The sequence below is a fragment of the Tamandua tetradactyla genome, chromosome 8, assembly GCF_023851605.1.
Source record: "Tamandua tetradactyla isolate mTamTet1 chromosome 8, mTamTet1.pri, whole genome shotgun sequence".
NCBI lineage: Eukaryota > Metazoa > Chordata > Mammalia > Pilosa > Myrmecophagidae > Tamandua > Tamandua tetradactyla.
Genome location: NC_135334.1, coordinates 61,714,585 through 62,002,942, shown reverse-complemented (window position 1 = coordinate 62,002,942; position 288,358 = coordinate 61,714,585). Strand labels below are relative to the sequence as shown.

Below are 288,358 nucleotides of genomic sequence, written 5' to 3'. Positions count from 1 at the left end.
GATCATGCATATCAGCAATCTTGGTCTTCTCCTCACAGGAGATGGACAGCCACCATTACAATCCATGAATTATTAGCATACCTAGTCGGAATGAAACTGAAATAAAAAAAACTTAAGACTATGTTAGGGCTTTCTTATTTTTTTACATTTAGTTTTTAATACTAAATGAGTACCATTTAGCGTGTGATCTTAGAAAATCAATTATCTTCTCTAAGACTCATTTTCTCCTTTTCTAACAGTGCAATAACACTTTAAAAAGTTTCTGTAAGGATTAATAGAGATACATTTAAATATGGTGTAATCAGAAGTCAAACCCAGTCCAAAATCAGCGTCCTTGCCAGTTGTGACTACTACCTATTCTATGAGTTTTATTACACAATGAATCCTATCAATAGAAAAGATTATGGATGAAGAACCTCTTCTTCATCATCTTGCCATATCGAATAAAAAATAAAGCAAGATCATTCTTTTCTACAATTTGATCCGAAGGTGATCTTTCTGTCCTACAGAGGGCCCAGGAAACTGCAGTGTATGGGAATTGCCTGAATGAAAAGTTACATTTAATTGGGAAATCAATGAGTAGGAAGCGGGCATCAAGGTCATAGCGACAGTATTATCCTGACCAATCTTGCTCCCTCACCCTTTCTCTAGGTCTTCCATCATCATATCACACTTGCCAATTCCTCCGTAGTCTTAATTAAGGACACAGCTATTTGCCTTCAAATAGCACAGCACTGTGAAACCTATACATCGATAAATACAGCTCAAAAGCTGTTTTCCGCACTGCTGGAGAGTTAATCGTTTCTGTGGTTAAAGCAAATGTGGTCATTCTTTACCTTTGAGAGAGACTTTCAAGGTTTCCAAGTGCCTGGAGTTTTCCTATAAAGCCAGAGTAAAGAACATCATAATTCTGGGATTTGAAGTTGTGCCTCAAAAATTCCACATTTTCAGATCCATGACTAAACAATACAAACCAGTTTTTCAGGGTCATACAGATTTGGAAAATCAATTCTCTATTTCAAAACAGATATCTTCTTTATATTAACATCATTCTTTTATTCATTTCCTCATTCAGAAAGCATTTAGTTGCATAAGAGATACATGCCAGATGCTATTACAAGCATTTGAGAGAAGATAAGAAATGGCATCTCCCCTTAAGAATAGCAGAGAAGGTATACATGCTCAAAAAAATTCAAAGCAAGCATAGTTTACAACCAAAATCTGAATTGTTCTACTACAAGATAGAGGTCAGAAAAAGCACCATAGAAAAGGTGAAACTTGGACTTAATTTCAAGATAAAAATATATTGCCTGGCATCAAGAGTGGGAATTAAGGGAAAAGAAGTCTTTCATACATATGTAGCAGAAGAATAATGGGACGAAAACATGTTGAAAACATATGACCATTCAAAAGATGGTAAGTTATTTAGTAATGGATGGCATAGAGGGTGGTACTAGAAGTAGAGGGAGAAGTAAGGCTGGGGAAGTAGGCAAGAGCCAGATTGTAGAGGAGTTCATATGGTTTATGAAAGCTATAGGGGTCATTAATGGACTTTAAGCATGATGTACTCAAATATATTTTAGAAAAATTGTCCTCACTACCAGTGTGGATGATAAATTAGAAGGAGAGAGATTGAAGGAAGGAAGATCAATTAAGAGGCAAATCCAATAGCCTAAGAAAAAGACCAGAAGGTCTAAACTGACATTGTAGCATAAGAATATAGATGAGCAGACAGGTGCAAAATGAGGATCACATAATTCCAAAGGCATTGCTGTGGGAAGGTAGATAATGAGGTTATTGGTTACTTCTTTCTAAGAATAGCTGAGTACAGCCTTAGAAATTAATAAGATGGAAATTCCATTAAATTCATCTCATTTTTATTGGAAATCCAGATTGTGTCACCATGATAGGCCATGCTTCATGCTATGCAAGATGAATGAGACCACATTTCTGCCGCAAATCACGGTGGAAACACATAAGTGGAGTGACAATGAAAACCAGTGGCTTTACTGGTACTAGATGAACTACAAAGAAAAAATAATACCATCCCCCGTTTCCTTACATTACTTTTCTTTTCTCTGTTGCTTTTTATCCATTTCTCCCCATTCTCACCTAGAATGTAAGCTCTATGAAAGCAAAGGATTTATCTGTTTGATTCACTGCCATATTCCGAGCACTTACAACAATAGGGTTTGACATATAATAGATGCCCATTAAGGATTTAATGAATAAATGAATTAATTTATCCTGATCAGGACGTATTGTGTAGATTTATGCATTTAATTCTGTAAATTTCTCTTATTCCTTTCAAGATTATTTCTATACTATTATATTATCTCCATCTGATACTCCTATTATGCTGAAATTTCTGGCTTCCATGTCTCTTCCATATAAACTTCTTTTTATATTTCCATCTCTTTTCCTTTCTGTGCTGCAAATGGAAAATTTTCTCAGAGTTATCTTCAAAATCATTATTTCTCGCTCATCTTTCAACTGAGTGCTTTATTATAATGACCATATTTCTTATATCTGTACTATCACTTTGGTTCAGTTTCAAATCCATCTGTGATTTTTCAAATTAGCCTGTTTGTGGCTCAGTTTCTATTCTCCCTTGATCTTTTATTTTTTTACTATTTTAAATTTAGTTATTTTAAGGTCTCTTTTTGATGATTCTCTCATTTGTGTTTTTCAAAGTGATGTTTATTTCAGCCACTGGGGTTTTTTCTTCTGCTGATTTCCCTAATCGCAATTTATTCCTTTGTGTGGTTTTTAATATTTGATTGTAAGCTTATCTTCAACAGCATGTTGGGAGTTCTGTTGCTCTGAAAACGTCCCTCCTAAGATTTATTTCATTTGCCTCTGATTGCCTCAGTGGTCTACACTGGTTCTAGACTAGTTTTTATGTTAACTATTTGGCTTGGCATTCATATCACCTGAGTACTGTGAAGTCCGATCCTACAAATGTGAGTGATGTAGATTTAGGTTCTGATTTCTCATTGATGACTTTGTGCACCAGATACAGCCCAGAAAAGACTGCTAACTTTCCTTCTGCATCCCAGGACAGGAAGGCCAGTTTTTTATCATCCATATTCTGGAGATAGGCAGACTTTATGGCTCCTGCCTTTACACAGGTAGTTGAGCTAAGTATGAAATATAAAGCCTTGAATATCTACCTGATACCAATATCAGAAAATTCTCACCTCCCATCCCCAGTCGTCAAGTTCTATATGATATTATAATAGCCATATAAAACTTTGCAGCTTTAAGTCCACTAACGGCTCTGAGTCTCCCTTTGTTTTGGCATCTGGATATTTTCTGTCCTTGGTTTGTTCTTCATCTACATATGCAAACAAACAAACAAAAAACTTTATTTCATTTTATCCAACATTATCTTCTGTTGAAGTAGGAAGATGAGTCATTCTGTTTCATCTCAGTTTACCATATTCATGACTCTATAATCTTGAAGCAAGTAATTGTAGCTTGAAATTTTCATTGTAACACTGAGTTTTTGCAAAGCCCAATCTGAGTTGTGCAAGTTGTAAGAACTCATATCCGCTCCCCTTAATTAAATCTTTTGCTGATATATCCATGGATGATGTATTCATTTCTGGATACCAAAGTTGGGAAGGGAAATTGACAATCTGATACACTTCTGAAAGAGATCAAACATGATGAGCAGTCTAGAAACTCTGCCATGATAGGAGTGTTTGAATAATGGGAATGGCTGTTTAGCCTTAAGAAGAGGAGACTTGAGGGCACTGGAGCACTGTCACCAAATATTAGAAGGGCTTTCATTTGGAAGAAGAACTAGTTTTTTCTCATGTAGTTCTAGAGAACAGATCCAAGATTGTGTTGCAGAGAACTAGGACTCCAGTGAATGAGATCTGATGGGAATTTCTTGTATAAAAGCCTTGGACAAATCACTTCTCCCTTATTGGCCCCAGGGTTCTTGTCTGTAAAATGAGGTGGTTTAACCACATAAGTGCCAGGACCCTTCAGCTCTAACAATATTTAGTCCATTTCTCACCAAAGGTACTGAACAACCTTTTACCAGGAGTGAATCTGTGGGCACACTTGATGAATGCTCTAGATCTCCCTTTTTTCATCCCTAGTCAAAATAATTCATTGCCTTTTTTGATTCACTAGGACTACATAACTATTCCAATGCTCCATAATCTTCTTTTGGGTCAGAAATTGTGATTTTAAAATGCCTGAATTGCAGAATGGTATGGGGAAAAATTATAGGTTTTAGTGTCATACAGACCTGAGTATCAAGACCAACTTTCTCCTCCTTCTATGTCCTTAAGCACCATTTAACTTCTTGAGTATCAGCTTCCTCATAAATACAATAAAATAATAATGTCCATATTAATGAGTTTTATTATTATTAAATTGTTTAATGCCAATATAAAAATGTCTGTCATATGGAAGGTACTAAATGTTAGTGAAATCCAAAATCAAAATCAAACACTTTACATTGACAAAGGATGGAATGGTGCCTATGACAACAGGACATATTTTAATCCTTCCAGCATGTTATACCATCTTGCCTTCACACTGCAAATTATCTTCTATTCCCATCACAATTTGCATGCATTCCAAATTCTAGCAATTAATTATTTTCATACAGGCTACAGTTATCTGAATTACTCCAACACCTTGGGCATCTCTTGAAAATTATCTTTCCCTTGAATTGTTAAGCCATGGATAATCAAATCCCAGTCTCATAAATATTTGATTTAGTAAAAAACAATTGCTATTCCTCATGGTAACCAGTTTTTCTTCCAACTTATCTCTGGTCTCCTTCATTATCTCTTAGCACGGAGGGATTCCACCCTCTCATATGTTCTGTTATCACACCAGAGCTGTACTTTATGAGCGGACATCTATCCATCTATCTCCTGACAACAAGAGGATCTTAATGTGGTAAACAATACAACTGGATTCATTAAAAGTTTCTGACTCATAGCAACTCCATGAAAACTTCTGCTATTGTACTGATGTGTTTTGCTTCCTGGGCTCCTTTCTCTTGAGGATTTCACTCTGCTAAAGTTGTTCTCGTCTCTGCAAAAAAGGAAATTAAAATAATCTACACTCTACAAATATATAATAGTGTCTATAATTGAAACATGAGTAATAGAATGGAAATGTTTGAAGAGTAACCAATTGCAATAACATAGTGATTTATTAAACTTGGGTTCTGAAATCAGACCCAGTTCAATTTCAGGTTCCACCACTTGCTAGTTGTGTGACTAAGCTTCAAGTTCCACATCTGCAAAATGGGCATAGAACACTGGAATAAACAGTGAAAATAGGAATTCTCTCTAGCACAGGTGAGTGGAGCCAAAGAAATCTGTTTTTACCCTCTACTTAAATGGCCTGGGAAACAAAACTCACATTACTATATTAAAACTCAACCTTTAATTTCACAAATAAAAAATGTGATATAGACACCAGAGCTGATGATTAAACCCATGAACAGAAGCAGTAGTTGCATTATAATACAGGGTACTTCTTGAATACGTATTCTGGGCCAAGGACTCCTTTATATGTTTTATGTTCACTACTCATTTAATCTTACAAAAATCCGTGAGGGAAGTATCATATTATGTTCCTCACTTAACAGATGATGTCTTAGTCTGGGTTCCACTAGAAGCAGAGACTGAAACAAATATGCAGGTAACTTATTTGAGAAGTGATGCCAGGCAACAAAAGTGATGGAAGGAAGATGGAAAGTCAAGACAATGAGTCATTATCTAATAGACCTCCAATGTAGTAACCATCCCTGTCACTCCCCTGCTGAAGAGTCTCCATTTTCATTTCCCACTGGTCAAGGGATGCCCCATGGGGCACTAACTCTTTTGTATATCCACATTGTACAAATATGAGTGTACAGCAGGCTTCCTCAGGCTGTAAGAGGAAGCAGCTCAGTCTAACAGAGGTGCTATAGAGTGAATCTGGTAGAAGCTTGAGCAGAATTCTTTACAGTAGGTATTGTTAGAATAAGAGAAGAGGCCAAGAAGCAGCGAATGCACAAAAGCCAATAAACTAAGACTTATAAAGATCAACTTTCCCAAGATGACACAAACTGAAAAGTGAAGGAGGTGATGCTCCACTCTGTTCTTCCATTCCAGATCACCTACTCTTTCACCTGTATCATGCTATTACCTTATCCTCCAAATAGAAAAAAGGGTAAAGATACAGAAATCTGCTTATCCACATACAGTGTTCATGAATAGAAATCCCTCCATGGTCTTTCTCCTGCTTGCCTCTTTAGTGTCACCTGTCTCCACTTTCATCCTCACCACCTATGCTCCAATCATATCACAAGGTGCTTATCCTCAGAGCAGTTCAGTGGCTTATTCAAGTTCGCATAGCTGGTGAGCCCAAACTCTAAAGGGAATTCAAAGACCAGATGCTTATCAGTACTTCATACTGTCTTTCTGTTGTTTCCATTAAAACAACCTAAAATTGAATCAGTCAATCCAGAGCTTCAGGTATTTGATAGCTAGAATTATCCAAGAAATAAGCATTGCTGCAAGTTCCCAGTTATTGGAAGTAATTGTACTGACCTGGGAGGCAGGAGCCCTGGATTCTAACCCTGACTGACTTGTAACTCACTGTGCAATGCTGAGTCTTCTGGCACTCTCTTGCTCTGGACCTCAGTTCCCAGGAAATCAGGCTGAAACAAATCCTCTCCAAGGTCCCTTCCAAAAGTAGCAATGTATGCATCTAAGGCTATTATAAAAATAGAACCAAATTCTTAGCTCCATTTTCCCTTCTTATTATTTTCCTTGAGAATAAGGAAGAATCTTAGGAGTGTGTTGAACAGGCAGGCCTGATCAGATCAAGCCCCAGACTTCCGATTTGACGTGAGAGACTGTCTGTGGCACTGAAAGTGGAGACCAGTAGGATGAGTTCTGCAGAGCCTGTGGAACTGAAAATTAATCTCATAAACTTCTTTCCAAATCCTGACAGCTGTCCGATGAAAGCACATCCTCAGAACTGTCCCATTATAGAACATGTTCCCCAGGCTCAAGTATTGGTCAGCATAGGGAAAGACTAAGAGGTCACCGTCTTACAGCCCTTCATTCTACAAGCGAAGCATCTGAGGCCCAGGAAGGAATATGACTCCCTGAGGTCCTGCCATGAACCCTAGGCCTCTAACTCAAGCTGGTGCTCTTTCTATAGCATCATACCCTCTCCTTGAAGGGATAAGATTGTTGAAGGAAAAAAAAAAAGCACTGGACTAGGAGCCAAAGGAAAAAAAAGGGCTAAACTAGGAGCCTAAGACCTGAGATTGACTCCTAGTTGCTCTGCTTTCAAATTAACATTATTGATCAAGTAATGAAAGTGAAGATTACATGAAAAAAGTTATATGGAAATGCCTACGACCCAACCCTCACACATATCGGGTGTTTAATAAATATCTTTTGAATCTGAATCTCTCAAGGGAGTACAGCAAGATTTGTCTAAGGCATTTCATATGAACTTATACAAAGTTAGATTGGTATAGAAATAGAAGAAATTTTTTTATTTTTCAGTAGTAAAACAAAGACCTTCTTCAGATAGGATTGCCACGTGTGAAAGACGTTACTACTTTCCAACTCATGGAAAAGTTGCAGTAATATTTATGCTCTTAAACTACCAATGCATGCACTTTTTGCATCCAGACTCTGAGCCCTGGACATAAGCATTCATCTTGACTTGAAAATAAATCCATTTTACTTAAACTGACAGGAAAGACCCAGTGCACAGCAAATATACTGAAATAAATAGTTTAAGTGTTGCCTATCACTTGCTGAATATAGCTGCCTGAGCCAACCTATCTGCAGAAATAACTCAAATTGCCCATGAAGTAAGAAAACTGTGCTTAAAATACTCTTAAATATTTTAAGGAACCCAAACAAAATACATTGATGCTACAGTAAAGCTTTATTCCTTCGAGGCTTCTGAAAAAAACAAAACTATGAAAATACGTACTAACCTCTCAAAGGGTATAAAAAAAGAACTAGCACTTACTGATGCCTGAATATGAAGGACCCTGCTAAATATTTAATGTATATCATCTCATTTGATTCTCCCTTTATTCATATATTGTCCCCATTTCAGAGAGTTTGTCAAATTTCCCTCAGGACACCCACTTGTAAATAATGAATCCAGAATCAAATACCTTCCCACAATCAACACTTTAGAAAACACACATTTCACATGACCACAGGATATACCTTTCTAATTATTCAGATTTTAAAGCCAGAGCAAAGCAGAGATCTCAGCCCTTAGACCAACATCTTTGAGAGTTTAGGAGTCCATTGGATAATTTGGATTTTGTTTCTTTCTCTGCAATAAAAAGGTAATAATACCCTGCTATGTAAAGAACATTTCAAAGCATTTTCACAATTATGAATGACATTGCTAAAATTTAAATCCAAGTTTTCTGACTCCAATTCCAGGTCTTTTCCCACCAAAGCCTGTATCAATAGAATGTAAAGCAGAATTGAGGCAGCAGATGGATGACAATATAATCTTCTGAAAACAGGTATCTCTTATTTACTGAGTAAATTTCCAGAGAATAAGACAATTACAACAGTATCCCCTGCAGAACAAGGCTATCATAGAAGCTGGTGACATGATGGGATAATGATCAATTGTTTTCTAATTTTTTCATTTATAAAATAAATGTTAGCCACTTGATGAAATCATCTCAGTCATAAACAGAAGCAAAAAAAATATATACCATATTTATTGAGTCAAAAAATTTTTTTTTAATCTAGTAGTAATACTTGGTACCAAAAGGGGAGAACTACCCTTAAAGAAAATTTCAAAATGCAAAAACATTCATTGCAATGCCATTTACAACAGTAAAATATTAAAAATAACTTACAAATCCAACAATAGACTAATTCAATTAACTGATCTATGGTACACCAAACAGATGGCTTTTTATGTAATTGTTAAATATAATAAATTCTAAGCACTAGCTAGTTAAAGGATATACTAAATTTAAAAAGAAAAAATGCTACGTAGTGCAAAAATAGCATGTACATATAAGCAAAGTGTGGAAGACAAGATTAAAATGGCAGCTATTAATTTGTAAGTGTGACAGGATTATAGATGGGGTATTTTCCTCTTCATTTTTAAAATTTCTAACATACTTATTATAATATAAATTTCAAATAGAAATTAGCATTACTCCAAACTGACTTTCTTTTTGTCAAATACCAGAGAGAGACAAGACATTTACCATCTCTTGGGGGAATCAGAGATTTGTTTAAGCACTGTGTTAAAAGTTCCTGTGATTGATCTTTGTCATTCAATTCAATGTCACCTAAATTTACAGATCTCCTTTGCTTCACGGTAATGTAGATAAATAAGAATCATGTTAGACTATTGACATTATCTTGGCATCTGTGCATATCAGCACTTTGGGTGTTTGATTAACACATAATCCAGGCTTGGGAAAGCTCAGGCATGGTATAAGAAGTCATTGCTCCTCTTTTCTAAACTTCATGGCTTAGAAAGTTCATTGGGCTCAGAATAGAAAGACATGAAATCTATTCAACCCTGACTCTATAATACACAAGTTAGGTGAATTGCTAAAACCCTGCAAGCCTAGTCCCTCACCGCCTCTAGCCTCTCTCACTTTGCAGAGCTATAATGAGACATAAATTCTCTGAGGGACAAATGCATACTATGCAGAGCTTTAGAAAGGGTCACTCAACACAGGAATAGCCTTTCAGGTGCTGCTCAAATAATAAAACCTGCCATTTATTCAATGCTGTCCACAGGCCAGTCACTGTGATTAGCACTTTACATGCATCATTTATTCATTTATTTTAAAACTGCTTATTGTGCAATCACCATGTAACAGATGATAGTCTAGGTAAATAAATACATCAGTCAACAGAATAATTTCCTGTCCTCATGAAGCTCATATTCCTGTGGAGCAAGATGGGCAATAAAGAGCAAATATAACAAATAAGTAAATGTTATGGTATATTAGAAGATTATAAGATCTGGGTGAAAAAATAAGAAGACTAGAAAAAGAGGTCTTATGGACAAGGAAAGGGGACAGCAGAAATTGAGCTGCAATTTTAAATAGGGTGGCCTGCATGACATTGGAGCACAGATCTGGAGAAGAATGCACCGGTTGTGTAGATAACTGGGGGAAGAGTACCTCGGGCAGAGGAAATAGTCAGGGCAAAGACCCTAAGGTCAGAGCATGCTCGACATGTATGGCATAAGGTAAGGGGGGGGGCCACGGTGGCTCAGCAGGCAGGAATGCTTGCCTGCAATGCCAGAGGACCTGAGTTCAATTCCCGGTGCCTGCCCACGTCAAAAAAAAAAAATAAGGGGGTGTGTTCAAGATGGTGGCACAGTGAGGTGTGGAATTTAGTTCATCCTCCAGAGCAGCTAGTAAAGAGTCAGAAACAGTACAGAACAACTGCTGCATTACATCAATGACCATATACACAGCATACACCAGTCTGGACCAGGTGGAATGGCTGAGATGCCGCACAAAACTGTAAGTCCCCCCAAGCTGTGGAGGCCAGCACCCCTCCCTTATTGGCATGGCAGGCTGGATCGCTGAGGGGAAAGGAAACAGACTTTGTTAGTAGCAAGGGCTTAGCTCAACCAAGCAACAAGCACAGATCATTTAACAAATTCTGACTACTGTAAACAGGCCCCCAGCACAGATAAACCTGGAGTAAGCACTAACAGAACCAGGAGATTTTGCCCAATCCCCAACCCCCAACTCCTGAAGAGAGAATGTAGGGGATGATGGGAAAAAAACAGAGGCTTTTTGAGTTGGACAGCCCAAAATATTGGAAAATGGCTGGCCCCCAAAAAAGCAGGCACACAGAGCCTGGAGATATATGGAGCCACATACCAACTTAAGCTCTTAATTGGCAAAACAGAGGAACAGGGGTAAATCTCTGAAAAAGCTTTTTGTCTTTTTTTAAACTCTTTAAACAGCTCATTAAATAGAATTGGAAGCACTCTCAGGCTCCAGGACTGCCCCAGACAAGGGCAGAACTAAGCTTGTCTGAGTAACTAGCCAGGTGATAGGGGTTAATTCCCGAAAGGGTGTATGTTCCCCAAGAAAAGACAGACAGGGCTCAGCTGAAGTGGAATCCTCCTTCAGGGAATTAAGCCCCAGGGGCTGGAAAATAGAAGCAATCAAAGCCATCCTACTACCTCACCTGTTTCAGTAAGGCCCAAGTCTGCTGAAATTGAAGGCATCACATCACTTTAATCTGGTGGGAAGCCATGAGCAGACAAGCACCACATGCTGGGCAGGATAGGAAGAGCACAAAGTCAAGAGGCTTCATAGGAAAGTCTGACAACCTGCTGGGTCTCACCCTCAGAGAAAACTGATGCTGGCAACTATTTTCTCCTGAGAAGTGGGCCAGTTCAGTTTGGGAAAATCTGACTGGGGCCTACAATATTTGAAGAGACCCTCATCAGAAAAAAAAGTCTTTATATAGGCAGGTCAAGAAACAGTAGAACAAGAACTGAAAAATTCTGATCAGTTAAACAGAACTTATGCTAGAGGTCTAGAATAAATTGAAGTGAATGTCAAAGAAAAGATAGAGGAAAAAAGTCATCCAGCAAGAAAACCCTAGTTAAAAAAAAGTGAAAACAACATTCAGAATAAATTAAGGAAATCAGATGCCTAGACACCAGCAAAAAAATAATGAGTCATACTAGGAAAATTGAAGATATGGTCCAGCAAAGGAATAAAACAACACTTCAGGTGAGATACAGGAGTTGAAACAACTAATTCAGGATGTTCAAACAGACATGGAAAAATCTCATCAAAAATCAAATCAATGAGTTGAGGGAGGATATAAAGAAGACATTAGGTGAACAAAAAGAACTCAAAAGTTTGAAAAAAACAAATCACAGAACTTACGAAAATGAAAGGCACTATAGAAGTGATGAAAAAAACAATGGAAATCTACAACAATAGATTTGAAGAGGAAGAAGAAAGGATTAGTGAACTAGAGGACTGGACATCTGAAATCTGACACATAAAACAAAATAAAAGGAAAAGAAAGGAAAAATATGAGCACGGTCTCAGGGAATTGAATGACAACATGAACTGCATGAATATATGTGTTGTGGGTGTTCCAGAGGGAGAAGAGAAGGAAAAAGGAGGAGCAAGAATAATGGAGGTAATGATTACTAAAAATTCCCCATCTCTTATGAAAGACATAAAATTACAGATCCAAGAAGTGCAGTGTACTCCAAACAGAATAGATCCAAATAGGCATACTCCAAGACACTACTCAGATTGTTGAAAATCAAAGACATTCCAGAACATCAACTAGTTCTATCCCCCTTCCATATTATGGACAGCCCCTTCCAACATGAAAAAGTTAGAATGGGCATAGCCAAAATACCCCTAAATATGGGAGAAAGAACAAAGGTGATAGTGGAGTTATACAGAGGTTGGGTTTAACAAAGGAATATGAATGCTAAATCATTATAATGATATTTCTTTTAGCCTCCAGTACCTTAGAGCAGCTAGAAACAAAAACCTGAAATTATGGAATTGTTACCCATACCAAACTCTGAAATCTGTTCTACAATTAATTGTCATGATGTACTTTGAAATTTATTGCTTTTATATATATGTGTGTGTGTGTGTGTGTGTGTGTATGTGTTATTTAAAGAGGAAGAGCATAGCAGAAAAGATAGGACTTAACAAATGAATATGACTGCTGAATCATTACATTGATATTTCTGTTGGTCTCCAGTGTCTTGGAGCAGCTAGAAGAAAAAACAAAAAATTGTAACTCATAGCAAACTTTAAAATCTATTCTATGACTACTTGAAATTTATTGCTTTTTTGCATATATACTATATTTCACAATAAAAAAAGTCAAAGACAAAGAACTTGTGATTAAGAGACCAGCTCTACAAGAAATACTAAAGGGACATGTTCTAGTTAGCTAGCTACCAGAATGCAATATACCAGAAACGGAGTGGCTTTTAACAAGGGGAATTTAAGAAGTTGCCGGTGTACAGTTCTAAGGTCAAGAAAATGTCCCAATCACAACAAGTTTATAGAAATGTCCAATCTAAGGCATCCATCCAGGGAAATATACCTTGGTTCAAGAAGGCCAATGAAGTTCAGCGCTTCTCTCTCAAGTGAGAAGGCATATGGCAAACACAGTCAGGGCTTCTCTCTTGGCTGGAAGGGCACGTGGCAGACATGGAGTCATCTGCTAGTTTTCTCTCCTGGCTTCCAGTTTCATGAAGCTCCCTGGGAGGGGTTTTCCTTCTCTCCTGGCTTCTGGTTCCATGAAGTTCCCTGGGAGGCATTTTCTTCATCTCCAGAGGTTGCTGGCTCATGGACTCTCTGCATCTCATGGTTACATCATTCTGCTCTCTCTGAATCTCTCATTCTCCAAAATATTTCCTCTTTTATAGGACTCCAATAAACCAATCAAGACCCACCCAAATGGGTGGGGACATGTCGTCCCTTAATTCAGTTTAACCGCCATTCTTGACTAAATCACATCATCCAGGGAGATGATTTCATTACAGTTTCAAACATACATAATTGAATAGAGATTGTTCTGCCTTTATGAATGGGATTTATATTAAAACATGGCTTTTCTTAGGGGGCATGCTTCCTTTCAAACCAGCACAGGACACTACAGGCAGATAGAAAAAGCAGAAGAGAAAAGACTATAGAAGAGTGTAGTAATAAAGGCTATTAGCAAAGGTAAAAGGAGGAAAAACATTTGCTATGATATATAAAATCCAAAAGATAAAACAGTAGAAGAAAGTACTGCCTTTACAGTAATAACATTAAATATTAAACAGCAAAGCTACTAGAGCTAATAAATGAGTACAGCAAAGTGGCAGGGTACAAATCAAAAGACACAGACTGGAAGAATGGATTAAAAAACAGGACCCATCTATATACTGTCTACAGGAAACTCATTTTAGACCCAAGGACAAAAATGGGTTTCAAGTGAAAGGTTGGGAAAATATATTTCATGCAAGCAACAATCAGAAAAGAGCAGGGGTAGCTATATTAATATCCAACAAAGTAGACTTCAAGTGTAAAACAGTTAAAAGAGACAAAGAAGGACACTATGTATTAATAAAAGGAACAATTCAACAAGAAGACATAACAATTATAAATATTTATGCACCGAGCCAGAGTGCTCCAAAATACATGAGGCAAACACTGAAAACACTGAAGGGAGAAATAGAAACCTCTACCACAAGAGTTGGAGACTTCAATTACCTGCTCTCATCAATGGACAGAATGTCTAAACATCTAGAAGATCAATAAGGAAACAAAGATTTTGCATAATACAGTAAATGAACTAGACTTAACAGACATTTACAGAACATTACACCCCACAACAGCAGAATACACATTTTTCTCAAATGCTCATGGATCATTCTCAAGTATAGACCATTTGCTGGGTCACAAAGCAAGTCTCAATAAATTTAAAAAGATTATCATCATACAAAATACTTTCTTAGATCATAATGGAATGAAGTTGGAAATCAGTAACAGGCAGAGGGACAGAAAATTCACAAACATATGGAGGTTCAACAACATACTTCTAAACAACAAGTGGGTCAAGGAAGAACTGATAATGGAATCAGTAAATATTTCAAGGCAAAATGAAAATAAAATTGCAACATATCAAAATTTATGGGATGCCGCAAAGGCAGTGCTAAGAGGAAAATTCATTGCCTTAAGTGCCTAATTAAAAAAGAAAAAAGCAAAACTCAAGAAACTAACTGTTCACTTGGAAGAATTAGAGAAAGAATAATAAACTAACCCCAAAGCAAACAAAACAAAAGAAATAACAAAGATTAGAACAGAAATAAATGAAATTGAAAACATGAAAACAATTGGGAAAATGAACAAAACCATAAGTTGTTTCTTTCAGAAAATCAATTAAATTGATTTTGTCAACCTTTAGCTAGGTTGACATAAAGAGAATGAAAGAGAGGATGCAAATAAAATCAGATATCGAAGAAGAGACATAACCACTGGGCCAACAGAAATACCAGAGGTAATGAGAGGATATTATGAGCAACTATATGCTATAAACTAGACAGCATAGATGAAATGGACAACTTCCTAGAAAGGAATGGACAATCAACATCAACTTGAGAAGAATTAGATGACCTCAACAAACAAATCACTAGTAAAGAGATTGAATCAGTCGTCAAGAAGCTCCCAAAAAAAGAAAGTCCAGACCAGATGGCTTCACATGTGAATTCTACCAAACATTCAAGAAAGAATTAGTACCAATCTTGGTCAAGCTCTTCAAAAAACTTGAAGAGGAGGGAAAGCTACCCAACTCATTCTATGAAGCCAATATCACCCTCATCTCAGTCAGGCAAAGATACTACAAAAAAATAAAATTACAGACCAAGCTTTATAATGAAATTAGGTGCAAAAATCATCAACAAAACACTTGCAACTCAAATCCAGCAGTATGTTAAAAGAATTATATACCATGACCAAGTAAGATTTATTCCAGGTATGAAAGGATGGTTCAACATAAGAAAATCAATTAATGTAATACGTCATATTAACAAATCAAGGCAGAAAAACCACATGCTCATCTCAATTGATGCAGAAAAGATATTTGACAAAAGTCAACATCGTTTCTTGATGAAAACACTTCTAAAGATAGGACTACAAGGGAACTTCCTCAACATGATAAAGGGAATATATGAAAAACCCAAAGCTAGCACTATCCTCAGTGGGGAAAGACTGAAAGCTTTCCTTGTAAGATCAGGAACAAGATAAGAATGCCAAATGTCATCACTGTTATTCAACATTGTGCTGGAAGTTCTAGCCAGAGCAATTAGATAAGGAAAAGAAATAAAAGGCAAACAAATCAGAAAGAAGCAAAACTCTCACTATTTTCAGATAACATGATACTATATGTTGAAAATCCAAAAAAAATTACAGCAAAGCTACTAGAGCTAATAAATGAGTACAGCAAAGTGGCAGGGTACAAGATTAAGGCCCAAAAATTCCATAGTGTTTCTATACACTAGTAATGAGAAATCTGAGGAGAAAATCAAGAAAAAAAATCCATTTGCAATAGCAACCAAAAGAATCAAATATTTAAGAATAAGTTTAACTAAGGATACAAAAGTCCTATACACAGAAAACTATAAGAAATTGCTAAAAATAAATCATGGAAGACCAAAATAAGTGAAGGGTATACTGTGTTCATGAATTGGAAGACTAAATATAGTTAAGATGTCAATTCTACCCAAAATGATTTATAGATTCAAAGCAACACCAATTAAAATCCTAGGAAAAACAATAATCAAATTTATTTGGAAGAGCAAGGTGCCCCACATAACTAAAAAAATCTTAAGAAAGAAAAACTCAAGTGGGTGGTCCACACTACTTGACTTTAAAGCATATTATGCTGCTACAGCACAGTACTGGCATAAGGATACATATGCTAACCAATGGAGTCAAACTGAGTGTTCTGAAATAGACTTTCTCATCTATGGACAGGTAATCTTTGATAAGGTGGTTAAGCCAACCCACCTGGAACAGAACAACCTCTTCAATAAATGGTGTTGGGGAGAACTGGATATCCATATGCAAAAGAATGAAAGAGGATCCATATCTCACACCCTATACAAAAACTAACTCAAAATGGATAAAAAACCTAGACATTAGAGCTAAGACCATAAAACTTTTAGAAGAAAATGTAGGGAAATATTGTATAAATCTTGTAATTAGAGGCAGTTTCCTAGACCTTATACCCAAAACATGAGCTTTGAAAAAAGAAATATATAAATGGAATCTCCTCAAGAAGAACAAAGGAATGTCATTATTTCAGGGTACTGAAAATAGATGGTAATTAATATTTTAAAATGTCACCTTCTGTATGAGACTAAAGCAAAAAATATTTATTAGTTACAAAATTTATATTTTGACTAGGGCATTTCCTAATATAACTTATGTAGATAGTTTGATTGAACACCATAAGTACTTGGAATCTCAGGTAGGACATGAGATTTTGCTGGTTTCTCCAGAGTGACGCCCCAATGAATCCCAGAGTGATTCGATCAGTGAGTGGAAAAGTATCTGCAAAGCCCCCTTCGGGGAGTGGTGAGAATGGGGAGAAATTCAACTTCCCCAAGTTGAATTCTTGATATTCTCACAAGCAGTATGGACAACCAAAGCTATAGGCAGAGCCCCCGGTCTTGGGGTTTGTTCATATGAAACTTAACCCCGCAAAGGATAGATCAAGCCTACTTAAAATTTAGGCCTAAGAGTCACCCCCAAGAGAGCCTCTTTTGTTGCTCAGATATGGCCCCTCTCTCCAGCCAACACAAGGAGCAGTCTCACCACCCTACCCCTCTCTACGTGGGACATGACTCCCAGGGGTGTGGACCTTTCTGGCAACGTGGGACAGAGATCTTGGAATGAACGGAGACTCAACATCAAGGGATTGATAAAAAAAACCTAGAATGAGCTGAGACTTAGCATCAAGGGATTGAGAAAACCTTCTTGGTCAAAAGGGGGAAGAGTGAAATGAGACAAAGTGTCAATGGCTGAGAAATTCCAGAGTCGAGAGGTTATCCTGGAGGTTATTCTTATGCATCAAGTAGACATCATCTTGTTATTCAAGATGTAATGGAGAGGCTGGAGGGAACGGCCTGAAAATGTAGAGCTGTATTCCAGTAGCCATGTTTCTTGAGGATGATTGAATAATGATACAACTGTCACAATGTGACTGTGTGATTGTGAAAATCTTGTGTCTGATACTCCTTTTATCTACCTTGTCAACAAAGGAGTAGAACATATGGAATAAAAATAAATAATAGGGGGAAAAAATGCTAAAATAAATTTAGTTTGAAATGCTAGTGATAAATGAAAGCAAGGGGTAAGGGTTATGGTAGGTATAATCTTTTATTTTTTCTTTCCTGTGTTCGTTTTATTTCTTTTTCTATTGTCTTTTTATTTCTTTTTCTGATTAATGCAAATGTTCTAAGAAATGATGAATATGCAACTAAGTGATGATATTGTGAGTTACTGATTATGTATGTTGTTTTATTTTGTTTCTTTATTTTTTAATTAATAAATAAATTTTTAAAAAATGGGATCTCCTCAAAATTAAACACTTTTGTGCATCAAAGAACTTTGTCAGGATAGTAAAAAAGCAGTCTACAGAATCGGAGACAATATTTGGAAACCACCAATCAGATAAGGATTTAGTATCCAGAATATATAAAGAGATCCTTCAACTCAACCACAAAAAGACAAACAACCCAATTTAAAAATGGAGAAAAGATATGAACTTACACCTCTCCTAAGAGGAAATGCAAATGGCTAAAAGGCACATGAAAAGATGCTCAACTTCACTAGATATTAGGGAAATGCAAATCAAAACAACAATTAGATATCCTCTGACACCCACTAGAATGGCCAATATCAAAAAAAAAAAAACAGAAAATGACAAGTGCTGGAGTGGATGTAGAGAAAGAGGCACACTTATCCACTGCTGGTGGGAATGTAAAATGTACAACTGCTCTGGAAGGCAGTATATAACTGCCATATGATCCAGCAATCCCATTATTAGGTATATATTCAGAGGACCTCTATATACCCATGTTTATAGCAACATTATTTACGATTGCCAAGAGATGGAAACAGCCCAAATGCCCATCAATGGACGAGTGGCTAAACAAGCTATGGTATATACATACGTTGGAATATTATACAGCTGTAAGACAGAATAAAGTCATGAAGCATGTAATAATGTGGATGAACTTTGAGGATATTATGCTGAGTGAAATTAGCCAGAAACAAAAGGACAAATACCATATGGTCTCACTAATATGATCGAACATTAATGAGTGAACTTTGAGAGTTGAAGTTAAGAACACAGGTTATCAGGAGATAAAAACAGGGTAGAGATTGGGCATTTGGTGTGAAGGAATACAGATTGTACAACAGGACTGATTATAAGAATTCAGAAATGGATAGCACAATATTACCTGATTGTAGCACAATAATATAAATAAGTACACTGAGAGAAGCTGAATGTGAATATATTTGAGGGCCAAGGCTGGGGGAACATATGAAACCAGAAGGAAAGATAGAGGATAAAGACCTGAGAAAGTAAAACTTAGAAATGCCTAGAGTGGACAATGATGGTGATTAAATGTACAAATAAAAAAAAATTTGCATGAGGGAGAACTAATGAATGTCAACATTGCAAGGCATTGAAAATGGATGGTATAGAGGAAAAAGTCAATCAATGCAAGCTAGGGTCTATAGTCAGCAGTAACATTGTAATATGCTTCCAATGAATGTAACAAAGGCATTATGCCAAAACTAAATGTCAACAGGTTGGGGGTATGGGGAAGGGGTATGGATTCTTTGTCCAAGAAAAGGAAATGTCTTCATATAGATTATGGTAGTGAAGGCATGTCTATTACTTAGGTTGGATTTTATGATGTGTGACTAAAACTGTTCAAAAATGAACAGAGAGAAGTGCTAGAGAAAATGTAGAGAACAAAATATACCTATTCACTGGTTGGTAGGGAAACTGAGAGTTGCAGCCCCTTGGAGGGCAGTGTGGTGTTTTCACAGGAGGCTAAGGGTGGGGTTGCCATATGATCTTGCAACCTTGAGGAACTGAGTGTGGGGACACAAATGGACATTTTCACACTGGTGTTTATGGAGGCTTCTATACTAAGAAATAGGGAGCCAGTAAGGGTTTGATCACAGGAGTGACACGATCTGACCCACATTTTAACATGATCATTCTCGTTAGTGAGTTGAGATTAAACCATGATGGGCATGAATAGAACCAGGGAAACCAATTAGGAAGATATTGTAAAAATTACAATGTTAGCTTGAACCAGGAAAGCAGCAGAGGGATCAGTAAGAAGGGATTGGATTCTGTGTTTATTTTGAAAGTGAGGCAAGTAGAATTTGCTGATGGATTGAATATGGGATATAAGAGAAAGAGAGGGAGACGGTAAGGCTCCTGGCCTGAGAAGTTGGAAGGATCCAAATGCCATTATCTGATATGAAAAAAACTGAGAATGGAGTTGTTTGTCATGATAATCCTCACCCTGAACTTATGATGTAGGTAATGTCATCTGCATTTTATAGATAAGAAAACTGTCACTTACAAGATTAAGTGACTTGCCCAGTCACACAATTTTTCAGCAAGAGAACCAGGATTTAAATACTCCAAAGCCCAAGCACTTAACTACTGCACATTGGTGCTTTGCAGAAGAGAAAACCAGAGCATCCAAGTTTTCTCATCAATGGTCACATGATCAGAATCTCGTAAATGTGGAGCTACATAAATATTTTTCTGACAATTAGTAGTGAATGGTAAGGAGTTTCTAGGACTGACCATTACATGAGTCAATTGTCTGGACAGACTTGATTCACTCTTATATATCTTTTTGTCAGTGAGCCTCCTCAGTGCCCCTAGTTTCATGATATGACACTCAGACTGTTACATGAGTCATGTCCATGAACATGAGTCATGTTCAGCTTCAATTACAGTGACTTATAGTTCTTTACATGCTGGACCAATACCTGGGAGTAGTCCTTACTTGGCTGGTTCCTATCACAACTAATCTGGGACATATTTTTAAAATAAAGATTCCAAACTCTGCCCTACCTACAGAAGTAGACTCTCCTGGGCTGGAATCAGGGACTTTGTGTTTTCACAATTGATTCTTCTGCAGTAAGGCAGATGCCAGTTGGTTAACTGGTGCTTAAGGTAGTAGGGCACTACTAGCTTCCACTTCAGATGTGATAACTAATTAAGTTTAAAAGTCTCACTAGTCAAAGTGAGGTTTCTGAGTAGCAGCATTAGCATCACCTGGGAGCTTGTTAGACCTGCAGACTCTCAAGTCCCACATCAGACCTATTTCATCAGAACTTGCATTTTAACAAGATTTCTGGGTGATTCGTAAGTGCATTTTGAGTTTGAAAAGCATTGGAACATATTTACCAATAAATCCTGAGTGGACCCTACCCAGGGTCAGGTGGGTTACAGATGGCTCACTGGCTTCTTGTTGGGCAGGTGAGACTTTAAAATAATAACTATTATCTAGGTACTGCTCAGTTGATACTAGGGTGGGTGCTTTACGTACATTGTTTCTTTTTTTTTTTTGCATGGGAAGGCACTGGGAAATGAACCCTTAAACTCTTTTTTTTTTTTTACATGGGCAGGCACCAGGAATTGAACCCGGGTCCACTGGCATCGCAGGCAAACATTCCTGTCTGCTGAGCCACCGTGGCCCACCCAACATACATTGTCTTAATACAACAACTCTACGAACTGGATAGTATCTCCATCTTACAGGTAAGAAAACCAAAGCTCAAAGAGTTATCATATATCACCAATGGTCATTCAGTGTTTAAACAGCAGAGCTGGGAGATGAACCCAAGTCTATATACATCCAAAGCACATGCTCATTCCTCAATATATCTCGCTTAAAATGAAGAGAAATTGAAGGCTTAAACACAATTAGGAAGACTGATTTGGGCAATCAGGTGAAAAATGGAGTTTTCTGTCCAAGAATGTCTGTAGGGAGAATCAGAACATGTCACTGAATCAGGCTTGTTCGCCCACATCTTAATCACATTAGATACCTGCCATTACATTTTTACAAGACAGCAGGACCTGCTACTCTCTGTTGCACACATAGTGTGGCATCTGGCATCTGAATGGCTCTTGGGATGGTATAGCCCGTGTTTTACATTAGGTGGGAGGCACCCTGCACTACTTGAGGCAGTTATAATTCTGTAATGAGTAAACTGTTCCCTTGGAATAAACTGTTCACCCATGTGTGGTAAACAAAATCAGAACAGTTGCTGCAGGGTGAGCCAAACCATGCCATCTATGTGCCATCAAGTTCGCTGGAATGTTGCAGGTAGGAACAATAATCATAGCAGACTCTGGTTGAGTACCTTGGTATCTACAAGAGGAACATTACATTTTTTATTTCAATTGACTCTAAGCAAAGTCCCACAAGTTAGATATTTTACAGATGAGAAAACAGATTCAGAAAGATTGATGACTTATCCAAGACCAACAGCTAGCAAATGGCAAAGCATGTACTCAAGCCCACATCTACTATTTTATGTCCTTTATTTGTGTAGTCCAAGTCCATGGGTGTGAAACAATTCAAGTGTAGAGCCTCAGAGCTACAGCAGCCAGGGAGAATTTTATACAGAAACAGAGGAAATCATTGGGGAAATATTTTTTTGATGGACCAGAATCCAGACATGACTTTTTAAGGAAAAAAAAGTTTTGGTTCTCAATGGCCACGGGACATCCCTTTCCTCTCCACTTCCTGGGGTCTTAACAATGAGCTAGTTCAACTGGAGAGAAGGACAGAGGACTTCACTGATCACATGAATGGTAGGCAAGCTCCCTAGCTAAACTCAGGAGGCTCCTGGGGCTCCAAAAGTTCCTTTGTTCATAGAAAACTATGTGGTCCCTTACCCGCACCTGAATCCACCTTGCCTATAAATATGTAAAACTGTTACAACATTCTTCTACCATAGTGCTTTTCACAGCTTTGTCCCACCCAGTAACCAAAGCACACCTCACTATATAACAACTATGAGTACTTGGGCTTCCTGTGTACTCTGCTACTCCTCTATTTGTAGGTTTTTCTCAGTAAATCTTCTCATAGCTGAAACACCAAGTATCATTAGTGGTGTAGGTTACTATGCATCATGTAGGAAGGCAGCATCCAATGGAGGGACATTCATTCCAGTGTTACAGATTTTGGGAAGCAGGGAGAGAATTTAATTAGGCCTCCATAGGTAGAAAACCTCAGCCCTGGATATAGAGGCAAGAAATAAGACTGTTGGGGTGGTCACTGACTGGATAGATGTGGAAGCTTTAGGGCAATGGGTGTATACTTAAAGGTCATCTAAGGGATAACAATGGTCAAAATGTGAACATTTTACTTGTTTGGAAGTCTTTGAGCCATAAGAAGCAGAAGCAGCAGCAATAGATTATCTCAGAGACAATAGATTATTCTGAAGACAGACAGGCAGGGCATCCTACCCCACTGCTGCCCTAAAAGAGTCAAGAAAACTAACATGGTTGTTGCCTCCCTTGGAAACATAGAGCACACACCCAAAAGGCAAAGCAGAACAGAACCCCTATATAATTCTATTAGGACCACTGAGTCAACCCCTCTTGATTTGAAATAGTTATTGTGTGGTGTATCTAACAGGCGCCTGAGGAAAATATCATCATAAGAAGTGTGGTAGTGTTCAAAAGTAGAATTAGACTGCCTCCAGTGTGGTTTTCACAAGTCTCCAAACCAGAGCAGTTTTTAGATGTTTGAAAGGCTAGTTTGCATGAAGGGATACGATATCAACATTCTTGAATGAAGCTGAATGATCTTCTTCAGGGGAATTATCATAAGATCCTAACTAAAGAAAAAAATTGTCTGGCTTGAGTAAGAATAATAGGGAAAGCATTCCTGTCTTGAACTAGGTACTTAGAATTGTGCATACATGCCCCATCAACACAATTTTTCAGAAGCAGATGGTGTAACTGGAGAACACTCTGACATAGCTTATTCTAACGGCATGGTTGTATGAGAATGCTGGAATCTCATCAGATGAGAACGCCAGATAATATGTCTTTGACCCCCGAGAGTGCTGGATGAATTGATATAAGCAGGCTCCTCCAATTGGACAAATGGACAATGGCCTTGATTTTGCTCCTGAACTCTCGAAAAAAAGTATAGTCTGTTTCATCCTTAAAAGGGGATTATAGACCTCAACTGGTAACTTCCTTCTTTCTACTATGGGTATGATTGAACAGTACCAAACAACTCTCCCAGACAGTGGCTTGCAATGTAAACTCATCACAATGTTGGAATACACATTCCCTTATCAAATCCAGCTGCAAGAGGCCCTATTGAAACCCCATTCCTAAGTATTGCCATTAAAAACCGCTCTGTCCTAGCACCATTTGGAGCTAAGAGAGTGAATTCAATAAGATGCCAAGGACCAGGAGGTAGAATAAGCTGATAGCATCTCCTGAGCTCTAAAGCTTCTTCTTCCTAACAAGGCCACTTCCTCAACCAGATGATGACCAGCCACCCTAATTTGCCCAGGACTGAGGAATTTCACAGGATTCAGGGCTTTGCCAAAACTGGGATAGTCCCAGAAAACCAAAAAGGTTGTTCACCCAATCAACCAGGGTGTACTATATTGTAACAACATATAGATGTCTTCTAGCTACCTGGTCTCTATACATATGGAACATTTTGGGAGTAGAGGTGGTCCTATTCTTTACTCTAGCCATGGCGCATTGCTCAGCTATGCTCAGCCTATACACATATCCCTTTGGGGTATTGAAAGCATGGGGAATTGTATGTACTTTGTTATAGTTCTGCTTGTAAATTTTTTCCTAGGAAGATTGGTTCTATATTTTCCCTACATGGCACTAGTATATATATGCACATCATATTGCACACTGTTTTCCTGACAAAGGAACAGGCTTCTTGGATTCTAACTATAGTGCAATCAGAAGGCAAAATACAGAGCCAGAAGGCAGAAAGCAGGATGAGACAGAAAGTTTCAGGTCTACACAAATTCAGAGAAAATCCACTCACCAAATAGACACGGTTCTGTTTGCTAGCTGCCAAAATGCAATACACCAGAAATGGAATGGCTTTTAAAAGGGGGAATTTAATAAATTGTTAATTTACAGTTCTAAGGCTGAGAAAATGTTCCAGTTACAACAAATCTATAGAAGTGTCCAATCAAAGTCACCCAGGGAAAGATACCTTGGTTCAAGAAGACCGAAGAAGTACAGGGTTTCTCTCTCAAGTGAGAAGGCACATGGTGAACACAGTCACAGTTTCTCTCAGCTGGAAGGGCACATGGTGAACACAGCATCATCTACTAGCTTTCTCTCCTGGCTTCCTGTTTCATGAAGCTCCCCGGGAGGCATTTTCCTTCTTCATCTCCAAGGTCGCTGGCTTGTGGACTCTCTACTTCTCGTGGCTATGTCGTTCTCTGTTCTTTCTGAATCTCTCGTTCTCCAAAATGTTCTCTCTATTATAGACTCCAGTAAACCAATCAAGACCCATCCAAATGGGTGGAGACACATCTCCCCTAATCCAGGTTAACAACCACTCTTGATTGGGTTACATCTCCAGGGAGATGATCTAATTACATACAGTATTGAATAGGGATTATTCTGCCTCTATGAAATGGGATTTTGTTTAAAATATGGCTTTTCTAGGGTACATACACATTTTTTCAAACGAGCACAGACATAGATCTGAAAAACTGAGCAAGAATATAGAAAGCCAGCTCACAAACAAGTATAGTTTGACCCACCCATAGTTTGGTTTTACTTTAATTGATTTTTGAAATGTGTAAGAGGCTGAGAAAGAGTTCTTCAGATCATCACGGGTCTCAAGCCCCACTGCCGCACTCTTGACCACTGCACTCATTTACTACTGATTGCAGATGGAAAAGTATGCTGTGAAAACTGTTTAAAAAGCTGAAATAGAGCTCCAACTTCAGTTAGAGATATGAAGGAAGTAGATCTGTTTAGAACAAGTAAATCAGACTAACGGGTAAAGGATGATATTCATTGGATTTAAAAAAATTTTTTTAATTGTGAAATATAACATATATACAAAAAAGCAATACGTTTCCAAGTACATTTTAACTAGAATTACTGATATTCTTGAAAACACTGGGGACTACCAATTTATTAGGCCAAACTCTTGATTTTGGAGCTTAACCCTTTGAAACTTATTCATGTAAAGGAGAAGCTAAGCCTACTTATAATGAGCCTAAGAGTCACCCACAGAGAACCTCTTTTGTTGGTCAGATGTGGCCTCTCTCTCGAAGCCAGCTAAGAAGATTAACCCATCGCCCTCCCTGCTACACGGACATGACTCCCAGGGGTGTAAATCTCCCTGGCAACAATGAACATGACTCCTGGGAATGAACCTGGACTCAGCATCATGGGATTGAGAAAACCTTCTTGACAAAAGGGAGAAGTGAAAGGAAACAAAATAAAGTTTCAGTGACTGAGAGATTTCAAATAGAATCTAGAGGTCATTCTGAAGGTTATTCTTACACATTATTTAGATATTCCTTTTTAGTTTTTAGTATATTTGAATATCTAGAAAGAAATACCTGAAACTGTTGAACTGTATTCCAGCAGCCTTGATTCTTGAAGACAATTGTATAACTTATATAGCTTTTACAGTTTGACCATGTGTCATGGTCAGGTTTATGTGTCAACTTGGCCTGATGGTGGTGCCTGGTCATCTAGTTGGGCAAGTGCTGGCTTTGTTGCTAAGAGGTCATTTCATGGACTTAAATCATGATTATGTCAGCTGCATCTACAGCTGACTGCATTCATAATCAGCTAAGGGGAGTGTCTTCTGCAATGAGTGACATTTAATCTAATCACTGGAAGGCTTTTAAGGAGGATTCAGGAGAGACAATCTACCTCTTCTTTCTTTGGCCAGTGAGCCTATCCTGTGGAGTTCATCCAGACTCTTTGGAGTCACCAGCTTCACAGTCTGCCCTATGGATTTTGGACTCTTCCATTCCCAAGGTTCCCAAGCCAGTCTCTCTTGAGAGTTCCTTCATAGGAGTTCTCAGAGGACCTTCATAGGACTTCCCAGCTTGCAGCCTGCCCTATAGACCTTGGACTCTACGTTCCCACAGTTACATGAGACACTTTTATAAATTTTATATTCAGATATCTCCTGCTGATTCTGTTTCTCTAGAGAACTTTAATTAATATACCATGTGATTGTGAAACCTTGTGGCTGACACTCCTTTTATCCAGTGTATGGACAGATGAGTGAAAAAATGAGGAAAATAAATAAACAAATAATCAGAGGAGATAAAGGGTATGAGATGTTTTGGGTGTTTTTTTTCTTATATGTATTTTTTGGCGTAATAAGCATGTTCAAAAATTGGTTGTGGTAAGGTTCCATGTGCTAGGATAATTTTCCAGAAACCTACAACCTCCAGATGGGTCCTTGGACCAGATAAGTTCTGAAATGCAGAGGGGCCAGCCTCTCCAGAACATCAACTAGTTCCATCCCCCTATCCCATATTATTGACAGCCCCTTCTAACATGAAAAACATGAATGGGAATAGCCCAAAACCCCTAAAGAGTAGTAGAAAGATCAAAAGTGATGGTGAAATTATAGAGAGAAGGTAGGGTCTAACAAACGAGTATGATTACTGAATCATTATATTGATATTTCTTTTAGTCCCCAGTATCTTAGAGCAGCTAGAAGTAAAAACTTAAAATTGTGGAATTGTAACTCATACCAAACTCTGAAATCTGCTCTACAACTAATTGTTACGATGTGCTTCGAAATTTATTTCTTTTGTGTATTTATGTCATTTTGCACACAAAAAGTCAATTGTAATGATAAATGCACAGCTATATGATGATACTGTGCAGCTCTGATTGTACACTTTGGATGATTACATACTATGTGAGTATATAATATATATCAATAAAAAATAAATGATTTTTAAAAATTCATATGCAACAAATCCAGTATGCATTTTAATGTTTATTTCTTGAATTTAGGGTAAATGAGCTTTTCAGACTTTTTAAAAATTTCATTATGTTGCTCATCTTATTTTCAGTTGGCATAATTGCAGTATTTAACAATTTATCTTGAGACAGTAATGGTGTTAAATAAGTTTTCATTAATGTTAGCTTCCTAAAATGTTTTCTCAAGGCCCCCTCCTTTAATGTATTTCAGCAGTGTTTTCAAGCTTTCGTTACAAATAATGTACCTCCTTGGTTCAATTTCTTCCTAAGTATTTTATTTTGATGCTATTATAGAAGAAATTGTTTTATTATTTCCTATTCAGATTATCTGTGATTATGGTATAGAAACAACATATTTTTGTACATACACATATATATATTGATTGTGGTAATGAATGTACAACTATATGATGATACTGCAAACCACTTATTGTACACTTTGGATGATTAGTATGGTATGCGAATATATATTAATAAAACTGCATTAAAAAAAAAGAAAAAAAAGAAGTATGGTGTGGAGTCATAGGCACTCCCCAGAGAACAAAAGAAATCTTTAGTTAAGATTGTAGAAGGAGGCTTAGTACACCAAGTTCAGCACCAATTAAATGGAAAACCTAGAAGGCGTCGAGGAAAGAGTTAAAATGCTGCTCCATGACTGCTCTGGATGTCACCACTTCAGGCCAACATTCATGCCTGTCTTCATGCTTCCTGATCACCTGACACCAGTCTACCCTGCTCACTGCCTTCCAGTGCCATCCCACACACCACTGTCTTCCTCTTCTTCCCATCACCCATGCCCAGAAAATGGCAGTACAAGTACCCAATAATTACTTATTAAATTAAGCAATTTATTCATTGATTTAAAACTTTAATGGCTCTCCCATCACTATGACCGTGATTTACAATATTCTTTTATCATTTGGAAGTAAATAGAGTTCACTGGTTGAATTGGGGGAAGGGGAGCCTGGAATCCTTTCCCAGCAGGTACTCCATCACCCCTCCTCTTCTAGCTTGGCCTTTAAGCAGGAGTAGGAGCTGGGAGACGCCACAAAAATGATCTGAAACCCACTTACACACAAGATTGAAGATGAATTCTCAGGCTTTTCAAAAATTTAGCTCCACATAACTTCTCCCCATGCTCTCTAGCATGAACTTTCTCCTTCAGAGGGTTCAGAATTCTCTGAGCTTGCCCTACTCCTTCTCATCTCTTCCTGTAATCATCTCTCCACCTAGCATGCTCTTTGTCTTCCTTTCCATCTATCTAAACCTGACCTATCCTACAAAGTTTAGCTCAAGCTCATCTCCTTCCCTCTCCCCAACAAATTAGATCAATTCTGATTTTTCCTTTTAGGAAAATCATGGTAGTTAGTATCTGTGTTGCCATTTAGGCATATTCAATATTTAGTCTAGCATGTCTATCTTTTATGCATGTATCTTGCATTTATAAGTGAACCTATCATCTCCTAGAGAAAAGGGATCATATCTCACATTTTCACACAGTATCTGGCACATGGCATTTGTTTTGCATGTGACCAGAGACATATGTTCATTAGAGCTACAGGTCCTTTAGGATCAAAACAGAGGAGTCTTATAGTCCAGTCTTTCCTCATCACCAGAGGGTCATGCTTCTAGATGGGACGGGGGTTGTTATTATGGTGTTTCTAGTTTGTGGCTCAGCCACTATAAAAGGCAGGGATTAATAGATGGATTTCTCTGGGGTTTGGAATCAGACAAGACCTACTGATTACCAAGACTATATTTTCTGTCTTGGATTTATCCCATCATTTTTTCCATCTAAAGTGCTTTGAGCTGGAACTAGAAGAACTCTGATGACTGAAAGGCCTCTAGGATATCTGTTAATAACATTAGTAATCCAACAGTGCAATGTATAAGATGTTAGAATTTTATGCCAGGACACCAAGTGTAGCAAACACTGTCAATACTCCATCCATATCCTCTCAGATCCCATTACTAGTCACATTCCATGCCAAATTGAGTCACAAGAGCCAGTAACAGAATCTTGTTGGAAAACTATCCTCAGGCTAATGGAACCCACTTGGGCTGCCCATGCACAGGCTAGAAATGCCTAAATTTAACAACCCACCAGGGAGTGAGACAGGCATGGGCAGCATTTAACCAATGGCTATAACTAACCTAGCTCCCTGTGCCATTAACTAGGATAAATTCTGATGTTTTGACTATTATCCAGAGTTTGCTCCATGGAATTAAGCAACAACTGCCCCTTATGATAACTGACTCAGTAATTCACCATTTAGTAAATGACTTCTCTTTCCCCATACCTCTTGACCTCTAGTCTTCTAGTTTCCTTCCATCTTCCAATAAACTGACTGCATTCTAATCCTTGGCTCAAGGCCTGACTCTGAAGAACACAAACCAAGGTACCAAAGCTGTCAACCTAAAAAAAAAAAGGAGTCATAAGAGATAGACCTAGGTTAATATAAAAGTCCTGAGATAATGTAGTCAAATATCCTATTCCTCCAGTGCCCAGGTTGCTCTGTGAGCATCAGGGATAATCGTTTTTAAACACTTCTCTTTTTACTTTCCCTTTAAGGAAAATTTCCCTTCATGTATGCCCTGCTAGTCCCTGAGCAGCAAGACTAGGTAAGAAGAGAACATAATCAAGGAAAGGAAATGCCTGCCGATTCCAGTATTATAGGGACTCTTTTTCCCCTCTCTTCTCCTCGCTGAATACTTCTCATCCTTAAAGTCTCAACTTACCACATGACACATCATCCAGGAGGTTTTCTCTGATCCCTTCTTTCTTCTTCCTCTTGCTTATACAGTACTCTTTATTTTCATGGTCATAGCACCAACCACCTGGATTATAATTGTTAATTTCTGTCTCTCCGCTAGGCTGTAAGTTCTGTGGACACAGGAACTGTTCCCATGTTTGTATTTACTCTCAAAATATAATACAGGCCCTGGCACAGGGTTTAAGTGCTCAAAGAACAATTGTTGAGTGAGTGAATTGGTAAATAAATGAATGAATGCAAGCTTGCTCACCTTCCTTATATCCATGCTGGGTCATTGTTTTTTTTTATTATTATTATTAATTTGGATCATATTCTCCCTCATGTAGTAGAGCAATGGATCTAAACTCATAGGATATTTGGGCTGCAAAGGACCCAGAGACTCCTTATGAGATTATTTCCACTGTTGGGAAAATTCAGACACAGCCCATTTTAAGGCCAGGATTCAGATAACCTGGCTTCTACCACTTCTAGATGAGTGGCCTTGAATGGGTCTCAAATTAATTCTCTCATCCAACAAAACCCCTGAATCTGTTTCACCATCTACAGATTTAAATAATTGCACATGCCTTGACTATTTCCAAGAACAGTTTTTCCTTCTCCTAATACTCATTGAGCACCTATTATCTGCTAGGCACTCTGCCAGGGACTGCAAATGTAACACTAAACACTCAGACTGTGCCCTCAAGGAGTTTATATTGGTAATTATTCAATGAGATGAATAATGTATTCTAGAAATGTGGAAACTGATCCTTAAAAGCCATGTTACCTGACCATGTTCACCCAGTTAGTTAGCAAAGAAAGCAAACTTCAAATACATGTGTGTTTTTCTAAACAAAATGCTCACTTCTCATTGCACAGGCTTTCTGTTTCCCTCTTTCACCTACCTCCACCTAAGGCTCATATACTCCTACCCTTGCTTTAGATTTTGATGTAGCTTTGTATTTCAGTGCATAATCTAATTTTGGCAACCTGCTACTGTGTTCAAAACTGGCTAAATAGTAAAGAAATAAAATGACAAGCTTTCAACAAGTATTGGCCATATTAAATCAAATTGAATAGTCTCAATAATTTAGTTTCATGAGATTTGGAAAGAAAAGTCCAAAGATCTGGACCATGCAAAGCTCTCTAGCTGTATCTAATCACTTCAATTCAATCCCATTCCATTCCATTTTATAAATCTTTATTAACTGTCTATGATGTCAGAGCCCTGTGCAAGGATGATAGAATCAAGGATGGACCTAGAGAACTGAAGAATATTTGGATAGGACTTGGCAACATCTGTTGCTGCCAAGTTCAGAACCTGATACTTAAGTATTACCCGGTCAGTGTTTATTGAAGGAATGAATGAATGAGCTCTCACATTCCAATGATTATTTTTGCATTTTTAAAAGAACAGATAGATATAGTTAAGGGCCCCTACCTGATCAAGATGGCAGAGTAAGGTGCTTCAGGGCTCCACGGCCCTTCCCCCCAGTAGCTTTTAACAACCAGCAAGAACTGGCAGAAACATCAATCTCAAAGCTCCAGAAAACAAGGACTTCTGAGGAATATGGAGGAGTAGGGAGCTCTGGGACTCACTGCTCCTCCAAAACCAGCTAGTGAACATGCAGGAATATCTGAAACAAGTGTTCTGGGGCTCCAGAGGCCCAGTTCTGGAACTCTGGAGGAGTACTGTGAAGCAACCAGGGAAGAGTGGGAGGAAGAGATTAAGAAACTACAGTAAAGAACTGTGAGTAGCTCACTCCATGGTAGCTGCCAGCATCTACGCCCTTTTTGAAGGGGGACTGCTTAGGGTCCATTTCCTGACTGACTGCTACAGACAGAGAGGTGCATGTATGTCCTATTCATCCCAAATGGAGGGAGCAAGCTGAGTACTGATCACACTTTTGATCAGCAAATTTGGATCAGTAGGTCTCAACTCTGAGTTGCTGTTTTGGCCCACCTTGGACAGGAACTGCTGAAGTTATTTCAACCCAACATCCCCAACAGAGGTGGAGCCATTGGAGGTCTGAACACACAGTACCTCATTAGAGCTGCAGGGAAAAATTAGCTGAAGGAAGCCATCTGCAGAGCAGGTCAGGAAAGTGCAGCTTCAGGGAGCTATCTAAAAAAGCTTTTGAAACCTTTCCTAACCCTCTTTGCAGGGCTCTTTATAGCTAGTCTGCACCCACTTGTGGGTCCATGGCCCTGTTTTAGCTGGGAAATATTAACTTGGGGAAGTCCTCTCTGGGGTGAACCTATATTCAGAATTTGCCCTCTAACTAAAGGCAACTAGAGGAAATGAAAGGAGTTTGGAAAAAAAAAGTGAACAGAGGTAAAGCAAAAACAAACAGATCAAAATTCCTAGAGAAGGAAAAGAGGCAAGGAAGATTTTCTTGAGGGTGAAACAATTGCACAAATATTACAATCTCAAAAATTGCAGCACATGCCCAGGCAAGAATCAGATGAAGAAGAGCTGAAAAAATCTGATCAAGCACCAACAATTCTAAAAGTTTAGAATTAACCAAATGAAGTGTCAAAGAAGAGTCTTAACACAAAGCCAATCAACAACAAAACCCTTAGGCAAGACCTTCAGAGTAAATTCATCAAGAAAATCAGATACCTAGACATTAGCAAACAATTACAAGCTATACTAAGGAACAGGAAGATATGGCCCAGTCAAAGGAACAAATTAAAACTTCAATAGGAGGAACAAAGGTTAAAATATATTGGGTGGATGGAAATACTAGTGGTCAATGAGAGGGAGGGTAAGGGGTACGGTATGAAAGAGTTTTTCCTTTTTCTTTTTATTTCTTTTTCTGGAGTGATGCAAATGTTCTAAAAATGATCATGGTGTTGAATATACTACTAAGTGATGGTATTGTGAGCCATTGATTGTACACCATGTATGGAATGTTTGCATGTTAAAAATGTTCATGTCTGTATGTTGTTTTGGCTTGTCAATTAAAAATAAATACATATTTTAAAAAAACTTAACAGGAGACACAGCATTTGGAACAACTAATAAAAGATGTACAAACAAATCACTTAAATTTATTCAAGGAGATGAAGGAAAATATGCCTAAAAAGATAAAGGATTTTAAGAAGGCATGGGTGAGCACAAGGAACATTTGAAAATATGAAAAGAAATGTGACAGAAATTATGGAAATGAAAGGCACAAGAGAAGAGATTACAACAAACTAGAGGTATACAAAAGCAGATTTGAACAGGTAGAAGAAAAAATCTGCAAACTAGAGAATAAGACAATTGAAATCTTACAGGCAGAAGAACAGATATAAAAAAGAATGTGAAAAATTGAACATAGCCTCAGGGACTTGAATGACAGTATGAAGCACACAAACATATGCATCATGGGTATCCCAGCAGTAAAAGAAAAGAGAGATGGGGCAAAGAAAATATTTGAGGAAATAGTGGCCAAAAATTTCCCAACTCTTATGAAGGACATAAATGTACATATTCAAGAGCTGCAACAATCGAAACAGAATAAATTCTTATAGACCTACTCTGAGACATACACTAATCAGAGTGTCAAAGGCCAAATACAAGGACAGAGTACTGAAAGCAGCAAGGAAGAAGTGATTCATCATATACACAGGAATTCCAATAAGGTTAAGTGTTGATTTATCACCAGAAACCATGGAGGCAAAAAGACAGTGGTATTATATATTTAAGGCTAGTGAAAGAGTAAAACAGCCAGCTAATAATTCTTTATCTGGAAAAACAGTCCTTCAAAAATGAGGGAGAACTCTGAAATCTTTTCTGTAACTGCTTGTTGAAATGTACTTTGAAAATCACTGCTTTTTCTCTTTTTATTTGCATATATGTTATATTTTAAAAATTTTTTAAAAGTTTTAAAAAATGAGGGAGCGTTTAAAATATGTACAGATAAACAGCAACTGAGAGAGATCAATAACAAGAGACCAGCCCTATAAGAAATACTAAAGGGAGTCTGCAGGTTGAAAGGAAAAGATAGAAGAAGGACAGAAAGACACAGATTGGCAGAATGGATTTAAAAGGTATGACCCGTCTATATGCCATCTACAAGAGACTCACCTTGGACCCAAGGACACAAATAAGTTGAAAGAGAAAGGCTGGAAAAAGATATTCTACATAAAGAGTAACCAAAAAAGAGACAGGGTAGTTGTGCTTATATTGGACAAAACAGACTCTAAATGCAAAGCTGCTGAAATAAAAGGGCTCTATATTAATAAAAGGGCAATCCACCAAGAAGAAACAACAACCATAAATACTTAACACACTTGACCTTGGTGCCCCAAAATACATGAGGCAAACACCAGCAAAATGGGAGGAATATCTATATAACAATATTTGGAGATTGCAATACACAACTCTTATCAATAGAGAGAACATCTAGACAGAGGATCAATATGGAAAAAGAGACGAATAATATTAAAAATTAACTTGACCTATCAGACATACAGAACATTGCTCCCCAAAATAGCATGATATACATTCTTCTCAAGAGCTCACGGATCATTCTCCAGGACAGACGACATGTTGAGTCACAAACAAGTCACAGTAAATTTAAGAAGATTGAAATTATACAAAACACATTTTCTGACCCTAATGGAATGAAGCTGGAAAGCAATAACAGATCGAGAACTGGAAAATTCACAACTTTTAAATATTAAATACATCATTCTTAAACAACCAGTGGGTCAAAGAAGAAATTGCAAGAGAAATCAGTAAATATCTCGAGATGAATGAAAAGATTAAATATTACCAAGATATCAATTCTACCCAACCAGATTTACAGAGTAAATATAATCACAATCAAAATTCCAACAGCCTACTTTGTAGAAATGGAAAAGGCAATTATCAAATTTTTTGGAAGAGTAAGGGGCCTGAATAGACAAAAAATATCCTGAAACAAAAGAGCAAAGTGGGAAGACCCACACTTCCTGAATTTAAAGTATATTACAAAGCTAAGTGGTCAAAACAGTACAATACTAGCACAAGGACAGATGCATTAACCAATAGAATCAAACTGAGAGTTCTGAAATAGATCCCCACTTCTATGGCCAATTGATATTTGACAAGGCTCCCATGTCTACTCAACCAGAACAGAATATTCATATGGACATCCACATACAAAAGAATGAAAGAAGATCCCTTTCTCATACCTTCTACAAAAAATTAAGGACAGTAAAACTCAGAAGAAAATGTAAGGAAGCATCCTCAAGAGCTTACGGTAGGTAATGGTTTCTTAGACTTTACTCCCAAAGCACAGGTAACAAAAGAAAAACAGGTAGTAGATGGAGCCTCCTCAAAATCAAACACTTCTGGGATTCAAGGGACTTTTTCAAGAAATTGAAAAGGCAACCTGTTCTGGTTTGCTAGCTGCTGGAAAGCAACACACCAGAGACGGATCGGCTTTTAATAAAATGGGATTTATTCTGTTGGTTCTTCAGAGGAAAGGCAGCTAACTTTCCACTGAGGTTCTTTCTTCTTGGAAGGCACAGGATGGTCTCTGCTGATCTTCTCTCCAGGCCCCTGGGTTCCAACAACTTTCCCCGGGGTGACTTCTTTCTGCATCTCCAAAAGCCTGGGCTGAGCTGCTAGTGCTGAAATGAGAAATGCTGAGCTGCTTAGCAGTGCTACGTTGAGCTCTCTCATTTAAGCACCAGCCAATTAAGTCAAACGTCACTCATTGCAGCAGACACGCCTCCTAGCTGACTGCAGTTGTAATTGGCAACAGATGAGGTTCACGTTGGCTTATGTCCACAGCAACAAGACTAGGAATGCTCACCTGGCCAAGTTGACAACTGAATCTAACTAACACATGTCCACCCCTTGTCAACTTGGCAACTTCAAGCATCACCTTACACAGATGTAAAAAATTCTCTTGCTGTGGACCTGTGAATCTCAAAACAAGTCCGGTGCCAATAAGCAAAGGAGGATATTCACAGGATACAGATTTTCATTTCCATAGGGAGAAATTGGATGAAACACAGATGTAAAACCTGCAGGGCAAGCACCGTGGGATTTCAAAGTCTGAAAGTCATTCATCCTTCGGCTTTAGAAAGTGGCAGTCCCACCCCTTCCAAAGGACCATGCAGTGGCCCGCCTCTTTCCAAATCAACCTCGGGGAACATCAAGGAGACCACCTCTGGGCTCCACTCTCTCCAGGCATCAGGGCCACCCCTGGGCTCTCTGCCATTTCTGGGGCACATGCTCAACCCCTCCATATGGTGGCAGCCAGGCTCTCCCAGTCCCCCAAGGAGTGTGCTACGCCTTTTCCAAGGCCCGAGGCTGCACAACTCTTCCACTGCAATGAGAGGGGAAACTCATCCTCACCCTTCAGGGTAAACTCACCCTCTCCATGTATATGGTGGGTCCACTCTCCTGGCCGAGGTTTCTTGGATTCAGACCCGAGCTTCCATGGTTCTTACTCTGCAAACTCCAATTTTTCCCTTTTGTGTCCTCTTTTGCCAAGATTGGCAGTGGTTCCATTTACACCAACAGTCCCTTCATGCACTCCAGGTCTTCTCCATCATTCTCTTCACAATTCCTCCAAAATCTTCCCCTTAGCCATCCAAAACACCGTTCAAACATATCTGGCTTTTGCAAACTGCAACAGCACCCCACTCCTGGTACCAAATCTGTTCTGGCTTGCTAGCTGCCAGAATTCAACACACCAGAGACGGATCGGCTTTTAATAAAAGGGGATTTATTTTGTTGGTTCTTCAGAGGAAAGGCAGCTAACTTTCCACTGAGGTTCTTTCTTACGTGGAAGGCACAGGATGGTCTCTGCTGGTCTTCTCTCCAGGCCCCTGGGTTGCAACAACTTTCCCCGGGGTGACTTCTTTCTGCATCTCCAAAGGCCTGGGCTGAGCTGCTAGTGCTGAGATGAGGAACACCGAGCTGCTTAGCAGTGCTACGTTGCAATCTCTCATTTAAGCACCAGCTAATTAAGTCAAATGTCACTCATTGCAGCAGACACGTCTCCTAGCTGACTGCAGATGTAATTGGCAACAGATGAGGTTCACGTACCGTTGGCTTATGTCCCACAGCAACAAGACTAGGTATGCTCACCTGGCCAAGTTGACAACTGAATCTAACTAACACACAACCTAAACAATGGGAGAAAATATTTGGAAACCAAATATCTGAAAAGGATGTAATATCCAGAATATCTACAACTCAACAGTAAAAAAAAACCCAATTTGAAATGGGCAAAAACTTGAGTAGACAATTTCCAAAGAGGAAATACAGATAGGCAAAAAGCACACGAAAAGATGCTCAACATCACTAGCTACTGGGGAAATGCAAATCAAAACTATGAGATATTATTTCACATCTACTAAAAGGGCAACTATTTAAAAACAGAAAGCTATATGTTGGAGAGGACATGGAGAAATAAGAACACTCCTTCACTGCTTATAGGAACGTAAAATAATGCAGCCACTGTGGAGGACAGTTTGATGATTCCTCAGAATGCTTATAGGAATGTAAAATAATGCAGCCACTGTGGAGGACAGTTTGATGATTCCTCAGAAAGCTAAGCATAGCCAGCAATCCTGCAACTAGGTATATACCCAGAACTGAAAGCAGGGACTTGATCAGACATTTTCACACTGATGTTCACAGCATCATTATTCACTATTGCCAAAAGATGGAAGCAACTCACGTGATCATCAATCAATGAATGGACAAACAAAATGTGGTATATATATATATATATATATACAATGGAATACTATCCAGCTGTAAAAAGGAATGGAGTTCTCATGCATGCAATAACATGGATGAACTTGGAGGATAGACACAAAAGCCAGACACAAAAGGACAACTATTTTATGATATCACTGGTATGAATTGATTATAACGAGCAACTCATGGAGTTAATACTCAGAAGATAGAATAAACATAGAGAATGGGGAACTGATGCTTAAATAATAATGTTTTAAAAACATTATGCTTAGTGAAAGAAACAAAGTACTACATATTGTATGATTTCTTTTATATAAAATGTAACAATAAATAAATATACAGAAACAGCATTAGATTAGTGGTTATATACCGCTAGGAGAGGATACAGGGATTGAGAGGTGACTCTTAAGGAGTATGAGTCTTTTCTGTTTGGATTAATGAAAATGTTCTAAAATTGACTGTGTTAAGGAATATACAACTCTGTGATTATACCAAAAGCCATTGATAGTACACTTTGGATGGAGTGTAAAGTATATGAATATATCCCAATAAAGTGCTTAATAAAAAAGAAAATAGTATTAAACTTATACTCAAACTATTAATCAAGCATGAGAGAAAAATAAAAACTTTTTGACATTTAAAAAAAAAAAGCTCCAGAAAACAGCTAAAGGACGGCAATCACAGAGTAATTGCTGGATCAAGAAGCCAAAATAAATGCTATATAAAAGCAACAGCACCTCCTGGGGCCCTGCCTGGCCCCTTCCCTTGGCTTGGTGTGAGTGGCCTGTGTTCCCAGTGTGCAGATCCCCAGTCCTGGTTCCAGAGGGCACAGAGTAACCTTTGTGCCGTACTGGGAGCAGGGATGTCCGGCCCACTCTCTCTGGTGGTGGCCCAAGGGACTCACTGTTCCAGAAATTGCCCTGTGTATAGAAAGTAGCTCACTAATCTCTCCTACAGAACATTGTGGAAGAGCAGTCAAGTCATGCTGCCAGGAGCAAGGTATTGCTGGTGACAGGACAGCAATGTCTGGACCATAGTGCAGTGTCCAAGACGATGAGGGAGCGGAGACATGGGAACCATGTAACGGGGAATTCCTAGAGCCACATGCACATTTCCGAGACAAGATGCATGCGCATAAAACCTCAGGGGTCCCTATGTTTTGGCCTGAAGCCATTCTCTAAAGTCATTGCATGGATAAGATCTGAAAGAAAATACTCACACAGGTCGATCTGAAAAGATATCCTTATTTCTTTTTGTTACCTCTGGGCATTCAAGGAAAGCTCTATCAAAACTCTAACTGGTTAAGAGTTTAAGAAGCAAATGTCTCAGAGTCTAAATTGCAGAAATAACACATTAAAATATCAAAGTACCCAGGTTTCAACAAAAGGTTTCAAAACACACAAAGAAACAGCAAGTGATGGCTCATACAAAGGAGACTAGGGAATTAGAAACAATTGATGAGAAGGACCTACCTAGGAGTAGCAAACCAAAGAAACTTTTAAAAATGATCCTAAATATGCTCAAAGAGATACAGGAAAGCATTGAAAAAGAATTAAAGGAACTCAAGACAGCAAAAGATGAAAACAGAGAGAATACCAATAGAAAGATGAATACTATGAAAAGGCACCTGGAAAAGCTGCTGGAATGTGATATACCAGACCTGGAATGGCTTTTAAAAGGGGGAATTTAATAAGTTACAAGTTTACAGTTCTAAGGAAGTGACAGTGTCCAAATTATGGCATCAACAAGAGGTGACCTTCACTCCAGAAAAACCGATGGGTCAGGAGCACCTCTATTATCTGGGTAGTCATGTGGCTGGCATCTGCTGGTCCCTTTTGCTCCTGGGCTCTGTTGCTTTCAGCCTCTGTCCTTTGGGGTTTCTCACTTCACTTCTCCAGGGCTGGGTTTCAACATTTGGCTTCCCTTGGCTCTCTCCAGATTCTCTCTTGCTTCACATCTCATGGTAATGTCTGCTGGGCTCCAAGCATCTGCGAATATCTGTGTCTCTATTCTCCACATGTCTGCATCTGCGTCAGCCTGTTGACGTTCCTGTCGGCTCCAAGGCATCTTTTGTTTTCTCTCTGACGGCTCTCATTTCTGTTGTTTTTTACTCTCTCCAAAATGTTTCCTCTTTAAAGGATTCCAATAAACTAATCAAGACCCACATGGAACGGGAAGAGTCACGGCGCCATGTAATCAAAAGGTCACAGCGGCAATTGGGTGTGTCACATCTCCATGGAGGTAATCTAATCTGAAATTTCCAACATACAGCGTTGAATCAGGATTAAAAGAAACAGCTGTCCCCACAATATTGAATCAGAATTAAACCATAGCTTTTCCGGGGTACATAATATTTTCAAAACAGCACAAAACCAAACAGAGCTGAAGATAGAAATTTAAAATTCCTGGTTCAACAGAAGATTGGAGCAGGAAGGAGAAAGAATAGTGAACTTGTAGATAAGACAATTGAAATCATTCAGTCTGAGGCGCAGAAAGAAGAAAGAATGGGGAAAACTAAACAGAGTCTAAGGGACCTTTGGGGCACCATTAAGTGTACTAATATATGCACTTTGGGAGTCCATAGGAGGAGAGAGAGAGAGAGAAGCACAAAGAATTTTAAAATAAATAATGGCTGAAAACTTCTCAAACTTAACAGAGGACATGAATATACATACCCAAGACATTTAATGAACTCCAAGCAGAATAAACCCAAATGGACCCACACAGTGCCATATTATCATCAAACTGTTGTTTGCCAAAGATGAAGAGAGAATTCTGAAAGCCATAGAGAGAAACAATGCATCACATAAGAGGGAACCTCAATAAGATTAACTGCTATGCACTCAACTGAAACCATGGAGGCAAGAAGGCAGTGGAAAGACATGTTTAAAGTGCTGGGAAAAAAATGCCAACCAAGAATTCTAAATCGGGAAAAAATATCTTTCAAAATGAGGGTGTGATTAAGACATTCCCAGATAAAAGATGAGAACTCTGTCAACATTAGATTAGTCCCATATGAAATACTAAGGAAGGTTGTGCAGTTAAAAGGAAAGGACATCAGATAATTGACTGAAGGCACCATAAGTTATAATGATCTCTGGCCAAGGTAATGGCATCAGTAAATTTAAATACCAGTACTATTATCTAAAGGCAAATGCACAAAGTGTAATGATAAATCAGTGGGTTTAGACAAATAATGTATGAACATGTCATTTGTGATAAGAACCAAATAAAAGTAGGAGACGGGATTATAGGAATACAGGCCACATATGCTGTTGAAGTTAAGTTGGTATCAAAGCAAACAAAATTTCTATAGATTTAGGATGTTGATTCAAGCCCTATTGTAAATACAAAGCAAATATTGGAGAATAGGCATGCTCATACAAACAGGAATTATACTACAGGTTACCCAAGGCAGGAGGAGTGGGGAGTTAATGCACAATGGGAGTAGGGTTTCCATTTGGGGAGATGAGAAGGTTTCGCATTCACAGTACCATGATGTGATTAATCTCATTGAAGAGTATGTTTGAGAGTTTGAGATGAGAAAACTTAGAGAATGACAAAGGCGGGGGTAGGGGGGCGAGAGGAAGGAAGGGAAGGAGGAAGAACAAGCAAATGTGGCCAAATGTTAAAATTGGTGGATCTGGATTTCTAGGGTGTAGGGGCACATTGGAATTCTCTGTATGGCATTAGCATTATTTTTTAAACTGCTCTGTCAGTTTGAAAGCATTTCAAACTAAAATGTTAAAAACGAAAGAACAGATGCTCTGAGTCACACAATAAATATCTGAATCCTAGCTGTTCCACTTACTATTGATTGTCTTGAGCAAGTTGTATTAATTCCTCTGACTCTCAGTTTCCTCAATTGTGAAAATACTGTCTACCCACCCACCTATCCTCTTTTTTTAGAGAAAAAAATTCATAAACAGTTCAGGAATCAAAGTTTGAACAAAGTAAGAGAAACCTTGGTACTGGCTGCACTACCAAATGACAGATTTTTAAGTTCCTCTTTTCACTCCTTCTTCCCAATTCCTTGAGATATGGTGGGGAAAACCCAGACTGGGATAGAATCTTGACCCCAAGCCTCTCTCCAAGGCTCGATTTCTTCATCTACAAAATGGAGCTTTTGCACCTAACTCACAGGATGATGCCCAAGATGAAATAAGACAATGAGAGGAAAGCTCCCCTCCCATTGTCTGGCTCAGAGAAAGATCTCCAACACTGATAGTTTCCCACCCTTACTCAGTTTCCTCCTTGCTGCCTCCCCCTAACACATCAGGGTCTCACAGTTTATAACTCACTTCTGGCCTCTCTAGCAGGACCTTCCATCCACCTTTAGTAAATGCTCCTGCCCGCACACAACAAGCACAGTGAGAGAAGGAGCTCCCCATCACCAAATCCACCACCTGTAATAACCAGGCGTGCAACCACCCAACAGCACAGAAGGGAGAAACCTGAAGTGAGAAATCTGGAAGCCCTGCACTGAGTCAACTAATTGTCAAAAAGGCAAATACTGTAACCAGCTCCAGGTCAGGAAACAGAGAGACCACTGGGGCCCACTTTAACTCAAAGAACCAACAGAGCTGTGCACTCCCTGCCTGGCAGAGCCCGGAGTAAACATAAGGGGAACTCCCATCTGCTGAGGGATACTGAATCTGCAGGCTTTAGGTGGAGCAGGGATGATGAATTCATTGTTGGACTCACAGCGCCTCCTAGTGGTCATACTGTGCCACCATAGTGACTTCAATCCCAAGGCCAATGTCCCCAGGTTTTTGAGCCCTGCGGTTCCAACAAGGCCACCCATTACAGGTTTCTACCATAAAATAAATCTATTAACCCTATTTTATAATCAATCAAGTACATATATAACTACCAGACTTTCACCATTGTGGAAGTGGAGTCACAAGTACAGGGAAAAAGGTTTGTTGTCATGTGCACCTGAGTTCAAGTTAGTGTGTCTAAATCTGCTCACGTGCTAGGTGTCCTTGGTAACTTACTCTTTAGCTTCCACATCTGCAAAACTGAGAAACAGAGATAGTTGTAGCTATCTCACGTTTGGGAGAACTAAATCAGTTTCTGTATGCAGAACACCTGGAATTCAGGAAACGTTTGCCCCCTGCCCCACCCCACCCACCGGCCCCGACCAGCATGAGCTACTGTTTCGGCTCATTGAATTGATAGACTTCTTACCCAAAGCAAAGAAGGTTCATGTTGAAATAGGACCATGGGTACCAATTTTCATGAGATTTTTGAGTATTTAAAGAACATCTCCCCATTACTGCCTTAAGACCATATAAGAACCACTTAGCAGGACTCTTTTATTACTTGATGACTGTAAGAGGCTAGACAATAATTAATGTAGGAGAGGGCTTCAGCTTTCAATAATGATTTCATGGCGGGAAAAAGGTAATGAGAAAAAGTGATCCAGGCATAGCACTGGCAATACTGGGTGCTAGGTAAGCCTGTCCCCACATGGGTTGAAAAAAGACCCAAGAGGGAGGAGAAGCTGGTATCGAGATGGAATTGTGACATCAACACACAATGTTAAGCTTAGAAGGTAACTTAAATAACATCTCTCAAACCTTCATTTTACACAGACATAAACTAAAGCTTAGAGAGGATAGACACTTTTCAAAGATCACATTGAAATTACAGACAGAGCTGGGGCTAAAACACAGATCTCCTAATTAGAGAGAGTAAGACCCTTTGATATATGAATAAGGAGACATTTCTAGCCAGCAGGGAAGAGAAGGATTAGTCAATAAACAGCATTGAGCTAACAGGCCATTTTAGAAAAGGAAATAAAGCTAGATTTCTACGTCACTTCCAAAGTAAATTCCAGAGAGGTTAAAAAAATTTTACGTAAAAAATTAATGAAATAAAATCATAAAAGTACCAGAAAAGAATGGAGCCAGTAGTTTTATAATATTGGGAGCGAGGCAACCCTTTCAAAGCATGACATAAAACCCAAAACCCTAAAGAAAAAGTTTGATAAATCTGTTAACATAAAATTGTTATACTTTTGTACTAGAAAACAAAATTAAAAAATAAATACATAAACTTGGGAGAATATTGGCCATGCATATGCTATACAAAGGGCTCATTTGCATCACGTAAAATGAGCTCTTGCAAACCAATAAGGAAAAACCATGCAACTCATTAGAAACACTAATGCTCAATAGATAGATTTTAAAATACTTTCTCTTATTAAGAAAATAGAAATTAAGTCCACATTGAGGCATCATCTTACAAACCTTATCAGTTTGGCAAAATATTTAAAGTTGAACAACATTCACTGCTGTCAGAGGTGAAGGGAAATGGGCACTTGGATATACTGTTTGTGAGAGTATCAATTGGTCCCACCGGTTAGATGAACAACTGGGGAAAGTCTAGTGAGACACAAACAGAGCCGTCTTGATTGGTTTTACTTCTGTTTTATACCCACATGCTCTCATGTGGAGGTCCAGAATACCTTGTGGAGGACCTGCCTTCAATTTTCCAAAAGCCCCGAGGGGCTCTCAGACAGAGCGCGATGGTGGCTGTCAGCCCTGCTCACAGCTCCCAGCAAGCACAAGCTTGGAGAGCTGGGGGCCTCTGCTCCCGGGGCTGCTTCTCATTCCCCACCCTCAGCTCATTGTCCAAGGTCCATCCCGGAGGCTTCCACGGGTGGCAAGTGCCCACTGCTCCTGGGGCCCTTGCTGTCCCCGCTCTGTCACCCGGCTTCTTCACAAGTGGGAGGGTCCCTCCTCCTAGGACTCTCCGGGTGAAGAGGGCTCCTGGTCCACGAGGTCACAGCTCTTCACATTTTCCTCGCGCAGCCATTCCACTTCCACAGGGCTGGACACACCCCAGCATGCCGGCGCGCAGGTGCAGGGTCCCTCACCTCAAAGGCTGGCATGGGTGGAGCTTCTGGCTCCAGGGGAAACATGCACCCCAGGGGTCCGGGCTGTGGGAGGCTGTGTCCTGAGTGTAGTGATGGATCCGGCCACTTCCAGAATGGCTGGTGTTGGTCCCCCTTCCAGAGACCAGCAGTTCTTTGAAACGTGCAAGCTCCTGTGTGACAGACAGACATACAGTACCACCTGAGGGATGAGAGCTCAGCTCTCCTCTCAGCTCTCTCACAGCCACTTCCCTAGGGCAAGGGAGCAGCAGGAGAGCTGGGTCCAGGACCCTCGCCACTCTCCCCTGTCTCTAGGCCACAGTTAGGGACAACAACCTCCACCCCCAAAGCTCTCTCTAATCCCGAATCTCAGGAAGAAGAGGAAGGGATGACAGAAGTAATCCCCTCCTCCCCAAGGGGCCTACTCCCACCAGCCTAAACCCCACCCAAATCTTCCCTTTTACCCAGGAAGTGTCCCAGCCTTGTACACATCTGCAGAATTAATGTGTCCCTTAAGAGGTGCTTCACGGTGAGAGCAGCTGGCAGCAGCTTTCACTGAAAAAGAAGAAAACAGTCTACCTATGCAAGCCTCTCCTTACACCAGCAAGGTGATTTGTGGGAATTTACCTCACAGATATACTTGAGCAAGTGCACAAAGATGGTCATTGCAGCATTGTTTGTGAGATTGAATAACTGGTAACGACCTCGATATTCATAAATATGAGAGTGGGTAAATAAATTATGGTGCCTCCATACCATACAGTACCACTCAGCATTAAAAAGCAATGCGGTAGATTTATGTTTACCAACATGGAAGAATGTGCAAGATTCTTTAATGAGAAAAAGCATGCTGCAAAGCAGTATTATGAAATGCTCCCCTTAAGAGCATATATATAACAAAAGCAAACACTATATGTCTAGCACTCTGTGAACTTTACATCTATTACCTCATTTAATCCTTATAACAACCTTACGGATGGGTGTCCATTTTGCATATAGGAATATTGAGGTGTAGGGAGATTACATACCTAGTGTGAAGCTTCTTTTATAAAGCTAGGGGGCTAGGAGTTATAATTCGAACCCAGGCAGGCTGGCTGCAGAGTTGAGCTTCTTAGTACCACACTTTTCTGCCTTTCCCTATATAGGTGGGTGTTCCTCCACTCACCTGGAAAGAAGCCATGGTGTGGCAGACCCTGTGCACTTGCTTATATTCCCCATCAGTGAAAGACTTGCCCAGCTGCTGGGAGTACAGAGCTATAAACAGCCTGCAGCTGCCTTGCAAGACTGCCTCTGCTGCAGAGTTACCGTCCCCAAAGTCCCATCCTTCCCAGGGTGACCCACATCCAGTGACTATTCTTAGCACCAGTACTCTCCTAGAATCAGGATTAGGAAGCTGAAGAAATGGTGGGAGGACTTTTACCTTCTCACTATATGGACTTCTGCTCTACTTGACTATGTTTATAATGAGCATGCATTGCCTTTAACAGAGTGCGTCTCAGTCTTGAACCAACCTATTTCTCCCCTTCAGGCTTAATCCCACTGGTGCTCCCAGAAACGTGTTAAAATCCTAGTTGGCATTTACTCATTCATCCATAAACACTAAAGTCCCTCTGTGCACCAGGCATGATCACTGCACTATCACTTAAAACTTTCCATGAGGGCAGGCCACGGTGGCTCAGCAGGCAGGAATGTTTGCCTGCGATGCCAGAGGACCTGGGTTCGTTTCCCGGTGCCTGCCCATGTAAGAAAAATTTAAAAATTAAAAAAAAACAAACCTTCCATGACCCCCCACCAGCCATGACAAAGTCTGTGATCCGGGCACTACCCATGCCATGTCTTATCACACTTTATACTCCGCCAACACCAAACTGTTAGTCATTCCCTGCTCACTAATTGCTGTCAGTAGCTTCTCTTCTGTCCCCCGTTCCTGGATTGCTCTCACCCAGACAGCTACTCCCATGTTCCCTTGTTGAACTCTTTCTCACTTTTTAAGACTCAGCTCAGGAAAAACCTCACCAGTAAGCTTTTCCTCACGGACCCTGCGCTGGTTTGAAAGGATTCATATGCCCTAGAAAAGCTGTGTTTTAATCTTAATCAATCTTGTGAGATCGACGGTTTCTTCCGATCCCTATTCAGCACTAGAGGTTGTAAACTTGATTAGGTTATCTCTGCAGAAAAGTGGCTCAATCAATTGTATTAACCTTGATTAGATGGAGACATGTTTCCACCCATTCTGTGTGAGTTTTGCTTAGTTTAGTGGGATCCTATGAAAGAGGAGACATTTCTGGAGAGAATGCCTTCTGAGAAGGACAGGAGAACAAGAAGAAAGACGGGAGAGCAACAGAGCAGAGTCACGAGAATGACGGGAGAACCACAGAGCCCGCCAGCCAGCGGCCTTTGGAGATGAAGAAGGAAAACGCCTCCCAGGGAACTTCATGGAGAGGAAACTAGAAGACGTCACCATGTTCACCATGTGCCCCTCCAGCTGAGAGAGAAACCCTGAACCTCATGGGCCTTCTTAAACCGAGGTATCTTTCCCTGGATGCCTTAGATCGGACATTTCTATAGACTTGCCTTAATTGGGATATTTCCACAGCCTAAACACTGTAAACTTGCAACTTATTAAATTGCCCTTTTTAAAAGCCGCTCCGTTTTTGGTATATTGCTTTCCGGCAGCTAGCAAACTAGAAAAGAGCCCTTCCTGATCAAGGATGAGTCTGGTGCCCTTCTTCCTGCCTCCATCAACCCTGCCTGTATCTCAGTCCACCTTAATTTTAATTGTCTGATGTCTACATCTGTCTCCCCTATAAGAACGTGAGCCCATGGAAGTGCTTTATTCATCTTGCTTCCCAGGTGTCTAGCATAGGACCTGGCATACTTCAGGTACTCAAGAATGTGTGGGGAGCTAACACAGAATATTAAAAATAGTAACAAGCATTCATTGAGCCCTATCATATGCAGTACACCTAATCTTAGCCCTGTAAGTTTTTAGCTCTCAATTAATCCTCACAGCAGCCTGATGGTGTAGGAATTATAATTATCCCCTTTTAGAGCCAAGAATCATTTTAAGGGGCACAGATGATTAACCCATTTTCCTAAGTTCTAATACTGGTAAGTAGTGGGGGCCAGATATAGAACCAGACATGTCACCCCAGAACCACTGGCTGAACCCCTGTGCAAGCTGCCTCCTGAATGGAAAGCTGAGAGCCACACCTCAAGTCTTAGTTCTCATTTCTCTCCAGCCTCCCCTGGTCACTCACGTGAACCTGACCTCTGACTTCCCTAAGCTCTGAACTTGCTTGTAGCACCCATGAAGCTTACCTCTTGCAGTATACAGACAGATGCCATTTCCTTTTCCATCAAAACTCCCCAAGGCAGAGACCAGATATTATTCATCAGTGTTATCCCGGTGATCAGCCCAGAGCCTGGAACTCAGGAGCTTGCATTAAGGCGGCACTTGGTAAGTATATTCTGAAGAAAGGCAGGTAAGGAGGAAGGGATGCCCCAGCATCCCATACCTCATGCATCACTGACAATGTGTGCATATGCACATGCACACACACACACAAACATCTTGGGTCCCACCTCTTCTGAGTCTTTCAGTTGCCAAGGAGGGGAAACTTTAAAACTGAATCTCATTGTCTTTCCTATGCTTGTCTTTCTTTACAAAAAGAACAGAATAGTCCCACCTTCTTTCTTCCAGAATTCCTGTCTGTACCAAAGCAGCTCAGAATTGACACTGCAGCACCATCTTGTGTCCGCAGGCCATTATATCACCCCACTTTTACCAGGCAAACAGGTGGGTGTAAAACTTTTTCTAGTCTGGTGAATGGTAATGATCACATACACACACACACACAGTCATACGAACCCCACCTCTCTATAACACCGTGGTGTGTTGGACACCGTGCTCTGCTTATATTCTGCACCAGTGAAGGACTTGCCCATCTGTTGGGAGTATAGAGCTATAAACAGCCTTTAGCTGTCTTGCAGGATTGCCTCTGCTACACAGCATTGCCTCTCCCAGAGTCACACCCTTTCCGTGGTGACTCACATCCAGTAACGAATTGATGCAGCAGTGTAAAGGCCTGGTCATGTCGGCCCAACCCAAGACCCCTCTGAAGAGCCATTCTAGCTCCAGAGCTCACCACGGTAGGTGGAAGCTGTCCCTGAACTTGGCATGGCCATTCAGCTTCCCCCTCTGCCCAGGCCTGCCTCTGTTTCTAGGTGTTGCTCCTACCGCCTTAATAACCATACTGTACACTAAACCCCATCTTAGACTCCACTTCTGCAACACCATGCCTCCGAAATGTGGAACTTCCCCTATTTATTCATCTACTCAAGAAGCATTCATTGAGCCTGCATGTATTGATGAATGAATTAAACTGAAGATCTAATTCTCTATTTCTGTAATCTGGAGCTTAAACTGGTCTAAATGATCCTGATGCTGTTAGCAGGCTTCAAGAAAGGGGAGACAACAAATAACACAGGCGAATCGCTTCATTGTACCAGGCTCTCTTTTTAATAGCCAATTATTTAAGGCCCCAGAGTGTCATGGTCAGGTTCATGTGTCAACTTGGCCAAGTGGTGGTACCTGTTTGTCTGTTTGGGCAAGAGCTGGCCTGTCTATTGCAATGAGGACATTTCATAGAATTAAATCATGATCACGTCAGCTGCATCCACAGCTGATTCCATTTGTAATTAGCCAAGGGGAGTGTCTTCTGCAATGAGTGATGCTCAGTTTAATCACTGGAAGCCTTTTAAGGAGTATTCAGAAGAGACAGGCTCTCTTCCTGATTCAGCTGGCGAGCCTGTCCTGTGGAGTTCGTCCAGACCTTCCATCGGAATCGTCGGCTTCACAGCCTGCCCTGCGGATTTTGGACTCTGCGTTCCCGTGGTCACATAATACACTTTTATAAATTTTGTATTTGTGAGTGTTCCCTGTTGATTCTGTTTCTCTGGAGAACCTTAACTAATACACCTAGTAAGAAAAATATGTAGAGTAGCAGGGCTAGTTTCATTACATTCTAAGCAAGTTGCTCACCCCTCTGAAACATCCTCATTTCCAATGAGATGTAATAGTAGTCATTATCGATGGCCTACTATGTGTCAGGCGCTGTGCTTGGGCTTTACTTACACTCCTACACTTACTCCTCTCACCTACTCAGTGAGGCTCATTCTCCATTTACAGATGAGAAAATGGAGGCTCACAGAGGTTAAGTAACTTGCCCAAAGTTGCACAGATGGAGATGGGCAGAGTTCCCATTTTAATCGAGATTTGTATAAGTCCAAAGCCCAGCTTCTTTACCCCATGTGTTGCCATCTCTTAATATCTACTACTCACAAGTTTCTTGAACGATCCTATGTGAAAGTCCCTAGCACAGTGCCTGCACATCAAAGGCACTCAATAAATGCTAGAAGAAAATTAAACTGAAGTGGAACAGCTGCTCCATGAAAACTTGCAAAATGAATTGTACAGCCCAGCCCACCTCCATCAGGTACTCAAATGTGTCAGTAAAGATGGTTACCCTACAATGAACACGGAAGAGGCAGTCCAAGCTCTTTTAGCTAAAACATCTCTCACAGATAAATGCTGGCCAGGAGGAGGTTTCAGGTGCTGCCTAGACCAGGGCACGGCTGGAAACTGTTCCCCTGCCACTCAGCGGCTTGATTTAATTGAATGCTCTTGCTTCCTTCAGCTCAGCAGAGGTTTATAGGCCTTCATGCATTTTCATCGCAACCCTCCACTCATGTGATAGAGACAATGAGAATAAATTATCTGTCCCTCAGTCACTAATTGCCTGAGTTTCAGGAAACTACTTATGTGGTCGCTGGAAAGTCAATGAGCCATCCCTCAACCCAACCTTTACTCATTCCAAGGTGAAATACTATTGCCTGGAGCAGGAGTATTTTATTGACAAGTTTATACAACCCAAGATAATGAGGCTTCATAGCCTAAGAAATAAGAATAGTGAAAATCATATTAATGGCCCATGCCTAGCATATTTAACACCTGATAGTGATAATCTTTTTTTTTTTTTTTTTTTTGGCATGGGCAGGCTCCGGGAATTGAATCTGGGTCTCCAGCATGGCAGGTGAGAATTCTGCCACTTGAACCACCATTGACCGCCCCCTGATGCTGATCATTTTTAACACCCTTTTCCTCTATAAAATAAAGTTATTTTTAGTAATAATCATGACATAAAACAAATAAAAATGATGGTCAGATAAGAAATGCAGGCAACGAAAATTTTCTTTTATTGCACTATGTATATATCATCATGCCACTAAAAAAAATCAATATTAAAGTGAAAAAGGGAAAAGGAAGTAATGGGTTAAAACTTTGGGGCGGGCAATGGTGGCTCAGCGCAGAGTTCTCGCCTGCCATGCCAGAGATCTGGGTTCATTTCCAGGTGCCTGCCCATGCAAAAGAAAAAAGAAAAAAAAGCTTCATAATTACATGTGGTAAAGACATGAAGAAATGCTTCCAAGAGAAAAAACTCCACCATATTCTGAGAATGACTTACACAGAGAATGACAGAATTGAAGTAATTCAAGTTCTGCCTCTTCACCTTTACAGTTACTATGCTAACAATTTTTATTTTGAATCTGCTGTTTAAGTATAGAGATGCATAGTTCCATAGGGACTGGAGACAAAGGAAACTACCAGAAATGGGTTCAAACAATTCCATACAATCATGAATTTACTCTCCAAGTGCACACATGTAGCTAAGTCTGCATTTGTTGGAGGCCAATATCATGACTGGGAGGTCTCTGAATCAACTTCCATGTAAATTACAATTTGTAATAAAGGGTGTGCAAGTTTGAAGCTATTATGTAGCCCAGAAAAGTCATGTCCTTTAATCCTGATTCAATATTGCTGGGTGAAATCTTTCTGATTCTTTCCATGGAGATGTGACCCACCCAACTGGGGGTGGTAACTTTGGATTAGATGGTTTCCATGGAGATATGTCTTCACCCATTCAAGGTGGGGTTGCTTATTGGAACCCTTTAAGAGGGAACCATTTTGGAAAAACTGGAGAGCCACCAGAACCAACAGAGTCCACACAGCAGAGACCTTTGGAGAAGAAGAAGGAAAACACCCCCAGGGGAGCTTCATGAAACAAGAAACCAGGACAGAAAACTAGCAGACATCACCATGTGCCCTCCCAGGTGAGAGAGAAACCCCGAACTTCATCTGCCTGTCCTGAGTGAAGGTAATTCTTGTTGGTGCCTTAATTTGGACATTTTCATGTCCTTAGAACTGCAAACTTGTAACTTATTAAATTCCCCTTTGTAAAAACCGTTCCAGTACTGATATATCACATTCCAGCAGCTTACAAACTAAAACAAAGGGTAAGTAACAAAAATGTGCTGATTTGAGACATATATATGTGCGCATATTACAATTATTCCAACTGAACAGTACTCACAGCAAAAATATTTTAGGACTTCCATAGTTTAGAATTGCTAGAGTATGGTGATAATAAAATGCAAACCAATTTCTGGACAGCTTTATTACTGTTTATAAATTCTCCATGGAAAATGCACTCCCATTATTGCTTACATATATGGCAGACCACTCTCATCTCCCCACCCTTTGTACATCACTGTTAATAGCTACTGTTTTCAGATTCCTGCTTTGTGGCAGGAACTGTGTTACATTTAATCGTCACAGCAATCCCATCACATGAGTTAATATAGTCAGGGTACTGCCAAGCACACAGTAAGACCTCAATAAATGTTGGTTGTCGTTATCATCATTTTGAATCCCATTTAACCACTGATGAAGCTTTGAAACTGACACCGAGAGGCTAAGTAACCCACCCAATGGAACACTGCCAGAATTCGGATCCAAATCCACCTGACTTCAAAAGTGAGTTCTGTCCACAACACCATCCGGCTAAACATTTTTCATTCTAGGTATTGTGTATCAGAGAAGCTGCCTTCTTGGGGTGATTCAATAGGTCCTAAAAGCTTCTATCTCACTCTAGCCTTTCATAAAACTTGAAATTCAGCCATTCATCTTTTTTCGGTGTTAAGTAATTTCATATCACTTATTATAGTTTGAAATTAAATATTTCTGTGGTCATCAGATTAATGTGTGCTTTCCCCGTGGGCTGACAGCTCCATGAGGACAGGGCAGAGGCCACACCAGCTTTGTTCCCCAGAGCATCCCCAATACCTTACACACACCTGGAATGCCACAGACACCAAAAATGCCTATGTTGCATGAATGAAGGAATGAGCAACTGGAAGAATTCTTTCAGAAATATTTTCAGATTCGATTGGGTCCTCACAACTTTACCATGAATTTTTTAATTGAAATAATTTAGGTTGAACAAATGTAGGCCTCCATCTCAAAGTTCTTCACTTAAATCATCTTCTTGCCATTTCCCTCGACTCTAAATCCCTTTAACCCTCCCTCATACCTACCTGGAATTGTGCATTCATCCAACTGCCTGCCCCCTTGGTGCCTATGTGTTGTAATTGTTTTTTCCCTTGTCTGTATTCCCATCTGGACTGTGAGCTCTGTAAGGACAGGGACTGTGTCTTGCTGACTACTGAATCTCCAGAGTTTAGCATAATGTCGGACACATAGTAGATGTACGATAAATAATTGCTAAATAATGGCCTGAATTTGAGTCTTGAGTCTACCCCCCTCTTAGCCACATATCCTTGGACAAATCACTTAAACTCCCTGAGCCTAGTTTGCTCATCTGAAAAACAAATGTAAAAATACCTCACTGTAAAGATGCTCTAAGAACCCAGCAAATGATGACTATTGATTGCCCCTGCCCTTTTCAGCTGTAGGCACAGAGGACAATCAAATGAGAGGTGCAGACCCAGTTTCTGAGCTTGAAGCTGACAAACTTGGCAGCATGTGAAGACCCTCTCCCCTCCTGCAGGTGGCCGAGGGATTGCTCTTGCTTCCCTAAGTCTGCTGTCCCATGTGTTTGGGTGAGGCCTGGAGCTAGTCACTAAGATGCAGCCATGTCACTCCCTCCTGTCACTTTCTATTTGCTCCTGCTAACTCCTGACTTGGCTCTTGTCTGCCTCTCTGGCTCTGGTTTCCACTCTCCTCTCCTCTCTGTGTATCTCCTCCTGGCACACCCACTTAAATGTCTATCCATTCACCAAATCTTGTTACAGACCTACCATTTGCAAGAAGGATAGAACTAGGCCTGTCTATAAGGAGCTCACAACTTTGTGGAGACAGCCATGGTCACAGAGAAAATGCAATACAGCAGAATACATGCTCCCATGCAGAAAAGAAAAGGCACCCTGAGAAACCTGAGGTCAGAGGGACCAGAGACTGCAAAACTCTCAACTCTGATAACAGCTATATCCATACTGAGGCCTCAGGAAGACCTTTTTTTCTTTTAATGGAAAGAGAAAATTTTCTGATGAAAGGCCAAGCTTAAAACTGATATTCCTAATAGTCTCACAAGCAGTGGGAACAACCAATTAAATAGGCTGAGCCCCCAGTCTTGAGGTTTGCCCCTATGAAATGTATTCCTGCAAAGGCAAAGCTAAGCCTACTCATAATTATGCCTAAGAATCACCCCCAGAGAATCTCTTTTGTTGCTCAGATATGGCCTCTCTCTCTAAGGCAGCTCGGCAGGTGAACTCACTGCCCTCCCCGCTACGTGGAACATGACTCCCAGGGGTATAAATCTCTCTGGGAACGTGGGATAGGACTGCTGGGATGAACCTGGACCCAACATCATGGGACTGAGAAAGACTTCTTGACCAAAAAGGGGAAGAGAGAAATGAGACAAAATAAAATTTCAGTGGCTGAGAGATTTCAAACAGAATTGACAGGTTATCCTGGAGATTATTCTTATGCATTATACAGATATCCCTTTTAGTTTATGGTGTATTGGAGTGGCTGGAGGGAAGTACCTGAAACTGTTGAACTGTATTACAGTAGTCTTTATTCTTAAAAACGATTCTATAACTATATATATAGTGTTTACAATGTGATTGTGTGATTGTGGAAACCTTGTTTCCTGGACATGAGGTCATCTTCTTCTTTTGCATTCTATAAAAATACCCACTCTCATATTTGCATATGTAATCTGATTGCCTTGGCTGAAGATTTCACAGGGGAATGGAAGTGACATCCCATCACAGTAATAGAAAGATCTTCCAATAGAACTGTGGGTATTACCTCTTATCCCTTCCTGCAGACTCTTTACCACAGAGCATCACTGACCTTTCAGCTCATTTGCTCTCAGCTTCTCTCACTCTTGTTCAAATCTCACCTTCCTGCTTTCTTTGCCACCTACCTCACCCTGCCAGTTCTCTCTACTTCATCCCTTATCTCAAGAACGCCACATTTTTCTCCCTCCACACCCAAAATTATATAAGCAAAGTCATCAAGTCACTAAAAAGAACAAAGGATTTGCCACATAACCTCCCTTATATAATAAGTAGGAAAACAATTTCAGTTGACACATTTACTAAATTCAACATCCTCCTAGGCTGCAGTCGCTCTGGGCTTCTACTTTAACCTATTTCAGGTAACTAGCATCAAGACTACAGTAACCACTCCATCCTCTTAGCAGAGTCCTCACTCAGGTATTTAGCTCCCCATGACTTCACCAAAGGGTACAAGAGCCTCAAGTGATTTCAATTCAGCATTTATAAAGTGCCAGTGATACAGAGAAGATCAAACAATATTTCTGCTCTTAAAGAGTCTGGATTCCAGCAGAAAAGATAGGGATATGCCCAACTGAATGGATATGATTTGCTTTCAGTCAGTTCCAAGTGCCAGTTAGCACAACCCAACATTTATTTTCCAAACACGGGTCCTTACGTCTTTTATTTCTTTGCCTGCTAGTTCCATCTTTGCTCTCTTTCAATTTAAGGATAGCTACCTTGAGGTATCTGAGGGGCTTGGGTGGGAAAGGAACACCCTTAATCTGGTCTTTGCCCGATGTTTCTTTATTCAGAAATAAGTCTGTCTAATGGACCGTATTATCCAATCTTTCTTGGTTAAATCTTACTCTGTTACATAGAACAAATCTTCTTCTACTGATGTCTGGACTGTTTCAAGAGCAAGATATAAATGCCTATTGGGTTGAACCATCCCATGTGTGAATGTTTTTTTGTTAACAGAACTTAGCATATCCTAACTAACTTTAAAACTGACTATAATACAAGTCAGAATGAGGTAAATTCTAGGCAGAAATACAGGTCATGTGCTTGGAAGAGCAGAGGTGAAGAAATACTATTTTCTAACTAATTTTTATTGTCTAGCATATCAGGTTTTATCCTCACAGTAGCACCACTGAGTATTTTTTTTAAATCTCCTTTGTATGGCTCCATAGGCTAAGATTCATAAAAGTTAAGGAACATGTACAGCATCACAAACCTAATTATTAGTGAAATGGGATACAATTTTGAGTACCCCTTCAAAACCCATAATCTTTCCACTAGCCTCATATTACCCCTTGTAGTGGAAGTCAAGGATGACCTCACAGGGGGCAGGGGAAGGGACTGGTATTTGCACTTGGCCTGAGAAGATGAGTAGGAGGATGAGTAAGATGTACAAATCAAGTGTCAGAGGCAGCCCAGGGTATCCCACAGATAACCACTGAGTTTATCATGATGGCTACAACACTGGAAACAAAGCTACTTAATTCAATAGAATAAAATAAAAATATATAAATAAATAAACCCACTTAATTCATAAAGCCACTTTCCAAAAAGCTACTTAATAATCTTGCTTTGAGCATGTATGTAGTTTTCCTCTTCTTCCAGGTACACAAGTCATTGGCATGATGGACCTACTCACCATCTGTCTGGGCAAATAATAACTTCCAAAGACCAGCGGCTGAAACTCTTAGCAGAGTGAAGCCACTCCAGAGTCAGCAGTTGGCTTGAGCCTCTTCATATAGAACACACCAATTAATGAGACCAATTAGGCTTCCATTAGATCCCAGTGGGATTCATTAAAAGAAAATGTTGTAAAACATTTTGTCCCTGAACATGTATTTAGATAATCCAGATGAGTGATTTAATTAGGGAATCAAAAGCCCACTGACGTATATTGCAGGATGTAACTGCTTCTGTTAAAACCACATGGAGATCACTGCCCCTGGGGCAAAAAGAGAAAAGACCTGCCAAGCATCCTCTGCCCTCCTTTTAAAGGGAGACGGTTGCAGCAATTCATTTCTTAACCACATTAGGTCCAAGCATATAGGAATAACTTTCACTGGATCTTTCCTGCCATGATTAAGCTGTATCGATAATTATAGATCTCAGTTTCTCTACCCAGTGTTGCAAAACTGTGAAATCAGTGGGGACTGGATCATCTAACAAAATCTATGTCAAGGTCAGCCTTGCATGGAGGTCTGTGTATCCCCTTCCAGACTGTGAGAAAGGCACAAGCTGTATTACATCAACACTGATGCCAATCCCGTGTTTGGTATATTACAGTATAACCTGGAGACGACAACTGCTCTGGGCAATGGAAGAATATTTTCAAAAGGACTTCCAGCACCTCGCATGGGTCCCTCATTGTCCCATCTTCAAACCGTACCTATGAGTGTGGTTTGGATCATAGGGACTGTCAAAATCCACAAATCCCACCTCTTCCTGTCTGCACTTGCATATATAGAACCTCATCTCCTATAAATCACTGCAGTTCCTCTAAGAATCCCCAGAATTTATCTCACTTGTACTCAGGAACAAAGACAGGCCACCTCCAAAGGTGCTCTCCTTTTCCCACACCCCCAACTCCACTTTCCACTGAATTCAGACCCAGAATCACTGGGGACTAGATGAGAAGATAAAACAAAATAGCAGACACTACACTGTTTTAAACTTGCGCCTCTCAACCTACTACCAATCTACCCTTCGGGGGTCAAATTTATCCTTGTTGGCATACAGAAGGCATTGAGGAAACATTAATTGGATGACTAGGCTCAAGTTTTGGATGTTCCTTTGTCACTCTCCCCTTCCCTGTCTTCTTTCTTTTTTTTTTTATTAATTAATGGAAAAAAAGAAATTAACCCAACATTTACAAATCATACCATTCTACATATGCAATCAGTAATTCTTAACATCATCACATAGATGCATGATCATCGTTTCTTAGTACATTTGCATTGGTTTAGAAGAACTAGCAGCACAACAGAAAAAGATATAGAATGTTAATAGAGGAAAAAAATAAAAGTAATAATAATAGTAAAACAAACAAACAAACAAAACAAAACAAAAAATCCTATAGCTCAGATGCAGCTTCATTCAGTGTTTTAACATGATTACTTTACACTTAGGTATTATTGTGCTGTCCATTTTTGAGTTTTTGTATCTAGTCCTGTTGCACAGTCTGTATCCCTTCAGCTCCAATTACCCATTATCTTACCCTGTTTCTAACTCCTGCTGGACTCTGTTACCAATGACATATTCCAAGTTTATTCTCAAATGTCCGTTCACATCAGTGGGACCATACAGTATTTGTCCTTTAGTTTTTGGCTAGACTCACTCAGCATAATGTTCCCTAGGTCCATCCATGTTATTACATGGTTCATAAGTTTATCCTGTCTTAAAGCTGCATAATGTTCCATTGTATGTATATACCACAGTTTGTTTAGTCAGTCTTCTGTTGATGGACATTTTGGCTGTTTCCATCTCTTTGCAATTGTAAATAACGCTGCTATAAACATTGGTGTGCAGATGTCCGTTTGTGTCTTTGCCCTTAAGTCCTTTGAGTAGATACCTAGCAATGGTATTGCTGGGTCGTATGGCAATTCTATATTCAGTTTTTTGAGGAACCGCCAAACTGCCTTCCACAGTGGTTGCACCATTTGACATTCCCACCAACAGTGGATAAGTGTGCCTCTTTCTCCGCATCCTCTCCAGCACTTGTCATTTTCTGTTTTGTTGATAATGGCCATTCTGGTGGGTGTGAGATGATATCTTATTGTGGTTTTGATTTGCATTTCTCTAATGGTCAGGGACATTGAGCATCTCTTTATGTGCCTTTTGGCCATTTGTATTTCCTCTTCTGGTAGGTGTCTGTTCAAGTCTTTTTCCCATTTTGTAATTGGGTTGGCTGTCTTTTTGTTGTTGAGTTGAACAATCTCTTTATAAATTCTGGATACTAGACCTTTATCTGATATGTCATTTCCAAATATTATCTCCCATTGTGTAGGCTGTCTTTCTACTTTCTTTTTTTTTTTTTTTATTAATTAAAAAAAGAATTAACAAAACAATTAGAAATCATTCCAATCTACATGTACAATCAGTAATTCTTAATAACATCACATAGTTGCATATTCATCATTTCTTAGTACATTTGCATCGATTTAGAAAAAGAAATAAAAAGACAACAGAATAAGAATTAAAACAATAATAGAAAGAAAAAAAAAACAAAAAAAACAAAAACAAAAAACCTATACCTCACATGCAGCTTCATTCAGTGTTTTAACATAATTGCATTACAATTGGGTAGTATTGTGCTGTCCATTTCTGAGTTTTTATATCCAGTCCCGTTGTACAGTCTGTATCCCTTCATCTCCAATTATCCCTTCTCTTTTTTTTTTTTTTTAATTAACGGAAAAAAAGAAATTAACCCAACATTTAGAGATCATACCATTCTACACATGCAATCATTAATTCTTAACATCATCACATAGATGCATGATCATCATTTCTTAGTACATTTGCATTGGTTTAGAAGAACTAGCAACATAACCGAAAAAGATATAGAATGTTAATATAGAGAAAAAAATAAAAGTAATAATAGTAAAATCAAAACAAAACAAAACAAAACAAAACAAAAACCTATAGCTCAGATGCAGCTTCATTCAGTGTTTTAACATGATTACTTTACAATTAGGTATTATTGTGCTGTCCATTTTTGAGTTTTTGTATCTAGTCCTGTTGCACAGTCTGTATCCCTTCAGCTTCAATTACCCATTGTCTTACCCTGTTTCTAACTCCTGCTGAACTCTGTTACCAATGACATATTTCAAGTTTATTCTCGAATGTCCGTTCACATCAGTGGGACCATACAGTATTTGTCCTTTAGTTTTGGGCTAGACTCACTCAGCATAATGTTCTCTAGGTCCATCCATGTTATTACATGGTTCATAAGTTTATCTTGTCTTAAAGCTGCATAATATTCCATCGTATGTATATACCACAGTTTGTTTAGCCACTCTTCTGTTGATGGAGATTTTGGCTGTTTCCATCTCTTTGCAATTGTAAATAATGCTGCTATAAACATTGGTGTGCAAATGTCCGTTTGTGTCTTTGCCCTTAAGTCCTTTGAGTAGATACCTAGCAATGGTATTGCTGGGTCGTATGGCAATTCTATATTCAGCTTTTTGAGGAACCGCCAAACTGCCTTCCACAGTGGTTGCACCATTTGACATTCCCACCAACAGTGGATAAGTGTGCCTCTTTCTCCGCATCCTCTCCAGCACTTGTCATTTTCTGTTTTGTTGATAATGGCCATTCTGGTGGGTGTGAGATGATATCTTATTGTGGTTTTGATTTGCATTTCTCTAATGGTCAGGGACATTGAGCATCTCTTTATGTGCCTTTTGGCCATTTGTATTTCCTCTTCTGGTAGGTGTCTGTTCAAGTCTTTTTCCCATTTTGTAATTGGGTTGGCTGTCTTTTTGTTGTTGAGTTGAACAATCTCTTTATAAATTCTGGATACTAGACCTTTATCTGATATGTCATTTCCAAATATTATCTCCCATTGTGTAGGCTGTCTTTCTACTTTCTTGATGAAGTTCTTTGATGCATAAAAGTGTTTAATTTTGAGAAGGTCCCATTTATTTATTTATTTCTTCAGTGCTCTTGCTTTAGGTTTAAGGTCCATAAAACCGCCTCCAATTGTAAGTTTCATAAGATATCTCCCTACATTTTCCTCTAACTGTTTTATGGTCTTAGACCTAATGTTTAGATCTTTGATCCATTCTGAGTTAACTTTTGTGTAGGGTGTGAGATATGGGTCTTCTTTCATTCTTTTGCATATGGATATCCAGTTCTCTAGGCACCATTTATTGAAGAGACTGTTCTGTCCCAGGTGAGTTGGCTTGACTGCCTTATCAAAGATCAAATGTTCATAGATGAGAGGGTCTATATCTGAGCACTCTATTCGATTCCATTGGTCGATATATCTATCTTTATGCCAATACCATGCTGTTTTGACCACTGTGGCTTCATAATATGCCTTAAAGTCCAGCAGCTAGAGACCTCCAGCTTCGTTTTTTTTCTCAAGATGTTTTTAGCAATTCAGGGCACCCTGCCATTCCAGATAAATTTGCTTATTGGTTTTTCCATTTCTGAAAAATAAGTTGTTGGGATTTTGATTGGTATTGCATTAAATCTGTAAATCAATTTAGGTAGGATTGACATCTTAATTATATTTAGTCTTCCAATCCGTGAACACAGTATGCCCTTCCATCTATTTAGGTCTTCTCTGATTTCTTTTAGCAGTTTTTTGTAGTTTTCTTTATATAGGTTTTTTGTCTCTTTAGTTAAATTTATTCCTAGGTATTTTATTCTTTTAGTTTCAATTGTAAATGGGATACGTTTCTTGATTTCCCCCTCAGCTTGTTCATTACTAGTGTATAGAAATGCTACAGATTTTTGAATGTTGATCTTGTAACCTGCTACTTTGCTGTACTCATTTATTAGCTCTAGTAGTTTTGTTGTGGATTTTTCTGGGTTTTCGACATATAGTATCATATCGTCTGCAAACAGTGATAGTTTTACTTCTTCCTTTCCAATTTTGATGCCTTGTATTTCTTTTTCTTGTCTAATTACTCTGGCTAGAACCTCCAACACAATGTTGAATAATAGTGGTGATAGTGGACATCCTTGTCTTGTTCCTGATCTTAGGGGGAAAGTTTTCAATTTTTCCCCATTGAGGATGATATTAGCTGTGGGTTTTTCATATATTCCCTCTATCATTTTAACGACGTTCCCTTGTATTCCTATCTTTTGAAGTATTTTCAACAGGAAAGGATGTTGAATCTTGTCAAATGCCTTCTCTGCATCAATTGAGATGATCATGTGATTTTTCTGCTTTGATTTGTTGATATGGTGTATTACATTAATTGATTTTCTTATGTTGAACCATCCTTGCATACCTGGGATGAATCCTACTTGGTCATGATGTATAATTCTTTTAATGTGTTGTTGGATATGATTTGCTAGAATTTTATTGAGGATTTTTGCATCTATATTCATTAGAGAGATTGGTCTGTAGTTTTCTTTTTTTGTAATATCTTTTCCTGGTTTTGGTATGAGGGTGATGTTGGCTTCATAGAATGAATTAGGTACTTTTCCCTCCACTTCGATTTTTTTTTTTTTAAGAGTTTGAGGAGAGTTGGTACTAATTCTTTCTGGAATGTTTGATAGAATTCACATGTGAAGCCGTCTGGTCCTGGACTTTTCTTTTTAGGAAGCTTTTGAATGACTAATTCAATTTCTTTACTTGTGATTGGTTTGTTGAGGTCATTTATTTCTTCTTGAGTCAAAGTTGGTTGTTCACGTCTTTCCAGGAACCCATCCATTTCATCTAAATTGTTGTATTTATTAGCGTAAAGTTGTTCATAGTATCCTGTTATTACCTCCTGTATTTCTGTGAGGTCAGTAGGTGTGTCTCCTCTTCCATTTCTGATCTTATTTATTTGCATCCTCTCTCTTCTTCTTTTTGTCAATCTTGATAAGAACCCATCAATCTTATTGATTTTCTCATAGAACCAAGTTCTGGTCTTATTGATTTTCTCTATTGTTTTCATGTTTTCAATTTCATTTATTTCTGCTCTGATCTTTGTTATTTCTTTCCTTTTGCTTGCTTTGGGATTAGTTTGCTGTTCTTTCTCCAGTTCTTCCAAGTGGACAGTTAATTCCTGCATTTTTGCCTTTTCTTCTTTTCTGATATAGGCATTTAGGGCAATAAATTTCCCTCTTACACTGCCTTTGCTGCGTCCCATAAGTTTTGATATGTTGTGTTTTCATTTTCATTCACCTTGAGGTATTTACTAATTTCTCTTGCAATTTCTTCTTTGACCCACTTGTTGTTTAAGAGTGTGTTGTTGAGCCTCCACGTATTTGTGAATTTTCTGGCACTCCACCTATTATTGATTTCCAACTTCATTCCTTTATGATCCAAGAAAGTGTTGTGTATGATTTCAATCTCTTTAATTTGTTAAGACTTGCTTTGTGACCCAGCATGTGGTCTATCTTTGAGAATGATCCATGAGCACTTGAGAAAAAGGTGTATCCTGCTGTTGTGGGGTGTAATGTCCTACAAATGTCTGTTAAGTCTAGCTCATTTATAGTAATATTCAGATTCTCTATTTCTTTATTGATCCTCTGTCTAGATGTTCTGTCCATTGATGAGAGTGGTGAATTGAAGTCTCCGACTATTATGGTATATGTGTCTATTTCCCTTTTCAGTGTTTGCAGTGTATTCCTCACATATTTTGGGGCATTCTGGTTCGGTGCATAAATATTTATGAATGTTATGTCTTCTTGTTTAATTGTTCCTTTTATTAGTATATAGTGTCCTTCTTTGTCTCTTTTAACTGTTTTACATTTGAAGTCTCACTTGTTGGATATTAGTATAGCCACTCCTGTTCTTTTCTGGTTGTTATTTGCATGAAATATCTTTTCCCAACCTTTCACTTTCAACCTATGTTTATCTTTGGGTCTAAGATGTGTTTCCTGTAGACAGCATATAGAAGGATCCTGTTTTTTAATCCATTATGCCAGTCTATGTCTTTTGATTGGGGAATTCAGTCCATTAACATTTAGTGTTATTACCGTTTGGATAATATTTTCCTCTACCATTTTGCCTTTTGTATTATATATATCATATCTGACTTTCCTTCTTTCTACACTCTTCTCCATACCTCTCCCTTCTGTCTTTTCGTATCTGACTCTAGTGCTCCCTTTAGTATTTCTTGCAGAGCTGGTCTCTTGGTCACAAATTTTCTCAGTGACTTTTTGTCTGAGAATGTTTTAATTTCTCCCTCATTTTTGAAGGACAATTTTGCTGGATATAGGAGTCTTGGTTGGCAGTTTTTCTCTTTTAGTAATTTAAATATATCATCCCACTGTCTTCTAGCTTCCATGGTTTCTGCTGAGAAATCTACACATAGTCTTATTGGGTTTCCCTTGTATGTGATGGATTGTTTTTCTCTTGCTGCTTTCAAGATCCTCTCTTTCTCTTTGACCTCTGACATTCTAACTAGTAAGTGTCTTGGAGAACGCCTATTTGGGTCTAATCTCTTTGGGGTGCGCTGCACTTCTTGGATCTGTAATTTTAGGTCTTTCATAAGAGTTGGGAAATTTTCAGTGATAATTTCTTCCATTAGTTTTTCTCCTCCTTTTCCCTTCTCTTCTCCTTCTGGGACACCCACAACACATATATTTGTGCGCTTCATATTGTCCTTGAGTTCCCTGATACCCTGTTCAAATTTTTCCATTCTTTTCCCGATAGTTTCTGTTTCTTTTGGAATTCAGATGTTCCATCCTCCAAATCACTAATTCTATCTTCTGTCTCTTTAAATCTATCATTGTAGGTATTCATTGTTTTTTCCATCTTTTCTACTTTATCCTTCACTTCCATAAGCTCTGTGATTTGTTTTTTCAGTTTTTCTATTTCTTCTTTTTGTTCAGCCCATGTCTTCTTCATGTCCTCCCTCAATTTATCGATTTCATTTTTGAAGAGATTTTCCATTTCTGTTCGTATATTCAGCATTAGTTGTTTCAGCTCCTGTATCTCATTTGAACTATTGGTTTGTTCCTTTGACTGGGCCATATTCTCAATTTTCTGAGCGTGATCCATTATCTTCTGCTGGCATCTGGGCATCCAGTCAGATTTCCCTGGGTGTTGGACCCAACAGGTTGAAAGATTTTTCTGTGAAATCTCTGGGTTCTGTTTTTCTTATCCTGCCCAGTAGGTGGCACTCGTGGCCTACGTTTGTGTGCGGGTTCCACCAGTAAAAGGTGCTGTGGGTCCTTTAACTTTGGAAAACTCTCACCGTGGGGGAGGTTCGCCAGCCGAAGCAGCTTGAAAGAGTGCCAGCCAGCCCGGGGGTCCGAACGTGGGGAGAGTCGCCGGCCGCCACAGCCCGGGAGAGCGCCTGACCGAATTTCCTAGTCGGCCCGGGGCACCAAGCGTGGCGGGTGGGCGCCAGCCGCCGCAGCCCAGGAGAGTGCACCATTCCCAGCCGGACCGGGGAGTCACGTGTTTGGAAGGGACCCCCCCGGTCTCCGTTCTCCGCGGTCTGGGGATTTCCGACCCAACTCTCTCAGTTGGTCCAAGGGGCCTCGCATGGTGGGGGCGCCAGCCGCCGCAGCCTGAGGGGACCACCTGCCCAATTCTGCCAGCTGGCTTGGGAAGGAAGAAGGGAGGGACTCTGGCCACTTGCCGTCCCACCCGGGAAAGCCCGCGCCCCTCGGCAATCTCACTGGAACTGGTTCTCCCAGACAGTCAGCTGTTCCAGGATGGGGTACGCCGTCCCTTTGATCTCCGTCGTGGCTCCGGGAGCTGCTCTGTATCGTCTCCACTCCCCCAGTAGTTGTTCTGGAGGAGGAAAGGTGAGGGTGGCAAGGCTGTTGAGGACGGTGGCGGAGGAGCCGGTGAAGGCGGAAAAGAGCACGGTGGTGGTTGGAGAGCCGCCAGAGCAGGAGGGGAAAGGGAAGGGCAAGATGGCGGATGAAGTGCCACCAGAGCAGGAGGGGAAAGAGGAGGGCTGGCTGGCGGCGGGAGCGCCGCCGGCGGAGAAAGAGGAAGAGGAGGGCTGGCTCCCCTTCCCTGTCTTCTAATTGCCAAGACTCTGGGACACTAGAAGTCAGGTCAGTGGATTTGATTGCCTAGAGAGCCAGAGTAAAGTAAGAATAAAAGATTGTCTCCTGGGTATATACTCCAACGAGATTCTCACTCAGAGCCATAAAGAAGTTCATCACAGCATTATTTGTGGAAGCAAGAAGGTGGGGCAATCTGGGGGTCCACCGGGTAAACTATGATGGGTGCCTACCTTACAGTAATGCAATTATCAGTAAAAGACCCATAAACATGGAGCTACACGAATGAATCTTTGAAATACAGTGCTGAGCAATTCAAAGGATCACTGATGAAAATGTAGGAAGAAAGCATTTTTGAGAACTAATAAATTATTAATTTACTTTTCAGAATTTTGTATTGTTTGTGACATTTGATAGCTTTTATACATTTTTTATTTATTGTGATTTCTTTTTTCACTTGAAATAAACATTTGCTTCGTAATTAATTTTGTAATTGTAAGTTTCTATTCTTTTGCTTGCGATAACCTATAACATTGTGTAAGATTCGTGCTACAGTTGGTAGCAGAACATAGCTGGAGCCCAGAAGTACGGCCACCATATGGGAAATACAGACTGTGATGGCGGAATTTTTAGGAACGGCTCTCAATGATCCACACCCTAGTCCCCAGAACCTATGAACGTGATGAGACACACTGTCATGATTGCGTTATGTTATATGATACAATTGACCTTAAGCAAAAGGAATTTATCCAGGCAGATCCAATCTAATTACATGCACCCTTAAAATCAGAGAACTTTCTCCAGCTGGTAGCAGAAAAGGAAGGCGCAGGCACCAGAAAGATTCAAGTCACGGGAGGGACTGCATGTTCCACCACTGACTTTTAGAGGAGGGGCCCACATACGAGGGCATAGCAGCAGCCTCGAGGAGCAGTGGGTGGCTCCCGGCTGATAGATAACAGGGAAGTGGGGACCTCAGTCCTACACCCACGAAGTGCGGGACTCTCCCAAGAGCTTGAATGAGCTTGTGGGCAGATTCTTCCCCCAGGTGAGAGCCCGCTCAGCCAAGATCTTGATTTCACCCTTTGGAGACCCTGAAAAAAAGAGCCCAATCAAGCCCACAAATACTTCTGACCTACAAATCCGTGAACTAATTAATGGATGTTGCTTTAAGCCACTAAGTGTTTAGTGATTTATTATGATTTACTATGGCAGCAGTAAGAAACTAATACACAGCCAAAGAGCCACGTATCCGTTTTACACAAAAATTCATTTTTTTAAAATTTAAGTTTTTTTAAAAATTAGTGTTGTAAAATTAAGTACAAAAGCCAATATGTATTTCAAATGAAAAATAAATCACAACAAATTTAAAATGTGCAAAAACTATCAAATGCCACAAACATCCCAAACTTCTGAAAAGTAAATTAGCAATTTTATTAATTGTGCTTAAAAATACTTCTTCCTGCACTTTTGTCAGTACTCCCCTGAATTGCTCCATTCCATGACAAGGATTTTGAAGTATTACTTTCTATGGAGAGACTAGAAAATCAATTCCTCCTTTCCTCTGGCATGGGTGGTTGATTCCCACCCCACCTTCACCCCTCACCTCACAGCCTAGGAGAGGTTTTTTATCTCCACTTTCACAACTTGGTATTGATAGTGTCATAAATTTTCAGAATTGCTGTCAAAAATGAGAAACCTTCTATCAATTTTCTTTTGTATAAGAACTGTAAGACTTCAGGATGTTTCAAGTTTTCTCTTGCAGTGACTCACCTTAAATTGTCCTTGAATCATCACACTCATTAACCAGCTGTCATCGCTGTCCCTGCTGGGGTGGCATGTTGTGAGGGTGATGTTATTTTTTCAGTGTCAGAATTTTCTGTCAAATCAGCAAGAAATTTAAATCTTTTCTGATGTGTTCATATGATTCATTCCTTCAGAAAATGGATTAGCAAGTAATCCAAGAGCCTATTAGCTACTTAAAATTTCTTACTTCCTCTAGTGAATCGCTGCTCTTGGTTATGATTATGAAAAATATATTTTTGTTACAACTCGCTTCTCAAAGCCACTTATTCTTCTCATCTTCTTTACTCCTTTTATTTTATATTCCATTACCTTTATCTGTATTGTTTGCAGTTCTTGAGTAACTAAGTTTATAGTTGTTACAAAAATTTCCAAATCAGAAGTCTATGATTTCTCCTTCATTTTTATTGAAATGTTCCAAAACATCTTCTGAAAGTGCAGTTTAAATGATGCATTCAAGTTTTAGCCACTAAGCCATTCCCAACCAAAAGAGAGGAGGGGGATTGTAACGTGTATTAGAATAGCAGAATAGCAGATATTCCTGACAGACAAATTATGACAAAGAATCACTGACAGCTAAGTCCTCTGCTTATAATTTTACATATTTGATGGAATAGAAGAAATTTCTACAGACTAGCTCCATACATTTCAAACCTTATTTCTCCTCTACTGCTCATATTTATCCAGGGCCAAGCAATTTAGAACAGATCCTTCTTGCAGTACCACCTCCAACCCTGTACTTTCTTTTCACAATGGATGATAAGAGTAATCCTAGAAACTATTCCCACACCAGAACAGTAACTTAACCCTACGTGGAAGAAACAGCAAACCAAATAAATACAGGCACTAAGTTCAGGTAAATGTATCCTCACTCAACTTCGCATTAGTCACCTCCCAAAAATTCTCATGGCCTCACCAACAACGCAACACAAACTGTGAAGAGGGAGGAAACAGTCATCCTAACCAATTGCAGGCAGTTAAAAATATCTTACTTTCGCAAATTTCACAAAAACGTAGGAACAGATGAGCACATTGCTAAGGGGACCCCTCTCTGTATACACATTTGCACCCAAACATATCAGAAGGGGCCTGTATAAGTGATGACTCCTGAAGACAGAACTTCATTAGCTTCATGACAAAGCTATCCCTGATCCCCACTGTCGGACTCATTAGCCGCAACTAGAGCACACAACTCTACTGGTTAAGGTAACCCAACTGCTGTGACAAATACGGCAAAGACACATAATGGCTCAAACAATAAAAGTTTGTTTCTTGCTCAGATAAAGTCCAAAAGAGGTGCTCTTCGTTGGCTAGCAGCTTTCCTACAAGTGGTGATTTGCCAACCCAGATTTCTTCCATCTTGTGGCTCTGCCTCCAATACTTGGATTCCAAGATTGTCATGCCCATTTGTATCAAACCACGAAAGGAGAACAAGCATGAACACAGCTGACTCAGAGGAGGAGAAAGTAGAAACCATGGCATTGTAGCTGCTCACATCTGCAAGTTTCTAGTTTCCCTCCAGCATCACTCTGAAGTCCGGGTTTACAAACAGAGAAGGTAGATGGCCACATCAATCCCTATTTGATGGTGGTCTGGATAGGTTCAAATGTACTAGAGGAAGGAAACTCAGATCCAATCTTATTACCTCTATGCCAATGAAGGTACCCATAAAAATGGAGTCATTTTTATACCTGACCACTAGATGGCTCTTTAGGCCCTTTAATTACACAAGTTTTGATCTAGGAGACACTTGTCCATGAAGTAGGATATAAGGTTTTCCAGTCATATAACATAGGATGTAAGGTTTTTCCAGTCATCTAAACAAGGATATAAATGGCATTAGTTTCTGGTGACACCCAAACAATGTGTCTGGGCCTGCTTCCACCTTGGGAAGTTTGGCCACCGAAAGAGACATTAGCCCTGTTAAGAGGGCACTAGGCAAGTCCACAGGAAGCAGATCCAGAGGCCTGACCAGAGTCCCAGCTTTGTCCCTGATGTTCAACAGACATCTCCTCATGCTACCTTAGTTTCATAATGGTAATGTAATGAAACAGAATGCAGATTATGATATATATTATATAATGTATGTGATAAAACATTATTTGATATTTTAAGTTAATACAGGTTTCCTTCTTTCCCAAGTGGTTTCATGAACATGCAGTAGTTCTGCCTTCATGACATCTCAGTTAGCTTGGCATTAGGCATTACTGGCCTATAATCTAGGCCCTAATTTTTACACAGTATTGTACTATTCATTTCCAAACTTTTACAATGAGCCTTATCGTACATTCTATACTCCTTCATCGATTACCCAATCTCTGCCCACTTTCTATCTCCTGATAATCTATGCTCTCTAATTTAATTCTCAGAGTTTGCTCATTATAGTTCATTTATATTAACAAGGCCATACAATATTTGTCCCTTTGTTTCTGGTTTATTTCATTCAACAGAATGTCCTCAAGGTTTGCCGATAGGAACACGAAGGGACTAAAATGTCACATTACTTGTTCAAGGTCAAAGGCAAGTTAGTATAGAACTCACGGTTCTTTACATTCTACAAAAACTGCAATGCTTTGACTTCCTCACTCCTTACTTCAGCATAGTTAAGTAAGCAAGATAAGTATTTACTGTATTCATGTAATAGAAGAAAAAAAAGATGGGATTCAGGCAGGTTTAAGCAACCTGCCAATTTTGACAAGGCCTCATGGTCTAATTCAGATTTCCAGATATCCTCTTAAAAATAGCTTTTTAGGAATGAGGTCGTGAGGCATGCAACAAGGTGAATGAACCTTGAGGACATAGTGTTGAATGAAATAAATCAGAAACAAAATAGCTTTTTAACCTCAATAGCAAACATCTTTTTGGCCAAAAGGGCTGATATTCTCCATTTGCTATCACATACATAGTATAAATATTGACATTCTTCTCACGCCCAGAAATGACCTTTTCCTCTCTTCCTCCAGACATGACCCTTTAATTTTGGCCCACTAACTTTTTCATGCTTTAGTTTTACATTTTCTTAACTATGTAGATAAAGCACAGTAAAACGGGAATGGCTCTAACAGAAGCTGATGAGCTACCAAGAAATAGTGCAGAAGGCCAGCCCTGCAGCACCTCCGTAAGAAGCATCTTGCATGAGAAGTGGTTCTGGACTGTGCTCCAACCCTAGCCCAGCTGCATCATCCCCTTCAGCAAGTCTGGGTTAGAACCAGGCTGTTTCCCACATCCTCCCCCTACTCTATATGATTCTAATGCATCACCAGGACTGGGACCTTCTTATTCTCCAAGGTGACATCGGCTCTAAAATTCCACGATTGGCTCTTATGTTGGGAACTTTCACCTTAGCCAAAGAGGAATGAAGATCTCATCAGAAGAAATGGTCTCACACCAACCTAAAAGTCAGCTACGAGTATTAGCATTGAGTCAGATACAGTTAAATATACAATAGGACTTTGATAGCCTTGAGTCCTTATGTAATAAAAATAGATCATTCACAGTTAAAGAAGGAATAAATAATTCACAGCTAAAAGGAGGAATTTTCTCCTACGGTATGATTTTTCAGGTATCACTAATATTTACATTAACACTATGCCGAAGGCTGTTAACATCTCAATTCACCCTCACGGCTACAATGTATGGTATGACGTCTTCATTTCAAAGAGGAAGAAACTGATACCCAGAAATGTTCACGTGATTGGTTTATTCAACACTAGTAAGTAGCAGAGTTGGTAATAGCCAAATCTGTTAACTACCAGTTCCTGAAGGCCCACCATGGGTCTGGCCCTTGCTGTAGTTTCCATACATAATTTCTAAGCCTAATACCAACTCGAAAAGCAGAGAAATTTATACCCACTTTCTAGAGGAGAAAACTGTCATTTAGAAAGGTTCGGTAGCTCTGTCATAAGTCATAGCCAGTGAAAGGCAGAAGCAGAATTCAAATGAGATCAACCCAGGTCCCTGCCCATTGCAGTGTGACAGTTCCAGGTCCAGGGTTGTCCCTGCTACTGCTGTTGTAACTTTTTTTTTTCTCATTATTTTCCAACTTGCTCTTGGTAGTAGGTGTGTGGTAATGTGCAAGAGCAAAGGTGAGGTCCTCCCAGCTGAACTGGGGCCCTGCTCAGAGAGAAGATGATAATTAAACTCATGCTGCAGCCACTTCCTGTTTCCTCATACCATTGTGTGGACAAGAATGGCTTTTCATACAATGTTCTGGCAGCAGCCCATGACCCAGGCCTGTGCCAAGGTGATTGAGATTCTGTCCGAGTTCTGGGCTACCATTCAAATCTGTCCCGAGTTTCTCTGGGTCTAGTTTATCCTCTGCAATCCCCTAAATGCTGTTGTTATGGGAAGGATTGATTAAGAGATCGGTTTCTGAGCAGCACTGTGCACCCAGACCTCGGAAGTCCTTGCACTTCCTGAGAACAAAGCTGACCACCCACCCATCGGGTCGTCAGAGGGAGGCCTGTTCCCCACCAGGAGAAGGGCCGGATGCCCAGACAGCGCTGTGCAGACGCACCCACTCCTGCTGGGCTGCTGAGAGACCTTTGTGTAGGGTTTTGTTTTGTCTTCTGGGGTAAAAGCTCACTCTGCCATTGCTCCTTTAGGAAGCTGATCATCAGAAGGGGACAGTTAGTCACAGATTCCCCATTATCATGAAAGGGTAGGATGTTTTGGGTGCCAGAGCTTCCGGGGACCTTTTAAATTCTGGAAAGAAAATCCTGGGGCATCCAGAACTCTTCCTCACTGGATGCGGAGGGGATAGAACCCAGTACTGAACTCTGAATCCTTGGAAACGAGGATCCCCTTAGTTCAGGGAAAGGGCTTAAAAAGAAAAGCTGATGATCCAAGTAGGCCCTAGAAAAAGAAAGGAAGCTCTGGTGGTGCTGGGTCCCTGAGGTGACAGGCGTAAGAACCAGTCCCAGCCTGTGCCCCTGGAACCCCATGCAGAGGGAAAAGACCCTCCTACCACAATGCAAATGAGGCCTTCTCAGCAAATAGGAGCAGCTGGGACCAGCATGTCTGTTCTTCTGAGTAGATCCAATTTTCATGGGTCACCCTCAGGGCCACCACTGGCCTATGCAGTACCTTTGTGCAAATTTTTTTAAAGACACCTCCTTCCTTAGGTGCACAGCTTAGTGGCAACTAAAGTAAGCATTGGCTAGATTTTAGTTTCCATTCATCCCTTTGGCTGTGCACCCTCATGTAGTGAATATCCTATCCTGATCCGGTGTTGACTGACAAGCAATGCAGTAGCAGGTTTATCAGATGCCAGTTCTTGGCTCATTTGAATGGCAAAGCCAGACTGAGTTCCCCTTTTGGATTATGTAAGTCTTTTGGACTGTGTTTGCCTCTGGAATTCTGATCTATTCTGGGCAGAAAGAAAATACCAAGGGAGAGAAGAAAAGATTTTTTGCAAATAAGGTGGATCGGTGTTTGAGCAATTAATTGAACATAAAAAAAAAAACTGGCTAATTTTGTTCCCAAACTGTGAAGTTGTTCATACCAGTTATATCACTTCTCCTGCTCCAAGGCCCTGCTCACTGCATATTGTTCAAGTTTTCATGTCTTCTGAGTAGGTAGTTCTTAGGGATTTCCCTGGTCAGGCCTCAGCTGCTTTACATTTATGCTCTTTACTGTGTATTAGCAGGAGGTTTTATGGTTTACACACTTGAATGTGTAGACATTTAGACAATGTGAGTCTGTCTTCCAGCATGTGTTAGTTCTGGGGCACTGACTAAACACCAGGTTGAAAATAGGTTTTCACTTAGGTAGAAGGTAGTAACAGAAATATATCTACTTCAGCCTCAAAAGTCAAGAGTGCCCTGATCAATCAGCAATGTGTGCCAATGAGTGCTTCCTGTCATACATTTGCCAAATTGGGACCACATCAAATTTCTGCATCTGTCAAGTCCTGGTACACCACATATTAACAAAGGGAAAAGGTTATTAAAGCTTGCCAGGTTATTAAAGCTTGCCTGTGGTTTGACATTTTCCAATAGGAAATACATTCCCCTTCTTGTAACCTATCATTTCTCCTTCCCCTAATAATACCCCAAACCTTTTCTGCAATCCACATTCTCCATCTTGGCCAATGATCCACCATTCACCAAGTAAGCCAAGCCAGGGGGGAAACACCATTTTTTTGTTCCATCATGTACACCAAGTCTTATAATTCTACGGTAGAAATTTGGTTAATCTTGTCCCTCCCCTTCATTCCCACTGCAACTTTCTTATCATTTTCATCTGCACCATAGAAAAGGCTCCTATTTGGTTTCCTGGCCAACAGTGCCTCTCCTCTTAGTCTGTTATCTGTATTATCATCATATTATCTTCCTAAATATCAAATTTGTTCATGGCATTCCCATGATGTACTTTCTCATTTTTTATATGAAAAAAACTCAACATGGCATGAGACTTTACTCACCTTGCCTAGCATCTAGCTACTCCCCCTCTGCTACTTTCCCTGATGTCCCTATATGTGCACCTCACTCCAATCACACCAAACTTCCTACCATTTACCAAACGTTCCAACTCTATCATAATTCCAGGATTTTCCCAAGTAGTATCTTCTGCCTGTTATGTGCTTCCCTCTCTTCTCCAAAAAGCATATCTCACTCTCTTATCACACACAGTTGCTGTTGCTTGAAGTTAATTGGAAGCTCGCTGGGGTTTTCAGAACCAGCTAGCCCACCATTACATCCCTAGCACTTAGCACAGTACACACCTGTCTCAGTTTCCCAGGGCTGCAAGGGCAAATACGACAAACTGGTTCTGCCTTAACAAGAATTTACTGACTCACGGTTTGGGAGGCTGGGCATCTTCCGACTGGCCAGCAACCTTTGGGTTCCTTAGCTTTCCTGTCACAGGATGACATACTCTCCTCTCCCTTCCCGGTTCCAGCCTACTTCCGGCTTCTGGCTCTTCCCCATGGCTTTCTCTCACTCTGGCTTCTGGTTTCTTTTTCTTTATAAGGCTTCTAGCAATCCAGGTTCAGACCCCACCTAGTTCATTTGGGCCACATCTCAATTTAAAATAAAGTCTTCAAGAGATCCTATTTATAATGAGTTCGCACCAACAAAAATATGAATGAAAGTTAAGAGCGTGTCTAGATTGGGGTCAAGCAAGATATTTTTCTTTGTCTTGACCAAGCCACCAGCCTTCCCCCTTGCACACCCCGGCTCACTCAGTCCCTCCCTGCCTTGACTACACTGAAACTAATCATGAAACTGTGGGACTGCTAAGAAAACAACTCGGACTGTAGAAATAAAAACTGAGAGAAAGACAACTTCAAATACTAGATAGTACTAGTTATCAACCTGGCCCTGACCGTCCCCTCTCCTCTTTCCCTAGATGGGCTACTGGTATAAGGCATGCCTCATTTTATTCACGTCATTGTGCTACAAAGATACTGCGGGTTTTTTTTTTTTACAAATTCAAGGTCTGTGGTAACCCAGCACAAATAAGTCTATCAGCGTTGTTTTACTAACTGTAAAAGTTCAGTTCATGTCTCTGTGTCACATTCTAATTAAAGTATGAACATTTTTTTTACATAATGCTGTCTACACTTAGACCACAGTATAATACAAGCATAACTTTAGGAAACCAAAAACATTGTGTGACTCGCTTTATTGCAGTGGTCTAGAGCTGAGCCACCACATCGCCGAGGTATGCCTGTACTTTCCCATCGCCCTTCCCTGATCATAGAACTCAACCAGTTCTTGCCTTCGTGGGACTTGACTTCTCTCTCCTACCATGGTGGCTATAAATAAAGTTGTCCTTTCCTCTTTCACACTGTCCAGTGCAGTTTTATTCTTTGACAGGCTATCTAATTCAATCTACCACACTGTCTTCAGTAGATGGCTTAATAAAAATGCATGAAATGAAAGACAATACAGCTCCTCAGAGCCTTCTGTGAATCTCAGCAGAGCTTCTCTTTCTTCACAGAGTACTTCACTTATCACACGGTGCTATAATTAGGTGCCGACTGTCTCTTAGTCCCCCTGGGCTGTGAGCCACATGAAATCAGGACCTGTGGCTTCATCTCTGCATTTTCATGCCTAATACATCCTGGACACAGTGTAGACGCTCTATAAATGCTGCTTGAATGAGTAACAAAGTTAATGTGATGTAGAGGAATCCCCACAACCAGGCAGCTTCCCTACCCCTCCTTCCAGTCCCTGCCCCCGCCAGGAGAATGCACCCTTATTTCACATGTCGTCACCCACAGCCCTGACCACACAGTTGTGATGAAAATGTCTGGTTGGCACGCAGATTATGGAAACATGTCATGAAGTCTCTCCCTAAGATCACGTGACTGACATTTCTGTATGGCTATTTCTTACCTTGGGGGAAAAAAAGGTTATTTTCACATTGTTGCCAAACAAATAGAACCATGTCGTTTTGTCGTTTTTTTAAAATTCCACCAACTTCTGGATATGAAAAAAATTTATTCTGGGAAATGGAGGAGATAGGTCTTTGGGGTATAAATGTTAGAAGGAAGCCAGAACAGGGCTAGAGACATTGTCTGGGGCTGGGGAGACAGGAAAGCTGACCAGTCACAAGGTCTTAGAGGCTGTGGGATTCAGGCCTGGTATAAACTGGACTCAGATTTGCATTTTTTGGAGTGTGGGGATAATGCATTGTTACACTTCATGAAAGGCAGTCAGATAAGAGATAGCATTCGAAGCAGTGGCTGGAGCTAGCAGTAGGTTTAGTGACAAGTAAGGACAGGGTCGTGCCAACAGCAAGAAACACTGATAATTCATTCAGATGATAAATATTTGAGCACCTGTATGTCAGACACAAGAAGTTCCTGGGAATACAACAATACACAACACACACACACACACAGTGCCTGCTCACAAACGTAAAGTCTAGTGAAAAGGAAGTGTGTCAGGCCCCAACTGAGAGCTTCAGTAGCACTCCCAATGGAGGGCCAACAGAGCACCAGATGCAGCAGACATTGAGAGGGAACCAGGGCAGAAGCTGTGTCATACAGAACAGACACTCATCAAGCAGGGAACAGGAAAAGGTGTATTATCTTGAGCCCATGGATGCTTGCCTGCTTCCCCTGCCACCTCCACTGGATACTCAAGTGGCCTTGAGGCTAACCTCTTGCTAGAGGGCTGGACTTCTGATGCACTGTCAGAGTAAGTTCTTACTAGCGCCGACAATGAGTTTAACTGAACCTTTGAGTTGAATGTTTTCAGAATTTGCAGCTGAGTGAGGCTGGATAACTTGAGGTTCATCAATAGCCTCTGAGCATTCAACGAGCAGACAGTTTAACACTGCCAGATGTGCCTCATTAGTGCCCAAGACTGGGCATGACCTGCACAGCTCTGTCTGCCCTCTATTGTCCTTGGCTGCTGAGAGCCATCCCTCCAATTGCAGACAGCTTCTGGAAGATTTATCACATTGAGGCAGAATCCCTTTAGAGAAGATAAAACAATATGCTATGATTATATAGGCCTCGTTTAAACACAGGAAACTGTGTTGCACAATAAATAGGATTAATTTTTACTTGTTATGGTGTTTGTTACCATAAGTAATAATTGAATCCTGAGCCCTTTGCCAGGAATTTTGTCAGATTTCCCTCCTCCTCTCCCTCTCTTCTTCCCTCTTTCTTTCATATTTCTCACATTGCATTGGTTCTCTGGGAAAGTAAATAGGATTTTTTTTTTACTTGACACATGTTTTCTAGGAACACAACCTTTTGAAAGTGAAAAAAACTGCCCAAAGTATTCATTTAGCAATTAAGCTATCTAGTACTTTGTGACACCTCTTAGATTATTTTCTTATATTGTTTCTTCATTCCTGTATTGACACTGAGCAGTTCATGTACTTATGTCTTAACTTCCCAACTCAATTTTAGGCTCATTAAGAGCAGAGCTTCTCATTATCATTGATCTCACAGAGGAAAGTGTTGGTCACACTCTGTGGGCAGAAAAAATGATTGAAAGCCTGACACAAATACCCTCTATGCCTGCCACCAAATGCTCTGCTCCAGGCAAAGTAACTTCTGCACTTTATTGGGATAAAAGTACTAATATGGATGCTATTGCTACATTCATAATCCCTGCCACAATTAAGTTTCCCACAGAAAAAGTGACTCTCTTTTCAAAGTAGGTGCTTAATCAAGTGGCATGCGATTATATGGCAATTTGACAAGTTTGAGGTGAAGTGCAAATGAGAGGATGGGTAGAAAGTCCCTTTTCAACCCTCAGGTCCCATGAAATTCTTCCAGTGATCACTTATTGCATATTACTGTGCCAGAATCAAGACAGTGATAGGAATACGGAGGCCAGTATCTGTCCCCAGTAGAGGAATCAGAGGAATAACAATTATTATAACAAGGTAAGTAAGTGCTATAAGAAGGTGATTCTGGGTCTTGAGGATCACAAAGGAGTCCAGAGTAGAGGTGCTTAATTGAACAGGGAGGTTACAATAGAAGTTAACACTGAAACTGAAAACATAGCAGAAATTAGCCAAACAAAGAAGGTAGGGGAGTACATCCTAGCAGTACAGCAGGAGCAAATGCACTGAGGTGACATGGATGGGAAGCATTCAGGCACCTGAAATTAGTACTAAATTCCTGGAACATAGCTGAGGTAGGACATGAGGCTGAAGAGGTTGGCCACATCTCAGACTGTGGACTTTATCCTGGAAGCAGCAGGGAGCCACTGACAGATTTTAAGCACAATAGTGACGAGATCAGTGTTGCTTTTCAGAAACATCACCTCAGTAAGGATGGATTAGAAGATGATGAGTCCAGAAACAAGGAGGTCATTAGGAGGTAGATTGCAGTAGGCAAGGTGAGGGGAGTGATGAGAGCCCAAACTAAGGAGTGGCCTTGGGGAAGGAGTAGAGGAAATGGGCAAGGGTTGTTGAGGTCTCAACCATTAGTGAGCCATGAAATTAACTTAATAGATAATAGCTATTTATTAAGATACAAAATAAAATATCAGTGCATCACATAGTTTCTTAGCAAGAATTTTTACCTTGTAAAAAATTTCTTTCAAGTATATATGGATATATACATACTTTTGTATATATATATATATATATATATATATATATGAGCTAGACATGGCTATATTGGGACATGATGTAAAGTGAAATTTTTCTGATGGTCATGAATAAAAATATTTGAGGGTGCACAGGTGATTCAGTGGTAGAATGCTCACTTTCCATGGTGGAGACCCAAGTTCGATGCCCAGCCCATGCACCCAAACACAAAAAAACATTCGAAACACACCAGCTTGGGATCCATTTGGACAGAATGGGAGGGAGCTACAAGAAAGGATGTGGAAACTAGGTTGACTGTTGTTAGTTTGAAAAAAAAAAAGCTGTGTTTGGTCTTGAACATAACGTTTGAGGAGCTTATGAGCCACCAGGAAGAGCTGTCTAGGAAGTGGGTGAGTAGATGAGTTTAGAATGGAGATTCCAGGTATAATTTTGGGAATCATCAGCTCCTTTGGGATAACTAAAGTCTTAGGAAGACCTACCATGGCCCAGAAAGAATGTGTGGAGTGCCAAGAGAAAAGGGCAGAAGTGAGGGAACCCTGGAGCCCACCACTGTGTGAGGGTTCCAGCAAGGAGAGGAAAAAGGCTTGGCCAGAAAGATAGGAAGAAAACCGAAAGAAAATATCCCAAAACAAAAGAGGAGAGGGAGACAACTGGAAATGCAACATAGAAGTCAAGTAGGTTGACGGCTGAAGACCCCATGGTTTGGCGGTGGAGCCCCAGGGAGAGCAATGTCAGGGAATGGGAGGCAGAAGTAAAGTGACTAACCATCCTCATTTGCCTGGACTTGAAATATTTCTGTGTATGTGGAACTTTGAGAGCTAAAATTGGAATAATTACGGGCAAACTGGAATATTTGCTCACCCTAGAATAAAACCTAGTTAGTTAAGAGTTGAATAGCAGGAGAGGTTGAAGTAAAATAGGTAGAATATACTTCTTCTCCAAGCCGACCCAGGCGGAGGGTAGCTTAGTTTCCGTGGCTCTGCGGCGGCCTCAGCCTTTCCCCTTGTGCCCACGAGTCCCCGCAGCTCGTAGGCCTCTCGCATCTCATATCGTGGGGTGAGTGGATGTAAGGTCTACAATATTGAAATCACTGTTGTTCATCAGTCACTGGGAACAAATGTACAACCTGAGTCCATTCAGAATAGCTATAACCAATTCATATTTACTTTTGGTATCATGTTGTGGATAAATGAAAATAGACCAAAGAACTACAGTAATATCTAAAAAGTCATACCTAGCTTTTTTTTTTAACTTTTTTATTGTATAGTATACCATATATACAAAGCAAAGAAATTAAAAAAAGCGGTAGTTTTCAAAGCACTCTTCAAAAAATGGTTACAGGATAGATCCCAGAGTTTTTCGTGGGCTACCATACGATCCTCTCATATTTTTCGTTCTGGCTGCTCCAGAATACAGGAGGCTAGAAGGCTTAAATACTTTTTTATCATCACAATTGACTTTTTTTTTCCTTTCTTTATGTGAACAACAACATATATACAAAAAAGCTATAAATTTCCAAGCACAGTGCTACAATTAGTTGCAGAACATATTTCAGACTTTGACATGGGTTGCAATTTCACAATTTTACATTTTTACTTCTAGCTGCTCTACAACATTGGAGACTAAAAGAAATATCAATTTAATGATTCAGCATTTGTTAATTTGATTCAGCATTGTTAATTTGTTGTTCATTTGTTAAGTCCTATCATCTATGTATAATTCCACCATCACCTTTGATTTTTCCATACCTGTCTTTGGGGTTGTTCGGGCTATGGCAATTCTAAATTTTTTATATTGGAAGGGTCTGTCACTAATATGGGGTAGGGAGATGGAACTATCTGATGTTCTGGAGAGGCTGGGCTAGGTTTCACGACTTATCTGGACCAGCTATCCATCTGGAGGTTGTAGGTTCCTGGCAAGTTACTCTAGTGCCTGGAACTGTTGTGGAATCTTATATATTGCCCTAGGTGTTCTTTAGGATTGACTACAATGGTCCTGGTTGGGGGTTGGCAGGTTATGATAGGTAGCAAGGTCTACCTGAAGCTTGTGTGAGAGCTACCTCCAGAGTAGCCTCTCAACTCTATTTGAACTCTCTCTGCCACTGATACTTTATTAATTATACTTCTTTTCTCCCTTTTGGTCAGGATGGAATTGCTGATCCCACGATGCCAGGTCTGGATCCATCCCTGGGAGTCCTCTCCCACGTTGCCAGGGAGACTTTCACTCCTAGATGTCATGTCCCACATAGCAGAGAGAGGAATGATTTCACTTGCAGAGTTGGACTTAGAGAGACTGAGGCCATGTCTGAGCAACAAAAGAGGTTCTCCAGAAGTAACTCTTAGGCATGCCTATAGGTAGCCTAAGCTTCTCCTCTATCTACATAAGTCTAACAAGAGTAAGCCTCATGACTGAGGACATGGCCTATTGATTTGGGTGTCCCTAAAGTTTGACACAGTATCAGAGGATTCCCTTATGGTAAAGTTTAATAGTTCCATAGTCTTTCTCCCCTCCTTCCAGAGACTTTGCCAATACTTTCTGATTATCTGCTTAATATACTCTAGGATGTTTCCAGGCATTACAATAATCTGTACAGGATTAAAAGACCTCTTTCTTATTCTGTGCTTCCTGTGTTTCAGTTGTTCGAATGAGCTATACAGACAGGTTGAATTAGATTATGCACTACAGAAAATTTCAGTTCCAGATCAAATAAACTGTTCTTCCATTGGTTCTAAAATGTAGACATTGTCTTCCTTACCCTTATGTTCTGAATTACTTTAACCCCAACCTATTCGGCTTCGTTCTTTTCTCTAAATATCAGGTTATTTATATAAAACAGCCTCTCAAAATCCAGAAATAATAATCACCACTCCAGACTTAATGTGTCTGCTCTAAAAGCTTACGATCTAGGCCCCTGTTTTCTTATAAGCATTTTCTAAAAGTGCCCATACCATTGTTGTTTTTGTTTGTTTGTTTCTGGCTTATTTTGTCTCACCAAATGTCCCAACATGCATACCTAACTTTTGTAAACTGTGTTTGTGGACAACGTTTCAGTTTTCCCAAACGGCTGACACATTTCAATATTTCGAATGTCAGTGTTAATTTTGAGTTGGCAGAGGTAACCTAACAAACTATTACTACGGTTGGTACCAAAGGCTATACCTTTCAATAAAACTACTGAGATGCAAAAAAACAAACGGCTAGACTATATCTCTGAGAGACCTGACTCCAAGGAACAAAGATAGGGCAATATCTGAAAAGGGAAACAAGTTGAAGAAGCTCTTCTACTTCTCCGTACTGCCCTTCCTCCTTGCTTATTATCTTTTAAGCCATGTTATAGGTTTATTTATTGAATGATAGGGAAAGTGAGGAGAGAGGTGAGGTTGAAGATAAAGGAGAAAATGAATAAACAACGGAGCAGTATCTTGCCCTTACAAAGCAGGAATGGCAGAATCCTGGGCTGCAAGAGCAAGAGAAAGTCCAGGCTGCTGGAGGAAAAAACTTAGGTGTGGGGTAGGGGTGGGAAACTGAGGAGGGTTACTGATGGCTGACCATCTCCATTTTCTCAGGACCTGGGAGCTAGGGGAGGGGAGGGGAGAAGCTTGAAAGAAGGGAGGTAAAGGCTTGGGACCGCCATCTAGAGGATGTAGGAAGACTCTAAAATGTATTCCAGGACTCAAGGAAGGTCCAGCTAGCGTAGGCAGTCATGCACAGGTGGCATACAAGTGTAATTATTATTGCTGACTAGTCTGGGATCCTCGGCTTGTCCAAGTACAAGCATATTATTATAACTTATTTATGATCTTGGAAAATATCCACTGAAGCACTTAAGTAAAATGCTTTATGGGCATTTCTGTGGCTATCCAGTATGGATAAAATATTTTCTTACAGATTTCAGTAGATAAATGGCATATGAGAAGAAGGAACAATACATTCAACCCTTCACAGGACTATTTATTAATAGGCACTACTTTGTGTACTATTGGAGGTACACAACACAGGAGTGCTCAGGACTGGAGGTGGGGAAAGGAAGCAGAGATGGGAATCAGAGCTAAATTCTTGCATCCTGGATAACAAGGTGGTTTGAAAATTTGATATAATTCCAAGCCTTGGCTGCCTGGTACTACATGCTGCCCCCACCCTAGTGGGTATTTATATACACTCTATGCCAAATCCCCATGATAACCCTTTGTGATAGACAAAGGTATCCAGTTTTGTCACTGGGAAAATTATGTTTCAGATTAAGTGGCTGATCCAAGCCTTCAATGTTAGCAAACTAGCAGAACTGAGATGTACATAAGTTGACTGCGTATTCTCTCTCCTCAGCCTGTAAAAGAGGGATAGCAATACCTGAGCAAAGGCATTTGTAAGAATTAAGTTTGATAATGTGTGTGAAAGTGCCAGGCACCCCACAGACACTGCATTTGTCTAGCGCAGTGGTTCTCAACCAGGGGCGATTTGCCACCCAAGGGATATGTGGTAATGTCTGGAGACATTTTTGCCTGTCACAACTTGGGGGATGCTCCTGGCATCTAATAGGTAGAGGCCAGTGATGCTGCTAAGCATTCTACTATGCACAGGAAAAACCCCCAAACAAAGAATTATCTGGCCCAAAATGCCATAGTATAATGAGACTGGAAACCATACACACTTACAAAACACAACAGAACCTGGTGAGTAAAAGTTACGACTTGGGGTTAAGACACACGTTGATCTAGACCTTGGAACCACTACTTGCTTTCAACAAATTATTTAACCTGCCTGGATCTCAGTTTTCACACAGGGATATCAGCCCCTCTCTTACAGAGCTGTTAAGAAGTTCTATTGACTGGCACTTAGTACAATGCCAAATACACAGAAACACAAATGTTAGTATTGTTATTATTAGCAAAGGCATTGCAAGCAAGATACTGGAAGAGATAGACCTTGTTTTACTCAACTAGATAAGAAGGATGAGGAAAAATAAGAAACATTGTAATGACAGAAAGCCTTAGTAGTAATCACAGGAATACTGTTTTCCTAATATGCAATTCTATACTGGACAGGACTCATCATGAAATAGTCTACATAACTTAATTGATTAACAGATGACACTCTGCCAATACAATGGAATTAATCATTTTCACCACTTTGAAAGAAATTCAATGGACATCAAGCTTCTGGGAGTTGCAAAAGTTTTTTGTTTGTTTCATTAACAAGACTCATTGCTATATAGACTATGGTGCTTTCTTAAAAAAAGTTTCATTCCAAAGAGAGTGATTTAGTGATAGTATTTAAAATTCCATCTGCAATTTGATGCCCACTTTTCACACATTCCTATCTGAAAACATCACAGTACTTTTGATGTCTACAAATATTGAATTGGACTTTTAGAGTGTTGCAATAGCTCTGCGGTTTTAACTTTTTCGCATCTAGATTTTCTTACATTCTATCTTGGCTGCCTGGAACAAAAGAAGCTCTCCTTTGCAATGTATTCAATCAATGAGCAGCAATTACTTTAAATTTTCTGGGAGTTGGTCTCTTCATGCATTTTCGCTGATTGGTTGATCTGGGACCCAGTACTGAGGCGCTCTCTTTCCTTCCCTCCAACTGCTGATTTCCACCTTTGTTCCTTTTTCCTCAACCATCCTGATGTGCCGAGTGTCATCTCTGCCACACTCATGACTGGTTAAAACATTTCTCTGACTTTCCCCCAGACCCCCACTCCAAACCTCCCTCCAACAACAGCTTAGTTTCCTCCCTTCAGCACCAATTCAAATTCCATTTATCAAATTTGTTATTTGGGGAAAAGAGACTCCTGTGACACTTCACAACCTTCACATGCCCTTCCATGGAGAGTGTGGGTATAGGGAATGAGGAAGCACAGGGAAGCAGAAACCAGTGGGGAAGGAGAAGGGGTAAAGAGAATAAATGACTTGTAAGGGAAAGGACAGTCACCATGCAAAAGGGTAAAAAAAAGAGAGAATGGGACCCACAGTCCTAAGCTCTTTCACGTATAGAAACAATTATATATGTATATATTACCTATTTATCATCTATCTCTCTACCTATCTATCTATATGGAGCAATGACCTCATAGAATTTTATATATTTCTCCTCTGAGCTTCCCAACAAGCTGTAAAGAAATGAGAAATGGGGAGGGGGGGGGGTTACTGCCATCCCCAACGTCTCAGATGAAACTTAAGATGTGTAGAGTTTATGACTTTCTCAGCCTCCACCCTAAGTGATTGGAGTAGGGAAAAGGGAAACAGGGAAATGGACCCCAGGTTTGGCAAATGTAAGCGTCTTAAGTCAGAGATTTGCAAGAAAAGCCCACAGGAAAAAATATCAAAGGGACCAGTGAAAGGCCAGAGAAATAAACAGAAAGAAAGCAGACACTAGTACTGATGAGTTAAAGAGACAGAAGAAGGGAGGGGACAGAAGAAAAACCTAACGATGAAGAGTAATGGAAAGGGACATACCCAAGGCCCAGGTTGTGGGAAATCAGCAGACAGCCATGGGCCTCATTTCCTCAGTCCAGCTCTACACTCTCATCCAACAAGGCTACGACCAGGCTGAAAACCGTCTTCTTAGAAAACGCTCAAATCAATAACAACATAGCATCGCTCCATTCTTTTCAAGATAGACTTTAATTCATAATGCACTCAAAGGGGAGGGAAGAAGGGGGACCATGGCACTTTTGAAGGGAGCAGTTACACTAAAAGCACCGCACTCTGCCTGATCTTTTGCTGAAAAGTTGGAGAAGGGACAGGTGGCGACACAAGCCATCTTTTGCCTCTTTTGCCATCCTCACCCCATTTCCCACCAGTATTCATTTCTTGACTTGTCTGGATCTACCAACAGCTTTCATAACAAACAAACAAACAACAACAACAGCTTCTTGAGGCTGTGATTCACATAACCCCCAACTCCTCCTCGTGTCTTTTTCTGAAGTTTCTTTTATTAATGTTTTTTTTAAAAATCCCATTTCGTCTCCACATGCATTTTCCCATCGTTCTTTAGGAAAGGCCCGGCGGCGGATGCTCCCCACAGCCGTCTATATGGGAGCGAAGGCTACCCGGCAGTCAGTCCCTGTGCGCCCCCTCCTCCCCGGGCGCCCCTTCCCAAACCGCGTCCTGTCTCCAGAGGCTCGAGTAAGCCGTGCGGCTGTAGCCGGCGCTGTAATCGTAGGACACCTGATGGGGAGGCGGCGGCGGGGGCAGAGCGCAGTCTGGGAAGAAGGGGGCGAAAGAGGCCAAATGGTTGGGCCCATCCTCCCTGCCCGGAGAGTCCGCGGCGGCGGGGTACAGCGGGCGCAAGGGCTCGTTCAAGGTCAAGCCGCCGCGGGGGGCAGCGAGGGGCGGCTTCTTGGTCGGCGGGCCAGCAGCGCTCCAGGGCTCGGGATACAGCAGGCTCCCCACCATCGCCGGCGGCGGCTCGAAGAGGCCGGGCTCCAGCTCCGCGGGTCCCCGCAGGACGGCTGTTCCGGCGGGGAACACGTCGAGTGGCTCGGCGGCGAGCAAGACGCCCACCTCGGTACCCGCGCCGTAGTCGGGCCCCAGCAGCTCGAACAACTCCACGGCCTCCGCGCCCTTCTCCAGGTCACCCAGGCTCACGCCGGGCACCGACGGGACGCAGCCGCCACCGCCCGGCCGGGACGGCTCGGTGAAGAAGGACGGCGGAAGGTTGCGGGCCCGCAGCGGAACTTTCCTGGCTCCCGGGGCCGCCGTAACCCCCGCAGGGCCAGCCACGTCCGCTCCCGCGCCCCCAGCGCCCGCTCCGCCGAGCCCGGAGGAAGGCGCCGCCACCGCACCGCCCGCGGGCTCTGCGCCCTCGGGGACGTGGTGCAGGGAGTCGAAAAGTGCGGCCAGGCTCCGGCTTTGCAGGCTGGCGGCCGCCGCGGCCTGAGACGCCTCCCGCCGGGGAGCGGCCTTGCCGTGGGCCGGGGCCAAGACCGTCGGGGCACTGGGAGCGGCCAGCGGCCGCTTAGCGGGCGTGTCGGCCGCGCAAGGGGACGGTGGGCCCGGGGGCGCGGCGCCCATGAGGCCGCTGCAACGCTTGATCTGCTTCTGCAGGTACTTGCGGTGGTTCACCTTCCGCTTCGACTTTCCCGGCTTGTCCAGCGCCAGCTTGATGTTGCTAGACGCCGAGTCGATAAAGCTGAGCAGGTCGCGGGTGGCCTCGCGCACGTCCCCTCCCTCAACTCCCGCCAGCAGTGCACCCGCCGGGGCCCCGGTCTCATCGTCCTCGAAGCAGCAGCCCTTGTCCAGAGCTCCGAAGGCGCCCCCCAACCCGTCTGGGGTGCCTGCGAAGCCGAAAGGAACGAAGGGGTGCGGGCTGAGGAGCGCCGCCTGCACCGCCATCACTGCGGCTCCCGGGCGGCCTGCAGCGCAGCCCGTTCGCCCCCGACCAGCTCCAGCCTCGGCCTCGGCCCGGGCCCGGCTCCCGCCCCGGCGCGGCGTGCACGGCGCGTCCTCCTAGCTCCGGGCTGGGCTTGCTGCTTAGCCTCCCGGGGGAGCTCATTAGGTCTTGTAAGCGAGGGGCGGAGGAAGGGAGCGCGCGGCGACCGCCCCTGTGGCGGGGAGGAGGGGCTTATTTAGCCGAGCTTGTAGGGTTGGGGAGGTGGGGGTCGCTTTCCCAGTTTCTGGGCTTTCTCTAGCTCATCGCCTTAACCCCTGCGTTTCCCTTAGCCTTGCGGCGTTTTTCCTGACTAGCTCCAACAACAAGGAGTAAGGAAGAGGTGGGCGATCCTAAAAAATCCAGCTCAGTGCGTTGCCCACGGCTATATCCAGACCAACGTGACCCCACTTCTAAGCTCTTTGCAAAAACTTTGTTTTAACTGGGGCTCGGTTTCTTTACCTATAAGACGGGAAGGAAACTTGTGTTACTTCAAGCTCTATCCTTGGTCCTGAGATTATAACCAAGCTGCGACAGGACTCTCAAGCCAGATGCTCTTGTCTCCTACTTCTTGTTACAAGTAACCCTTAAGTTGTACATTGAAGCCTGCATTTGGTCTACTTTTATTAGTAACTAGCAGGAAGCAAGGGAGAAAGGAGTTGGTTGCACTAAGCCAACTCGTGCCCTTAAAAGAGAGAGAAACTCTTATTCTGACCCATGTATAAAACAAACTCTCACCATTTTGGAACAGAATATGATACTGTTTAGTTTGTCCTTTTGGAACTTCTCTTGCATTTCAAAGATCACCTTGAAGTTCGTTTAGATCTAATGTCACCTGGGTAATCCTCTTGGGATAGGAAAAAATGAGCAATATGATTGAGCATGGATGGGCATGATTCACAAGACTCAGGGTCCTAGTTTTAACTTCCCCACTTAATAGCTCTGTAACTCCACTTGACATCCTTCCTCTGCTGAGTATGTGGCTTTGGACAAGCCACCCAGCCTTGATTTACTTACATTAAATACAGGTAAAGTTGTCTACCTTACAGGGCATTTGTCATAAATAAAAATCCTTATCTGTTGGCTGTCTCATAATCTAAGTTTGCCCTTACTTCTCTGAAACACACACACAAAATGGCTCTCTTTGCTAAGCGTCTTTTCTATCACAGCATGTTCGTGAGGATTAAATGAGTTAACCTTCATGAAAACATTGTGTGCATGATAAAGTGTTCTATGAGTTATTATAGTTTAAGTACAGGGTGGAGGAATTATAGAACATCTCTTTCAAAACTCTTTTCTTTTAGCCACAATTTTCAGGATGTAGTTAAAACCCTCTTTCAGCACTTTGAAAGCACAGTCTTACCAAAGAAGAAAAGTCAGATGAACGTTATTTAAAAGATGAAAAGTAGCCACATCCCAAGACAGTATAACTGAATCGAACTTCTTATTTTTGAGTTCGTGTTGGCTCAACTCTCACATACCTTTTGTTTGAGTTGCACACAGAAACTCATGTCCTCCATGAGCAGGCTGAATATTTCATTCTTGGCTACATTTACACTGGGATCATTGCATAGGGCTAGATGTCTGCATTTCCCTTCCCCCTCCAGGCAGATCCTCTTCCTAGGCCTCCAGGTCTGACAGTTAAGACCACTAACTTTTTTTTTATTACTTAAATATGGTTTATAGAAAGTAAAAAATTGGATGACAAATACATTGATTATAGTCTTCTTCATATAAAACTTTTCATGATATAAAATATCCAAATCACTACAGTTAAAAGAATAAGTTTTGAAACTTCTTTCTAAATGTAATGGCATTGGGTTAAACAACTACAAAAAATAAACTGTCATTGTGACAGTTTGGGCCTATAGGAAAAGAGATCATCTTTACTGAATGGACAACCTTTTTAACTTATAAAAAGGGAAAAATAAAAAACATGCTAAAATAATTTTCAAAGAATCTGGTAACCATTTTATTTTGTTTGGTACATTCTTTCATCACACTTTAGGATAACACACAGCCTAACTTTCAGAAGTCCAACGCTACATCAGTCTGGCAAGACCACTAACTTTTTTTTCACCTTTTTCTACTGAACGGCTCTTACACATCTTCAGACACAGATAGCATAGTACTTTACGTTTAATAGACATCTTTTGATGGAGAAGCCATAAAATATTGCCAACATGGCTGCCGTGGATGATGCAAGGCAACACAAAATGGCCTAGCCCACAACCGGCTTTCTTCACGGAACTGGCAGTGGTTCGCACCAAAAGCGCTAACCTTAAATCTGCCCTCCGCCCTAGCAACAACGGTGACCAATCCCAGCCTGACACGTATCCCTGCATGCTCCCAGCCTATATAAGCCTGTGTACTTCCTCAATAAAGCAGACGCCTTCCACTCACCCGTGAGGGTTGTCTCCTGAGTCGTGTGCTGTGTGCTGTGTGTCTGTGTAACTGACTCAGTAGGGCCACTTACCCCCAGCCATCAGCTAAACAGCCATCAGCTACCCAACAATCTTTAGTCTGCAAATCTCTCTCAAATCCCAGAGAGTTACCTAAATTCCAATGTAATCATATTCAAACTAAATGCAATATGTAAAGATTCACATGTAAAAGCCTTTCTTCGTTTCCAGATCATTAGTGTTCTAAACATCAAAGATGGTTCGGAGCCCTGCCACTTGCTAGATGAGTGTCCTTGGATGAGTCAGTTCATTTTTCTAAGCTTCATTGCCTCATCTGAAAAATGAGAATGGTGTAACTGTTCTAGGGGATTTTGTGGGAATTACATGAGATAACAGGCAGACATCTTTGAGTCTTAGTTTTCTCATCTGTGCAATGAAGATGATCTCAACTCCTCAAGGTTTTTGTGAGATAGTGTAGATGAAACGCCTCATAAGATAGCCATGTTTGTTATTCTTTAGACCCCACCCATCCCTTACCAACACATCACCCTATTAAATCAGCATCATTTTTCCTTTCCTCTAACAAAGTGAGTGACTACTTTCAAATGCAAGAGAGTAGCTATATTTGTGAGTCGTAGAGTATTAAGGAAAAGCATTTCAGCAGCCCTATATTAGAAAGACTGCTGACATTAGAGCCAGACATGGAGTCTGGAGTCCAATCTGCCATTATTATCTGAGTGACTATGGACAAGACATTTTGCCCCTTTCTGGACCTCAGTTTTCCCACCTATAAAATGAGATAATAATATAAGCCTATTTAATAAGACTATTGTGAAATCAGTAAGATAATGGAAATGGGACTTCTTTGTCAGCAATAAAGCTCTATGTACAAATATAAGGTGTTCTTTGCTGAGAAGCTCTATAGCCAGATTCACAAAATTGACCTTTACAAACAAGCTATCCATGCAGTCCCTTATTCATTCAATAGAAAAATATTGACCATGTACTTGGCACTGTAATAGTACCGGGATTTCAGAGATTAGAAACCATGATCTCTACCCTTTCTGGTGGAGAGATAGACATGCAAAGATGATTATATTATAATGTGATACATGTCTCAATGGAAGTAAATTAAAAGTTAATAATAGTTGATGGGATAAAAAGGACCATCAAGTCTGTCCATAGGAGTCAAAGAACCTGCATAGACAGGGGTCTTTTAAGCTAAGACTTAAATGATGCATTTGAGTAGGCTAAGCAAACAAAGAAACATCTCTGGCAGACAAAAGAGCCTGGGCAAAAGCTTGACCATATGAAAGTAATACTGTATATGGAAAACAATGGATAATAAGACACCAAAGATATTTCTGTTTGAAATAGCTCTATACCTGGGACCAAAATAAATCCTCGGAGCTTCCAATTTGCTCAATTTGGTTGAATAGTAGAATTAACCACTTAGACCCCACCTCGTGGTTTCAGATGCTTTCCCCACCCCCCCAATCTTCTTTGGAGAAGCAATCTGGCTGGGATGAAATTGGTTTCCACAAAGTAAGTGACCAGCTCCTGCCAGCCCATCAGCCCCTCCTTCTCCACTCGGAGAGTGAACACACTCACTTGAGTGGCTTTGACATCAATACATTTCACTTCCTATGGGGCAGAGGGGCCAGGCTCCAGCCTGCACTATTGGATCTCTGCAGAGCTCCAAACTAGAGCTCTTTCACCCCAGTGATGCCTAATGCTGAGCAAGTGGGATTAGTCTCCTTGGGAACCAAGCCCCCCAGGGGCTCAAGGGCTGAACTGCCCCAAACCATTTGGGAGAATTGAGATTGCATATTGTTCTTTTACACTTGGATTTCAGGACATTACTTAGACAAAAGCCCACCTGAGAGCTGCCTCCTTTCTTGTGGGTAAATACAGCAGCAGGATCAAAAGCTGACTTACTTATTTTGTTTTCCTCTTTGTAACTTTAATCATATTCCCTGCAGGAAAATCTTAGTTCTCAAAGATGTCAGGAATGTACATTCATAATGGGAGAAATAATTATGCTTTTTTTCTCTCTCTCTCCCCCAAACAATTTCCTGTCACTACTTTTGAAATCCCAAATAAAACAAATTAATTCCTCAGTTTTATCACCATAATTTCTAAGCTATCATTATCGTGAAATAATGTTACCTTACAGATTGTGCACCTCCAAGAAAAGTCTCATTTTCTTTCACATCTCTTCCCCCTGCAAACCCGATTTGATTGACCCTAAATCTTAATATCAATCTTAAAAAGTAGATATTGTTCTGGTATCTATTGTTGGCTAAAAAAAAAAAAAAAAAAAAAAATTCCAAAACTTAGGGGCTGAAAACAACCATTTATTATATCTTCCAGCAACATTAAGGATCAGTAATTTGAGGAAGTCCCGCTCGGTGATGCTTCTGTTCCACGTGACATTGACAATGGGCGGGGCCGGAGGATCCAAGATGGCTTTCCTCTCGTGCCCACACCTGCGCTTATAACGTGGCTTCTCCAGCATGCTGGTCTATGAGTAGGCGGACTTCTTAAATGAAGGCTGAGAGCATCCAGAGACAGTACTGCAACAGGTTCTATGCAACACCGGCCAGGCTTCTTATCATGCAGCCACAGAATTCTCAGAATGTCACTTTCACCATTTTCCATTGGTCAAGCAAGTCGTTAAAGCCAGCTCAGGTTTTAAGGAAAGGTGAATCAAAATCCACCTCTCAGTGGGAAGAATATCAATTTCGCTTGTTTCCAGAGTTCTATGACTTTTAAGCAAACCATTTCCTCTCTCTGGGCCTCAGTTTTTAAGTGATTTTTTTTCAATCCCTTTTCCAAATGAAATCTATTGTAGAAGCCCAACTTGGAAAACAGAAGTAAAAAACAAAAACATAGAGCTGCTCAAATGTTGGGGTGGAAGTGAGATGTTAGCTGATTAGCATTCTTGCCCCCTTCTATCTTAGCCCCCTTAGTTACTGTCTGAGAACAAAGATTCAAAATCGCTGGAAGAAATGACATCTACGATTTTGTCCGGTGATAAAATGCCATGACAGCATGAAAAAAAAATCATCTTATGAACTTATTTGTTGAAGAAACTGCGTTAGGCCTTAACACAGTAAGTGAAAATAATTAGAGTTTCCATATCCCCATGTATATGTTCATAAGACAGACACAGCTTAATACAAACTTTATTGGATTAATTTATTGAACTCTTTTTCTTTAATCGTTTTCTGGGGAATAAAAGTGTTTGGACAGTATGGTACATGGAAATAATGTGTATTTTGAAATCAGACACACTTGCATTCAAAGTCTGACTCAGTCACTTACTAGTTGCGGCGTTTGGGGCAAGTTATTTCTTTTTAGCCTTGGCTAAAAGAAACAAAGAGCTTATCAATTGTCCAATGAGATGAATATGATAAATAAATGTAAAATGCAATAAATGTCAGTGTCTGCCCTTGGCAAAGGACAAGAAGATCTGCCACCAAAATCCTCAATAGAATCCTGAGGGCTGATCTCTAAACTTTTGTGCCTTGATGTTAAAAGAGAGTTTGGAGATTAAACTTGAAAGTGTGTTCGCTCCTTTTGCAAAGAGGGAAACACTAGCTCTCATTGAGAAAAGCCCTGACTTGGGGTTCAGTTTTTTCTAGTTTCTGCATTGCTCTATTGAGTGGTGTGATCCTGTGTTTAACCATTCAGTACATCCTTTTCATATTAGAACCACCTGATAGGGTTGACACATAAGTCAAATAAATAAGGAAGTTTAAAATTTAGAAATATTATATAAATCTAAGTATTCATCACATAAGCATTGAACATCCCCAAGTGAAAAGTGTACGGCTAGATAGAGTGGTAGCAACATAGGTGTTTGAAATTTGGTAACTGCTTCTATGGAGGTACTGAATATGGAATCAGGAGTGCTGAAATCAAATCCCAGTACTATCACTTTGCACAAGTCACTAAACCTCTCCGAGTTTCAATTTCCTCATATATAAAATGGAGACGAGAATACAGGGCTTTTATAGAGGTGGGATAAAACTGTGGATGTTTACTGGCTTTCCATAAATATTAAGCAATTTTATACTTCCAAAAGCATGGTGAAAATACTAATTTCACTGAGTCCTTTCTAGTAGAAAGTAGTATCTTAAAATCAAAAGCAAACTTCCTCATTAATTTTTGAAGCTCAACATTTAATTTTACTGTTGGTTTTAGGTTCTCATATATTCTTAATGCATCAAACTTCATAGCTTATTAAATCAGCTAGAAATTTCAGAACAATAATAATACATAAGACGTAAAAATAAAGTTTATTTGTTTTAATTGTTTGGAACAGCCCTGAAATCTCTTTTAATCTACCGACTCCCCCTCCCTCTTGTTTTTGTTTTCTTTGCAATTGCTTTGCAGAAGAAACTGGATTATCACTTTGTCAAGCTTCCCACATTTAAGATTTGGCTGGTTGTATACATCTCAATTGTCATTTAATGTAGTCTTCAGGCTCCTGTGTTTCCTGTAAAGGGGAATTAACATAAGAGCTTGATTAGATTCATGTTCACTTTATTCATGTGCTGTAATATATATTATGCTTCAGAACACCAATACCAATACTTTGTGCTGATAAAACAATTTGATTGTTTTACAAATATATTCCACCAGGGATGTACAGTCCAATATTAGTTTTACATCCACTTGAAAAAAAATAAAACTCCTTTGTGTGGTTATGCCACCAATTCAGTATACAGTTAGGTCCATTTGTTTTACTTTGCTTTTTGTAAAAATTGACTTTTACAACTTTGACTTTGTTTTATAATTTAAAAAATATATACATAGTTTTGAAGTCAAAACTACAAAACAAGTCATTTTCAGAGGACTAGTTTCTATCTTTGTCCCCATCCACTTTTTCTCCCTCTCCCTACAGGTAATCATTGTTGTTGTTTTGCTTTGTTTGGGCCCTAGTTTATCTTTTTTTTTTTTTTGGTAAATCATATATATATATATATATTTTTTTTTTACATGGGCAGGCACCAGAAATTGAACCTGGGTCTCCAGCATGGCAGGCGAGAACTCTGCCTACTGAACCACCATGACCCGCATGGTAAATCTTATCTTTTATGATACATACTTTTTTCTACCTTGCTTTTTTCACTTAATAGCAATAAATCTCTCTTCTAGTTTGCTAGCTGCCAGAATGCAATATACCAGAAACAGAATGGCTTTTAAAAAGAGAAATTTAATAAGTTGCTAGTTCACAGTTCTAAGGCCAAGAAAATGTCCCAATTAAAACAAGTCTATAGAAATGTCCAATCAAAGGCATCCAGGGAAAGATACCTTGGTCCAAGAAGGCCGATGAAGTTCAGGGCTTCTTTCTCAAGTGGAAGGGCACATGGAGAACACCTTCAGGGTTTCTCTCCCATCTGGAAGAGCACATGGTGAACACAGCGTCATCTGCTAGCTTCTTCTCCTGGCTTCCTGTTTCATGAAGCTACCAGGGAAGCATTTTCCTTCTTTATCTCCAAAGGTCACTGACTGGTGGACTCTGCATCTCGTGGCTATGTCATTCTGCTCTGCTCTCTCTGAATCTCTTTCATTCTCCAAAATGTTTCCTCTTTTATAGGACTCCAGAAACTTATCAAGACCTGCCCAAATGGGTGGAGACATGTCATCACCTAACCCAGTTTAACAACCACTCTTCATTAAATCACATCTCTGGGGAGATGATCTGATTACAGCTTCAAATATACAGTATTGAGTAGGGATTATTCTATCTTTATAAAATGGGATTTTGATTAAAACATGTCTTTTCTAGGGGGCATACATCCTTTCAAACCAGCACAATCTCCATTCCTTTTTACAGCTGTGTAGTATTCCCCTGAATGGATTTACCATTATTTGTTCTGCTAGTCCCATTTTTATTTACTTGAGATTTTCTGGATTTTTTACATAACAAATAGTACCTCAATGTAAAATCAAGATGTACCATCTACTGGTCCAGTGCTCTTTTTTATAACATGGCTAGTTAGTATAAGAAATATACTAATTTGTATTTAATTCCCTCTTTTGATTATTTAACAAACAATTATTGAGCACAGACTCTTGTCAAGAGGGTTATGGTTTTGGGAGAGCATAGAAATGCATTAAGGTCTTGCTCTTCAGGAATTCTTGATCTGGTAGACAATGCAGACATACATGTGACAAAACACAAAGCCTTATAAAATAAGGTCTGAATGACTCACTATGGATTAAATAGAAAAGGAAATCTGCCCAGAACAAGGAAAGTGGGAAGGGGGCGCAGAGAATGTGACATTGTAGCAGGGCTTTAAAGGAAAGGCAGAATTCTCCAAAGCACAAACAGGTACTATAAGTAACGAATGTATAACATGTGGAGACTTGGATGCAATGTTTGTTCTTAGCTAAGATGTTTTATTTTTTTACAAGGAGAATGTATTCATATATTATTTGTTTATATGTGTTACATGTTTAGCTAAAAAATATTAATTTTTCAAAGGAGTATGGCATTTTCAGTGAGTAATGAGTACTTCTATGTTCCTGACTTTGTACAGGAAAATAGTGGAAGACAATAACTGATTGGGGTGATATTACCAGGGATACTAAATGTCAAGCCAATAAACAATGTATAATCAACCCTAAACTGTATAGAATGTCTCTACCTTTCTGTGCCACTTGAGATACATCTGGTTTGGCTTATGCCAAAAGGAAAATAAAACCTGAAGAGAAGATACCTGCATTTACGCTGTGGATGTTGCTTGTTTCATTCAATTTATCTTGTTTGTTTGTTCTTTTCTGCTTTATTTCAGAAAGAATTTTAGGCATCTTACAAGGGCATATAAAACAATAAAGTAACATAAATTAAAACCAAGATTGAAACTATTACCCAGATCTTGGTTCCTAATACCATTCTACAATAAAAGGAACTAGGGTTCTTTGGATAAATGGCTGATACTAGGGCTGGGCAGAGAATATACAAGATGAACCTGGAGCATCTTGTAGTGCCAGAAAGTAAGGAAAGTCTCAGAACACAAAACAATGCCAGGTGTCAAAAGGACAGGACAACTGAAAGAGCTCCCAATGAGCAAGGTTTGCACAACAAAATAAAATACTATTGGATTATAAGCCAAAGGATGAAATAAAGATTCACCAGTACATACTAAATATTAACAAATGGTTGAATAAAGAAATATCAGGGGAGAATAAACAAATCTACTTTGCCAAATAATTTCAAATAATTCATGTGTATACTCCCCTCAAGTAGTTGAAGCATAATTCCCCACTCAAATATGAGCTGTGAATTTTGACTTCCTTCTGAAGAGTACAGAAAGAAAAGACGGGGAAAAGTGGAGAAACCTAACAAACACTACTTCAGCATGGTGTCAAGATTAATATCAACAGTGGTAAGTCATGTTGACATTATATGCACTTGACATTATGTGATGAGGGTGCTACTTTACTTGTATGATCTTCCAAAAACCCACCTCTCCAGTGTATTCATGAGAAAAGCATCAGACAAATCCCAATGGAGGGGACATTCTACAAAATACCTGGCCAGTATTCCCCAAAACTGGCAAAGTCATCACAAACAAGGAAAGTCTGAGAAACTGTCACAGTCAGAGAAGTATAAGAAGACATGACTCCTAAGTGTAATGTGGGATCCTGGGATAGCCAACGAGTGCTACATAAAAACTAAATTTGAATAAAGTCTGCACTTTAATTAATAGAATGTATTGGTATTAGTTCATTAGTTGTGGCAAATGGACCATAGTAATGTAAGATGTTAACAGTAGGGAAAGTGGATGCAGGGTATATGAGAGTTCTCCACTATCTTTGCAACTTTTCTATGAATCAAAAACTTTACAAAATAAAACATTCATTTAAAAAGAAAAAAAAAGTAGGACTTCATGAAGAAGAAAAAGTATATACGATGGAGCATAAAATGGGACCTGGAACCCCGAATGAGATTAAACATAGCATATATACCTTATTTCCTATGGGAAAAGTGAAATCTGGTGAGTTACCATAATTAACACTGTCAACTACTTAGAATAAATGCAAGAGTCCTTGGTACTTTCTCCCAAGGGAACTCATGAAGAGAAAAATGTAAAATGAGTGAACTATCTTCATACACAACAGCTCTAAAAAATCACCATATAATGGCTCCCACCAAATCACTGCTCCCTGGGTCCTTGCCACTTTGCAATAATGATACTTGCTACTCTTCCCAGACTCTATCTCCACACTCTTGAATCAGGGCTACAGATAGTACATAAGTTCCAAGTCTTTGCAATTTTGCCTCTTAAGAAACTTTGCAACTTCCACTTTCACACTCATGCAACGCTACAAATAACAAAAATTGCTTAGTTATGGAATTTGATCTACAGCTGAAGCAATCTATTACTGATCCGGTTATAGTCACCTTTGTGAAAGACAAGAAATACTTTCATCCCTGTGAGTGCTATAAAATATTTTAATTTTAGAAGCCATTTTCTTGCTACATTTTGATTAATTTTTAATAAATTATTTCATTTGCCTAAAACTCATGGTTTGTATTAATGGGTATTTTGAAGTGATGAAGATATTCTAGAATTTGATAGTAGTAATATTTGCACAATTTTGTGACTATACCTAAAAACCACTTACTTATACACTTTATTATTAATTTCGGGGGTTTTTTTTTTGTATTTTTTGTTTGTTTTTTTTGCCTTGGGCAGGCACCAGGAATTGAACCCAAGGCTCCAGAATGGCAGGTGAAAAATTTGCCACTGAGCCACCATCGCATCACCCTTATTTATACATTTTAAAAGGGTGAATTTGCTGGTATATGAATTATATCTAATTTTAAAAATTATGACCTGCATGTGTGGTGAGTTCCCATTAAGAGGCTCCCAACCATTCACTGCAGAACCAGAAGAGATGAAGGCCTGGAGAGACACAACATGTACAAGTTGAAATCATTGTAGAAGGATAAAGTTCATCCGTTTATGGTCTTCACACAACCTAGTGAAAAAACAGCAGAAAGTTGTCTGACTCAGAATGACCGGAAGTGAGATGTTGCAACACACAATTTTTCCAAAATCCTGAACCCTATGTATGAAAGTGTAAAAAAATTATTGGAAAGAAGGAAGAGAGATGTATAATAGATACTAAGAGCATCAAGATGGAAGTAAAACTGGACTAGATGGTGTCCAGCAGTTCTGTGATGGCCGGCACTCGGTCCAGCCAGCATGAGTGGAAGTTCAGAGCTGTAACGCAGTGCGAGTTCTCCAAACAGGAGTTCACGGACTGCAAGACATAATTAGGATGTGACCGCATAGAAAAACTAAAGGCCAAGATAACCAAGATGGAGCTAGAATTGAAAGAACCAGGACAATTTAAGGATTTTTACCAGTTTACTTTTAATTTTGCAAAGAATTCAGGACAAAAAGGATTAGATCTAGAAATGGCCATTGCCTACTGGAATTTGATGTGTAATGGGAGATTAAAACTCTTAGATTTTATGAAATAAATTTTTGTTGGAACATCATAAACTATCAATACCAAAAGATGCTTGGACTCTTCTTTAGGACTTCAGTACAATGACTGTAGATTACATGTCTAGTTATGGTGAAGAAGGAGCGTGGTCTTTTCTTATTGATGACTTTGTGGAATTTGAACACCCTCTAATCACTGAGGCAAAAGTACAATAGTGCAGCACAAAAGGAATCTTCTAGAATGTACATAGACTATCTGTACAATTAATATAAGCAGAAATTGCACAGTCAAAGTCTGCTGGCTGAACTGAAGTGAAGATAAATCCACACACTTCAGGCTGAGGGTTGAGACAAAACTTTAATGATATATCTTGGATCTTGTCATATTTCATTCTTCTGATGGTGGTTTGGGCTTGTCTTCTATTCTGGACTGTTCTAAACATTTATAATTCCAACATTGTGGAGTTCATCTTACATATGTGGACCATCCTAGTTTATTTTCCCATGAATCTTAGAAGTTAGGGTGATTATTTTGACGTTTCCATCCTCACATAAAGAACAATGCTAAATTCATCAGAAAGCAGTGTGGCATAAGAATTAAGCATGAACATCACAATTTATAAAAACTTCTTAAATATATGTTTAGAACTAATTGCAAAGAACGTGCTTATAGCACTTCCAATAAGAGTGATATATATAAACACCAGATATGAAATGCTATTTTAGTTTTGGAGGATTTTTCCTGGTAAATTACATGTATTATTGATATGAGTAGAGTATCTGATAAAGATAATTGTTTTAATTTGCAAGCTGCCAGAATGCAATATACCAGAAATGGAACAGCTTTTAAAAAGGGAATTTACTAACTTATAAGTTTACAGTTCTAAGGCCATGAAAATGTTCAAATTAAGGCATAGAGAAAGATATCTTATTCCAAAGAAAGGGCCAATGAAGTCAGGGTTTCTCTCTCAGCTGGAAGGACACATGGCAATGTCTGCTAGCTTTCTCTCCTCAATTCATAAGGCTTCCGGAGGGGTGTTTTCCTTCTGCATCTCGAACAGTCTCTGACTGTGTTGTCAGCACTGAGCTTTTTCCAAAATGGTTTCCTCTTAAAGGGCTCCAGTAAACAACTCCACCTTGAATGGGTGGAGACACATTCCCATGGAAGCCATCTAATCAAAAGTTACCACCCACTATTTGGTGGGTCACATTTCCATGGAAATAATAAAAAACATCCCACCTGTCCCTGGACCAGATAAATCCTGAAACCTAGAGGGCCCAGCCTCTCCAGAATATCAGCTAGTTCCATCTTCCTACCCCATATTATTGACAGCCCCTTCCAACGAAAAAGCTAGAATGGCCTTAGCCCAAATGCCCCTAAAGAGGGGGATAGAAACCTCAAAACTGATGGTGGAGTTATACAGAGAAGGTAGGGTTTAACAAACAAATACGATTGCTGAATCATTAAACTGATATTTCCTTTAGTCTCCAGTATCTTAGAGCAGCTTGTGGAATTGCAACTCATACCAAACTCTGAAATCTGTTCTACAACTAATTGTTTTGCTGAGCTTTGAAGTTTACTGCTTTTTTGTATGTATATTATTTTTCACAAAAAAAAAAGAGCAAAAATTGGTCAATTGTGATGATAAAAAAAAATTTATTCCTTCTAGCTTTCTATATTCAGGAGCAGCTAGAAGGAAAAATTTGAGAGGATGGTATAGCAGCCCACAACAAATTCTGGAATCTGTCCTATAACTCCTTGTTGAAGAGTGCTTTGAAAACTGTTACTTTTTTCTTTCTTTGCTTTGTATATTTGCTATATTATACAGTAAAAAAAGTTTTAAAAAAAGTGGGTGGGAGATAGATGCAACAAAATTGGCAAAAATACTGATAATTGTTAAAGCTGGATGACCTAGTTATATGGGGGTTCATTATACTATTCTCTCTTCTTTTCTGTGTATTCTCTATAATAAAAAATTTTGGTATTATTATTATCTGAAAAAAAATTCCCACCCAGCAATATCCAATGAGGATTAAAGAACCTGGCTTTTCTGGGGTACACAACAGATTCAAACCACTACAATAACCAACATATGAAAAATTTTTAGGATAATTTGGTTCCTACCTGGAAAGTTTATTGTGCTTCAAACTCTTGATTTCAAAGAGGTTCTATAGAACTAGTCTGTACTTATTCTACCCATGTTGATAAATATAGTTCCACAAAGAGCTTTTATTTAGAAAATGCCTACATAATGGTAAACACCATTCCTTTCTACATTATGAATTACATAATTGGATTTCATGGTGATTTTGAAATGCTTATATGTCTGTAAAATAAATTAAGCTATTTAATTTGTTTTGAATGTTTTAGAATGCTTCACAATACAATATTCCAAATGTAGGCATGAGAGGGTTTTTGTTTTGTTTGCTTTATTTTGAGTTCTTTTGGTCATTGCCCTATGAAACACAAATGAAATTCCCTTAATTTATAAGAAGATAGTAGGAATTAAATTTTGAAAATGACTGTGATGAACCATGAAGTTCAACCTCTGTAATATAGGTATTGTCCTTTCAGACAAATAGTCTATTCTTGGTGATTTCTTATTTTAATGAAATTGCTTTAACTGCTAATCACTGCGGTTGCCAAATATTTATTTCAGTAATAAAGATTCGTAAGCAAACATACCCTTATTGCAAAATATCAGTTTGGCTTCAATTTTCACAAATTATTTAGTCTCCTCGCTGTTTTTGTTTCACTCAGGTTAACTCAGTTTTCACATTAAAGCAGAATGCCATCTTGCAGGGTTTTTTTTTTTTATTACAAGACCCATGAATTGTTTTCATGCTAACTATGCTCATTTCTTTGTTCACTTAACTAACACGTGAAGAAGAGATTATTGCTTTCTTAAAATAAGCATGTCTGTAAGTCAAGTAAAAAGTGTAAAAACTCAAATGTTGGATAATGTATGGTCTGTAATAGGAATAGATTTCATTTGGTATATCCAGGTAATTGTAATATCTAGTGTTACAATTAGCAAAGGAATATGCTTTAGAATAGCAACACATTTTATGCAGGTGGGTAAATGATTTTAAAACTGCTTTTTGCCTATATGATTTTGAAACTATACAATACAACCCTACACAAAAGAAAGATTTGAACATCTTTATTCAAGTTACTAGAACTTGCTTATGTTAAAAACAGGAAGAGAAAGCAACTTTTGTAAACTTTATATATGAATGACAGAAGAAAGTTAAACTTGAAAGACTTTTGGGAGACAAAAAGGAAAGTGGTGGGGAAATTTTAACTATGGTAAAGATGAATCAATTTTTAGCAAGAATTAGTTTATGTAGCTCTAAATGTCAAATTGTATATATTTAATAGGAAATACTTATCTGGTACCTCAGTAGCTTTCTTTAAATGCTCTCTTATACTTTCAATAATGATTTATGTTGAATACCTAGATGTTTTGATAAAATTTTATCAAAGTTGATAATGTAATGATAAAATGTTTTTAAAATGTGAACTATTTAGCATATATCTTAAGAATTGAGGACACACTACCCGAATTATGATTTCTACATAATGTGATCCTTAGTGTTCAAATTATGACCCATCACGTAATTGATTATAAACGTAAGTATATTCCTGGAAAAAAAACAAAAAGCCCGGTCACCTTGGTGATCAGAAATAGACACTACATGTCTGCTGAGAAGGAAATAGCAGTGAGATAATAAGTGTTAACTGCCTGCACTTTTTTCTGGACAGTTACATGTGCTGTCAAGATACCCTGATTTGTATGGGCTTGTAAACTGTCCTATATAATACTTAACAACCCAATCCATTAATCCAGTCAATAAAATTAATTTGCCGTCTGAAAACCCTCTATTCATAGAGCACTGCGCTGTTCTGCCACCAGAACTGCCAAGAAAAGTTAGGCATCGTCCCATCATAAGGACCACAAAGTCCAGTCTATAGTCGAGGTAAGTATAAGGGGTCTTGGCCGCACAGACAGAGGGGTAGCTGGGTAAGAGGTAAGGGGAAAGCTCACAGAGACTCGAAGGCTGAGAAGGAAACTTCCCCGGGTGGGAGGGGGCAGGGATTGGGGAGGAAAGGGCAGTGGGGTAGGGCCAAAGAGCATTTATGTGAAGACAGCTTGGGTAAAATGCACACAGTTATGAGACACAATGATTTAGCAGAACAGTGAGATGTTCATGTGGAATTGGTTCGCATGGGTGGGAGTGGCAAGGGATAAGGTCAGTGTCAGATAAGAAGGGACTTGAATGCCATGCTAAAAAGCTTTGATATCATATAAGCGATAGGGAACTGATGAAGGATTTTAATGCCGAGAATGGTCAGTTCTTTATTCTAGAAAGATGATTCTGCATGGTGTATATCGTGGTGCACACACACACACACACACACACACACACACACACACACACAATGGAATACTGTTCAGAAATTTAAAAGGTACAAATTTCTGATTCAGCAACATGAATGAATCTCAAAAGCATTATGTTGGGCCAAATAAGCCAGACATAAAAGAGTACGTATTGTATGATGCCATTTATACAAAATTTATAAACCAGGAAAAGTAATTTATGATGCCAGAAGTCAGAATAATAGTTGCCTGTGGGGGATGGGGCTTGACTGATGGGGATGTTGGTTACACGGGTATATGCATTTGTCAAAACTCATAGACCTTAAGATCTGCTATGTCTCTGTTTGTAAATTATACGTTAATAAAAAAGATTAAAAAAAAAAAACCCACCCTGGCATCAGAATGAAGGATGGACTGGCAGAGAAGGCCTCCAGAAAACCAAACCACCCTTCATTTTTTTTTTTTTCTCTTCTGTTATAATGCATTCAGTGACAGTTCAACCCCGTGGTCAGTCTCCTGCCCTCCTCAAACAGATGAGGCCAAGGCACACGTGAAGGACTTGATTTCCAGCTAGCGATTATGCCCCTCCTTTCCTTCCACTTGGAAACTGTTTTATTCAGACTTTTCTCAAATATCTAATAGCTTACCGCTCTTACAGACACTAAACTCAAGTCAGCTCATTGTGGAGCAATATCCAATCAGAGCACAGCACAAGGCTGCTCTGAACCCTCAGAGGTTTGTTGAACCAAAATGTGACAAGTGCGGACACGGGAAAGACCCGAGCCTTAACAAGGCCAAGTGACTTGAGCAGCCCACCCGCCCAATATCCGGTGCACCAAACAGAAGTGCTTAAAGACCGAGATCCTATTATATGAGCCTGACGTCTTTCAATTAAACGACTAAAGAACTCCGATCAGCCACTGGAACACTTCTCTACAAAGTGCTAAAACAATGGCCCAAGAGGCAGCTGAAGTTTGCTTTCTCTTGTGTGAGGCCAGCTGGAGTTGCCTAGCACATCGCTAAGCTCGGGATGGCCAACACAGTTAAATTACATTAAATGTGCGTGTTCTTTCCGGAAAGCATTTCCTGACCACATCAAAAGAGGAAATGAGTTAACCGGGAGCTTTCTTAGTATAACACACCTATCATTCAATCCCCATCCCTTAGCCCCTCAAAATCACTTATATGACAAGAGAATTTGAATTTAGACTTCCTGCCTAGGGCTAATTTTGCTATACTATGTTTGGTCTTTCCTCATTATCACTGAAATTGATTTTTCTTTCTTTTATTTTATATTTAGCTTTTTTGTTGTATAGTATAACATATATACAAAGCAAAGAAATAATAAAGCAATACTTTTCAAAGCACTCTTCAACAAGTAGTTACAGGACAGATCCCAGAGCTTGTCATGGGCTGCCATATGACCCTTTCATATTTTCCCTTCTAGCTGCTCCAGAATGTAGGAGGCTAGAGGGCTTAAATATTGAAATTGATTTTCGTTGGGCTTTGCAATTTGGACGGGAGAAAATAGATTATATTTCTTTAAGGCTGAATCAGGGAATCACTCTAATCTCATTGTACTTTCTGGTAATACTATCCTGCTTTCAAAATCTACTTTAAATATTAATTAACCTCTTTCTAAAAGCCCTCCGAAGTCTTTACTACCACTAATTCAGGCTGTTATATCTCCCTCCCTCCTGCTTCTTTCATATTTTACCTTTATCTCATTTACAGCACTTCTTTATTCATCCATTCACTCAACAAGCATTTATTGAGTTCCCACCATAAGTTTGAAAAATCGATGGGTACTTTTTACATATTATTCATTTAATCCTCACAATAGTCCTTCCAGTTAGGGAATATCACCCCCATTCTACTGAAGAAACCTAAATTCACAAAGTTTAGGCAGCTACAGGAAAGTCAAACAGCTGGCACCAACCAAGTTTAGCTTCAAACCCATTGGGTTAAATCCCTTATCCCATGGTAAATCCCTTATCCCATACCCCATCTCTCTCAAATCAGTTATTGTGTACTAGTCCACCTCCCTCACTTAATAAATAATTATTGGAAGCCTACCATGTGCCTGACACTGTGTAACCACCAAGAATATATATAAATAAACCATGGTCCTAAGAAGAGCTTATTCCCAGTGGTCTGAGTCCAACAGTCTTAATGTCATTTATTCATTTAGCAGACATGTGCTGAGCACCTTCTATATCCTAGATATACCGTGCACTAGGCATGGGGAAATAACAAAGGCAAACTTCCTATTCTCAGCACAGTGTTGTAACAGAGGCACAAGCAATTTGCCCCTGGAGCACAGAAGAGGGAATGGTTAATTGTGTATGGCAGGTTTGAAGAAGGCTTCATAAGGGAGATCACATTGAGTTAGGCTTTAATAGATAAGGAGAGTTTTGAGTGACAAAAATCGGGAGGAAGGGGAAGGGTATCTCAGACAGAGTCCTCATGAGCAGGGCATGGAGGTGTAAGTCTGCATGGCAGCATCAGGGTACTTGAAATAGCACTATATGGCTGAAATGTGGGGTGTGGGAGGAAGATGAGAAAGGAAAGACTGTCTCAAATGCTGTGCAAAAGAGCTTAGATTTGATCCTACCAAAATAAGGAGCCATTGGAGACATCTGAGCAGAGGAGCTTATTTATCTTTGTATTCCATGGCATGTGGCACACTGCCTTGTTCTTGGTAGCACTTTATAGCATTTGTCACTTTCCTGGCACAAGAGAAAACTCTGGCCCTCAACCTGATGCCATGCTCTGTTTACACAGGAAAAATAATACCCCATGCTCTTTCGTAGAGTAATTTTGTCGCCAGTCCCTCTGCCAAGTCATCCCAGATCTGCAAGAAATCTTTCTCTTTTAACTGAGGCCAAATTCCTGCTTCCATGTTGTTGTCATTGCTACAGACCGGGCTAATTTCTCTTTGGAGGACAGAAGTAAATAACCACTGGCCCAGTGGAGGAAGCACTAGACTGAAATGCTTAAGGAACCAGGGTTCTAATTCCTGTTCTATAAGTACCCAACTGTGTAATCTTGGCCAGCGTCCCCATCTATAAAATGAATAAATAGTTACTACATTCCTTTCCAAATTTAAGATTTTAAGTGCAAGGTCAACATGCCTTCATCCAGGGCAGATGATGGCTATATCTGCAGAGTTTTGCTTTAATACATGGCAAAATCATTTTTATTCTCCCTGTACTTTTACCTCACATCTCCACACTCTACTTCCTCCTTCCCCATTCTAGAAAGCTTTCTAGGAATGTTTGTACCTTTGACTCAAGAGAGTTTTGTGTTGCTAAACCAGAAGCAAAAGTTGCTGATGGAAACCCTCTTTGCCAGGTTTCTTTGAAATCCTAAATGCACTGAGGATACTAGACTACTTGTTTCAAATGGAGTCCAGAGAGAAGGAGCACCATCCAAAGGAGAAGCAGGGGGCACCATGATAGAGAAACTCTTACTTCAGATCACCATAAATTCAACCTTCCGAAGCAGAACATTCTTTGAGAATAAAAGATAACATGATTAATAATTAACCTGGAACTACAGGCATTGACTGGGACTGTCCCTGGCAAAGTAGTTGCTATAGTCACCCTACAGCACCATAAAACCTAAGAAGAAACATGGCATCACTCCCTGCTCCTTGGTACAAACATCACTTATCAATCCTTATACTATATTCACTGAAACCCAGATGAGCCTAGAACCCTTCTCAACAGAGTGCTCCTGACACCTACTACTTAACCCATCAGATTAATCCATCAGATTAACTAAATTGAGATTTTTAATTACAGTTAGCCTTGTGATAAAAACCAGACTGATGAACCCATTCCTCCCTTTATCCATCCACCCATCCGAGTCACTCAGCAATCTATTAGTTGCTGATGACTCACAGCAGGACCCCAATCCAAGTGTTGTCCTTAGGTGAAGGAAACTGCCCTGCTCAAAGTCATGCCCCCTTCCAGCTACACTGGAGATTAATGACTAGCTGATGCAGCAATACAAACATCAGATTTTGAAAGGTAAAGTCAGCTCCAGAGGTTCCTGAAGAATCAGCTGAGACTAGTTACAACTGTGTAGCAGGTCAGCTTCTCCTTTGACCTAGTTGACTGCCTCACTTCCCTATGGATGTGTTCCCAAGAGCCCTCAGTCAATCTTCTACCCTCCACTCTCCATCTCAGTAAGCCCTGTCTAAGGAAACTCAGTGCTGTTAACAGGAAGTAAACCTCTAGGTTAACTTCCTAATTTGTACCTTAGGAGCATGAGTCAATTAGCATATATTTCTTAATCCCACATTTAACTGATCTAGAAAATATATACCTTTTTACTCTTTACTGTCAGAAAAGTGCAAACTCTCTCTCTCTCTGGCCTCTGTGGGAGATACCATGTTAAGGAAAGATGATTGCATGTGACTCCAGAGCAGTAAAGTGGAATGGACACTTTTAGCGAAACACAAGACCTGGGTTTTATTCTGCTTTGCTGCTGACTCACTGTGATGTGGGAAAAATCATTTCTTTCTCTGAATGAGTCCAAATTTACTGGTATATTAAATATGGGGCTTTAAGAAAAATTATTCACAACTTGGAAATAGGGCAGAAAGTTGGGTGCCACATCCTTTCAATGTTATACAGGAACAGACTACCCAGAAATTGTCTAGAGGGATGTATTTCATTAATCTCACTATTTCCTTTTGATTAAAAGTCCCAGAATTAGTAAATTACTAGTAACTGATAGTTTTGTCTAACACATATGCAAGTAATTTCTGCCCATGTAAAATAACCAGAAAGATTTATGGCTCAGTTTTTATGCAACCAGTAAACTTATCCTAACATTTACATAACCCAGTAAATTTATCCTAACATATATCCAGCTTCTTAAGTGTTCTTTGAACCAGTCATAATATTTTAACATTTCCCTCCCTAGTTACCGAGGTAAGTAGAATCTTTTACACATAGTTTATTTTATATTTGTCTGAGAGCCATAGTTTTACCTTTTTGAAAGTTGTGTTTTAACAGGCTTGATCTCCTCTGTGATACTGGATGGAAACCAACACACAAACACATCTGAGAATTCAGGAATCTCATGACATCAACATAAAACAAAGGCATCTCAGACTCCTTCCTGTGGAAACTCTCTGGGCCGTTTGACCTTGGAGAGTAGTCAGCAATAACAAAGTCACCACAGTCACCGGGTCATTTGTCTGTGTCCAGGAATATCCCTGTAGAAGCTACCAATGATGATACAGGAAACCCTGACAGAGTAGATTCATCATTCTTTCAGAAACATTTAATGAAAACTACCAATAGTAACAGTTAACACATCAAGTTCCAAATGAGGGTATTCTAAGTATAGTGCTAACCACTGACAAAAGTCCCTTTCCTCATACCAGTGCCAACTATTTAGTGACTTCAGGTGTCTGGTAATGGAAAGCACATACTTGGATTGAGGACTTACAGTCCTGGCCTACCAGTGTCCCTTTTAGTAGAAGGAAAAAGGGAAGTTGATAGGACTTGGGAAAAGACCTGGAGATTTATAGATTAAAATGACCAACTGAGCATGAACGTTTATCACAACTGCCTCACAAAAGCTAACAAAATTAGCTATGAAGGGATTTAAAAGGTATAAACCCTCAGAGCAAAGAAAACAGGAGAGGAAACAGCAGTGAACAATTTTTCAAAGCTAGAAAACAAATGAACAAGAGATAACTGACTGAATAGACCCAAGATAGCCAAAATTTATGTCTGCCATAAAGGAAGCTCAGAACTAATGCCACCTGTGGCACAGAACCCTAGAAAAGTGAGAAATTCTTGGCTCCAGGTACTCTGAATGTGGGGGAAACTGGAAGATTGATTGGAGGTATATTTAGGAGGCAGTGAGATCTTCAGATCTCTTCCTCCAACTGCCCACCCAGCTGGCAGGATAGAGACTTGGGAGGCGGCTGAATTAGAGGGACCCAGGACTCCAGAACATGAGGCACAATTGTGGGAAGGAAGTCCCCATTGAAACAGGTGGATCAAGATCTACATGTATTTCCCATCTGGTTCCTCCAATATGGCAGCCATACCTACACCATGCAGGCAGGGATTGAAGGATTCCTTTCAGCAGAGACCAACTACCCTCAAAAAAGCATTAGAGATACTATCAGTCAAATGCTCCCCAGTGAAACAGCAGAGCAGAATCACTCTACAGGGAAACTCATCATCAAAAAGCTACACCTAGGGCGGGCCACGGTGGCTCAGCAGGTAAGAGTGCTTGCCTGCCAGGCCCGAGGACCTGGGTTCAATTCCCGGTGCCTGCCCACAGAAAAAAAAAAAAAAAAAAAGCTACACCTAAGTACACGGTGATTCCAATCAGCATTTTATTACTCCGTGTGTGTGTATGTTGAACTCCATTCTTAATATATCCAAGAATCATCAGATATTTGAGGATATCCTCTAGCATGACGTACAGAGACCAAAACAAATAAAAGAAAAATAACTCAGAAGAGACAGAGAAGCTAAAATATTAGAATCCTGTAGTTAATATCCTCAGAGAAACAAAAAAGATACTGCTTTTGTGAAACAAAAATAGATGACTACAAGAAAGGAACACTCAAAGAACAACAGGAAACACTTAGAAATTAAAAATATGATAGAAAAAATAAAATATTTTATCTAAGATAAAGTTGAAGAAATCTGAAGAGAAGAACAATATAAATAAATAAATATGCATATATAAGTAAATAAAAGCAAAAAGAAGAAAGAAAAGATGAAAAAATTAGAGCACTCATCCAGCTAATTCCAATCCAAATACTAAGATTTCTGGAAAGAGGAAATATAAGGAAAAAACAGAAGAGAGGAAATTAAGAAAGAGATAACTCGAGAAAATTTGCCAATACTAGCTCCAAAACCAGAGGATAATTTTACCTTAGAAAGACCATGTCCATAATTAACTTTGATAGGAATTTGTACTGTTTCTAATTTTGTATTTCATTTGTATTGCTACTGAAATGGTTTAAGGTTCTCTGATATTGTGATGGAATCAATGTATTTTGTATGTGGGGAAAACGTGTGTTTTTTAGGGTCCAGAGGGTAGAACGTGCTGATTTGAAAGAATGTATGTCCCCTAGAAAAGCCATGTTTTAATCTAAATCCCATTTTGTAAAGGCAGAATAATCCCTATCCAATACTGTATGTTTGAAACTGTAATCAGAGCATCTCCCTGGAGATGTGATCTAATCAAGAGTGGTCGTTAACCTGGATTAGGTGATGACATGTCTCCACCTATTTGGGTTAATCTTGATTAGTTTCTGGAGTCCTATGAAAGGAAACATTTTGATTTTGGAGAATGAAGGAGATTTGAAGAGAGCAGAGAATGCTGTAGCACCACGAAGCAGAAAGTCCATGAGCCAGTGACCTTTGGAGATGAGGAAGAAAAACGCCTCCTGGGGAGCTTCATGAAACTGAAAGCCAGGAGAGAAAACTAGTAGATGACGCCCTGTTCGCCATGTGCCCTTCCAGCTGAGACAGAAACCCTGACTGTGTTCGCCATGTGCCTTCTCACTTGAGAGAGAAACCCTGAACTTCATCGGCCTTCTTGAACCAAGGTATCTTTCCCTGGATGGCTTAGATTTGACATGTCTATAGACTTGTTTTAATTGGGACATTTTCTCGGCCTTAGAACTGTAAATTAGTAACTTATTAAATTCACCTTTTTAAAAGCCAAAAAGAAAAAAGAAAATTTGCTAGTACTGAAAGACATGCATTTTAGATTAAAAGGGTCAACACAGCGCCCAGAAATGGTAAAATCAAATAGATAGCTTTGGGGAATGGAAGGGAACCTTAGTAAAAGCGTCTTTCCCAGGGTGTAAAAAAGGTCTAAAAGATATTATCAGAGCTGGGATTCAAACCCAAGTCAGTGTAACACTAGAGGCAGGCTCTTGCCGTGTCTCATCTGCCTATATCCCCAGTGCATATCACATATGCTTGGCACATAGCAGGTGCTCAATAGATACCCCTGTGCAATTAATTTTTTTTAAGCATTCCTAATAACTAGAGTTTGAATATTTCCAAAGGACCAGTTCAGACATCCCAGAGCCAGACGGGCTTATGTTCCATTCCATATTTGCCATTTAGCAACCAATTGGCAGTGAAACCTTGAGCCAAAAGTAAAAGCACAGGAGCCTCAATTTCCTCCCTGTCACGTGTAAATAATTCTCATGGGCTTGTTATGAGGATTAAAGTAGGAGAAGTATGTGAAAGCACTTAGCACAGGGCCTAGCCTAAAGGTTCCCCCACCTACAGTGATCTTTCCTTCCCTTCTCAGACGACCCTGAAGGATTTTGTGTCCTTAGCTGAGCTGCTGTTTCTCCCAGCCCCCACCCCAGCCACACAGTGATCAAGGGATGGGAAAATCGCTCTGTTCAAACAGGTGTCACTGTTCTAAACCTACAGTCTCATTTCCTGATCGTGTCTTAATCTGCTCGTCAGTGGTGAAAGTTGATTTCTTGCACATTCTTATATCAGTGGGAATTTCTGCCCTTGGCTGACAGGCATTATGGGCTGGCTTTGACATACAGCCCTACAGGGCCTGAACAGCCCCTATTCTTTCCCAGCCCTGAAAGGGAGCTTTGTGCCAAGGATTCATTAAACTGCACTGCACAGCCCCTTCATAAATGGGGCTCAATAATGAACAGTCGATTTAACTGGAAAAGCTGCTGGAGCTGTTAAATTAAAGGGAAATAAAGTGCACTTTAGGCTCACTCTGCCAGAAGAAATGGTGACCTAAAGGGAAAATCTTCATTTTTATTGAATTGCAGTTTTTAAAAAGTCTAAAATGTCCAGGAAGCTTCCTTGCAACAGGCGATGAGACATAAAAGCTCAGAATGCAGGCTGGCCATAGTGGTTTGCTTTTCATTCACCAGTGATGTTCCAGAATGAGTCCCCGGCTTTTAGAGTGTACAGAGGAATGATCTAATTTTGAGAAGGAAATATGAGGGGGTCTCCACAATATACCATTAAAAAAAATGCTTTAAGTATTTTATTTAAGGTCAAACATTCTCTTACATTCTTTGAATATTTCAAGGACCAAGAGGCATTCTCAGTTTTTCTGCTCATTCAAGGATAAGATATCTCTCTGGGAGAGGATTCAATTGTTTCTTCTCATGCTACGTCCAGCTCAGAACCATATATAATTTGATTGCTTTGTTCTGAAATCTGATTTAGTAGCCTCTCTCTTAGATTTGATTCTCAGAAGTATGCATAAATTCTCCAAAGAACTTTCACCTCACCCTCTTCTGAGTTACATTTTAGCATGGTGAGATAGAATTTCCACTGCCATATGCTGGAATGCTATAATTTCCATAACTCTCATGTGCAAGAAGCAAAAGCCATTTTGTTTTGGCACATAAAATAGCTATACGATGGTCAAAGGTTTTCTCTAAGCAGCCATGACCTGGGAATTTTCCTTAACACGCTCCCCTATTCTTCATCTGTTTTCAGATGTTGATATAGCATCTCCTTCTGGATACATGACAGGCCTCACTACCCTAGTTGAGGTCTTTTCTGGTGTTCATCTTTAGGTGTCTTTTTACCATTAAAAAAGACAAAATCACTCATCACAGAGAAATTGAAGAGAAATCTGAAAGGCAGTCTGAAATAAATGAAGGCCCACTTCCACCCTCATTGTTCAGGGTCACTGGAATCCAAGCACAGATTTTCAGTTGCAAAGCTGTATAGAAAAGGCAAGACTTCTTTCTAAGAAGTTTAATGCTGTCTTTCTAGAACTTACGTAATTTTTCATTTTGAATTCTAAGCCATGGATTTAAGTTTTCGGATGTTGCACCAGGCAAATCAAAGCCACCTTGAAATTATCTTGAGGTTGAAAAAATAAATCTGTGCATGTCTTCATTTTCAAAAGTAACTATGGTGATCTGCTAAATGGCATTGTTTTATCCTTCCTCCATCTACCACTAATGAGTCACGGTCAGCCCGTATAAATCATGGGCTCTTCACACCATGAAATGCTGGGTTCATAAAATAACTGCTGCCTGTGACAATTTCTGGGAAGGACTTTGCCCAGTGCCAGTCCTGAGGATTATTAGGGTCAATATCTCTATCTGAACAACATACAACGTTTCATTTTCCTTTCATTAAAGATTGCTGGAGTCCAGAATGGCTATGCCATCCTGTGTGGATTCTGTGGGCCTAATTACAGTTTGGCATTTAGCTGTGGGATGAACGTTCATTAGAAAATATGTGAATATGACAAGTCCAACTTTTGCACAGGGCATCCACCACTCAGATGTGCTCCCCCACATCATGATCCATTCCTACTAAACAACCATCAATATATTCGAAAGAAATTTAACTTTATAAGCTGAGAGAGAAAAGAACTTTTCAGGTCGGTGTTGGTTGGACTACAACCAGACCATGTGTTAAAGAGAATGTTGATATGTTGGAACTTATCTAGGAAAAATGATCAGGTTGGTCATGGTGACCAATAAAAGTGTGGGGGGGAGGGGGAGGGTGGGGAGAAAGGTGCTTCTATAAGATTCAAAACATCCCTTTATTATACCACTGAATAAATAAAAATTTATGTGCCTTTTTTCCTACCAGAGTATGATCTTTCTGAGGAAGTGAAAAAAAGGGTATCCTCAGTGCCTCACAGACTGCCTGACAGGTAGAAGTCGAATGAATTTTTGAGAAAGGAGTAAAAGGAAGGGGGAATGTCAGTGTGGTAGTTAGATTCAGTTGTCAACTTGGCTAGGTGAAGGCACCTAGTTCTGTTGCTGTGGACTTGAGCCAATGGTACTTGAACCTCATCTATTGCTAATTACATCTGCAGTCGGCTAGGAGGGGGGCCTGCTACAATGAATGATGTTTGATTTAATTGTCTGCTGCTTAAATGAGAGAGTACAACGTAGCACAGCCTAAGCAGCTTGGCATTCCTCATCTCAGCACTCGCAGCTCAGCCCAGGCCTTTGGAGATGCAGAAAGATGTCACCCCGGGGAGAGTTGTTGGAACCCAGGGGCCTGGAGAGAAGGCCAGCAGAGACCATCCTGTGCCTTCCCCCATAAGAAGGAACCTCAGTGGAAAGTTAGCTGCCTTTCCTCTGAAGAACTAACAAAATAAATCCCCTTTTATTAAAAGCCAGTCCGTCTCTGGTGTGTTGTATTCTGGCAGCTAGCAAACTAGAACAGTCAGGAAGAGAAGAAAAGGAAAAAGAGAGAGAGAAAAAAAAAGCAGGTGAGGCAAATGAAGGGAGGAAAAGGAAACTATTTAGCCTAGGGAAAATTAGAACTGACATGCTAGTTTTAGTCCCATAATATTTGAGAAAGGGCTAAGACTTATTTTTTTAGAGACTGAGTAACTTAACTGGAAGCTATCACTAAAAAAGCTAGAAGGAGACAAATTGCAAACCAAAACAATGAAGAAATCCTTCATAATTAGTGGAGGTTCCAGGTGGAGTGCAAACTAGCAGCCCTCATCTACTTTAGATATTTCTGTCAGTATTCAACTGATGTGTACAAATTTTCTTGTCAATGCATGCACATTCTTCAAATTAAAACTTCACCCTTACTTTGAAACACTTGACAAGAAAAATCGATTGGATTTTAAACCCATACAAGCTATCACAAGAAATTTCAGCATTACCTTGGCAAACAAAAGAAAAGGAAGAACTGTTAATTTCTTAAGATGACTTTATAAAAGCTTTTCTTTCATATAGCTAGACCTCCCTAGATCGCACATTTCCCCTAAAAGTTAGGGCCCAAGCTGATTGTCATTTGGAGAGGGCTGTCCTCCTAGACCTGTTTCCATGCTGATTTCCTTGAAAGAATAAGTACATGGATTTCTGAAACCAATCAGAAAAAAGGTCCCTCAGCACTGCTTAGATGGACAAAAGGAATCCAAGTTCTGTTGGATCTGGCCCAACCCACAAAGGCTAGGATTCCGTCTTGGGATTTGAAGTCAAAACCTACAGCTTTGAAAGGAAACTTCCCCCACTCTTACCACCTCACCGCTACCCTCACAGCCCCAGGAACCTCATTAAGTGAAAAGCAGCCATGGAAGACAGGATCTGAAGACTCACCATCAGAATTCTGTATTCAGATCTCCCATGTTTTCCATTCTCATCATATGCTGCTGCCTCCTGTTTCAGGGCCATCCACATTTCACTTCCCAAAATGTGCTTCTGGGTACTGGAAAATGTAGTAAGTTAGGAGGCAGCTAGAAAACAGACACTGAAAAGTGATTAAAAACAAAACAAAACAATCTTATGCTGAAGGCCTTTTGTCAGCCTACCTACCCCTACCTCCTCTTCTCTTCTGTTCTGATTTTGTCTTCATTCCCGAGACAGTGTGGTCCTCAGAAAGGTACAAAAAGGCACCTACTCTCAAAGCCCCAGCTGCATACCTAAACCAAAGTGCTCCCTCACCCCAGGGACCCATCCTCACAACCACCCTAGAGTTTGTCCCTCCTTCTTCTTGGAATCCTTTACCAAGCCATATTCCCAAGGACCACAAGGTGTAGTTGTCCCTGGTGACACCTGTTTCAACACAACAGAGACATTTCTCCTTCCTACAGTGTCTCATTCTTCATGTAAAGTAATATCTGGGTCACCTTCTGATTCTTTTCTTCCAAGAATGTTCTCCAAAACTTTGGTCCTCCTTTCCTTATTTTTATTCCCACAGACATGTAACCAAGAAGTTAGGACTTAGTGGGTGATTATGATTACTGAATCATTATATAAATACTCCTTTTTGCTTTCTGGTATATTAGAGTAGTCAGAGGGAAATACTTAAAATCTCTGAACTGTAATCCAGCTGCGTGATAGTGATTGTATAGCCTTTATCTTGTGCCCTTGTGATTGTAAAACCTTGTGATTAACCTTCACTTGTACATTTATCCAGTTTTTCAACTTTGGAGTCTTGTGATCACTGAAGACATCCCTTAATGTTTATTAATGAAGGGTCTTGGGTCATCCCAGAACTAACCACCCCAAATCCAAAGTTATCTTGAAAACCAAAGCTGGATCTAACCAAAATGAGCCCACCTGACATGTGCAGTAGCTTAACCTATAAGTCACCTATACCTCATTATAATACTAAAAATCATGTCCATCATCATATTAAGGCCTCCATTTTCATACATATGTTCTGTGACTAAGCATGTAATCAATTTGCACATGCTCACTAATCAGATCATCTCTAATTACATCATCTAGAACCAATATGCTCATTATTCTAAAGCCTACCCATCTTTTAATACTATAAAACTATCAGTTTTACTGTAATTCAGTGCTTTACACCTAGCAATAAACTCTTTCACTCTTTGAAACTTTGGTGTCTCAGGAATTGTTCATTGAATGCATTGGGCAAAAAATCCACTGCCTTTGTCCAGTAATAGACACATTCTTCTGTAGTGTCTCTAAGGTAATATTGCATAGTAGTTATGAGTTCAGTCATTGTAGCACCCTGAGTTTAAATCCCCAGCTCTACCACTTTGGGCCTCATTTCCCTTACTTTGGAAAGGCACAGTAATTGAAACTAGTCCTTACAGTTGTTGTGAGGATTGTAGCAGATAATGCATGAACCTGGCACATTAAAAGCTCTCAAATAATAGCTATTATCTTAGCACTCTGCTTTTCTACATCCTATGCATCTATCTATGCCACACCTTGATGGAGGTAGCAATGTATCATGTTTCAAGAAACCCAGATTTATAAGAAGGTTGAAATATGATTAATTTATTTATTTTTAAATTTTTATTAATAAAACCAATCAAAATACAACACGAACATTCTTAACGTATGAACATTCCATACTGGTGTGCAATCAATGGCTCACAATATCATCAAAAAGTTGTATATTCATCACCATGATCATTTCTCAGAACATTTACATCACTCCAGAAAAAGAAATAAAAAGAAAAAACTCATGCATACCATACCCCTGGCCCCTCTCTCTAATCGACCACTAGTATTTCCCTTTACCCAATTTATTTTAACATTTCTTCCCCCTATTATTTATTTATTTTTAATTCATATGTTTTACTTATCTGTCCATACCATAGATAAAAGGAGCATCAGACACAAGGTTTTCACAATCACACAGTCACATTACAAAAGCTATATCATTTTACAGTCATTTTCAAGAAACATGGCTACTAGAACACACCCCTACATTTTCAGGCACTTCCATTCAGCCTCTCCAATATACCTTAACTAAAAAGGTGATATCTATATAATGTGTAAGAATAACTTCCAGGATAACCTCTTGACTCTATTTGAAATCTCTCGGCCATTGACTCTTTATTTTGTCTCATTTCTCTCTTCCTCTTTTCAGTTGAGAGGGTTTTCTCAATCAGTTGATGCTGAGTCCCAGCTCATTCTAGGATTTCTGTCCCACATTGCCAGGGAGGTTTACACCCCTGGGAGTCATGGCCCACGTAGAGAGGGGGAGGGCGGTGAGTTTGCTTGCTGTGTTGGCTGAGAGGCCACATCTGAGTAACAAAAGATGTTCTCTGGGGGTGACTCTTAGGCCTAATTTTAAGTAGGCTTAGCCTATCCTTTGTGGAAATAAGTTTCATACGAACAAACCCCAAGATTGAGGGTTTGGCCTGTTGCTTTGGTTGTCCCCACTGCTTGTGAGAATATCAGGAATTCTCCACCTGGGGAAGTTGAATTTTCCCCCTTTCTCACCATTCCCCCAAGGGGACTTTGCAGATACTTTTTTATTCACTGTTCAAATCACTCGGATTTATCAGGGCATCACTCTGGACAAACCTACAAAATCTCATGCCCTACTCAAGGTTTTGTGTACTTATGGTGTTCAATTAAATTGTCCACATAAGTTATATAAGGAGATGCACTAATCAAGATACAAATTTTGTACCAAATAAACATTTTTGCTTTAGTCTCACATATAAGTTATAGTTTTAAAATATGAATTACCATCTATTTTCAACACCCTGCAATACTGACATTCCTTTGTTCTTCCTCACACAAAAACATTTTTTAATTTGTACATTTAGTCACTATCATTGTACACTGTAGGCATTCCTAGATTATACCATCTCAGTCTATATTGTCTATCCTTCCTTCTGATTTCATTTGTGCCCCCAGTCCTCCTCCCTCTGTCATTCTCACATTCAGCTTCATTCAGTGTACTAACATTGTATTACAGTTAGGTAGTATTGTGCTATCCAGTTCTGAATTTTTATGATCAGTCCTGTTTCACAGTCTGTATCCCTTCAGATCCAATTATCCAATATCTACCATATTTCTATCTCCTGATGTTCTCTGTTGCTTTTTTAAAATTTTTTGTAAAACATAACAACATACAAACATGAACATTCTTACCATATGATCATTCCATTCTTGGTATATAATCAATAACTCACAATGTCACCACATAGTTGTACATTCATCACCATGATCATTTCTTAGAACATTTACATCAATTCAGAAAAAGAAATAAAAAGAAAAAAGAAAAAACCTCATACATACCATACCCCTTACCCCTCCCTCTCATTGACTGCTAGTAATTCCATCTACCCAATGTATTTTAGCCTTTGTTTCCCCCATTTTTTCTATACTCCTTACGACTCCCTTTCATTGATCACTAGCATTTCAATCTACTAAATTTATTTTAACATTTGTTCCCCCTATTATTTGTTTATTTTTAATCCATATGTTTTACTCATCTGTCCATAAGGTACATAAAAGGAGCATCAGACACAAGGTTTTCACAATCACACAGTCACATTGCAAAAGCTATATCATTATATAGTTATTTTCAAGAAACATGTCTACTGAAACACAGTTCTACCTTTTCAGGCACTTCCCTCCAGCCTCTCCAATATACCTTAACTAAAAAGGTGATATCTATATAATGTGTAAGAATAACATCCATGATAATCTATCAACTCTGTGTGAATCTCTCAGCTATGGACCCTTTATTTTGTCTCATTCCTCTCTTCCCCCTTTTGGTTGAGAAGGTTTACTCAATCCCTTGATGCTGAGTCCCAGCTCATTCCAGGATTTCTGTCCCACATTGCCAGGAAGGTTTACAACCCCGGGAGTCATGCCCCATGTAGAGATGGAGAGGGCAGTGAGTTTGCTTGCTATGTTGGCTGAGAGAGAGAGGCCACATCTGAGCAACAAAAGAGGTTCTCTAGGGATGACTCTTAGGCCTAATTTAAGTAGACTTGCCTATCCTTTTGCAGGGATAAGTTTCACATGAACAAACCCCAAGATTGAGGGCTTGGCCTATTGCTTTGGTTGTCCCTACTGCTTGTGAGAATATCAGGAATTCTCCACCTGGGGAAGTTGAATTTTCCCCCTTTCTTGCCATTCCTCCAAAGGGACTTTGCAAGTACTTTTTTATTCACTGTTCAAATCACTCCGGGATTTATCAGGGCATCACTGTGAAAAAACCTACAAAATGACATGCCCCACTCAAGGTTCCATGTACTTATGGTGTTCAATTAAACTATCCACATAAGTTATATTAGGAAATGCACTAGTCAAAATGTAAAGTTTGTACCAAATAAACATTTTTGCTTTAGTCTCACACATAAGTTGAAGTTTTAAAAAATGAATTACCATCTATTTTCAACACCCTGCAATGTTGACATTCCTTTGTTCTTCCTCATGCAAAACATTTTTTAATTTGTACATTTAGTCACTATCATTGTACACTGTAGGCATTCCTAGATTATACCATCTCAGACTTTATCGTATATCTTTCCTTCTGATTTCATTTGTGTCCCCAGCCCTCCTCCCTCTATCATTCTCACATTCAGCTTCATTCAGGGGTCTAACATTATTGTATTACAGTTAGTATTGTGCTATCCATTTCTGAATTTTTACAGTCAGTCCTGTTGCATAATCTGTATTCCTTCAGCTCCAATTACCCAATATCTACCCTATTTCTATCTCCTGATGGCCTCTGTTCTTAGCTGAAATTCTCCAAGTTCATTCATTAATGTTAGTTTATATCAGTGAGACCATACAGTATTCGTCCTTTTATTTCTGGCTAATCTCACTCAGCATAATGTCCTCAAGGTCCATCCAGTTGTTACATACTTTATAACTTTATTCTGTCTTACAGCTGTGTCATTATCCATCGTATATGTATACCACAGCTTGTTTAGCCATTCATCTGCTGATGGACATTTTGGCTATTTCCATGTCTTTGCAAGTGTAAATAATGCCGCTAAAAACATTGGTGTGCAAATGTCTGTTTGTGTCCTTGCCCTCATGTCCTCTGAGTAGATACTTAGCAATGGTATTGCCAAGTCATATGGCAATTCTATGCTTAGCTTCCTGAGGAACCACCAAACTGCCTTCCACAGCAGTTGTACCATTTGACATTCCCACCAACAGTGGATAAGTGTGCCTCTTTCTCCACATATTCTCTAGCACTTGTAATTTTATTGATAATGGCCATTCTGGTGGGTGTGAGACATCTCCTTGTGGTTTTGATTTGCATTTCCCTAATAGCCAGTAAAGTTGAGCAATTTTACACGTGCATTTTAACCATTTATATTTCTTCTTCTGAGAAATGTCTATTCGTATCTTTTGCCCATTTTGTAATTGGGTTGTCTGTCTTTTTGTTGTTGAATTGAACAATCTCTTTATATATTCTGGATACTAAACCTTTATCTGATATACTGTTTCCAAATATTGTCTCCCATTGTATAGGCTGTCTTTTTGCTTTCTTGACGAAGTTCTTTCATGCATAAAAGTGTTTAATTTTGAGGATTCCCATTTCTCTGTTTCTCTCTTCAGTGCTCGTGCTTTGGGTGTAAGATCTGGAAACTGCCTCCTATTATAAGATTTATAAGATATTTCCCTACATTTTCTTCAACAGTTTTATGGTCTTAGATCTAATGTTCAGGCCTTTGATCCATTTTGAGTTAATTTTTGTACAGAGTGTGAGGTATGGATCCTCTCTCATTCTTTTGCATGTGGATATCCAGTTCTCTAGGCATCATTTATTGAAGGGACTGTTCTGTCCCAGGTGAGTTGGCTTCAATTGTTCATAGATGAGAAGGTCTCTATCTGAACACTCTATTCAATTCCATTGCTCAGTATATCTATCTTTATGCCAGTACCATGCTGTTTTGACCACTGTAGCTTCGTAGTACACCTTGAAGTCAGTTAATGTGTGACCTCTGACTTCATTTTTCTCTCTCAGGATACTTTTAGCTATCCGGGGCACCCTGCCCTTCCAAACAAATTTGGTTATTTGTATTTCTATTTCTGAAAAGTAAGTTTTTGATATTTTAACTGGTATTGTATTGAATCTTTAAATCAATTTAGGTAGAATTGGCATCTTAACTATATTTAGTCTTCCAATGCACGAATATGGTATGCCCTTCCATATATTTAGGTCTTCTGTGATTTCTTTTAGCAATTTATTGTAGTTTTCTTTGTACAGGTCTTTTGTCTCGGTTAAATTTATTCCTACATATTTTATTCCTTTGGTTGCGATTGAAAATGGAATTTTTTCTTGATTTCCCCCAGATTATTCAATACTAGTGTATAGTGTACTAGTGTACACTACAGACTTTTGAGTGTTGATCTTGTAACCTGCCACTTTGCTGTACTCATTTATTAGCTCAAGAGTTCTGCTGTGGATTTTTCGGGGTTTTCGACATATATCATATCATCTGCAATCAGTGAGAGTTTTACTTTTTCCTTTCCAATTTTGATGCCTTGTATTTCTTTTTCTTGTCTAATTGCTCTGGCTAGAACTTCCATCACAATGTTGAATAACAATGGTGATAGTGGACATCCTTCTCTTGTTCCTGATCTTAGCGAGAAAGTTTTTAGTTTTCCCCATTGAGGATGATGTTAGCTGTGGGTTTTTCATATATTGCCTTTACCATGTTGAGGAAGTTCCCTTCTATTCCTATCCTTTGAAGTGTTTTCAACAGGAAAGGGTGTTGAATTTTATCAAATGCCTTTTCTGCATCAATCGAGATGATCATGTGGTTTTTTTGCTTTGATTTGTTGATATGGTATATTACATTAATTGATTTTCTTATGTTGAATCATCCTTGCATACCTGGGATGAATCCTCCTTGGTCATGGTGTATAATTCTTTTAATGTACTGCTGGAGTCTGTTTGCAAGAATTTTGTTGGGGACTTTTGCGTCTATATTCATAAGAGAAAGTGGTCTATAATTTTCTTTTCTTGTAGTATCTTTGTCTGGCTTTGGTTTGAGGGTGATGTTGGCTTCATAGAGTGACTTAGGTAGCTTCCCCTCCTCTTCAATTTTTTTGAAGAGTTTGAGCAGGATTAGTATTAATTCTTTCTTGAGCGTTTGATAGAATTCACATGTGAAGCCATCTGATCGTGGACTTTTCTTTTGGGGAGCTTCTTAATGACTGATTCAATTTCTTTACTTGTGATTGGTTTATTGAGGCTGTCTGTTTTTTCTCGAATCAATGTTGGTTCTTTATGCCTTTCTAGGAAGTTGTCCATTTCATCTACACTGTCGAGTTTGTTAGCATAAAGTTTTTCATAGTATCCTCTCATTACTTCCTTTATTTCTGTGTGGTCAGTGGTTATGTCTCCTCTTCCATTTCTGAGTTTATTTATTTGCATCCTCTCCTTCTTTTGGTCAGTCTTGCTAAAGGTCCCTCAATCTTATTGATTTTCTCAAAGAACCAACTTCTGGTTTTGTTGATTTTCTCAATTGTTTTCATGTTCTCAATTTCATTTATTTCTGCTCTAATCTTCATTATTTCTTTCCTTTTACTTGATTTGGGATTAGTTTGCTGTTCTTTCTCTAGTTCTTCCAAGTAGACAGTTAATTCCTCAATTTTTGCTTTTTTTTTTTGATATAGACATTTAGGGCAAAAAATTTCCCTCTCAGCACTGCCTTTGCTGCATTCCATAAATTTTGATATGTTGTGTTTTCATTTTCATTTGCCTCGAGATATTTACTGATTTCTCTTGTAATTTCTTCCTTGACCCACTGGTTGTTTAAGAGTGTGTTATTGAGCCTCCTATATTTATGAATTTTCTGGCACTCTGCCTATTATTGATTTCCAACTTCATTCCTTTATGATCTGAGGAAGTGTTTTGTATGATTTCAATCTTTTTAAATTTATTGAGACTTGCTTTGTGACCCAGCATATGGTCTATCCTTGAGAATGATCCATGAGCACTTGAGAAAAAGGTATATGCTGCTGTTGTGGGGTGTAATATTCTATAAATATCTGTTAAGTCTAGCTCATATGTTGTATTATTCAACTTCTCTGTTTCTTTATTGATCCTCTGTCCAGATGGTCTGTCCACTGATGAGAGTGGGGAATTGAAGTCTCCAACTATTATAGCAGATTTTCCTATTTCTCTTTTCAGTGTTTGCCTCATGTATTTTGGAGTATTCTGGCTCAGTGCATAAATATTTATGATTGTTATGTCTTCCTATGAATTGTTCCTTTTATTAATACATTGTGTCCTTCTTAGTATCTTTTAACTGTTTTACATTTAAAGTCTAATTTGCTGGATATTAGTATAGCTACTCCTGCTCTTTTCTGATTGTTGTTTGCATGAAATATCTTTTGCCAACCTTTCACTTTCAACTTGTGTTTATCCTTGGGCCTAAAATGCATCTCTTGCAGACAGCATATAGATGGGTCCTGTTTTTTAATCCATTCTGCTAGTCTATGTCTTTTGATTGGGGAGTTTAACCCATTGGCAATTTAGTGTTGTTATTGTAAGGGCGGTACTTTCTTCTACCATTTTGCCTTTTGGATTTTATATGTCATATCTAATTTTTCCTCTTTTTACCTTTACTGATAGTCTTCATTTTACACTCTTCTCCACACCTCTCTCTCCTGTCTTTTCCTATCTATCTCTGGTGCTCTCTTTAGTATTTCTTGCAGAGCCAGTCTCTTGGTTTCTCTCAGTGATTTTCTGCCTAAAAATGTTTTAATTTCCCCCTCATTTTTGAAGGACAGTTTTGCTAGGTATAGAATTCTTGGTTGGCAATTTTTCTCTTTTAGGATCTTAAATATATCATGCCACTGTCTTCTCACCTCCATGGTTTCTGCTGAAACATCTATGCTTAGTCTTCTTGGGCTTCCCTCATGATGGATTGCTTTTCTCTTGCTGCTTTTAAAATTCTCTCTTTCTCTTTGACATCTGACATTAAGTAAGTGTCTTAGAGTATGCCTATTTGGATCTGTTCTGTTTGGTGTACACTGTAGTTCTTGGATCTGAAATTTTAACTCTTTCATAAGAGTTGGGACATTTTCAGTGATAATTTTCTCCATTAGTTTTTCCCTTCCTTTTCCCTTCTTTACTCCTTCTGGCACACCCACAACACATATATACATGTTCTTCATGTGGTCATTCAGTTCCCCGAGTCCCTGCTCATATTTTTCCATTCTTTTCCCTATATTTTCTTTTGCTTGTCAGATTTCAGATGTTCCGCCCTCCAGTTCACTAATCCTATCTTCTGCCTCTTGAAATCTGACACTGTAGGTTTCCATTGTTTTTTTTTAATCTCTTCTACTGTGCCTTTCATTCCCATAAGTTCTGTGATTTGTTTTTCCAGACTTTCGATTTCTTCTTTTTGTTCTTTCTTTGCCTTCTTTATATCCTCCCTCAATTAATTGATTTGATATTTGATGAGGTTTTCCATGTCTGTTCAAAAATTCTGAATTAATTGTTTCAACACCTGTATCTCATTTAAATTGTTGGTCTGTTCCTTTGACTGGGCCATATCTTCAATTTTCCTAATATGATTTGTTATTTTTTGCCAGTGTCTAGGCATTTAATTACCTTAATCAGCTTATTCTGGCAATTGTTTTCACTTTTTTTTTTTTCTAGGATTTTCTTGCTGGATGACTTTGTTGTCTATCTGTTCTTTGACATTCAGTTTATCTTATTCTGGACCTCTAGCTTAGGTTTTGTTTAACAGATCAGAATTTTTCACTTCTTATTTCTTTGTTTCTTGTCTGGCCTGTATGGTGACTTCCCCCCACCCCCCCACCCCCGACTTAGGAGGGTCTACTTAGGTATTATAGACCCAAGCTGGATTTTCCCAGACCAAACTGCCCTCCTCTCAGGAGGAAAGAGTCACCTGCATCAGTTTTCCCTGAGGGTGAGACCCAGCAGGTTGAAAGACTTTCCTATGAAGCCTCTGTACTCTGTGTTTTTCCTGTCCTGCCCAGTATGTCATGCTTTTCTGCCTGTGGCCCACCAGCATAAGGTGATGGGTACCTTTAACTTCAGCAGACTCTCCCTGCTGGGGACATGGTTGAGACAGAAGAGAGGTTGTAAGCTGGCTTTAATCACTTCACTTTTCCAGACCCTGGGGTCTGACTTCCTTGAGGGAGGGATTCCACCTGAGCTGGGCCCCACCTCTCTCCTGGGAAAGGCACAGGCTCCAGACAAACAGTCAAACAAGCTCAATTCTGCCTATGCCTAGGGCCTGAGAGCCTGAGAAGCCTTGCAGCTGTATCTAAAGAGCAGTCAAGCTGTAGAAACACAGCCACAAAAAAGAAAGAGAAAAATCCTTTTCAGAGCAGGACCCCCATTCCTCGGGTTTGCCAATCAAGAGCTTAAGTTAGTATGTTGCTTTGTGTGCCTTCAGGTACTATGTGACCCCTCCTTTCCTTCAGGGCCCAGATCCTTTCATGTATTATGTGCTATCTAATCAAATAAACCTCTGTTTGTTTTTTTCTTTTTTCTTTTTCCGTCAGCCTTGTCCACTCTGCGTCAGGGCAAAAACCAGCAACCTCCGCTTTTACTCAGGGTTCAGCTGAGCTGGGGGCCTATTTTTAGTAGTCAGAATTTGTGAATTAATTCCACAATTGGAACTCGCTTGCGCTCAGCCCCTGCTGCTGGTAATGTCCTTTTCCTTTTCCCTCTGGGAAACAGCCTGTGAGGGAGGGGCACCAGCCCTCGTGGCTTGGGGCCCTCATGATTCTGGTGGGCTCGCAGCTGGTCCATCTGGTCCAGACTGGGGTATGCTCTGTGTCCGGTCACTGACGTGGCCCCAGCAGTTGTTCTGTACTGTTCCTTGCTATTTACTAGCTGCTCTGGAGGACAACTAAATCCCACACCTCACTAAGCCACCATCTTCGCCCCTTTCTGTTAGGCCATGTTCTTTTAATCTTTTCTTGTGGGTGCAGATCTATTGTGCATGGACCTTTTGGTTAGGTTGTTTCAATTGAGATGTGACCCATCCAATTCAAGGTGAGTTTAATCCTTTCTTGGAGCCTTTTATGAGAGGGTAAAAGGCAGAGACAGGGAGAGACAGAGAGAGAAAGCTTGGCAAGAAATGCCCTGGAGATGCTAAGAGAGGATCCACAGAAGCTCAGAGAGAAAGCCACTGGATTCAGAAGCTAAAAGCAATGGAACCTGGGAGTGAGGGATCAGCAGGTTCCAGCCATGTGCCTTCCTGTGTGACAAAGGAGCCCCAGATGTCAGCAGCCTTTCCTCACAGAAGGTATCTTCCTTCTGATGTCTTAATTTGGACATTTTCATGGCCTTAGAATTGCAAATTTGTAAGTTAATAAATCCCCATTGTATAAGTCAACCCATTTCAGGTAAATTGCATTCTGGCAGCCTTAGGAAATGAAAACAGGCTATAACACCAAAGCCCAGGAGGTAGGTATTTATAGGGAGAGGAGAACATTTTGGTGAGGTATAAGATGTTCCCAATAAGGCACTGGTTGACCCAGTTCCTATCCTAGCTCCCTCTTTCCACATAGCCTGAACTCTGTAAATGCATGAATGATGGGTTTAATTTTTAAATTGACGTTGACAAATGATTTCTAAAATGGCTATACCCATTTATATACACACTGGAAATGTTTGACAGATTTTTCATTCCCTTCTTCAAGAGCACTAGATATTCCTATCTAATGATTCATTCATAATTTTTATGTATCTGATTAGTATTTAAACTGAAGATATTTCCAAGATTCATGAGGGTTTTCTTCTCTCTTTGGAGGACAGTTTTTGCTTCAAACAAGAGAAGGGTCAGGGAAGTGGGTGGATTCCTTCCGGCTTCCTACCCTGCCTCCATTCTTTCTCATGACCATCTGGTGGAGGACTGTGGAGAAAACCTGGTAACAAAATGCAGATTCCCATGTGTCTGGGCCTTCCAAGGATTCAAAACTGTCCCACTTGACCTTTAATAATTCATTAAATCTTAGCCTTTCTCTTCTTGCCTGTGTCTATGATTACCACTTCATCCTCCTGTGCTCTGCCAACAGCTAAACAGTTTCTGTGTCCTGTCTCTTCTTGAAGGAGCCTGTCATCTTCTGGAACTCAGTCCACCTGGTTGCCTATTCACCTTGCTCTCTGAAGGGCCCATAAAAGCTTATGGAACCTGCACCATCAAGATGGCAGAGTGAAAAACTTCAGGGCTTTTAACAACCAGCAAGAACTGGCAGAAATCTCTGTCTCTCAGAGCTCCAGAAGACAGTTAAAGGATTGCAATACCAGGGCAAGCACCAAATCAAGAAAAAGGCAAGTTAAAGTCAGTAGGATTTCATGGCATCCTGGCTGGCCACTACCCCCATAACCTTACCCAGCTCAACTTGGAGCCATCCCACTTTTCCAGCATCCCATTTCCAGAGGGAACAAAGTAACCTTGTGTACAAGCAGATCTGTCCCAGTTTGTCTGGTGGTGGTCTGAGGAAATGAACCAGCACATTCCTTGCAGATTTGCTGTCCCTGAACTGCCATGCATGTGGGAGGCAGCTCACAGAACTCTCCTACAGAATGCTGTGGAAGAGGAGTCAAGATGCGGCTGCCTGAGACAAGGGATTGGTGACCGTTAGACATACAGTGCCATGTCTGGACAGGGTGGTGGTGGTGGTGGGGGATTGTTTCCTAGAGAAAGGGGAACATTCATGTTTGTATAAAGAGGGACTCCCTAGGGTTGTGCACAGGCCCAAGTCTTGCCCAAGATAAGACACAGTTATTTAATTATCCTAAGGTCTTATCTTCCCACAAGACTATAAAGATGAAATAAGAAAATATATCTCATGGCACACAGTAAGCACTCAATAAGTACAAGTTATTATTATTGATGTTGATATCATTTTAAGTGAAAATATGTAAATACTTTTTTATACTCTCTTTGCCAGACTTTGGTACCAGATATAAATCTCAATGTACAAAAATTTATCACATTTCTTTATTTTCTTTAAATTGGTTTAATCTCACCACCAAGCTTCCATCCAAGCTGTACAAACAGCTCAGTCTCTCATAATCTTCAGGTACATTTGGTCCCAGAGTCTCTGCTCTTTCCAGAAGCACAGGAAAATGATTTTTGAAAATGGACATAGAAGTCCAATTCTGAGTTTAAATTCTGGCTCTATCCCTTACAAGCTATCTGGGCCTCAATTTCCTCATCTATAAAATGGGGGGAATGATAATACTTAGCATATAAAGTTTATATGGGAAATAAATGAATTGTTATAAATAAAATCCTCAACAGTACCTGGCCTATGTAAGTGTTAGCTATTATTATTTTTTAATTATTATTAATTATAGCATGGGAACCTTGGACAAGGCTGAGAACTCCTCCAAAGGTTTGTACCTCCTAGGGTAGGGAGGGGATAGCTTCCAGAGAGCAAAGAAAGAGTCCTCATTTTTCAAGGGACCCATAAATCTTTATCCCTTTTCCAGTTTTCTGGAACCTCTCCTTTCTGCCTTAATGCCTCTCAAAGGACCGTCTCCATCACCCCTATCTCTTAGGATATCCAGCATGATAACCCTTCGGTGGACTTAGGCTTTTTGAAAACAAGAGCCAGGAAAGGAAGATGTGAGTAGATCTCTGCTCTCTACCTTACCGCAAATTCTAAGGCAAGGGAACAAGCTACCCACTAGAAAGGGGCAAGGAAATGGGATAAATGTAAAGGGAAAAAAACACATAAATTAACAAATCCAATATCTAAACTGACCTAAGAATAAAACTAGCTTCATAAATGATTCAGGAGACTTTCCTCTTATTTTGGGTCCCCCACTCCCCAGCTTAGCACAGAAGAATATCATCAAAAGAAATTGCCCATAAATTTTTCTAGGCTGGAAGCATTTTGGGGAGCCCAGTTGCTTACATTTAATAAGCAGGAAACAAAACCAGGGCCTACCTATGTATCAGAAACAAACAATTTCACGTCAAGGATTTCACAATCACGGAAAGCAGCTCGCACGTAACAACCATTGATTCAAGAAATCTAGTGTAGCAATGATACCATCGATAATCTCTTCCATCCTAGAAGGGAAAATGAAAGAGAAATGAAATTAATATTTAATGAGTAGTTAATATGTGCCTCTTGCTAGGTCTTTTCTATAAATATTCACATATTTATATATGAGAATGATAGCATTGGGGTCAATTTGTTATTCCCATTTTATGGATGAGAAAACAGCGTACTCGAGGCCACACCACAAGTAAAAGGTGGAACTAATATTTAAATCTGGTCCTAAGATACTTAAATCCATGTTCTTTACTGTATCTTCATTGCTTTATAGCAAATGAATAACAAAAATATGAATTTGCCTCCCAAACTTCATTGTTTACAAACGAGTTTTTATTAGGTTTAGCTCTTTGATAAACCGTAAGCTAAGGGAAGACCCCCAAAAAGTATATATATATTTATGAACTACAGAATACAGTCCTCTTAAAAGTTTTTTTTGAACAAATTACATCCTTATTAATTCAGATCCTCTGTGTCATGAGGGGAAATGTTTGAAAGGCCACTTTGGGAAGTTCTGAGCATTTGGATTTCATAAAGCCCACTTTAAAACAGACTTACTCACATGCTGACATGGGACTTTTTTCCAAAGCCCCTATGTGTGGAAGTCTCCCCAGATTATATCTCAGTAAGAAGCTAAACCTTGTTAAAGGGAAAGGAATATCACCCACTTCTATTCTCATGCAAATGGTCCTAGCAGAATAAAAAGGGGGACAGTGAAAGTGATGACACTGATCTAATTATCTGCAGGCCAATATCACCAAGTTCCTGAAAGAAGCCTTCAGAATGTCCTGACACAGACACACAAAACACAGCCAGGAAACAATTGGGTCCATAGTAACAAGGCAAAAACTGCCTCCTTTCTGCATAAAGAACTGTTTATGAACATTTCTTCTTACTTTCAGTTAGGCTGCACCACCTGCCTCAAAGAAGGTTGCAGTCCATTTATCATCAATGCCCCCCTGGCCCTGTAATCACTGGCATGTACCATTCCATCCACCTTCTGCTTTCCAGGCCTATTGTCCATTTGTGCAATTTCAGGCCATCGTTTTAGAGAAGGCATATCACATAAAACTATAAGAATAGGACTTCAGTGGTTATAAATTCTCAGCATCCAAATTGTTGTGAAACAGTTTGGCATTTAACTCATTCTCTGTCTCATATGATCCTCATAATTAGAGTTAGGCAAATGATAAAGTCCTACTTCAAAGATGGGTAAAATGAAATCCAGGGCAATAAGGCCATGTGACTAAACTTACAAAGTTAGGAAGTAGGGGGAACCCTAAGATTGTTTGCATTATACCACACTGCAATTGTGTTAACATAACGGGAAAGTGATGAGATGAGAGATGTATCATTTAAAAACAAGATTCAGTGCAATTCAGCAAATAATTTTCTGATTTATGTTTTAGTTCCCTGAACTTAGCCTGCTTGATCTGGATCCCAATAGTACTTCCAATCCTTGCAAGAACCCCCTTTCAATGGGCCTCATCCTACTTATTACTGCCACCTCCCCACTTGTCTCTAACTCTAGTCCTACTTCAAATCCTGCCCCTGCCTCACCCCTACGCCCTATTATTACTGCCAGGAACCCTTGCTGCCATGTCATACCCTTCTCTGTTTTCCAGATAAAAACCATGGTCCCTAATATCAAACCAAATTCTTGGTCATGCTCCTCAAGAAAACAGCCAGCTTAGTTCTCCCAACTCTAGCCCTGCTTGAGTCCCTCTCCATCTTCAGGATCTGACATAGGCTTCACACCTCTAGCAGAAGCAGGGTAGGGTAGGAAAAAAATCACAGGCATTGAAATCAGACCTGGTTTGACTCCATTATATGATCTAGGAAAGCTTTCACAGTCTATAAACTTTGCTTTTCTTACTGCTTTTAAGGAAGATGATGCTATTTACCTTATGAGAAAACCGGCGTCCAGTAATTGCGCAATAATGAGTAGGTGTTCTCATTATTTTTCAGCTACTCCAAGATATGTTCAAGGCCATAACTCTTTTATTTATATTTAATCAAAATTCTTCCTATTGCTATTTAAAGATAATTTTATGGTCTAATTAAAGTCCTTACTATACCTATGAATGGTTAGCACTATTTAAAGAATGAATAAATTGCTGAATGAATGAATAAATAGTTGAATGAATAAGTGAAATCATTGGATTACTTGAAGTAAATGAATCAATTCAATTAAACAAATATATATAAATATGAAAATATATATATAAATATATGTTAGATGATGGTTATGTCCCAGACACTTTGCTAGAGTCTAGGTAAACAGCAGTAAACCAGATCATTCTTTGCCCTCATCGAGCTTACAGTCCAACAGTTACTCTCTGCTTATGGTTTTTGTTATGAAAGATATGTTAACACTGAGCAAACTGTATTGGAATTGTTTCCTTTGAAACATCCTCCTCCACTTCCTGTGAGCAGTTTAAAACCAAAGACTGGCTCATAAAAATTCTGACTTCAGGCACTTGACCTGACCTGATAATTAATGATCTTAAACACTAGCCCAAGTTCACAATCCTAATAGAGATTTTTCTGCCTCCTTTGGATTTTCTTTAAGTGTTCACATGCCTGTTTATCTCCCCCTGACAAGAAATTCAGGCAAGATGCTGCCCCACACTCAAGATTTCGCCAGGTGGGGTATTTTGGTAGGCACATGCTCATGCCCATTTGCAGTTTTGTGGATCTAGAGCGTAAACTTTTTTTAAAAGGAAACTGCTGATGTGTGTCATAAAAAATTAGTCCAAAATAGGATGTCAAGTAAAGAGAACAAAGCAATCAGAGAGCAATGAGAGTCAAACAGAATACCAGGGACCAAGGAAGGGTGTGTTGGAACAAGCCGTTGTAATTCTGGAGATAGCCAATCCTGCCACTACTTTTTGCATCCTCCCAGCCTGTATTTGAGTAAGTGAGCCTGGGTTAAAGGAACAGAACTCTTTGAACACTGCTGTGCTGCGGAGCATCAGACCTTTCCAGGGACCAAACAAAATTTGAATTAATACTAAATAAACTTCAGGGTAGCCATCCTTTTTTTTCCATTTACAAGAGACTCAGGACTGTCAAAGAAAAGACATTCAGACACCTGCATAAACAGGATGTACCAGGATTACTTCTTTTTCCTTCTGGTATCATAGTTGGGGGTAGAGTGGGACAGGGTAGGGGGATAATAAGCACCAATATTAACTTGCATTTACTCATACAAAGGGTGGAGAACAGGAAGCCTGGATGCAGCTACCTTACTGTCTTCCCCATCTCTGTGCTTTTAGTTAGAGATCATGAACACTTGGCAGCATGTCATTTTCAACTGTTTCACAGAGGAATCTTTCAAAGTAAATGATACTTACTAGGTGATTTCATAAAGCAGATGGATGCAGAACTGCTTTGGTTGAAGTGAGGATGTGAGATCTAGAATGCCACTTGCATCACTCCTCCTTGTCCTTGGCAGTTGGTAGGGGTGGAGTGGAGTGGGCAAGCAGGGAGAGGGAGCTGGAGAAAGAATGAAGAGGTTGTGGTTCACAAAGAGAAACCACAACACTGCAGGGCTTTGGGGATTTGATATTCTTTCAGGGTTTTATTAGCCAAAACAATGATGGAAGAGAATGGTCAGGGATGAAAAATAACTGACTGCCAGGATCCTTGTTACCCATGGTGATTATCTCCCTGCCAAAGTCAACAGGCAGCAGACCGATAAGAGACACATCATCAGTTCTGTTTGCAATTTATTTATAGCTTCTATTTTTTTCTTTTTGAAGGGTCCAGTTTATTCAGGCTTCTAAGCTAGGGGGAAAGGTGGCAAACCAGATGGTAAGAAAGCTCTAAGTTCACTTAGGATGTTCTTTCAAAGTCCTGTATAAGCACTATTGGCCAAGCATCTTCTGGAGGCTCCCCCTTCTGCCACACCTCTGTTTGGGGCAGCTGCTTCCCAGCTGCAATTGTTGCCAACCTTCAGAACAGAAGGAGGGAGGGGAATGAAACTGTAGCCATTTATCACCTGTCAGAAACCCAGACTCCACTTGTGCTGAATAACACAACCAGACACAAAAACACAATTACCAGTCAGAGTATAAGAAGGAGAGGGCCTTTATCACATTGCAGAGAAGATGACAGAAACATAACAATGTTTTGCCGTTAGTTTCCTGTCCTTGCACTAAGTAGGGAAGCAGAGTCTTTGGATGTGGGTCTCTCTAGAAATAAAAGATCTGGCTGAGGTTCTCCACTCCACTCTTACCATGTGCTTTTTGGAAATTTACTCAACACTTCTGAGACTTGGTTTCTTCATCTCTAGAGAGAAAATAACATGAATATCTGCTTTAAGGTTTTGGTGGAAGTCAACTGGGAAATGTTGTGATGAGCTTTATGAACTATAAAGCACCGTATACATAGGACTGGTTATTAAGATTATCTAAAGAATATGCCCCTTGTTTCTTTTCCTTCTCATATAGGAAAAGTGCTTGCCCAAAGTGACTGAAGGAACCAGTAACTGCAGCATTGCGTGGCACCACAACTAGATTAGATCACCAGAAAAGGCTGTAAGGTGCAAAGAAAAAAACATGGGTGTTGAAGTTACAAAGGCTGGGGTTCCAGGATTGCCTTTTATGAACTATGTAACCTTGAGCACAGTGTTTCATTTCTCTGAGTTATTCCTAAAGGCAAAATTAAGGTTTGGACAAGCCAAGCCACTTCCCAAAGCTTCAATTTATAAGAGACCATATAGTGTCAACACAGATGATTTTAAACAAGTGACAGCAGTTCAGTTTCACTAGGAAAAAATCCACTTCTAGAGTTAAGAGAAATCCTCAGAGCACCTATGCTGCAGAAATGAAAAGAATGCCTGAGAGTTTGGGTTGACCCTGAGAAGAGCACCCTCTCAGAATTCTGTGCTCCTGACAGTACTCTCACACTCCCTTCCCCCCATTCCTGACAATCAGAGCCTCACATCACTGTCTGCCTTGAGACTTTCAGGGTTAGCCTCATATGCTCTTTTCACCTATGTAAGTCAAATACCAAAAGAAGTCTGGAATATCCTCACCTTCTGAGCTCTCATCCCTATTTGGCTCTCTCTATCTGCTTTTCTGATGCCACTTTACAGGAAGGGGGTAATGAGGGGGCTGGGGTAACAACGGTGTCCCCTGCACAAGTTGTTCTCAATCTTTGGTGTGCATCTGAATCATCTGGGGAGTCTGTTAAAAGACGGAGGACTGGACTCACCACCAAGTTTTTTATTCATTTGGGTCTGGAACTTTTCCCCTACAGCAGCAGTTCCTAGTTTTTCCAACTCCATTCAAGACTCTGCTGCCTCTAGTTTGCTCTTAGATGATAAGATCAAGGCCCTCGTTATGAGCTTCTTGAGCTTCCCAGTCCACCTGTCACTACAAAAGGTAAAGAAAAGGAAGGAGGCTCACTCTGTGCCTCTCTTTGCACCTGAGAAGATGGCAGCACAGTCATCCAAGACAGTATTGTTTGTACATCTGGGGCACACATCACAGAAGAATTTTCAGGAAACTTGTAATTGATCAAAATATTCCAGATAATTGGAAGATAGACAGTGATGCGACATTCTATTATGAGTTAGGAAGCCCTCCTGATTATGGAGGGCAAAATCGCATGAAGATGTGTGATATTGCTATGAATCATGTTACCCAGTAGGTTACCAAAGAAGACTGCCACATTTGAAAATCTTTGCTGTGAATGGAGGATACTAGAAGAATGAGGAAATGGAACAGGCTGCTCTATGGATGAAAGCAGTCTGAGAGATTTGAATAGAAAAGGTAGTGAAGTTAAAAACTGCAAAGCAGAAATTGAACTGCTTGGGAGCTATGACCCACAAAAATAATTTATTATTGAAGTCCTCTATTAATAGGAATGACTCCAACGTTGAGACTGTGTACCAGCAGTGCGCTGGGTGCTGCAAAGCATTTTTGGAGAAGTCACAGTAAAGCTGCATCCATTCATGGCTGAAGGCCAACACTGATTAATGACTTTATAGTGATGTTCTAGGTCAATTAGTGTGTTAAAAGTGAAATGTTTCATAGCTCAAGGCCAAAATTTTTTTTCAATTGACTTTTTGTTTCTTATCTTAAAAAATAATTGTAAATGGAAATCCATGTTGTGTTTAGCAGAAGAATTAATAAAAATCTTTGATTTGGACCACTTATGGGGTACATTAAATGTTCTTAAGCAAGTTGGACCTCTTGTTTTGCCCCAATTACAAAAATAGTGGAGTTAAAATAATAGAACCACAAAATAAAATGTTTTGTAACAATGATTTCTCTTCAGCGTTTAACCCATCCAGTGATGACTAGCCTTCTAATATGCTTAATTATGATCTTAACAAATAAGTAAAACATCCCTTTCAGGCCCAATTCAATATCTGAGCCCACTGAGAGTTTTAAATAATCTACCTCTTTATTAAGCCAATGTGTATAACTTGATGGACAAATGCCCTCTATTCACTTATACTACCTCTCTTTCCCCCCAAGGCCTTTTATTGAATTACATACCCCCCTAGTCATAGGAGTTCACAGTCCTGATTGCAAGTATTTTGATTCACACATACCCTGAGTGCACATTTGTATGTTAAAAGGATAGGAAAGAGAAAGATTTTGGGTACAAATCTTTAGTATTATTCTTAATTTTTCTTCTACTGGTTTATTTCTTAAGGAAGTCAACTTTTTGCCCCCATTTGGACCACTTTGCCTCTGAAAATTTAATTGTATTGAGAAAGGATACTGTATGCTGTTTCATCTTATGCTCACTTTGATAAATGTGTCTGCTTTATATGCACATATAACCCAAAATGCCAAATAGTATATATTGGCTTAGATGGAAAAAAATAGTTTAAAAGCTGGAAAAAGAGAATTCTATTATGTTGAAGTCCTTAAATATGTTAGGTGTTCTTTTATCAGTGTTTCATTTATAAGTAATTTCTGTGTACCTTGAGATAAGCGTAATTTCAAAATCATTTGGATATATATCAGAAAAAGTTGTTTCAAAATAAACTAAGAGTATTAAAAAAAAAAAAGGAAGGAGATTAAATTCTCTCCACCAACATTCTAGATCCCATCCAGCACTTGCTGCATGTTTTTTCAGCCTTCTCTTTTCATTCTTCATTCTCATTCTCTACACTGTCTTGTTCCTTGCTGTTCTAAATAAGTACTGATTTCTAGTAAAAAAGAAAATTAAAACTATGCTTACCTCTGTTTCTTCCTTGTGCCACCATCCTTTCTTTGTTCCTCTCTTTACTGCCTTACTGCTCCATAGAGTAACCAATTCCACATGCTCATCCCCCTAGTATCTGCCATGCACAGCAAAGATTTTCATTAGCAGTAACAAATCTGGCAGGTATCAATGAATCCTACTAATTCATCAGAGCTTCTATTCTTCAATGAAGTTATGAAAAATAATGAAACAGAAAGTTCTAGGTTCACTTCCTGGCTCCATACTTAAAGCTTTAGTTTCCTTACCTTCAAAACAGAAATAACAACACTTACCTCAGAGGATTATGAGGGTCGATTAGGTGATGATATAAAACAACTTTGTTGTCCTTAAAAATTGCACATATTCCATCTAAGCCTAAAGCTTTCCCTTGGATTCTATAACAAAAATATTTTGAATGTGAATAATTCAGCATAACTTAGTATAAAGCCCAACCAAGACCCCATTTGCTCCCAGAAGTCTTCTCAAACCTTGTCCTGCTTCATGTAGAATAAACCATTCCCTACTCCCACTGAATACAGAGCGGCTGCTGTAGCAACACTGACCAACCAAATCCTAGTGAGCTTGTTTACTGTTCTGTCATCAGCTACACAAATTCCTTGAGGACATGGGTTTTGGAGTTTAGGGTGGGGTTTTTTCTGTTATTCCCGGCTCCTATCACTATACCTGGTACATAGAAGGAGATGAATAAATGTTACTCATTGAATTTTAATTGCATATTACCCACTTGGATCAATCTTGAGGAAAAGTCTCAAGTACATCCCCAACTAGACTATATGCTCCATGAAGACAGAAACTGTATTGGCCTCACTCACAGTTTTGTCCCCAGGATTAGCATGATGCTTAGTAAAAAGAGGTGCCAGGTCAATGTCTATTGACTGGTTGAATGGATAGCTATATTAGTGAATGATTGAATGATGGAAGGTCCCACAGCTCAGGCTGACAATCTCACAGATGCTACCTCTATCTCAAGAACAGGTCCCTGTCTTTTCCTGGGGGAGGCTAGAACAGTTAACTTCTTTCTGCAGTGCCGAGTTGGCAGAAAGGAATTGCTAGCCTCATTTCCTGGGCTCAGTTGGCTGGACTCCAAGCTCCTTGACTCAACCTGGATTAGGGGGAGAACGGGAAGGGCAGCTTAAATCACTCTTAAGTGAAGTGAGCAACGCTTGTTTCTGCCAAGAAAATGTCTTATTTATTCACCTTCACCTCAACCCAGAAGAGCTCCCCAACCATCCAGCTTTGTCCCCTGACCCTTTCTCCTCAATCTCAGGAAGCCAGGAAGCAGAGCCCACTCTCTCTTTTCTGGTGTGTGGTCTGGGTTTCAGTTTCGTCTGCCAGACAGTATGGACGGCTCCAGGTCAGCAGGGTCATCAGAATGCTAAGAGGAAATCTGATTGATGAGCAAGTGTCAGCAGGAATGAATGGGAGCCTTAATTAATGACTTCTGCACTGTTTCAAAGAAAGGTTCCCTTACACCCAGTTCTCTCATTTCTCTGAAAAAAAATTGGGGTGGGGGTGAGGAACTGAGGAAGAAAAGGAGGACACAAACACCCCTATAATCCAAAGTTTTCTAAACAAAATAAAGGAGACTTCAAAGACAGACATGGCCAGTTTTTTATGTGCGAGACTGGTTGAGCGAATCTCTCCTCTCTTTGTTTCCACGGACAGCTAGGCTCCATTCCAAAGCTAAAAAATAAAAGGCCACATTGTTCTGAGGGGAGTTAGCTTTTACAAGAAGTTTCCTCCTCACCACTGGGGCAAATTAACTACCTCGGCCCTGGGTTTGCTGAGAGCATTTCTCCCTAGAAAACACGTAGGAGCTGGCGCAACAGTCCTGCTTCCCTCCCCTGCCCTGATCACCCTGCAGGAAGGAAAACATAATCCACACAGTCCACTCAATAGACGTAGAGTCAGTCACTGGGACTGACTGGCCATTACAAGACACCGGGTAAGTGCAATAATAGAGGTAAATACACTTGCCATCAGGTGTTCAAGGTTCACAGGTAATAAAGGGGAGGGGACACTGGCAGAATTAGATGACAAAAGCATTCCTAGAGCAGGTGGTGTCTAAACTGAAGTTTACATTCAGTAATTTTACATAGCAACCTAGCACTGAGCATCTGCTATGTTCCTGGGACCGAATCCTGCAGCAGAGGCTTAAATCACTTTGCTGTAAGTGACAGCAAGTCACTTAAACTCGCTGATCTTAGAATCATCTCTAAAGTGAAGATCATTGCCAAGTTTTCTGATGGAGTGTTTAAATGAGTTAACATAGGTAAAATTCTTAGTAGAATTCCTGGCACATAAAAGGTAATCGATAAATGATAGTTTAGAAACAGGGAAGGAGCTGCACCCAGCCGAATAAGAATGAACATGATTAACAGGTAATTATAGGTGATATAATAAAGGCTACAAAAGGTATGCACAAAGTATAACATACGAAATATAGGTGTAAATTAGTATTCCAAGTGTAGGAACCCTCAAGGAGAAGTTTGAGTGCAGGTTTGACAAAAAGGCCAAATTTAATGAGTGATGAAAATCTAATAACAATGACCAAGGCACAGTGAGAGCAGAAGAATATCCAAGCAGAGAGCTCCATGTAGGCACATCAAGCTGCTATTCTGGGTTGTGCAGATGGAGATTCAGTGACAAATGAGAAAGGCATCAGGATAACAGAAGCAACAGAACTTGGCTATGGATTGGACATGGGACTGAGGTGATGGGTGAGGGTGGGCTTTGGTGGTGGGAGAATGGTGCTCCTCCAAATTAATCTCACAAGGACCAAGGCAGGGTTGCCCTTTCAGGGCAAAGATAAGCAAGCGGGTTGATTGGATCCACAAATCCAAACCATTTGGGTAATTAAGATGCTCTTACACTTCTAGAAATGATAACTGGAGGGAGGACACTTGGTTAAAGTTGTCCTAGAGACCTCAAATTGTAGCAGACCCCATCGCTGCAATGCCATCACCTTTACAAGTTGCTGTTGAAATCCTCATCAGATATTCTTCTGGCTACTCTGTAAAACAGATCAGCACACTGCCATCAGTTTAAAGATGAGAAAATTGTAACAATGACTAGCCTTTTACTGAAACAATACAGGTCTGTTAATTAACTTAAATGAATTGACAGTGTTCAAGTTAGAATCTAGGAATTCAGTTTGCTGACTTTTACAAAAGCCCTTGAAACCAATAAATCAGATTATCTTCTAATCACAAATCAATATAAAGTTAAATTACTTTTTACAGATAGCATTTTTCTTGTATGCTGTATGGTGGGGGTCACATTTCATTTGTTTTCCTTGTGACTATGACTTATTGCATCACCATTTGTTCATTTTTTCCCCCTCTGTGAAGTGCATGGGACAGGAATTGAACCTAGTTTTCTCATCCATGGCAGGTGAGAATTCTACCGCTGAACTATCCTTGCACTCCCTTATGGTTAGTATTTCTATCGGTCATACTTATTTTTTTTTTTTTTTTTTTTTTTTTTTTTTTTTTTAAAGGAAAGACAGAGAGAAGGAAGGAAGGATAGAAGGAAGGAAGGAAGGAAGAAAGGGAAACATTTTTAAACATTTTCTTGTTTTATTGTATTCTGTTTCTCCGTTTTTGTTACATGGGCTGGGGCCGGGAATCGAACCGAGGTCCTCCGGCATAGCAGGCAAGCACTTTGCCCGCTGAGCCACCGCGGCCCGCCGTCATACTTATTTTTGACAGAAAAAAATACATGCATGCAATTCAAAATTCTAGAGGGTGTACAATGGAAAAAAAATCTACCTGTCCACCTCTCACAATCAATTACCTTGTGCAAAGGTGACTTCTGTCGTTAATTTTTAAAATATTATAAAATATATTCTATATTAATAAAAGCTTGTGTATCTAATTCCTTTTATTTATAAAAATGATATCATACTATGCTCACAGTTCTGCACCTTAGCAATTTATTTTGGACATTGATCCCCATCAATATATAGAGAGTTGGATATTGTTTTCCATCATTATAACACATTGTGTGAATTTACATTTATGTAGCTAGTCCTTATTAATGATACTTTAGGTTATTTTTATTCTTTTTCCATTAAACGATGCCATATTAAATATTGTACATAGGTGCCAGTTTGTAAAATAAAGTCTAAGAAGTGGGATTGCAGAAACTATGCACATTTTTACTTTTTAAAAAATGTTATCATAGTAACAGACATATAACAAAATTTGCCATTTTAACCTTTTTGTTTGTTTGTTTGCATGGTCAGGCACGGGGAATCGAACCCAGGTCTCCAGCATGGCAGCTGAGAAATCTGCTGCTGAGCCACCACTGCACCACTCTAACCACTTTTAAATGTACAATTCAGTAGCATTAACTACACTAACAAAATTGTGATACCATTACCACCATACTGTGCCAAAATTTTTTATCATCCCAAATGGTAACTCTGGGCCCACTGAGCAATAATTCCCCATTCCTCTCTCCCCTTAGCCCTTGGTAGCCTCTGTCTCTATGGATTTGCTTATTCTAGGTATTTCATATAAGTGAAATCATACATATTTGTCCTTTTGTGTCTGTCTTATTTCCTTAGCATAATGTTTTTCAGGTTCATCTATGTTGTAGCATGTATCAGAACTCCATCCCTTTTTACAGCTATATAATATTCAGTTATATGTATACATCACGTTCTGTTTATCCATTCATCTGTTGATGGACACTTGGGTTTTTCCACCTTTTGTCTATTACGAATAATGCTGCCACAAACATTGGTGAACAATGTTTTGGGTGTATATCCATGAATGGAATTGCCAGGCCATACAGAAGTTCTTTGTTTATCTTTTTTGAAGAACCGCTAAACTATTTTCCGCAGCAGCTGAAACACTTTACATTCCCACCAGCAATACACGAGGGTTCCAATTTCTCCACATCCTCTCCAACACTTGTTGTTTGTTATGGTTTTGTTTTATTTTGTTTGTTTTCGTTTTTGGTTTTTTTTGCTTGGGCAGGCTCTGGGAATCAAATCCTGGTCATTTGACATAGAATGACATAGAATGACATAGCCACGAGAAGCCAAAGTCCACCAGCCAGCAACCTTTGAAAGTGAAGAAGGGAAATGCCTCCCAGGGAGCTTCATGAAACAGGAAGCCAGGAGAAGAAGCTAGCAGATGATGCTGTATTCACCATGTACCCTTCCAGATTAGTGAGGAACCCTGAAGGTGTTCACCATGTACCTTTCCAGATGAGAGAGAAACTGTGACTGTGTTCACCATGTGCCTTCTCACTTGAGAGAGAAACCCTGAACTTCATCGGCCTTCTTGAACCCCAAGGTATCTTTCCCTGGATGCCTTAGATTGGACATTTCTATAGACTTGCTTTGATTGGGACATTTTCTTGGCCTTAGAACTGTAAACTAGCAACTCATTAAATTCCTCTTTTTAAAAGCCATTCTGTTTCTGGTATATTGCATTCCGGCAGCTAGCAAACTAGAACATACGTTATGTGCTTAATAACATAGATTTACAATTATTTTATGTATTTATATTTTTAAATCATTTAAGAAATAAAAGGTAGAGTTACAAACCAAAAATATTGGCATTTATATTTATCCACTTTTACTGGAGATCTTTATGTCTTCATATGGCTTTGAATTACTGTCTAGTAGCCTTTCCTCTCAACCTGAAGGATGCCCACTTGCATTTCTTATAGAACAGGTCTAGTGGTGATGAACTTCCTTCATTTTCAGTTATTTGGAATATCTTAATTTCTTCCTTATTTTTAAAGGACAGTTTGCCAAATACAAAATTCATGGTTGAAAGTTTTTTTTTAATTTTCAACCTGTTAAATATCTCATCCCACTGCCTTCTGGCCTTCATGGCTTCTGATGAGACACTAACTCTCAATCTTACTGAGGATCCCTTGCATGAGGTGAATTGCTTCTCTCTCCTTTCAGGATTCTCTGTCTTTGGCATTCTACAATTTGATTATAATATATCTCACTATATATCTCTTCAAGTTTATCCTACTTGGAGCTCATTGAGCTTCTTAGATGTGTATTTTCACATCTTTCATCAAATTTGGGCAGTTTTCAGCCACTATTTTTACAAATATTCCTTTTGCCTCTTTTTCTCTCTTTCTTCTTCTGAGACTCCCATAATATATGTGTTGGTATTGCCTTTTTCATGGTTCAATGTTTGTTTGGTTGCTGCGAACTTTTGACTCGTTTTCCAGAGTTCTCTAAAAGTAAATTGTAGATAATATTTGTTTCACATTATCATGTGCCAGGTACTCTTCTAAGCACATTACATGAATTAACTATTTTGGTTCTTGTAACAATCCTATGAAGTTAGCCTTAGCATTCCTGTTTTCTCAAATGAGGAAATTAGACTCCAGAGAGGTGTAGTAATTTGCCCAATATCACACAGCCAAAAGATGGCAGACATATTTGAATGCAGGCAGTCTGACTCCAGAACACAAGAATTAGCAAGCCATTAAGCAATACAGCTTCTTACCATCTTTATCGCATATCCTCTATGTACTATGTGGCACTGAATGAAGGAGGACACAAATGAACATTTGACCCACTGGGGGGGACCAAAACAGGAGATAGGGCTACTCAGAACCCAGGAGGGGGCCTCCACTTTGCGGTTTGTCAAAAAGGAAAGAGAGAAATGGGGCAGGGAGAATTAATTTAGAGGAAATTAACATGTTGCCATTTTAGAGCCAATGAGTCCTTAGGCCCCTGAGTAATTTACCTGTGTCTTAGAGCTCCTTGGGGTATGCTGATTAAAGGAGTTTCATTTATCTTGAGCATCATCAACAACATCTCAATGCAAAGTAATTCAGCTGGGGTCTGGAGGTAAATGGAGACCCAGTCTTTTGGAGAATGTGTTTTTATAGGCTGCTCTCACTTTGGCCCTTTCCTCTGTAACATCCCCTCCCATCCCTCCCCCTGCCCCTACACCTACTACCACCACTACATATTCCTGAGAAAAAAAAGAATGGAAAACTCTTATTTCTGTAGAATACAGAACTTGAATAGATAATTTGAATTCCAAACAAGTACAACCTTCCAAATTAAAGTCCAAAAATCAGGAAATTAACATCTAAAAGAAGGAAGTAACTCAAACAGCTCCCTTCCATTGAGGCCACAGCTCAAATCTTTTATTCTGATTTGCACAGTGATTTTTATACAAATTCTATTCTCATTTCATAGTTAAGGAAGCCAAGTTTCAGAGAGATGAAAGAATTTGCTCAAGATTACATAGCTAATGGATGGCAAAGCTTGAACTTGAATTCAGGTCTCCTGACACCCCTGCTCAAGCTCATTTATGAGATTCCCCTGGAGACAACAAAGTCCCTATACCCATTTCTGGAGAGGCAGTATCTTATCTTGCAACTCATTGCTTGGCTGCTAAGCATGTTAAGAAGGCAGTATCCTTTGGCAGCATCTGTGTGACTGGAGCCAATACGATGACTCACCCAATAGGGGTCAAACTGCCAAGAAGCCTCTCCAGGGCCCTCACTCTGCTGTGAGGGAAAGTAGAGTGAGGAGGCAAGTAGTACTAGCTTAGCAAACTCCCTCTGCCTCCACTTCCAAACTGTCTTGGCTTGGACATGTGATGTAAGCTCAGTTCTCCCCATCTAGATCAAGGAAAAGCCCTGTGAAGGCAGTGGAGAGGAAGTGAGGCTCAAAGGCATTAAAGGAGAGAATCCTGGTGCTTATTTATATTGCTGATTTATATTGCTCCAAGCGCTAACCATAACGGCAACTACATTTTTACAACACGTAACAGTTTACAAAATACTTTAGAACAATTTTTTTATCATTTCAACATCCCTGTGAGTGAAAAAGGAAGGTTTTTATACACACACATTCTACATACCACTTTCCACCAACACACATACACACACACACAAACATCCCACCTCACTCTCCAATCTATATACAATATAAACATATATATATTATTTCATTTTCTCTTTGTGCTTTGGATTTTTTTTAAAAAACCCTCAGTTTATTTGATATGCTCATGATCATGTAGCTATTAAGAAATAAGAGTATCTTTCAAACTCAGATCTTTAGACTTTCATGACTTCTCTTCACTTTTCTGTCATCGTTCCCCCTGTCTGATGTTGTTGTTGTTTTTGCTTTCTTTTCATACATTTATTCATTTGAAAAATGCATATAGCACCTACTTTATGCCAGGGATTATTTTAGGCTCTGATATGAGCATCCAAAGGTAAATAAAATAGTTTTGTTATAACCATTTCAATCTCCTACATCCAAGATTGATTTAAGGATCAAATTAAACATTACATATATTTAATCTCACCAGTAGTCAAAGAAATATCAATTAAAATAATGTCATGCTATTTACTACCTACTAAACTAAACAACTATTAATTTTTTGACAATGCTCCATGCTGGTAATAGTATAGTGGGAGAGACTACTTTCATTCCTGGCTAGTGAGAGTTTAAATTAATACCAAATTGTTTAGAAATTAACTGCAACATGGAAATAAAAATTGTACAGTGAAAGTTCTGGGACGGTGGGATGTATTTGTGTATGTGTGTGCATATCTGTATCCTCAGCATCTAGAACAATTTTTGGAACAGATTAAGTTCTCATTAAATGTTTGTTGAATGAGCTCATGTATTTGTCTTATATTCCATTTTCCTGCCAAATGCTAGTAATTTTTAAAGGTTTTCTGTTTTCTATGTATAAAACCATATGACATAAATAACGATAGTATTATCTTACTTTTTCAAATATTTATACCAACTTTTACTTTTCTTTTCTTCTTGCATTAACACAAACCCTTCCAAAATAATGCTGAACTGTAGTGGTGATAGCAATTAACCTTTCTCGTTCTTAATTATAAGAGAAATATCTTCAAAAATTACATGTGTAATGTGATACATGCTTTTTTTAGTACTTGCTTTATCAAATTTAAGGTATTTATTTCTCAAAGTTTAAAATATATATGAACGATTGCTGAACTTACCCTTTTAGCATTCCGCATTCACTCTGCTGGTGGTGGGAGTAAAAAGTAAAAAACATAAGTAAAATGTACTGATTGTTAGTTGAAAAGTTGTATGAAGGGGGGAAAATACAGGGAAAGGTGATAGCAGAGAAGTTGGTGAAATATATTTTGAAGATAGAGCTGCCAGGATTGGATGTCAAGTGAGAAAGAGCTAATTCAGGGGTGATTTCAAGTTTACTGGTCTGGGCAACTGGAAAAACAGGTAGATGCTTATTGTTTTGGGGAAGATCAGGTTTGAAGAAGCCAATCAGGAGCCTGGTTTAGGACATGATGAGTCAGAAATGTCCTATTAGACATCCAATTGGAGATAAATCAAGAGACATTGTGATAAATGAGTCTGGAATTCACGGAAAATGTCAAAGCTGGAGATAGACATTTGGGAATCATCAGCATATATATTGTATTAAAATCAGGAAAATGATGAGAGAATCCAAGGGATAAGAGTAGAACAGGAAGATAAGGAGCCCAAGGACTAAGTCCTGGTGCACACCAGAATTACGAGATCAGGACCAGGGAAAGAAAGCGAGGTGCACACACAAAACAAAAGCTTTTCTCTTTATCACCATAATCTATTAGAAAGAAAAATGGGGGAGCAGAGAATCCCATTCATATCCATGATAGACCTAGGAATAATTTAAACAGAAAAGCATGAAATATTTTTAAATAAAGCAATAAAATCTCTTAGAAAAGTAATTTAAAAGACCTAAACAAAAAATAGGAAGATTTCATTAACAATATAAAAATTTCAGTCATTCCCAATTAAATTAAGTTAGAATTCCAGTGGGTTTTTGGCTCTGGAAATTATTTTTAAGTTTATATAAAAAAAATGAATGAAAATGGTCAGGAAGTTTTAAAAGTAAGAATTTAAGTGGAACTTGCCTTACAGATATTAAAATTTACTATGGCCCACTTCCTTTTCCTTTCTCCTTCCCTTCCTTAACCATTCTGAAATAAGGCAATAGGTTGGGCCAAGCAAATAAGGGTCTCCAGTGGGAAGAGGGGTACCATGGTGACATGAAGTGGGATGTTGGAGCCCAAGGATGAGGGGTGGTGCCTGTGGGGGCTGAGGAAGCATCTATATGGGGGGGCAGCCTAGTGTGAAGTGTCAAAGTTGGAACAGGGTGCAGAGGGCAATCCTAAGAGGGGGTGCCTTAAATAGGTATCAGAGCATTAGCAGGGTGAGTGAGGGTCAATGGGGGAGTGTCTGCCTGAGTGAGGTGAGAAGACTGGTTATGCATATAGAGATTGATCAACTGAGTGAATAAGGTTATGCATGTAGAGATTGATCAACTGAGTGATTAAGTTAAGGATAATGGGAGCCAGGTGTTCACTGTCAGAAAAGAGTTACCAATATGGAGTGGAAAGTGATAAAACTAGCATAAGCCTTATGATGTTGGACTGAAATTGAAGGCATCAAGTATGAACTCATGGTTTTCACTATATATTGACAGATGTAGAAATAAACATGTAGGTAAATATATATATAAATGTTCCCTAATTGTATCCACTGAGAGGGCCTAGGCCCAGCAATACTTCACCAGCAATAAGTAGAACTATGTCCTGATATTGGGTTCTAAAACACCATTCTCTACTAAAAGGAACCATGGCTTCTTCGAGAAATGGCTGATTTCAGAGCTGGAACAGAGATAGGAAAACCTGGACTATCTTACTGAGCCAGAAAGCAAGGAAGTGTTCAAAGAAATAGTGGGGACATGTCAAAGGACAAAGAAGCCAAGTCAGTGGGGTTTCCATTGGCCAAAAAAGGGACAACTTGAGCAGCAAAATAAAGATGACAACAACTTATAACTCATTGAATAAAAAACAAATGGATAAACTGGAAATTCAAGGACCAAGTTATTTACATGTTTTCAAAGTGCTTACCCACAAAATATTTATTTTTTACAAAATGAAAAAGAGCATCTTTAAGTGGAGAATCCTGGCAGACATTCTTAATCAAATGATTAAACATTAGCAACAGCAAGACAAATCAAAATCATGTACCGCTTAATAAGATGTGGTGAAAATACAGCATCACTTCTGTGAAATTCTACCAGAGATGCATAATCATGAGGAAATTTCAGACAGACTCAAAGGGAAAGACATTGTAAGAAAAACTGTTCAATAAGTAGATAATATCAAGGTCATGAAAATCGAGGAGGGCTGAAGAACTGATCAACATTGAAAGAGTGATGACAAGCAAATGTGATGCTTGATTCTGAACTGCAACTTTCTGCTATAAAGACATGATTGCATAGTTGGGACAATAGAATAAATTGCACAGGATTAGATGGTAATAATCAGTCCATATGAATTTTCTGATTTTGATGGTAGGGAATGTCCTTGTTTGTCAGACATTTCACTAAACTATTTGGGGATAATGGGGCATTATGTCATCAACTTACTCTCAAATGGTTCAAGTTAAAAGAACATCTATACATGTAACTTCTCTGTATGTTTGCAATTGAAATTTTTAAATTTTTTAATGAAAAAAACTTACTATGATTTCTCCAGACATTTCCAGTGTCTTATGGGGAGAGAAATTTTCCCTGATTGAGAACCACTGTCCTACAGGGAAAAGAAGATGAAAATCAGGAGGCTATTCACCAGATAATGTTATTGGAAGAAGAAGAAGGAAATGCACTCATATTTATTGAAAATGTCTACTATGTGTTGGGCACTTTGCATATGTTATCACATTTTAAAGAGACATATGGGACAAGAGAGCCCTATCCCAAATGTCCCTGAAATCCCCGTGGGGTGGCTAGAGGTCAAGCTCCCAAACTATTAAACCCTAGAACAGACACCATCACTTTCCTTGACCCCAGTTGAGTGCAATGAAGTCTAATTCCCACGCCATGTCAGAGAGGAATGTTTTGACATTGCTCTCTGGATATCAATTAAAGTTATTCTGGGGGGCCTCAAACTCATTTCCCAGCAGCTCCAAGAGGAAGCAGGGCAGAGATTCTTTGACACAAGCTGGTCAAACTCCAGGACTTGGGTGTCTTCATTCTTCACCCAAGCCTTCAGCTATCCCTGGGGACCCTCTCTCTGGGGTCCATGAATGTGCTGGGATAATAGGAGCTGAATGCTGGGGCCAGCTGGTTTTCCTGGTGAGGTCCAGCAAGTGGGCCCTGAAAGGTGCCTCCGCATTTACACAGCAGCCTAGGTCTCATTTTGCTCTTCTCTGCTCCCACCAACGCCTGCTGGTTGCTGCCGGTATTAATAACATGAGCAGCAGGAGGCTTCACATCAGAGTCGGGGCCTTCTGCATAATTATCCACTGGCCTAGGACCAGTCAGTAAATTACTCTGTGACCTGGGAATTCAGCAGGTTACCATCATCACTCAGGCTTGCTCACTTATTGCTCTCCCCTCCTGCTGGACTGACATTTATTTGTCTACTTTACATTGAGTTCATGTAGGGCATTGATTTCGTGCCTCTTTGTTTTCCATCTTAGAGGTGAGAAGTAGCCCCTTTGGGGAGACTGGTTCTCAGGTCAGTGGGATGGCTGTAGTGACATGGGGAGAGGAAATATTGAAGGTTTTGCTTTGTGCAGTCACTTATTGTACCCCCAGTGCATCAGCATCTGCTCCCTCTGGCACTGACCCCCAAATGTATTTTGCTTTTTTTTTGTCAGGGCTACTGATACCTTCTAGTAAACTGCCTTTAGTTGTGGCCACAGCTATCTAACCTTGTATATTGGGGGAGGGAGGTCAGAGAAACATCTCATGCCATTCCCACCTCACACACTACATTCCAGCCACTCCAAATGGGAATAGCATATTCAAAATAATTTTCTCAACATGGTCTCTCTCCTTGGTACCTTTGCAAAAACTGCTCCATTTTCCTAGAATACTCTTACTCAATCTTCCAAGTCTTAGCTTAGATGTCACTCTCTCCAGGAAGACTTTCCTAACCCATCCAGAACATGGATAGGTTATGCAACCTCATTCTAGCACCTTATTATATTACTAATCCCAATTTATTGCTATTAACTTGTTTTCTTGCCTGCCTTGTCTTTTAGATTGCGAGCTTGGTGAGAACATGACCAGCCACATCTGCACTGGACCCCCATTTAAACTAGCCAGTGAAATTATTAATAGAGGTAGGAAAATATTTCCTAACTCTACCTTCCAGGCAAACCTGATTCCCAGCTTCAGCTCAGCCAAGACACCTTAACACCACTCTCCAAAGAGAACTGCCACACAAGTCCCCATGGGGAACCTACAGTTTCAGTGAGGAGCTTCACTACCATTCCCTGGAATTATCAACTGCATCTCTCCCGTGTTACAATTTACCAATTTTGACAAATGCATCTGAAGATACACCTATCACTGTCATTTAATATTCACTTTAACTTGGTAATTCATGTACAAAACACAAATATTCCTGATTTGTGTTTATAAATTTATAAAGAGCTGATTAAACTCTTTATAAATTTGATTGAAACACTTTACTATTTTCAGCCTTGGTTTTCTCCTGCATAGAATTTCATGATCTCTTAAGTACCTTCTGTCCTCAAAGTTTTCTGATTCTAATATTTGAAGTATATGTCATGATTCTGCACCATAAAAAGTGGCAACAATTCCCGCTTTTGCAAAACTATTTTGGACCAATGAGGTATAAACAACATGATTAAAATAAATAATTTACCTACTTTATTTTCAAAAAGATGCAGCGTGGGAGATCATAATCTGCCCTACCCTACTACTAATTGTAAACTGCTTCTAGTTCCTCTCTATACAAAGTACTTTTCTGGTCGATATGCTTTTACCTATGCTGTTTTCTCTTCCTGGAATGCCCTTCCTCTGCTGTAAACCTGGAAATCTTTCAATTCTGTTTTGAAACCCACCTATGGTCACCAACTGCAGAAAGCCTTCCTCGGCTTTGGGATGTGGCACAGCCCCATGGGTAAGAATTTAAATGGAAAAATCAGACAGAATGGCATTCTAATTTGGTCTATCATTTACCAGCTGTGATGCTGGAAATTTAACTTATCTGAACCTTAGCTTCCTCATTTGTGAAATGGGGATGATAGCAATTCTAATCGCATAGCGGCTGTGGGGATTGAATGAGGTGATGCATGTGAAAAGCATCTGGTTCAGCTCCTGTTAAGTAATGTAAGCACTATATAAAGTTTATTATTATTTTTATTGATGACCCCAAGTTAGAATTAATCAATTCTAACATATATTTTTCAAAATTCATTTTACATGTCTGTCTGCCTCTCCTAACTAGATTGTGATCTCCTTAAAGACCAGAGACTTATTCATGCCTGTAATCCTGAACTGTGTGTATTGCCCACTAATAGTAAGTAGTTGACAATTTTTTTGATAGCTAAATTGAATTATACAACTAGAGAATAAAAGAAGAGTAATCTTAAATGAACAAGAATGAAAAACACTTTAAATAAAGTAAAATAAAAATTCAAGTGTGTAACATGTTATGACAATGTTTTCGATTGCCGCTGACACTCTCATGTTCATATTCACATTTTCACTTTGATTCTCACAAAGAATTTATGTAGCAGTGTTATCTCTAGTTCACAAATGAGAGAACAAAGGCTCAGAGATTTGGTTGGGCCCAAAGTCACAGAGCAACCTGCAGGATTGAAACCCTTTATCACTTTTCCCCCTGTTACGCTCCCCTTAGCACCCAAAAGCAAATGAAAGAAAGAGTAGCTAAGCCACTCTCCAAAACTCATGTGTAAGATTTTAAATTCCGCTATTTATCTGTCAGCCAACTTTCAGTGAAAGTGGGCATCAGAACCCAGTCCTTCTCTGAGACCGTTCCCGCTGGTGGCCTCCGCAGCTCTCATTTCTTCAGATGCTGTGGAAAAAGCATGCCCTGTGCTGTACATTTTGTCTTCAGCATTCAGAGGAGACACTTGCTTTCTGTCAGTGCTTTGGACTCTTCCAGGCTTTTCCTGTGCTTTTGTGCAGATGAGAAGGTGAAGCGTAAGGGTATCAAAAGCTGCAAACAGTCCCTACCTCTGGAGACAAGGCATTTACTAGAAGAAAGAACGGACCAATGGCTTCCCAGAGCATTGTTCAGCCACATTAGAGAAAGGATTAAGCAGATACATTCATCTATTCTAAAAGATTTTCTTTAAGCCTTGAATACGCCTCTCACACTCACTCAGATAATCACATTAGTTTTGTCATTAAAAGATCCCTTTTATAGAAAGTACCTAAACCGCTTAAACCACCCAGAGAGATTGCATACATTATCAAATAGCAAGACAAACAAAGAGGATTTTCTGTTCCACCTCTCAGTTTTCCCTGTTCCTCAACAAATTGGGGAAATTGTGGAAGAAATGATTTTGCAAATGGTCAGCGGCAGGACCACAACTCTCACTTCTTCTTTCCCTTGGCAGGCCCTCCGTAAAAGGAACTGGGGAGACAGGAAAACCCCTTCAAAGTTGGGGGTGGCAGTAAAAAGAAATAAAACAGAGCTGAAGACAGTAGGACAAGGAGGGGGGTAGAAAGAGGTGTGCCTGCCCCTCTGCTATAGGAAATTGCATTTGGAACCAAGGAAGGGTAGGAAAAACAGGATATGTGATCAGACAACTGGCGCTTAGATCAGCAGCCATGGTTGGGGTAAAAGGGAGCCACTCAATTTCTCCTGGCCTCAAGACCCTCCTCCATAAAATGGAGATAATATCTGCTTTGCCACCTGCCCAGGGTTATTGAGATGCTCAAAAAGGAAAAGGCAGACAGAGAGTTCTGAGGTCTATAAAATACGACACAAGCATTAGAAGGGAGAGTTCCTTTGGCTGTCTTTTTATAACTTCCACAATGATAGGAGATATGACTGTTTTGTTTGCAGTCAGATAATTGATGTCAGCCCCTCACACATAGTCAAGGCTTAATACTTTTTAAAAATTTATTATTAATGAGTAGGCTTTTAAGTTTTTTCCCCTCATTTTCATCACCCTGTAAACGCCCATCCCTCAAGTAACGGTTTGAATATTACTTCTCCTTTAAAGTCTTTCTTAAGTCTTCAGGACGAATTCATCACTTCTGCTTTAGTGCTCCCACAGCATTCTGCACACAATACAAATACTTAGCCCAGAGTATTGAATCATCCGATTTTGTGACCATCTTTTCTCTGTTAACCTTGAGCTCCTTGAGAACAAATACTGGGTTTTGCCTTTGAATTCTTATGCTCTGTATAGGCACAGTGTTGATGTTCAATACATGTTTTACTGGACCAATGAGCCAAAGACTTAAGGTTATTTGGGCCAGGAAAGAGGTGTAACTTACGGTTATATGGCCTAGGGAAGAGGTGTAACTTCAGAATCACTCCCTAAAAATTAAGATCATTAAGTTTTAGAGAAGTGGGTGTCCACTAAACATTGCATCATTGTGCTGTTTAGAGGGTGAAGTCTAAAGCTATTGAATTAACAGTTTTTTCATCTCATTTACAGGATAAAACATGAGGAAAGAGTTTTAAATTATGATAGAGGAAATTTAGATCAGACTAAGGTTTCTCAATGTAGACACTACTGACATTTTGGACCAGATAATTCCTTGTTATGGGGGGATTCTCCTTTGCATTGTATGATGTCTAGCATTATCCTTGGTACCCACTAGATGCCAGGAGCACTTCACCCCTCCAGTTGGGACACTAAAAGCACCTCCAGACACTGCCAATTGAGACCCACTAGTTTAGACATAAAGGGTAATCTACTAAGGGTGAGGATTTTGTGGCATCAGGAAAGGGGACAAAAGAGATGATAAAACTTTCATTATGAGCTCCTTAAAGAATAAGATGACTATTTCACTGGTATATACTGTACCTTTCATTCTAAAGGCAGGTAGATTGGCCAAATGAACTGACATCATTGTTACACATGAAATGTCTTCTGTCAACTGCAAGGGAGACTTCTGAAACAGGAATAATGTGATTAGCCCTTTGTTGTTGAGAGAAGGAAGTCATTTGCCAAATATGGCTTTTTCCACTATATTGCACTTATTCAAGGGGCATTTACAGTATACCTACAATATCATCATTTTACATGTTACCTGAGCAAAAAGTTTCATTTAGAGTTTAATATCTTAAACTTATTGGTGCTTTTTTCTGTACCTTTCCTTGGCTATGTATCTCCAGCTTTCAAGAGCTAAACACATACACACACAAGTTAAAACCACTTGTCCAAAGTCATAGAGGAACAGATGCAATCATCTCTGTGATAGAAGGAAAAGCTGGTTCCCAGACTTGGCCCTGTCTCCACATAACTGGGTGAGCTACAGTTGGTCTTATAGCTCACCTGTAAGCCAAGTAGGATGATGGTATATTCAGGTGTCTGATCAATTTTTTTAACTACTTCATTTGTGTTATAAAACATCATTCTTTCCCCTTGCTCAGCTACCTATTAAGACATTTTAAACTGTCCAAAAATAAAATCTATCTGGTAAAGTTTGGGTGGGAATATTCTTCCAGTTACTGAAAAATTTCTTTCTAGATTAAGCCAGACAGCAAAGAACTATCTATCTTCAGTACATTTCATTGGCTGATTATAGAATTGTTTTCTATACTTTGGTGTGACAATTTTTTTTTTTCTGGTATAAAAAAATCTAATTCTTTTTTTTTAAATTTATTTATTAATTAAAAAATTAAGAAACAAAATAAAACATCAACATACATAATCAGTAATTCACAATATCATCACTTACTTGCATATTCATCATTTCTTAGAACATTTGCATTAATTCAGAAAAAGAAATAAAAAGACAATAGAAAAAGAAATAAAATGAACACAGGAAAGAAAAAAAAAAGATTATACCTACCATACCCCTTACCCCTCGCTTTCATTGATCACTAGTATTTCAAACTAAATTTATTTTAGCATTTGTTCCCCCTATTATTTATTTTTATTCCATATGTTCTATTCCTTTGTTGACAAGGTAGATAAAAGGAGCATCAGACACATGGTGTGACAATTTTTATGTATATTAAAGGACCATGTAAGGATGAATATAATGAAATCAAGTGATATATGTAGAGAAATTGGAGGTCTCATTCATTACACATTTTCCCTTTATGAGGCTCTTCCAGGAAGTTCCTGTCTGGCCTTCTCCAGATTGAATGGTCTGTTTTAATCTTATGCACAGCGTGAATTTTTAAAACAACTTTGTTCTTCTCCTTGCAGTTGGCTCCTAGAAAGCTTAGAGCCAAATTTTCTCAGTCCCCATTTTCATAGAATGTACAAAATTCCATGGCAGCATTTTCTAATAGGTGTTTGAAAGAGTAATAGTTCTTCAAATGGTCCATGAATAAAAGAGTTTCAGAATCAAATATGTTTGGAAAATATTGTATTCCTATGATTCATAATGTATATGGCATATTAAGTCTGAGAGATTATGCAGTAAAGATAACCTGCTTAGCTTTGTTTTAATCATATTCAAACATTTTTGATCACGGAACTTCTTTTTTATGTAACACCTATAACATCTGGCCTTACTAGCATTCTAAGGAAACCACTTGATAAATGCTCCTTTATGGTTGGTGTTCTTAGATCCATTTTACATGCTTTATTCCTTTTAAATCTCTTCTGTTCCACTTATGCTGTGTTTCGTATGTCACTGGAAAGGCTTTCAGAACCAGGTGGGGTAAAAATAAATTAATAAATACATGAGCTATACAACCTTGGACAAGTAACTTTCACATTCCAGGCCCGAGTTTCTTACCATGTTAAACACAGGACGAGGGTGTAGCTAAGTGATCTCAAGATTGCTTTCCGGCACTGCTATTGTAAGCTTCAATCCTCATTCAATCTCATCCGCATTATTAAAGTAACAAACTCTATTGGACGCAGCACCTGCTTTGACTCACTGCATTGAAAAGTGGCTCCAAAGAAATCCATTCATTTGAATGGCTCTGTTTTTGGTCAGTGTTCTGTGTCTACCTAATATCAAGCCAGAGTTATATTCAACCCCTTTGAAAAACAGAGCCAGGCTTGGGGACTGGCAGAGAGAACCAGAGGTACACATAGTTAAAGGAAGGGTAAATGAGGAAATCCAAATTCTGGAGGTACTGAATACTAGGAGATTCCCTTTCCAAGATCCAGGAAAGCCTAGGACAGGAGGTGTATTTTTATGATCCTGTCCCTCCTGAACCACCTGAGAGTGCTGGACTTGGAAGTGGTACAGCCCCAGAGGACTGAGGACACCATTCTGGGAAGTCATAATGGGCCTTATGCAAATAAAGAAGAGAAAGCTGGTCTTCAAGGAGAGAATGAAGCAGTCATCAGAACAGAAGACTTAGGTAGGGCTCCCATACTCAAATGTGGATAGATAGTACAACAGGAGTGAGGTGAATTGAAGGGGCATGCACTGCCTGAAGGATTCAAGTTCAGAATTCTTTAAACTACGTGGTTCTCCAAGTGTGATCCCTCAGTCACCTGGGAACTTGTTAGAAATACAACTTCCCAGCCTCTACCATAAGACATATCAGAAACTCTCTGGTGGGAATCAGCAATCAGTGTTTAACAAGCTCATTAGGGTAAATTTGAAATGCACTTTAAATGCTGGTAGCGAAATTCTAAACTCTGAGAACCAAATCTACTCCACAGGCTGACTCTGTTGAAAGTGAGAAAAGTAGAAAGTAAAAGTTGTGACTTTTAATGATTTTCCAGATAGTTTCCAATCACTCATGCTTAGTTATCTGAGATCTGGAGCTATTCCTGCATGCTTTTAATAAATTCCCTCTTTTGCTTAAGCTGATTTGGTGGTGTTTTGTTGCTTGAAACCAAACATTGATTAACATATTCCAGTAAAATGAAAAGAAAGCTGGTTGGAAAGATCCAGATTCAAGCCCTGACTCTGCCAAAAATGAGATGTGAGGCCTTAGACAAGTTACTTTTTTCTGGGCCACAATCCCAAAATCTACAAAACGATAGAGCTCGACTGGATGCCTTCATATTCTAATATGCTATCCCAGACATCGGCTTCTCAGTATAACCTCCAAAGGAAGATCCCTAAGTTTTAGTTCTACCCATTGATTTCAGGCAGTTAAAATAACAACAACAACAAAAATGCTGAATGTGAGAATGATGGAGGGAGGAGGGCTGGGGACACAAATGAAATCAGAAGGAAATATAGACGATAAAGACTGAGATGGTATAATCTAGGAATGCCTACAGTGTACAATGATAGTGACTAAATATACAATTTAAAAAATGTTTTCGCATGAGGAAGAACAAAGGAATGTCAACATTGCAGGGTGTTGAAAATAGATGGTAATTCGTTTTTTAAAACTTTAACTTATGTGTGAGACTAAAGCAAAAAATGTTTATTTGGTACAAAATTATATTTTGACTAGTGCATTTCCTAATATAACTTACCTGGACAGTTTAATTGAATACCATAAGTACATGGAACCTTGAGTAGGGCATGAGATTTTGTAGGTTTGTCCAGAGTACGCCCCAATAAATCTCAGAGTGATTTGAATAGTGAATTAAAAAGTACTTGCAAAGTCCCCTTGGAGGAATGGCGAGAAAGGGGGAAAATTCAACTTCCCCAGGTGGAGAATTCCTGATATTCTCACAAGCAGTTGGGACAACCAAAGCAATAGGCTGAGCCCTCAATCTTGGGGTTTGTTCATATGAAACTTACCCCCACAAAGGATAGGCTAACCCTACTTAAAATTAGGCCTAAGAGTCACCCCCAGAGAACCTCTTTTGTTGCTCAGATGTGGCCTCTCTCTCTCAGCCAAATGGCAAGCAAACTCACTGCCCTCTCCCTCTCTGTTGGACATAACTCCCAGGGATGTAAACCTCCCTAGCAACATGGGACAGAAATCCTAGAATGAGCTGGAACTCAGCATCAAGGGATTAAGAAAACCTCCTTGACCAAAAGGGGGAAGAGAGAAATAAGAGAAAATAAACTGTCAATGGCTGAGAGATTTCAAACAGAGTTGAGAGATTATCCTTACACAATATATAGATATCACCTTTTTAGTTAAGGTATATTGGAGAGGCTGGACAGAAGAGCCTGAGAATGTAGAGTTGTGTTCCAGTAGCCACATTTCTCGAAGATGATTGTATAATGATAGCTTTTGCAGTGTGACTGTGTGATTGTGAAAACCTTGTGTTTGATGCTCCTTTTATCTATGGTATGGACAGATGAGTACAACATATGGATTAAAAATAAATACTAGGGGGAACAAATGTTAAAATAAATTTGGTAGATTGAAATGCTAGTGATCAATGAAAGGGAGTGATAAGGGGTATAGAAAAAAATAGGGGAAACAAAGGCTAAAATATATTGGGTAGATGGAAATACTAGCAGTCACTGAGAGGGAGAGGTAAGGGTATGGTATGTATGCGGTTTTTTTCTTTTTTCTTTTTCTGAATTGATGCAAATGTTCTAAGAAATTATCACAGTGACGATAGTGAGTTTTTGATTATATACCAAGAATGGAATGATCATATGGTAAGAATGTTCATGTTTGTATGTTATGCTTTAAAAAATTTTTAAATAATAAATAATAAATAAATTAAATTAAATTAAATTAAAAATATCCCAACTTTCTATGCCTCTTTACCTGTCAAATAATTACCTGCCAATTAGAGGATACTTTAAAAAAACAAGGCTTATTTGATGTTCCAATTCTTTTCCTATTTAAAATTAAATTTTAATGTATTACAATTAAGCTAACTTTAGTTAGGGCTGTTGTCTGTCATGAAATATACATAGAAATACATATACATATATTTAAGGACTAAATTATGTTTGCAAAGAGTTTTCTTTTTTCACAAAAGTGCAACTTAGCTAAACAAACAATAATAAATGAAATGACAAAGCATTTTCAAGATTTTAAACAAGTAAGGAGGTATTGAGGAAAAATCCTAAAATAAATCGTAAGAACACCCTTTATTAAGCTGATAAACCTTGCACTACATAACTTTAGTTAACAAAGAATAAAACTTTGTTTTGACGCTTAAATTCCCAGCACAGCAAACTGTTCTCTGGTGTTAAAATGAAAATAGTAGCCAAAATGCCTTTATGGACAACTCATAACAATGAGACCTAGTCTTCTGAAATAATACAATGATTTTCCTGTATCTCCCAGATGCCAGGAAAAGTAAGGGAAATATTTCAGACTCCCATCCAAGAATGAACTCCATATTCACACTTAAAAAAATAAGTGCTTTAAAAATTATCAAGCTCAAAATGCAGGTTTTAAAAAACAGATGATGTTCCCAAAGCAGGGAGAAAGAAAATTACTGAGAGAAAAATTTTAAAAGGGGGAAAAAATCTTTCCACAGAGTAGAAACTATGAGTCTCTCTGTGCCCCTGAAAGGTTTTGATCCAACCCTATTTGTTATCCTAGAAAAGGATTCTGAAGAAAGGTTTCAGTGTAAGAACTGCTTGAAAGAAACCAGACTCTTGGAAATAGGAATGACTCAGCCATTTATTAATGTCAAATATGCTGCCTGCATGAATTAGTCAGCTTGTCTTTTTGGAAGCCATAAAGAAAAGTTCTTGTGCACCTGCCTCTTAGTGTCCTGACACTTCTGGCTTTAATGACTGCAGCAACAACCACCAAAATATATATATATATATATATTTAAAGCTGAACATAACCACATGCTAATTTCTGAGTAGCTGATTCATCAATTTGTAAAGGCTTCTTACTGAAATGTCACCAAGGAGCACTGAATGTAAAAGCTTGCTCTAGAGGTAAAGTAAATGGCAAAACGGGGTCATTTTCTTAAACTGGCAAAATTTCACCAAAGTACCACAAAACTGACTTTAGAAACAAAGAGAAATGGAGCATTAAAAGGCCAGATTTCTCACTGGCAATACCAGAGTGGCCAATATCCCAGAACTAGGAAAACCTGCCAAGTGGAAAAGAGAAAATTAAAGAACTTTCCAAAACAGTCAAGCCCACTATACAGAGCATTCCCAACAGCTGGAGTGAGCTTTAAGAAGCAAGACACAGGTATAAGGTCCAGCCTTATTCTTTATTTATAGCACAGTTCAAAGTCAATAAATCAAATACAAAAGAAATGGTTCCTATTTCCTGGACTGGCATGGGACATGCTTCCTACCAGCTGCAATGACATCACTTTTGTCTATCGTCTACTTTTCGTTTTTTGGGAAGTGATAAATGGGCCAAAGAGACTTCAACTTCAAAACCAAGGAGAAATCCCTGTTTGCAGAGACAAAGGAAGTGACATTTGCTTTTATGAAAGGCAGTCAGGAATTCTACTTCATTATTAGGGCCCCTGATGATGTGTGAGAGCTGTCATGAAGAGATTCTTCCTGAAGGTGGTATAAAGAGGGCTAGGACCCGGGAAATCAAACTCGTGGGAAGGCTGCTCTCACCACCCTTTCTTCCATCTGAACCTTCCCCCCAGCATACCTAATGATAAAAGAGGGAAAATAATTATGTAGAGAAAACCATAGTGAATGACAATGTGGGTGGAATGAATATAAAAGAAGAAACTGCAAATGATCAAAAGTTGCTCAGTACTGCTTTTTCCGTCTGGCATAGAACTCTCTGATCCACTGTTTCATGTGTTTAACTTCCAAGGAGCGAGCTAACAGCACAGATTGGGGATCTAAGGCATTGTTGGCTCGCAGATCTAAATGATGAGCACCCTGTGGAATGTTGATGGCAATCAAAGTGTCCGTGATGTCCTTGGTTACTCCACCTCCTGACCAGGGATCTAGTTCACCATTGCTACACGTGAGGAAAAGAAAAACAAAAAAGGTTGTTAGTTACTCAAGAGTTACACTCAGATAAGAGAGGAGAAAACGATTATATGCAGGACACCTAAAATTATAAGCATGCCATAAGAATGGTGCTTCGTGCTGCAGTTTTACAATATTTCCTCATCCAGGTGCAAAAAGACAAAACTAGAGAATGCTGAAGGCAGTGCCTCATGAATCAACCTAGACTATTGGTACTTAGAAGATACAAGCCTGAATTCCAATACTGGCTTCATCAGTTAAGTTACATGATCAAAGTTAATTTACCTGACTCAGCTTTCTTGTCTGTAATATAGAGATAAAAAAGGCCTACTTCATAAGATTGTTTGAAGCATTAAACCAGACGGTATATGTGGAAGTATTTAATAAGCACAAGTGGCAAGCACACAGGAAACCCTCAATGCTGCTTTCCTTCTCTCCTAGGTCCCAACCCACATTTTAAAATGTTAACTCTCTCTTAGCTTTTTGAAAAAAACTGCATTAAAAATTTTTTTGTACATTACTTCCCCCTTTGGTACAGAACTTTGCGAAATAAAAAGGGACAATTGAAAAAAGGCACTCTGGATCTTTAATCAGATAATTTGGGCATTACTACAAGATCTTCATTTTATATTAGTTTTAAAGTTAAGGAAATGTTTCTAAGTTGTTATTAGTCTTGGCTGGTTCGCACAAACATTTCACAATGATGACAACAGGGCCAGCCATTGAAATAGCCTGTTTAGTTTAGCTAAGCAAAAACTAATACAACCATAGAAAGCATTCCTAATATTATTTTAATAGCTTTATTTAGATATAATTCACCTACCAGAATATTCACTATTAAAATGTATTCGATGGAAAGTTGTACAACCATCAGGCCAATCAATTTTAGCACATTTTTATCACCCCAAAAAGAAAACACATACTTATCAGCAATCACTTCCCTTTCCCACCCTCTCATCCCTCAGGCAACCACTAATCTACTTTCTATTTCTATAGATTTGCCTATTCTGGACAGTTCATATAAATGGAATTATACAATATGCAGTGTTATGTGTTTGATTTCTTTCACTTAGCTTAATATTTTCAAGTTCATCAATGTGGTGGCATTATATCATATATATCAGTACTTCATTCCTTTATATGGCTGAATAATATTCCATTATATGGCTATGCCACATTTTATTTATCCATTTATCTATTACAGGTGTTTGGGTTGTTTCCTCTATGGCTATTATGAATAGTGCTTCTATGAACATTCATGTACAAGTTTTTGCATGGATGTATGCTTTCATTTATCTTGGGTATATATCTAGGGGTAGAATTGCAGGGTCATATGATAACTTAGTATTTTAATGAACTGCCAGACTGTCTTCCAAAGCAGCTGAACCATTTTATATTTCCACTAGCAATGCGTGAAGATTCTAATTTTACCATATCTTCGCCAACACTTATTATAATCTGCCTTCTTGATAAAATCATCCCAGTGGCTGTGGAATGGCATCTCATCATAGTTTTGATTTGCATTTCACTAATGATGTTGAACATCTTTTCATGTGCTTATGGCTATTTGAAATGAATGTCTTCTTTGGAGAAATGTCTGTTCAAGATCTTTGTCCATTTTTTAACTGGGTTATTTATCTTTTTATTATTGAATAGTAAGAGTTCATTGTATGTTCTGAACATAAATCCTTTATCAAATATATGACCTGCAATATTTTCTACCATTCTGTAACTTTTTAATTTTTTGATGATAATATCTACAGCACAAAAGTTTTAATTTTGATGTAACCCAATTTACCTTGTTTTAATTTTGTCCTTTGTGTTTTTGGTGTCATATCTAAGAAACCATTGTCTAACCAGGATCATGAAGATTCACTCATATGTTTTCTTCTAAGAGTTTTATAATTTTAGCTCCTATATTTAGGTCTATGATACATTTTGAGTTACTCATCTTTATGTTATGAGGTAGGGATTCAAATTCATTCTTTTGCATGTGGGTGTCCAATTTTTTCCCCACCAAATTATCTTGGAATCCTTGTTGAAAATCAATTAGCCATAAATAAAAGAGTTTATTTCTAGACTCTCACTTCTATTCCATTGATCTATATGTCTATCCTTATACCAGTACCACATTATCTTGATTACTATTACTCTGTAGTAAGTTTGAAATTGGGAAGTGTGAATCCTCCAAATTTATTCTTCATTTTCAAGATTGTTTTGGCTATTCCGGGCCCCTTACATTTCCTTATGAATTTTAAGATCAGTTGGATAAATTTTGCAAAAAAGAAAAAAAATAAAGTTAGTTGAGATCTTGATAGGGATTGCACTGAATCTGTAGATCAATTTGAGGAGTATTGTCATCTTAACTATATTGTTTTCCAATACATGAACATGGGATGTTTTTCCATTTATTTAGATTTTCTAAAATTTTTTTAACATGTTTTGTAGTTTTCAGTGTTCACATCTTATAAATTTTGTTCAATTTATTCCTAAGAATTTTATTCTTTTTGATGCTATTGTAAATGGAATAATTTCCTACTATTATAACTCCACACATGAATAGACTGGTTTAGAGTTTACAGACCCATTCACATTTGATGGTTATAACAAACCTGCTGGGTAGGTTTAATTACAATCTTTTTATAGACAAGATAACTAATGCTCAGAGAGGTTAAAATGCCCAAATAATTCAGCTAGAAATGGCAAATTTGAGATTCAAACTTGGGTCTTCCAATTCTAGTTCAATTCTCAATCTTACACCACACTGCATGTCAGTCATTTCATGACTGTTGTTGGAAGTCAAAAGCACAAAACCTCTTGACATGCATATTACAGAGTAAGAAGAGTACAAGCTTTAGGATCATATGCACTGTGTTCCAGTCCCAGTTTCATCTTTTAACTATCCAACCTCATGGAAGCACAGATGACTCAGAATAAAAGGATTGAAATTCTTGGATTTAAGTACCTGGCCCATGGCAGGCATTAGATCCCTTTCCCCTTATAAGGCATCTCTTGGGCACATATCTATGTATATGCCACTTGAAAGGGCTTAAAAGGCATTTTTATATGTGTCTGACAGTTATTCAATGCTCCCTCCTTCACAGAAATATTGTGGGGCCCAAGTTAAATAATATATGTGGAAGTAAGTCACAAACTATAAAATACTATGAAAATGTATGGGTATTGTAATTATCATATCCTGTAAGCATTAAAAGTGTTAATACCTATGGAAGGTAAATCAATCATGAAAATGGATATGAGAGCACTTCATGAAAAAATTTAGTCAAAAAATCAATGTTTCTAAGTAAACATAAATTACATGAGAAAATTAACATTTAGGTTCATTAAGTATATGTATGTTTGAAACATAATTTTAAATTCCTTGTTTCATTATCACCAGTCTTACAAAAAAATATCAATTCAATTGCAAATTAACATCATTGAAAAAAATTCATTCCAAAAAAAAGCACTGTTTTGGTTTTGTTAAAAACAAAAAGGAAAATTTCCATTAAAAATAGGGGCCTTAGTTTTCAACTAGATACATTTTTAAAGTAAACTACACATGGGGTTGGATTCTCTTAAGTGAATAGCCCTTATCATTATTCTGATTTGACAAGCCCAATACTGATAGTAAACTCTTCATTATTTGCAAAACAAAAAAGCCATCCCAACAGCCACATAATAAGCAAACTGCATTTGATTTAAAAGGTCACCTGAATCAACCTAGTGGCTTAGCAACAGTGTTTGGAGTTGCTGAGAGACCTAAGATGCACATCGACTTGAATTCTTGGTCCTGGACATGTGAAAGTTAAACTAGTGATTGGGAAATCTACAAAAAAAAAACAAAAAACAACAACAAAAAAACACTTGCTTTCACAAGAGACTATAGGTGCTGGGGTAAAATTCCCAACAAATCTCAAGTAATTTCTGGCAACAATTAACTCACCTGAGGAATGATGTTAAACTAACCAGTTCTTCAAGGACTCCCTTTTGGAGTTATATTTAAATGCCTGAGAAAGACCATTGGTAAGATAATTCTTTAGGTTGGGGGGGAAATAAATTCTTTCCAAAAAACCATTGTGGAATTAAAAAAATAATTTGCTGAAATGGAACTATCAAAGCTACTACTTATTAAGCCCTCATTCATTCAACAAATGTTTACTGAGCACCTACTATGTACCAGGCACTCTTTGTGGAATTTAGCAGTAAACAAAGCAGACAAAATTCCTGACGTCGTGGTGTTTACTTTCCATGACAATGTATTTGCTCCTTGAAATAACCTGAGGATAGGTAGTGATTATTATTTCTAACTTTATTATATAAGTTAGCAACTTGCCCAAAGCTGCACAGCTAATTCAGTGAAGCACAGCGGCACCACACTATACCTGACTCCAAAGCCCAAGCTCATAACCAGTTTTTCTCCAATCCAACCAGTAGAGATTGGACTTTAACCAGAAAAGAGTCATGCTTGAGTTTGTGTGAAGCAACCTAAAGAGAGAAGACTGAATCTAAAGATAACTTTCTACATGGTTCCCTGGACATTCCCTTACTCATCAACCAGAGACATTCTATAGCTGGTAGCCTCTAAGTATGCAAAACAGAGACACCAGGACTGTTCCTTTACTTTAGGAATATACTGTTTTCAGAAAAGGAGAATTTAGAAGATTTCAGTAATTTTTTTTTTTTTTTACATTGGATTCTTCACATGTAGCAACATGTAGAAAAATATTTCTTTTTAAAAGTGGACTCACAGGTGGTGTGACGGTGGTTCAGTGAATTCTCACCTGCTATGCTGGAGACCCGGGTTCAATTCCCGGTGCCTGCCCACGTTAAAAAAAAAAAAAAGAAAAACGGACTTGCCACTGCAGGAAGATAAAAAAGCATCTTTACCCAGTCCTACTTTTAAACTTTCACATGCCTCTGATGCCTTCTTGAGCTTTGTATTTTCTTTCCCATCCTCATGTCCTAATCAGCATATACATTTATGTGCCAGTTACTGTAGCAGGTGCTAAAGACACAGAGATTGATTATGACAAAGTCCCCACAACTGAGAAGTTTGCAATCTTATGGGGAAAACAGACACACAATCAGATAATTTCCACAGAATGATAGATGGTATCCACAGGGGATAAGAGGAGGCATGGCAAGGGGGGGTGGGGGTGGGGTGGGAGACCTAACTTCTCTAGAGGAGACAGGGAGGGGCTCCTGAAAAAGGCTTTGATCTTAAAAGATGAGTTGGTTAGGAGAAAAAAAGGGTAAAGAGAGAAAAAAAAGGCAGTCAGGATGAATATATAGTTTCCTGTAGTTGGAACATCAAATATAAGGTATACAGTATATTTCCATTTATTCATTTGACAAATATTTATTGACCATAGAGATGTGCCAAATTTGGGCAACATGCTTTACTGGGTTAGTTCTTTTAAACATCACAATAACTCTATAGGGTGACTAGTAATATTACTCTCATTTGACAGAAGATAAAACTGAAAATCAAAGAGATTAAGTAATTTTATTGACAATAGCTCATGCACCTTTGCATAGCTGTTAGAAAGTCCTTTCTTACAACTGGGCTAAAACAGTCCTCCCCATGGTTTCTACCAAATGGCTTCAGATCTATTCTCCAAACTTTTCCCACAAAATCTGTCCCCTCCTCCACTGATGAGGAAGATGATGACAGTTATCGGTCTGACAGTCTGAGGAAAACCATAGAGGACAAATGGTCAATGAAATTTCATCTGTACAAGCTCAATCCAATTTTTAAAAAAGGACCATGCATTTGACTACAGTTCATACATTAGGTCTTCATACAAGGATTTAAAGACTCAGCTTAACAATTCAACTGGAACCCTAGCTTCACAGAGTCAAAGCAAATGTCAATGCTAGAAAGCACTGTGCATAAATACCATGGGAAGAAAAGCTTCCAAAGGAAAAGAAGAAATTGACAAAGTACTTCATTCTGAGGGAAGAAAGGTGAGCTTGGAAACCTAAAAGCTTGTACTTAAGCTTTTCTCAGTTCTATCAATGCTTTCAAATTTTTCTGATTTAAAATACCTTAATTTGGCACAGTTTCCTAAAATACCTTAAATAAATTTATTCACTCACTCTTTACTTCATAAGGCTGAATTGAAGAGTATAGTTTTGAAGAAGCATATTGGGATCAAGGAACACAATTTAAGGAAAATTAAACAAGAAGAATCTCTAAGTTCTCCATCAAGGTGCCTTATCTTTTATTTAAGGGTAGGTTCGCTGCTGAGTTAGAAAACAGCATAATAAGAGAGGCTCAATAAGAGACTAGTAAGAGAGGTTCTTTTGCAAAATAGTCCAGTGTCAGACTAAACCCAGAGATTGATCCTCCACTCAAATTAGAGTTCCTCTCTCCTAAAGGTTATTGGCCATGTCCCAAAGTCTACAATTGGCTTTGTTTAAAAGAGCTTGTAAAAGAATGACATTTATGATTTAAATAATAGCTCTAGGTTAAGAGGTATGTATGAGTATCTCTCTGGTATTTCCATATAGATTTGGAGAAATTTTTTTGATCAACTGGCTGCTATCTCAATAGCTAATAACCTAGTATCTAAGCGAAAACATAGAAACATTGAAGTAACAATTAGATACAGATGAAGTCTACTCAATTAATTCTGGAATGAACCAATATGAAATATTTTAATTCTTAAGAAGCACTGTAAACATAGTAGAATAAATATGGGTTTTGCAGTCAGATAGGACAAGGGTGAAATCTGGCTTTATCACTCAATAACTAAAACAAAGCTGGATAAGCTCTGGTAGGTTACTCAACAGAGTGACTTCCAATTTCCTCCTCAATATAAATGGGACTATTACATCTATTTCACTGGTTGTTGTGGAGATTCCATTAAGTAATTTATGTATCTAGAGTGTAGATTATCTGGAACCAAACAGAATAGGCACTTCAAAAAGTGTCTGCTAAATAAACACTGAAAAGATTTTATCATTACTAATAATAGTAACAATAATAAGACAAATTGTTAACAACAGATCAGATGATGCTTCATTTTGTGCTGGAGATTTTGTTTTAATTTTCTAATTTTGTTTTGTTTTTTGTTTTTAAACACCTTGGTAAAAGAGTATAAAATCATATTTTTGGGCAGGCCATGGTGGCTCAGCAGGCAGAGTTCTTGCCTGCCATGCGAGAGAACCGGGTTCAATTCCTGCCCATGAAAAAAAAAAGGAAAATCATTTCAATGAGTAGTAAATTATGATGCTATTGCTATTGCATTCTATACCATTTTATTGTCCAGCATTTTCTTGTTCTATTTTCTGTTATTCTACAAATGTCTCTATCAATCAAAGTTCCTCTTTGGACCAGCAAAAACTCACCTGAAAATGATATTCTTGTGTGAACTGATGTTTTTGCCTCCATATAGAGTAGTGATCCAGGAGGGTCTCGGTTTCACACCCCACTGTTTAATGCATTCACGAGACAATTCCTCCAAGTTCCATGAATGAGGTTCAAACATGTCATCAACACCATTGGTACAAAAGGGCATGATTATTTCTGTGCAGGACTGAAAAATCAAACCAACAGGGGATTCAATGAGAAAACGAGGCACAGAGATGTTAGATAAATTATCAAAGGGCACATACTGAGTAAGTAGCAAAGTCAGGGTTTGAACCAGGTAGTCTGGCTTCAGAGCTCCTGCTCTACTGCAGGCAACCTCTCACTATTCATAGAAACACTTGGCTGAGAAATAATAGATGTTAGAACTGTACATTTACTTGTAAACTGCTTTATTTCACATCTATTATCATATTTAACCTTCAAAACAACTCTGCAAGGAAAACATTATCATTATTATTAGTGTTATTACACAGATGAAGGAATGGAGGCTTAGAGAGAGTCAAGTTCAACTTTCTGCCTTTTGGGTGTTCATAAAATGCTTCCTTTATAATATTTATCAAGATCTACAGTAATATTAGTTTATTTACCTATCCTTCTCAACAGGCAGTATTTGAAGGTGAGATCATGTCTTTCTTATCTTTGTATATTTGAGAACCTGACACATGGTAAGCACTCAGTAAATATTTAGTGATGATTACATACATGAACAAATGATGAATGAATGAATAAATAAGGAATCTTGTCCAGGGTCTCAAGTGTAACATGACAGAGCCTAGATTTGGACACAGCTTAAGTGACAAAATCTTGTGTACTCTGTTACAGCACAACTGTATCAGTGAAAAGTAAGTTCCACTTGGGGAAATTATACATTTTTACCTGATAGCTCCAACCCTGGGATCCCAGACTGCTAGTTGCCGTCTCTGATATATTCAGACATTTTGCCTGGCCCGAATAATTATAATATATATTCAGGGCTTCGAAAATATTCTGTACCAGGTGTTGATCAGATATATTGGGATTTTGCAAATGCTGGCACACTACCTGTCATTTTTGAGAGAGAAAAAGAAGAGTTAGAGTATGAGTTTGATGCGATCACAAAAAGTTCTGTAAGCATCTAACTGCATTACTTGACAATTTCTATCTCTTGAGAATAAGCCTCTTCATAAATGAATAAATCTCTTAAAGGACTCCCCATGCTACATGAATAAAGCAAAGTCGTTTTCATGATATGCCAAGTCATCCCCACTCAGCACTCTAGCTTCATTTCCTATAGTCTCTACTCCAGTCTAGCAAACTCATTCTCCACCACACCAAGCTCCATCCTTCCTTTTTGTTTCTGCTCACCCTGAATGTCCTTTTCACACCCTCCTACTCTACTAATGCCAGGCAAACACCAAATTGTCTTCCATGAGTTGTACTCAACCCAAGAATCACCTCTGTTCTGAGTCCTTCTTTATCTATGTCTCCAAGATGGAAAGCCCCAACCATTCCCTTCTTTGTCCACTATACCATGGGCCTATTCTATCAGTAATGCTATACTGTACTCATTTGATTCCAGAATATCTCCCTCAGCATTTAGCAAGGTACTGGCAATTAAATGCTTACTGAATGAACGGCTACATAATTTTATGAAAATGTTAAATGTATTGATTTTTTTTATGGAAAAACTACAACAAGCTCAAATGTCTGTGATATGATTAAAAGCTTATCAGCTCCTAAATATTCCAACCACCACCTTATAATCAGTTATTGAAATTTCAAAACTAAATGTCACAGGCAATACTCTAGGGGAGGGAGTGAAGATAAGGACTGACTGGAAAGAGGTATGGGGCGCTTTATGGAATTTGGACATATTCCATACCTTGATAAAAGTTTGAGCTACACAACAGAGGATAAATCTAGGATTTGAGCTTTCCACTATAATTAAATTTGCCTCAAAAATAAAAAGGAGAAATATAAACAAATACTAAACTCTAGTCAATGATTTTAAAGTTGAAGTTGTTAGGAAGAAATATACTGATATTTGAAATGCAAAAATAACAAAAAAGATGGACTGAGGGATGGACGGAGGGATTGACAGGTGGATATATATGAGATAAATCAAATATAGAAAAATATTAATTATACAAGTTTAGGTAGTGGGTATATATGGCTGTTCACTGCCTAATTCTGTCTAATTTTCAGTATGTTTGAAAATATTCATTATAAAATGAGGGAAATATCACAGGCAATGGAATCATAGCCGAATAATAATAATAATATTAACAACAATAATAGCTACTTATTATTGAGCCCTGGGTTTACAGAGGATACGTTTAGGATTTGAGCTTTCCACTATATTGAAATTTGCTATTAGGTCATTTGATCCTCAAACAATCCTAGTAGTTATATTATCATCAATCACTTTACATGAAGAAATGAGACAATTAAATCACTCTATTCAAGATCACAAGTTAGTAATTGGTAGATCACAGATTCAAACCTAGGCATCTCCGGCTATGAACTATATATCATATCCATTATGCTACACAAGTGCCACCTTGTAAAACTGCAGATAACCCCATGCAAGGGTAAGACATTGAGCTGCCTTCCTCTATTAACACCCTAACAGAAATTCAGTGATCAAGTCCTTTCTGATTTCACATTGAAAAGATATATATACCACATGCTGGTTCTGACAAAAAAGAGACCAGTCCAAAGAAGAAGGAGTCTACTGGATTCAGAGCAGAGATTCTGGGCATCAGGAATAACAAAATCTGGGTTAGGGACGTGCTCCCAGTCAAGAAAGGAGGGCACTGAGAAAGTTGGTGAGCAGCCAGGAACAGAACTTGTCTGTCATTACAAGTTCTGCCTAGGACCAACTTCCAGCAAGAAGGGAAATTTGAAAAGAAAGAAAATGAGCATAGGGTAATTTCAGTAACATTTCTTAAATGTATTCTGCACAATATTTCTATGGAATATTAATTGCTTCTTTGTTGAAAAGAGTTTCATAGTTAAATAATTTTAGGAAATGCTGTGTTAACAAATGTAAACAGTTTTCTTGACTGCAGGATTTCTCAGAGCCTTTAGCACGCTCAACTGCAATGTAAATTTCCAAAAAGGAGATAAGTATATGCCATTTCCCAGCATGTTTTAGGAAATATTGAATATGGGAAAAGTCTAAAATTATGATGTTCAAATAACTGTGTGTACCTTTTAAAAGAAGCCAGGAGGGCATAAGAACAAGACCAGGTATACCAAAGTTTAGAATGTACATGAAGAAACAGAACTGAGCCAAACTGAGAGCTTTGTAGACTTATCATGCCTGAGGCAATAAGAAGTACAAGTTGAAGAAACATTAAAAGACAAAATAATGTTTTACTATTCTGATTATAAGTGGCAAGTCAAAAGCTACCTAATAAACAAAGCACTTTTAACAGGAATTATCCCCAAGAAATATACCAATCAGAAATATTCAAGAAATAAGGAGATCAAATAAAGAACCAATCACAGAATTTATTAAACTATATATTGCAATGGCTGATCAGTATTCTTTCCTGAATCTGGTCAGCTCTTTCAAAATGCAGTACAAAACCGCAGAGTAGGGACATGGAATGCTGAGAAGAGCATTATGTTCAAGCACAGCATGGTAGATGAGGCAGGATGACAAAGCAAGCTGCACAGTGTGGGGGAGGAGTGCTGACATGCAACACTGAAATGGTCTAAAACTCTGAAAATGAACAGTAGCAAGTAAGTGTGACTCACTTGCTGGCATCAAATCTCCTCTCAGAGCTAGAACACTGGGCCTCTGTCAGGCAAAGAAAAAGAGTCCCCATGAATAGCCATCTCTGCAAACAGCAGTTACTGTCACTATTTAAAAGACACAAGCATGGCTGGGGACCGGCACCGACTGATAATACTTTGGTTTCGGCGGCAGCGCCAGCTACACAGAGAGAATACTACGGCCAGAAACTTGGGCTCTGCTGATAGAAACACCATGTCCACATTAAGTACAAACTAGGCCCAATGTTCTCTATGGGTCAGACTACTGTTGGAGTACAGGGTCCAATTTCAAGCACCACACGTTAAGAAGGACATTGACCAAACTGAGAAAATCCAGAGGGGAGAATCATGATGGGGCGTTGAGGAATTGATAAAGCAATCTAGAATTGGTCATTTGGATCATTTTCAGTTACAAATAAGGATACAATAAGTATCTTTGGGACTAAATTTTATTTTATTTTACATATCCTTATTTTCTTGAGATAAATTTTTAAAAGAATTACTGATTCAAAGGAAACGATGACTTAAATTTTTTTTTTTTGCAAAAATCTACCATGCAGATTTTGTTGTTTTAGGTGGCTCTAAAGTTCCTTTCTAACTAAAAAATTCTGTAATTCTAAGCATCATCTCCAGCATAAAAAGCACAATCTCTACAAACTCAATACACTTCCTTAACAATTTGAGCAGCAAAGAGTGAATGCAGTTACAAAAAAATACTGAAGTAATATTAGCAAGATCTCAGTATTATACCCATACTTATTCAAAAGGTGTATAAATTCAAAGGGAGATATTCACATATTTTTATCAAAGACCTATAGGCTGCATAATATATGTATGTAAATATTAAATTGAACCATATGAAATTTCCTCACTTATAGATCAAAATTCAGTGAAATATTGGCAGTTTGGTTTGTCCTCCTATAATACTTCTAGCTTAACCTTCTCAAATTGCAGATTTTACCCAGTTGATGAGGTAAAATCAACACTTGGCCTGGTGGTTGTTTATTTAAGGGCTGGGATCTAATCAGGAAACAGAATCCATGCCAGTACATCCAAATATTCAACCCTGTTAACTTTTAACTCCTATATCATATTTGCTATCTATTTTTCAACACAAGGCATATCATTCCTACAAAAGCCATAAGAGCATTGAATGGGAGTAGTTGAGGCTGAGGCTGCTAGTATAACTATTGGATGTACCTTGAGGCCAGGTGCTTTCCCTAAAGAACCCAGAAAGCAATATATAATGACGACACCCATTTCACAGGAAAATATAAGCTCAGAGGGTTGGCCACAGATTCAGTTAAAATCTATGAATATAGATTCTGAACTCAGACTTCATCTATCACAAGGTCCTGGTAAAGCAATCTGACTCCCCCATATAACTGTTATAACGATAGCGAGTATCAGTTGAGTCCTTACTATACACCAAGTCCTATTAAATCCTCATAAGCATTCCAAGTGCAACTATCCCCATTTTGCAGCTAACTAAAGCACACAGAGTTTAAAAAATTTGCCCAAAACCACAAAGCCAGGAAGTTGAAGAGCTGAGATTCAAATGCAGACTGACTCTGGAACTTGCATTTGTAAGCACTATACCACACACATTTGTAAGCACTATACCACACACAAACAATTTAGCAAATTATGGTATAAGAACTGTAGTCTCATGTTTAATTTTTTAAACAAATGCATTTTGATTCTTGGATTGTCTTTATATGTTTCTAGGTTTATTGTTTTAGGTAAAAACTTTGACAGAAGGAATTCTGTAACAATACAAAATCATAAAACTTTTTTTTATGAAATAGTACAAGGAAAATTATAAAACGTAAAGTAATATGAGGCTCAAGAATCAACAACTGAAATGAACAGACTTAATTCACTTCCTATTTCCTTGAACAAAAATGAACATTCAGGAAAAAATGTTGTGAATATTAGAAGTTCATTTTAATAACTCTGGTTTTAAAGAGTGGAGAAATAGTGGGGTAATGAGAATGTTCCAACTTTAGTATCAAATTTTTAGAGCCTGCCCTTTGACCCAAAGTACACCAGAGAAAACAAAGATAATGATTTGTTTAAAAGCTTTAAGTGTCTCTACCTCTGAGGATAAGCATTTGAATAACAGAAAGAAAAAGAAGGTGGCAAAAAAAAAAATTTTTTTTTCAGAGAAAGGAAAGAAGATAGGTTAAAAAAAAAAAAAGACCAATCTTCTCTCAGAGAGTATGGTCCATCCACATTAGAGAAAGGATTAAGCAGACACATTCAGCTTTTCTAACAGATTCTCTTTCTCTAAGGTTTCAATACCCGTCTCACACTCACTCAGATAATCACATTAGTTTTGTCATTAAAAGCTCCCTTTTCACAGAATGCACCTAAACCGCTTAAACCACCCAGAGAGGTCGCATACATTATCAAACACCAAGGCAAACGGAAGAGATTTACCATCTTATGTCTAACTATTTCACTGTATCTATCTGTATGCTCAGAAGCCTCAGTTAAAAGATTCAGTGGGTTATCAGCTAAAAAATGATGCCAAAATAAACAAACCACACAGTATTCTTTAAAGCTACTCTTTCAGAAGAGATCTTATATTGAAAGAATTTTATGCTGATAGAACAGTCAAAAGACTAGAAGTTTCTCTATTTCCCTTTTCTCTTCTTCTTTGTATTCTATCAGCCAAGTCCATGATTATTTCTGCATGAATGTTGCAGCTTTTATTAACAGTAAACAAAAGCAAATGGAGTCTGCAGGAGAAAATTCAAGGACAAACTTAAAATAGCGATACTTGAGCTGACATGGAGATGGCATTTAGTTGCTGCCTATGGATCCTTCAGAACTGGAACAAGATCCAGACAGAACTGGAATTCACCTGCCTTTTTTTGTAACTCAAATGTTACATATTATCTCACTCTCCTAAGCCTGAGCTACAGACTCAGAAAAGGACCAGTTTGTCAGCCCTTTAAAAAGGAGGAAGTGTATCAGAGGGAGGAGGAGTCCTAGTTAAATGGAACTATCCAAGTGAAAGAGCAGTCCCCAACTGGGTAGTGTTTCAGGGATTAGTGGGTTGGGAGAACAGAGAGGGGGTCAAGAAAGGAGAAACAGAATGAACGGTGAAAGAAAGTGATCCAAAGCTAAACTTTTGGAAGGGAGACATAAAATGGAAAAACTTTGAAATTCAGATGGATAACTGTAGGATGAAATTGGTAATACTGTAGACAGAGGCAATGGACGTACTTAAGCAAGAGGCAAAAGTGAAAACTTTCAGTAGGATGCAGTCAGGAGAAAGAATCATAAGAATTTTATAAGCCATCAAGATTCCCTTATATATCAAGAGAAAGGATAAAGTCAATAAGAAATAACAAAAGAATGACATGAACTTGTCCTAAATAAAAAAAATAAAATAAAAGATGATTACAGGGCAAAGACACTGAGTGATCTTACCTTGAAAATAAACGTTTAAAGTATATATGTGTATATAAATACACACATACAAAAGATTAAATAAGAATTATGCTAATTCAAAAACAGTTAATGAAATATCTGACTCCACTGGTTTGGACTGATCATTCAGAAGAGAGAAAGGATAAAATATTTATTTTCATTTAAGACACAACAGCAATATATCTTAAGAGGTGCATTAAAGAATTAGGGGAAGAAACTAAAGTTAGACTTTATTTTTCCAAATTATGAAAAACCAACTAACATTAAAAAACTGTATTACTTTGGCTCTTTTTCTAGTATGAGGGAACAATCCACAATTCAAATCTGGCCCACTATTTGTTTTCATAAATAAAGTACAACTGGATCACAGTGATGCTCGTTTATGCACTGTCTATGGTTGCTTTTGCACTATAGCTGCAGAGCTGAACAACTGCAAAAGAAACCATACAGGGCAGGCCACAGTGGCTCAGCAGGAAGAGTCCTTTGCCTGCCATGCCAGAGACCTGGGTTCAATTCCTGGTGCCTGCCCATGTTAAAAAAAAAAAAAAGAAAAAGAGAGAGACCATATAGCCTACAAAGCCTAAAATATTTTCTATCTAGTCTTTTACAGGAAAAATTTGTAAACCCCTGTTTTAAGTAATAAGGAAATTCCCCATATAGTTTCATCATCTGACAACTCATTTGTTTCCTCAAACGGGAATAAAGATTCAAATATAATTCTCACTTTATACAGAGTTAAATTTGATGGATGTCACACTGTGAGTGGTGATCCAACTAAACCTTAAATTCTCCTAATCCAGTGCAATGTGGTAGAACTACACAGGCTCTGGACAATGGCAGACCATTGTAAATTCAAATTATATATATATATATATACCACCTCTTAGGTGAGCATTAATTTATTCTCCCTAAAACTGGGATTATAGCTTTTCTCCCCCACATTAATAGTGTGATGATTAAATGAGATAGCATATATAAAAGTGCTTTGTAAATGGTAAAATAACATGGAAGGATAAGGCATTATTAATACATGGACATTTAAAGAAGTTAATTGGGCTTGGATTTAGTTTCTTCCTATTATTTTTGATTCAGATTTTCTTAATAAGAGAGAGAACTTCTCTTTTTAAAAACTTTGTATTGTCAAAATTCAATTTAAGATAATGAAAAGTCAATCCACAGACTGGGAGAAAATAGTTGCAAAACACATATCTGACTAAGAACTTGTATCTTAGATTCGCAAAGAACTCTTATAACTCAATAATAAGAGAACAAACAACATGATTTCAAATGGGCAAACAGCTGAACAGACACCTGACCAAAGAATATATACAGTTGTTAAATAAGCATATGAAAAGAAGTCCCACATCATATATCTTTAAAAGAATTGCAAATTAAAGCAATAAGGAGACACTTCCGGAGAAGATGGCGGCTTAGTGAGACGCGGGTCTTAGTTCCTCCTCCAGAAAAGCAACTAAAGAAACAGAAACAATACGAAATAGCTCCCGGAGTCACGACAGAGACCAAAAAGACAGCGTACCCCATTCTGGAACAGCTGAATGGGCAGGGAGAATCTGCTGCGGTGAGAAACCCGAGGGGCGCACGTTTTCCCGGCCGGGGCGGCTGGCGACTGGGGTCCCCTCCACGCACGTGGCTCCCCGGTCTGACTGGGAACGTTGGATAGCGGGGCCCTCCCGTCACGCTTGGTGTTTCGGGCCAGCTGGGCAATTAGGACCGGCACTCTCCCAAGCCGCGGCGGCCAGCGACCCCCGCCTCCACGTGCGGTTTCCGGGGCCGACTGCTGTGCAGACAGACGAGCGCCACGAGCGCCACCTACTGGGCAGGAAAAGAAAAACGGAGCCCAGAGATTTCACAGAAAAACCTTTCAACCAGCTGGGTCCCACACCCAGGGAAATCTGATCAAATGCCCAGACACCAGCAGAAAATAATGGATGACGCTCGGAAAATTGAAGATATGGCCCAGTCAAAGGAACAAACCAATAGTTCAAATGAGATACAGGAGCTGAGACAACTAATGCTGAATATACGAACAGAAATGGAAAAACTCTTCAAAAACCAAATCAATAAATTGAGGGAGGACATGAAGAAGACATGGGCTGAACAAAAAGAAGAAATAGAAAATCTGAAAAAACAAATCACAGAACTTATGGGAGTGAAGGACAAAGAAGAAAAAATGGAAAAAACAATGGATACCTACAATGGTAGATCTAAAGAGACAGAAGCTACAATTAGTGAACTGGAGGATGGAACATCTGAATTCCAAAAAGAAACAGAAACTATAGGGAAAAGAATGGAAAAACTTGAGCAGGGGATCAGGGAACTGAATGACAATATGAAGAGCACAAATATACGTGTTGTGGGTGTCCGAGAAGGAGAAGAGAAGGGAAAAGGAGGAGAAAAACTAATGGAAGAAATTATCACTGAAAATTTCCCAACTCTTATGAAAGACCTAAATTTGCAGATCCAAGAAGTGCAGCGCACCCCAAAGAGATTAGACACAAACAGGCATTCTCCAAGACACTTACTAGTTAGAATGTCAGAGGTCAAAGAGAAAGAGAGGATCTTGAAAGCAGCAAGAGAAAAACAATCTGTCACATACAAGGGAAACCCAATAAGACTATGTGTAGATTTCTCAGCAGAAACCATGGAAGCTAGAAGACAGTGGGATGATATATTTAAATTACTAAAAGAGAAAAACTGCCAACCAAGACTCCTATATCCAGCAAAATTGTCCTTCAAAAATGAAGGAGAAATTAAAACATTTATAGACAAAAAGTCACTGAGAGAATTTGTGACCAAGAGTCCAGCTCTGCAAGAAATACTAAAGGGAGCACTAGAGTCAGATACAAAAAGACAGAAGAGAGAGGTATGGAGTAAAGTGTAGAAAGAAGGAAAATCAGATATGATATATATAATACAAAAGCCAAAATGGTAGAGGAAAATATTATCCAAACAGTAATAATACTAAAAGTTAATGGACTGCTCCCTCCTTCCGGGGCTGACTGAGAGACTCGGAGAGACAAGCTTCCCAGCCAAGGCGGCCGGCGCCACACTTTTGCGGGCGGCTTCGAGTCCGCGACTACAAGTCTCGGATCAGAGGGCTATCCAAAGTCTGGGCTGGCAAGTCCGATTCCGAGTCTTGGCTGCGGCGAGACCCCCGAGCGGCCGCAGCTGCGGCGGTCCGAGCTAATCCCTCCCTCCTTCCGGGGCTGGCTGAGAGACTCGGAGAGACAAGCTTCCCAGCCAAGGCGGCCGGCGCCACACTTTTGCGGGCGGCTTCGAGTCCGCGACTACAAGTCTCGGATCAGAGGGCTATCCAAAGTCTGGGCTGGCAAGTCTGATTCCGAGTCTTGTCTGCGGCGAGACCCCCGAGCGGCCGCAGCTGCGGCGGTCCGAGCTAATCCCTCCCTCCTTCCCAGGCCGGCTGAGAGTATCGGAGAAGTAAGTTCCCCAAGCCGAGGCAGGCGGCGCCCTTCTTTTGCGGGCGGCTTCGAGTCTCGGCTTTAAGTCCGCGGCTACGAGTCCCGGATCAGAGGGCTATCCAAAGTCTGGGCTGTCTAGACTGACTGCGAGACTCAGCTGCAGTGAGACCCCCGAGTGGCGTGCGATCTCCCGATCAGCGACAGCTGCGGTGGTCCGAGCTACTCCCTCCCCCTTTTCCGGGCCGGCTGAGAATATTGGAGAAGCAAGTTTCCCAAGCCGAGGCAGGTGGCACCCCTCTTTTGCGGGCGGCTTCGAGTCTCTGCTTCGAGTCCGCGGATACGAGTCTCAGATAGGAGGGCTATCCAAGCCGCGGAAGCCCCCCCCCCACGGGAGGCTTCCTGGTCCGGTGGGGAATCCCCCAGGCCCGCTGCGGCCCGCAACCAGCCACAGGGTCCCCTCAAGCCGCGGCAGCTGACGCCCCCACCACGCGCGGCCCCTGAACCAACGGAGAGATTTGGATCCGAAAGCCCCAGGCCACGGAGATCGGTGACTGGGGGAGACCCATTCCAAACACTTGAGACAAACGTGTGCCACGTGCGCCACGTACTGGGCAAGATAAGAAAAACAGATCCCAGAGATTTCACAGAAAAATCTTACAACCTTGCTGGGTCCAACACCCAGAGAAATCTGAATAAATGCCCAGACGCCAGCAGCAGAAGATAACTGTCCATGCTCAGAAGATTGAGAATATGGCCCAGTCAAAGGAACAAACCAATAGCTCAAATGAGACACAAGAGCTGAGACAACTAATCCTGAATATACGAACAGAAATGGAAAACCTCTTCAAAAATGAAATCGATAAATTGAGGGAGGACATGAAGAGGACATGGGCTGAACATAAAGAAGAAATAGAAAAACTGAAAAAACAAATCGCAGAACTTATGGAAGTGAAGGATAAAGTAGCAAACATAGAAAAAATAATGGATAGTTACAATGATAGATTTAAAGAGACAGAAGATAGAATTAGTGATTTGGAGGATGGAACATCTGAATTCCAAAAAGAAACAGAAACTATAGGGAAAAGAATGGAGAAATTTGAACAGGGTATCAGGGAACTCAAGGACAATATGAACCGCACAAATATACGTGTTGTGGGTGTCCCAGAAGGAGAAGAGAAGGGAAAAGGAGGAGAAAAACTAATGGAAGAAATTTTCACTGAAAATTTCCCAACTCTTATGAAAGACCTAAAATTACAGATCCAAAAAGTGCAGCACACCCCAAAGAGATTAGACCCAAATAGGCGTTCTTCAAGACACTTACTAGTTAGAATGTCAGAGGTCAATGAGAAAGAGAGGATCTTGAAAGCAGCAAGAGAAAAACAATCCATCACATACAAGGGAAACCCAATAAGACTATGTGTAGATTTCTCAGCAGAAACCATGGAAGCTAGAAGACAGTGGGATGATATATTTAAAATACTAAAAGAGAAAAACTGCCAACCAAGACTCCTATATCCAGCAAAATTATCCTTCAAAAATGAGGGAGAAATTAAAACATTCTCAGACAAAAAGTCACTGAAAGAATTCGTGACCAAGAGACCAGCTCTGCAAGAAACACTAAAGGGAGCATTAGAGTCAGATACAAAAAGACAGAAGAAAGAGATATGGAAAAGAGTGTAGAAAGAAGGAAAATCAGATATGATATATATAATACAAAAGGCAAAATGTTAGAGGAAAATATTATCCAAACAGTAATAACACTAAATGTCAATGGACTGAATTCCCCAATCAAAAGACATAGATTGGCAGAATGGATTAAAAAACAGGATCCTTCTATATGCTGTCTACAGGAAACACATCTTAGACCCAAAGATAAACATAGGTTGAAAGTGAAAGGTTGGGAAAAGATATTTCATGCAAATAACAACCAGAAAAGAGCAGGAGTGGCTATACTAATATCCAACAAATTAGACTTCAAATGTAAAGCAGTTAAAAGAGACAAAGAAGGACACTATATACTAATAAAAGGAACAATTAAACAAGAAGACATACCAATCATAAATATTTACGCACCGAACCAGAATGCCCCAAAATACGTGAGGAATACACTGCAAACACTGAAAAGGGAAATAGACTCATATACTATAATAGTTGGAGACTTCAACTCACCACTCTCATCAAGGGACAGAACATCTAGACAGAAGATCAACAAAGAAATAGAGAATCTGAATATTACTATAAATGAACTAGACTTAATAGACATTTATAGGACATTACATCCCACAACAGCAGGATACACCTTTTTCTCAAGTGCTCATGGATCATTCTCAAAAATAGACCATATGCTGGGTCACAAAGCAAGTCTTAACAAATTTAAAAAGATTAAAATCTTACACAACACTTTCTCGGACCATAAAGGAATGATGTTGGAAATCAATAATAGGCAGAGTGCCAGAAAATTCACAAATACGTGGAGGCTCAACAACACACTCCTAAACAACGAGTGGGTCAAAGAAGAAATTGCTAGAGAAATTAGCAAATACCTCGAGGCGAATGAAAATGAAAACACAACATATCAAAACTTATGGGACGCAGCAAAGGCAGTGCTAAGAGGGAAATTTATTGCTCTAAATGCCTATATCAGAAAAGAAGAAAAGGCAAAAATTCAGGAATTAACTATCCATTTGGAAGAACTGGAGAAAGAACAGCAAGCTAACCCCAAAGCAAGCAAAAGGAAAGAAATAACAAAGATTAGAGCACAAATAAATGAAATTGAAAACATGAAAACAATAGAGAAAATCAATAAGGCCAGAAGTTGGTTCTATGAGAAAATCAATAAGATTGATGGGCCCTTAGCAAGATTGACAAAAAGAAGAAGAGAGGGGATGCAAATAAATAAGATCAGAAATGGAAGAGGAGACATAACTACTGACCTCACAGAAATAAAGGAGGTAATAACAGGATACTATGAACAACTTTACGCTAATAAATACAACAATTTAGAGGAAATGGACGGGTTCCTGGAAAGACATGAACAACCAACTTTGACTCAAGAAGAGATAGATGATCTCAACAAACCAATCACAAGTAAAGAAATCGAAGCAGTCATTCAAAAGCTTCCTAAAAAGAAAAGTCCAGGACCAGACGGCTTCACATGTGAATTCTATCAAACATTCCAGAAAGAATTAGTACCAACTCTCCTCAAACTCTTCAAAAAAATCGAAGTGGAGGGAAAACTACCTAACTCATTCTATGAAGCCAACATTACCCTCATACCAAAACCAGGCAAAGATATTACAAGAAAAGAAAACTACAGGCCGATCTCTCTAATGAATATTGATGCAAAAATCCTCAATAAAATTCTAGCAAATCGTATCCAACAACACATTAAAAGAATTATTCATCATGACCAAGTAGGATTCATCCCAGGTATGCAAGGATGGTTCAACATAAGAAAATCAATTAATGTAATACACCATATCAACAAATTAAAGCAGAAAAATCACATGATCATCTCAATTGATGCAGAGAAGGCATTTGACAAGATTCAACATCCTTTCCTGTTGAAAACACTTCAAAGGATAGGAATACAAGGGAACTTCCTTAAAATGATAGAGGGAATATATGAAAAACCCACAGCTAATATCATCCTTAATGGGGAAAAATTGAAAACGCTCCCCCTAAGATCAGGAACAAGACAAGGATGTCCACTATCACCACTATTATTCAACACTGTGTTGGAGGTTCTAGCCAGAGCAATTAGACAAGAAAAAGAAATACAAGGCATCAAAATTGGAAAGGAAGAAGTAAAACTATCACTGTTTGCAGACGATATGATACTATACGTCGAAAACCCGGAAAAATCCACAACAAAACTACTAGAACTAATAAATGAGTACAGTAAAGTAGCAGGTTACAAGATCAACATTCAAAAATCTGTAGCATTTCTATACACTAGCAATGAACAAGCGGAGGGGGAAATCAAGAAACGAATCCCATTTACAATTGCAACTAAAAGAATAAAATACCTAGGAATAAATTTAACTAAAGAGACAAAAGACCTATACAAAGAAAACTACAAAAAACTGCTAAAAGAAATCACAGAAGACCTAAACAGATGGAAGGGCATACCGTGGTCATGGATTGGAAGACTAAATATAGTTAAGATGTCAATCCTACCTAAATTGATTTACAGATTCAATGCAATACCAATCAAAATCCCAACAACTTATTTTTCAGAAATAGAAAAACCAATAAGCAAATTTATCTGGAAGGGCAGGGTGCCCCGAATTGCTAAAAACATCTTGAGGAAAAAAAACGAAGCTGGAGGTCTTGCGCTGCCAGACTTTAAGGCATATTATGAAGCCACAGTGGTCAAAACAGCATGGTATTGGCATAAAGATAGATATATCGACCAATGGAATCGAATAGAGTGCTCAGATATAGACCCTCTCATCTATGGTCATTTGATCTTTGATAAGGGAGTCAAGCCAACTCACCTGGGACAGAACAGTCTCTTCAATAAATGGTGCCTAGAGAACTGGATATCCATATGCAAAAGAATGAAAGAAGACCCATCTCTCACACCCTATACAAAAGTTAACTCAAAATGGATCAAAGATCTAAACATTAGGTCTAAGACCATAGAACAGTTAGAGGAAAATGTAGGGAGATATCTTATGAATCTTACAATTGGAGGCGGTTTTATGGACCTTACACCTAAAGCAAGAGCACTGAAGAAGGAAATAAATAAATGGGAACTCCTCAAAATTAAACACTTTTGTGCATCAAAGAACTTCATCAAGAAAGTAGAAAGACAGCCTACACAATGGGAATCAATATTTGGAAACGACATATCAGATAAAGGTCTAGTATCCAGAATTTATAATGAGATTGTTCAACTCAACAACAAAAAGATAGCCAACCCAATTACAAAATGGGAAAAAGACTTGAATAGACACCTCTCAGAGGAGGAAATACAAATGGCCAAAAGACACATGAAGAGATGCTCAATGTCCCTGGCCATTAGAGAAATGCAAATCAAAACCACAATGAGATATCATCTCACACCCATCAGAATGGCCATTATCAACAAAACAGAAAATGACAAGTGCTGGAGAGGATGCGGAGAAAGAGGCACACTTATCCACTGTTGGTGGGAATGTCAAATGGTGCAACCACTGTGGAAGGCAGTTTGGCGGTTCCTCAAAAAGCTGAATATAGAATTGCCATACGATCCAGCAATACCATTGCTGGGAATCTACTCAAAGGAATTAAGGGCAAAAACTCAAACAGACATTTGCACACCAATGTTTATAGCAGCGTTATTTACAATTGCAAAGAGATGGAAACAGCCAAAATGTCCATCAACAGACGAGTGGCTAAACAAACTGTGGTATATATGTACGATGGAATATTATGCAGCGTTAAGACAGGATAAACTTATGAAGCATGTAATAACATGGATGGACCTAGAAAACATTATGCTGAGTGAGTCTAGCCAAAAGCTAAAAGACAAATACTGTATGGTCCCAATGATGTGAATCGACACTCGAGAATAAACTTGGAATATGTCATTGGTAACAGAGTTCAGCAGGAGTTAGAAACAGGGTAAGATAATGGGTAATCGGAGCTGATGGAATACAGACGGTGCAATAGGACTAGATACAAAAACTCAAAAATGGACAGTACAATAATACCTAATTGTAAAGTAATCATGTTAAAATACTGAACGAAGCTGCATCCGAGCTATAGGTTTTTGTTTTGTTTTGTTTTGTTTGTTTTGTTCTTCTTGTTATTACTACTATTTTTTTTCTCTATATTAACATTCTATATCTTTTTCTGTTATAATGCTAGTTCTTCTAAACCGATGCAAATGTACTAAGAAACGATGATCATGCATCTATGTGATGATGTTAAGAATTACTGATTGCATATGTAGAATGGTATGACGTCTAAAAAAAAAAAAAATGGTCAGCACAATACTGCCTAATTGTAATGTAATTATCTTGGAACGCTGAATGAAGCTGCATCTGATCTATAGTTTTTTTTTTGTTTGTTTGTTTTCTCTTATATATTTTTGTACTTTTTATTTTATTTGTGTTTTCTCTCTGTGTTATCACTTTATTTCTTTTTCTGTTGTAGTGCTATTTCTTTCTCTAAATCGATGCATATGTACTGAGAAATGATGACCATACACCTATGTGATGATATTAAGAATTACTGATTGCATATGTAGAATGGATTGATTTCTATTGTTGTGTTAGTTAATTTTTTTAATTAATAAAAAAAAATGCATAGAAACAGAAAAAAAAAAAAAAGTTAATGGACTGAATTTCCCAATCAAAAGACATAGAATGGCAGAATGGATTATGACCCAGCAATACCACTGCTAGGTATCTACTCAAAGGACTTAAGGGCAAAGACACAGACGGACATTTGCACACCAGTGTTTATAGCAGCATTATCTACAATTGCAAAGAGATGGAAACAGCCAAAATGTTCATCAACCGATGAGTGGCTAAACAAACTGTGGCGTATACCTACGATGGAATATTATGCAGCTTTAAGACAGACTAAACTTATGAAGCATGTAATAACATGGATGGACCTAGAGAACATTATGCTGAGTGAGTCTAGCCCAAAACTAAAGGACAAATACTGTAAGGTCCCACTGATGTGAACCGACATTCGAGAATCAGCTTGGAATATATCATTGGTAACAGAGACCAGCAGGAGTTAGAAACAGGGTAAGATAATGGGTAATTGGAGCTGAAGGGATACAGACTGTGCAACAGGACTAGATACAAAAACTCAAAAATGGACAGCACAATAATACCTAAGTGTAATGTAACTAGGTTGGAACACTGAATGAAGCTGCACCTGAAATATGGTTTTTTGTTTGTTTGTTTGTGTGTTTGTATCTTTTGTTTTTGGTTTTTTTCTTTTTCCTTTTTATATATATATATTTTATTAGTATTATTATTTTAATTCTCTTCTCTATATTAACATTCTATATCTTTTTCTGCTGTTTTGCTAGTTCTTTTCCTAAATCGATGCAAATGTACTAAGAAATGATGATCATACATCTATGTGATGATACTAAGAATTACTGAGTGCATTTGTAGAATGGAATGATTTCTAAATGTTGTGTTAATTTCTTTTCTTTTTTTGATTAATAAAAAAATTAAAAAAAAAAAAAAGCAATAAGGAGACATTCGGCATACCTATTAGAACTAAAGAAACAATCAAATACTACTAGGATACCAAAAGCTGGTGAGGATAGGAGCAAGAGAAACTAGGAACTCTCATTTACTGCTGATGGGAATGCAAAATTGCACGGCCTTTTTGGAAGACAGTTCAGCAATTTCCTACAAAGCTAAGAATAGGCTTATCAGAGGTTGGATTATATAATATGCAATAAATACTTAGGTACTCCTAAGATATTTAGTTAAGGGAGCTATAAACTGATTAGCACACAAAACCTACATATAAGTAGTTATAGTAGCTTTATTAATAATTAGCAAATTATTAGAAGCATCCAAGATGCCCTTCAATAGGTGATAAGATAAACTGTGGCACATCTAGATGGTGGAATATTATTCAGCAATAAAAAGATATGAACTACCAAGCCATGAAAAAGTATGGATGGGCCTTAAATGCATATTGCTAAGTGAAAGAAGTCAGTCTGAAAGGACTACAAACTGCATGATCCTAACTACACATTAATAGGGAAAAGGCAAAACTACAGAGACAGCAAAAAGATCACTGTTGCCACTGATTCAGAGTTGGGGTTGGGAAGAGGGGTGAGTAGGGGGAACACAGAATTTTTAGGGCATTGAAATTATTCTGTATGCTTCAGCATGTATTTCCTCCAGCTTGCCATGTGCAAAATACTCACTGGTCATTCTACTTTTCAGATGAAGAAAAATGACACTAACAGCAAATGGACTTGTTCCATTTTGGTTTCAAAGTTTTAAGTTATGATATACACATATGATGGACTACTACCCAGCCGTAAGACAAAATGAAGTTATGAAGCATGTAACAACATGGATGAACTTTGACAATATTACGCTGAGTGAAATTAGCCAGAAACAAAAGGACAAATTCTGTATGGTCTCAGTAATATGAACTAACATTAATGAGTGAACTTTGAGAGTTGAGATTAAAAACACAGGGAGAATGTTAACATTGCAAGGTGTTGAAAATGGATGATACACAGGAAAAAGTACAATCAGTGCAAGTTACTGTCTAATGTCAACAGTAACACTGTAATATGCTTCCACTTAATGTACAAAGGCATTATGCCAAGACTAAATGCCAATGGAGGAAGGGGGCATAGGTATGTATTCTCATATTCTTCATGTGGAAGAATAGGAAATGTCTTCATGTAGGTAAAGGTGGCAAAAGCATGTCTATTTACTTTTAGGTTCAATTGTATACTGTGCAAATAAATTTATTTAAAAGGGTACATACACCAAAACAATTCCCAAAAAAGAAAAAAAAATTTTTTTTTCAATAAATGGAGCTGCAACAATGGGATAGTACAGGGAAAAAGAATGAAATGTGAACCCCACCATACAGCACACACAAAAAAATGAGTAAAGAGAAACAAGTGCCAGAGAAAATGCGGAGAAAGAGATGTTTCTATTCACTGTCGGTAGGAAAACTGAGAGGTGCAGCCCCTTGGAGGGCAGTGTGGTGGTTCCACAGGAGACTAGGGATGGGGTTGCCATATGATCCTGAAACCCCACTGCTCTGTATATACCTGGAAAAAACTGAATGTGGGAACACAAACGGATATTTGCAACTGGTGTTTATGGCAGCAGTGTTTCTAATTCACAATGGATGGAGGTAGCCTAAGGGTACAATGACTGAGGAATGGAAGAGGGAACTGTGGTATATACATACAAGGGACTATTGAGCAGCTGCTAGAAAGAATGAAATTGTAAGGCATGCAACTGGATGATGAATCTTAAGGACTGTATGTTGAATGAAATGTCAGAAACAAAAAGACAAATATTATAATGCCTCACTCATATGGACTCACTATAATATAAAACTCAGTGAACTGACAAAAATTTGGATGGATCTCCAGGGAATTATATAGAGAGACAAAAACCAATCCCAAAAAGTTACATACTGTATGATACCATTTACCTAACATTCTTGAAATGACAACATTTTAGAAGTAGAGAACAATTAGTAGTGGCCAGGAGTTAGAGAGGGGTGCAGGCCAGAAAGAATTGGGTGCAGTTATACAGGGCAATGCAAGGTACCTTTGTGCTAATCGAACTGTTCTCTATTTTGATTGTACCAATTAGGATTAATACACTATAGTTTTGCAAGATGTTACCATCGGGGAAAACTGAATAAAGGGGAAGATGAGACCTCTGCATTCTCAACAGCATATGAATCTACACGTATCTTAAATAAAAAGTTAAATGTAATAAAAATAAATAAACCTCCCACTTTGAGGGAAAAAAACCTCGGTGAACTGAAGTTGAGAGCATGGGTTATCAGGTTGGCTTATTGTAAAGGGTCCTAGATTGTAAGCTCTTACAGCAGTCACATAAATTCAGGAGATGTAACTGTTATTCCTAAATTTTGAGATACTGAACTGTTTCAATATAACTTGGCTGTTCCCAGAAACTTCTGGTATTTATGTGACACCTGAGACTCAGAGTTACAGCTCTGAAGCTGTGAAAGTCAGTACTACCCCATACAGGAACTGTTTAAAAAGTTGAAAAAGTGATCAGACCTTTGACTAGAGACATGAAAGAAGCTGATGTGGATAGAACAGGAGTATATCAGAATATAGGGTAAAGGGTTGTAGTAGTTAGATTCAGTTGTCAACTTGGCTAGGTGAAGGCACCTAGTTCTGTTGCTGTGGACATGAGCCAATGGTACGTGAACCTCATCTGTTGCTAATTACATCTGCAGTCGGTTAGGAGGCGTGTCTGCTGCAATGAGTGATGTTTGACTTAATTGGCTGGTGCTTAAATGAGAGAGCGCAACATAGCACAGCCTAAGCAGCTTGGGATTCCTCATCTCAGCACTCGCAGCTCAGCCCAGGCCTTTGGAGATGCAGAAAGAAGTCACCCCAGGGAAAGTTGTTGGAACCCAGGGGCCTGGAGAGAAGGCCAGCAGAGACTATCCTGTTCCTTCCCACAGAAGAAAGAACCTCAGTGGAAAGTTTGCTGCCTTTCCTCTGAAGAACTAACAAAATAAATCCCCTTTTATTAAAAGCCAATCCGTCTCTGGTGTGTTGCATTCCAGCAGCTAGCAAACTAGAACAAGGGTGATATTGTCCGTATTTTAAAATCTTCAACTTCTGTATGAGACACCGAAGGGAGAGATGTTTATTTGGTGCAAAATTTATAGTTTGGGTAGGACATTACCTAATTTAACTTGTATGGTCAATTTAGTTGAACACCATAAGTACATGGAATCTTGAATAGGGCACGTAATCTTGTTGGTTTGTCCAGGTTAGTGAGATGCCCCAATATATCCCAGAGTAATTTGGGCAGAGAATAAAGCATTTGTAGAGTTCCCTTAGGGCAAGGGGGAGAAAGGAGGAAATATTCAACTTCCCCATTTGAAGAATTCCTGATTTTCTCACAAGCAGTGGGGATAACCAAATCAATAGGCTGAGCCTTTGACCTTGGAGTTCACCTCTATGAAAGTTATTCCTGCAAAAGACAGGCTAAGCCTAACGTCACCCCCAGAGAACCTCTTCTGTTGTCAGAAGTGACCTCTCTCTTTCAGCCAGCTCAGCAGGTGAACTCAATGCTCTCCCTCCTATGTGGGATGTGACTCTCAGAGGTGTAAATCTCCCTGGCAACATGGGACAGAACACGAGGGATGAGTTGGGACCCAGCATCATGGGATTGAGAAAGTCTTCTTGACCAAAAGGGAAAGAGAGAAATGAGACAAAATAAAGTTTCAGTGACAAAGATTTCAAACAGAGTTGAGAGGTTATCTTGGAGGTTATTCTTATGTACTATATAGATAACCCTTTTTAGTTTATGGTGTATTGGAGTGGCTGGAGGGAAGTATATGACCTGTTGAGATGTATTACAGCAGCCTTGATTCTTGAAGATCATTATAACAACATAGTTTTACAGTGTGACTGTGTGGTTGTGAAAACCTGTGTGTAATGCTCCTTTTATCCAGGGTATTGGCAGATGAGGAAAAAAATATGGATAAAAAAATAAATAAATAATGGGGGGGTAAGGGTTAAAATAAATTGGGTAGATGGAAATACTAATGGTCAATGAGAAGGAGGGGAAAGGAGTATGGGATATACGAGTTTTTCTTTTTTATCTCTTTTTCTGGAGTAATGCAAGTATTCTAAAAATGATCATGGTGATAAATACACAAGTATGTGATGATATTGTGAGCCATTGATTGTACACCATGTATGGATTGTATGCGTCTAAAGATCTGTCAGTGAAAAAAAAAATACTCTTATAACCTGGTTCTTGTACCACCAATTCTATGTTCATGTCCAGCACAAATTCAGGTTACAGTGTCAGTTAAAATCTCCGAACTTAATAACCATCAAGTTGGTCAGTCTTCGTTTTTTAAAACTAAGAAGAAAGTTCTCTACAAAGAGTATTTTAAAAGAACATATACAGTAAAGCATTTTGACATGAAAAGAACCTTAAAATCCAGAGTTCTTCACATTGTTCAGAGTGCTTTCACACAACCTTCTCTGGTAAGTACTGTTATCCTATCCCAAAATGTTAAGACATGAGGCTCGGGGAAGTAGAGCACCTTGCCCAAGATCATACAACTGGTAAGTTCTGGACCAAACCTCTGACTTCAGGTTCTGAGTCAGTGCTCTTTCTACTCTGCCATATTGTACTTCCACATTGCCTCCACATGTATATAGCAATGAGAATGTTTTGGCAGTTGACTGAATCATATTACTATGATGACAACTGCCATTTATTAAGCATTTGCTTTATATTATATAGTTATATGCACTTTACATATACCACAAACGTATGATAAATTAATATGGAAAGTACACAGCATAGAATTTGGTAGTTTTCATAAACAGCAATGATTATTCTTACTTCTAATCTATATAAATCTGTAATCTACGCATATTATCACCATGTGTCAGTAAGGAAACTGACATTCAGAGACGTTAGATAAAACACCCTACTGGTGACATGACTAGAAAGTGTGAGACTAACTCCAGGGCCCCCATACCACTGAGCATTTCTATGATGCTTAAAGTTACAGAATGCACATAAAAAAAACAAGAAATAATTTATTAAAAAATAATGAAAGGAATTCTTCCTGTTACCGTGATAGGCCAAGCAGGCAAAGGCTGTAAAAAATTAGACTCGTAAGGGTAGTCCACCATTGCCAGATTCACCCAGGTTTCCGAGATCCAATCTTTCAAACTCTGGATGTCTTGAGAATCTGTTAATGGGCTGCATAAGTGAAGAGCCTCAGAAAGCCACTGCAAACCACTTCCTGAGAACAGAACCACAGTATTTAAATTTAGTTCTTCCAAAAAAGCACTTCCAAAAAGTCAACATAAGGCCTTACAGATCAGTTATTCTTCACTTACTTTTTTAGGAAAAAATAATCTACAATACCATTTTTCCAAGAAACTTTTTCAATATTGAATAAAATATTTTTAGAGCAACTTACCAGAATTAATATTTTTAATTATTCCCCCTTTTAAGACAGTATTTTCAACTGTAATTTTAAAAATATGGGTATCCAAAATATATAAAAAGCTACAAATCAATAAGCAAAAGGCAGACAACACTATAGAAAAATAGGCAAAATAACAGGCACTTCACAAAAGATGATAATATCCAAATGGCCAACTAACACATGAAAAAGTGCTCAACTTCTTCACTCATGAGGCAAATGCAAATTTAAATCACAAATCACAGCACTTCATAACCACCAGATTGGCTGAAATGAAAAAGGCTAATGTTGGTGAGGATATAGAGCAACCACCTGCTTTCCAATTTGAGTTACCAAAAAGTTCAAGAACAGGCAAAATTAATCTATAGTTCTAGAACTGAGGATAGTGATTACCCTGGGAGGTGCAGAGGAGTGAATGGGAAGGGCAGAAGAAGATTTCTGAGATGCTGGCAATGCTCTCTTTCTTGATCTGGATGCTGGTTATACTAAGTATTCACTTTGTAAAAATTTATCAAGCCACACATTTTGATCCCTATACTTCTCTGTGATGCTTTAACAAAAAGTTTATTTAAAAATGGAAGGCTGCCAAATATGGAAACAACCCAAATGTTCATCAACAGATAAACGGATAAAAAAAAAATTGGTATATACAGACAATGGAATATTATTCAGCAGAAAGAAAGAATGAAGTCCTGAAGCATGTGACAATATGGATGAAACTTAAGGACATTATGTTAAGTGAAACTAGTCAGACACAAAAGGAAAAATATTGTATGATCTCACTGATATGAACTAATTATAATATGCAAACTCACAAACATAAAATGCAGAATATAGGTTATCAGGATATAAAATAAAGTTCAAGAGTGGTTCAGTGGTAGAATGCTCTCCTTCTATGCGAGAGACTCGGGTTTGATCCCGGGACAAAGCACCCAGAAAAAAAAAAAAGAGGCTGAAGAAGGGGGAGCATTTGCTTAAAACGTGTAGAAGTTTAACTAGGTTAAACTCAAACCTTTGGATATGGATAGAGGTGACAGTAGCACGTTATTGTGAGAATAATTAACAGTACTGAATGGCATGTGAATGTGGTGGAGAGGGAAAACTGAGTCATATATGTTACCAGAAACAAAAGTTAGAGGTTAAAACTTGGGAATGTATATAACACAGTGAATCTTGTGGTGAACAGTGATTGTAATAAACTGTACAAATATTAAAAAGTTCTTTCATGAACTAGTAAAAATGTATGACACTATTACAAGTCATTATTATTATCAATAATAGAGGGGTATATGGGGAGAAATGTACCTATTGCAAACCACAGATTATAATTAACAATAATTGTGTTAGTTTGAAGCTCTTACGTATGGTGTTCTTTTAAACCAAAAAGCCATGTTCTTTTAATTCAATCTTGCGGGGGTAGACCTATTTACCGGGTGGGAACTCTTGATTAAATTGTTTCCATGAAGATGTGGCCCTCCAAATTGTGGGTGGGAGATTTTGATTAGGTTATTCTCATGGAGATGGGACACTGCTCATTCAAACTGGGTTTTAATTAGTTTACTGGAGTCCTTAAAAGAGCTCATGGAGAGAGAACTCAAAGCTGACATAGATGGCAGAGAGATAAAACCAAGAGACACAAACATTTGGAGATGTAGAGGGAAGGCACCCAGGGAAATGCCAGGAGCTGAAAGAGTTGTTTGAAACCAGAAACTGGGAAAGAAGGACAACAGATATTGCCATGTGTCTTCCTATGTGCAGAGAAACTCAGACACATTAGCCTTTCTTGAGTGAAGGTATCCTCTTGTTGATGCCTTAATTTGGATATTTTCATGGGCTTAGAATTGTAAATGTGTAACCTAATAAATTCTCTTTGTAAAAGCCAATCTAGACTTCTGGAGAAGATGGCGGCTTAGTAAGACGCGCGGATCTTAGTTCCTCCTCCAGAACAGCTACTAGTGGAGTAGAAACGATACAGAACAGCTCCCAGAGCCACGACAGAGATCAAAAAGACAGCGTACCCCATCCTGGAACGGCTGACTGGTTGAGAGAACCCGCTCCGGTGAGATCGCCGAGGGGCGCGGGCTTCACCGGGCGGGGTTGCAAGTGACCGGAGTTCCTCCCACCCCCCTTCCTGGGCCGGCTGGGAGAATTCGACAGGTGGTCCCCTCAAGCCGCGGCAGCTGGCGCCCACACCAAGTGTGGCCCCCGACCAACTGAGAGAATTGGATCAGAAATCCCCAGGCCGCGGAGAACGGTGACGGGGGGGGGAGGCCCTTCCAAACATGTGACTCCCCGGGAACGGTGCACTCTCCCGGGCGGGAAGCGGCGGCTGGCGCCCTCCCGCCACGCTTGGCGCCCTGGGCTGACTAGGAAATTCGGACGGGCGCTCTCCTGGGCTGCGGCTGCCGGCGACCCTCCCCGCGTTCGGACCCCGGGCTGGCTGGCACTCTTCCAAGCCGCTTCGACTGGCGAACCTCCCCGACGGCAAGAGTTTTCCAAAGTTAAAGGACCCACAGCACCTTATACCGGTGGGACCCGCAGACAAACGTGTGCCACGAGCGCCACCTACTGGGCAGGATAAGAAAAATAGAACCCAGAGATTTCACAGAAAAATCTTCCAAACTGTTGGGTCCAAAACCCAGGGAAATCTGACTAAATGCCCAGATGCCAGCAGAAGATAACGGATCACGCTCAAAAAATTGAAAATATGGCCCAGTCAAAGGAACAAACCAATAGTTCAAATGAGATACAGGAGCTGAGACAACTAATGCTGAATATACGAACAGAAATGGAAAACCTCTTCAAAAACGAAATCGATAAATTGAGGGAGGACATGAAGAAGACATGGGCTGAACAAAAAGAAGAAATAGAAAAACTGAAAAAACAAATCACAGAACTTATGGAAGTGAAGGATAAAGTAGAAAAGATGGAAAAAACAATGGATACCTACAATGATAGATTTAAAGAGACAGAAGATAGAATTAGTGATTTGGAGGATGGAACATCTGAATTCCAAAAAGAAACAGAAACTACCGGGAAAAGAATGGAAAAATTTGAACAGGGTATCAGGGAACTCAAGGACAATATGAAGCGCACAAATATACGTGTTGTGGGTGTCCCAGAAGGAGAAGAGAAGGGAAAAGGAGGAGAAAAATGAATGGAAGAAATTATCACTGAAAATTTCCCAACTCTTATGAAAGACCTAAAATTACAGATCCAAGAAGTGCAGCGCACCCCAAAGAGATTAGACCCAAATAGGCGTTCTCCAAGACACTTACTAGTTAGAATGTCAGAGGTCAAAGAGAAAGAGAGGATCTTGAAAGCAGCAAGAGAAAAACAATCCATCACATACAAGGGAAACCCAATAAGACTATGTGTAGATTTCTCAGCAGAAACCATGGAGGCTAGAAGACAGTGGGATGATATATTTAAATTACTAAAAGAGAAAAACTGCCAACCAAGACTGCTATATCCAGCAAAATTATCCTTCAAAAATGAGGGAGAAATTAAAACATTCTCAGACAAAAAGTCACTGAAAGAATTCGTGACCAAGAGACCAGCTCTGCAAGAAATACTAAAGGGAGCACTAGAGTCAGAAATGAAAAGACAGAAGAGAGAGGTATGGAGAAGAGTGTAGAAAGAAGGAAAGTCAGATATGATATATATAATACAAAAGGCAAAATGGTAGAGGAAAATATTATCCAAACAGTAATAACACTAAATGTTAATGGACTGAATTCCCCAATCAAAAGACATAGATTGGCAGAATGGATTAAAAAACAGGATCCTTCTATATGCTGTCTACAGGAAACACATCTTAGACCCAAAGATAAACATAGGTTGAAAGTGAAAGGTTGGGAAAAGATATTTCATGCAAATAACAACCAGAAAAGAGCAGGAGTGGCTATACTAATATCCAACAAGCGAGACTTCAAATGTAAAACAGTTAAAAGAGACAAAGAAGGACACTATATACTAATAAAAGGAACAATTAAACAAGAAGACATACCAATCATAAATATTTATGCACCGAACCAGAATGCCCCAAAATACGTGAGGAATACACCGCAAACACTGAAAAGGGAAATAGACACAAATATCATAATAGTTGGAGACTTCAATTCCCCACTCTCATCAATGGACAGAACATCTAGACAGAGGATCAATAAAGAAATAGAGAATCTGAATATTACTATAAATGAGCTAGACTTAACAGACATTTATAGGACATTACATCCCACAACAGCAGGATACACCTTTTTCTCAAGTGCTCATGGATCATTCTCAAAGACAGACCATATGCTGGGTCACAAAGCAAGTCTTAACAAATTTAAAAAGATTGAAATCATACACAACACTTTCTCGGATCATAAAGGAATGAAGTTGGAAATCAATAATAGGCAGAGTGCCAGAAAATTCACAAATATGTGGAGGCTCAACAACACACTCTTAAACAACGAGTGGGTCAAAGAAGAAATTGCAAGAGAAATTAGTAAATACCTCGAGGCAAATGAAAATGAAAACACAACATATCAAAACTTATGGGATGCAGCAAAGGCAGTGCTAAGAGGGAAATTTATTGCCCTAAATGCCTATATCAGAAAAGAAGAAAAGGCAAAAATGCAGGAATTAACTGTTCACTTGGAAGAACTGGAGAAAGAACAGCAAACTAATCCCAAAGCAAGCAAAAGGAAAGAAATAACAAAGATCAGAGCAGAAATAAATGAAATTGAAAACATGAAAACAATAGAGAAAATCAATAAGACCAGAAGTTGGTTCTATGAGAAAATCAGTAAGATTGATGGGCCCTTATCAAAATTGACAAAAAGAAGAAGAGAGAGGATGCAAATAAATAAGATCAGAAATGGAAGAGGAGACATAACTACTGACCTCACAGAAATAAAGGAGGTAATAACAGGATACTATGAACAACTTTACGCTAATAAATACAACAATCTAGATGAAATGGACGGGTTCCTGGAAAGACGTGAACAACCAACTTTGACTCAAGAAGAAATAGATGACCTCAACAAACCAATCACAAGTAAAGAAACTGAATTAGTCATTCAAAAGCTTCCTAAAAAGAAAAGTCCAGGACCAGATGGCTTCACATGTGAATTCTACCAAACATTCCAGAAAGAATTAGTACCAACTCTCCTCAAACTCTTCAAAAAAATCGAAGTAGAGGGAAAACTACCTAATTCATTCTATGAAGCCAACATCACCCTCATACCAAAACCAGGCAAAGATATTACAAAAAAAGAAAACTACAGACCAATCTCTCTAATGAATATAGATGCAAAAATCCTCAATAAAATTCTAGCAAATTGTATCCAACAACACATTAAAAGAATTATACATCATGACCAAGTAGGATTCATCCAAGGTATGCAAGGATGGTTCAACATAAGAAAATCAATTAATGTAATACACCATATCAACAAATCAAAGCAGAAAAATCACATGATCATCTCAATTGATGCAGAGAAGGCATCTGACAAGATTCAACATCCTTTCCTGTTGAAAACACTTCAAAAGATAGGAATACAAGGGAACTTCCATAAAATGATAGAGGGAATATATGAAAAACCCACAGCTAATATCATCCTCAATGGGGAAAAATTGAAAACTTTCCCCCTAAGATCAGGAACAAGACAAGGATGTCCACTATCACCACTATTATTCAACATTGTGTTGGAGGTTCTAGCCAGAGTAATTAGACAAGAAAAAGAAATACAAGGCATCAAAATAGGAAAGGAAGAAGTAAAACTATCACTGTTTGCAGACGATATGATACTATATGTCGAAAACCCAGAAAAATCCACAACAAAACTACTAGAGCTAATAAATGAGTACAGCAAAGTAGCAGGTTACAAGATCAACATTCAAAAATCTGTAGCATTTCTATACACTAGTAATGAACAAGCAGAGGGGGAAATCAAGAAACGAATCCCATTTACAATTGCAACTAAAAGAATAAAATACCTAAGAATAAATTTAACTAAAGAGACAAAAAACCTATATAAAGAAAACTACAAAAAACTGTTAAAAGAAATCACAGAAGACCTAAATAGATGGAAGGGCATACCGTGTTCATGGATTGGAAGACTAAATATAGTTAAGATGTCAATCCTACCTAAATTGATTTACAGATTCAATGCAATATCAATCAAAATCCCAACAACTTATTTTTCAGAAATAGAAAAACCAATAAGCAAATTTATCTGGAAGGGCAGGGTACCCCGAATTGCTAAAAACATCTTGAGGAAAAAAAACGAAGCTGGAGGTCTCACGCTGCCTGACTTTAAGGCATATTATGAAGCCACAGTGGTCAAAACAGCATGGTATTGGCATAAAGATAGATATATCGATCAATGGAATCGAATAGAGTGCTCAGATATAGACCCTCTCATCTATGGACATTTGATCTTTGATAAGGCAGTCAAGCCAACTCACCTGGGACAGAACAGTCTCTTCAATAAATGGTGCCTAGAGAACTGGATATCCATATGCAAAAGAATGAAAGAAGACCCATATCTCACACCCTATACAAAAGTTAACTCAAAATGGATCAAAGATCTAAACATTAGGTCTAAGACCATAAAACAGTTAGAGGAAAATGTTGGGAGATATCTTATGAATCTTACAACTGGAGGCAGTTTTATGGACCTTAAACCTAAAGCAAGAACACTGAAGAAGGAAAAAAACAAATGGGAGCTCCTCAAAATTAAACACTTTTGTGCATCAAAGAACTTCATCAAGAAAGTAGAAAGACAACCTACACAATGGGAGACAAATTTGGAAATGATATATCAGATAAAGGTCTAGTATCCAGAATTTATAAAGAGATTGTTCAACTCAACAACAAAAAGACAGCCAACACAATTACAAAATGGGAAAAAGACTTGAACAGACACCTATCAGAAGAGGAAATACAAATGGCCAAAAGGCACATGAAGAGATGCTCAATGTCCCTGGCCATTAGAGAAATGCAAATCAAAACCACAATGAGATATCATCTCACCCCCACCAGAATGGCCATTATCAACAAAACAGAAAATGACAAGTGCTGGAGAGGATGCGGAGAAAGAGGCACACTTATCCACTGTTGGTGGGAATGTCAAATGGTGCAACCACTGTGGAAGGCAGTTTGGCGGTTCCTCAAAAAGCTGAATATAGAATTGCCGTACGACGCAGCAATACCATTGCTGGGAATCTACTCAAAGGACTTAAGGGCAAAGACACAGACATTTGTACACCAATGTTTATAGCAGCGTTATTTACAATTGCAAAGAGACGGAAATAGCCAAAATCTCCATCAACAGATGAGTGGCTAAACAAACTGTGGTATATACATACGATGGAATATTATACAGCTTTAAGACAGGATAAACTTATGAAGCATGTAATAACATGGATGGACCATCAAGAACATTATGCTGAGTGAGTCTAGCCAAAAACTAAAGGACAAATACTGTATAGTCCCACTGATGTGAACCGACATTCGAGAATAAACTTGGAATATGTCATTGGTAACAGAGTCCAGCAGGAGTTAGAAACAGGGTAAGATAATGGGTAATTGGAGCTGAAGGGATACAGACTGTGCAACAGGACTAGATACAAAAACTCAGAAATGGACAGCACAATAATACCTAATTGTAAAGTAATCATGTTAAAACACTAAATGAAGCTGCAAAAAAAAAAAGCCAATCGATTTCTGATATATTACATTTCAGCTGCTTAAGCAAACCAAAACAGTAATATTTTAATATTCTTTCATCAACAGTAACAAACATATCACAATAATTCTGTGGGCCAATAACAGGGAAAGATAAGGGGTATGGGAGTATATGGGTTTTCTTTTTTATTTTTATGTCTTTTCTGGAATAATAAAAATGTTCTAAAATTGATCATGGGGATGTATGCACAACTATGTGATGATATTGTGAGCCACTGATTATATACTTCAGATGGTTTGTATGGTTTTTGAATATATCTTAAAATTACATTTAAAAAGAAAAGAAAAAAAGGTAAGTGTTGAATTTAACAAGTAAAGATAAAATCTGAATCGACTCCATCCTCCTGATTAAAACTTACCTGTAGTTGCAAGTTGATTAATGGCATCCCAGGACCTGCGGATGCTCTTTGAACAATTTGGGCCACTTTTCTTAAAATCTGTAGTTACAATCTCCATAAATACACCACAAGGCACCAAAGTGTCAAACTGCCAGATGGGGGCAGAGGCTGCAAGAGCTCTAAATGATAAGGAAAACAAGGATGGAGAAAAGAAAAATAAATGTATATATAATGCAATTAATCCAAGTTCTAAAATTGAAACTGAGATTGTACAAAATGATGAGAAAATTACATAGAGTTTGATGAGATAGCAACTAGATATTTTAGTACAATAGAGTGGAAAATATTTTATTACCCAAAATGAATCTAATTTGCCTTATCATTAAGAAGTGCTCACAACCAACATAATGCACTTACCCAACCACTACATGAGGATATTTCATCCTGAGCCAGGCTGCAAGCATGCCACCATAAGAGCCCCCTATTGCAATGACCGGTTGATTTTCAGCTCCTGGGATTGTTTGTTTCAAATGTCTGATTAACTCTGCAAAATCAGCCAGAGCTTGTTCTGATGTCAGAAAATTCAAATGTCTGGAACTCTAAAGAAAAATAACAAAGAAAATGGATATAAATATGGCATAATAGCAGCTTAAGCACAGCAGATCCAGAGAAGAGCCAAAGTCAGATAAGCTTTTCATCAAATAGAATTTCTAGACAATTGAGCTGAAACACCCAGTCAAAGCAATAGCAGTATTAAATAAACAGCTCCTGGAAAGTCTGTGGAAAAATATAATGTATTTTGCACTTAAATATAAATTTCTACTAATTACTATATATTAAAGACCTTGCTGAAGTTGTAAAAGCAACAGAAACAAATTATAAATAATATGTCACAACAAATGCAATGGAATGCAAACAAAGTGTAATAGACAACTGCTGGACTCGATCAAGATGGTGGCTTATGAGGTATGGGATTTAGTTCATTCTCTAGAGCATAGAGTAGATAGCCAGGAACAGTACAGAACAACTGCTGAGCCACACAGTGACCAGATACACAGTGTACCCCATCTGGATAAACTGGATCAACTGCAATCCCACCCATAACTGTGAGACCCTTAAGCCAAAGAAGCTGACACTCCTTCCCAACAGGCTGGTTTTCCAGGGGGGGAAGGAAAAAGACTTTACTAACAGCAAGGGGCTTAGCTCAACCAAGCTCCAATTGTGGAGTTAATTAACAAATTCTGACTACTAAAAATAGGCCCCTAGCTCAGCTGAACCTCTAGGAAAAGCTGAGGTTGCTGGTATTTGCCCTGGTGCAGAGGGGACGGGGCAGACGGAAAAAGAAAAAAAAAAAAAGAGGTTTTTTTTGGATCGGACAGCACAAAATTCTTGAAAGTGTCTGGGTCCTGAAAGAAAGGAGATACACAGAGCTACGTACCAACTTAAGCTCTTGATTGGCAAACCCAAGGAACAGGGGTCCTGCTCTGGAAAGGATTTGTTTTTTCTTTCATTTTTTGTTGCTGTGTTTCTACAGTTTGACTCCCCTTTGGATACAATTGCAAGGCTTCCTCAGCTCTAAATGTCCCAGGCAAGGGCAGAATTAAGCTTGTCTGAAACCTTGTCTGGAGGCTGTACCTTCTCCAGGACAAGGGTGTGATCCAGCTCAGGCTGAATTCCTTCCTCAAGGAATTCAGACCCCAGGGTCTGGAAAAGTGAAGCAATTAAAACCAGCCTACAACCTCTCCTCCATCTCAACCATGACCCCAGCAAGGAGAATCTGCTGAAGTTAAAGGTACCACATCACCTTATGCTGGTGGGACCGGCAGGCAGGCAAGCACTACATACTCGGCAGGATAGGAAAAACACAAAGTCTAGAGGCTTCATAGGAAAGTCTTTCAAACTGCTGGGTCTCCCGCTCTGGGAAAACAGACCCAGGTGAACCTTTCCTCCTGAGGAGGCCAGTTTGGTCTGGGTAAATCTGGCTGGGGTCTATAATACCTAAGTAGACCCTCCAAAGGAAAAAAAAAAAAAAAAGGACAAGAAACAAGAAAACAAGAACTGAAAAATTCTGATCTGTTAAAGAAAATTTAAGCTAGAGGTCCAGAATAAACTAAACTGAATGTCAAAGAACAGATAGACAACAAAGTCATCCAGAAAGAAAATCCTACGTTAAAGAAAAGTGAAAACAATCTTCAGAATAAATCAATTAAGGAAATTAAATGTCTAGGTGCCAGCAAAAAATAATGAATCATACTAGGAAAACTGAAGATATGGCCCAGTCAAAGCAACAAACCAACAATTCAATGAGATACAGGAGTTGAAACTATTAATTCAGGATGTTCAAACAGACAGGGAAAACCTCATCAAATATCAAATCAATTAATGAGAGAGGATATAAAGAAAGCAAGGGACGAAGAAAAAGAAGAAATTGAAAGTATGAAAAAACAAATCACAAAACTTATGGCAATGAAAGGCACAGCAGAAGAGATGAAAAAAACAATGGAAACCTACAATGTCAGATTTCAAGAAGCAAAAGATAGGATTGGTGAACTGGAGGGCGGAACATCTGAAATCTGACAAGCAAAAGAAAATATAGGGAAAAGAATGGAAAAATATGAGCAGGGACTCAGGAAACTGAAAGACAATATGAAGCACATGAATATACATGTTGTGGGTATGCCAGAAGGAGAAGAGAAGGGAAAAGGAAGAGAAAAACTAACGGAGAAAATTATCACTGAAAATGTCCCAACTCTTATGAAAGAGTTAAAATTTCAGATCCAAGAACTACAGTGTACACCAAACAGAACAGATCCAAATAGACATACTCTAAGACACTTACTTAATGTCAGATGTCAAAGAGAAAGAGAGAATTTTAAAAGCAGCAAGAGAAGAGCAATCCATCATGAGGGAAGCCCAAGAAGACTAAGCATAGATGTTTCAGCAGAAACCACGGAGGCAAGAAGACAATAGCATGATATATTTAAGATCCTAAAAGAGAAAAATTGCCAACCAAGAATTCTATATCCAGCAAAACTGTCCTTCAAAAATGAGGGGGAAATAAAACATTTTTAGGCAGAAAATCACTGAGGGAAACCAAGAGATTGGCTCTGTAAGAAATACTAAAGAAAGCGCTAGAGATAGATAGGACGACAGGAGAGAGAGGTGTGGAGAAGAGTGTAAAATGAAGACTATCAGTAAAGGTAAAAAGAGGAAAATTAGATATGACATATAAAATCCAAAAGGAAAAATGGTAGAAGAAAGTACTGCCCTTACAATAACAACACTAAATAGCTAATGGATTAAACTCCCCAATCAAAAGGCATAGACTGGCAGAATGGATTAAAAAACAGGACCCATCTATATGCTGTCTACAAGAGATGCATTTTTAGACTCAAGGATAAACACAGATTGAAAGTGAAAGGTTGGCAAAAGATATTTCTTGCAAGCAACAATCAGAAAAGAGCAGGAGTAGCTATACTAATATCTAGCAAATTAAACTTCAAATGTAAAACAATTAGAAGAGACAAAGAAGGACAGTACATATTAATAAAAGGAACAATTCAACAAGAAGACATAACAATCATTAATATTTATGCACTGAGCCAGAGTGCTCCAAAACAGATAAGGCAAACACTGAAAAGAGAAATAGACACATCTACCATAATAGTTGGAGATTTCAAGTCCCCGCTCTCATCAATGGACAGTACATCTAGAGAGAGGATCAATAAAGAAATAGAATTTGAATAAACGAACTAGATTTAACAGGCATTTATAGAACATCACACCCCACAATAGCAGGATACACCTTTTTCTCAAGTGCTCATGGATCATTCTCAAGGATAGACAGACCATATGCTAGGTCACAAAGCAAGTCTCAATATATTTAAAAAGATTGAAATCATACAAAGCACGTTCTCAGATCATAAAGGAATGAACTTGGAAATCAACATTAGGCAGAGGGCCAGAAAATTAAAAATTAAAAAATATATGGAGGCTCAACAACACTCTTAAACAGCCAGTGGGTCAAGGAAGAAATTACAAGAGAAATCAGTAAATATCTTGAGGAAAATGAAAATGAAAACACAACATATCAAAACTTCTGGGATGCAGCAAAGGCAGTGCTAAGAGGGAAATTTATTGCCCTAAACGCCTACATCAAAAAAGAAGAAAAAGCAAAAATTGAGGAATTAGCTGTTCACTTGGAAGAACTAGAGAAATAACAGCAAACTAACCCCAAAGCAAGCAAAAGGAAGGAAATAACAAAGATTAGAACAAAAACAAATGAAATTGAGAACATGAAAACAATTGAGAAAAATCAACAAAACCAGAAGTTATTTTTATTTTTAAATTTCTTAAAAAATATTACAAGAAACACATTCTTCACATATGATCATTCCATTCTTCATATATAATCAGTAATTCACAATATCATCACAAAGTTGCATATCATCATCATGATCATCTCTTAGAACATTTGCATCAATTAAAAAATAAAAAGACAAAAGAAAAATAAAATGAAAACAGAAAAAAATTATACATACTGTCCCCCTTACCCCTCTCTTTCATTGATCACTAGCATTTCAAACTAAATTTATTTTAACATTTGTTCCCCCTTTTATTTATTTGTATTCCAAATCTTCTACTCGTCTGTTGACAAGGAAGAGAAAAGGGGCATCAGACACAAGGTTTTCACAATCACACAGTCACACTGTGAAAGCTATATCACTACACCATCATCATCAAGAAACATGGCTACTGGAGCACAGCTCTACATTTTCAGGCAGTTCCCTCCAACCTCTCCATTATATCTTGGATAACAAGGTGATACCTACTTAATACATTAAGAATAACCTCCAGGACAACCTCTCAACTCTGCTTGGAATCTCTCAGCCATTGACACTTTGTCTCTTTCCCCTTTTGGTCAAGAAAGTTTTCTCAATCCTTTGATGTTGGCTTTCAGCTAATTCTAGAGTTTTTCTCAATCCCTTGATGCTGAGTCTCAGCTCATTCTAGGATTTCCGTCCTATGTTGCCAGGAAGGTCCAACACCCCTGGGAGTCATGTCCCACGTAGACAGGGGGAGGATGGTGAGTTTGCTTGTTGGGTTGGCTGGAGAGAGAGGCCACATCTGAGCAACAAAAGAGGTTCTCTTGGGGGTGACTGTTAGGCCTAATTTTAACTAGGCTTGACCTATCCTTTGTGGGGTTAAGTTTCATATGAACAAACCCCAAAACTGGGGGCTCAGCCTATAGCTTTGGTTGTCTGCACTGCTTGTGAGAATATCAAGAATTCAAATTGGGGAGGTTGAGTTTTCCCCCATTCTCACCATTCCCCAAAAGGGACAATGCAAATCTTTTCCACTCACTGATCATATCACTCTGGGATTCATCAGGGCATCAACTGGACAAACCAACAAAATCTCATGTCCTATACAAAGTTCCATGTACTTAAGGTGTTCAATCAACTATCTACATAAGTTATATTAGGAGATGCACTAGTCAAAGTATAGATTTTGTACCAAATAAACATTTTTTGCTTTAGTCTCACACATAAGTTGAAATTTTAAAATATTAATTACCATCTATTTTCAGCATCCTGCAATAATGACATTCCTTTGTTCTTCCTCATGCAAAAACATTTTTTTAATTTGTACATTTAGTCACTATCATTATACACTCTAGGCATTCCTAGATTATACCATTTCAATCTTTATTGTCTATCTTTCTTTGTGATTTCACTTATGCCCCCAGCCCTCCTCCCTCTATCATTCTCACATTCAGCTTCATTCAGTGTTTTAACATAATTGTATTAGTTAGGTAGTATTGTGTTGTCCATTTCTGAGTTTTTATATTCAGTCCTGTTGCACAATCTGTATCCCTTCAGCTCCAATTACTCAATATCGTACCCCATTTCTATCTCCTGATGGTCTTTGTTACCAATGAAATATTCCAAGTTTATTCACTAATGTCACTTCATATCAGTGAGACCATACAAGTATTTGTCCTTTTGTTTTTGGCTAATCTCACTCAGCATAATATCCTTAAGGCCAAGCCATTCTGTTACATACTTCATAACTTTATTCTGTCTTACAGCTGCATAATATTCCATCGTATGTAAATGCCACAGTTTGTTTAGCCAACCATCTGTTGATGGACATTTTGGCTGTTTGCATCTCTTGGTAATTGCAAATAATGCTGCTACAAACATTGGTGTGCAAATGTCCATTTGTGTCCTTGTCCTCATGTCCTTTGAGTAGAGACAGCATATAGATGGGTCCTGTTTTTTAATCCATTCTGCCAGTCTATGTCTTTTGACTGGGGAGTTTAATCCATTAACATTCAGTGTTATTACTGCATGGGTAGTACTTTCTTCTACCATTTTGCCTTTTGGATTATATACATCATATCTAATTTTCCTCCTTTTTACCTTTACTCAGTCTTCCTTTCTACACTCTTCTCCACACCTTTCTCTTCTGTCTTCATATGTGTCTCTAGTGCTCCCTTTAGTATTTCTTACAGAGTTGGTCTCCTGGTCACAAATTCTCTCAGTGATTTTTTGTTTGAAAATGTTTTAATTTCTCCCTCATTTTTGAAGGACAATTTTGCTGGATATAGAATTCTTGGATGGCAGTTTTCCTCTTTTAATAATTTAAATATATCATCCCACTGTCTTCTTACCTCCATGGTTTCTGCTGAGAGCTCTACGCATAGTCTTATTGGGCTTCCCTTGTATGTGATGGATTGCTTTTCTCTTGCTGCTTTCAAGATTCTCTCTTTCTCTTTGACCTCTGACATTCTGATTAGTAAATGTCTTGGAGTATGTCTATTTGGATCTATTCTCTTTGGGGTACGCTGCACTTCTTGGATCTGTAATTTTAAGTCTTTCATAAGAGTTGGGAAATTTTCAGTGATAATTTCCTCCATTAGTTTTTCTCCTCCTTTTCCCTTCTCTTCTCCTTCTGGGATACCCATAACACCTATATTCGTGTGCTTCATATTGTCTTTCAATTCCCTGAGTCCCTGCTCATATTTTTCAATTTTTTTCTCTATATTTTCTTTTTCTTGCTGGATTTCAGATGTTCCATCCTCCAGTTCACTAATCCTATGTTCTGTCTCTCGAAATCTACCATTGTAGGTTTCCATTGTTTTTTTCATCTCTTCTACCTTGCCTTTCATTCCCATAAGTTTTGTGATTTGTTTTTTCAGACTTTTTATTTCTTCTTATTGTTCATTCCTTGCCTTCTTTATATCCTCCCTTAATTCACTGATTTGGTTTTTGATGAGGGTTTCCATGTCTGTTCGTATATTCTGAATTAAATGTTTCAGCTCCTGTATGTCATTTGAATTGTTGGTTTGTTCCTTTGACTGGGCCATATCTTCAATTTTCCTAGTGTGATTTATTATTTTTTGCTGGCATCTAGGCATTTAATTACCTTAATTAGTTTATTCTGGAGATTGTTTTCACTTCTTTTACCTAGGATTTTCTTGCTGGATGAATTTGTTGTCTATCTGTTCTTTGACATTCAGTTTAGCTTTATCTGGACGTCTAGCTTAAGTTTCATTTAACAGAGGAGAATTATTAAGTTCTTTTTTTCTTGTTTCTTGCCCTGCTTGTATGGTGCTTCCTCCCCACCCCCACCCTTAGGAGGGTCTACTTAGGTATTATAGTCCCCAGCCAGATTTTCCCAGACCAAACTGGCCTTCTATCAGGAGGAAAGAGTCACCTGCATCGGTTTTCCCTGAGGGTGAAACCCAGCAGGTTGAAAGACTTTCCTGTGAAGTCCCTGGACTCTGTTTTTCTTATCCTGCCCAGTAGGTGCTTGTCTGCCTGCAGGTCCCACCAGCATAACATGATGTGGTATCTTTAACTTTGGCAGACTCTCCCTGCTGGGGGCATGATGGAGACAGAGGAGGGGTTGTAGGCTGGCTTTAATGGCTTCAAATTACCACGCGCTGGGGTCTGAATTCCTTGAGGAAGGGATTCCACCTGAGTTGGGCTTCACCCCTTCCCTGGGGAAGGCATAGGCTCCAGACAAGCCCTCAAACGAGCTTGTTTCTGTATATGCCTGGGACAGTTGCAGCCTGAGAAGCCCTGCCGCTGTATCCAAAATCAGTCAAGTCTTTGTAGAAACACAGCCACAAATACCTCTCTCTTTTTTTTTTTTCCTTTTTCTTTTTCCATCAGCCCTGCCCCCTTGGCACTGGGGCAAAAATGAGCAACCTCTGCTTTGACCAGGTTCACCTGAGCTGGGGGCCTACTTTTAGTAGTCAGAATTTGGTAATTAATTCCACAATTGGCGCTTGGTTGTGCTCAGCCCCTGCTGCTGGTCAAGTCCTTTCCTTTCCCCTCTGGGAAGCAGCCTGTGGGGGAGGGGCGCCGGCCATCATGGCTTGGTCACAGTTCTGGGGGGGCTCGCAGCTGGTCCAGAGTGGGGTACACTGTGTATCCATTCACTGACATGGCCCCAGGAGCTGTTCTGTACTGTTTCTAGTTATTCAGTAGTTGTTCAATAGGATGAACTAAAACACACACATTGCTAAGCTGCCATCTTGGCCCGGAAGTCACCAGAAGTTATTTTTTTGAGAAAATCAATAAGATTGATGGACCTTTAGCAAGACTGACAAAAAGAAGAAGAGAGAGGATGCAAATAAATAAAATCAGAAATGGAAGAGGAGACATAACCACTCTGCAGAAATAAAGGAAGTAATAAGAGGATACAGTTCTAGTTTGCTAGCTGCTGGAATGCAATATACCAAAAATGGAATGGCTTCTAAAAAAGGGAATTTATTCAGTTGCTAGTTTACAGTTCCAAGGCTGAGAAAATGTCCCAATAAAACAAGTCTATAGAACTGCTCAATCTAAGGCATCCAGGGAAAGATATCTTGGTTCAAGAAGGCCGATGAAGTTCAGGGTTTCTCTCTCAAGTGAGAGGGCACATGGCGAACATAGTCACAGTTTCTCTCTCATCTGGAAAGGCACATGGTGAACACGGTCAGGGTTCCTCTCTCATCTGGAAGGGCACATGGCGAACACAGCATCTTCTGCTAGCTTCTTCTTCTGTTTCATGAAGCTCCCTGGGAGACATTTTCCTTCTTCATCTCCAAAGGTCACTGGCTGGTGGACGCTGCTTCTCGTGGCTATGTCATTCTGCTCTTCTTTCTCTGAATCTCGTTCATTCTCCAAAATGTTTGCTCTTTTATAGGACTCCAGGAACTTATCAAGACCCACCAAAATGGGTGGAGACGTGTCATTACCTAATCCAGTTTAACAACCACTCTTGATTAAATCACATCTCCAGGGAGATGATCTGAATACAGTTTCAAACATACAGTATTGGACAGGGATTATTCTGCCTTTACAAAATGGGATTTTGATTAAAACATGGCTTTTCTAGGGGACATACATCCTTTCAAACCAGCACAGATACTATGAAGAACTTTATGTTAATAAACTGGACATCGTAGATGAAATGGACAACTTCCTAGAAATGCATGAAGAATCAACAATGACTCAAGAAGAAAGAGATGACCTCAACAAACCAATCAGAAGAAAGTGAATCAGTCATTAAGAAGCTCCCCCAAAAGAAAAGTCCAGAACCAGATGGCTTCACATGTGAATTCTATCAAACATTTAAGAAAGAATTAGTACGAATCCTGCTCAAACACTTCAAAAAAAATTGAAGAGGAGGGAAGGCTACCTAACTCATTCTATGAAGCGAATATCAACCTCATACAAAAGCCAGACAAAGGATACTGAAGAAAAGAAAATTATAGACCACTTTCTCTTATGAACAGAGATGCAAAAGTCCTCAACAAAATTCCTGCAATTCAATTCCAGCACCACATTAAAAAAATTATACACCATGATCCAGTAGGGTTCATCACAGGTATGCAAGGATGGTTCAACATAAGAAAATCAATCAATGTGATATATCATATCAACAAGTCAAAGCAGAAAAACCACATGATCATCTCAGTTGATGCCAAAAAATGCATTAGACAAAATTTAACATCTTTTCTTGTTGAAAACACTTCAAACGATATGAATAGAAGGGAACTTCCTCAACATGATAAAGGGAATGCATGAAAAACCCACAACTAACATCATCCTCAATGGGGAGAGACTGAAATCTTTCCCCCTAAGATCAGGAACAAGACAAGGATGTCCACTGTCACCACTTTTATTCAACATTGTGTTACAAGTTCTAGCCAGAACAATTAGGCAAGAAAAAGAAATACAAGGCATCCAGATTGGAAAGAAAGAAGTAAAACTCACTGCTTGCAGATGATATGATACTATATGTCAGAAACCCTGAAAAATCCACAGCAAAACTACTGGAGCTAATAAATCAGTATAGCAAACTGGCAGGTTACAAGAGCAACACTCAAAAATCTGTAGTGTTTCTATACACTAGTAATGAGCAATCTGAGGGGGAAATCAAGAAAAAAATTCCATTTACAATTGCAACAAAAAGAATACAATATTTAGTATATAAGGATATAAAAGACCTATACAAAGAAATCAATAAGAAATTGCTAAAAGAAATCACAGAAGACCTAAATAAGTGGAAGGGCATACCATGTTCATGCACTGGAAGACTAAATATAGTTAAGATGTCAATTCTACCTAAATTGATTTATAAATTCAATGCAATACCAATTAAAATCCCAACAACTTACTTTTCAGAAATAGGAAATGAATAACCAAATTTATCTGGAAAGGCAGGGTGCCCTGGATAGCTAAAAATATCCTCAGAAAGAAAAATGAAGTTGAAGGTCTCACACTACCTGACTTTAAGGCGTATTATGAAGCTACGGTGGTCAAAACAGCATGGTACTGGCATAAAGATAGATATACTGACCAATGGAATCGAACAGAGGGTTCAGATTTAGACCCTCTCATCTATGATCTTTGATAAGGCAGTCAAGCCAACTCACCTCGGTCAGAACAGTCTCTTCAATAAATGGTGCCTAGAGGACTGGATATCCACGTGCAAAAGAATGAAAGAGGATCCATATCTCACACCCTATACAAAAATTAATGGATCAAAGACCTAAACATTAGATCTAAGACCATAAAACTTTTAGAAGAAAATGTAGGGAAATATTTTACAAATCTTATAATAGGAGGCGGTTTCCTAGATCTTACACCCAAAGCTCGAGCATTGAACAAAGAAACAGAGAAATGGGAACTCCTCAAAATTAAACACTTTTGTGCATCAAAGAACTTTGTCAAGAAAGTAAAAAGACAGCCCACACAATGGGAGACAATATGTGGAGACAATATATCAGATAAGGGTCTAGTATCCAGAATATATTAAGAGATTGTTCAACTCAACAACAAAAAGGTGAACAACCCAATTACAAAATGGGCAAAAGACATGAAGAGACACTTCTCAGAAGAGGAAATACAAATGGCCAAAAGGTACATGAAAAGATGTTCAATTTCCCTGGATATTAGGGAAATGCAAATCAAAACCACAATTAGATATCATCTCACACCTACCAGAATGGCCATTATCAATAAAAGAGAAAATGACAAGTACTGTAGAGGATGTGCAGAAAGATGCACCCTTATTCACTGTTGGTGGGAATGTCAAATGGTACAACCACTGTGGAAGGCAGTTTGGCGATTCCTCAGGAAGCTAAGTATAGAACTGCCATATTATCCAGCAATACCATTGCTAGGTATCTATTCAGAGGACATGAGGGCAAGGACACAAACAGAGATTTGCATACCAATGCTTGTGTCAGCATTATTTACAATTGCCAAGAGATGGAATCAGCCCGTGTCCATTCACAGACGAGTGTCTAAACAAGCTGCTGTATATACATACAATGGAATATTACACAGCTGTAAGACAGAATAAAGTCATGAAGCATGTAACAACATGGATGGACCTTGAGGACATTATGCTGAGTGAGATCAACCTGAAACAAAAGGACAAATACTATATGGTCTCACTGATATAAACTAACATTAATGAACGAACTTGGAGAACTTCAGTTAAGAACAGAGGCCATCAGGAGATAGAAATAGGGTAGATTTTGGGTAACTGGAGCTGAAGGGATAGATTGTGGCTGTAAAAATTCAGAAACGGCAAGCACAATACTACCTAATTGGAGCCCAATATTGTTAGTACACTCAATGAAGCTGAATGTGAGAATGACAGAGGGAGGAGGGCTAGGGGCACAAATGGAACCAGAAGGAAAAATAGACAATTGACTTCAACAGTGAATAAGGAAGTATTTGCAAAGTCCCCTTGAGGGAATGGCGAGAAAGGGGAAAAATTCAACTTTCCCATTTGGAGAATTCCTGATATTCAAACAAGCAGTGGGACAACCAAATCAAATGGCCAAGCCCTCAGTTTTAGGGTTTGTTCATATGAAACTTATCCCCTCAAAGGATAGACTAAGCCTACTTAAAATTAGGCCTAAGAGTCACCCCCAAAGAACCTCTTTTGCTGCTCAGATGTGGCCTCTCTCTCTCTCTCTCAGCCAACAAGCCAAGGAAACTCTCTGCCCTCCCCCTCTCTGTGTGGGACATGACTCAGGGATGTAAACCTCCCTGGCAACATGGGACAGAAATCGTAGAATGAGCTGGGACTCAGCATCAAGGGATTGAGAAAACCTTCTCGACTGAAAGGGGGAAGAGAGAAATGAGACAAAATAAAGTATCAGTGGCTGAGAGATTTCAAATAGAGCCAAAAGGTTATCCTGCAGGTTAGTCTCATACATTATATTGATATCCCCTTTTTAGTTTAAGGTGTATTAGAGAGGCTAGAGAGAAGTGGCTGAAACTGCAGAGTTGTGTTCCAGTAGCTATGTTTCTTGAAAGATGACTATAACAATATAGCTTTCGCAATGTGACTGTGTGATTGCGAAAAACTTCTGTCCGGTGCTCCTTTTTTCTATGGTATGGACAGATGAGTAAAAAATTGGATTAAAAATAAATAAATAATTGGGGGAACAAATGTTAAAATAAATTGATAGATGGAAATACTAGCGGTCAATGAGAAGGAGGGTTAAGGGGTATGTTATGTACGAGTTTTTCTCTTCTTTATTTCTTTTGCTGGAGTGATGCTATTGTTCAAAGAAATGATCATGGTGATGAATACACAACTATATGATGATATTGTGAGCCACTGATTGTATACCATGTATGGAATGTTTATGTGTCAAGAATGCTTGTGCTTGTACATTGTTTATCAAAAATGTTTTTAAAAAGTCAACTGCTATATTATTCTCATTTCATATCTTGATACATCTAAAATGTCTATCATAAAGGCAAAAGAAAACTAAATCCTAACGGAAAATTGAGATAAGAATCATCAGGGAAAATAAAACTCATCCTTTCATCAGAAAGATTATATATTATATTTGCGATATCAACAACTTAGAACAAACTGGCTTGCCTGCTATAAACAACTAAAAGTTGGAAGAAAAAAACATATGGAGCAACTATTTTTAGGTACTGGACAACAGGCAGCACAAGACTTTGATCCCTGAGAGATGAAACAATTGCAAATTAAGTCCATCATCATGTAGCTCTTTGCTCGGGGACACTGTCCATACTGTAGTGTACTGACACAGGTTAAACAGGATCCTGCTGAGCTGAGGAATCTAACAATGTATTTTCAAAATGTGTCCATAAATTCTTTATATTCTGCCTTTCAAAAGGTGAAGCCTAATTTCCCTCCCTTTGAGCTTGGACTGACTTAGTGACTTAAATGAGAATAATATATTATTATTCTCATTAAAAAGTTCTCATTAAAAAGTTAATAATATATTATTCTCTTAAATGAGAATAATATAGCAGTTGACTTTTTAATGAACAAAATGTGGCAGAAGGATTGGTGTGTGACTACCAAGGTTAAAGTCATAAAAAGCACTGCAGCTTCTACCTTGCTCTTTTGGATTGCCTGCTTTAAGAAAAGCTTGCCACCATGTCATGAGGACACTCATGCAGGCCTTTGGAAAAGTCCAGGTGGAAAGGAACAGAGGCCCCTTGCCAACATCCAGCACCAGTATGTCACTCATCTGAGTGCACTTCCTTGGAAGTGGATCCCCCAACCCTAATCAAGTCTTCAGAAGACTGCACTGCCAGCTAACATCTTAATCTTATAAGAACCCTAAAGACAGAAGCACCCAACTAAGCACTCCGAACACAGAAACATGATAAATATTTTTATCACTGTTTTAAAGCATTAAGTTTTGAGGCAGTTTGTTATGCAGCTATAGATAAATAATACATCTTCGCATTATATTAGGCTATCCTCTGTTTAGTCTTTGTGCTTTAATCTCACTACCGTTTGATACTTCCCATCATTTGACACGTTCCTGCCTCACCCTGTTAGCATTTTTCCTCTTTTCTATGTATGTCGCCTACTCCTTTAGCCTTTCTCCTTAACAAGAATGTATGCTTTCTGACTTCTTACCTCTTTACTCACCATTGGCCACTACTTTTTATGTATAGCTGAGTGCAATTTTTTACAAATCCTCACATAATATTTGTAATATCCCTCATACTACCGACAAATTTTGTCAGTATGTGCAGGAAAAACAGCATTCAAAGAGTCCTTAGCTCTATTTTCCTGATCACGAGATTCAGGAGAGGGAGTCGTGTTCATATACTCAAAAGCTAACTGCTTCTCAATAATTTTAGGAGTTAACAACTACGATATTCAGATATTTATGCAACATAGTAAGCTAAAGGATACAGTTTTCTCTGCAGCCTGAAAAATATCAAATTGTTCTGCTTTTTATTTACAATTAAAGAACACTTTCTACGTGTTTATTTTATCCATAATATGAGATAATAAAACCTCTGGAAGTAAAAATAAAAATGCCTAGCCACTTACATCAGCAAGACAGTAAGTAAAAGGCTCCAAATGCCCATCTCTCCACACAGCCATCAAAAAAACAAGGAAAAATAGTCAAAACCAACATTCTCAGAACGCTGGAAAATAGCCAAAGGTTTACAGCAATAAAGCAAATGGTGAATGATGAAAAAGGCAACTTGTAAATGCTCCTGGTAATAAAGGAAATTTCTGATATATGATTAGCTGAATATATACTAAAGGAATAGAGACTCTGGAGATTTCACATGAAAAGGAATATGGTATTTGCAAAAATAGTTTGGAAAATCACTAAACAAATAGACTACTATCGCCTTCATTAATAATAATAAAAAGGAACAATCCCTGGGGGAAAAGGGGAAACTTGATTGCCAGAATTAACACATTAAAATAGTCAAATGTCCAGATATCAACCAACAAGTATAAGACGTACAAAAAATATGAATCGGTGGCCTATTCAAAGTAACAAAATAAAGCAACAGACTCCACCCCTGAGGAAGTTCAGACATTATAATTATAAATCAAAGACGTTAAGTAACCTGTCCTAAATATATCCAATGAGCTACGGCAGCTAACTTTCAACTGAGGTTCTTTCTTGTGTGGGAAGGCACAGGGTGGTCTCTGCTGGCCTTCTCTCCAGGTCTCTGGGCTCCAACAACTTTCCCCAGGGTGATTTCTTTCTGTATCTCCAAAGGCCTGGGCTGAGCTTGAGTGCTGAGATGACGTATGCTGAGCTGCTTGGGCTGTGCTACGTTGAACTCTCACAGCAGGCACACCTCTTAGCTGACTGCAGATGTAATTAGCAACAGATGAAGTTCACTATCATTGGCTCATGTCCACAGCAACAGAACTAGGTACCTTCACCTGGCCAAGTTGACAACTGAATCTAACTACCACAGATGGTTACCACTAAACCTGCCCTACAATAAATGATAAAAGGAGTGCTTCAAGTTGAACAAATAGGACACCAGATGTTAACTTGAAGCCATATGAAGACGCAAAGATTCCAGGTAAACGTAACTTCGAGGGTAAATACAAATGCCAGTATTGGTGAATTTCTAGTTTGTAATACTGCTCCTTATCTCATACATGATTTAAAATACAAACATATAAAATAACTATAAATCTATATTACCGGATACACAATTTTTAAGGATGTAACCTGTGATAAGAAAAACATAAAAGGTGTGGGGATAGGAGCATATAGGAGCATAGTTTGCATATGTTATTAAAGTTAAATTGGTATCAATTCAATTAGATTATTATAGATCTCAAATGTTAAATTTAAACCCCATAATAACTATGATGGAAGTATCTAACTATATATTAGTATATTATATATATAATAAATTTATATATATATAAAATAAATATAAAAGGAAATGAGAAGGGATTCAAAATAGTTCCGTATCAAAGAGCAACTAAATAGTGGGAAAAATGAGGGTCAGAAAAGGTATAATAAATACAAAAAACAAGTACTAACTCCAGCCTTATCAGTAATTAAATTAAATGCAAATGGATTAAACTTTGTAGTCAAAATGCAGAGATGGGCAGAATGGGTTAGTAGAATGGATAAAGCCAGATATAACTATATACTGTTAACAAAAGACTCATCTTGAATCCACAGACACAAATAAGTTTGAAGCAAAAGGATGAAAAAAAAATTTCATGCAGATAATAATCAAAAAAGACAAAATAGACGTACAAGAAAACACCATTAGTCATTAGAGAAATGCAAATCAAAATCATGAGACAGCAGTTCACACTCACCAGAATGCTTATTACTTAAAAAAAAAAGGAAAAAAAAAAACAGAAAGTAACAAGTGTTGACAAGGTTATGGAAAAATTAAAACACTAACTCACTGCTGGTGGGAATGTAAAATCGTGCAGCCACTATGGTAAACAGTTTAGCTGTTCCTAAAAAAGTTAAACATTAAATTCCCATATGACCTAGTGATTTTACTCCTGGGTTTTTATCCCAAAAGAACTGATAGGAGGTACACAGAAACCTGGATACCAATGTTCGTAGCAATATTATTCACAAAAGCTAAAATATAGAAACTACCTAAGAAGATGAATGTAATAAATAAAATATGGTATATACATACAGTGGAATATTATTCAACCATAAAAAGGAATGAATTTTTGCTATCTCTACAATATTGATGAATCTTGAAAACATTATGCAAAGTGAAATAAACCTGATACAAAAGAAAAGTATACTACAATTCCATTTATATGAAATATCTAGAATAAGCAAATTCACAGAAACAGTAAGTAGATTAGAGGTTACAAGAGGCTGGTATCGTTTAATGGGTACAGAGTTTCTTTTTGGGGTTATGATGGTTTTGAAGCTATATGTACCACAGAAAAAAACATGTTCTTAAATTTAATCCATTCCTGTGGGTGTGAACTCACTATATGTTAGACTGTTTGATGAGATTAATTCAGTGAAGAAGGTGTGGCCCACTTCAATCAAGGTGGGTCTTAATCCTGTTACCAGAGTCCCCTATAAACAGAGTAAAATTCAGACACAGAGAGAAAACAGCCACAAGAAGCAAGAGGCTAGATACTGACAGAACCTAGAAGAAAAGGGAGAGACTAGGAGATATCTTGCCATGTAACAGAGGAGCCAAGGATTGGCAGCAACAAGCCTCAGAATGCCACAGTCTTCAGGGAAAAAGTACCATCTTGATGATGACTTGATTTGGAATTTCTTTTAGCCTCAGAAGGATAAGCTCATAAATTCCAATTCTTAAACCCAATCCATTTTGTGCTATTTGCTTAAGTAGCCTAGGAAACTAAGACAGTGGTGATAAAAAAGTTTGGTAATGGATGGTGATGATGGTAGTACCACATTATCAATGTAATTAGTGCCACTGAACTGTATGTTTAAAAAGGGTTAAAATGGGAAATTGTATATTTTATATATGTTACAACAATAAATTTAAAAACAACAAGTAAACAAACAAAAAAACAGGCAGCCTAGAAAATGACTGGCTCAGGTTCTCCCATCTCAGAGTTCCCCAAAAGTATGGAATGAGTATTTTGGCACTATGTAAAATAATCTTAAGGCATACACAAACATTTTTAATATAATACTTAGGCTTTTACTATAATGTACATTAGGGAGACCTGGGTTTGAGTTCTGACCCATGTACCACACCCACAAAAAAATGTTGTGAACAAAATTCCCTATGATATACAGATCACATATCTGCCTCTGTGTGTGTGTATGTATAGATACAGAAATATATATACGTAAGGAGACATTAAAAAAAAAAGAAAAGAATAGATCAAGACTTGGCTTTACAAATATGCTTAAGAAAACACTAAGTTTGAAAAGTGATTTGTTAAATAAAAATACTAAATGAATAGAGTATAAGTAGCAAATTGATAAATCCAGAATCCTGCACATAATACAGATGACCTTGTGGAGGAAAAAGCATGATAGTTTATTATATTTTAGAGCCTGCCACTGAGCCAAAGCTTTTTGTGAAAACATCAAAAGCCTGAAGGTACTCCAAGTGACTAATTGGCCTCATTGAATCATAGAGATTATTTGCTTTTATTTTATTGCTTATATTTTGTTGAAAAGCACCTTATTAAAAATATTTCAGTACTCATTTTGGTAATTCTTTCCAGTGGCAGATATAATAATTTAAGTGTATAATTTATAAAGCGGAATTGTTCACTGCCAGTTTTGAAACAATGAAAAGTTCCCTGCACTACCTCTACAGGCCATAGATTACGATTTACTTGGCTAAGGCTAGTCTTGTCAACTGAGTTAAGAATTTATTAACATTAATAATGGTAATGATTCAACCCAAACAATCTCTGTTCACACTGTATATAAAACTGAAAGATTAAGTATAAATTACAGAGTACAGGCACTGCAAAATTAAAGCTATCATTTTTTTTTCACAGTGGGAAATGTGATTTGAAATGTTCTAAGTGTTAAAAGAAAAAACTTTTAAACTTAAAAAAAAGTATACTTGCCTTGAATGACCTGTCACCAAAGGGTAGGGACTCTCCATAGTATCGATGTTCAGCAAACACCAACATAGCTTTCAGTTCCTCAGCCACATCCCACATGAACCCCTAAAACAATTTCACAAATTGAGAGGATAAAATTAGGATGTAAAAAAAAAATCAGTGAATCTTTTTGCAAACCATATGAAACAGGTATTAAACCAGACCAAAAAGAGTTTTCTGAGAAGTTGCACAATTTATGTTCGTTCCATCCAATGATAAATTATAAAACTGTGGCTTAGTTGTTCACATCAATCTCAAAATGTATTAGAGTGAAAAGATTAAAAAATAATCATAGGTTTCTCATCCTCCAGTCACTCTAACTCTCCTTATCATTTTAGCACTAGAATCAATATTATACCTAAAAATAGTCTTCAAATTTTCATGAAGTTGTACTGTGTGCCAAATATTCTAGGAAATAGCTGAGGATATCTAAGTTAGCCTCCTACTCATATGCATTTAGAAAATAAAAAACAGTACAAATATGCATATAAGATTTCTTTGGGGTATATATTAAACTTATTTGATAAATAAACAGCAGCTAATAATAGCTAAAATTAATTGAGTGCTTACATTATGTCAGGCACTGTTTAAACAATTAAACTATGAATTCATTTAATTATCAAAATCTAGATACACAATCTAGAAAATACAGATCTTTCTTACAACAAACTAAAAGAGGAAATGGCAGACATTTCCTATGGCAGAGTAAAAGCAGATAATTTAATAATGATGGAAATTATCCAAACTTCCCTCTAAACATGGTGATACATAAACAAAAAAGCTTCTATCTTACTGAAATTTTACTTTGTATTTATAGGCAGTGGTAGTGTATATGGCTTACATAAAAGATACCAATTGATTCATATTATCATACATATAACAATTACGGTCTTCCCATTGTAAGGTTGCGTTGGTGTATTAACCAAACTTTTTCACAAATTTCAAATCAACAGTGTAATACAATCTCCTGTATTGTATTAAATATACAATATTTAATTAAATAATTAATTTAATATAGTAAATATAGTAATTAATAATTAATTTAATATGTAGCAAATATTTAGTAAATTTACTAAATAAATATTTAGTAAATTAAATATTTAATAGAGACTGCTAAAATGAGGCCTGCACTAGATAAATATGCTTTATGGTTCTCACCATTACCGATCTCGATTAGTGTTTCAAATATAGGAGTGCTTAGAAAAGAGGGTCTTAGAAATGTAGAATTTTGGTGCACCATCTTATAGGAGTAAAAATAAAGCTATATTTGTAAAGTATAATTGAATTTAATGCAATTGTAAAAAAAAGTGTGCTCTGCTCAACTTATAATGTTATGTTTAATTTTGAACTGTATACAGAGAAATTCTAAAACAGATCAATTAAACAATTAAATTGAAAACACACACAAACACTCTAAGAGATAGGCACTATGATTACCCCCATTTTATATACAAGGAAACTTAGTCACAAGAGATTCAACAACCTATAACAGTCACACAGCCAGTAAGTGGTAGAGCCAAGATTTAAACCCAGGCTCTCTGGCTCCAGAGTGATCATCAGATGCTGGTAGACCTCCTTACTGCCACACCTCTGGCTGGTCACTGATCAATCATTGTATTTTACCACTTACCTCAGTTGCAGCTTTAGAATCCTTTTCAACAAAGCATTCTAGGCAGTCAACATGAACTGATAAGATTTAGATATAACACCAACGGTAAAGATACTTGCCATTCCTAGTGCACATTGTTGCTTCTAATGAGTTGCTATTCCCTAACAAATTCTAAGGCCTCTAAATGTTGGTTTTGATCAATAAATGAACAATTAGATGCATGCGATGATGAAGAATTTAATCTGGTATTTGTGGTGTTTTCAATAATCTCTGTTTTCTCTAAGGACCTACTCACTCACTGCCATATATCTAAAGATCCTCTAACACCCAGCTCCAGCATCCTGTTCTCTACCTGACCCACCCTGGAGCACTCACCACTCCCTCCTTGCAGCCTCACTGTGCTAGATATAGATCTCTATTACTGTGTTGCAATATTTTCTTACATATGTGAATTACCCTATGAGCTTAAGGGTAATTACCATCCATCAAAGTATCCAGACCTCTTGTGGAGTTGACCTCAGGTTATAAGAGGAAGCAATTTAATTGAAATGATTCATATTGTAGTAACAAGTGATTATTTGCTTGCATCTGTTTCAGACGTATTTTTATTTTTCAAAAAAGATTCATGTAATTTATTAACATTATGTGCCAGCATTGTTCTATGTTCCACATTCTTATTTAAAGCTCTATGGTATTACTACTACACCTAATTTACAGATGAGAAAACTGAGACACAGACTTTGTCAGTCTGTATGAAGTCTTCATTCTTGACCATTATGCTACATTGCCTCTCAATAAGTGCATGTTCAGAAGACAATATTTAATTGGAACACTTTGGTATTTGAAGGAAGGCATCTAGAGCTGGGAAAGGGCCAAACAGGTAGCAAAGACAGACTGGATCTGCCTATAGTCGGGTCTCTGGAACTGTACTGATTATTACTTCCTTTCCACAACTTCTAAGCTCAGATTTGCCAGCAAGTCTTAATTTTTGCTACAGTGACTGCCATGCCAGTGAACAGGATTTAGTAGAGCTGGAAAAATCACAGGATAGGAGAAGTTGCCCTGTGGTCTTGGCATAAAAGGGAAGTCATGTCACTTAAGGAGAGAAAGGGAGAGGAGGCAGTCTCTGTTGTTTCACAGAAAAACAAAGCAGAAATTCGATGGAAATGAAGTCCTGATTTCATTTGTCATTTAAGAGAAATAGACATCTGAGGATCTCATTTCAACTGACATATTTAGAATGACATTTCCTAAGGAAATAATCAGGATTGAGGAATGCAATAACACAGTATAATTGGACTCAGATATTTGCTTTCAATTTAGCTCAGTTCAACAAACATTTATGGACAACTCCTGACTATGGAAGGCAGTTTGGTGGTTCCTCAGGAAGCTAAATACAGAATTGCCATATGATACAGCAATCCCATTGCTAGGTATATATTCAGAGGACCTGAAGGCAAGGACACAAATGGATATTTGCACACCAAAGTTTATAGCAGCATTATTTCTGACTGCCAAGAGATGGAACAGCACAAATGCCTACCAACGGATGAGTGGCTGACTATCTGTTGTATACACATACAATGGATATCACGTAGCTGTAAGACAGAATAAAGTCATGAAGCATGTAACAATGTGGAAGAAACTTGAGGACATTACCCTGCGTGAAATTAGCCAGAAACAAAGAAAGAAATTCTGTATGGTCTCACTAATATGAACTAACATTAATGAGTGAACTTTGAAAGTTGAAGTTAAGAACACGGGTTATCAGGAGATAGAAATAGGGTAGAGATTGGGGAATTGGTGCTGAAGGAAGACAAACTGTGTAACACAACTGATTGCAAAAACTCAGAAATGGATAGCCCAATATCCATTGTAGCACAATAATAAAAGTACATTGAATGAAGCTTCATATAAGTATGAGTGAGGGAGAAAGGCTGGGGGTACATATGAAACCAGAAGGAAAGATAGAAGATAAAAACTGAGATGGTATAATTTAGGAATGCCTAAAGTGGACAACAACGGTGATTAAATGTACAAATAAAAAAACCCTTTTGCATAAGGAAGACCAAATGAATGTCAATATTGCAGTGTTGGTATATGGGAAAAGTGCAATCAATGCAAGCTAGGGTCTATAGTCAACAGAAGTATTGAAATATGCTTCCACTGAATGTACAAAGGCATTACACCAAAACGAAATGTCAACAGGGTGGGGGACATGGGGGAGGGATACAGATTCTTTGTGGAAGAAAAGGAAATGTCTTCATATAGATTATGGTGGCAAAGGCATGTCTATACACTTAGGTTGGATTGTATGATATGTGAATAAAATTGTTTTATAAATAAAAATATTTTTAAAAAAAAGGTATGGAGGGAAGTACCTGAAACTGTTGAGCTGTTTTCCAAGAGCCTTGTGTCTTGAAGATGACTGTATAAAGATATAACTTTTATAAAGTGTGTGATTGTGAAACCTTATATTCGATAGTTCTTTAATCCAGGGTATGGACAGATGAGTAAAAAAATATGGATTAAAAAAATGGATAAAATAAATAAATAATGGGGGGGACAAAATGTAAAATAAATTGAGTAGATGGAAATACTAGAAGTCAATGACAAAAGGGGTAAGGAGTATGGGGTGTATGAGTTTCTTCTTATTATTTCTTTTTCTGGACTGATGCAAATATTCTAAAAAGTGATCATGGTGATGAATATACAACTATGTGATGACAGTGTAAGCCACTGATTGTACACTATATATGGAATATATGTGTGTAAAGAGTTCTCGAGAAAAATATTTTTTTTAATTTATATTTTTCATGTGTACTCATAAATTAAGTTTTGTTATTAGATTTAGGTATTATTATAAAATACAGTCATAGAAGCAAATAGGCTACACTATTATTTTATCCTCAGAAATATAAGAAAAATGGTAGAACAGGAGAACTAAATTAAGATATAGCTAAAGCTTTACCTTTGACAGTCAAACTTGCAATTTCTTTTATTTGCATAGGCCTCATTTACGATTCATTCATTCATTCTTTCAACAAATATTGAGCACTTACTTATATGCCTAGTACAGTCCTTGACTCTGTACAATACTGAACAAATACACAAAAATTCCTATTACATTCTACAGACCATAAACAAAGCAAACCATAAACAAAATAAGTAAATTAGAATGTTAGGTGATGATAGGTACCATGGAGAAAAATAAAACAGGAAAGGAAGACAGGGAATATATGGAGTTCAATTTAAAATAAGTCATTCAGAAAAGGAATTAGAAATATAACATACAGTGTTTATAGAAATTTTAGAAAATACAGATAGGAAAAATAACAGTCATCCATAATTCTATAATCAAGATGAACACTACTAATATTTTTGGTATCTGTCCTTCTGATCTTTTTCAATAGAGACAGAAACAAAATATTTGTTTGATGGTTTGTTTTATTTACAAAATTGGGATCCTACCAACACTTTGTGTTTTGTAACTTATTTTTTGTCTTAATATACTGTAGCCACCTTTTAATGCCACTAATATATTCTTCTAAGAGAGTGTTCTTTAGGTGGCAGGAAAGAACAGAATATCAGAATCACCTGGGGCATATTCTTGAGCCCACCCAAAGCCCACTGAATGAGAAGTTTGCTGGAGAATGCAAGAAGGAAGGAATAGAGTAAAAAAAGTGCTGCTAGTGAGGGACCATCCCAATTCCCAATTAAGATGGCAGAGTGAGAAGTTTCCAAGCTCCATCTCCCCACAAAAGCTTTGAACAACAGGCAAGAATTGCCAAAAACCCCTTTTTCAAAGTATCAGAGAACAGTTAATGGATTGCAGGAACAAGAGCAAACACCAAATTAAGAAAAAGGCAAGTTAAAATCATTAGCATCTCGTGGCATCCTGGCTAGCCTCTCCCTCATCCCCTGACCTGGTACAGCATGGAGGTAGTTTGTGTTCCCAGTTTGAGTCTCTAGTCCCAATTCCAGAGGGATCAGAGTAACTCTTATGCATATTCCAGTGGTAACCTGAAGGACTGAACCAGGACACTAGGCACAAGTTTGCCATCTCTGAATTTGCCCTGCATGGAGAAGGCAGTTTGAAGAACTCTCCTACAGAATGCTAAGAGAGAAAGCAGTCAAGATGTGGATGCCTGGAGCAAGAGATTAATAATTGTGAGGCATTACAGTGTGGGGCTCTGTAATAAGGAAACTGCTTTCTAGGGAAGACAGGACATTTGTATGTGTATAAATGGGGAATTCCAGAGGCCTTGCACGTGCAGAAGGCATGCAGAATAAGACGTGCAGAAAGGAGCAGGCAGGCCCCTGCGCTTTGGCCTATATGGATAAACTCTGAAGGAGAGCAGCCACACAGGTCAATCTGCAAAGACTGGGAAAAGTGTTCTTGATTTCTCCTTCTTCATATTTTGTTTGTTGTTGTAAACTCCTAGTATGCAAACAAAGTTCTGTAATAACACCAGCTGGATACAAGCTTAAGAAGCTGACATCTCAGAGTTTAATTCCAGGAGCAACACATTAAAATAGCAAAATGTTCACATTTTAACAAAAGATTACAAAACATACAAAGAAACAGGAAGCAGTGGCCCAGGCAAAACATAAATTTCTAATAAATCATTAGAAACCATCAATGAAGAGGATCATAACAAAGATTTTTTAAAAATAGCTCTAAATAGGTTCAAAGAACTAAAGGAAAACATAGACAAGGAATTCAAGGAAATCAAGAAAACAATAGCTCAACACAAAGAAACTATAAACAGAGAGACAGAAACTATGAAAAGGAACCAAACAGAGCTAAAGACCACAGTCCCAGAAATTCAAAATTCCCTAAAGCAGATTGGAGCAGGCATAAGAGCCAGTGAACTTGAATAAAAGACCTTCAAAATCATCCAGTCTGAGGGCAGAATGAAGAAAGTATGGCGAAAAGTGTACAGAGCCTGAGGAACCTGTGGGACAATATCAAGCATATCAATACATGCATTGTGGGAGTCCCAGAAAGAGAAGAAAGAGAAAAAGGGACAGACAGAACATTCAGAGAAATAATGGCTGAAAACTTCCTAAATTTAACAAAAGACATGAATATATATTACCAAGATGCTCAATGAACCCCAAGCAGGATAAAACCCAAATAGACTTTTATCACAGCACATTATAATCAAACTTTAAAATGCCAAAGACACAGAAAGAATTCTGAAAGCCACAAGGAAGAAGCAATGTGTTACATACAAAGGAGCCTCAATAAAATTAAATACTGATTTCCCAGTGGAAATCAGAGAGACATAAAGACAGTGGGATGACAAATTTTAAGTGCTGAAAGAAAAAAACAGCCAACAAAAAATTCTGTATCTGGCAGAACTATTTTTCAAATTTGAGGGAGGAAAAGCAAACATGAATGTTACAGATTTAGGATGTTAAATTTTTAAGCTCCATGGTAACCATAAAGAAAATATCAGAGAATACGCAACTTTTAGGGACAGAAGGTAGAGTACAGATTGCCAGCGGTGGAGGGTAAGTGCAATGAAGAGTTAATGAAAAATGAGTTTAGGGTTTCTGTTTAGGGTGAAGGGAAAGCTCTAGTGATGGAAAGCTCTAGTAACGTGAATGATATGGTTAGGAAAAGGTGGGATGGGAAGATTTATATGAAAAAGAAAGAAAGAAAAACTAAAGAGATAATGAGAATTAAATTCAATAAATGATACTAAATGGGATCTAAGAGTTGAAGGGACAAGGTGCAAAAGAACATCATGGGGACAATAAGACAAAATTGGAATATATAACAAACTTCATATGGATGTTAGATTTCTTGACTTGATAACTGCACTTAAGGTAATTATATAAGTGAATATCCTTATTTGTAGGAAAGGTACATGGAAGTACTATATCTTCACGGATATGTGTGCAAACTACTCTCAAATGTTCATATATTAGAGAAGGAAGTAGGGAAAGAAGGGAGGGAGGGAAGGAGGAAGGAAGGAAGGAAAGAAGGAAGGAAGGGAGGGAGGGAGGAAACGAATGAACACAGCAAACAGCAAAATGTTAAAATTGGTGGATTTGGGTATTTGTGAGTTGTGGGGATATGTTACAGTTCTCTGTATGGAGTCTGTATTATTTTAACAACTGTTAAAATTAGAAATTACTTCAAAATAAAAAGTTAAACATGAATAAATAAATAACTAAATTAAAAAACAAATCTCCAAAGCTTAGCCCACCTATAAGTATGCCTAAGAGTTACTTCTAGAGCACCTCTTTTGATGCTCAGATGTAGCCTCACTCTTCCTAAGCCCAACTGTACAAATGAAATCATTGCCCACCCCTAAGTGGGACATGACATCTAGGGATGAAAGTTTCCCTGGTGGTGTGGGAGATGATTCACAAGGATGAGTCCAGCCCTCGCACCGTGGGATCCACAATTCCATCCTGACCAAAAGGTAGAAAAGAAGTGTAACTTATAAAGTATCAGTGGCAGAAAGAGTTCAAATAGAGTCGAGCAGCTACTCTGGAGGTTGCTCTTATGCAAGCTTTAGTTGGACCTTGCTACCTTATCATAACCTGCCAAACCCCAACCAGGACCATTCCAGCCAATCCCAAAGAACATTTAGGGCAATATATAAGATTCCACAAAGGTTCCATGCACTAGAGTAACTTTCCAGAAACCTATAACTTCCAGATGGGTCCCTGGACCAGGTAAGTCCTGAAACCTAGAGGGCCCAGCCTGTCCAGAACATCAGACAGTTCCATCTTCCTACCCCATATTAATAATAGCCCCTTCCAAGATGAAAAATTTAGAATGGCTGCAGCCCAAACACCCCTAAAAAGAGGGACAGAAAGATCAAAGGTGATGGCAGAGTTATACAGAGAATTTTAGTCTCCAGTATCTTAGAGCAGCTAGAAGTAAAAATCTAAAATTGTGGAATTGCAACCCATGCCAAACTCTGAAATATGTTCTACAACTACTGTGGTGCTGTGCATTGAAATATATTACTTTTTTGTGTATATGTTATATTTTACATAAAAGAAAAAAAAGCCAATTGTGACAATAAAAAATATTTATGCCTTCTAGTCTCCTATATTCTGGAGCAGCTAGAAGGAGAAATCTGAGAGAATCATATGGTAAACCATGATAAACTTTGGGATCTGTCCTGTAACTACTTTCTAAGGAATGTAATTGAAAAGTATTGCTTTCTTCTTTCTTTGCTTTGTATGTATGTTATATTATACAATAAAGAAAAGTTAAAAAAAATAGCTTTGTGATAGTATTAGCAGAGTGCCTGTTTCCCCACCTCCCCCCCGCCCTTTGTCCTTTACTGTAGAAATTAGCTGGGATGTTCTTTTAAATTTTTATGGGCCTTATATGTCATTCATTCTTTTAATCTGTAATTCTTTAAGGTTGGATATGTGTGTTTACTGGACACTTGTATTAATTTTTTGTGAACTATTTACGTACTTTTGCTATTTTTCTATTATTAGTACATTTATCATCTCTATTTTTTTAAAGAACTTTACAATTAAATATAGTAATACTTGGTCATATACACCATAACCATTTTTCCAGGTTATCATAATAAATGGCAAATTGTTTCAGCACAGGAATTTCAGAAATTTGTACATACCGTATTATTGCAAAACCAAACAATGTCCCCTTCATTCCCAGTGTAGAAAAGTATTGATCCATCATCTTCCTTCCAGTATTTATCAGTTATTAGGTACCGCTGTTTAAAAGTTTTATCAGCATAAAATCCAAAATGATCAATCTATGAAAGAAACAAAACAGACAAAAAGACACAATTCAAAGAAAAGTAATTACCTGAGATAAACATAAATTAATTAAATATTCCATTAAAATCAACCTATACTGCAAAAGTAATTGCATAAAATACTTAAGTAGCAACTTAGAAATATAATATTAAAGTTGAATTGGAAATGGCCATATGATCCCATGATTTTTTAAAATACAGATATCCATTATAATCTGGTTTCATTACTTAAACTTTCAATAACAAAAGCCAAGAACTAAAGAGAACACTGGAAAGGTCTATAAACACTGACACCCCAGCAACAATAGATATTTCAAGTGTTAGGACTTTTGTGTCTAATACTATTCCCCACTAAATGGACCCGCGGCTCGTTAGTGATATGGTTAACTGACATTTGAGACAAGGAAGCTACAGGATAAGCCTACACAGCTCACTGTGCTACAAAGTAAGGAAGTACTCAGAAATTAATGGACGTATGTCTAATAGACATAGGAGCTAACTTCAGGGGACTCCCGTTGGCTGACTGCAGTTGACTGAAATATTCAATTCATAAAAATCCATTAGACCATAATGATATCGAAAAGAGAAAGCAAGAAAGCAAATGCACTTGCCACAAAATTTAAGGTGATTATTAAAAGAAGATAAACTCTGAAAATTGGGAATAAAAAAGTAAAGAATTCAATATTTAACCTGCCTTTCCATAAGGACTGTATTTCAGGGTACCAAATAACCTCAGCTGATGAAGAAGAGTTCCGTTTAATCAAATGCCAGTTCAGAAAAGCAGAAGGAACGATAGAGTTAGAAAAATGATAGTTTTACAAACTCTAATGAAGTTATTAATTCAAGCAAAACTTATCAGTTGGTGCTAAATGCATTAGGAGAATGGATGATAGGTAAACGAACATTCATATAATGTCAAGGTAATACCATATAGAACACTCTTTTGTCACAAGAGGAAAATGTAACTTTAAGATAGAAGGACCAGGCTGCACCTTAATCTAGTGATTGATGTCAGCATCAGTAATGGTGGGGCAGGAGAGGATTATATATCCCCTCATGTAGTACTGCATGAAGCCCACATCATCTAGGATATATTATTGTAAAAAAAATGTCCAACTTCTATCTAATTCGGTCTTCAGATCTAATTTCCAGTTTCTAGGAAATACAAAGGGTAGAAGAAAAGCTCAAGCCATCTGAAGAAGCAATCAGACAAATTCCAAATGTATGACATTCTATAAGACAATAGTAAGGTCACTGTTATGATAAAAAGGACCATTTTGGATTGAATGAATCTTAAGGAACCAGATGCAATGCATGATCCTGGGTTGGATTCTCATTTGAACAAACAAGCTACAAATGACAATTTAGGGACAATTGGCTTAATTTGAATATGGACTGGGTATTAGATGGTATGAAGAACTTATTGTTAATATTGGTATGAATAATCATGTTATTTTGGCTACATAAGGAAATGTTTTTATTTTTTACCCTTAAAGATTTAGGGACAGAATGTCATGCTGTTAATTTACTTCAAAATACTTCAGCATAAGTGGCTAGAGGGAAGTACTGAAACTTTTGAACAGTGTTCTAGTAGCCTTGATTCTTGAAGAAGACTGTGTAACTATATAGCATTTACAATGTGAATGTATGATTGTGCCTGATGCTCCTTTTTTCTAGGGTATCGGCAGACAAGTTAAAAAAAAGGATAAAAAAATGATAAAAAATAAATAAATAATAGGGGGAGATAAAGGTTGAAAGTTGGATAGATTGAAATACCGTACGTCAATGGGTGGGGGTAAGGGATATGGGATGTATGAGTTCTTTCATTTTTTTTTCTGGAGTGATGCAAATGTTCTAAAAATTATCAAATCGTAGAGCACAGTAAACTCATGCACATCTATCTAAATTTAGTTATCCCCAAAGTAAGGAGCCCACTGAGCCTTTAGGACCATGAGCTAGAATTCCCCAGGGGTTTGGAGAGAGAGTTGTGAGAATGTGGCCATCTAAAGTGGATTTAGTGCTAATCTAGTGCTGCTCCAGCCTCCATGAGCAGGAGTTGGTTTTAATCTAAACCAGAACCAGGACCATCAAGACTTCCCGAGGCTATTCGAAAACAGACGGGACTCTCTGCACCAGCTTCATCTGTGACTGAGCCTGCACACATACACACATGCACAGGCACACACGCAGACACTTTACATTCATACCACAGGTCTCAATGTGTACGTTTTACAAACTACATCTAATTGCATACTCCCCAATGTCTATGATGATCATCCTACATAATCCTAAAACAGAAACTATTCTAATCTAAAAACTGCATATCTTTCAGAAAAATAAGCAGTTTGTATGGACCACTTATACAATAATCACCTCCATGTGATATAAACCTCCCCCATTATATATGGTTAATTCATTCAAACACTCACTCAACAAGCATCTATTAAATCCTATTCTGGGCAAAGTACTAAGCTAAGCAATGGGATAAAAAAATGGTGGAGTCAGGGCCCCTGCCTTTAACTTACACAAATTCAATTACACACACTCAGCCTAAAAATAAAAGAAAGCAAGAGATAGTCAGTGAAGGGGAAGTGGGCAAATGATTCTATCTGCTCCTTGTGAGGTCCCCAGACCAGCAGCATTAGCATCACCTGCAAATGAGGGAGAAATGCCAATTCTCCAGCAGCATCCCAGAACTATTGCATCAAAAACTGTGGGGGTGGAGCCCAGGAATCTAGTTTCACAATCCCTACAGGTGATTCTAATATATTGCTTAAGTCTGAAAACAATGAGTAAGCATAGGCCCCAAATGAGATATGAATCTGCTATTCCTTCCTCTGGTCTTAATTTCTGATTAATTCTAATACTGTAAGCATCTCACCATGCTAAGACAATATTGTTTAAAGATTTTAACTACCACCCAACATGGCCCTCAATTACAAGTTAACTGCATCATTTGAAGCTCAGTAGGAGATACAACTATCTGTTTCAACTAGGGAGGAAAGACTGGCCAAGTTGGACTTAGAAAAAGGAAGTACATGGCTCTTCAACAAGGTGCCTTTCTGTGGGATTTTCAAAGATAATTTTGCCAGTGATTTCCACCTTACCCACTGACTGCAGAGCCTACTCTTCCAATAAAATGACATATTGCTGTAGCCTCTAAAAGCAGCTCACAGAGAAACACACTTCAATAATACAATTTGAAGGTTTCAATATTGAAAATATGGCTATATGCTGTGTTAAACGTAAATGGTTAAAACTTCTTGCTGGAAGAAAAACTTCCACCTGATAATACAAGGGTAATGGATACGTCAGAATGAGGGAAAGCCAAACTCCCTTGTGTGATCCTTCCCAGGAAATTCCAGCTTATAGCAATCATTTCCATTGTTTTAGTCAGATGTGGGCAAGAGGTAAAGAATTCTGGCATGGTAGACAGAAAGCATTTTTAGGAGTAAACAGATACAAACTTAAGTCTCTATTAGCTATGAGGCCTCAGGCAAGACACTTAAACTCTTTGAGCCTTAGTGCCTTCCTATGTAAAATAAGGATAACATATACTCAGAGGATTACAGGGAGATTAGAAAAAAATGTACAAATAGTTACATTACTGTTATATAAGTGCTCAACAGAAGTTGGTTCTCTCTATCCCATTTGCAAACCAATCCATGGAGTACTTAGAGGGGGTAAGTAAAGTGGAGAGACATGATGCTCTTCACAGAATCACAGGAAGTACCCTTAGAAAGTCAAAATATCCTATTTTCTGAGTGCCTCATCTATATACTGAATACCTAGAAACATGCAATGAAATCTCCTTCCCAAAATATTTACTGAATTTTCTTGGCTCCTTCTTTATTATCAATGATATTAATTTTTGGCTTTGTAAGTTTCCAATTCCCAATGGCCAGGTTAGCCCAGTGAGGACAGTGTGCCCTCTGCTGTTGAGAACTGGGGCCTGCATGCTACTTCCAGCTCTGTGCTCTTGAATAAAGAGAGATTTTATAAATCACAACATGAAAGGGCGACAAGGGCCTTAGAAATCATTTGGTCTACATTGCTCAAATGAAGAAACTAGGCTCAAAGAGGACAAGTGGCTTGGCCAAGGTTATAAGTCAGAAACAGACCTGGGACTTTTAATTACCTTTGAAATTAGGTTTACTGAAACAACTAAAATAAATACTAGCTCATGATGTACAGCAGTTCAGCATGGTACTGGCACAGGAACAGACATATGGACCAATGGGTACATTTTGTGAGGATTCACTGATTTTTGGCAAGAGTACCAAGACCACTCAATTGGTGCTGTTAAAATTGGATGTCCACAAGCAAAAGAATAAAGATAGGCCCCTATCTCACACCAAGTATAAAATCAACTAAAAATGGATCAAAGACCCAAAAAATAAGAACCTGTGAATAGGGCTCTATCTAAGACTCTATAAAAGTTTCACACTCACTAAATTTCTTTTTTCAGAAACATATAACTTCCAGATGATTTCTAGGCCATATAAACCCTGAAACGCAGAGTTCCCAGTTTCTCCAAGAGCATCAACAAGTTGCATCCCCCTACCCCGTCAACACCCTTTTTCAACAGGAAGAAGTTAGAATGGTTGTTGCCCATATATCCCTAAAGATTGAGAGAAGGCTAAAAGGAGAAGGAGGAGTTGTAACAGAGAAGATAGGACATAACAAATGAGTATGACTACTGAATTGTTATACTGAAATTTCTATTTAGTCTTCAGTGTCTTAGAGCAGCTAGAAGGAAATACCTGAAACAGCAGCACTGTAACCCATATCATATTTGAAATTTATTCTAAAACTACTTGTTAAAATGCACTTTGAAATGTATCACTTTTTGTATATATGCTGTATTTCATAATAAAAAATGTTAAAAAAAAAACTTCTGAAAGGAAACATAGGGAAGCATCTTCAGGATTTTATAATAGGTAATGAATTTTTAAGACTTTATACCGATTTAAAAATTACAAGAAAGATTTTATACCCAAAGCACAATCACTAGAAGAAAAAAATTGATAAATAGATATTATCTGTTTATAGCTAGATATTGATAAATAGATAATTTATCTACTGATAAATAAATAGAAATTAAAAACTTTTGTGAATCAGAGGACTTTATCATGAAAGCAAAAAGACAACCTATAGGTGCACGGGTGGTTCAGTGGTAGAATGCTTGCCTATCATGCGGGAGATCCGGGTTCGATTCCCAGACCATGCACCCCTACCCCCACCCCGAAAAAAAGGCCACCTAAACAACAGGAGAAAACATCTGGAAACCACATATCTGATAAGGGTTTTCTATCCAGAATATATAATGAAAACCTACAGCTCAACAACAACCCCCCCAAAATACAACCCAAATTTTAAAAATGGGCAAAAGACTTGAATAGACAACTCTCCAAAGATATATAAATAGCCAAAATGCACATGAAGAGATGCTTAAGATCATTAGCCATTAGGGTAATTCAATTCAAAGCCACAATGAGATACCAATTCACACTTAAGCGAATGGCTACTATTAAAAGAAAAAGGAAAATTACAAGTGCTGGAGGGATATGGAGAAATAGGAACACTCATTCATTGCCTGTAGGGATGTAAAATGGTGCAGCAGCTGCGGAAGACAGTTTGGGTGTTCCTCAGAAAGTTAAGTATAGATTTACCATATGACCCAGTAACCCCATTTCTAGGTATATTCCCAAAAGAATTGAAAGCAAGAATTGGAACAGATATTTGCACACCAAAGTTCATAGCAGCATTATTCACAATTTGCAAAGGATGGAGGCAACTCAATTGTCCATCAACCAATGAATGAATTTTAAAATGTGGTATATATACACAATGGAGTATAATTCAGCCATAAAATGGAATGAAGTTCTGATATACAAGATAGCATGGATGAACCCTGAAAATAACATGAGCGAAATAAGTCAAACACAAAAGGTCAAATAATATATGATCTCACTGATATGAAATAATTAGTATAAGAAGATCCATAGAGTCAGAAACTAGAATATAGGTTATCAGGGGCCAGGGTGAATGTAGGGAATAGGAAGTTAATGTCTAACTTGTACAGAGTTTCTATTTGGTTGATGGAAAAGTTTTGGTAATGGATGATGGTGACGGTAGCACAACATTGTGAATGCAATTAACAACACTGAATTCAGTATGGGAATGTGGTTAAAAAGGGAAATTTTAAATTGCATACATATTACAATTACTAAAACAGAAATTAAAAAAAAACATAGGCCTATAGAACACAGTGAAGCCCGATGTAAATGACAGACTATAGTTATAACAAATAGTTAATACTTTCATGTAAGCAAATTCATTAGTTCACACTATTCGCAAGGTGTTAAGAATTATCTGGCCACGGTTTCGGTTTGCAACTTAGGAGATCATACCTCTGTAATTATTCAACCTAGAAATTTTAGGAAATGTTACACCATCAGAGGGCGACGTTGTATAAGTGGCAAAGTAGGAGCGCTTGTTAAGTTTTAAATACTTAATTCATGAAATTTTAAGGCAGGAAGAGGACTTAAATATCAAGTCCAATCTCTTAAATGAATAAATTGAGATTCAGAGAAGCCAGTTATTTTAATTCTTTCTCCTGTTGAATCTAGAGATAAAGTCACATAATTTAAACATGGCATTCATCACACTTCTTTTAAAAGTCGGAATTCAAAATTTATGCTGTTAGAAGTCAGGGCAGTGTTTACCCTTTTAAGTAAGAAGTGATTGTAAAGGAAATTAAGGGGCTTCTGGAGTTAGGGTGTCTCATTTTTCTACACATAGAATAAGATAATAATAATAGGAAATAGATTATTAAACATTTAAAATTTCCTTTAAGAGCTCTGGATTATTTAAAATGTTGATACTGATTGAAAGAGGTGGATTCGCTGCCTGATGTGTTCAAATGATCAATTCCTGAGACACCAGGGATTCATAGAAAAAGCTTTATTGCTAAGTACGAAGCAGGAGATCAGATGGTCTATCAGCCTAAAAATCTGTCTCCCCAAACGCAGTAACTCTGATAGTTTTATAGTATGAACAGATAAGCAGGTTTTAGGATAATGAGTACAATGGCTCGAGATGACAAAGGGAGAGATGATCTAATTACTGAGCATGTGCACACTGATTACATGTTTAATCATAAAACGTATGTAAGAAACGGCAGCCTTAATATGATGATGGGTGTGATTTTTAGTATTAATATAAGGTATAGATCACTAATAGGTTAAAGTCTAAACTACTGCACATGTCAGATAGGCTAACTTTTGCTAGATGCAGCTTCGTCTAGCAAGACAGTTAAGGAATTGGGGTGAGTTATTTCTGAGCTGATCCCAGTTCCTTCATTAATAAACAATAGTGGTTATCTTTTGTGATCTTAAGGCTCTAAAGTTGAACAACAGGATAAGGGGGTTCAAGTGGGGCCAGTTACAAGGGCTTTACAATCACAAGATATACAACCATTATCAGATGGTTGTATAACTGGGCCACAGTTCAGCAATCTCAGGCATTTTCCTTTGGTCATTTTATGCTATAAAAGCAAGTAAGAAAAGCATCTATTTGATGATTCAGTAATCACAATTTTTTGTTAATTCTTAACTCTCAGTTATGATGTGTATATAATGTTTATATTTCTATAACACTATACATTTATATATAAATTATAGTTCATTAAATCCTATCCATATTAAATTTTTCATTCACTTAAAAATAGCTGTTGAATATTTGCTGTGGGAGACAGAGTTATGTATCACAGAAAACATGTTCTTAATTTTAATCTATTCCTGTGATTGTGAACCCACTGTAAATAGGATCTTTTGAAGAGTTATTTTTTGTTAAATTGTGGCCAACTGAATTGGGATGAGTCTTAATCCTATTACTTATAAAGAAGGGCACAGAGAGAAAGCTATAGGGAAGGAAGAAACTGGAAGTCAAAAGAACCACAGGAGAAAGGAGAAGACATTGATTGCCATGGACATTACCATATCAAGGGCCAAAGACCTCTGGCAGCCAGTCCCAGAACACTGCAGTCTTCAGGGAGAAAGTATTGCTTTACAGACGCCTAAATTCTGGATACTCCTAGCTTCAAAACCTTCAAAAACTCAAATTGATTTATGAGTCAATAAATTCCTGCTGTTCAAGCCAACCCATTTTGTGGTATTTGTGATAGCAGCCAGGAAACACTCACTAAACGGCTGGTATAGAGAAGAGAATTAAGATACAATTCCATCTCTCAAGAAGTTCTGAATTTGATGGATACGAATAGACATACGAATAAACAATCACATAGTGATGTGATTAAATTTTATATGCAAAGTGCTGTGGAAGCCTAGAAAAGTAAGTTACCATCCCTGCCTAAAAGAACTGTGTGGAAGGGTTCTCACAGGAGATTTGTCAATAAAAACATATTTTTAAAAAATGAGTTGCTTTCATTATCTTGAATCATACATACATGATTTTAAAGGTTTTTAGCACTCTGAAAATTTAAGCTTTACAAAATTCCCACATGAATAGCCTCCACCAAACTAAACAAGTGAAGAAAGAAATTTGCAAAGCTTTTTTGTTTTGGGGAATTCCAAATTTCACATTTCAGACCTAATTTCACTATAAATGGCCTCTAGAGACCTTTCATCATCATCTTAAAGATACAATCTCCAGACCATTCTTATTTTGAATATTCATCCAATCTGAACAATAAGAGCATTGTATAAAAACGATAAAGGAAGAGGATATGTCAGCTGAAACCACAACACTCAGAACAATAACAATCCACTCAGGCACGATAAAATTACTTCCTTTGATTACTTTCAGGTACTTTTGCCACCATATCACCATTTTGTATGATTACTGTCTAGAGTTAACAGGACGTACAGAGAAATAACAGTCAATGGTTACATTCATTTCTTCATTCATTCATTCAACAAGTATTTCTTTGAGTCCCTACCAAGGAACAAGTGCTAAAAATACAACAGTGAACAAGTAAGACACGGTCACTGCCCTTAGTAGGTATAGTCTAGTGAAATAGACAACAACCAAACAAACACACAAATAATAAAAACTTAGAAATTGCAGTTGGGCAGGGTTTATTCTGATAGAGAATAAGAGAAGCAAAATGAATTTTAATAGGATGATAAGAGGAGGAGTCCTGGAGTAGGTGATAATTAAGTCTTTAATCCCCATGGCCTTCTAGTTTAGTATGTCAAACTAGGTCATGGTCCCAGGATTGCAGGGGTGAGGATTCCTATTCGGTGCCACCTTCTACATGAACCATTCCTAGGCCTTCCTGCCTTTGGCTTCCATGGTCATTTTTTTTTTTTTAAGAGAATATTCAGTTTTATTTATTTATTTATATATATTTTTTATTAACGGAAAGAAAAAAAAGAAATTAACACAACATTTAGAAATCATACCATTCTACATATGCACTCAGTAATTCTTAACATCATCACATAGATGCATGATCATTGTTTCTTAGTACATTTGCATCGGTTTAGAGGAACTAGCAACACAATAGAAAAAGATATAAAATGTTAATATAAAGAAAAGAAATAAAAGTAGTAATAATAGTAAAAAACAACAACAAACAAACCAACAAGCAAACAAAAACAAAAAAAACCCTATAGCTCAGATGCAGCTTCATTCAGTATTTTAACATGATTACTTTACAATTAGGTATTATTGTGCTGTCCATTTTTGAGTTTTTGTATCTAGTCCTGTTGCACAGTCTGTATCCCTTCAGCCTCAATTACCCATTGTCTTACCCTGTTTCTAACTCCTGCTGAACTCTGTTACCAATGACATATTTCAAGTTTATTCTCGAATGTCCGTTCACATCAGTGGGACCATACAGTATTTGTCCTTTAGTTTTTGGCTGGATTCACTCAGCATAATATTCTCTAGGTCCATCCATGTTATTACATGGTTCATAAGTTTATCTTGTCTTAAAGCTGCATAATATTCCATCGTATGTATATACCACAGTTTGTTTAGCCACTCTTCTGTTGATGGAGATTTTGGCTGTTTCCATCTCTTTGCAATTGTAAATAACGCTGCTATAAACATTGGTGTGCAAATGTCCGTTTGTGTCTTTGCCCTTAAGTCCTTTGAGTAGATACCTAGCAATGGTATTGCTGGGTCGTATGGCAATTCTATATTCAGCTTTTTGAGGAACCGCCAAACTGCCTTCCACAGTGGTTGCACCCTTTGACATTCCCACCAACAGTGGATAAGTGTGCCTCTTTCTCCGCATCCTCTCCAGCACTTGTCATTTTCTGTTTTGTTGATAATGGCCATTCTGGTGGGTGTGAGATGATATCTCATTGTGGTTTTGATTTGCATTTCTCTAATGGCCAGGGACATTGAGCATCTCTTCATGTGCCTCTTGGCCATCCGTATTTCGTCTTCTGGTAGGTGTCTGTTTAAGTCTTTTTCCCATTTTGTAATTGGGTTGGCTGTCTTTTTGTTGTTGAGTTGAACAATCTCTTTATAAATTCTGGATACTAGACCTTTATCTGATATGTCGTTTCCAAATATTGTCTCCCATTGTGTAGGCTGTCTTTCTACTTTCTTGATGAAGTTCTTTGATGCACAAAAGTGTTTAATTTTGAGGAGCTCCCATTTATTTATTTCCTTCTTCAGTGTTCTTGCTTTAGGTTTAAGGTCCATAAAACCGCCTCCAGTTGTAAGATCCATAAGATATCTCCCAACATTTTCCTCTAACTGTTTTATGGTCTTAGACCTAATGTTTAGATCTTTGATCCATTTTGAGTTAACTTTTGTATAGGGTGTGAGATATGGGTCTTCTTTCATTCTTTTGCATATGGATATCCAGTTCTCTAGGTACCATTTATTGAAGAGACTGTTCTGTCCCAGGTGAGTTGGCTTGACTGCCTTATCAAAGATCAAATGTCCATAGATGAGAGGGTCTATATCTGAGCATTCTATTCGATTCCATTGGTCGATATATCTATCTTTATGCCAATACCATGCTGTTTTGACCACTGTGGCTTCATAATATGCCTTAAAGTCAGGCAGCGCGAGACCTCCAGCTTCGTTTTTTTCCCTCAAGATGTTTTTAGCAATTCGGGGCACCCTGCCCTTCCAGATAAATTTGCTTATTGGTTTTTCTATTTCTGAAAAATAAGTTGTTGGGATTTTGATTGGTATTGCATTGAATCTGTAAATCAATTTAGGTAGGATTGACATCTTGACTATATTTAGTCTTCCAATCCATGAACACGGTATGCCCTTCCATCTATTTAGGTCTTCTGTGATTTCTTTTAACAGTTTTTTGTAGTTTTCTTTATATAGGTTTTTTGTCTCTTTGGTTAAATTTATTCCTAGGTATTTTATTCTTTTAGTTGCGATTGTAAATGGGATTCGTTTCTTGATTTCCGCCTCAGCTTGTTCATTACTAGTGTATAGAAAAGCTACAGATTTTTGAATGTTGATCTTGTAGCCTGCTACTTTGCTGTACTCATTTATTAGCTCTAGTAATTTTGTTGTGGATTTTTCTGGGTTTTCTACATATAGTATCATATCGTCTGCAAACAGTGATAGTTTTACTTCTTCCTTTCCAATTTTGATGCCTTGTATTTCTTTTTCTTGCCTAATTGCTCTGGCTAGAACTTCCAACACAATGTTGAATAATAGTGGTGATAGTGGACATCCTTGTCTTGTTCCTGATCTTAGGGGGAAAGTTTTCAATTTTTCCCCATTGAGGATGATATTAGCTGTGGGTTTTTCATATATTCCCTCTATCATTTTAAGGAAGTTCCCTTGTATTCCTATCTTTTGAAGTGTTTTCAGCAGGAAAGGATGTTGAATCTTGTCAAATGCCTTCTCTGCATCAATTGAGATGATCATGTGATTTTTCTGCTTTGATTTGTTGATATGGTGTAGTACATTAATTGATTTTCTTATGTTGAACCATCCTTGCATACCTGGGATGAATCCTACTTGGTCATGATGTATAATTCTTTTAATGTGTTGTTGGATACGATTTGCTAGAATTTTATTGAGAATTTTTGCATCTGTATTCATTAGAGAGATTGGTCTGTAGTTTTCTTTTTTTGTAATATCTTTGCCTGGTTTTGGTATGAGGGTGATGTTGGCTTCATAGAATGAATTAGGTACTTTTCCCTCCACTTCGATTATGTTGAACAGTTTGAGGAGAGTAGGTACTAATTCTTTCTGGAATGTTTGATAGAATTCACATGTGAAGCCGTCTGGTCCTGGACTTTTCTTTTTAGGGAGCTTTTGAATAACTAATTCAATCTCTTTACTTGTGATTGGTTTGTTGAGGTCGTCTATTTCTTCTTGAGTCAAAGTTGGTTGTTCATGTCTTTCCAGGAACCTGTCCATTTCTTCTAAATTGTTGTATTTATTAGCGTAAAGTTGTTCATAGTATCCTGTTATTACCTCCTTTATTTCTGTGAGGTCAGTAGTTATGTCTCCTCTTTCATTTCTAATCTTATTTATTTGCATCCTCTCTCTTCTTCTTTTTGTCAATCTTGCTAAGGGCCCATCAATCTTGTTGATTTTCTCATAGAACCAACTTCTGGTCTTATTGATTTTCTCTATTGTTTTCATGTTTTCAATTTCATTTATTTCTGCTCTAATCTTTGTTATTTCTTTCCTTTTGCTTGCTTTGGGATTAGTTTGCTGTTCTTTCTCCAGTTCTTCCAAGTGGACAGTTAATTCCTGCATTTTTGCCTTTTCTTCTTTTCTGATAAAGGCATTTAGGGCAATAAATTTCCCTCTTAGCACTGCCTTTGCTGCGTCCCATAAGTTTTGATATGTTGTGTCTTCATTTTCATTTGCCTCTAGGTATTTACTAATTTCTCTTGCAATTTCTTCTTTGACCCACTTGTTGTTTAAGAGTGTGTTGTTGAGCCTCCATGTATTTATGAATTTTCTGGCACTCCGCCTATTATTGATTTCCAACTTCATTCCTTTATGATCCGAGAAAGTGTTGTGTATGATTTCAATATTTTTAAATTTGTTAAGACTTGCTTTGTGACCCAGCATATGGTCTATCTTTGAGAATGATCCATGAGCACTTGAAAAAAAGGTGTATCCTGCTGTTGTGGGATGTAATGTCCTATAAATGTCTGTTAAGTCAAGCTCATTTATAGTAATATTCAGGTTCTCTATTTCTTTATTGATCCTCTGTGTAGATGTTCTGTCCATTGATGAGAGTGGGGAATTGAAGTCTCCAACTATTATGGTATATGTGTCTATTTCCCTTTTCAGTGTTTGCAGTGTATTCCTCCCGTATTTTGGGGCATTCTGGTTCGGTGCGTAAATATTTATGATTGTTATGTCTTCTTGCTTAATTGTTCCTTTTAATAGTATATAGTGTCCTTCTTTGTCTCTTTTAACTGTTTTACATTTGAAGTCTAACTTGTTGGATATTAGTATAGCCACTCCTGCTCTTTTCTGGTTGTTATTTGCATGAAATATCTTTTCCCAACCTTTCACTTTCAACCTATATTTATCTTTGGGTCTAAGATGTGTTTCCTGTAGACAGCATATAGAAGGATCCTGTTTTTTAATCCATTCTGCCAGTCTATGTCTTTTAATTGGGGAATTCAGTCCATTGACATTTAGAGTTATTACTGTTTGGATAATATTTTCCTCTACCATTTTGCCTTTTGTATTATATATATCATATCTGACTTTCCTTCTTTCTACACTTTTCTCCATGTCTCTCTCTTCTGTCTTTTCGGTTCTGACTCTAGTGCTTCCTTTAGTATTTCTTGCAGAGCTGGTCTCTTGGTCACAAATTCTCTTAGTGACTTTTTGTCTGAGAATGTTTTAATTTCTCCCTCATTTTTGAAGGACAATTTTGCTGGATATAGGAGTCTTGGCTGGCAGTTTTTCTCTTTTAGTAACTTAAATATATCATCCCACTGTCTTCTAGCTTCCATTGTTTCTGCTGAGAAATCTACACATAGTCTTATTGGGTTTCCCTTGTATGTGACGGATTGTTTTTCTCTCGCTGCTTTCAAGATCCTCTCTTTCTCTTTGACCTCTGACATTCTAACTAGTAAGTGTCTTGGGGAACGCCTATTTGTGTCTAATCTCTTTGGGGTGCGCTGCACTTCTTGGATCTGTAATTTTAGGTCTTTCATAAGAGTTGGGAAATTTTCAGTGATAATTTCTTCCATTCATTTTTCTCCTCCTTTTCCCTTCTCTTCTCCTTCTGGGATACCCACTACACGTATATTTGTACGGTTCACATTGTCCTTCAGTTCCCTGATACCTTGTTCAAATTTTTCCATTCTTTTCCGGATAGTTTCTGTTTCTTTTTGGAATTCAGATGTTTCATCCTCCAAATCACTAATTCTATCTTCTGTTTCTTTAAATCTGTCGTTGTAGGTATCCATTGTTTTTTCCATCTTTTCTACTTTATCTTTCACTTCCATAAGTTCTGTGATTTGTTTTTTCAGTTTTTCTATTTCTTCTTTATGTTCAGCCCATGTCTTCTTCATGTCCTCCCTCAATTTATCGATTTCGTTTTTGAAGAGGTTTTCCATTTCTGTTCGTATATTCAGCATTAGTTGTTTCAGCTCCTGTATCTCATTTGAACTATTGGTTTCTTCGTTTGACTGGGCCACATGTTCAATTTTCTGAGCGTGATCCGTTATCTTCTGCTGGCGTCTGGGCATTTAGTCAGATTTCCCTGGGTGTTCGACCCCACAGGTTGAAAGATTTTTCTGTGCAATCTCTGGGTTCTGTTTTTCTTATCCTGCCCAGTAGGTGGCGCTCGTGGCACACGTTTGTCTACGGGTTCCACCAATGAAAGCTGCTGTGGGTCCTTTAACTCTGGAAAATTCTCGCCGTAGGGGAGGTTCGGCAGCCGAAGCGTCTTGGAAGAATGCCAGCCGGCCTGGGGTTCCGAATGCGGGGAGGGTCGCCGGCCGCCGCAGCACGGAAGAGCGTCCGGCCGAATTAGCTAGTCGGCCCGGGGCACCAAGCGTGGCGGGAGGGCGCCAGCTGTCGCAGCCCGGGAGAGTGCACTATTCCCAGCCGACGGGGGAGTCACGTGTTTGGAAGGGATCCCCCGGTCACTGTTCTCCGCAGTCTGGGAATTTCCGACCCAACTATCTCAGTTGTTCCGGGGGGCCTCGGTGGTGGGGGCACCAGCCGCCGCGGCCTAAGGGGACCGCCTGTCCAATTCTACCAGCTGGCCTGGGAAGGTGGAAGGGAGGGACTCCGGTCGCTTGCCGTCCCACCCAGGAAAGCCCGTGCCCCTTGGTGATCTCACTGGAGCTGGTTCTCCCAGATAGTCAGCCGTTCCAGGATGGGGTACGCCGTCCCTTTGCTCTCCCTCGTGGCTCCGGGAGCTGCTCTGTATTATCTCCACTCCCCCAGTAGCTGTTCTGGAGGAGGAAAGGTGAGGGCGGCAAGGCTGTAGAGGCTGGTGGTGGAGGAGCCGGTGAAGGCGGGGGAAGAGGGCACCGTGGTGGTTGGAGAGCGGCCGGAGCAGGAGGGGGAGGAGGGGGGAGAAGGAGGGCGGGCAGGTCGGCTGCTGCGGGGCGTGGGCGCCGCGCGGCGGGCCGGCGGAGAAAGAGAGGGGAGAAGGAGGGCGGGCGGGTCGGCTGCTGCGGGGCGTGGGCGCCGCGCGGCGGGCCGGCGGAGAAAGAGAGGGGAGAAGGAGGGCGGGCGGGTCGGCTGCTGCGGGGCGTGGGCGCCGCGCGGCGGGCCGGCGGAGAAAGAGAGGGGAGAAGGAGGGCGGGCCGGTCGGCTGCTGCGGGGCGTGGGCGCCGCGCGGCGGGCCGGCGGAGAAAGAGAGGGGAGAAGGAGGGCGGGCGGGTCGGCTGCTGCGGGGCGTGGACGCCGCGCGGCGGGCCAGCGGAGCTCCATGGTCATTTTAACAGTGATTTTCTAATGCAGCCTTCCACTGTAGTTATTTATATAGACATGTCTTCTATCTGCTAAACTATAGGAACTCCAAGGCTGAAGGAATCCTACATAATAAAAGTTAGAATTTATTGATCACACTATAAACATCATTCCCTCTGCCTCTATGAATAATATAAGAGCTGCACTAAGGACTATAAGTACATTATTTCATTTGTTATTCATAGGAACGTATGAAGTGGAGAACCTGTGTACTTACTTCCCCCCATGCCACAAGACCTCCCCCTTTAAATTTTGTGTAAATAGGAAAAAAAAAAGGCCTCCCTCTTTTTTGCTCATTTCTATAGTTCAAGCATAAAGCACATAGGACAGTTGAGGTGACTGAGTAGAAGTGAGAAATAAGAAGTGATACCAGAGGACCGATATCCTAAGCTAGGCCTGGGTTATGCTGGCTAACTCTGCTCTGAGCTACTGAGGCCACCAACTACACTCTGTTATCTGCCTATGAGGAGTGTTTGAGCTCAGCAAATGTGAACAGATCCTGAAATTATCAAGTTAAAATCCAACTCAATCTTGAAATGGTAGGAAAGTGGTAAACACACATTTAAAAACAACAATAATGGAAAATAGTACATTCTAAGGGAAATTACTCAGGGATCATAATTATAGTTTCCCATTATTTACTAGAGGACGTTTCGTGCCTATGGTGGCTGGAGCTATGTACCCAGAAAAACATGTTCTTAAACTTAATACATTCCTATGGGCATGAATCCACTGTAAGTAGGACATTTGATGAGGTTACCTCAGTTAAGGTGTGGCTTGATCAATCAACATGGATCTTAATCTTACTACTGGAGGCCTTTATAGGCAAATGAAATTTAAGGAAGCAAGAAGCTAAGGGGCAACAGAACCCAGAAGAGAAGGACAGGCCAGGAGAGGGCACTATATACATTGTCATGTGACAGAAGTGCTCAGAACCAAGGATCATCAGCAATTAGCCCCAAAATATCAGTCTTCAGGAAGAAAGCATCACCTTATTGAGGTCTTGATTTGAACATTTATCCTAGCCTAAAACTGTGATTTAATAAACTCCCTTGTTTAAGCCAACCCATTGCCAGGGAAACGTAAACAGTGCCATTACAATTATAGTCCTAGAAGTCTACAGTTAGAAGATAATTAGCAGATAGTTATCTGCATATTAAGATGCTTTCATTCCATGGCCCAGTACCTCTTTTGAGGGTGTCTTTACACCCACCCTATTGTAAAAATCATTGTTTTCTATGCCTCACCTCTCCATGATAAGAGAAACAGCCACCTTTGTAAGGCCCTTAGAGAACAGATTGGTGTTTTTCAAAATGAAACTTTTAATCCATTTAGTGGGTCATAATCAGCATTTTTAAACAAAATTGCACATTACTGAGCAACCAAGCTACAGAATTTGAAACTATCAAGCAGTTTAAAAAAAATCTATGTGTCAGTGGTAGAATGCTCACCTTCCATGCAGGAGACCCAGGTTTGATTTCCAGACCATGCAGCCGCCCAACAACAACAAAAAATTCTATGTGGCCTGAATCAGAATGCCCTTGTGGGTGTGTGTGCTCTCTACTTCAGGGATAGCTGCCTGTTCTGTCACATTCTAAGATGTAATTGCTACTTACATCTGCGGGGATCTAAGCAATGTAAGGAGCAGGTTAACAAGAACAATCTCACAAAATAGAACACAATTCACAACCAAATGAGAGCTATAGACAATGCGTACTCTATATGCTCCAGGGAAGGACAGCATATGCTGGACTGGGTCAATGGGAGAATGATTTCCTAAAGGGGCTTTAAATAGGGCTTAAGAAGAACTGGATTTGAAGATAGGAGGGTGGGGCAGGGGAAACTGGTGCAGCTGGCCTGGACTAAGTCTAAAAGAACAGAGGGACTAAGTAGGCTGTTGCAATGGTTTAGCCTGGAATTATGAGCCTGTACAAGATTGTACTCCCAGGAGCATAAAGGCAGGGACAGATACTAGGTTGCAAACACGGAAAGGTCTTGGTGATTAACTGGTTTTGTTGTGGAAGTAAAGGTAAGGGAATCATATGATTCCTAAGTTTTCTACTCTGGATGACCAGGAGAAGAGAAGCACCATCAACAATAACGCAAAAAAAATTCTGAGGAGTTTTAGAAGAGAGTTTATGTAACACATTAATGTCTGCAATTAAAGTTTATCTGTTTTGGACATTACACATTGAACTGCCCTGAAGCATCCTTCATCTGAGGGGATCTAAGCAATGTAAGTAGCATCCTGTTTTTAAGAAGCTTACTACCTGGGATAACCAAGGTTGATGCTCAGCCAGTTCGTGAAATACTGAAATACTTCCAGACCAGTTGGCAAATAACTGCCTGAGAACCATTAGTGATGTACAACCCTTCTTCCTGCTGCCCAGTCCCTTCCCCAAACCTAAAGAAAGAATATAGAGAACTGCGAGAGGCCTCAGGTCTTTGACAAGCTTCTGTTCTGATTAGGCCATGTCTGTGCCATACTGGTAGTACTAGGCAAAATATGATAAAACCAATGCTAACAGAATTCACAGGAGAGAATAGTCCAGGGAGATGATCTGATTACGGTTTCAAACATACAGTATTGAATACGGATTATTCTACCTTTATGTAATGGGATTTGTTTTAAAACATGGCTTTTCTTAGGGGGCATACTTCCTTTCAAACCCAACACAATGATGTAAGATCTGAGTGGTGAAGGATGAACAGGAGTTTTCTAGGCAGAAAGGAAAGAAATAAACCATTCCAAGCAGAAATAAACCAGCAATGTTTAAGTCATATCCAAGCATAGTGTATATAAAACAATGAGACAACTAGCGTGTAGTGCTGGGCATAGAGTATCAATAATACATAGAGATAAAAAATAAGGATTAGGGATTTTTTTCGAGTATATTTACATTTCTGATTATTTTTTTAAAGGTTGATCCTAGAATTCATTTGCCTCATGTAAACCTTTATTAGTTGAGCAAGAGCTAGGCAGTCAAGATACACTGAGAGGCAAGAGTCCACCAGTTCAGAATTGTAAAAAAGAGGTACACGGAACTCACAACAGCAACTAGAGCTGCCTGCACTTGTGAGATGTGTAAACAAAGAAGGAATAACAAGGAATGAAATAGAAACTGAAAGAAGAGCAAAAGAATGTTGTTTGTTGCTACACTACTTGTTTGTCCCTTGGTTTAGATACGTTATGGACCCCAGAAAAAGTATGTTCTTAAAATTAATCCATTTCTGTGGGTGTGCAACTATTCTAAGTAGGATATTTGGGGAGTAAGATCATGGGATGTGACCTATCTCCTTCAGAGTTGGTATTAACCCTCTTACTGGAATCCTCTATAAGAAGATGAAATATAGAGAAAGACAAAGAGAGAAAGTCATAGTAGCTGAGAGAGAAAATCATAGAAGCTGAGATAAAAAAAACATGGAAGTCAGAAACTGGAAGAAATGAAACCCTGGAGAAGGGAGACCAGCAGTTGTCGCCATGTGTCTTGCCATCTGATAGAGACCAGGATTGCTGGCAGCCAGTCTTCAGGAAGAAGGTATTGTTTTGACGATGCCTAGATTTGGACATTTTCAAAGCCTCAGAACTGTAAGCTTGTAAACTAATAAATTTCCACTGTTGAAAGTTAGTCCATTTTATGGTAACTGCATTTCGGCAGCTTTAGCAAATTAAAACACTTCTTTTTCCAACTGATGAAGAAGAGCTTCTTAGAGGGGGTAATTTTGAACAACATAAAGGAACAATACAGGATTCATCAGACACCTTCAAAGTCAAAGAATTTATAGGATAAATCTTTTGAAGAAGAACAAGAGGAAAAATTGAATGTATGTATATATTTGGCTGGGTGGAGAGGTATATATATATATATATATATATATATATATATATATATATATATATATATATATATATATATGGAGAAGGCCACCTAGAGAATAGAGACTATAAATTTGAATCATTAAAAGGATTTGGAAATGCTATGGAACCCTGTGAAAAGCACTTCTGGAAATCATGAAAAACCAAGATCCATATTTTTTTGAAAAGTAATCCCCATGGCATCTCAGTCAACATTCACTTCACTTCATCTCACATTCTTAAGAGATGGACCAAAGTACTGACTCAAAATTAGTAACAGCAACAAGCTCTTCTACATCTCGTATTTAATATTTTGCATTTATTGTTTGTAATTTTTGTATTTGATATCTATGATATGGCAGAGCAGGAAACACAGTATCTTTCCTTCAGGTCAATTCTGCTTGTATAGATCTTGATGCTGTGGCAGGCACTCCAAATCCACAGCAATAAGATACAGGGTCACTGCTCTTGAGGAGATTATAGAGATGTGCCTAGTAAATGGAAATTATCTTCTCTTTTAAAGGACAGTCATTTTTTAGAAATTAAACTACATAAAGAGGCAAACAAAAAGTTTTTGTTACTCTGCACAAACTATATCAGTCATTGTCATTTAAAGCCAACTGTTCAAGAGAAGGGAACCATTAGATGTCGAACAGAAGAGAGTCATAACCACTGCTTTTCAAAATTGTTGTATGAGTTCCTCCCTCAAAGGAAGGGCTATCAGTGCTCAGGAAATGACAGAGGTTTCCGACAGTTTAAAAGGGCAATGTCTGCAGTGTGACCCGTGGTTCCAACTGCATTAAAAAAAAAATTCACTGACAAACGATAACAAGTACTTCCTCACTTTCCTACCTACTGAATCAAAGCCATTGTTTGGGTTGTAGTTCCTTGTTTAACTTAGGTTATTAAATCACAGTGATGTTGGCCAAACATTCTAGTCATACACCATCAGGAAAAGTAATAAAAACAATAATTGTGAGCCAAACTTAAACACACACACAAATTTTTGCACTAATAAAATTTAATCAATACCAAGGTCATCTTTTTAAACGTTTGTTTTATTTTCCCTTGTAAAAACAACAAATATTCTTTTTTTCTTCCAAGGGGGAAATTCCAGTCTATAGTTGGTTCACTTGTATAATTTTAACAAGTGACAATGATCAGACTTAATCCTATGGGAAAGTTATAGGAATGGAGTTATTGCCATGTGGTGAAGGTTGACTTCCACATCTCTATTTTGGGAATAAATACTCTTTAAGAAATCCTTGAGGTGAATGATTAATACACACAGAGAGCCAAACAGCAAGCAAGAAGAAGATTTTTAGACCTGGAAAGAGGGGCTGTGCCACTTCCTTCTCTGAGATGGGTTAAGAGGGCAGCACTGGCATAATTTCCCAGAGTTCCAGAGTGAGGTACTTCTGGTTGATCTGAGACTTGCATTAGTACTTTAAAGAGAAATAATACTTTACTATTTATTTGGATTTGTCTGTGATTTTTAAAAGGTCAATTTTGTTCCAGCTAAGAAAGCATTTACCAGCATATTTAACCAAAATGGGGCCAAAACTGGGTATAAAAGTCCTGGAAGAGCACATCTTACCTAATGTTACTGTGTGAGCTTCTTTATGCAATATTTTCTTTAACTTTAACAAAACTTCTGTCTGCAAATGCACATATACTGAGGAACAAAATGTGTAAAAAACTAAGCTAACCGTAGAAAAAACGTAATTAGACCCAAAGATGCCAATTTTAAAACAATATTTAAAATAAAATTAGAGGGTCTCCTTGAGGTCATAGGTGGCTATAATCCTGTGCCTCCTTCCAGTGGCATGAGAGGCAGCTGGGTGTCACATCGCAGGCTTTGGAGGCAGACAGCTGGAATTGGCAACTCAGCTCATCACTCTAGGTGAGTGGCTGTGGAGAAGTTATCTAACTTCTCAGGGCATCAGTTCTTTCAACTGTAAAATGGGAATAACAAAAGCACCTCCAACCTAGAGTTACTGAAAGTATTAAATGAGATAGTGTCTGGACAATACTTAGAACAGTGCCTGGTATATAGAAGTGCTAAAAAAAAGTGTCAGCTACAAATATTATTAAAAATATAACAGGTGCACAGGTGGTTCAGTGGTATAATGCTCACCTTCCACGTGGGAGGACTGGGTTTGATTCCCAGATAATGCACCACCCCACTCCCCTAAAAAAAATATGTCTTTATATATATGAACCAAGTCTATTGAGAATGTTATGAAGTGTTTAACAGAAATGTGAAATGTAACTAACCTTGAGGATTAATCACACTAGCCACCGCCCCTTTATGCACTTAGGATTCAACACATCTAGACATGTCTGCAGGGTAACAGAGGTGAGGTCTTTAAGGATGAGTGGAGGACCAACAGGGAATCCTGTGAGAAGTCTAATCCTGAATCACAGGACCTGGGGCTGATGTTGGAGAGACAGAATCTACCACATCATGCCTGTCACTCAAGTATTTGGCCTTGCTCCCCAAAATTCCTTGGCTAAAAGTCATAACTTGGCAATAAAGGTAGCAGAAAAACAAAGCAAAAGGGGGAAGAATTTACTAATAATGACCTGGAATATTAACAGAGCCAAGCAGCAAGTCCTGTTCTAGCAGCGTTGGCAGCAACAAAAGACATTGCTGGGAGTTTTACTCTTGCAGAGAAATTAGCATCCTGGACATTAGTAACTGCGGGACAAGACACTTTGGGCAGAAACAGCCTGGTGTGGGTATCATCGGCGAGCACTGGTGAGACAGCCTTCTGGGGCTGGAGGCATCAGCATCAAAGGGTATTTCAACAAGGACATGAAACTGTTGAAATGTATTCCAGTAACCCTGATTCTTAAAGATGGATTGTATAATGATACAGCCTCTACAATGTAACTTGGTGACTGTGAAAACCTTACAGCTGATGCTCCCTTTATTCAAGGTATGAACAGATGAGTCAAAAACTGTAGTAGCTTGGCCAGGAGGCCTGCTGCCATGGTTGTTCACAGGATTCAGTTCCTCACTGATGGCCTTTGGTCCTTGCTGGCCATTAGCCAGAAGCTGTCCTCTGTTCCTTGTCATTTTTGCCTGGCTATATGGTACTTCACAACATGGCAGCTAGCTTCCATCAATGCGAGAAATATGGTTGGCAAGCTGATGCTGTTTTTTAGGAACCTCTCAACAGGGCAATTTGGCTTCCTCGTACCTTGGTAGTTGGGTTCCAAGAAACCACTTTTGGATGACAAGAATTCATCAGGAGGGCGGGCCATGGTGGCTCAGCAGGCAGAGTTCTCTCCTGCCATGCCGGAGATCCAGGTTCAATTCCCGGTGCCTTCATGCCGGGGCCAAAATCACCCGCAGCATATACAGTCACGCAACCCTGCCCCGCTTCCCCTGAGCTCTGAGCACATAAGCATCAGTATCTGGTACCCTACTTACATGCACCTGCACACCCACACCACGCCCACCAGCTCTACAAATATTCTTTGATGTAGTAGAAAGAGAAGAGAATTTGAAGACAGATCTGAGCTTGAGTGCTAACACAGTCTTCTGTTAGCTGTTGCATTTGAGCAAATTATTTCATGTCTTTGGGCTTGTTTTCCCAAATGTAAAATGAAAAAAATAAAATCTATCCCAGAGTTGTCTTGTGAAAATTAAGTTGGATAATTCACATACAACTGCTCAGCAAGTATCTGCAGAAACGAAGTCGTGCTATATATTAATATACTTTGTAAATTAAAATGTGTAAATTAGTACACATCTTTCAAATCTAAACCCATTACCAAACACACATAAACAACGATATATGTTATCATTATTTAATATTGCCACTTTAGAAAATTATGACATAAAAACTTTAACAATTTGTTCTGAATATTCATTGAAAAAAAAAACCATGGAGACTTCCGGGTAAAGACGGCAGTTTAACAACGTGCGCATTTTAGTTCGTCCTCCAGAACAACTACTAAATAACCAGAAACATTACAGAACAGTTCATGGGGCCACGTCAGTGACCAGACACACAGCGTACCCCAGTCTGGACCAGATGGACTGGCTGCAAGCACCCCCCAGAACCGTGAGTTCCCAAAGCTGCGGCAGCCAGCACCCCTCCCGCACAGGCCACTTCCCAGAGGGGAAAGGAAAGGACTTTACCAGCAGCAGGGCTGGGCACAATCAAATGCCAATTGTGGAACTAATTAACAAATTCTGACTACTAAAAATAGGCCCCCAGCTTAGGTGAACCTGATCAAAGCAGAGGTTGCTCGTTTTTGCCCCGACGCCAAGGGGGCAGGAATGACAGAAAAAGGGGAAAAAAAAAGAGAAGGAAACAGAGGTTTTTGTGGCTGTGTATCTATAAAGGCTTGACTGCCTCTGGATACAGCGGCAGGACTTTTCAGGCTGCAACTGCCCCAGGCATAGGCAGAAGTGAGCTCTTTTGGGGGCTTATCTGAAGCCTGTGCCTTCCCCAGGGGAGGGGTGAAGCCCAACTCAGGTGGAATCCCTCCATCAAGGAATTCAGACCCCAGCACATGGTAATGTGAAGCCATTAAAACCAGCCTACAACCTCTCCTCTGTCTCCACCATGTCCCCAGCAGGGTGAGTCTGCCAAAGTTAAAGGTACCGCACCATCTTATGCTGGTGGGACCTGCAGTCAGACAAACGCCACATACTGGGCAGGATAAGAAAAACAGAGTCCAGAGACTTCACAGGGAAGTCTTTCAACCTGCTGGGTCTCACCCTCAGGGAAAACCGACGCAGGTGACTCTTTCCTCCTGATAGGAGGCCAGTTTGGTCTGGGAAAATCTGGCTGGGTGTATAATATCTAAGTAGACCCTCCTAAGTGTGGTGGGGGGTGGGGGGAAGACACTACACAAGCAGGGCAAGAAACAAGAAAACAAGAACTGAATAATTCTCCTCTGTTAAACAAAACTTAAGCTAAAGGTCCAGATAAAGCTCAACAGAATGTCAAAGAATAGATAGACAACAAATTCATCCAGCAAGAAAACCCTAGATAAAAGAAGTGAAAGCAACCTCCAGAATAAACTAATTAAAGTAATTAAATACCTAGACACCAGCAAAAAATAATAAATCACACTAGGAAAATTGAAGATATGGCCCAGTCAAAGGAACAAACCAACAATTCAAATGACATACAGGAGCTGAAACAATTAATTCAGAATATACGAAAAGACATGGAAAACCTCATCAAAAACCAAATCAATGAATTGAGGAAGGATATAAAGAAAGCAAGGAAAGAACAAAAAGAAGAAACTGAAAGTCTGAAAAGACAAATCACAGAACTTATGGGAATGAAAGACACAGTAGAAGAGATGAAAAAAACAATGGAAACCTACAATGGTAGATTTCAAGAGACAGAACATAGGATTAGTGAACTGGAGGATGGAACATCTGAAATCCGACAAGAAACAGAAACAATAGGAAAAAAAATGGAAAAATATGAACAGGGACTTTAGGGAACTGAAAGACAATATGAAGCGCACGAATATACGTGTTGTGGGTGTCCCAGAAGGAGAAAAGAGAAGAAAAACTAATGGAGGAAATTATCACTGAAAATTTCCCAACTCTTATGAAAGACTTAAAATTAAAGATCCAAGAAGTGCACGTACCCCAAAGAGAATAGATCCAAATAGACATACTCCAAGATATTTAATAATCAGAATGTCAGAGGTCAAAGAGAAAGAGAGGATCTTGAAAGCAGCAAGAGGAAAGCAATCCATCACATACAAGGGAAGCCCAATAAGACTATGCGCAGATCTCTCAGCAGAAACCATGGAGGCAAAAAAACAGTGGGATAATATATTTAAATTATTAAAAGAGAAAAACTGCCAACCAAGAATTCTATATCCAGCAAAATTGTCTTTCAAAAATGAGGGAGAAATTAAAACATTTTCAAACAAAAAATCACTGAGAGAACTTATGACCAAGAGACCAGCTCTGCAAGAAATACTAAAGGGAACACTAGAGACAGATACAAAGACAGAAGAGAGAGGTGTGGAAAAGAGTATAGAAAGGAAGGCTATGAGTAAAGGTAAAAAGAAGGAAAATTATATATGACATATAAAATCCAGAAGGCAAAGTAGAAGAAAGTACTACCCATGCAGTAATAACACTGAATGTTAATGGATTAAACTCTCCAATCAAAAGACATAGTCTGGCAGAATGGATTAAAAAACAGGACCCATCTATATGCTGTCTCTACTCAAAGGACACAAGGCCAAGGACACAAATGGACATTTACACACCAATGTTTATAGCAGCATTATTAACAATTACCAAGAGATGGAAACAGCCAAAATGTCCATCAACAGACAGTTGGCTAAACAAACTGTGACATTTACATAAGATGGAATATTATGCAGCTGTAAGACAGAATAAAGTTATGAAGTATGTAACAACATGAATGGACCTTAAGGATATTATGCTGAGTGTGATTAGCCAGAAACAAAAGGGCAAATACTGTATGGTCTCACTGATATGAACTGACATTAGTGAATAAGCTTGGAATATTTCCTTGGTAACAGAGACCATCAGGAGATAGAAATAAGGTAAGATATTGGGTAATTGGAGCTGAAGGGATACAGATTGTGCAACAGGACTGAATAGAAAAACTCAGAAATGGACAGTACAATATTACCTAACTGTAATACAATTATGTTAAAACACTGAATGAAGCTGCATATGAGAATGATAAAGGGAGGAGGATTGGGGCATAAATGAAATCACAAAGAAAGATAGACAATAAAGATTGAGATGGTGTAATCTAGGAATGCCTAGAGTGTATAATGATAGTGACTAAATGTACAAATTTAAAAAATGTTTTTGCATGAGGAAGAACAAAAGAATGTCATTACTGCAGTGTGCTGAAAATAGATGGTACTTATTTTTAAATTTCAACTAATGTGTGAGACTAAAACAAAAAATGTTTATTTGGTACAAATCTATACTTTGACTAGTGCATTTCCTAATATAACTTATGTAGATAGTTGATTGAACACCTTAAGTACATGGAACTTCGTATAGGACATGAGATTGTGTTGGTTTGTCCAGTTGATGCCCTGATGAATCCCAGAGTGATTTGATCAGTGAGTGGAAAAGTATTTGCAAAGTCCCCTTTGGGGAATGGCGAGAACAGGGGAAAACTCAACTTCCCCAAGTTGAATTCTTGATATTCTCACAAGCAGTGTAGACAACCAAAGCTATAGGCTGAGCCCCCAGTCCTGGGGTTTGTTCATATGAAACTTAACCCCACAGTGGATAGGTCAAACCTACTTAAAATTAAGCCTAAGAGTCACCCCCAAGAGAACCTCTTTTGTTGCTCAGATGTGGCCTCTCTCTCCAGCCAACACAGCAAGCAGACTCACCACCCTCCCCCTGTCTATGTGGGACATGACTCACAGGGGTGTAGATCTTCCTGGCAACATGGGACAGAAATCCCAGAATGAGCTGAGATTCAGCATCAAGGGATTGAGAAAAACTCTAGAATGAGCTGAGACCCAGCATCAAGGGATTGAGAAAACCTTCTCGACCAAAAGGGGGAAGAGTGAAATGAGACAAAGTGTCAATGGCTGAGAGATTCCAAACAGAGTTGAGAGGTTATCCTGGAGGTTATTCTTATGCATTAAGTAGATATCACCTCGTTATCCAAGATGTAATGGAGAGGCTGGAGGGAACTGCCTGAAAATGTAGAGCTGTGTTCCTGTAGCCATGTTTCTTAATGATGATTGTATAATGACAAAGCTTTCACAATGTGACTGTGAAAACCTTGTGTCTGATGCTCCTTTTATCTACCTTATCAACAGATGAGAGGAACATATGGAATAAAAATACATACTAGGGGGAAAAACAAATTAAAAAAATAAGGGACAGAAACAGTTTTTATACATCTACTAGTGTAATCAAAACTATTTAATGTGTTAATTTCTAAACAAAAACAAAATGAAACATGCTTTTGATGACTGGGAAGTCATTTATTTATTTAACAAAAATGTGACAAGGGGCAACTACATGTAGGGTAGGTGGGGACCCAGCAAAGAGTAAAACATGGCTCTGTCTAGAAGAGCTTGTGCTCCAGGGAAAGAACTTTCCACAATAATCAGAATATACAGTGGAAAGTGGTGATCACTGCAAGAGAGATTTCAGAAGATGGCATTTATTTATCATCATAGCACATGTGTCAGATCTAGGCTCCCCAGACGTACATGGTTGCAGCTTCCGTGACATTATGCCCAATACAAAAGTTTTGGTCAAATGTCTAGGATATCAATAAAGACCAGAAACATAGATAATATTATTTTATTTGTGTATAGATTGAAGATATCCTTGATGATATTATGATTGTTTTCAGACCTAGGATATGAAAACTCTGTAGATGCCAAAAACAAAACAACTTTGAATTTAATCCATTCAAAATGATATGGAATAAATGAGTGTCTTAGAGCCCCGGAGGGGGAAAAAAAAAGATTTATATCAACGAAATGACAGTAGCCTTTGCTTTGTTTCGGCTTCCTTTGGATAATTATAATTATTCGTTCACTCTCTCAACAGATACTTATTTTGTGTTTTACATTCCTTATGGGCACTGCTAGGTCCTGGAAAGTGCTATCTGGATGGTAAGATACATACAAAACAGTGAGTGTACAGGTTAAAAAAGACCAATTAATTGCCCTAAAGAAGTCAAGAAGGCTTCACAGAAGACATGACATTTGAGCTGGGAATAGAAGAGCTCAACAAATAGAAAAGAGGGATGGCACTCCAGATGGAATTTCTGACACAGTAAAATTCCCTTGGGTCTGTGTTCTATGTACTAAAAGTGTATATGTCTGGAGATGGAGAGGGGTTTTGTGGCAGGACAAGAAGCTAGTAAGGCCAGTTGGGATCACATGCTGAGAAACAATGGATTCCAAGCCAAAGAGTTTGGCTTTTATCCTATAAACAATCAGGATTATTAAGTATTTCTAAGCAGGGGAGAGGCAGGGTCATGGGCTAAGCCTTCTTACCATACTCAGTTTTAGGGAGACTATAGCACATGAAGAAAGCAGGGAGCAGCTTGTCATTTGGACAGACATAACTCAAGAAAAATACTATTATAAAACTTGACAAATGGGTGGGCAACGGTGGCTCAGTGGCAGAGTTCTTGCCAGCCATGCTGGAGACCCGGATTCAGTTCCAGGTGCCTGCCCATGTGGAAAAAAAAAAAACTTGACAAAAATTAAACTTAAACAAAAGTATCTGGCCTTTGAGCCCTACCAAGTTTTTTTTTTCACATGGGCAGGCACCGGGAATCGAACCCAGTTCTCCAGCATGGCAGGCAAGACCTCTACCTGCTGAGCCACTGTGGCCCACCCCAAAGTTTATTATTGAGAAGTATAAAAATATTTCATGTGTCCTAATGACATGTACATATAGACAGTTCCAACTGAAAAATCTATGGTTCAGAAAATGGAACTACTATATCTATTATTACAGAATAAAAACATTTATGGATGATGATGAACGCACAACTCTGTGATTATACTGAAAGCCACTGATTGTACATTGTGGATGAATTGTGTGGTATGTGAATAAAACTGTTTCAAAAATTTTTGTTGAAATTTTTCTCAAAAAATGAAATAATACTCAATTAGAGCATACGTTAGAAAAAATATTTTTTACAGTTATAAATACATGTACCCTAAAATATACACAAAATATAAACCAAAGGACAAAGGGTAGCTGAGTAAAGATAAACAGGTCTTACAAATACGAAAAACAGAGAAAGAACTGGCCTTAAACTATATTTCTAAAGACTAGTTAAGAAAGGATTCTGCAATGAAAGGATAAAAATTAGGAATAGGCCATTCACCCACTTCTACCCTTCCACTATTTCCTTTTCTGCTGATAATTCTCTTTATTATCATTCCCGAAGTGATTTTACAGATCTTCTCATCCAAGAGTTCTAAAATTCTACTTTAATAATGAAAGCCTGCAAATGGTCTTATATAAAATCCCAATACATAAAACATATAAAAGCAGAGAGCTCTGGTCGAACAAGGTCAGAGAGAGAGGGAGTTAGAGCACCCTAACCTGGCCTCCACTTTGGCCTTCAGCCACCCCCAAGAGCCCTTCATTTTCCCCAGTAAAGTATGTAACACACTGCTCTAGCCCAAACCTTTCCATTTATAAATGAGGAAACAGAGGTCTGGGGAGTTCATCTAAGCAAGTCGCTTGAAAAAAAACAAAGACAAGTTTCCTGATGCCTTTGCTAAAATTAAAATGCTTTCTCTTCTTCATAAACTCAAATTCAAACTTCTGGGTCAAAAGCCGCTCCTTATAAGTTATTCTATAAATTCATGACCTTCACCCACCCCCAAGAGTCCTTCATTTTCCCCAGTAAAGTATGAAAACACTGCTCTAGTTCAAATCTTTCAATTTATAAATGAGGAAACAGAGGTCTGGGGAGTTCATCTAAGCAAGTCGCTTGAAAAAAAAAGAGACAAGTTTCCTGATGCCTTTGCTAAAATTAAAATGCTTTCTCTTCCTCATAAACTCAAATTAAAACTTCTGGGTCAAAAGCCGTTCCTTATAAGTTATTCTATAAATTTGTGTCATCCCTTTATCCCAAATTCCCATTCAAAATTCAGCTGGAACAGTAATCACACATTAGCAAATACCTGCTTGAGGACAGATACTATGCTAGGGACATCTCACCTTCTCTCATTTAACCATCAAACTGATGGAGATCAAAAAACTGGCCTCAGAGAGGTACTATACAACTTTCCCAAGGTCACACAGCTATCAGAGTGGAATCCTGGTCCATCTCAAGCCAAGCCTCAGCCTCTCACTTTAATCCCAACCTGTCTCAAATCTCTGCCTATTGCTACATCAGCTTCCAGAAACACAAAACTATAAGAAAGCCTATCATTTCACACAGGATATCTTTTCACATCTGGACTTGTGGGGAATGTTCCATCCTGTAGTCAAGCACAGCGGAATCAAAAGCCTACCTTAAACCTCTAAAATCAAGCTTCAGAACCATATACAGACAAACCCCACAGCCACTACTACCAAATTTTTATATACCACTACAACTTCCTTTACACGCATGAGTTACAATTTTTAGTAGTTCGGAGAACAGAAGTCAAATACTCTTAATAAAAGAGCTGCAAAAACAATTTTGAAGTGAGCATGAAATGACGGACTGGCATATTTAGATAGATACTACCTAAATAGGTAAAGATATAAGAATTTATATTTAGGGGCTCCCTTGGGACAAACGATGACTGTCATCTTGGAGAGGAGCCAGAGATGGCTTTAAATAATTTGAATTTGGGGATAAGTCAAGGAAGTCTGAATTGAGGCATCCTCTGGGAGGAAAGAGAGCTGAAGTGACTGTCCCGGCCAGTTAGAAAAGAGACTGAATCAAGAGTGTGGAGCCAGGTCTGATAATAAGTTATTGGCAATGGAAGGAGAGATTTTAAATAGAACTTGGACTTGGGGGTGTCCTCTGGAAAGTGTGAGCCAAAGGCCTGACAGGTCCTGGGCATTAGGGGGTCTGAATTTTGGAGGGCAGGCTAGGAGCGGCGAATAGGAGGCTGGACTGGCGAAGTCTGGAGTAGGGCTGTGGACCAGGCAACTCAGAAGCATCGAGTGGGTGGGTCCACTCGCTGGAGCTCTGCCGGACTGTGGCAGTCTCGGCGGTTGGGCCAGGGGCGGCAAAACCCCGGGCCACCTCACCTTCCACCCCTACTTACCTTCTGTTGAAAGTAGCGAATCGAGTAATTCAAGGCCACAGAGGGGTGGGAGGTGGGGCTGGGTGGCAAGTGCAGACTGCCGAAGGCCCTCAGAGCCTGCGATCGGAGGATGGCGGCACCAGACGCCTGGAGGGGCATGAGCAGCAGCAGCAGCTTGAGGAAGCAGCGCCCCATCGCTCAGGCTGGCGGCTGCAGCGGAGGCGGGAGAGTAGAAGACCCGCAGAGGGGAGCAGACAGAGCTGGCATTTGCCAGAAGCTCCGCCCACCGAGGACCGGCTCCTCCCCCGGGAAACCCAAAGCCACTCAACGCCGCAGTCCTAACCTAGGTCACCTCTACCCACGCCGCCCGGGCCCTAAGGGCGCGGTCTCCACTCACCACTTCCTCTCGTGCCGTCCTCTCCTCAGAGACCCCCTTCCTTGCAGTCACCCCGAAGTCTGCTTTTAAAGCTCCATGGACCCCTCCTATCTCGCAACTGTATCTTATCCTTAACTGTTTCGCCCGCCTAGCCCACCTCTCAACTTGGTCACCCCATATTCTCCCTTCTTCATACCGCCAAACCCTGCTAAGGCCGCCTCAATTCTATTGCCACTCCCCCGGCCATCCGCAAATCCCACGTAATGTTTGATAATGATATCCACGTAATGATAACAATGATAATAACTGCCATGACAAGTCATTGACCTTTTACTACAAGCCAGTGTATCCCTAGGCATGATGGCCCACGCAGCATCTCGTCTTAATCCCACAGCAATCTTGCGCATCATGTACGCATTTATTGATGAGGAAACTAAGGCTCCGAGAAATGCAGTGACTTGCAGTGGGTCACTCAGAGAGCAGGAAATGGAGCCTGACTTCGCAGCCACTCGACCTAGCTCTCAATTACAGCCCAACTCCATGATGCCATCCTAACCATCCCCTTTGGTACTCCGTCTTTGGGTCACCCCAAAATTCCGTGTTGCTCGCACAGCCCATCCCCTGAGGACTTCGCCCCCGGCCCACGTGACCTCCGAATCTCGCCAGGTCCGGGTCTCTTCTTCCAGTTACGCCCCCTTTCTTCTCCCAGCTCCGAGAAGCTCACTTCCGGGCCCGCCTTCTTCCCTCCTCCAACCTCCGCCCCCTTCCAACCTCCGCCCCCTTCCTCCCTCCGCCCCCGGGCCGTATGTCCCCTCGTCCGCCTACAGCGCCCCCTTCCGTCTTTAAGGCTCCGCCAACCCTTCTTCATCTATTTCTTCGTCCCCTTTCAATCACCCTTCCGAACACCTGTCCGGGAGGCACTCCGCCTGCTCCCACCTCTTCAAGGGCTCCCTACGCCCAGTTGGCGCAGCGCCACCCCAACATCAACTTGACAGACTGCACCACTGCTCCACACACTCCTCAAGCCCCGCCAGTTTGACAAAACGATCTCTCCCAAGTGCTAGCAAGAGTTCGTAGTAACCTCCACCCTTGGCGGCGCCTTCTTCTGATTGGCTCTGAAGGATCACGTCAAAGCATCGCTTCCGGCGCAAGGGGCGGTGGGAAATTTGATTGCTAAGTGCCCGACGAGCCGCCGAGTCGATCTTCTTGAGTCTTGGTGGTCCCTGAGCATGGTTTGGACTGGGTCCTGTCCACTGCCACAGGTGAGGAGATAGGGGAGGAGGTTCTTGGGGAGAGTAAGGGGCAAGAATCCCTAATGAAACCCTTAACGTAGTTATGAATGAGAGTCAGGACCCTACCCTTATTGCTTTTTCAGGACTCCTCCAGTCACCTCTTTTGTAAAAGTCTGGCCGTGAGATTAGTAGAGTAAGAATTTCACCCGTTTTATTTAGATACAGTTCTGTTGTAGTCTAAAGGGCTGCGGTACATGCTGAAGAGGTCTATTTTAAAAACTGCTTTGGCGGCCCAGAGCGAAAAGGGTTTAACTGAGCGGTATGCTCACACCAAAAACAAAATTTTAAGTTTCTAGATTTCTTCCTCCTCATTCTCCATGCCCAGCCAATAATACTAACCTCTTAAATATCCCAAATTTGTACACTTCTCGCCACTTTTACTGCCATTATTTTGGTTCGGCACCATGACTGTTTTATAGCTATGACAGTAACCTCCTGCTTTCAATCTTGTTCCTTTCCAATCCAGTTTCCACATTGCCAGACTGATAAAGTGCAAATCTCACCAGGGCGCTCCTCCATTTAAAACCTTTCAGTCGCTCCTTTCTACCCTCAGTTTTAATTCCAAAATCATTAGCATGGCATCCAGAGGCCTTCTTGGCCAGCCTTTGCCTGCCTCACCACTCCCGCCCCAAAGAGTGTTTTTTGAGTTTTTCAATGCACTATCCTCCCTCTCACCTCCAGAAGGTGAGGGAAAACAGTGAATAATGTTTCCAAATATGGGAATAGACTCAAGGACTTATTGGTGGATGTGATGTGGGAAGTGTTAAGGAGGAATGAAAGATCATTCGTAGGTATCTGGCCACATTACTGGTTGGAAAGTAGTGCCATTTACAGAGAATGGAGAAAATTGAAGGGAAAGAAGTTTTTTTGCTATTTAACTTGACGTGTCTATAAGACAGGTAGGCAATTGGGATACACAAATCTAGAGCTAAGTGGAGAGGTCAGGCAGAGCCCAAAAGATAAATTTGGAAATCATGAGTAAAAACTGGTATTTAAAGTCAGAGTAATGATTGAGATCTCCTAGGGAGAGAATTTGAAAAAAAAAAAAAGAAGAAAAAGAGGAAGGCCTAGTGGAAGAAGAACAATAAAGAAGCCTGAGAAAGAGCAGCCATTGAGTTAGGAGAAAAAGTGTTCCCTCAAGAAGCAGAGTATATTCTGTTATCTGTTTAGTAATCTGGCTTTCTCACAAAGCCATAAGCCCTTTCAGGATAGATAGAGATTGTGTCTTATTCACTATTTTATCTCTAATATCTGACACATTATATAGTCGATAATTATTTCTTTTTGGATTGTTGAGATATTGGGCTGCAGAGTAGTCCAGGTGAGAGTTGGTAAGTGTCTGACTAGCTGCAAAGGCTGTGGGACAATGAAAGGAAAGGACGTATTTCAGACATATTTCTGAAATAGAATTGAGACCTAAAAGAAAAGTAGTAAGACCTGCTCTCAAGGCAGAACATAAACAGAATGAGTAAGCCTTTAGTACCTCTCCAATTCCCATTATTTGTACCTTTGTGTCACTTCATTGATAATTGTACATTGTATTAGCCAATAGATTATAAACTCCGAGAGGCAAGTGCCTTTTTTTTTTCCTCTGTGTAACTCTGTCTTCTTCCCCATCCCTGGCCCAGTACTTTACATGTCATGAATGACAATACATAGACAGACTTTATGTTAAACTAAGATTTCCCTGTGTGATGTTTTCAAAGTATTTTTCACCAATATTTCTCCTTTCATTGGAGGTTTTGTCTCTAGCTTTTGTTTATTTAATTTTCTCTCCCCTCCTGCCTGTTTCCTCTCTTCCCTTCCTAGGATTTTCATATTAGTATTGGTAAATTATTTCTTAGGGACATGTTATAACTGCCTTTAGAAAAATAAGACAAATTATGCACCCTCAGAGAAACCATTAGGTAGGGTTAAGAAAACAATTCAGAATAGCCACCCTTCCCATAACTAAGATTTCTTAAGCTATGAAATAGGAAATAAGAAATCTGAGAGCAACAAGGTGACAGATTGTCTTGTAAGGCAAGAACAGATTTGAGAGGAATGAAGAAAGGGAGAAAAGTCAGTTGTACTTCTCCTTACATCATTAGAACTGGGGACTAGTTTTTTATAGGAAGAGTTTCATCCTTTGGCTACAGTCTTGAAACAAATGCAGATGGTTTCTTAATGTCAAGCTCAAGCAAACAGTGTAATAGACTAAAAAGACTGATGAGCTGCTAATCAGAAAATAGGAGTCCCAGACCTGATTTCGCCTGATTCATGACCTTGAATTAGTCATTTAATTTCTGAGTCGATCAGATAATAATGTAAAAGCACTCCGAGAACTATAAAGCATTAAAAAACAAATTACACTTTTGAAATATGTTGTAAGATTGGGTCCACATGTTATACTTCTCTTACCTTCGCCTAATCCTCACCTTACCACCATTGCCATATGTCTGTTCATGCTAAATATTTACTCAAATTTTTCCCTCATGATCCAGCATTAAGTAAGAATTATTCAAGATTTTTTTATCTAGCCCAAAGGGTTTTAAAAAAGAAACCCGCCGGTGTTCTGTTACCATTTTAATTGGTGTACCTTTCGTTTCCTTCGTATTAACCATATCACAACCTCAGAACTTAATATCCTTCTCCTCTGGGTCTCTCTTTAATCTCTTAGCACCTGGTGAACTATCGTCCCTTGCACATGACCAATGGTCGATACCAACATTTATTGAATGAATGGATAGCTCGGTTCACTTTTTTTTTCCAATTTTTTCATTGTGAAAAATCATATATACACACACAAAAGCAATAAATTTCCGAGTACGTTTTAACAAGTACTTATACAACAGATTTTAAAGCTTGGTATGGGTTTCAGGTCCATGATTTTTCATTTTCTCTTCTAGCTGCTCCTAGACACTGGTGACAAAAAGAAATATCAGTGTATTGATTCAGCAGTCGTATTCATGTATTAAATCCTATCTTCTCTGTTATACTCCTCCTTCTTTTTAAATAACGTATATACATAAAAGCAATAAATTTCAAAGTATATTGCAACAATTAGTTGTAGAGCAGATTTCAGGGTTTGGCATGGGTTATAGTTCAGCAATATTAGGTTTTTATTTCTAGCTGCTCTAAGGTGCTGGAGGCTAAAAGAAGTATCAGTATAACAATTCAGCACTCATACTTATTTGTTAAACCCGATCTTCTCTGTATTACTCCATTATTACCTTTGGTCTTTCTCCCACTCTTTAGGGTTATTTGGACTATGCCCATTCTAACTTTTTCATGTTGGAAGGGGCTATCGATAATACGGGATGGAGGATGGAACTAGTTGAAATGTAGAGGGCAGCCCCTCTGCCTTTCAGGATTTATCTGGTCCAGGGATCTATCTGGAGGTTGTAGATTTTTAGACTTTTAGGTTGTAGATTACCCTAGTGCATGGAACCTTTGTAGAAGCTTATATAATGCCCTAGGTATTCTTTAGGATTGACTGGAATGATTTTGGTTGAAGTTTGGCAAGTTATGATAAGTAGCAATGTCTAACTTAAGCATGTGTGAGAGGGACCTCTATTTGAATGCTCTCAGCCACTGATACCTTATTTGTTACACTTATTTTCCACCTTTTGGTCAGGATGGCATTGTTGATCCCATGGTGCCAGGGCTAGGCTCATCCCTGGATGTCATGTCACACGTACAGGAGAAGGCAATGATTTCACTTGCAGAGTTGGGCTTAGTGAGAGAAAGATCATATCTGAGCAACAAAAGAGGTGACTCTTAGGCATAACCTATAGGTAGGCTCAACTTCTCTGTTATACACGTAAGCGTCACAAGAGCAAGCCTCAAGATCAAGGGCTTGGGCTATTGATTTGGGTGTCCCTAATGTTTGGCACAGTATCCAAGGTTTCCCTGGTGGTAAAGTTTAATAGTTCCATAATTTTTCTCCCATCCCACAATGGACTTTGCTAATACTTTTTGATTATCTGGTTAATATACTCTGGTATCCCTCTCTACGTGGGACATGACTCCCAGGTGTGTAAACCTTCCTGGCAAGTTGGGACAGAAATCTAGAATGAGATGGGACTCAGCATCAAGGGATTGAGAAAACCCTCTAGACCAAAAGGGGAAGAGAGAAATGAGACAAAATAAAGTGTTAATGGCTGAGAGATTTCAAACAGAGTCAATAGATTATCCTGAAGGTTATTCTTACACATTATATAGATATCACCTTTTTATTTAATATGTATTGGAGAGGTTGAATGGAAGAGCCTGAAAATGTAGAGCTGTGTTCCAGTAGCCATATTTCTTGAAGATGATTGTATAATGATATAGCTTTTGCAATGTAACTGTGTGATTGTGAAAACCTTATGTTTGATGCTCCTTTATCTACGGTATGGACATATGAGTAAAACATATGGATTAAAAATCAATAAATGATAGGGAAACAAATGTTAGAATAAATTTAGTAGATTGAAAGGCTAGTGATCAATGAAAGGGAGTGATAAAGGGTATAGAAAAAAAGATAAGGGAAAGGCTAAAATATATTGGGTACTAGCAGTCAACGAGAGGGCGGGATAAGGGGTGTGCTGGTTTGAATCTGTGGTGGACCCCAGAAAAGCCATGCCCTTTGATCCTCATTCAATATTGCTGGATGGGAGCATTTTGATTGTTTCTATGAAGATGTGACCCACCCAGTTGTGGGTGGTAACTTTTGATTAGATGATTTCCATGGAGGTGTGTCTCCACCCACTGAAGGTGGAGTTGCTCGCTGGAATCCTTTAAAAGAGGAAACATTTGGAGAGAGTCCCTTTTTGGTAGAGCCACGAGAAAGCCAGCAGACGCCACCATGTTCACCGTGTGCCCTTCCAGTTGAGAGAGAAACGTTTAACGTTGTCGGCCTTCTTGAATCAAGGTATCTTTCCCCGGATGCCTTAAATTGAACATTTCTATGGACTTATTTTAATTGGGACATTTTTTCGGCCTTAGAACTGTAAACTAGCAACTCACTAAATTCCCGTTGTTAAAAGCCGTTCTGTCTCTGGTATATTGCATTATAGCAGCTAGTAAACTAAAACAAGGGGTATGGTGTGTATGAGTTTTTTTCTTTTTTCTTTTTATTTCTTTTTCTGAATTGATACAAATTTTCTAAGAAATGATCGTGGTGATGAATATAAAACTATGTGATGATATTGTGAGTTATTGATTATATACCAAGAATGGAATGATATGATAAGAATGTTCGTGTTTGTATGTTGTTATGTTTTAAAAAAATTAATATACACACACACACACACACACACACACACACACACACACACACACACACACACACATGCTCTGGAATCTCTGGGATGTATCCAGGCATTGCATTAAACTATACAGGATTAAAGGCTCTCATTCTTATCCTGGGCTCCCTGTGTTTGGGTTGTTTAAATAATCTATCCAGATAGGTTGAGTAATTATGTGCTATTGAAAATTTCGGTTCTAGACAAAATAAACCTTCCTTCATTTGGTCTCAAAGATTAGGTGAAGTTCAGGCAATGTCTTCGTTATCGCTGTGTTCTGAATTATCTTAATCCTGACCTGTTTGGTTTTGTTCTTATTGCTAAATACCAGGTTATACATAATATAAAACAGCCCCTCAAAATCCAAAAATAACAATTATCACTCCAGACTAAATTTGACTGCTTTAAGAGTTTACAGTCTAGGCCCCATTTTGCGTATAAGAATGTTCTAAACGAAACCATTGAATATTTGCTCTTTTGTTTCTGCCCTGTTTTGCCTCACCACATGTCCCACATGTTCATTCACATTGTTGCATGCCTCACAACTTCATTCCTTTTTGTAGTTGTGCAGTTTTCGATCATATGTATGCACCAACGCTCACCAATCTACTTCTCAGTCAGTGCATCTTTCAGCCACCTCCATCTGCTGGACCTCATGTATAACGTCCAAAGTAAACAGTCAATTTTAGATAATTTCATTGCTCCCAAGAGAAAGATAGCCAATAAACACGTCCTCACCAAATAGAAAATCCAAACCTCTCCCTAACTCTTGTCCCTCCCCACCATTATGTATCCCCGTTATTGCTGCGGTGCTGTTGATGTTTTCCTCTTAAACATAGCCCATAGCTCAGTTCACTTTTTTCCCCAACTAGTCAGCCATTTCAGTAAGTCCCCTTGGTTCCCTTACTTCCCTGTCATCTAACTCTTTCCTCAACCTTTTTGGCCCTGCTAGGATGTTGTTCAGAGAAACAGTGAAGCCTGGAGACATGAAACAATGTCAGTACCTGAAAGTGCATAGTAACTGTCAAGGGGTCAACACAGTTTGTGATATAATCTGGATAGTGATGGAGAATGGGGAATGAATGAGGATTCCTTGAAGAATACGTTGTTAGATCAAACCACAGTGCTTGTTTATAAGGATTCCTTTCCCAGTTTTTATTTTGTTTCTAGCTCATTCTGTTATTTTTTCCTAATAATTTGAATATAATTGACTCATATTGGCTCATTTTGACTAAAGAAAGTGTGCAGAGATTGGGCAATTGATGATTAAGGAGTAAAGAATGTTCAAAGAAGTCTCATTGTAAAAGTTCTAGTTGTAAGCAGCTGTTAACAGTAGTCACATCTATTCCTGAGTTTTATCTGTTATTTTTAAGTTTAGAGATGCTGTGCTTTTTGTGTATAACCTAGTAGTTCCCTGGAACATTGGGTATCTGATATATCTCAAAGTATTTTGGTTGGAAAATAAAAAATTGCCAAGTCACCACGATAGACTGTGAGAAAAACGTGGAACTATTAAACTTTCCCACCTAGGGAATTCCTGATGTTCTCTCAGGCATTAGGGACTCCCAATTTAATAAACCAAGCCCTTGATTTTGAGGAATGCTCTCATGAAACTTATTTTTGCAATGGCAAATCTAGGCCTGCCTGTAATTATGCCTAAATGTCACCCCCAGGGAGCTTCTCTTGTTTTCTAAATATGGCCTCTCTCTTTAAACCAACTTTGCATATAAGCTCACTTCCCTCCCTCCTTCATGGGACAAGACTCCAAAGGGTATAAGACTCTGGCAATGTGAAACATGACTCCCAGGGATGAGTCTGGCCCTGTCACATGGGATTAAGAATGACCAAAAGGGCTAAAAGAAATGGAACAAAATAAATTTTCAGTGGCTCAGAGATTTCAAAGAGAGTCGAGGTCATTTTGGAAGTTACTCTTATGCAAGCTTTAGGCATATATGTCAGCCTACCATAGTATGCCATGCCACTACCAGCATTATCCCTGAAAGCTCTAGGGGGTGCCCTGTGGTCTAACTAAATCTCTTTTAAGTTATTTTAGTGAGTTTGTTTTTTCAGAAACTTAAGGCCTCCAGATTGCTCCTAGGCCAGATAAGTCCTGAAACCCAGAGGTACCAGTCTCTCCAGAAACAACAGTCAGGTTATTCTACTACCACAGAGGTCAACACCCCTTTCCAGCACGAAGAAATTAAAATGGTCATTGCCGAGATATCCCCAAAGATTGTGGAAACATCAAATAAGAGAGGGAAGTGTATCTGAGAAATTAGGATTTAACAAATGACTGACGACTGCCTTAGTGTATAGGTAATTCTTTTAATGCCCAGTGTTTTAGAATAGCCAGAAGGAAGTACTGTAATTTGTTGAACTCTAATCCAACTCTAATCTAACTCTAGCCCTTATCTTTGATAATAATCATATATATATATTTCAAAAGAAAAAGTCAGTTGCCCATGTTTGTGTGGATGTACTTCTGGAATTTTTGTTCACTGATAAAAACATTATGTATCAATGCTATACTGTCTTAGTTAACTTACCCCTATTGTTAAGTCTTAAAATTTGATAGACAGCACTACTAGTGGTCAATAAGAGGGAAGAGTAGGGAGTATGAGATGTATGAAAGTTTTCTCTCTTTTTTTTTTAATTTCTTTTTCTGGAGTAATGCAAATCTTCTAAAAATGATCATGGTAATGAATATACAACTTTGTAATGATATAGTGAAGCTCTGATTCAGTACTTTAGATAAATTTTATGGTGTGTGAAGATAACTTAATAAAATTACATTAAAATTTTTTTAAAGGGTCAGTGTGTGTGCGTGCATGAGCATACCTTCTTGTACTTGGAGACTCAACCAAATTAGTCACAAGTGTCGTTCACCATCAGACTTAAGATTATTTCCAGTCCTAATGGCCAGACCCACGGTTTTCTAGTATGGACAACATAAGCATTACCTGGCAATTTGTTAGAAATGTAAATTCTTGGACCCTCATCCCATACCTTTGATTTGATGCACACCAAAATTTGTCAACTTTGGCAATTATGAAAATGGGGTGCAAGGAGTTATAATCAGTGAGCTTTGTATGTTATTGCCAAGTTTCCTTTCCACTATTTTAAGTGTATTTATCATTTTTTCTAAGTATAAAAGTGATATATTTAGAAAATATTTAAATAAAGGAAATAAAAACTACTTTTAATCACACCATTCAGAGAAATTCTTAAAAATACAAATTATGTATTTTCCTATCTTCCTTTCTCTGTCTATTCCCCTCAGCTAAGACTAGATCATCCCCTTCTTATATTTTCTCATGGTATTATAGAATTTACCACAACAGCAATGAAACTTTTTTTGTAGTCTATTTAATATCTTTCTCTTGCTTGGACAGTATGTCTGGTGACTAGAAGGAATCTTTGTTCTATCACTTATTTCTCTAGCATCTGATACTTAGCCATTGCACAATAAATAATTTATGAATAAGTAAATGTATTGAGCTTGAGTTGGAATATGGTTTTCTGACTGTGATGGTGCTGAAAGAAATTTAACATTATTTTCATCCCCTTTCCCAGTAAAAATCAAGAGGAAGATAAATTGCAAGAGATGACACATTTGAAGTTGTTCTCAAGTTAATCATCATGTTTTCCTAACCTTAGTATTTACTAATACCTGCCCTTCATTTAGTTATTCATCAAACATAAATTTGCCATACTGTGAGTCAAAGAGTAGACAAAAAGAGAGACATAAAGCAGACAAGGTGACAAATACCAGAAGGGAAATAATTTGAAAACAACGAAAAGAATAGCTAATAGTGACTGCCCGAAACGATGTAATTCTATTTTTGTCTACCATATAGTGAATGGAAGGTCTTTTTGCCATTTTTGGGGGTTAACCACGTAAAATACAATTAGTAAAAACAGTATATTGACCTTTTTTCATTTCATTTCTCAAATTTGCGAGTTTTTAGACATACTTGTTTAATCCACTAGAGGGCAATAAAACCATAAATGAAAGCAATTTAATAACCCTTTAAAATTATAGCAGTTAGTTCTTGCACAATTGACATATAAATTAATCACCAAGATTTCTACTTACTTAGTTTTCTCATGTATATGGGTAAATTGTCTGCCCAATTAGACAGTAAATTTTTTTCAGACAGAAAGTGGTTTTTATTTTTAATTATTCCCCCACAACACTTAGCTCAGTGTCCTACTCATCATATATGTTCAATTCATGTCCTAAAGTTTAAATTTGTTAACAATTGTGTAAAACATATGCTTGGGGAAAAGAATTGTAACAAATAAACCATCAATGGCTGAGAGAATTCAAATAGAGTCGAGAGGCTACTTTTCAGCAGGCTTCAACTAGATATTGCTATATATCATGGTTTGCCAAACCCCAACCAAAACCATTTCCACCAACCTTAAAGGATACCTAGGGCTTTATCTGAGATTCTGTAAAGGTTCCATACACTATGATTGCTTTCCAGAAACCTTCAACCTTCAGATGGCTCCCCAGACCAGAGGGGCCAGCCTCTCCAGAATATCAGCTAGCTTCATCCTCCTATCACATGCTATTGACCCAACCCTTTCTAACATGAAAAAATTGGAATGGGCATAGCCCAAATACCCCTAAAGATTGGAAGGAAGATCAAAGGAGAAGGTGTAGTTATAACAGAGAAGATAGGGTTTAACAACTGAGTATGACTGCTGAATCATTATATTGATTTTAGTCTCAAGTGTCTTAGATCAGCTAGAAGGAAAAACCAAAACTTGTGGAATTGTAACCCACACCAAACCATGAAATCTGTTCTGTAGCTAATTGTTGCGGTGTGCTTTGAAATTTATTGCTTTTCTGTATATATGTTATTTTCACAATAAAATATAATAAAATAATTTTTCTAAAAAAACCACATGTGCTTGGATGAGTATCTGTATAGTTGTAGTGCAATGTAAAATTCTATTTTAGAGCCTTAAAGAAGATAGTGTCTGTTCACAATATGATCCCAATTAAGGGAAAAAACATGGCAGAAAGGATAAATGTAGATGAAAATGTATTAAATGATATATGGTGAAATTCTGGATGAGGAAGAAAGAAGCTGAAAATCAGAAAGGATTAATGGCTAAAGTTCAAATTGACAATTATTGAGCTTAGACCTGGGAACATAAAGAGATGATCTTCTAAGATCTTACTCTGATTTTAGAAGAAGACATTAAACAGATAAATTGAATATGATAGTGATAAGTTTAAAAGTAGGATCATTTAACCTATCCTGGGAAAGCTTCCTGTAGAAAAAGATACCTGAGAAAAGTCTTAAAAGAGGCCAGGAGAATGAAAGAGCACTTTAGACAGAGAGAAGGGTTAAAAAAACAAACAAAAAAAAAAAAAAACAAGGCACAGAAATGTGAAACATGGGTGGGGGGAAGAGGTGGAACACACACACTGGAAACAGAACTCAGATTACTCTTGAATATTGCTTTTAATATAGATGAGTAGAGCATCAAGAGCAAGGAAGAAGGTCAAGAAAAAAGGTAACAGGGAGAACAGAACTGAGTAGAGATAGAGGATTGACAAGAAACAATAAAATAAATAGAACTATAGAACTATAGAATAAGGTAGAATAGTATTGAGTATAGAAAAAAACATTTTTGTTAATAGAGAAAGGCTTTTTTAGGGAAGTCTTTAAACAAAAAAGGATGAAAATCCTAATAGCACATGCCTAGCTTATTTTATACATTTTTTTAAAATTGGCAAGATCCTTTTTACAGTTTTTCATTCATTCATCCAGTGATATTTATTGAGAATTTACTGGGTGCTTGGCACTGTTGTAAGCAAAGAGGATGTACTGGAGCATAAGATAGACCAGATTCCTGTCTTTATGGAATTTATGGACATGTGGGGGTAGAACAAAATGCGTGTATAGGATTGGTACACTATGGTTATTGTTATGAAGGAATAAAATGAATGATTTTATAGAAACTAAGATGAAGGGGGTATCCACTTGAAATAAAGTAGAAATAACATTTGAGTTGAAGACTGAAGGATGAGAAAGAGCCAGTTATACAAAGAACTCCCACACACACACAAAAAAACAGTAGGCATAAAAGCCCTGGGAAGAGAAACCATTTGGTGTGTTTGAGGAGCAGAAAGGTAGCCAGCAAGACTGGAGTACAGTGGTTAAAGTGGTGCAGGGTAGTACAGAATGATGGGGTCATGGAGATGGGCAAGGGGCCCCACAGGCCATTGTAAGGAAATTCTTAATAGGATTTTAAGCAGGAAAGAGGTGATACTTTCAGGAAAAAGGTTTGCCGTATTTTATCTCCCCTAACTAACCGTATTAAACCCCATTCCAAACTGGATTTTAGAAGAAACTTGGAAGGCACCTTTGCTGACGTGTGTTCCAGTGTTTGTTGCATTGGCCAGGAATTTGAAGTTAGTAGCACTGATAATGCCAGTTTCCTGTGACCCTTCTTCCTGCCCTCTCCTTCTTTCCTTTATCAGCTGTTCCACCCTGTCCTTGGAGATCCTATGGGGCCTACAGGGACAAGTCTAGAAATAAGTCTGGTGACTGATTTTGTTAGAACTTTATTAATCGTATGTACCTAAGAATCCCAAAACAAGGATAACAAGTATTAGGCAAGATTAGCTTTATTTTCTAGGCACAGATCAGTGATTTTTGTAAATTAGTTTATCTTTCTTTTCAAGTTTACATCTTGTTGGCTTAGGTGGCAAGTTCTACTTTCAAGAAAGATTTTACTTGTGGACGGGTAATTATCACTTCGAGATTTCCCTTCCATAGTCACCACATTTCTATATTTATGATCATCTCTATGAAGAACTATATATAAGATTCTATTACCATTTTTAAACTAATGTTCCACCTTATTAGAAATAATTCTACCCATTTTCTGAATGAAAGCTTTTACCATGTGTTTGCAAATGAAAGTTTATTAACAAAGTTTTATCTTAAATATGTACAGAGATGTTTATTTTATACTATTAATAGGCTAATCAATTTAGAATTTTTCTGATAAGAAGAGCAACATTTGAATTTTTAAAGAATAATATTGCTATTTTATTGTACTTCAACAAAAGTATTTTACTTGCTTCTCTGAGGATCTTAAAGTACTTTGATCTGTACTTTATTTAACCTTGTAACACTGCTCTTTCTGTTTGCAAAATTTGATTGCTTTTTTTCTTCAAGATGTATTAGAATATGCACACTGAAAACTACTAAATTGATTTTTAGCCAAAAAGAGCCTTTTCCTACTAATTTAGATTCTTTAATTGGTTCATGTAATTTCCTTGCTATTAATCATTAAAAATGACTTCTATGTAATTCTTATAAAGGTGTGAAAGAAGCTAAATGACATTTTCCCTGAATTACTAGGATGGAGCATCTATTCAGAAGCAGAATATTTGCTTGAGCCACTCTGTTTTAAATCTTATTTTCTGTCTATTGATACTGTTATTTAAGCAGAAAAAGAAAATGTTTCAATACATTAATACTACCTTCACTTTGAAAATGAAACAAAAGATATCTACTGGCTGTGTCCTGGGGGTTAATTGATTTTCCTAAGAAATGAATGTCCGTATTGTCATTCACCCCAATGGCTATTTTATTTTGCAGGCCTTAGTGTGAACACATGAATAGAAGAAGAAAGTTTCTTCTTGCCTCTGTACTTGCTCTCCAGAATTCAAGTTTTATATACCCATCATGTCAAAAGTGCTTCTCTCGGATAATCATAGTTTCCAGAAGGTAAAAGTATAAAGCTTGTAAGCATGGGAGAGGAAATATAAGTGTACACTATAAAGTTCCTATGGCTCAAAAGCAAGTAAGGGTTTTCTTCACTATACCAAGGCATAAGTTATCTGTGAGTAAGTCCCAGTCCTGAGTCAAAAATTTGAAACACTTCTGTGATATCCTTGGAAATATGGTGCGTGTGTTTTGTTTGTTTTTGCATGATCCCCAGATATTTTTAAAATATATAAAAATTTAAAAAGGTGAAATCCTTGAGAGCAGGGGCCATGTTTTAGTAATCTCCATCATTTAGCTTCCGGAAAAGTTCTTGACACATTATACTTCATTAGGTACACAGATGCAGGCCAAGTATACCTTGAGAACCTGGAAGACCCTTCCCTGATTTTCATAGACTAAAAATCAGAGATTAGGATTGGAGTTCCTCAAGGATGCTTTTTCTCTGCTTAGAGAAAGAGTCGAGTCTTAGGTTCTTATAGCTCTACATAATGATGCCTAATAAATACCTAAGAATAGTATGCCAGAAATATCCCTAACTAGTATTTTTATCTAATTAGCCTTGAATGAGGAGGGGTTGACAGTTCTAAACTACATCTAGACTATAAGTCGTCCTTCTGGTAGTTATCACTGTACCTCCATTAAGCCATCCTCTCAAGTACTCATTTGTTAGCACTGAGGATAAAAACCCTGTTGTATTATTTATCATTAAATTTTCAGCATTTTGTCTAGGCCCTAGTTCACAGACAATGCTCAGCAAATGTTAGTTGAATGATTTGATAAATGAAAGTATAATGTTTAGATTGTCTTAGGTCTTGACTTAGGTTCACCCATTTTCACATTCCTACATATGATTTGAAAACACTAAAACTCATAGTTATTTGTCTTTCATTAGGATCTGCTCTTGTGGTATAGAGGAAAGATGGCAAGCCTCAGAGAATAGGCACTGACTTTTATTGGTTATATGACCTTGCCTAAGGTCTACGCATTTGTAGCATAGGAAAGTAGTACCCACAATATAGGATAATTATAAAGTTAGAGCTATTGCACAGAAATCTCTTGGTACAATGCGTGGCATATGTTAGGATTTCCAAATAGTATTATCACAAATCTACTATTGGTATAGAATACCTATTGCAATAACTAAAAGGATAATTCTCTGGAGCCACAGTACCTGAGTTTAAATCGCAATCTTGTCACTTACAGCTGTATGTAAGCAAATCATTTACATTACCTGAGCCTCAGTAAGATGGGGAAAATAACAATATCTGCTCCATAGTTTTGTTGTGAGGGTTAAATGAGTTATATATGAGGAGCTTAGAACATTGTCTGATACATAATCAGTAATATATGGGTGATAAATGTTATTTTTAAAACTCTGATTTTTTTTTTCCAAGTTATTTCTTTTGAAGATAATCGTAAACTAAAGTTTAGGTTGAACAATGATATCATTGTTACTTCTCTGGACTGATAATAATGACTGTTTGTGATATACTAGGAGCTTGTAGGCCCTGTATCTTCTAATGTAACATACTTGAGGTAGATTCTTTTGTTAGCACCATCTTCACAGGAGGAAAATGAAGCTTAGAAAACTTAAATCACTTGCCTCAAATTACATAACCAGCTAAATAGTGGCAGAAAAATATTCAAGCCTAAAACAAGCTGACTGCTGTCTATACTCGTAATCACCATGCTGCCTCCAAAACTAGCAGTGGCACTTGTACCCAGAATGGCATATACCCCTTTTTCTGGAACTTAAGGTGCACTGGGAAAGGGGAGCTCTGACTGAACCATTTAAGTATGTAATACCCACACCACTTGATCCTTTCATGTAGAAATTTAGTCCACAGTAATATAGCCTGTTCTCTGTAAGTATATCACATTGGTAATATTACAGATAAATCTGTTCCTTATTCCTGTCATTTCTGATAGCTATCTTTTCTACTTTTGTTTCTGCTTCTCTTTTTCTTATTTGGAGTCATTTTTAGGCAATATGGGAAAAAGAAATTCCTTACTTTGAATTCCCTATTGCTATAGCAAAGTAAGTTATGACAATGGACTTCCATACTTGAGCCTTTATGGACAATCTTAGAGACACTGAAGGGCAGAGATTTTCTTAAAACCTAAAATCTTTAGTGACTACAGCTATAATAGGTGTTTTGTGGGGATAACTTTTTTCTTATTTTTAGTCTTCAAATGAGACATGCTTATAGTTTAGAGCAGTGGTAGGTTTTCAAGCTTTACTTTGCAGTACGTTAGTGCTCCATGGAGGTGCCCCTGGCAGGAGGCAGGGATTAAAGAAGTAATAATGGGTAGTACTGAGTAGTAGATAGGGCTATGGCCCCTACCTTAGTTTCAACTAGAGCTCCTCATTCTCATCCTGTATTAGGGATACAAATGAGATTTCATTTGAAAAAGGGTTCCATGAAATACATGTAGTTATAGATATAAACACAGATATGTAGATATAAAAACATGAAAGTTATTTTGGTCCTACATCTAAGAAGATGATTGTGTCTGTCTGCATGTGTGTGTATATATACTGTCCCCAAATTAATTATGAGTTGGGGAGGGACTGTATTTATCCATACCTCCCAAACACATACAAACTGTCCTTCTGGGTATCTTAGTGGGATCCATAGTCCCTTTAGCCCAAAATCTGTCTCTGATACTAAGAACTTTCTTTTTCTGTCTTAAAATGGGAACCATAGCTTAAAGACCACTATCTGTCTCTTCCCCATCCTCCAACAAGCTAAAAAGTTTGTATCATTTACTTAAGCAAGTCAAAGTGAATTTTACACACTTAAATTGTAGTTTACTCTTCTCTTTTTTTTTTTTTTTTTGGTGGGGAAGCAGTATATGGAGGCCTTTGAAATATATATTTTTAAAATATTTTTCATTACATTCTCCCTTCAGTTTAAACTGAGTATAAACTCAGAGACATGTAATTATCCAATCTGGGTGTTCTTTTTTTTCAATTTTTAATTTTGAAAAACAACATATGTACAAAAAAAGCAATAAATGTCAAAGCATACTGCAATAATTAGCTATAGAACAGATTTTAGAGTTTGGTATGAATACAGTTCCACAATTTTAAGTTTTTCTTTCTAATTGCTCCAAGACATTGGAGACTAAAAGAAATATCAATATAATGATTCAGCTGTCATACTCATTTGTTAAATCCTGTCTTCTCATTATAACTCTACCTTCTCCTTTGATCTTTTTTCCCATCTTTAGAGGCATTTGGGCTATGCCCATTCTAACTTTTTCATGTTGGAAAAGGCTGTTGATAATATGGGGTAGAGGGATGAAACTAGTTGATGTTCCGGAGAGGCTGGTGCCTCTGGCTTTCAGGACTTATCTAGGAACCCATCTGGGGATTGTAGGTTTCTGGAAAGTAATTATAGTGCATGGAACCTTTGTAGAATCTCATATAGCGCCCTAGATGTTCTTTAAGGTTGGCAGGAATGGTTTTGATTGGTTTTTGGCAAGCCATGGTAAATAGCAGTATCTAGCTGAAGCTTGCTTAAGAGTAGCCTCCAGAATAGCTTCCTGACTGTATTTGAACTCTCTCAGCCACCAAATTTTTTTACAATTCTTCCCCCCCCCCCCCCCCCTTTTGGTCAGGAAGGCATTGTTGATCCCACTGTGCCAGTACCAGGCTTATCCATAGCCCACATTGCCAGGGAGACCTTCATGCCTGGATATCATGTACCATATGGGGGGAGGGCAATGGTTTTACTTGCAGTGTTGGGTTTAGCGAGAGAAAGGCCACATCTGAGCAATAAATGAGGTCCTCCAGGGGTGACTTTTAGGCATAACTATAGGTAGGCTTAGCTTCTCCACTATATAAATACACTTCACCGGAGCAAGCCTCAAGCTCAAGGGCTTGGATTATTGACTTTACAGTCCCTAATGTTTGAGAGAGTATCAGGGGTTTCCCCGGTGGTAAAATTTAATAGTTCAATCAGAGTGTTCTTAACCTTGGATCTGGGGCAGGTTATATGTGTATATGAATCATCTTCTCCTGGAAATAATATTTTAAATGTTGTATGTTGTGGTTATATGTGTTTCTGTTGGAGAGAAATGAGTCCATTGCTTTCATCAGATTTTCAAAGGATTTCAAGATATATAAAAACTAAGAACCACTGATCTGAATTTTTCTGCTTCTTGGCTGAATATCAAGTGAACTAACTTAATTCATATTACTAGAGCCTGGTGTGAATGATGTTTTGTCGTAGGGTGAGATCATATGAATGGGTTGATACAGATCCGTCCTCAGCAAAGCAAAAATAAAAAATAGTTAGCACCTATCTAATGATGGTGAGTCAGTAACATCTTATATGAAGTACCAGCCTAACCTTTGTTCAAAATAATCAGCTTGGATACTGTGGGGTTTTAGGCTCCCCCTACTGGCTGTCCTGCAGCAATCAAATTTATATAACTTGTTTTTAACATTATTTTCTATTTGCTTTTTGCCAGTTTTTAAAACTTCAGATAATTAGCAACGTGAAAAATCAGAAAATAAACCATTACCTTACATGTTTTAAGGGATTAGTTTGCTAAATTAAGTATTTGAAAGATGGATACCAAACTTAGAAGATATTATTGTAAATATCTAGACAGGGAGAGAAAAACAGTAAAGTAAAAGTAACAAAAAGCATCACAATATTTAATGTAATTATTATAGGGAAGGAGATTTAATACTTATTAACTTGGCAAAATCTGCACTTGAGCCTTTATTTATTTTGCTTCATTTTGCCCTTCTTCAGCTTAGGATTTTACAGATAGAAAATCAAGGCTTAAGGAATTAAGTAACTATCCCAGGGCCACACAGCTATTATGGCAGTAGATTCACATTTGGCATGAGGTTGTTTATTAGAAAGACCTTGGCCACAATTACATATTGTTTTCAAAACAAGCTGAATTGCATGGTTTTCCTATCTAATTTTTGTCATCTAATGAATTCTCACCATATTCCAGTGAATTGAAAGTGAAGTTATAATAGTGAGAAAAATTCAGTTAGATATCATGTGTGTCAATATTTATTTAATATTTCATGGTTATTCATTATTCTCTTAACAGAAAATAGTCATTAAATTTCATGACTTCAGTTGGTTTAATGCTCACTTTATTAAGTTTAGTTTGTCCCCTGCCCCCAAACTGTAATATACCACAATTTGTTAATAATGATTTAGATAACTCATAAGGTCTTTACCCCTCTCATACACAAAGATTTTTATCAGTTTCATTTGTGCTGCTTAATTAATTAAGTCAGTGGATAGAATAGTTCAAAAGAAGTTGATGATATGAAATAGTTTGAAAATTAGTTTCATTGTAAAGGGACATCGTATACAAAAATACTTTTTACTTTTAATTTTTACTTTCCTGGAGTTGTTTTTTATCATATGAAAAAAAATATTAATGAGCGTCTCAACACTCTTGGTTTTTTCCTCCCATTTTCCCAGGTCTAATTGTCCAAAATGTGGCTCTGTTGGTGAAGCTGAAAATGCCAGTTACAGATATAAACTTTCCTTAAAAGTTGCAGAATCAAACAAGCTGTTTGGCATTACTGTATTTGGAAGTTGCTTAGATAAATTTTTTGGTCTTACAGCCACTGGTTTGCACAGGTAGGACTATTTAAAACATCTTATTATTTCTTAGCTACTCCTTTAGCATATCAACAGAATTTGAAGATATGGGTTTTTAAGATAATATGCATTTAGTGAAAAGATGATCAATCAACTTCAGATCATCAATTCCTTTAAAAGATAATCTTGTGAGGAACAGGAAGATTTTTATATCCTGAATAATCTTGTATGATGTTAAACCAGGCTTCTTTTATTCAGGCTAAATTGTAACTAGAATGTTGACTGAGGTTACAAAACTCTAATCCAAATTAGGGAAATACAGAAAGAGAAAGTAAAATCATTTCAAACTAAAGGATTATCCAAATTGAGGTTAGCAGTCAAGTGACGAAGGTCCCTTGGGGCAGAAAAAGCTAGTCCAGAGAATATTTACATGTGAGAAGTTGAAATTTTGTCATTTCTTTCATTTGCATTGCAATTTCAGCTGCATAGTTTGGCCTATGCAGGTGTTGTCTTGAAAATATAAGGCTATATAAGTAGTTGACATTTTTACTTGCCCTCTGTCTTCTACTTTACTCCCAACCACTTGGCAGAAGAAATCTATGTCCATGTCCTTCTGGTTAAGGACAAACTGATTTGAAGAAAGGGACAACAGAGGAACCACAGCTAAGATTACCAGAGGAAAGGAAAAACTTCCCTCTGCTTTTAGAAGGTCCTGAAGTCCTACCACTTCTCCCACTGCCACTTTTTTCCCACTAGAATATTTAAATTGCTAGACCTAGTTATTTGACAGTTGTCTTCTTTATTCACACTTGATCAGTTGTTTTTTATTTTCTAGGCTATGGGAAATTAGAAGAAACAAATACTTAGCTTTTTAAGTCACTTTTTTTTCTATATCTGTAACTCAAAAGGTTCATGTTGCATTTTCCAACTATCTTCTGATTTTATGGCAGGTTAGAATCTCAAAGCTTATCTCTTCACATTTTTTATTTTCCTTTAATCAAGGTACATTGAGGATCCTAATGAAATTCTTGAAACACTGGACAGTGATACAGCACAGAACCTACTAACTAAAGCAGTTGAAACGTGCTTTGTTGGACAAAACTTTATTTTTGGGGTGACGGTAATTGAAACTTTTTCTTCTTAGTATTCTGTTAACATTTCCACTGTAATTAAATGATTTGAATTTTCTGAATAGATTTTAGGAGTTATTAAATGTGACAGTCTGGGGAAGTACTTCAAACTATAAAAAGTAGTCTGCAGGTAGTCTGTTAGAACACTATGTGGCAACTTCTCCTTTCAGAAGTCAGATGATGCTTTCAGAGCTTCAAAAGTCTAAACTTATTATAAATTCAGAAATATTAGATATGTTGCTTTGATATTCGGTGTTTTACCCTCCAAATTTTGTTTAATTTCTGTAATGAGTTTATCAACTCTCTACTTTTTAATTCTATCATCTAGAAAAAGGGAACTAAAATAGAAGGCAAAGTATCTGAGTATTGATAGGTTAAGAAAGATGGTCTAAAATAATTACAAAAGTGACAGAAGTTAAAAGAATGTATTGATGCTAAAGAATTAGTTATTTATTCTTTTGAAAAATACTTATTGAATTCCTATTGTGTGCTAGGCATTGTGCATAGGAAATAGGTATGGTGTGTTGCCTGTTGACAGGAGATGGTTTTTTATCTTAAAAAAAAAATGGAAGTTTAGCTTTGTTCCTGAATGAAGATTTTATGAGATTTCTTTAAGCCTTAAGAGTCAGTAGTTTTTGGAAGAAAACTTAAAATTGATTTAATCATTTTCAGAGTCCAGTACGTTCACTTCATGGTTATTATCCATATTCTGATATGAGAGAACAAATTCAGAGAGGATAAATGGTCCTAGGTTATACTGCTAGGCCAAGATGAGACAAAGGCCAAGATGAGAAATCAGAGGGCTTCTGGTTGATTCCTAGTTGATGATTCTTTAAAACCCTAACTTTTGTTTTAATTGAACAGTTTAACACTTACAGGTGATTTTAGATTTACGCATTAGAAAAAATTACATCACTGTATGTTTAAAAATAAAAGTTTAAAAATAAAAGTGTGGACTTTTAATGGGTACGGCCACTTCTAGAGTTCCAGTGACTAAGATCTCTTGAGGTGGAAGAATTGCCCACCAATCAATTAAAACCAGATTAGAGAGATCAAATCATACTTTAACAGCCTTTCTCAACTGGGGTTCTACAAGAGAATTAAACCTTATAGAAAATAATTTTGAGGAACTATTTCAGTTCTCCCAAGGAGTTGTACCTAGGGCTGGAGAGTGTTACATCGGGTTCTTTGGGGCCAAAGCCTCACTGGAAGTCTAAGCCCATGTGGTAAAAAATGTGTTAGCACAGACCTATGAAAGCAGGCAAAGAAGTTAGCCATGAAAAATACTACAAAGCTATATCATTCTTTTGAAAGTACTATCGTTCCTTATCTTGGTATCAGAAACCTGTTCTCTGGAACACTGACTGTATTTATGCTCTTTATTTTCCTGTAACATTTTTTGTCTCATCTGTGCTAAAGGGAACAAATAGAATATTTGTCCACACTTTAATCAGGTTTTAAAAAGAGAAATAGAATACTCCACGACTGAACTGTGAGAAAAATCCTAAAGGAAGGTGAAACAGAGCTATAGAACTTTTCTTTTTTAAACCCTTAGAAACCTCTTTTTTTTAAGAAGTGAAGACATTCCCTTAAATACTCAAAGTTTGTGGGAGCTTATGAGGACTATATTAGCTACCATTTATTAAGAAACTACTATTTGCTTAGTATTGTGCAGTTTTCCACATGTCATTAGTAATACAGTAATCCTACATTTTTATCCCTGTTTTACAAATGATAAAACTAATGCTCAGAGAGGTTAAATAATTTATCCAAAATCCCAGCACAAGGAAATGCTGGAACAATGATTTGAAGAAAAGTCTCTAAGATTACATTCCCTTACTTATTACTACTCTGCCTCTAACATTAAGAGAATTAAAATTAGGGGGGATGGAGAGTTAGAATTGTATCTACATTAACCTTTTAAACCTGTTTCACCTTTGAGTCAAAGAAAGAAAATATTATTCTCATTCAAATTTGTTTACTTCTTGCACAGAATTTTGAAAACCAAGGTGGGCAAAGTTCAGAGTTTAATAACTTCATACAGCAATGTCCTGACCGCAAGAGAGAAGTTAAAGCACTAACAGCTTGCCAGATTATTCTGCCAGACCCAGATGTCTCAGGCTTCACTGTCATTGACTATTTCCATCAGCTTCTGCAGCCTTCCAATTTCAGAAAACTTTACTGTGGATCCCAGACATTTAATAGCTACTTACTCACTTTAGGTCATTCAAATAATGATCTCAGCAGCATATGGGGATCTGACAGCAGTTCTTGTTCTTTAGAGTTCCATGACAGACATAGTTTTTCAAGATTCTTGCAACCAGCCCTTGAACTCACTTCCGTTGTTTCACATCTAACAGATTATGATTTTTCGGCATCAGAACAAAGCAAGGCCTTTGGTACTGTTCACCAGAACATAAAATGCAACTCCTTTTTAGCGGCCACTGGTTCTAGTAGCTGCCTTGATCCTATTCAGGGTTCATGGAGCCTTGTTTCATATATGGATAAAAAGAGTCAAACAGAAAAGTTGGATGAAGAACTTGGCTTACACGCTAATCAGCTGAGTGCATTTCACACCAGTTATGATGAAATCAATGTTACTGACTCGAATTCCTTCCCTTTGAAAATGCAAACACTTCTTGAACCTAGCGGTACAAAGTACTTCCACAGTACAGAGGAAATTAAAAATAGGTATTCTCAGCCTGAGCTAGCATGTCACCAACATCATAATGTAGATACCCTTACTGGTATTCAGGAGAGATCTGTGTGGCCATCTTCATCACTCAGACTTGAAGACCTAGCTGGTGATTTGCAGGATTGTGACCCTGAGATTTGGGATGATCTGCCATTCTCTGAAAGCCTGAACAAGTTTTTGGAAGTTATTGAAAGTGAGGCTGCTGTAACCCAGACAGATGCCAGTAATAGGAAATGTGATCTAAATAATGATATTGAAAAATTATATACAAACCACAGCAGGTTATCTTTGACTCTCCAGAGAACTGCTGGAGCCCTGCAAACACCCCCTATAGCTCTGAGATCATCACAAGCAACAGTCAAAATAAATTCTAGCAAAGATTACTTCCTTTCCAGCTGGGAAACAAATCCAAGTCCTGGTGCTAAAAAGAATTCACAACCAGATAACATAGGAGAGACTGTCTCTGTAAGTAGTAAAGGAAGAGAAATTTCTGAATATTTTCTGCAAAATGCATATTTGTCACCTCTCTTTCCATCTTCAAAAGATTTGCAAATTACCAGAAACCAAGCACATAGGGCTAAAATTTCACCCAGATCCAGTACTTCAGAGAGCAACCATTCCTGTCTCAATATCAAATGTTTGAATGGATGTAGAGAAAAATCACTTTCAGAAATAAGTGAAAAGTTGACAACTTTTTGTTCTAGGAAGTATGATGATGTCTGTGACCCTAGCAGCTTAGAAAATAAACATTATAGGTGGCTAAAGAACCAAGATGACAGTTTTACAATTTGCAGGGAACTTACATATCCTTTAGAAGCTATTTATAATGGTCCAAATACATTGAAAGATGTGCCTTATGGACTTGTCAATAATAACTTAACATGCAGCTTTTCTGTTGGTCATGAAGAAGGTAGCTACAATGCTTCTGCTGATCTCTTTGATGTTAATACTAAAGAAGTGAATGTTGCAACAGAAATTACAAAGCAATCACAGGATATTATCTTACAGTGGGAAACATCTTCAGCAGAAAGTCATCCTGCAATATCCGATTTTTCACTGAGATCACTTTCTGAAAACTCTAACCTGTCTTCACAAAAATTATCCTTGCAAAGCGTATCTGCCACTGTGTATCCACAAACATGTTTTTCACCACTTCATTTTCAGTCAGATTCAGAATATGATTTTGTAGATAGCCAAGACTTTATTCCATATTCACAGTCAACTCCAATTGCACGATTCCACCAAACAAGAATTCACCCGATGAAACGAGCTTTAAAAAAATTAGAGATTTCAGATCTTGATGCTAACTATAAAAAAGCAAGGATTTCCTCTGAAAATGATACACAGCAGTCCACCCCAAGCTGTCCAAAAAATAAAAAACCACTCAGCCAGAGATCCAGAAACCCTATAGTATCTAGTGTTACACAGCCAGAGGTTTTGAACCACTGTCTTAAAACTGATGTTGATGAATGGGTTCCTCCTACCACCAAAAAAGTATTTTTTTCAGATATGCTTCGATCCCAAGCCCTGGTTCTGAGGAAATGCCTTGCTGTCTGTAATTCCCCTGATCAGAAGGAGTTACCGAGAAGGAAACCAAAACATGACAAACGGAGAACTGATAAATGTTTAATTAAGAAGGAGTTCAACTTAGACAACATGATCACTGCAACGAAACAGAAAACACCTAAATATAACTGTAAAAGTTCAAACTGGATTTCCAAAGATTCAGTTTCTGGACTTGGTTCTTGTTCAATGGTCAAATGTCTTCCATTTTCAGAAAATTGGCTATCTTCGGTGCCTGAAACTGAAAGTGCTTGGTCGCCTGAATTGTTTTCATAAAGTCACCTGAACCCAATTACTGAACTTCTTTTAAAGATAAATTTGGAAGCTTTTACCTCAGTGGCGTGGAAAGGATTGTCACATCATTTTGAAAACTTGAAGAGAAGCAAATGGATAGAAAGAAAAGGGGATCTTTGCAACCAGTGGGTGTTATTGTGCCTTCTAAAATGTTGTAAAGCCATTGTTTTCCCAGAGTTTTATCCAGAATAATAAGGTTAAGATAAATTAGCACTTTATCTTATATTGTTGATTGTACTTTATTAATATTAATTTTGCTTTTTAAGTATTTATTAAAAATCATATGTACATTCAGAAATAAAGCCTTTGAAAACTAAGATGTAAATCTTTCTTAATTATTTAGCTCTGATCCTAAAATGGCTATTATGTATTAGACCAACCCCTGTACTAAAAGTTTGTGAAACAGCTGTAAGGCAACCGAGCTCAAAAGATTGTAATCTACTGGGTAAGACAGACTTATAAACACAATTTCAATACAGTGTGGTAAATGCAAAGATAGAGGTTTGTAATAAGTATTACAAATATTTTATGGTGCTATAGGAACTTGAAAGAGAAGCAGTTAACCCAACATCATCTTTGTTTTAGAGGTAAAAAGGAAAAGGTCAATAAAAACATACTATTTAGAAATTAAATTCAAAGCTGTTATTATTTAATATGCATTCATCAAGTGCTTATATGCGAGGTACTTGCTAGGTGCTGCAAACTCAAAGATAAAAGCCAAACCCCTCCCATCAAGTAACTTATGATTTAGTAGAGTAAACAAATAATTATGTAATAAATTCTATGATTGCATATAAGCTTGGGATGCTAATAGCAGCAAAAATGAGCAATTTTCAGACACTTGTCCTTAACAGCACCTCAGCTGTACCCCATAAAATCTTAAATATCCCTGAGTAGCTTCTTTTGCCATTCCCCACAGCAGTTATTCCAAATCTTCACTCTCTTCATGCTATTGCCATTTCTGCTATTGTCGTTACTTCCTATGTCATGGAGAATATTGAGATCACCTGGTATTACCTCTATTTTAACCTTCTTACCCTACTGGCTTTTTCCCCCAACTTTTTATTTTGAAAATTTGCAAACTGAACAGTTGTAAAGAATAGTACAATGATTTAGCATTTACACATGCCACCTTGTTAACGTTTTACTTTTTGAATACGTGTGCATTTGCTTCCTATGTGTCTAGTTATTTTTGTTGTTGTTGAACCATTGGCAGGTAATTTGCAGGTATGACATTATGTCTCCATATATTTCAACACGAATTTCCTTAAAATAAGGACTACCTTCTATAAAAAAACAATATCACACCAAAGAAAAGTAACAGTTCTCCAATATCTAATACTCAGTTCATATTTGCATTTTTCTAATTGTCCCCCAAATGTCTTGTAATTGTTATTGGTGTTGTTTAAGCACCTGTTTAAGCAGGATTTCATCAAAGTCCATGCATGGTGTTTGGTTATATCTCTTTTACCAGAACTTCCCCTCTTTTTTTTCCCCTATGACACTGACTTTATGAAAAAATCAAACTACTGTTTTGTAGAATGTCCCACATTTTAGATTTGGTGTTTGCTTCCCTATATTATTGGTAACTTGTTTTCTGTTTCCCAGGATTTCCTGTAAATTAGGTCAAAAGACTCGATTAAATTCAGGTTAAACATTTTTTTGGCCAGAGTACTTCATGATTATGTTGTATACTTCATATTGTATCGCTTTAGGAGACCAGTCAAATTGTTCCACTATTAGTGATACTAAATTACTTTGCTTTATTAAGATGTTGACTGCCTGATTTCTTCATCATAAAGTAAATTTTTCCTTTTTCAGAATAAAGAACATTATAGTTGCCTACTATTGATGGTAAATGAGTTTCCTTTTCCTTCTCTATTACTATAAACTGAAGAATTTTATTTTTTCAATGATCTGTGATCAGTTACACTCATTCTTTTTAATATTCCTTGTTACCTTTTTGCTAGCTATCACTCTTACCTTTTGTTCATAGCCAGGTTCCTTTAAAAAAAAAAAAAGGCTAGAATCACTGTCTTCAGCTTTCACATACTTCACTTCAATCTGCTGCAGTCTGTTCCCCCTCCTACCTCCAGTGGCTTATGATGTCAGTGATTTCCTAACCACTAAATCTGATGGATTCATATTCCTTTTTTAAAATTTATCTCTTTACCCTTCCTCTATTTCCAAGATACCACTCTCATGGTTTCTGGTTTCTTTTATCTTCTGCTCTTCTTTGATCAGGGCTATCCATAGAACTCATTTTTTGAAGGGCCTTGTCTCTATAAACAAATTTGATTTTAAAACGTGTTACAAAACTCATGGGCCCATGTGAAGTAGAATTCTTTGTCTATGATGGTTTAGAATAGTGGGTAGAGAAGTGTTTGGTTATTGTCAAATCAGTAAATCTGAAGTTTCTATAAAATGTACTCACACCATCTCTTCTTTAGGCCTAGGAAAAATTCTTCATGTTCTTTATTGTAAAATGTGCCATTCTGGCTGATTTCATATCTCCCACCACAGTAAAAGAGTAGGTGATGCTGTTATTATTCAGTGGCCTGACTCCATAACCTGCTTGTTTTGAAACAGTATAGATCTTGCCTCTGCAGCTCCCTACTACATTTATTTTATGCTGATTGCATCAGCACTTATGATGCTGCATCTATTGTACAACATGAATACTGGCTTCTGGTGACTCTCAAAGATTGTTATGCTTCATTGATAAGTATCACAAATACAAATCTTAACTTAGAGTGTACAGGAAAATGTCAATAATAATTCATTCTCTGATCATATGAAGTTTACCATTTGGACTTTTATAGCATAAGCAGAGAACACATATTCCAGTCATGTCTTCTCCTAAACTTTTAGGCTGCATTCCTAGGCTGTAATCTCTTTCAATACTGGCTTTCCCCTAGGAAGGACAGGGAAGGGGCCTGTGAGCAGAACAAGAAGAGTGGATCCATTTGTGCAGGGAGTGCCCAAATCTGTCACTATCATTTGGAGACAAGAGAGGATGTTGATTGAAATGCTGCTTGGTATTGTAGAGCAACAATGTAAATTGGTATTTGAAAGGCCTCAGAGGAGACATGTATGACGTGACGCAAGGTGCAGAAGCTGCCGAGGTAGTAGGGTGACCTCCATGGTGCTAGTGGCAGGAGACACAGAATAAAGGAAACTGCCACAGCCGCTACAACCTTGGGGAGGCATCTCACAGACAGTGAGAACGTGTACACAGGCCAACACACAGTTCAATCCTAAGGCTCAATAGTGACCTTTGGTAGCCCAGAACCCTAAACTCATTCTGTCTAACATGATAGTTACCTGAATAGTGTCTGCCATTCTGGAGACCTGATGTTATGCTGTCCTTTAAAAAATACTGCTTCAGCTATTGGGAATGATCTGCTCTTCAGGCCCAGTATGATTCCATAAGTGTAAACCCCTAAACTCCTTGGGGCATTTGGTTGAAGC

At 38.6% G+C, this 288,358-nt stretch overlaps 3 protein-coding genes, 2 long non-coding RNA genes and 1 pseudogene across 11 annotated transcripts; 2 read left to right on the top strand and 4 right to left on the bottom strand.

The window, feature by feature from the left end:
• Nucleotides 1–85,144: 85,144 nt before the first annotated feature.
• FAM181B (family with sequence similarity 181 member B) lies at nucleotides 85,145–86,934 on the bottom strand. Its single transcript, XM_077112075.1, has one exon. It carries the CDS (start codon nucleotides 86,874–86,876, stop codon nucleotides 85,599–85,601), a length of 1,278 nt encoding a protein of 425 aa, XP_076968190.1. The 5' UTR covers nucleotides 86,877–86,934; the 3' UTR covers nucleotides 85,145–85,598.
• A 6,689-nt stretch (nucleotides 86,935–93,623) lies between these two features.
• LOC143644434 (uncharacterized) lies at nucleotides 93,624–135,189 on the bottom strand. Of its 3 annotated transcripts, XR_013156706.1 has the most exons (6): nucleotides 134,627–135,189; nucleotides 133,647–133,699; nucleotides 132,763–132,904; nucleotides 129,296–129,420; nucleotides 115,253–115,361; nucleotides 93,624–93,816 (listed from the first exon to the last, which is right to left on the bottom strand). It is a non-coding gene; the product is annotated as an uncharacterized LOC143644434 (long non-coding RNA). The 3 variants fall into 3 exon arrangements; XR_013156705.1 differs by having other exon boundaries at nucleotides 133,647–135,189; XR_013156704.1 differs by having other exon boundaries at nucleotides 132,763–135,189.
• Nucleotides 98,255–99,004, top strand: LOC143643896 (DCN1-like protein 1 pseudogene; annotated as a pseudogene).
• A 115-nt stretch (nucleotides 135,190–135,304) lies between the features above and the next one.
• On the bottom strand, nucleotides 135,305–140,083 carry LOC143644435 (uncharacterized). Its single transcript, XR_013156707.1, has 3 exons — nucleotides 139,508–140,083; nucleotides 136,909–137,010; nucleotides 135,305–136,712 (listed from the first exon to the last, which is right to left on the bottom strand). It is a non-coding gene; the product is annotated as an uncharacterized LOC143644435 (long non-coding RNA).
• Nucleotides 140,084–159,613: 19,530 nt separating this feature from the next.
• On the bottom strand, nucleotides 159,614–260,408 carry PRCP (prolylcarboxypeptidase). Of its 5 annotated transcripts, XM_077113438.1 has the most exons (10): nucleotides 260,235–260,408; nucleotides 258,944–259,132; nucleotides 227,266–227,406; nucleotides 217,999–218,100; nucleotides 199,561–199,742; nucleotides 199,165–199,322; nucleotides 190,709–190,881; nucleotides 168,620–168,784; nucleotides 167,722–167,909; nucleotides 159,614–160,354 (listed from the first exon to the last, which is right to left on the bottom strand). In XM_077113438.1, the coding sequence occupies exons 2-10, from the start codon at nucleotides 259,115–259,117 to the stop codon at nucleotides 160,138–160,140; spliced, it is 1,500 nt and encodes a 499-aa protein (XP_076969553.1). In that variant the 5' UTR covers nucleotides 259,118–259,132; nucleotides 260,235–260,408; the 3' UTR covers nucleotides 159,614–160,137. The 5 variants fall into 5 exon arrangements, with proteins under 5 accessions (XP_076969553.1, XP_076969554.1, XP_076969555.1 ...); XM_077113439.1 differs by lacking the exon at nucleotides 258,944–259,132 and having other exon boundaries at nucleotides 260,235–260,407; XM_077113440.1 differs by lacking the exons at nucleotides 258,944–259,132; nucleotides 260,235–260,408 and adding an exon at nucleotides 259,949–260,025.
• Nucleotides 260,111–286,536, top strand: DDIAS (DNA damage induced apoptosis suppressor). The gene is made up of 5 exons (XM_077113435.1): nucleotides 260,111–260,560; nucleotides 273,489–273,617; nucleotides 279,083–279,244; nucleotides 280,208–280,325; nucleotides 282,329–286,536. Exons 2-5 carry the CDS (start codon nucleotides 273,505–273,507, stop codon nucleotides 284,867–284,869), a joined length of 2,934 nt encoding a protein of 977 aa, XP_076969550.1. The 5' UTR covers nucleotides 260,111–260,560; nucleotides 273,489–273,504; the 3' UTR covers nucleotides 284,870–286,536.
• The last annotated feature ends 1,822 nt before the right edge of the window (nucleotides 286,537–288,358 follow it).

Coding starts and splice junctions, on each gene's coding strand:
- FAM181B (XM_077112075.1), bottom strand. CDS start 86,876: ATGGCGGTGCAGGCGGCGCTCCTCAGCCCGCACCCCTTCGTTCCTTTC.
- PRCP (XM_077113438.1), bottom strand. CDS start 259,117: ATGGGGCGCTGCTTCCTCAAGCTGCTGCTGCTGCTCATGCCCCTCCAG. Junction 190,882..199,164: donor TAATCAACTTGCAACTACAG/GTAAGTTTTAAT, acceptor TTCTGTTCTCAG/GAAGTGGTTTGCAGTGGCTT. Junction 160,355..167,721: donor CACAAGAATATCATTTTCAG/GTGAGTTTTTGC, acceptor CCTCACGTGTAG/CAATGGTGAACTAGATCCCT.
- DDIAS (XM_077113435.1), top strand. CDS start 273,505: ATGAATAGAAGAAGAAAGTTTCTTCTTGCCTCTGTACTTGCTCTCCAG. Junction 273,618..279,082: donor ATAATCATAGTTTCCAGAAG/GTAAAAGTATAA, acceptor CCATTTTCCCAG/GTCTAATTGTCCAAAATGTG. Junction 280,326..282,328: donor ACTTTATTTTTGGGGTGACG/GTAATTGAAACT, acceptor CTTCTTGCACAG/AATTTTGAAAACCAAGGTGG.